At 47.7% G+C, this 288358-nt stretch overlaps 1 protein-coding gene across 1 annotated transcript; it reads left to right on the forward strand.

Annotated features, from left to right (window-relative positions):
* Positions 1-47350: 47350 nt before the first annotated feature.
* On the forward strand, positions 47351-194298 carry YJU2B (YJU2 splicing factor homolog B). The gene is made up of 10 exons (XM_069634849.1): positions 47351-47592; positions 75400-75444; positions 76948-77001; positions 77889-77971; positions 98766-98821; positions 99403-99463; positions 119317-119459; positions 138218-138390; positions 186597-186735; positions 193504-194298. The coding sequence occupies exons 2-10, from the start codon at positions 75442-75444 to the stop codon at positions 193992-193994; spliced, it is 1203 nt and encodes a 400-aa protein (XP_069490950.1). The 5' UTR covers positions 47351-47592; positions 75400-75441; the 3' UTR covers positions 193995-194298.
* The last annotated feature ends 94060 nt before the right edge of the window (positions 194299-288358 follow it).

Consider the following 288358-nt stretch of genomic DNA (forward strand, 5'->3'; position numbering starts at 1 on the left):
AAGGAAACAAGAGAAATATAAAAGTTATTATGACAAGCAGAGAAATGTTCAAGAGAGTAAAATCAGGAAAGGTGATATGGTTAGAGTGAGGGAACCAACACGTGTGATGAAAGGAGAGCCTAAGTTTCGTGCTCCACAGAAAGTTATGGAGTGCTCAAGAAAGTCTGTGTTACTGGAAGATGGCAAGAAATGGTCATGTGATGATATTGTGGTGGCAAAGGAGAAGGAAGTGATGAGATATGAAGAAGATGGTCTAGTTGCAGGAAAAGGAAAGTTGCAAGGGAAGGAAGTACAGGAAGGTTCAATTGAAGAGAAAAATGACAGTGTTCAGTCGGAATCAAAATGTAGAAAAAGAGTATGGAATTACAAACGAGACTATGTATATTATTGAAGAGTTCAACATAGTGATAGTTCCAAGACTGGCTGATACGCGAGAAAGAAAAAAAAACATGGAAGAAACTGTATCCTTTTTTTTGGTTATTAATATACAGTGTGATGTTCAAAAAATATTGTTTAGTGTTTTAGTTAAAGTTAACAGATAATTTTTGTTTGATTACAATATGTATTTTTTATTGTTTAGAAAGGGAGATGTAAGAATGTTGGTTGTTACCATAGTTACATCTTCGTGTATGATTCCAGAATGTTGATGGAATCATACGCGAAGATGTGGCTTGACTGAGAAGGCCCGTTTCGGGGGCTCCTCCGATTAAACTAGAAAATAAGTTAATGTTACCGGTGTTACTTGTGTAAAATTCATTAAGATATTCACAACAAAAGGTTTTTCAAAAAGTGGCTCTTTTTAATGTCCCCCTGATTATAGGCAACGCAGGATTTACCAAATGTGGTATTCCTGTGAATAAGCATGCCATAAACACAGCATGGTTATTAAGTATTTAAGCTCCTATGTACTTTTGATTGTTACCTCTACTCAGAAGGTGGAGGTAAACATTGTTACTCAGAAGGTGGAGGTAGACATTGTATTACAAAAAATGATAATGTTGTGTTGCTGGTGTGAAGAGATGAGCTGGCACATTCCTTCAACTCTGGCCAAACGGTCTGTCGGGATGCGCAAAGGGGTTTACAAACTGGACTGCACAGTTGTGCACCTTCTCATCTGCTTTGTAAAGTAAAGCACACAGCGCTCGACAATGACCCTTCTCTGAGCTGTTTTACAGCGCAGAGTAGCAGTATTATCCACTTCTGGGCACAATCCATGTCCATCCTCGCAACAGGGATGGAAAGGATTACAAAAAAAACAAAACTCCATTCAGATTTTCTGAAATAACTCACACACGTTAATGACACATGGGTGCGGTATTGTCATAATGACGCAAATGTGCATGCGGGAATGGTAATTGATGCATGTAGTTATGATAGGTTATTTATAACTTGCTTAATACCCAGAGGTTTCTAAGCGCGGACCCGGGGATCGAACCTGTGGTGCTCTCTGTCGTCTCACGTTGCCCCTGAGCTATCCTCCCAAGGACAGACTATAAGGAGACACTTGGCCTCGGACAGCCTACCTGGAACAATGAGTAGGATCAAGCTACAAATGTGGGGCCGTGGGTATCATAAAGCTTAAAAAACGAAAAGGTTACACCCTGTAGTGACTGCTGTACTTCTAGTCCAGAGACCCCTTTCCTATATACTGTATGGCTGTCCTCAACAGAGTACGGGCCGTGGTCTTTTGCACTACAAAACAGAGCTTTCCCCCAATCATTTATAAGCATGCACGGGGGAGTGGCTATGCCCTGCTAGCCCCATGCCAGACATCAGTCCCACTTTTTTCACGCGCCAGAAACAATAATTGAAAATGCGATAAGTTTAGGGTGATGGCGGGTGAGATGTATGGAGTAAAGCGGTATCTGAACAAGGAGTACAGTAGTCAGTACAGTGGGTGAAGTTTTCATACTCCTACGTCCTATCCCCTTTACTCCATACTGTATGGGTGATTACAATGTATTGCCCACCACCGGAAGGAAGAAACCCAGCTAACTTCTCAAGCAAACAGGTTTATCAGGACTGCTTGCCAGAAACCAGCGTCAGATCGCGAACCAAAATCTTAAAAGTAGTGTCTGCAAACAGCAGAGGCTCTTGCTGATAATGAGAGGTGCTTCTTAAAGCCCGCAGAGTTAGTCTTTGCCCTCACCAAGTGCATATGAATTCCTTCAGGAGGGGTTCCCTTTTGGACTCTAAGATCCTGCTATGCACGCCACCATCCACATAGCGACGGACGCTGAACCTTCCGGCAAGGAACATCCAATGGTAACACAGTGTCTGACTTCCGAAAATCTTTGGTACAAGCCAAGCAGAACTACAAGCCTATTCTGGCGTCAAGGCAATGCAATAATGTGTCCTCCTCTGACTGTGGAGTGAGGAAAAATGTTGTCAACCTGATTTATGTGGAACGCTGATACTACTTTCAGTAAAAAGGGTGGATGGGTCAGGGCCTGAATCTTGCTTACTTCCTGGCTGAAGTCAAAGCCACCAGCAGCACCATCTTGTAGGTGACCAACTTCATATAGACAGATGGTATGGACGCAAATGGTTTGTGTGCAAGAGCCGCCAAGACTATTTTTATGTCCCACACTCGGCGTGGCTGTCCAAATGGCAGAAAAGGGCTGTCAAGCCCCTCCAGGTACCTTTTCACCACTGGATTGAAAGAGGAAAATACCACAGTATCAGAGTTCATATACACCAGATAGACGCTAGATATGTCCGGCAGGTACCACTTGCACACTTGACTGGGGCAGTAGGGCGGAAAATGTCCAAATAGCAGTACAGAAGATCCACCTTTCTCTGTGCCACTCGATGGCAAAATCGGGACCAATTGCTCCTAAATTGAAAAAGTGCGAAATCCTTCTTGCCTCCTGAATTATCCATAAATGATCCTCTGACAGCCACAGGTGACCCAGCGTGAGCTTTTCAGAAATCATGATGCTGAGTCTGTGGTGCCGGATGGAGGACTGAGCCCCATGCTGTGAAAGCAAGCAACGTATTGCAGAGTGCCAAAATCTGTCGGAACCAAAGCTCAAGTGGGAGCAAGAACTTTGTCGCAAATATGCAGGTTGAAGAATTGATAACGCTCTCGGGACTGTGGAAGGGGATGAATGAGTGGGAGAAAGGCCAACTGGCTCTCTCCCTAGGGTGCAAGGGAAGAAAGCATTATCTGCCCTTATCCAGAATAGGGCTGCAAAACTTAACCTTGGCCTCAAGCCCAGGGACCGCATATCTCCAGCCCTAAAATCTCTCCACTGGCTCCCGGGGTTGCTGCAAGGATCAAATTGAAATCCCTCTGCATCACCCATAAGGCTATCTGAGGTCAGGGACAACGCTATCTACAACTGGCTCTCACCAAATACTCTCCCTCCAGATCTTTACGGTCCTCCGGCGCCAACTCTCTGCATGTCAAGCGCTTCTCTAAACAGCAAGCTGGTGGCCGATCTCTTTCCGTGGCTGGCTCCCTCCTTTGGAACAGCCTCTCCCTTCCTCTCTGTCTTGAGTAGGATCTCCTCAAATTTCGGAAGCACCTCAAGACTTCCCTTTTCACCTCCTGCTTCCCCTTCTCCCTCCCTTGCTAATCCCCACAGCCGCTGAGATTGATGACCAGGACCCTGGGTGTCCTTCTCGGTCCTGGCCTCCCCCCAACCCTCCATAGTCTTCAGCCTCTGCCCACTCCCAGCCCTTGCCTTTGGTTCCCACTGGCCTGTGCTATCTCACAGGCCTGCGTTATTGTTTTTGTTAGTTGACCACTCTTACCAAGTGATCTCTGCCAGGCACCTAACAGCTGCTTGCAACTTAGCACTTCCCTATGTGGCACCCCTAGCACTGACCCCCCTCCTTCATCCCCTCTCTTTCTCTGCACGTGCACGGTCTGCATGCTCACAAGGCCTAGTAGGACCGCCTTTCTCTTTCTTCATTGTTGTTATACTCGCCTTTCATGCCCATGTTCCCTCCCTGTTGCCCTGTGGGCACTATGAAACACAATTTACTTGATGTATAAGAGCCTTACAAATGCACAATAAAGAAAATGTGAGGAACCCTCCTGCTAAGATACAAACACTGCCCCCCTGAGCCTAGTACCCTGGACACCTGTAGCAGAGGGCACCAATATACAGTTCCAAAGGAACACAGCCCAAAGACAAGCAAAAGTTCCAGTAAGAAGGATTGCTACAGTGCACCCAACACTGCAGCCCAGACATCCAACTTTTACGGCTGATCCACTGCTGCAACACGCCATCCCAGGTGCAGCATGCAGAGCACAGCACTCTGTTGTGACTTAAGCCCCTCCTGGACTCGTGCAATGTCACGTGGTGTGCACACGTGGCACACACCATGTGACTCCTTCAGTAAAAAGAGCGCACGGCTTCCTGTGTTGCAGTTTCACACTTAACTCCCTGTCTCCTGTATGTATGTCCAGTCGACATGCAGGAAGGGGTTTGGCACTGTCGGTCCCCTTAACTACTGGCAACGAGGTCTTTGGAACTTGCGTGCAGCCTTGTGCCACCATGCTTGTTGTGTAGTAACCCTTCCATGTGTGTTGCCCCTTTAAGGGGATTTGTCCCTCCCACATGTATTGCCCTTTTAAGATGGGCCATGACTGTGTCATGGCCCAAGGTAATAAAAGGGAGCCCTGCAGGCACGTGTAACAGAACCGTTGCAGACTCCGAACAGGAATGATCTGAGTGTGTCTCTCATTAAGGCCTGCAGGCCCTCCCTGTGCAAGCAGGGCCTGCAGGCCAGGTTGCTGTGGGGCTTCCCTGCCAGAAAGGCAGCCAGAATCCGCATGTGTGGGTAAGGCGTGCCCTGCCCCTCCAAGACTGGGTGTTCCCCCAGCACCCACTCGAGGCACTAGGCCTCTGCGGTGCTAGTGTCTGATAGCACCTCAGGGGGCTGGTGTGATGTCCATGACCAGCCCCCACCCATCAATCCCTAGAGGCACTGGGCCTCTGTGGTGCTGGTGTCCCAAAGCACCACATTGGGCTGGTGCGGTGTCCATGACCAGCCCGCCCCCCATAACATTGCCGACGAGGAAGACGACATCTCCAAAGAAAAGAAAAAGGGGGAGAAGACGACGAGCCTCGCGGGGGACTATCCCTGCCCCTCACTTGTGCTGGTGAGGAAAAAAGAGGGAGAGTGAGGAGAGGAGCGGCCGACCCCCAACCGCAAGCCAGGATTGGCCTGCGCCTCACTGCCCTTGTTGCGGTGCAGGCCTGATCCACCCTGCGGTGAGGTGCGCCCCCACGGCATTCCACCACAAAAGAGAAGAAGTGTGCTCCCCCAAAAGGGGGAAGGAACAGAGCAGCCGCTGCCACGAAGAAAATGATGTCTCCCGCCAGGGGAGAGTGGTGCTGCCCTGCTCCCAGGGGAGAAGGTATGGAGCGGCCGCACCCGCAAGAGAAACGACGTAAATGTTACGTTCCGCTCTGCGTCCCGCTACGCGGTGATGCAGGGCGTTCCTAATAAAAGCCCCGCCCCCGCGCTCGGGGGGCAGTTCCGGGGCAGACCATCCACGCGTGTGTGTGTGCATCATTGCTGCTCCCGCTGGAGCTGCGCCACAGGCCATGCGGCCTATTCCAGCGAAGCCAGCCACCGCACGCCGTGGGCTGGAACTTAACAGTAGTCTCCCGCCTGGAGAGAGAGCTGTGTGGCTGTCTGCCCGGTGGGAGAAAGAAGAGGTGAGGTGGCAGCCCCTCTGCCCCCGCTGTGCTGCAGAGGTGGGAGCCAGCCACAACAACCGCTGCGGCATCCGCCGCCGCAGGAGGCAGCAAAATGGTGCGGCAGCAGCTGCAGAAAGAAATCAACGTCCCGCTGGAGGACGGTGTGGTGCTGCCCTGCCCCCAGCCGAGAGGCCAAGAGAAAAGGCACCCATTGTCGTGGGTCCTCCCCGGCCGCGGCCCTCTAGGAACGTGGTGCTTGTGTGGCCAGGAGAGGATCCAGCATGCAGCTCCCCGCGGCACCCGCCGCGTGCGAAGGGAAGCATCCGTGTCACGCCTGCAGCCCCAGGCACGTCTGCCACAGCTGACAGCTGAAAGAAGACACGCTGGGACCCCCACTGTCATCCTGGCTCAGGCAATAAATTAAATGAAGGGCTCCGAACAGGAGCGTACAATAGGAGGTGAGTCCCCCTGCAGGCAGGCGGCAACACTCTCCCGTGTTGCGATGCCGCTGGAGCCCCAGCACAAGCCCATGGCCTGCGGTGGTTGGCCATGGGTTGGCCTGCTGCAGTGCTCGGGTCGGAGCACACAAATAAAGAAGAAAGAAGGTGGCATCCCCGCCAGTATCTGGCTGCCAGACCCACAAGAGAGGTAGCACCTTTCCGTGGGCTGCCACGCCACCCAATGAACCCCAAGGAAGATCCTGGGCCCGGCGGTGAAATGAAGGACACGCTCCGATCGGGAGCAGGGAATAAAAAGGAGGCTCCCATAAGATCCCGGGCTGCTGCCGGTGAATGCTACTGTGCTCCTGTAGGAGCCGTGAAAAATAAAATGCATGCTCCATGTCGGAGCTCTTAGCAAATAAAGGGGCCCATTGAAGATCCTGGGCATGGTGGTGGTAGTGAGAGTTAAGGACCCCAGTATGCACCTGGGCCATGAGGCCGTGAAAAGAGGCATGATCCATGTTGGAGCAAAGAAAATAAAGTGCGTCACGTCGGAGCAGAAGGAAAGAGGTTTGCTCACTACGCAGACACCAACGATGAAGGCACACTGTATGATACTGAGCCTTCTGGTGATGTAACGACGGGCTCCCGCGCCCTACGAAGGAGGGCCCCTCGGCGGGGCCCCCCCCCCCTTAGTGCCGACTGCCTCACGCGGCACGGCGGCAAGAGGAGTCGGGAGGGGAAGGGGGGGTGGAGGGGGTGGGTGACGTCATCTCCCGCGCGCCCATTGGCGCTATAAATACACCTGGACAAGGGTCGCGGGGTCTCTCTTTGCCGGCTCCTCGCCGACGTTGCTGCTACTGCTGTGGTTGGCGCCAGAAGGAGGTTGTTCCAGCGTTCGTGTGGTCGGCGATTTCCTTGTTCCAGAAGGAGGGTCACGCATGCTTTGGGAGGAGAGACGAGGGTGTGCAAAAAAAAAATTTCAATTGAGGTACGGAGTTAAGTGGGACAGCATATGTGGTGTAGAGTTTGAATGCGTGCTAGGTTGGAATGTGGGCAGTCAAGCCAGGATATGGAGAGGGGACGCTGTTTCGGAGCAAAGCAGTCTTTAAGTGTGTGATGCTGGAAATGCATCTGAGGGACAGGGCCTCTGAATCCTTGTCCTTTACTGCTTTTTACCGTGTGTTCTGTCATGTTTTCTGCCCAGGAGTCCATGTGGGACTCCTGGCAGTGCAGCTCTCTCTTTTGGTTTGGTGAACAGACCCATGGGATACCCTTATGGCACCCATGGGTAGGGGTACGACCCTGTGCCCCTGGTGTATGTTTTTGGGCACCTGTGGGTGGCCCACAGAGCAGAGTATGGGCTGGTGGCAGCTCCATGCTGAATTCGACAGGTGCTCTGGGTGTCCTCCATTTTGGGATACCCAGGCCCTGCCATTGGGATCTGTTGATTCCTGATAGGAAACAAGATGGCCCCTGTGGCCTCTTGCTTTCTATTGCCTGTTATCTTGTTTTCCCAAAGTCCTGGGAAGCCCTGACTCTGTCCCTTCCCCCTGACTGGCTGTTGGGTGTTGTTGTGAAGGCCCAGCTAGACCGACTGGAGCCTTCCCAGTGACTGTATGATTGTGGGTACCTCCTGTGGGTGGGACCTGGGTGAATGGAGTGTGTGGCCAATATACACTCCTTGTTGTGGTTGTCTGGTTTCTGGCATGAGAGACAAAGACTGAGACAGCCCTGCCCGAAACTGGCCTGAATGCAGTGTGTAGTGTTGAATGGCTGGGTACTTGTCCCAATCCACATTCCTTGTTGTGAGTGTCTGAAAGGGAGGAGTGTGGCCTGAATGCACTGTGTGCCTGATTGGCTGACTGACTGCATGAATGCCCTTCTGTCTGATTGGCTGCTGAGTGTGTGCCAGCAGTGTGGATGAGAGACAGAATAGTATATCTGGGGACCTCTCACCACTCGTGAAGTGTTCAGGAACGTGCAGACACGTTCAGAAGCGTTCCGGAGTTGAGTCTCCACTCTAAGAGTAACTGGAATTGCTGATCCTCGACGTCCAGCTGGAAGAAGAAGACTTGCTGTGGCATTTGCTTCGACCGATCCGAAGGCTGTCGAAGTCGTCGAAGACTGACCCGAGAGAGGACCTGGTAAGGCGCCCTCTTCCCGTGCTCCGAGGGACCATCTAGCCCCGCTCCATCTTCGCCGAAGCGTCCTGGAAGACAGACCCCCGAAAGGCTGCCGACCCGAGACGGGACCGCCGAGGAGATCGAAGTGAAGCACCCGGACATCGACGTCGTCGAAGTCCATTGCCGTCGACCAGGGTTCGCAAGTTTGTGTAACCGCTGGAGGCCCGTCGAAGTTGTGTTGCCCAGCCGTGGGAACCACTTGACGCCGTGCCGCCGACGACCGGAGCCGTCCACTCCTTTGCCTAAGAACATTCAATCGAAGGACTCTCTCAACCGCATCGTCGACCGCTTATCCTGCCGGAGAAAGTCGAGGACGACCGACGCGCCGAGGAGAAACCTGCCGGTGGGTTTCCCGCCACCCGAAGACCCCAAAGACTCTAACGACTCGACGCCCTTGCTGGGCCTCCGTCTCCACAATCTTTGCGGTCCAGAACTATTGTCACCGAGGTGCCCCGCACGCCTCTGCCTTGCAGGACGCCGACGCTCCGACGCCGACGAGCACCGCTCGGACGAAGCTGCCGCCTCATCGACACCGTTCTACCTTGTTCGTCGATGGACGTTCGACGCCCCGTGCCTCCCGCTTGAAAAGGAAGGCATTCAAGAAGGGCCGTCGATTCCCCGTCGCCGAACAGCGAGTTCCTCGACGTTTGTCGACGCCTCTTCAAAGAACTCGACTCCACCAGGTACATTGGGGGGGTAAAAACATTATAGGAGGGAATAAGACTTACAGAACAATATATGGACTGGGCGTGCGCTATATCTTTGTTTTACAGGTTGCCCAGGTGGGGGGATCTCCACACAGAGCTGTGCCTAGTGGTAGGGGCCAGTATTCTGCCTATTGCTCAGCCATCTTATTTTCTCTCCTCTTTCTATTGCTGGTTTCACTCTATTGATCTGTGTGCCATTGTTACAGTATTGTTGATGCACTTTCCTAGGATCTAGTACAAAGGGTGGTACCACTTTAGAATTGTATATATTTGTCATTGTTGATTTTCCGGAGTACAAAGTGAGTTATTGTGATAAGTGTACATAACCTTGACTATTGATTATGTAAAGACTGTGTTCTAACCAATACAGTGTGTGGACATTCCTTTGTGGGGGCTTGGGGACTACACTGTACTTAAGAACCAGCCTGCATCACCTCCTGAGAAGCTAGGCCTTGATTGCTCGCCCATTGCTACCGTATCAGAGAATCTTGGCTGGGGTCCTCTGTGCCTCTCTTCCACCATATAGGGAGCAGAAGTACAGACACCCCCCACCGGTTCGTTGCACTGGTGGCAGCGGTGGGATGCTTATGGTTTTAAGAATCAGTGTATAACCGTGCCACTTACAAAGGATATCTGCGCTTTATTAAATTGAGGTTTAGTTGTGTACAAGATAACTGCATTACAAACAATGGAATCTATTGCAAATTGCAAATTGACTCGGATGAGCTTGGAGGCTCTCCAGAGTGCTTGTGAAGCCAGGGAGTTAGACTTTGTGGATAAGTCTAGGGCGGAGCTGATAGCTGCCCTGGTGGACTACCAGACTGATGGTGAAACTCTTGATGAGGGGGGGAATGCAACCAATGAGGACTCTGCCCCTGGGGTTTCTGCTGAATCTGTTTCTGGGAATGCCGCCATTCCTGCTGCCTCTGTTCTAAACCCCAGCAATTCCTTGGAGCTTGAGTTATTAAGGATGAAATTGGCCTTTGAATACCGCAAGCTGGAAATAGATGCTGAACTTAAGAAGGAGGAGTTGGCTCAACAAGTAGAGCTCAAGAATAGGGATCTTGAACTCAGAAAGAAGGACCTTGAACTCAAGAGCCAGGACACTGAATGTCAGAGAATCCAGCTAGAGAAAGCTAGAGTGGAGACTTCAGCTAAAACCAGTGAGAGTGTCAGGTCCCCAGCCACCAAGTTTATGAAAGACTTCGTGGGTGTATTTGTGGAGGGTTCAGATATCCTCCAATGGATTGAAGCGTTTGAAATGGCTTGTGCGATTCATGATGTTGATAAAAGAGATTGGGCTAAGTGTTTGTTAAGCAGAGTGCCTCAAACTGGATATGACTGTATTCTGAAGCTGAGTGTGGAAGAAAGGGGTCAGTATGAGTGTATGAAGTCTGCTTTGATTGCCAAGTTTGGCAAGACACCTACCCAATACCTTAGAAGGTTCAGGGATTTTAAGAAAAAAGAGAATGTGTCTTGGGTTGACTGGGTGAGTGCTGCGCACATGAACATGATGGGGTGGATCGATGGATACAAGGTTAAGACTTTTGTTGAATTGTCCCACCTCTTGTTTTTTGAGCATTTTTCTGAAGCCTGTTCACCAGAGCTGCGTCAGTATGTGGCTGACCAGAACATTTTGGACCCCTTTAAGCTGGCTAGGTTGGCTGACAAGTGGGTCTCCCACCGGGTGTCCCCTAAGGACTCCAGTGGGAAGGACAAGGACAAAGAAAAGGGGGCCTCTCAGAAAGCTGAGGAGTCCCACAAGCAGTCACAGTCGGGTAAACCTAAACCTTCCTCTCCCAAGACCCAAAAATCTAGTAGGGATAAGTCCTCTGTGGGTGGGAATAAGAGTAGTGGTCCACCTGCTGCAAAGCAGGCTCCCAGTGGTTCCAGTACTGTACCCCGCGCTCCTGGCGCTTGTTGGGACTGTGGGGCTCTGGATCACAAAAGGGGTGACTCCAAGTGTAAAGGTAAGGCACTTGGAGTACAGGCTGTCAGCCTGACCTACCCTTACCCCGTGTCTGAGGTGGAGGCCACTGTCCTCCCCTCCTCTACCGGGATCACATTTTGTGCTCCGGTAGAGATTTCCTTAGTGTCCCTTGGGGCCTGGGACCAGTATGCAGAAATACTGGCGACTATCCCACAGAACACCCGTAGGTTTTTGAGAAGTGTCCTCTTGAATGGCCAGCCTTCTACTGGTTTGAGAGACACTGGGGCAAGCATGACAGTGGTGGACAGGACCCTGCTCAAGCCAGAGGACTATGTAGGTGCCCCTCTGAGAACCACCAGGTTAGCTGGTGGGCCTCCCAAATCATCACCTGTAGCCTTAGTCACACTCGTGATTGGAGACAAGACAGCAAAGCTTCCTGTCCTGGTTCAGGACAATGTCCCTGCTAACATTCTGTTAGGAAATGATCTAGTAGAGTTGGGGTTGATCTCGGATGGTCTTCCCATGACTGCTGCTGCAGTCACTAGGTCACAGGTGACACCGGGTCTGGCTGTGGGTCAGACACCCGAGCCAAAGGCGAGGCCAAAGGCAAGAAGAAGGAAGACCAAGAAGGCCACCTCTGTGGAGGGAACACCTTCTCTTCCTGCTGTTCCGACAGCACCCACCGGGATCCATGCTCCGGACGGGCTGGGTCCAGTGGAAAACCCAAACTCAACTCCTGTGGGAGAAGAGACAGAAGACTCTCCTGTGGGAGAGGTTCTCAACCCGGAGGATCATTCCGACCTTCAATGCTTGTTAGCTGAAGGGGGACCCTCCCGGGCAGACTTCTGTAAGGGACAGAGAGAGTGCCACTCTCTCGAGGGACTGAGGAAACAGGCTCTGTCCCAGGCACAAGGAGAAGTGCCTAAGGCATTCTGGATTTATTGGGAGGGTGAGCTCCTTGTTAGTGAGCCCACTAAGCCTGAACCTGGTGCCCTCAAGAGGTTGGTGGTACCCCAGGTTTACAGGCCCTTCCTACTGCAGTTGGCGCATGAGGTGCCCTTGGCTGGTCATCTTGGGACCAAGAAAACTAAGCAGAGGCTCTCTGCCCATTTCTACTGGCCACGGATGGGAGTAGAGGTGGAGTCCCACTGCAGGACCTGCCCAACTTGTCAGTTGTCTGGCAAGACTGGAGGCAGTGTCATTGACCCACTGCAGCCATTGCCAGTGGTTGGCACACCATTTGAGAGGGTGGGCATCGACATCGTCGGTCCTCTTGACCCTCCCACTTCAGGTGGACATCGGTTCATCCTGGTTTTGGTAGATCATGCCACCAGGTACCCTGAGGCGATACCCCTTCGGACTGTTACTGCCAAGGTGGTTGCCAGGGCTCTCCTGGGCATTTTCACCCGTGTTGGATTCCCCAAGGAGGTTGTCTCTGACAGAGGATCCAACTTCATGTCTAGTTACATGAAAACCATGTGGAAAGAGTGCGGGGTAACCTACAAGTTCTCCACCTCTTACCACCCCCAGACCAATGGTCTGGTTGAGAGGTTTAATAAAACTCTCAAGGGCATGTTAGGGGCTTTGGAAGAACCCCTAAGGAGGAAATGGGATCTCCTCCTGCCATGCCTGCTGTTTGCTTACAGGGAGGTACCTCAAGAGGGTGTTGGTTTCAGCCCCTTTGAGTTACTCTTTGGACATCCCGTGAGGGGGCCCCTCGCCTTGATCAGAGAAGGCTTGGAAGCCACCCCTCCAGGTCCCGCCAAGCAAGTGGGGGACTATGTGTTAGGCCTCAGACGGAGGATGACACAGATGATGGGTCAGGCAACAGCAAATCTCAAGGCCAGCCAGGAATTGAATAAGTACTGGCATGACCTTAAAGCCTCGCAAGTGGATTGGACTCCGGGACAGGAAATCCTGGTGATGGAGCCTACCAAGCCTAGAGCTTTGGCGGACAAGTGGACTGGACCCTTCAGGATCATCTCCAAGATGGGCAAAGTCAATTATCTGGTTGACATGGGAGCCGCTGGGGTAGCCCCTCAGATATTCCATGTCAACAGGCTCAAGCCTTTCCACCGGCGAGCAGAAGTCTCATGTCTCTTGCTAGCTTCCGGGCAAGAAGAGGATGAGAGTGAGCCCCTTCCTGATTTGCTGCATAGCAACCCTCAGGATGGCTCAGTGGAGGGAGTACATCTCTCACCAGATTTGACAACAGAGCAACAGAGGGCCTGCAGGGCTTTGCTCCAACAGTATGCCTCTCTGTTTTCACTGAAGCCAGGCCTTACACCGTGGTGTAAGCATGAAATTGACACTGGTGACAGTGTCCCTGTCAAAAGCAGGTGCTACCGTATGTCAGATACCGTCAAGAACCACATCCAGGCTGAGGTCGCCAAGATGTTGGATCTGGGTGTTATTGAACCCTCAACCAGTCCCATGTCCAGTCCAGTGGTCCTTGTCCCCAAGGCAAGTTCCCAGGCGGGTACCAAGGATCGGAGGTTCTGTGTAGACTACCGAGGAGTCAATGCCGTCCCCAAGACTGACGCGCACCCATTGCCCAGGGCTGATGAGCTCGTGGACACCATAGGTGCTGCCAAATTTGTGAGCACCTTTGACCTTACCTCAGGCTATTGGCAAATAGCTCTGACGGACCATGCCAAGGAAAAGACGGCCTTCTCAACACCTGAGGCACTCTACCAGTTTAGGGTCATGCCTTTTGGGTTGAAGAATGCCCCTGCCACCTTCCAGAGATTGGTCAACCATGCGCTCAGTGGGCTGGAAGCCTTTTGCGTGGCTTACTTAGACGACATTGCCGTCTACAGTTCCACCTGGGAAGAGCATTTGACACATTTGGATAAGGTGTTGCAGGCCTTGAAAAGGGCTAACCTCACTATCAAGGCCACCAAGTGCCAGATAGCTCAGGGGAAAGTTACCTATCTTGGTCATGAGGTAGGAGGGGGTCAAATCCAACCTCTCTCCAGTAAAGTACAGGATGTACAGAACTGGGAGACTCCCACTACTCAAACCCAGGTGAGAGCCTTTTTGGGCCTCACTGGTTACTATCGCAATTTCATGGCAGACTATGGAACCATAGCTGCACCCCTGAGAGCTCTAACTTCACCCAAACAGCCTAGGAAGGTTAATTGGACCGAAGACTGTCAGAGGGCCTTTGATGGCTTGAAAGAAAGTCTGTGTAGGGCACCTGTGTTGTGTGCGCCTGACTACAGCCGACCCTTTATCGTCCAGACGGATGCCTGCGACACCGGAATTGGAGCTGTCTTGTCCCAGTTAGATGACAAAGGGAGAGAACACCCTATCATATTCATCAGTAGACAACTCAAGGGTAGAGAACTTAGGTGGGCTACTGTTGAAAAGGAGTGTTTTAGCATAGTTTGGAGCCTTAGGCGTTTTAGGCCCTACCTTACGGGGTCTACCTTCAAGGTCCAAACAGATCATAAGCCCCTGAAGTGGCTTATGCAGATGAAGGGTGAGAATCCGAAATTGCTCAGGTGGTCCATTAGCCTGCAAGGGCTAGACCTCACCATAGAGCACAGACCAGGGAAAAGTCACGATAATGCAGATGGCCTTTCCAGAAGGTATGTTGACCGTCTGGATGAGGGTGTCTATCCCGTGGGAGATTAGACACCCTCCACCTCAGTCTGGGGGGGGCGACTGTGATGCTGGAAATGCATCTGAGGGACAGGGCCTCTGAATCCTTGTCCTTTACTGCTTTTTACTGTGTGTTCTGTCATGTTTTCTGCCCAGGAGTCCATGTGGGACTCCTGGCAGTGCAGCTCTCTCTTTTGGTTTGGTGAACAGACCCATGGGATACCCTTATGGCACCCATGGGTAGGGGTACGACCCTGTGCCCCTGGTGTATGTTTTTGGGCACCTGTGGGTGGCCCACAGAGCAGGGTATGGGCTGGTGGCAGCTCCATTCTGAATTCGACAGGTGCTCTGGGTGTCCTCCATTTTGGGATACCCAGGCCCTGCCATTGGGATCTGTTGATTCCTGATAGGAAACAAGATGGCCCCTGTGGCCTCTTGCTTTCTATTGCCTGTTATCTTGTTTTCCCAAAGTCCTGGGAAGCCCTGACTCTGTCCCTTCCCCCTGACTGGCTGTTGGGTGGAAGTTCCATATATGGTGTTGTTGTGAAGGCCCAGCTAGACCGACTGGAGCCTTCCCAGTGACTGTATGATTGTGGGTACCTCCTGTGGGTGGGACCTGGGTGAATGGAGTGTGTGGCCAATATACACTCCTTGTTGTGGTTGTCTGGTTTCTGGCATGAGAGACAAAGACTGAGACAGCCCTGCCCGAAACTGGCCTGAATGCAGTGTGTAGTGTTGAATGGCTGGGTACTTGTCCCAATCCACATTCCTTGTTGTGAGTGTCTGAAAGGGAGGAGTGTGGCCTGAATGCACTGTGTGCCTGATTGGCTGACTGACTGCATGAATGCCCTTCTGTCTGATTGGCTGCTGAGTGTGTGCCAGCAGTGTGGATGAGAGACAGAATAGTATATCTGGGGACCTCTCACCACTGGTGAAGTGTTCAGGAACGTGCAGACACGTTCAGAAGCGTTCCGGAGTTGAGTCTCCACTCTAAGAGTAACTGGAACTGCTGATCCTCGACGTCCAGCTGGAAGAAGAAGACTTGCTGTGGCATTTGCTTCGACCGATCCGAAGGCTGTCGAAGTCGTCGAAGACTGACCCGAGAGAGGACCTGGTAAGGCGCCCTCTTCCCGTGCTCCGAGGGACCATCGAGCACCGCTCCATCTTCGCCGAAGCGTCCTGGAAGACAGACCCCCGAAAGGCTGCCGACCCGAGACGGGACCGCCGAGGAGATCGAAGTGAAGCACCCGGACATCGACGTTGTCGAAGTCCATTGCAGTCGACCAGGGTTCGCAAGTTTGGGTAACCGCTGGAGGCCCGTCGAAGTTGTGTTGCCCAGCCGTGGGAACCACTTGACGCCGTGCCGCCGACGACCGGAGCCATCCGCTCCTTTGCCTAAGAACATTCAATCGAAGGACTCTCTCGACCGCATCGTTGACCGCTTATCCTGCCGGAGAAAGTCGAGGACGACCGACGCGCCGAGGAGAAACCTGCCGGTGGGTTTCCCGCCACCCGAAGACCCCAAAGACTCGAACGACTCGACGCCCTTGCTGGGCCTCCGTCTCCACAATCTTTGCGGTCCAGAACTATTGTCACCGAGGTGCCCCGCACGCCTCTGCCTTGCAGGACGCCGACGCTCCGACGCCGACGAGCACCGCTCGGACGAAGCTGCCGCCTCATCGACACCGTTCTACCTTGTTCGTCGACGGACGTTCGACGCCCCGTGCCTCCCGCTTGAAAAGGAAGGCATTCAAGAAGGGCCGTCGATTCCCCGTCGCCGAACAGCGAGTTCCTCGACGTTTGTCAACGCCTCTTCAAAGAACTCGACTCCACCAGGTACATTGGGGGGGTAAAAACATTATAGGAGGGAATAAGACTTACAGAACAATATATGGACTGGGCGTGCGCTATATCTTTGTTTTACAGGTTGCCCAGGTGGGGGGATCTCCACACAGAGCTGTGCCTAGTGGTAGGGTCCAGCATTCTGCCTATTGCTCAGCCATCTTATTTTCTCTCCTCTTTCTATTGCTGGTTTCACTCTATTGATCTGTGTGCCATTGTTACAGTATTGTTGATGCACTTTCCTAGGATCTAGTACAAAGGGTGGTACCACTTTAGAATTGTATATATTTGTCATTGTTGATTTTCCGGAGTACAAAGGGAGTTATTGTGATAAGTGTACATAACCTTGACTATTGATTATATAAAGAGTGTGTTCTAACCAATACAGTGTGTGGACATTCCTTTGTGGGGGCTTGGGGACTACACTGTACTTAAGAACCAGCCTGCATCACCTCCTGAGAAGCTAGGCCTTGATTGCTCGCCCATTGCTACCGTATCAGAGAATCTTGGCTGGGGTCCTCTATGCCTCTCTTCCACCATATAGGGAGCAGAAGTACAGACACCCCCCACCGGTTCGTTGCAAAGTGGCGGCTGCAGTGCACGGGGAAGCAGGCAGGAAAGGGGGCCACATAGCTTTATGCGTGCCTCTGTATCACTGGCCGCCGGCACCATGAATCAGGCCCCACGAGCGGGATTGGACAGAGGGGAGTTCAAGGTGGGTCGAGGGGGGCTCAAAGAAGGTACCGGCAGTTAACATTATTAATGGGGGCTCCGGTGGGGGGCAGAGGAGCACAGGGTTGAGGAGGGGGTGCAGCCAGTACCCATCGCCTCGCACCAAGAGGTATGTAACTCGGAAGAAACTAATGCGAATCATAGCAGCCGATGTGTTCGTGTGCCAGTGCGAAGAAGGAAGCGGTCCAGGTCGGGTCGTTCCTGCGGTTCCAGTGAAGGAGTTGACCAGTTCCGGGAAGAAGGGGAAGGTGCCCTGGGTCGGTGTTCCCTGTGGGCCGAGTTGCAGTCGATGCAAGAGTCGTGGCTGAAGGAGTCCTGTGAGTGCTTCGGGTCGGAGCATTAACGAAGAAAAGGTAAGTTACTGCTAGTAAACAATTGTAATATAATATATATATTAAATAAGGAAATAAAGAAATAATGCCAATAATAATAAATATAATAATATGTCGAGCAATATGCAAGTAGACGGGGGGGGTACCGCATGATGCGCGCTCTCTCAGATAGGCAGCACGTGTAGGGCTATGAGTAGGGTTGAGGAAGGTTCAAGGGCATTACTCCATTGGGCACCGCGTGGCCAATGGCGGGTAGCATGGTAGGTCAAGGGTCCCTCTGCTGCTCCCGCATCTCTCGCAGTATTCTATTAAAGCGCAACAATAGCATTGTTACCTAAAGTTATGAGGGGAGGCTAGGTGGTTATAGCGCCTTGCATTTACAAAATGACGTTACCTGAAAGAAATAAAGTTGTATGAAGTCTTCGTGGTGGGGGGCCGGAGGGGGGGGTCCATAAAATATGTTACGTAAAAAGGGAGGGAGATGTATTCGGGTTTGTAGCGCTTTGTGTTCAAATTATGTTACCTGGGGTTATTGTGAGGTAGACAATTTCCATAGGACGTGCAATTCCCAACGCTACGTTGGCCATGTGGATGGGTGATACTATAAGTGAGCACCAGGGAGTTTAAGCTAGCTTACGATTTGTTCGTAGGGGCTGCATGGTTAGGGCTTGCTCTCTGCCAACATGGTGAATTTAACGCAGACTTGGCTCAAGTGTAAAATGGTGGGATGGAAAGTTAAACAGTTAATTTATCAGGTCAGAGTCAAATTCTAGGAAGAACGGAAATTTTGTGCGAGCAGCGAATATTGCCAGGGCGTTGAGAGAAAGAAGGGGCGCTTAATGTGATGAATATGTGGTCCCACGAGCTCAGAACTAGTCGGATAGCTCAGTGGGTCATGCGCGCGCTGCGGCGTTCGGGGTGATCCACAGGCTAGAACATCATGAGGGTAAGCCTAGTCCACGCTACCTTTACACTTACACAAACGCAACTTACCCGCGAGGCAAACGGGTGTGTGCATGGTGTGACCTTGGACAAGCGGCACAGGGCCATAGTTCTGGTCATCATTCGGCTCTGTGGTTTCATGGCGGGCGGAAAATTAAAGGGTCACCCAGTGACCTCGGTTTGGGGCCCGAGCGCAGGGGATAGCAAGTTTGAGATAAAACTGGTGCTGGCAAGGCTATGTGTGTGTGTTGCTTCGGGAGTTTTGCATGGAGTTTCAAAGGTAGTGGGGGGGGCGGAACCGCGTGAGTAATGGCGGCAAACGCGAGGGTCAAACAAGAGATTTGAGTGACCAAGAGTTGTGTGTTAGGGCGCCAAAGCGAGCGTTATTCGCCGTGGGTAATAAGGGCACAACGGGCATATACAAAATCGTGGCTTGTATGTATGATGCCAGCAAACATGTACTCACATGGCGGGTACGGTTTAGCGAAAAAAAAAAAAAAAAAAAAAAGCAAACAGATATGGTTTGATATGTTCTGCAGCGTGGGGAATTGCGGGGGTTGTAGTTGGGGTCAGATTTGTGCAGAGAAATCGCAGGGGGATGGGGTGGGTGGGAGGGTTGAGTTAGTGGGGGAAGGGCAATGCAGGTGAGAATTCCGGCCAACCCAGGTGCCAGATGCTGTGCTGGCGCCAGAGATAAGGAAATGGGGGGGGGGGGGACAACCGAGCAGGCTGCAGGGGTTTCGCTAGGGCCTGTTTTCTTTAATGCGTGTTGGTGGCGGGGCACGGTAAAGCGGGGTAGCCTGGCAGGAACGGGTTAGTGAGAGGGTGTCATTTCCAATGGGGCACCGGCACCATACAGCGTGAAAGAAAGCATGATATGATAGGGCATTTATAACGCGCCTATACACAAGTGTAATGTTAGATGCACACAGTTAAACTGGCACAGAAAGCGCGCACAGCACAGCTGGTCCAAACGCGAGGTTCGAGGTGGGTGAAGGAGATGGCAGTTCACCTGAAGGCTCGCCCCAGTGAGAGGGATATCCTTTAGGTTAACATGGTGAATATTAATGTCAAGTGCACCATGGGGGACGGGGCCTCGGTGAAGGCGCGCTCAGTCGGGCACTGACTTCCAAAGACCCAAAAAAAAAATAGAAATAAATATAAATAAATAACCAACCAATACCCTCGCCAACGTTGCAGTCACAAGTCCAAAGTTGCAGGCCAGTTCCAGCCGGGTCGGGTTTCCAGGAAGGTCGTCTTTCCAGGCAGTGGTTGTTCCAGGCGTGGCACAAAGGAGCGAGCGGCGGCGGTAGGACTCGGGCGGTAGAACAGAAGCGGATTTCGGTTCGAGCCGGGACACAAGGGAAATGTGGGCAGGAGGAAGGAAGAATATGGGGTGGTGAATTTGATGTTGATGAACTTGTGCATAGGTGGGTACACGAAGTGAAATGCGTGGGGTAGGCTTGTTGGTGTGCGAAAAGTAAACGGTTAATATGCAGGAATGGAGGAGTGACATGGCGCAGGGAGCATCATCATTGTTGTCATGGTTCTGCGCTCTGGGCACTGGTTGTGTTTTCGAAGTTTTAATTCAGTGCGGGCGGGGGTTTAAGTTTTGGCGCGCGCTAAGGGGAAGGGGTGAATTGTGCTGTAGATGAACTTGCACATAGGTGGGGTACACAAAGGGAAATGCGTCACCCCTCATGGGGTGGGGGAAGGCGTTTTGCATCACGTGCAACAGTAGTACAGCAGCGATAAGGCCCGCCAAGGGGCTACAAGGCAAAAGGCAGGACGGTTGAGCGCTGGGGTCCGTTGGTGCGCTTCTGGCCGGGGTTGGGGGGGGGTGGTTTGGATACCCAAGGGGCATGGTGGCAGTGGCCACAGCGTCGACCATTAGGGTTAATTTGCTTTCAATCTACAGTGGGAGGGTCGCGTTTCAAATGTTTTGTTGCATAAGGGGGGTGGGATTTCATACATAGGGACCGTGCTGTTTATGGTTTTGCAAGGCTAAGATTATCATTGTCATAAGGTTTAGTGGGTAAAGGAGGGTATTTGCGTCCAGCGGGGTGTTCAAAGTAGGCTTTGTGTTCATTCGGCAATACCTTTCGTTGGCACTGCAGATCCAATGTACTTAACAGGCACTTAGTCAAAAAACGCAGCATGGCGGTTGCACTTAGCATGGAGAGGTGGAGCGTTGGTCAAAAAATAATAATAAAAAAAAAAAAAAATGAGCAATTTAAAGGACAGGTATTATGCAAACAGCTAGTAGACAAAAAATAGTAGCTGCGTTTGGGTTTCGTCACTTTCAGCAGAGCTCGCAACCATCAATTTTGTCACGATCATCTTTATAGATGGGGCAGAGGGCGCAAAAACGGGCTGCATGGGGACCGACTGAGGGCACTTACTGCGGGCGCATCACAAATGGGTTTGAAACTGTTGAGCGCAGAGATCAGGGAGCACGGCCATTAAATATAAATCGCGATGGAGTTATGGACGGGGTCTCGGCTCGGCTTGTAACATTAGGTTTTAGGCGAGGGTTGATAACAGGCATGCGGATTAAATCCAGGCGAGGCAGCTACGGGGTTCGCAGGTGCTAGCTGCGGCAGGAGGAGGCAATGGTTGCTAGTGAACACCGCACATTTTGACGCAGTGGGGAATTTATAACACGCATATACACAAGGGTTTCAAGGCGCAAATGAAGGTCTGGAAGGTTTGGATTACCACGCAGGTGGTATGCGGGATACAGTTTTAAATGCTCCATCTGTTGGATTGTCGAAGTGTGGGCTGGAATGCGGCACATTTAGGCGGAGGGAGTGCGGGCTCGTACGGGCGGGTAAGCAGCAGGTCGGGCAAGGCGCACAAAGGTTTTACATGGGTAGGCGGGGATACGCCGGTCAAGATATCCAGCTGCAGTATGAACGCTCTGGTGCTGCGCCAGAATCGCCCGCAAGCAAAAAAAAAAAAAAAAAAAGAGTGGAGGTGAGTGGGGCAGATGTAGTGTCTGGTGTTGCCTACAATAGAATGTACATTCAAACCTGGGGGCAACGCCCGGCCAAAGACCGCAAGGGGCCAGTGCATGTTCGGTGTTTGTACAATATAAAAGCGTTTCTCTCTCTGATGATTCACCAAGGACGTTCACTGCACAATCTCGCTTTTTCGCTACTTACCGGTGTCCCTTAAGGTTGGGAGTTTTTACAATATTCACATGGTTCAAGGAATAAGATTAACCAACAACAGATACAGGAAGAGAGCGTTTGATTAGAACAATGGGCAACTTGGGTATGCCTACAGATGCCCATGAGAGCGTAGTGGCGCAAGGTTTTGCATGACTAGCTGTGGTTAAAACTGAGCATTTTGGGCTGGGTGCAAGGGCAAACCACCCCGCTCTGGGAGGGGCAAGTGATGGAGCGGCACAGGCGCAAACCTTCGCCACGGGCTTTAGAAGTGGGATGGCCAACAGCGTGGTTTAAGCTAGGGGGAAGGTTGGGTGCGCAAGCCGGATCCCCTTCTCACTCTTGCAGGAGAGGGGTGCTCTGGCAGGTGTGTGAAGAGGGGCAAAGGGAGGGGGTGTTAGGAGGGGCTGAGTACGCGCACGGTGACAGGGGGGGGTTGCAAGTGAAGAGGGGGTGGGTGAGGGTAGAGCGGACACGGGGGAGGGGGGTGGAAGAATGGGACAGGATTCTTAGCATACGGAAAGGATATGACATGGGTAAATCAGTCTATCAAATCAATAGTCATTAAGACATTGCTTAGACAGATGCACCAACAGAAGCAATCAAAAGGCTTACAAATGAGGGCCCACAAGGAAGGGGGGGTGGAACGCTATAGACTTACCCATTAAGAAAGGCCGTTAGTTGGCCCGAAACGCCCCCTCCCCAACACTTAGGGGGTTTTGGGGGCCTCCGCTAGGAACGGAACGGTCAAAGGAAGGCCTCATTTCGGAACGCTGCTGCCAGGTCAGGGTCCCTCCTGCAAGGGAGTACGGAACAAGCAGCAAACAGGAGGAGCACCAGCAGGGAAGGCTGCAGCACCATTCATCACGCCACCGGTTCTAGCCGGAGGGCCTGCGTGTCTGTTGCGGACGGAATGAATGGGGGTAAAAAGAACAGGTTGGGATTATAACTGGGGATTCGTGCACTAAGGCGACCAGGTGCATGAGGGGGAACTCACTGCGGCCGGTGGCCCGCTGTGAGTCGTGGCGGTGATACCGGTCGCAGCGACCGGTCTCTTGCAGACAAGCCCAGCGGATGTTACCTGGTGTTCCCTTTAGAAAGTACTGGCGGATACCACAAGGGGAACTGCACAGCCATCAGCTTATTAAGAACGGCGCCCAGGAGTATTAGACTCCGGGGAGGCCCACGTTAATGGGGAGGGTTAGGGGGCTTGGAAGACCTTTCCAACTCCAAAAGTGGGTGGGGGAAATGGGAAGTGCATCGTTGGAAACTGAAAATTGGAAAGCAACAATGAAGTCAGCAAGTGGGGGTGAATTGAAAGTTTGCACTGTAAACGGAGCTCCGGGGAAGGGGGGCCCCTGGGAGTTGGAGGATGTTAAGGGGGGGTTCAAGAGAGGGGGGCCCTTCGTGATTGGCAGCTTAAGGAGATCAAAAAGAAACTTGGGTGGGGGGGCCCTGGAGTGCGGGGGGTAGGGGCCAGGAGGAGCAGGGGGTATAGTTGGGGAGGACCCCTCTTTAGCAAAAAGCAGGGAAAGAGGATGGGGGTAAGAATGATGTTGGGCTCTGGGGGATAGGTAGCGCTTGTTGGATGGGGCTCTCTAGAACAGGAGGGCGCGATGGGGGCCGGAGGGGGTGGGACAACTAAGGCGGCGGGGAGAGCTAGGGCAGATCGGGGTCTTGGCGGAAGGGGAGAGAGGGGCTCCCTGGCAGGATGGGTTGGAGGAAGACCTGTTTGGGTAGAGATAATTAACAATGATTAATAAGCCAACCCGGGGAAACGGGAAGAGGGAATCCAGGGGTAAGGGAGCAAAAGGGGAAAAGGAGACCGGAACGCATCCTTTAGAAGGAGCCTAAGCGGAAATGGAGAATGGAAAGAAAGTAAAGCACGGAATAAAATTGCACTTAAATAGCGTTGGGGAAAGAAAAATGAAAAGAAAATTGCAAAACAAAGAAATTGCCAAAGGGTAGAGAGGGACTGCTGAGGAAGGGACTGGGCGCCTGCGTTGGGTCCCCCAAGGACCCGAAGGGGTGGGAGGGGGAAAGTTGCTTGCTCTCAGCGCAGAATCCTGAGCGTGAACGGAACACCTGTAAGCTAACTCCTGACTTTATGTGTAATAAAGTTTGCTGTGGCAATTTTTTCTCCCACTCATCCTACTGGTCTCTGCCTATCCTTTGGGTGGATGGGGGTTGGGCTAATTTGGGAGGAGGGTAGCTGGGCAGGAGTGAGAGTCGGAATGTGGAATGAGAGCTGGGGGGGCATTGGGAGCAACAAGGTCTGCCACTGTGCCACCCCACTGAGGGTGTCGGCGCTACGACGGGCTCCCGCGCCCTACGAAGGAGGGCCCCTCGGCGGGGGCCCCCCCTTAGTGCCGACTGCCTCACGCGGCACGGCGGCAAGAGAAGTCGGGAGGGGAAGGGGGGGTGGAGGGGGTGGGTGACGTCATCTCCCGCGCGTCCATTGGCGCTATAAATACACCTGGACAAGGGTCGCGGGGTCTCTCTTTGCCGGCTCCTCGCCGACGTTGCCCTCCCGCCCGCCCTTTACAATGTTGTACTGATGTGTGATGTTTTCTCTTGCAGACAAGCCCAGCGGATGTTACCTGGTGTTCCCTTTAGAAAGTACTGGCGGATACCACAAGGGGAACTGCACAGCCATCAGCTTATTAAGAACGGCGCCCAGGAGTATTAGACTCAGGGGAGGCCCACGTTAATGGGGAGGGTTAGGGGGCTTGGAAGACCTTTCCAACTCCAAAAGTGGGTGGGGGAAATGGGAAGTGCATCTTTGGAAACTGAAAATTGGAAAGCAACAATGAAGTCAGCAAGGGGGGGTGAATTGAAAGTTTGCACTGTAAACGGGGCTCCGGCAAGTACGTTGGTAACTGAGGGGAAGCAGGGCCCCTGGGAGTTGGAGGATGTTAAGGGGGGGTTCAAGAGAGGGGGGCCCTTTGTGATTGGCAGCTTAAGGAGATCAAAAAGAAACTTGGGTGGGGGGGCCCTGGAGTGCGGGGGTAGGGGCCAGGAGGAGCAGGGGGTATAGTTGGGGAGGACCCCTCTTTAGCGAAAAGCAGGGGAAGAGGATGGGGGTAAGAATGATGTTGGGCTCTGGGGGATAGGTAGCGCTTGTTGGATGGGGCTCTCTAGAACAGGAGGGCGCGATGGGGGCCGGAGGGGGTGGGACAACTAAGGCGGCGGGGAGAGCTAGGACAGATCGGGGTCTTGGCGGAAGGGGAGAGAGGGGCTCCCTGGCAGGATGGGTTGGAGGAAGACCTGTTTGGGTAGAGATAATTAACAATGATTAATAAGCCAACCCGGGGAAACGGGAAGAGGGAATCCAGGGGTAAGGGAGCAAAAGGGGAAAAGGAGACCGGAACGCATCCTTTAGAAGGAGCCTAAGCGGAAATGGAGAATGGAAAGAAAGTAAAGCACGGAATAAAATTGCACTTAAATAGCGTTGGGGAAAGAAAAATGAAAAGAAAATTGCAAAACAAAGAAATTGCCAAAGGGTAGAGAGGGACTGCTGAGGAAGGGACTGGGCGCCTGCGTTGGGTCCCCCAAGGACCCGAAGGGGCGGGGGGGGAAAGTTGCTTGCTCTCAGCGCAGAATCCTGAGCGTGAACGGAACACCTGTAAGCTAACTCCTGACTTTATGTGTAATAAAGTTTGCTGTGGCAATTTTTTCTCCCACTCACCCTACTGGTCTCTGCCTATCCTTTGGGTGGATGGGGGTTGGGCTAATTTGGGAGGAGGGTAGCTGGGCAGGAGTGAGAGTCGGAATGTGGAATGAGAGCTGGGGGGGCATTGGGAGCAACAAGGTTTGCCACCGTGCCACCCCACTGAGGGTGTCGGCGCTAAGGAAGAAAGTGCTCAATAGTCCCATGAGATACCAGGCTGCCCGGTGGTAATAGAGGTAGCAACTCTGTGCCGGAGGCACCCCAACAGCTGATCCCAAGGCACCACCAGTGGTGAGTTCATGTGATCCTGTGGGAGCTGATTGAAAGTGGATATACAGTACTCCATGCCAGCACAGGACAAAAAGCAGAGCTACTGCACCAGCGCCAACAATGGCCACACAACTTCTAATGTGGGACTTCCACCCTCATGCTCCTCAGGGCTCCAAGCCATGGCATTTGAGCGGCCTGCGATCTACGCACTGTACACCTCACTAACAGTGCCATGCCTGAGACGGGATAAGAGGCGCTCTGCACCGAGCAGCCTGGACGCCCTGCGATCTGCATCTCACTGCCCTGCCCACAACATCAAGGGACGATGCCGATGTGGCCCCTGGTACCCGCCAGGTGCGGCTTTGCCGGTTTTTAACTATGCCATCAATGGACCTGTACCCGGAGAAGTGACTCCGGAATGGACACTAGTGGAAACTGAACTGGTCTCCTGCAGTCCTGCGACTGCTTAAAGAAGACTCAGTAAACCTGCGTTTTGATGCTGTGAACCTGCATACTAGCTACATGTGTAAAGTGGTCTCAGTAAAAGAGCAATGATGTGAAGCTGTGCTCCCGCAGTTGGTAGGGTTGCTCTATATGGTACCAATGTCTACCCATGGGCGTCATGCAGTGGTTGCAATTCCGTACCCTAGGTTAATAAAGGGTTTTGTAATTTACAGTCTAACTGACAACCATTCACTGATGGTTCGCCCACTGTGACTGTCACCTGAGGGTGATGGGTTATATGTGTATAAGTGTGTGAGACCATGTATGTAGCAGTAGCATGCCCTATTGGTTGTTGATACCACAACCCCGAAGTAACCCAAGTAATGTTCTGTAACGGTGGGAGGAAATTGTTTATGTTGTAGTATCATTTGTTTTGTTTCTTATGAAAAAGGAGGGATGTTTTGTAGTAATGCTCCCATGTGTGTTGCCCCTTTAAGGGGATGTGTCCCTCCCACGTGTATTGCCCTTTTAAGATGGGCCATGACTCTGTCATGGCCAAAGGAAATAAAAGGGAGCCCTGCAGGCACATGGAACAGAACGGCTGCAGGCTCCGAACAGGAATGATCTGAGTGTGTCTCTCATTAAGGCCTGCAGGCCCTCCCTGTGCAAGAGGGCCTGCAGGCCAGGTTGCCATGGGGCCTCCCTGCCAGAAAGTCAGCCCGGGTCTGCATGTGTGGGTAAGGTGTGCCCTGCCCCTCCAAGTCTGGGTGTTTCCCCAGCACTCCCTCATGGCACTGGGCCTCTGAGGTGCTGGTGTCCCATAGCACCTCAGGGGGCTGGTGTGATGTCCATGACCAGCCCCCACCCATCAATCCCTAGAGGCACTGGGCCTCCGTGGTACTGGTGTCCCAAAGCACCACAGGGGGCTGGTGCGTTGTCCATGGCCAGCCCCCCCCATAACAGTGCTGACGAGGTTCCGTGGTGCACTGGTGTCCCACAGTTATCCAGCAGCTAGATAGCCCAGCATGGACATTTTTGCACCATCCAGCTTCAGAACTGTCAGGCCCCGTCCTGATGACCGCCGGTGAGATTGGCGCACAATGGAAATCCCAGGGTGTGCGGGTGCAGCACAAGAGTGTTCCCACCTCCACAGTTGTAGGGAAGAGCGGCTTACATCGCTGCCATGGCGCGGACCCTGCCACAGAAGTACTGGACTGCTCAACACGGTCTGCTGCCGGAGTGGTGCTATGGAGGGAGAACTCCCGCCTCAGGTGAGAAGGTGCCTCCAGCACCGGGGAGAAATAGGGGGAAATGTTGGGGCCGCAGCCATGCTGTGACAGGCGGCCTCGGGCACTGAACAAATGAAAGAAATGAAGTGGCCATAGCCACACAGTGACAGGCAGCGTGAGGCCGCCCATAGCTGCTGAAAGACCCGCTGATCGCTTCAGAGGGTGCCTGTGCAGCCAGGCAGCGGGGATGCCAGAGCAAGGCTGCAAGGATAGGTAATCTAACCGCCCGGAGAGATACGAGGTGGGAACCACCGTCGCACCATGGGAAAGGGAGTCCAGCCTAGAAGACGAACAGCACGGCCTCGACTGCCACACAGGGAAAAGGCGGCCCATCCAAGGACAGACAAGTCACAGCCCATGACCGGAACATACCATCACCCGCTATCATCTCCCCATCAACACATCAAACTTGGTTTCACTGTCAAATAAAGGGCTATTGCCCAAATGTGCATCTGCCAGTCAGGGGACCCATTCCTAATGTATCTGTGGTCCCATGACTGAGTCGATCCTCGCGGCAACAAAGCCCCAGCGTGTGCCAGGAGGCAGTCTTACCTCGCTCCTCACGGACAATGATGTGTGCCATGTCAAGCTGTGTCCTGCACTGCCTCGAATGCTTAAAGGAATAGTGCGCTCAAAAATATTATTGTCTCAAAAGATGGGCAATAATCCAAAACATGCATTAAACATAATTTTAATGGAAGTTCCTATGTAAACTTTTGAGCAAACGAGGCTCAAAGCGTTTACATGGGAGCATCCATTTTGCCATTTCTGGCAGCTTCCTCAGCTCATGTTAAGCTCTGCTCTGGCGGCACTAAACAAGAAGCAAAAGCCCCCTAGTGGGAGCTTTTGCTTACTTCAGCCAGAGCAGAGCTGCATGAGCTGAGGAGGCTGCCTTCACTTTCATTTTACGTTTTCGGTGCTCCCCAAGCCAAGGGAATAACAGAAAACGTAAAATGAAAGGCCAAAAGCAAAGGGGCTGCAATTATAAATACAACAACGTCGTATTTCTGACTGCAGCGACTTTCGCTTTGAATCTCCTGGGATTCCCGGGGGAACCCAGGAGACTCAAAGTGAAAGCAGCCGCAGTCAGAAATACAACATTGTTGTATTTGTAAATACTGCAGCATTTACAAATACGAAAACATTGTATTTCTGACTGCGGCAGCTTTCGCTTTGAGTCTCCTTGGCTACCCTGGGTCGGGAGACCCCAGGAGACTCAAAGTGAAAGCCGCCACAGTCAGAAATACAACGTTGTTGTATTTAAATATGCTGCGGTTTTCTTTCTACGTTTCTCAGGCTCCGGGAAACGTATAAAGAAAACCGCAGCATTTTTTTTTTCTTCAACAATACATTTTATTAAGCATTTCAGCAAAGGCATACATGTACACTGGCATCAACATGGCATTTAGTTAAGCAATTAGGTATTAAGCTGGGTCCTCAACACCCGTCACAGTCCACTACAGGATAGGCGAGTTAGGGCATCAGGGGGATTGCTCCACTTCGCCGTGTCTCTGTATATTGTTTTTGGTTACCTCTACATCTCACCTCCTCCATCTGTGTTATTGTACGGATCGCCTTGCAGCCAGCTTTTTAAATACAACAACGTTGTATTTAGGTGAGCCCAGGAGACTCAAAGCTGAAGCCACAGCCACATAAATACAAGTTATAAATGCTGCAGTTTTCTTTCTAAGTTGGAAAGAAAACCGCAGCATTTAGTTTCCCGTGCTTTTAAAAAAGAAATGTAAAGCACTTACCAGCAGCAGGTTGTGTTAATCTCTGCTCTCCGGCAATAATGAAGCAAAAACCACCTGCTGGTAGCTTTTGTGTATTACAGCTGGCTGGCTTTTGCTTCATTAGTGCCGCAAGGGCAGAAATTAACAGAAGCACAGGAGGCTCATCCATTTCACAAACTGGGTGCCTCCTAGTGCTTTAAATCTGTGACTTTGAGCCTCGTTTGCTCAAAGGTTTACGTAGCAACTTTCTTAATGCATATTTTTATGTATATTTTTGATGATGGCCCATCTTTTTAGCCAATAACATTTTTGATGGCACTACCCCTTTAAAATTGTTGCAGTAATTATTTATATTTGAAACTGAGAGCAGGCACATCAGCGGAGTGCTCAAAGTGGATGCAGTGACTAGGCACTTTGTTGTTTGGGGGGAGTTCCCACCTACCCCGTGTAGTAAAGTTTCCCTAATGCGTTTGCCATCAGAGTTTTCACAGACATCCTGACCCAACACCAATGAAGTGAAGGCCTGCGCCTCCACCACTGAACTGCTGCCAATGTGGACTTCCCGATTCTGGTTAATGTGTTCCAGAGAACCATGATGTGTATTTTGAAAGCTGAGTTCCTGCATGTAACAAGTTGATTAAACTTGTCATAGTAAAAGGTGGGGTCTCGCATGGGCCACATGCTTAAAGAAGACCCAGCAAAAGCTGTGTTCCTTCGTCTTCAAAAATGCTTAAACGGGCCTAGCAAAAGCCCATGTCATGGGTATTCCACCTCTCTTGGACTAATAAAATGTTATACGTATGTGATCAACGAACCAAAATGTAATTTAAGTGTTTGGTGCTATGTTTATTTTTGCAGCATGTCGTTTGGCTTACGTTATACCCTTGGCATGGGACATTGGCCCTCATTCCGAGTTTGGAGGTAAGTACCGTCCCTTACCGGCATGGCAGAAATAGCGTGTCCGAGCTGGCTGCAGCCCGCTAAAAGCGGACTATTATGACCTCGGGGGCACGAGCTTTGCGCTATGCCGGTAATGGACCTAGCCCCATGCTGCAAAAGGGCCCCAAAAAGCCCCTACCGGCATGATTCGCCCCGTAGACAACACTACTGCCATAGTCCAACGCGGCATTAGCAGTGACCGCAATAAGCGGTCCCCGTAAGTTACAGTTACCGCTATATACGGTCACCGTTAAATAGCGGAACCGGAAATAGCGTAATCGCACAGGAACGGGAAGGAGCACGGCGGACATCTTTAAAAACACAATCCATTGCAATCCTCACCACACAGGACCCCTGGCACACTGGTGATCGACTGGAAAGTTCCTACAACCACCCAGGAATGCCCAAAGCACCAAAGAAGGGAGCTGCCCGCCTCTGAAAGGAGCGGTTCAGCCCAGATGAGCTACAAATGCTTGTAGACACCCTACACGAGCATGTAGCATGAAAAAAAAAGAAATCTGGGCACTAGTATGCCAGAAGGTGAGCGCAGTGGGCAACACCCCCCGCACGGTAAAGGATTGCCGCAAAAGGTGGGATGACCTGCGGCTGAGGGTGCGGAGCATCCTTTCTGCAAACCGAAACCAGGCTTTGGAGACCAGAGGAGGACCAAGTTATCCAATAAAGCTCATGACGTAGGAGGAGACATGAGCGAGCATGATAGGGGCAGAATCCATTGAAGGGGTTGGAGAAATGGAGTGTGGTGCCAGGTCATCCGCTGATGGGGGTGAGTGTCCAAAGTAAATACTGCTAAGGCAAATGTGATGAAAGTCACTGCTAACGTCTGGCCACAGAGTGACGCCATGGTCGGCCACACACACACACCCTGTAAATTATGCCGAAGCAAGTGAGACCCAAGCCAGTGCCTGGTGCAAGGCTGTAACGTACATGACACATATCACACAAAGTTGCAAATTCTATGAGGCCCATATGGCCGTTTGATTTGATTTTGATTTGATTTATTGATTTATAGAGCGCTTTACACCAAGGCGCTGTACAGTGGAACAACATTATTCATAACAACATCAACAATGTAACTGTCATGATGCCTACCTCCAAGGAGCCAGGTCCGACCCAGCAACCCCAGAGGCAGGCATCATTCCCCCCAGGGAAGTGCCAGCGGGCCCAAGCTGGGGCCCTTTGGACACAGTCCTGGCGCCTTAGGCGCCAGGCTCATGTTGGACCCCTGTCCTGGCGCCTTAGGCGCCAGGCTCATAAAGCTAGACATGTGTTCAAGTGTTTTAATGTGCACTTACCTGATGCAGACCATGCTGCTACATCCAGGACCTCTTGAGGCCTGAATGGAACTACTTTACCTGTGGGACTACTTTCCACCTGGGTGTGGTCGGGGAAGGATACATACCTGATCGGTGGAAGGATACATACCTGGAACCTCTTCCAAATCTATTTAAACCACGCCCGATCAGCAACTCACGCTTCGCGTTGTTCTGCTCCTCGCAGCTGGACGCTCACCGTGTCAGCTCCTGCATCTGGACTTCAGCCACGCCTGTCAGCATCCTGGGTCACCTGCAAAGGGAGATAAGAGAGAATTGGGGAGAAAGAAGACCTTACCTGCTAAAGCTGCATCACGGAGACATCACACCGACGATCCTGAAAGGGAAGACATCATTTTAAAAGCATTTCGCTTCGATCGCTGCAGCGCTGCATTTCACTCACCTTTCCTGGGCGCCTCCATCTTCAGCAGCGATCATCCGGATCCGCACCCACTTCCCAGAGCCTAGAGAGAAAAAGACAAGAAAACAAGGTGAGAGAAGGAAGGGAAATAGGAAAAGCTCAGTTTCCTTCTAAGACTTACCTGTTGGGTCATTCCCATTTCATTTCGGGTCCTGCCGCTTCCTGGCATTCCGGACCCCGGCCCCTATGGGGAAAAAAGACAAAGACATTGAATGAGCGAATGCAAAGACATTACCTGAACGCTCATCCAGAACTTACCTGTCATTTACTGGAACTGCACGTTTCACTTCAGGTCGGCGCCATATCTCCGGCATTCCGAACCCCGGCCCCTAAGGGGAAAAAGACATAAGCATTAGCGCTTGCTGCAATAAGACAATGAACATTATTATTAAGCTTGAACTTTTGAACTTGCAACAGAACTCTTACAGCGCCTCACCTGAATAGTCAAGCTTATTTTGAACTCCCATCAAACCTCAATCCAGTGAAGTAACTGGGTTTCAACGCGCCCCTGCATCAGAAGCAGGATGGAGAACTCATCCTTCCAGACCCTAAGGTGAGACTTCACGGGGAATCGTGGAAGGGTATCGTGGAGGGTTGGAAGGGAGTGGGAGGCTTGAGCATTATTCCGTCAGCAGGTAATACTCCCTTTTCACGCACAGGGGAATATTCCTGCGAGCCAGAAAAGCCAGAGTAGAGGGGCCCTTCCTGTCCATCTTCAGAGTCCTGCGCTTCACCATTGAAGAAGCATCAGCACTCGAAGCCAGACCTGCGCCTCCGTGGGAATCAGGTGAGCGTGACAGTAACAGATGAATCATTTGATATAACAGTGACAAGAGCAATTGACTGAAGGGGAGGGGGAATAGGGAGTGGGATTAGGCGGGTGGGGGAGGGCGTGGTGGAGAGTTAGAAGAGGGAAATTGAAGAGAGAGAGAGGAGGGTAGCAGAGGGGAGAGGAAAATCAAGGGGAAGAAAGAGGGGGGAGGGGGAAGCAGAGAGGGTAGAGGGGGAGGTTTCAAGGAGGAGAATGGAGAAGGAGGGATTTAAGGGAAGTGCGGAAAGAGGGGAAGGACGTAGAGGAGCGGATAGTGAGAGGGAGTGAGTTCCAGTGTAGGGGTGCAAGGAGTTGGAAGGAGCGGAAACGGGAGGAAGCACAGGGGGATGGAGGTACAGTGAGAAGGAAGTGGTCAGCAGAGCGAAGGGAACGGGAGGGGGAGTAGAAGGAGAGAAGGGAGGAGAGATAAGGAGGAGCAAGGCCATGGAGGGATTTAAAGACAAGGCAGAGAAAGTAAAATTTTAGCTGTGAGTGAAATGGTAGCCAGCCAAGGTAAGAGAGCGAAGTAGAGATGGAGTCACGGGAGGTGAGGAGACAAAGGGTGCGAACAGCAGAGTGGTAGATGGATTTAAGGGGGGCAAGATGAGATGCTGGTAGTCCAAAGAGAAGAGAGGAGCAATAGAAGAGGCGACAAAAGATGAGAGAGGAGATTAGGAGTTTGGTAGCGTGGAAAGTGAGAGAGGGACTGATTTTGCGAATATTGTAGAGGTGGTATCGACAAGTGCGAGAGGTGAGTGAAATGTGCTGGGAGAAGGAAAGAGAGGAGTCAAAGGGAACGCCTAAATTACGAGCTTGGGAAGAGATGGGGAGATTGGAGGGAGGAAAATGAATGATGCAAACAGTGTGCATGTTAGACAGCACAGTACCTGGCCAACATGATTGACACTGACATATGCCTGCATTTACCACCCATGTATGGAATGACGTGCCATTCCCTACACAAATGCTGATTACCCACAATTGTGTGGATGTGCAATCGTACCAATGTATGTATGCTGGCAATCCAAACATCACTCATGCCGTCCCTCTCTTTCATCCCCACAGGCAGTGAGCATGACAGTGAGGACCAGCACAGCAACCGTCCCTCCACTTCCAGGGGCCAAGACAAGGGCCGCTGTGTCCCAGTGAGGAAGCCACCACTGGTACATACACCACCAGCACCAGCAAGGCCCGTGGCGGGCGCACCAACCCCACCCCTCCCTGCACTGCCTGCAGACACCTGCCCAACGCCATGGTCGGAGGAGTCCAGTGTGGCTGGGGAGGTGGCAGCCACGGCCCCCCCTCACACTTGAGGACAACCCCAACAACATCTGAGGCACCACTGAGGACGACTCCGTGGATGTTGTTCACACCCCTGCAGATTTGTCAACACCCCAGGTATTCTTCAGTGACTCTGGTGATGACAACACAGCAGAGCAGTCTGTGTAAGAACAGACACAGGGACATGGCAGTCCCGTATACAGTCCCGTTGAGGATGCGTCGGCAGTACATGGCAGCCCGATCCCCAGCAGGGCCACTGGTTCAGCCGCCGGAGACCAGCGGGCTGACCAGCTCTCAGCCCTGATATCTGAATTTGTGCAGGACAATCGGCAGGCCAGGGAGGAGTGGCGTGCGGATTTGAGGGCACTGGGCCAGTCGATCACCGACAACACAAACCGCCTCTGCGAGGTGCTCGGTCGCATAGCCGATGCTTTGGAGGCTGCTCTTCCTGGCCAACAGCCTCAGCATGAGGACACACCGTCCACTAGCAACTCCACTCAGACAAGCCCTCTCCGCGAGTCGCTCCGTGCGCAGCGCCGACGGGACATGCCTCCCCCTGGCTCCGGGAGTGCAGAGTGACTATACTGGCAGCCTCATGTGGGCTACGTGGACCCTATGGGACTAGTGTGGGGTTGCTTTGGTGGGAGGGGGAGAGGGGTGAGGGTGTGTGGGAGAGTTGTGGGGGGATGGGGAGAGTGGTGAGGGTGTGTGGGGGAGTTGTGGGGGAAGGGGGGAGGGTGTGGGGGGAGGGGGAAGGGGGAGGGTGTGTGGGGAGTTTTGGGGGGGAGGGGGTGGGGGGTGAGGGTGGTGGAGGGTTTGTTTTTCACGTTCATATTTTCACTTTCAATACACCGGTTGTGTTACCAAAAAATAACCATAGTGGACATTCATCATTGTGCATGCATAGCTCTCAACCATTTGTCTTGCTAAGGCGGGTGAAATCACCCGATTTTGTTTCTGGCGGGTGAGACGCCCATTGGAATGAATGGGCGTGCAGGAGGCTTGGCGGGTGAGTCAGCCCTTTGCAAGGCGGGTGACACCCGCCAAAAGCGGGTGAGTTGAGAGCTATGTGCATGTGTCATTTAATCTTGCACAGTGCATAGTGTACATGTATCCCCACACCCAGTGCCCTATGTCCTAACATTATGTCACCCTCTGCTGACTTGTGTGTCAGAAATATTGTGCGATCACTGACTGGCGCACAGCACGTCCCTCCTGTGCATCGCACCGTGATGATGTCCTGCCACATCTTCCTCCTCCCCTTCATCATTATTAGGTGGTAGCAGTTCCATGTCAGGGGGCAGGGGCACGTTCCGACAGATGCACATATTGTGCAGCATTACACATGCCATGGTGATCTTGGCCACCTTCTCATGACTGTAGAGGAGTGCCCCACCCGACCGGCTGAGGCAGCGAAATCGTCCCTTCATCAGGCCAAAGGTCTGCTCAATCACCACATGTGTACGGGTATGGGAACGATTGTAGTCCTCCTCGTGCATGTTCTGTGGGTTTCGGACAGGGGTCATGAGCCACGGCTTCAAGGGATAGCCACCATCACCTGCATGAGAGGGGAATGAATGTAAATGTTCAAACATTCATGTTGGATAACTGTACTAGTCTCACATGGCTGCAGGTAATTTGTGCCCACATGCACATGTCCCTGGATGCATTGACCCCATTTCTGGTCCCGCTATGTGTCCTGTGCAATGGACTAATGGTGTGGGTTGCATCTTCAAGATGGGTCATGGTGTGCACTGACATCTTGTTGCATGTGCATCGTATATACATACAGCAGTGTTGGTGTAAAATCAGTGTTGAGTTGTGTTATGTGGGATTTGGTAGTAGGGAGTGTTGGCTGTAGTCAGTACTATATTGGGCATTCTGCACTGATCAGTTCCATGGTGACATGCAGCACTCCTATGGGTGTGCCGAACCAGTGACACACTGTGGTTTTCCTGGTTGACTCAATTCAATGCACTCCCAGGGATGACTGTCCTGTGTGGTGATATGCTGGAGACAGCAACATAGTGCATATGCAGTGCATGGTGCATGATGACCTTACGGTGTGTGAGGGCCGCTGATGAGTGGTGCATGTGTTGTGGGATGTGGGCTGGTTACCTGTTAGTCATGTAGTGATAGGTGTCGGCCTTACTTCATCAATATGGGATTTGGGTGACATGTACCGTTTCAGTTGCTTTGGGGCACAGTGTTCGGTGATGTGCACATCGTGCACTGACGTCATCATTCCCAGCCAGGTGAAGTATGCATCCCCCCCCATTCCCAGCCAGGTGGAGTATGCATCCCACCCCCCCTTCCCAACCAGGTGGAGTATGCACCCCCCCTCCCATTCCCAGCCAGGTGGAGTATGCATCCCCCTTGCCAGCCAGGTGGAGTATGCATCCCCCCCTTCCCAGCCAGGTGGAGTATGCATCCCTCCCCCCTTCCCACCCAGGTGGAGTATGCCGCCACCCACCTCACAATCCCGATGCACTGCCATGGCCCAGTCAGGCAACTCACCAAGCAGCTAGGCACGGCGTCCAGCATGTCGCTTCATGTAGCGTGGAGGTCCGCAGTACCAAAGAGTCATGAGTTGATCCGGGATATCAGGCACAGCAATGTGTGATGATTTTGCTGGCGTTGCATACCATATGCACATTGATGGAGTGGTATTGCTTGCGGTTGCGATACACCGCCTCCATGGCACGCAGGACCACCAACTCCACGTGGGTGCAGTCGAGGGCACCTACACAATTTGGCATGCCTGCCAGTGCATGGAAGGCAACTTTTGTATCGAATATCTCCTGGGGAGTCCGTGGTAGGGATATGTAGTCCCTTGTGTGCTTAAGGAGGGCATCCAGCACTTGGTTCAGTATTCGGGAAAATAAGGGTTGTGATAGGCCATGCATGTGGCCCACTGTGTGCTGGTAGGTGCCTGTGGCAAAGAAGTGGAGCACAGACACTACCTTCAGTAGAGGGGGGATGGCGGTGCGTATTTCTATGAGGCTCACTATGTCGTTGTGTATCAGGTCCACTATGGTGGCGATGGTGTCACGGTCAAGCCGGTACAGGGTGTGGATCTGCTCAGGTGTTAGGTTGAAGGGAGGGGCTCTGATGCGAAGGATTGGGGGCTGCCGGCGTGGTAACGGTGGCTGCACTGGTGGGGCATGCTGGGCATGTCTCGCCCTCCTTCTCCTCCTGCGTCTCCTCTGTGGTGGCGGCTGTTTTTGTTGTTGTTGAGGCATTGCAAGCAGGGCCTCCAGCTCCAGTAATGCTACTACTATTGGTATCATCTTGGTGTGGGAGGGGGTGTGGTGTGTGGGTGTGCTCCTTTTGTACTGGCCCTGACTCCATTGCCTCCACCTGTGCTGATTGTGTGCACCTGTGGCACTTGGAAACACTGCTCAGGGTTCTTAACGCCTGGTCGGCGTTGCCAGTATTTATACCATTTAAGCACTTTTCCGGTCTTCAGGAGGCCGTTATTTGCATGTCCGCATCACTTGTGATCTTCTCCGGTTTACGGAATGCCGCTAATGCCGGCATGGTGTGTCACGGGCACGCGCCCAGACCGCTATTTACGGCATCGTAGAGTACAATGCCGTTATTAGCGGTCTGGTTGGTCAGAATAGCCCGTAGCGGTAAGCGATGCCGGTAATCCTTTACCGGCATTGTTTTTCCCCTTACCTCCAAACTTGGAATGAGGGCCATTGTGACTTAAGCCCCTCCTGGGCTTGTGCAATGTCACGTGGTGTGCACACGTGGCATGCACCATGTGACTCCTTGAATAAAAGGCAGGGGCGCCAAGTACGTGTGGGCTCCGGGGCCCAGGCCCCCACCAGGAGAATACATTCGGGGCTGAGCCCCGTCTGGGGCTGGGCCGGAGAGAAGACGCAGTATGTCTCTTTCTCCGGCCAGTCTGTGTCTGTGTGTGGCACTGGGATTGTGTGTCCAACTTGGATTTGGAAGCAGGAAGAGCGCTGCGCTGGCTGACCCTGCTCTTGCCTTTTCACTTGGTCGGGAATGCAGCCGAGGGTGAGCAACACGGACACGGGGCGGCAGTAGCACTAGCAGGTGAGTTCTTCATACTTCGAATGACAGCTCTGCCTTTGCAAACCTTAACTTCATAAACGCAGCATGAAACAAACAGTATATTTGAAATCTCAAGAACACATTATGGCGCCCAGAGCTGTAGTTTGCAAGCTGCGGGTATTGGCTTCAGGTCAGGAAACTATGAAAAGCTTGCCTTTGCAACAGCTTGAAACCCCAAAACCCCCCAAAAAGCAAAGCACACTCTTTATTTTTCATGGCAACATTGAAGGGTGACTCAGTGGAACCGAAAATGTGCAAATTGCACGTGTGCAGTCATTGCAGTGCACTGACTTTGCAAATGCAAATGCAGTTGCTTGAAGGCTGTGAGGTATTGGGCTGGCTGTTTGCACTTAGCGAGCCTGGGACTGGACGAGGTGGAGTTTTCCCGGGCCCAGGGCCCAGGCTACTATTGCTAGAATATTCCAGACGCACTTTAGCGTGCCCAGCAGCCAGAACCATTTCACGGCCCTGATTATTTGGAGTCCTGCGCTGCGGGTGTTGGTTGGTTCCATTGGCCTTTGCCACTCTGACTTATTGGTGCCAGACAGTGCCACTGCTCTGCCTAGATACTGGATTCGGAATCGATTGGTGGTTGGGAATGAGATCGAGCATCACCTGGTCTGCGATGTCATTTTGTGTTACTACGCCACTGCTCCATCCAGGTATGTGGCTAAGGGTAAACCGTAGCCCATGGCAGTCCTACAAAAAAAATGATTGCCAGGAACTTCTGCGGAGTTTGCATTTGTTTCAATTACGACCTTTTCACCAGTTAATATTGACATTTAAAAAGGTCACAGAACAAAGTTGCTTGAACCCACAAGCTATTCGCATGCAGGCGCACTGTGGATGCGCAGGCAGTCAGCAGAGATCAAGCATTTAACCAGCAATGCATGCAAGCACATTGCACACCGAGGCCCACTCCAACGACAAACACAAAGATGTGATGGCAAATATTCTGATTACTTACCGGTAATCGTCATTACGCCTAGTCCTACTCTTCCTCGTCACAGCACTTACCTCATGAGGCACCCGCCTCCGACACAGGACCTTCTTCTATTTCTTCTTATTTCTATAACTCCTCCCCCACACCCACGTCACTTAGTTTCATATTACCAAGCCGTAGCATGGGACCTTCCCCGCAGGGAGGGTGAGGAGGGTCGTTAGTACTGTGACGAGGAAGAGTAGGACTAGGAGTAATGAAGATTACCGGTAAGTAATCAGAACATTACCTCAACGTCCACTCTTCCTCGTCCCAGTACTTACCTCATGAGGTATACCAAAGCAACAAACGAGGAAAAAGGTCCCAATGAGACACAGAGTCAAAACAGTGCAGAAACACACACCTTTAATAACTCCAAATTTACATCCCCACAGACAAAACTCCAACCCCGAAGGAACCAACCCCCGAGTGGGAGACATTCAACCTATAGCGGTTGATGAAGGTGCTCTGATCAGCCCAAGTGGCAGCTCTACATATCTCCTCTAGAGAAACCCCCCTTGCATCGGCCCATGAGGCCGCCAAACCTCTGGTGGACCGCCCCTGAACGTGCGCAGGCACAGGCAGGCCAGAAGCCACATAGGCCATGGAGACCACACCACGGATCCATCGGCTAATGGACACTACAGATGCCTTACGCCCAGCCCCAGCCGGGCCAAAAGTAATCAAAAGACTGTCAGAGTGGCGGAAAGGGGCAGTTCTAGCCAAGTACTCCAACACCGCCCGCCGCACATCAATGTTATGCCAAGCCACTTCCTCTGGCGTTTGCGGATTTTGAAAAAAGGCAGGGAGAACCAGATCCTGAGAGGTGTGAAAACGAGAAACAACTTTAAGGAGAAACTTCGGATCACACCTCAGCACCACCGAGTCCGGCAGAACCCTCAGGAAAGGGGGGTGACATAACAGAGCCCCAATCTCCCCAAGCCTACGGGCAGAAGTTATGGCAATCAGAAAGGCAGTCTTCAGCGTCAGATGTTTCATATCAATCTCGGAAATGGTCTCAAAGGGAGGCCCTTGAAGAAACTTTAAGACAAGAGGGAGATCCCAAGGAGGAAGCCCCTTATAAGTACAAGGACGGGAAGAAGAAAAACCCCTGAGCAACTTCCCCACCAACACCTCCCCATCCAAGTGCCCATCAGAGTCCCCCAAAAGGAATTTTATGGAGGCCCACTGAGAGCTAAGCGTGGAAACTGCCAGGCCCTTGTCAAACCCATCCCGGAGGAATTGAAAGATAGCAGGGAGGCCAGAACGCAAGGGAGGTATCCCAGACCGCCCACACCAGTCCCGGAAATGGCTCCAATGTCTGCTGTAAGCCTTCAGAGTGGAGGGTCTAAGAGCATTCATTATGGACTCCACCACAGGACCAGAAAACCCCTGAGATATCAGCCTAGCCCGCGCAATATCTACACTGCCCATTGTATCTGGCGGACCACCAACCGCAGCTCCCCCAGAAGGGGACAAGGCCACTTCGGAACCAGCCAAGGCTCCCGGCACCGAAGCTCCAACAGAGAGGGGAACCAACTCTGGCGGGGCCAGAACGGAGCCAACAACAATACAGTCACCCTGGACACTCTCATGCGCTGAACCACCCGGGGCAGAAGAGGAATAGGTGGAAAGGCATAAAGGAGACCCTGAGGCCACTGCACAGAGAGGGCGTCCACCCCCCACGCACCCTCTGTCTGAAAACGAGAGCAGAAGAGGGGACTTTTGCTGAGGCTGGAGATGCAAACAGGTCCAAAGCAGGGGTCCCGAACCTGACACAGATCTCCGCAAAAACCTGAGTCGACAGGACCAGTTCCACCGAGGAGTGAAACCAGCGGCTGAGAAGATCCGCCCGAACATTGTCCACCCCCCTGATATGCAAAGCCACCAGGGACACCAGATGTGATTCTCCCCATGCCCCTATCTGAGCTGCCAGGGCATTCAAGGAGCGGCCGGAACCCCCTTGGCGGTTGACGTAAAACAAAGCTGTCGTATTGTCCGTCCGGACCAAAACTGCCTGGCCCACCAGCAACCTCCTGAAGCACACCAGAGCGCGGAGAATGGCACACAACTCTCGCCAATTGGATGTCCGATGGCTCTTTTCCGGATCCCACAGCCCCTGAGCAGAGAGGACCCCCAACGTAGCTCCCCAGCCCCTTCCACTGGCGTCGGTAGTAAGTGTGGTCACAGGAGGAATGATCAGGGACACCCCAGCCCGTAGTTTCGGAACCCCCAACCACCACTGCAGGGAGACCCGCAGCGCTGGGGACACCGGAATCAAGGCCTCGAAAGCTTGAGATGAAGGGAGCCAGTGGGAGAGAAGGTAGGACACCAGGGGGCGTAGATGAAGACGGGCCCAGGGAACTAGAAACACGCAACAAGCCATGTGCCCCTGCAATTTCAGCAATAGGCGGGCCGGGACATACTGCCTCCTGAGAACCCTGCCCAGAACAGCCAGCAAGCGACGGACCCGCTCCGGGGACAGGAACACCCTCCCCATCCTGGTGCAAACCTGTGCACCAATGAAAACTAGATCCTGAGAAGCCTCCAGTTGAGACTTCTGCCAGTTCACCAGGAAACCCCAGTCCTGCAATGCCTGGCAGACCAATCAGAGATGAGAAATGATAGTCTGCCGGCAGGACGCTTTGATCAACCAATCGTCTAGGTAGGGAAATATCTGAATGCCCCGCAGATGTAAGTGCGCCACCAGGGGAGCCACGAGCTTGGTGAAAACTCTGGGGGCAGATCGCAGTCCGAACGGGAGCACCCTGAACTGAAAATGTCGGGATCCCACTGCAAAGCGGAAGAACTGTATGTGCCAGGGACAGAGAGCCACATGGTAATAAGCGTCCTGGAGATCCAGAGATGTCATCCAATCCCCCTTTAATAACATCGGAAAAATGTTCTGTAAAGTCTCCATCTTGAAGTGTTCCTTTTGGACGAAGCAGTTCAGGGCTTTGAGGTCCAGAATTAGACGGTACTTCCCCGAAGGTTTGGGGACCAGGAACACCCGTGAGTAGAACCCCTGACCCTGAACAGGGAGAGGAACGGGCATGATGGCCGCCTTCAACACTAATTCGGAGAGAGTGGCGTCCATGGCCAACCTCTTGAGCCGAGACCTGGGAACCACAGTCCGAACCATGCAATGCTGGACAGGAGGAGACAGGAAATGCACTCGATACTCCCATTGCACTGTGTCCAGAACCCATGAGTCGGAACACCACCTTTCCCATACTGGAAAAAACTGCTGGATCCGCCCGCCCACCGGCAATTCCAAACCGTCAGGACTTAGGTGCCGGCCCAGGACGTGAAGAGCGTGGAGGACCCCGACCCCCCCTAGCTCTCTGAAAAGAATGTGATGAGGAGCCAGGAAAAGACCAGCTGGTCACAGGACCAGCCCCAGAGGAAGACTTCTTGGCCGTTGAAGGAGGCTTGCGTTGAAGTTTGTCAGCATGTTTGTCCGCCCTAAAAACTTTGTGCACCTTATCCTCAAGGCAATCACCAAAAAGCCTGGACCCAGTGAAAGGAAGTTTCAGGGCAGCCGCCTTCTGAGACCCATGAGTCTTCCAGTCCCTTAGGTGCAAATGCCTCCGGGCAGATACACCAGCCCCCATGGCCATGGCTGAGCCACGCACCCCATCAAAAGTCAGATCGGTCTGTAAGCAAAGGGGCACAATCAGAGCCTTCATTGACAGCCTTTTTCAACCCCCTTAAACCATTCAACACCGTTTCAGCTGTGTAGGAACCATAGATATTTGCTCGAAGGGCCAGATGCGCCCCTGCATGAACCTTCTTAAGGCCGGAATTAACTCGGCGGTCCACTGGATCCCGGACGGCCGCCTCCTCGGCTGACATAGAGGAGCGACCCACCAGGCTGGCGAGGATATCGTCGACCTCAACTGGATCAGACAGCAAAGTCTTGCCCTTCAATGGGTAAAGTTTGGACATGAAGCGGGGCATTGCAATCTTCTCCGGGTCATGCCATTCCCGAAGGATTTTATCCCGGATATCGGAAACCAATGGCAACCCCTTCCTAGGTGTATGCCTATACTGGCGAATAGAAGGGTCGGCCCCCTCCACCGGCACCAGGGGCTCTGAAAATCCAATGCAATCTCCAACTTGAGCCAGCACCTCCTCCACTCCCTCTCTGTCCAGATACTTCCCTTCAGCATCAGCCGAAGAGGAACAAGAAGAGGCCGATGACTCAGCGCCAGAAGAAGAGGAGGATGAGGAAGACAGGCGCCTGCGCTTGTGTCCATGAGCATGTGTGCGACTCCCTCTACGATGCTTAAGCAGCTTCTTCAACTCCTTTCTGGTCAGGGAAATACGCTTAGCCTTCTTCTTTCTCTTTCTGTGTAACTCAGGAGAAGAGGAAGACAAAGAAGAAGAAGACAGGACCAGATGCCTACTCTTTGCAGAATGTTTTCCCATGTTGAGTAAGCCCAAAAACAGTGACCAAGGAAGCCTGCTTCACCAAAGACCCCTGCACACTGAACCAAGGCTCCACATACAAACAATTGCCAACGTGCCTTCCCACATTCAAATAGAGGCCAGGCAGAACAACAACCAATAGGAATAACATCAATTAATTCCCATGGCAACACTGCTTGCAGCACCAGAGGAGGAGCCTCCCCACTTCCGGAGCACGTGGATCACAAGAAAAAGGAGCTGCCAATCCGTGCACAGCCGCCCATGCAGCATGGCCATGCAACAGGAAAACATGCCCCTCCTTACCTTAACCCGGGTCCGTTCTCCAAGAACCCGGGCCACGATGCCCTGCGCTGGCCAAATCCCAGCAGAAACCAGGCAAGGCAGCCTGACTCGACCGGGTCCCAAGCCCCGCAGGGAACCCAGGAGTCTTGCCACACCTGAGGGAGCCGAAGGCCCCGACACACAGCCCCACCAGGGGGCCTGTATTCGGAGCTCACCAGCGCCCCGCGCCGGGAAGAACACAAGCCCCTCCGGCAGGAAAAATTAAACTAAGTGACGTGGGTGTGGGGGAGGAGTTGTAGAAATAAGCAGAAATAGAAGAAGGTCCTGTGTCGGAGGCGGATGCCTCATGAGGTAAGTACTGGGACGAGGAAGAGTGGACGTGGAGGTAATGGCTTGCTATTTCACTTATTTCCCTACTTCACTTGCATGAGCGCAGGAGTTCACCCGCACAAATGGTTGCTTGAGCCCTGGTGTTGGACTCCGAGGCTTTCTTCTATCTGCTACACTGCTGTTTCTGACCAGATTAGATGAGCGTGCTTCATAATGTTGCGTACTGGGACTGGAGGGTGGTGTGTACCACCTAGCTTTTCCTTGTTCTATTGTATCCCGGCGCCCCCAAATTCAAATCCTCCTGTTGGCTCCAAGCCTCCGCCCTGCCAACCCCCACTCTTTTTTGTCAAATGCATGTTTCATGACCTTCCCAACTTGTGCCTGAAGAACGTGTGTTTCGCACCTCATAAGATACCTGGGAGGACCGACCTTCCTTCTTTTAAGGGGAAAACAAGAACCAATACACAGTGGTCGAAGTGTAGGAAAAGAAGTAGTGGAACTATGTTCCCTACTGGCCTGCCTGAGCTTCCCACAAACCCCATCACCACACCCACTCCCCCGCCCAATACAAACTCCCAAACACATGCACCTGCTGTTTAAGGGAGCACACAGTGCACTGCACTAAAAGTGCGTTTCAACTTCTTCCTACACTTATTTAAAACGAAACCATTCCGGAATGGTTTCTTTTTAAAATAAAAGTATAGGAACAGTAAAACTTAACTTTAAAAAGTAGAGGAGCACCGCTCCCGACCACTGCCAATACAAAACCTTTACCAGGCTTTCACTGTGTGTCCAGGAACTGTGAACTTATCTTTAGACGAGAGAACAATTTCCTCCACGTGCCACAAAGCACCTCCACCCGCAATGCAGCCGGTTACCCTTCTTGCCGGGCCTAGAGCTCCCTCTCTGCCTCTTTCCCTTGCTCTTTCATCTTTTTCCTATCTTTTCTCCTCTCTCCCTGCTGCTTGCTCCATTAACGTTGTCAGTCACATTAACACCGTTGTTGTCCCTTCCAAGGAGCTGCAATCGCACCCTCCTCTGTAGTCATTACCTTAAATTCTGTATTATTATCCCACAGTTGCACTAATTTAAATATGGTGTTTTAGGTCATGCCTTAATAAACCCATCAAGGTCATTTTACAAGGTCATGATACTGCTATCAGGTGATTTCTGCTTTCCTCAAAGATATATAATTTTCCTCAACCCATAATTCATATCCAAATGTTATTCCATCATGTCAGATTTACCACAACTTGGGAGCTGGATCTGATGTGGGCGCAACAGATGCAGCCCACTGCCATTAATATGATATGCATTTGTTTCTCTGGGAGGCGGCAACTGAGCAGACACCTCAGGAAATCACAGGACTAGTACCAGCCGGTGTTGTGTCCGAAAGCAACCCTCAAAGTCCAGACTCATGTAACCACTGACCCCTGCCCAGTGCCCACTTCTCAACGCTTACCTGCACTGTCAAAAAGAATGACCAGCACCCCATGTAGTGTGAACCAATGTGCATGTCTTCCATTGGTAGCCATTACTAACCATTTCCCTTTCTGACTGCTGTACTTCTGACAACCTGGATGATTATAGAGGGGTGGAGTAGGGGCAGTGATGTCTTACTAGAATGCAACTGGAAGGCTTAAACCTCCTTCTTACATGACTTTAGTATATGCAGTACATGCTAGCCAATGTTTCCACTCTTCTGCGCATCCCCAAACCCCCTTGCACCAAGTTGGCGACTACGTAGAAATGCGGTCATATTACTGCCGGGATGTCAGTTCCTATATTTGGGACCCCCAGGGAAATTAATAAATCGGCTCCCCTGATAAAAGGGGCGCACGGCCTCCCGAGCTGCATTTTTACAATAAACTTCCTGGCTGCTGTGTGTATTTCACAGTCATCATGCAGGAGGGGGTCCGGCCCCGCCGGGCCCTGTAACACACTCTAGGGGAGTCCTCAACCACGTTCCTTGCTCCATGCTTTCACCAAAGCAGCCTCTTCTGCTCCACCACCGGCACAGCGAGTCTTTGCTTCGTGGGACTCCTTGCCCTTAGGAAACTTGTTTCAAGCACAACAGACAAAAACGTTTTACTGTAAAACACCATGTTTATTGGCTTTGGCAATGCTTGTTCCTCATCAGCTGATAAGGTTTGGAGAGTCCTTAGGATGTGTCTGCCACTGCTCTGAACTTTGCTAATATAGCAGACAGTATATGAAAGGGTTTCTTGCCTACTGCGCATGGATGATCAGAAGCCGATTTAAAGTTGGAGAATAACTACAGTTGTGTTTAATATAACAAAAGAAAAACAGCACATAGGTTAAATGTGCAAATGAAACAAACATCAATCATCTATCTCTCAGCTCGCTTGCAGCCTAAGTGATACCCACATTGTCCTACACTAGGACCCTACAGAGTGCTTTTAACATCCAGTCGCATCCAGTGCCTTTCTTTGTTCTGCTGTGCAGAAGCTGATAAACCTGCCTGCCCTGTGGCATGTGTATATTCTCCAAGGAGACATAAGTGTTAACAAACTAAAGGCTGTGTCACTTTAAACGCGTATTTTCTGACCAAAAAATACCTCTTTAAAAGGCCTTCCATAGTCACAGACATGTTTTAGCCGGTGGTTGTCAACTCTTTGCTGGGAGGCAGCGAATATGGTTGGAGGTTAATGAAGTTCAAGATGGGGTTCATATTAATAAAGTTTAAGGTGGGTCTCATTCTCTGTAACCTTAATGATAAAACCAGGGAAATCACCCATTGGAAACCCATTTAGGAAACATATTCTGCATTTTGACACAGCTGCCTCCCCAAATAAAGTCCTTTAACTATGTTTCACTGAATTAAGTCTTTCCATTTTGTGTGTTATATATTGTGTGACAAGATATGTGCTCTTGGAATACAAATCTACACCAACTGAAACTGTTTGTACCCCAAAACTCAACCTTAAATTACACCAGCTCAATGCATTTTTGTTGACATATGGAAACGGTTTAACGCAGCTGCACGCAAGGGTCGCCCAAACATCATCTTGAAAAGGCCTCCCAACTGTTCTTCTCCCGGCCCTGTATTTTTGAATCTAGAGTAAAATAAAAGTTGCAGCTCCTGAACTGCTTCAATTTGTGCTAATAAAGGTGAGCTTTGTCAGACCTGGTAGCACGTTTAGAAGAACCAGGCAGGACACAAGTTGGCAGGAGCCTATGGTTCATTCTTCTGGCCTACCGTCCAATGATTTTCGCTGGTGGTGATATCATTGAACTTCAACGTGGACGAACTTATTTTGGGAGAACAATTTAGATTAAAAAGGTGTATTGGGAATGCGAGCCCTTTTCAGCTAATGAGAGGCTTCGATCTTATTGAGACAATAAAACAAATTCAAAGTTGGTAGCCCCTTCAATTGAGGTTCACACGATGTGCGTACTCTGCTCCAGACCTCCAGTACAAACACCGACTACAATCCCAGCATGCACTGCACAAAGGCAGGTGGAAGTGGCCCGTTGCTATTGGCAGCTTGGGGGCTGCGTGCGACTCACGTGACATGTCAGCTGGCGTCTGGTCATGTGCGCGCCGCAAGGGGGCGGGGTTCAGATGTTGCGAATTGATGGCACTTTTGCTGCACTTGGAATGCTGATTCTGTTCTCTGGTCTTCGGTTGAGGTTTGTGTATCCGGAGACTGGAGAGGCGGCGCAGCCTACAGTGCACAGAGAGGAGGGCAGCCCAGTGGAGGAGTAGACGCCGGGAAACAGCCCAGTGAGTGGGGGGCGGGGGACCGTGGGGGTGGTTGAAGAACATCAGAGATCTGGAAGAAGTGTCTGCACTCTTTGGCACGGTGGAATCTGGAGGCTCTCTGGGCTGCCACTGAGGTGTGAGTGGCCCGAGCCCATGAATGAGTGGAACTGAGCTTCTAAGTGCTAGTCCAGGTGATAAGAGTGTAATCGTTTGAGTGGTATCATGTCTGGTGTTCGATCATAGCAGTATCTCTCAACCCCTCTGCTGTCGGGGTTGTCATCCTTTAATATTTTTATTCTCCCAGGACCCCATCTGTCTACTGGCTTCCACAGACTTCAGGGGACCCACCCCACAGGAAATCCTTTACTAGTCCAAAATGCATTAGTTCCTATTTACTTCAATAGTACCACAGGGATGGAAATAAGGATTTGAAGTGCATGCGCTAAAAGCAGCTTATGGTAATATGGCATCAAACTGTTAGCAGGTGCTACGTCTGGGGACCGAGGAACACATACTAGTGCGTAATATGTTGCAAATATAACTTCCATCTGAGATGCACACTGTAACTTTTTGGCCATTCAATATGCCCCACTGTGCGTCCAATATCTTCTAAATTTTTCCGAATGCTCTTTCATACACGTTCTCAATCGCACAGTTAATGCCAGGTAGGCACGTTTGTATGGCTCCAGTTGGCAGGGGCCCTTAAAGTAGGACCTGGTAGTTGCTGCTTAACCGGCTCTTATGGGCTATAAGCAGGAGCTAAGTATCTCCCAGCTCCTGGCAATTTCAAACCCTTGATCACCTGCCAGACACATCCCTTGCCCCCCAGCCAGAAGAGTTGAGTGTCATTGGAGTGTTGTCATGAATCAGGAAGATCAGGGTACTGCCTGGGAGAGAAGCCGCAATGTCATGTGACAGTGTCATTCTATTAGATCATGCCGTTAACTTCCAGGAGCGCTCCATCAAATGAGCTGGTCAGTTGTGCTTAGACTTCCATCTTTTTGCTTTTAATCAAGCGTTTCATCAAAGTTCATGGCAGTGTTCACTGCTGGGCGAGCTGTCAACCTGAAGAATGTCCATTGTAAAAGTGCAGTCACACCTTCAGTTTAATTGTTAGCCCCACATTATTAATTGTTACCCCTGTGTTCATTGTCCTATAGTTCGTTTGTTTATTCATGTATATGGCGCCCCGAACCCTGAGGTATCTGGGTGCTTAACAAGTTACAAGGTTATAGTCATTTACAACAGGTCAAGACTATGTACATCCCAGGCGAACAGTTGCATCATGGGTGAAGGTCACATCACGGGTCAAATGTCATGGGCAGTGGCAATGGTTAACATCACAGGTTAAGTATAGAATTAAAAAAGTACAGGATATTCACAGGATATTTACATCAGACTGAGTATGCATAGCAGAGGCCTGTGAAGAGAAGTTATAGTAGAATGCATGCAATTAAGACCTTTAAATAGTGATCAAGAGAGAACAGCCACGACTTAGCTTCTTTCCTGAATGTTTGAAAAGAGGGGGTTGCTCTTAGGGAGTCAGGCATGGAGTTCCACAGTTGCGATGCCTTGACTGTAAAACTGCTCCCTCCTGCTTTCTTAAGTTTACATTTTGGAATCCTGAGGCTGTTGGTCTGCGCGGTTCTGATTGAGCGTTCCGTGTTTAGTGAATTTGTCCACAAAGTATTTCAGCGCTTTATTAGTGAGGTTTAAGGATTTTAGCCTTATTCTGTCTTTGATGGCAAGCCATTTCGAACAGCGCCTAGCGTTTGCAATGGGCTGTGTTCTTGAGATGCCTAACGCCGTTCTTAAGGCGTTATTTTGGAGGATTTGTAGTTTGCTAATATTGTAATTGCTAGTGGTGATGTATAGAGCATTGCAATAATCTAGCTTCGGCAAAATAAGGGCTCGAGCTAGTGTGATGCAGCTATCTGTAGACGGGAAGGGTTAGTTTCCACGTGTAGCTAGTAGCAGAGGCTGTAGCATTCACTTGTTTGTTCAGATTTAATGTAGAGTCCAAATAAAAGCCTAATGTTTTGACCTCTTTTGAGACTAATTTTTTGTCCATCAATGATGAAAGAGTTATAAAAGTTGTTAAGTTTGAGTTTATTAGTTGACCCAGTGAGTAAAAGCTCTGTCTTATCGTCATTGAGACAAAGGCTGTGAGAATCTGGGTGTCATCTGCATAGTTGGTATAGGAGACACCCAGATTGTCAAGGATATCGAATAAGGGTTTTGTAAATATATTATACATGGTAGGGGAGACGCATGAGCCCTGGGGGACTCCACAGGTAACCGGAAATAGGTCTGCTGACGCAGTGGGGGAGAACACTCTCATAGATCTGTTGTCTAGAAACAACTGGATCCAAGCGGTGGCTTCTTTTGAGAAGTGGGCAGCAGAGATAAGATGGTTACATAAGACATTATGGTCCACCAAATCAAAGGCAGTGGATAGATCTAACAGGAGAAGCACAGCTAATTCTCGTTTATCCTTCCGTTCCTCCATTTGTTTTTTTAAATCGATGAGGACAGTTTCTGTGTCATGTCTCAGTCTAAAGCCTGATTGCGTGGTGCCAAGTAAGTTGTTAGTCTTCAGATAGGTTTAAATCTGGCGGTATGCAGCCTTGTCCAGTATTTTTAGGAGAAACTGTAAAGTTGTTATTGGCCTGTAGTTTGTGGGAATACTGGGGTCTAAGTTTGGATTTTTTAAGAGGGGAAGAACCCAGGCGTTTTAAGATTAGTGGGGACTATGCAGGTGTCAAAGGAAGAGTTGATTAAAGTAGTAATAAAAGGAACTGCGTCCCCAGCTGCTTCTTTAATTGATGCTGGACATTTGTCGCCTAGACATCTAGAGGGTTTGAGTGAAGTAATGATCTTTTCGACGTCACGGATGGAGACTGGTGCAAATTTAAACTGGTTGGTCATTTTAGTTTGGTTATCAGGGGCTTCCTGAGATATGGCTTCCTGTGCCTTTAGGACATTCTGTTGAAATAGTTTTTTTGGCTGCAATTTTATCTTGGAGCATGGATATTTTATTGCACAGGTCGTCTTGGATATTAGTGCACCAAGTTTTGTTTTGGATGCACGTGTCGTTGGGGGGGTCTCTAATTCTCTTAGAATAGAGAAGACTTCTTTGGTGCTGGAGCTTGCTTTTGTAATTCTTTCATTGAAGGATTCTTTTTTTGGTTTGGAGAATTTCCCTTTTGTATCTAGTAGCTAGGATAGTGAGATTGTTCTTATTCTGCCTTGAGGGGTTGTTTTTCCATGGGCATCCGCATGTCTTTTTTCATTGCCTGTAGCTTTGAGGCTAGGAGTAAACCTTGAGTTCAGGTGAGCTTGTGGTTTGCCTTTGCTGAGTTTTAGTGGTGCGATTGTATCGATTAGCTTCGTTAAGAGTCGTATTGTACAGATCAACTAGTGCTGTTGGGTCGGTGTTGGGATTAGCCATATTGGTAATGGGATGGAGTAGAGGTAGAAGGTTATTAACTGTTATGTTTTGTTTCATATTGTGGCTGGGGGGGTTTTAAAGTATCTGAGTTGTTTTGCATGTTATCTTAAATGTTGGAGGAGATCATGTAGTGATCCGTCCAAGCACAAGACTCAATGGAAGTTATAAAAGTTGAGCAGTTTTATATCTGCAATCCAATCCAGGGTTCAGCCTTTAATATGAGTGGGCGTGTTGAACTTGAGGGTAAGGCCAGCCTCAGCGATGGTATTGGCAAGGGTAGTCTCATTGGGGTCACTCAAGCCAAGGTTGAAAAGTCTGAGTAATATAATTTGGGAGCCAGGTTTGGAGTTGGTATTAAGTAAAGTAGTTATATCTTCCTCGACCGTTGAGATGGGGCCAGGCGGCCTATATACAAGGTGCCTAGTGATAGTGCGGGAGGCTGATGTAGGTAGTTTAACTGAGAGGAGTTCACCGGAATGAAAAGGTAGGTGTTGTATGCTTCTCATTCCCAAGTTGGATTTGGTGATGAAGGCGATGCCCCCACCTTCTCTATCTTCTCTAAGGATAGAGAAGTTCTTGGGGGGGGGGGGGGGATTGCTAGGGACAAGGCAGGTCCTGCTGCTGGGTGGAGCCAGGTCTCTGTGTTGGCTAAAAAGTCTAGCTGATTAGTCATGATGAGATCGGCAATATCAATATCGGGGGAAACTAACGATCTAGCATTAATAAGGGCACCTTTGATGATTATAGGTTTCTTGTCTAGGCCTTTGGTGTGGCTAGGCTGTAATAAGGGGGAGGATGGCAGCAAGGAGTTTATATTAGATTTAGGTTTAGTGTTCATTTTGTGAGGCTTGGGAAGATACAAGGAGTTGCAAGGGCAGAGAGTAGGCAAGGAGAGATTTTAAGTCTAGATCCTAGCCTGAGATTTCTGAGACTGGTGGGGCATGTTTGATTAGGTTTAAGTCTGGTGGCGAAGCGCTGAATCCATTGTAAGGGGGTCAGAGGGTTAGATTGTGTTTCGCTATTTAAGTACACTGAGGTGACTTTGTCCTGTATAGGGAAGAGTGGCGGCAGGAAGTGCGTAGGTTTAATTAGGTGGGATTGGGGTAGTGGTCTAGTAATCGGGCGAGGAGTGATATTCATATTTTTGAGGGTTCTGTGTCCAACTAAAGGTGTTAGAAATGTAATCTTGTGGTTTGTCATGTGACGCACTAGCTTAGGTGGAATAAGATAGCAGAGTAATGCTAATACCGCAACAAGCTTGGTGGGAGTCTCTAACATGACTCGTGTTGTTGTGTGAAGTGCAGGTGTCTAATTTAACCAGGTGAGCAGTGGTAATTCTACAATTTAAGTAATGAATGCTAAGTGACCGTGTCATGTCATATAGGGAGAGCACTCAGGGGGACAAACTTAGTGACTTGCCTAAGGCAGTGAACAAAGTCAATCTATACGTGTACAAGTCAGAAATATCATCATGGTAACATCAAGTTATTAAACTTGTGAAGATTGTTGATGATACGTAAAGTGTTGGGTACTATGAAACAACAGGTACATAGCCCAATGTGCACACCCTGTCTAGTTGGGATCAAGATGATGATGATGGTTTCAAGCCAATTGTGTGTTTGGGCCCAAACATTTCCAGAGCAGCAGGATAATTCAAGCTGTTGTTAAAGGTAGATGCTGCACAGAGAGAGATCAACGGGTACTAGCAAGTATATTTACAATGTATGTAATGCAACGTATAGGGATAAGCAAGGTAGGAAATGCTTACATTCGTTGTGCTACGCAAATCTACAAATACAGAAACTAGCAAAACAGCGTGCAGTTATGTCAAAGCACATTTCTTACCCGCAGACAAGAGGTGTGGGCGGAGCGAAGAACAGTGTTTTGCGAAGCACAGTATTTGGGTGGCGAGAACAGTCTCGGATGTGCAGCCAGAAAAGTCTTGGTAGCCCTTGCGGCCCGGACAGGTCCAGACAGGTGAGGGCCTTTTTCTAATGGGCCTTCTTCGCAAGGGGCCCGGCTAACGCCTTCCGGTCGCCTGTTGTGGCCTACAAGCGCAGCCGTAGTGGTTGCATAGCAACCAGAGTCAACAAAGCAGGCAAACGTAGCGGCGGTCATTAGCTTCCACGTGAGTAATGACGCGGAACAAAATGGGGCCAAAGGTGCTGGCGGAATTCTTCCTAGTAACCTTGATCAGCTGCAGTTCAGCTGAGGTTACAGGGCTTCTGGATGGTGAATGCTGAGCAGCTCGGCTCATGTCCAGGTCTAGCTGCTCCTGCAGCGGTCAGGTCTGGGTGATGGGACAGCTGCTCCTGCAGCGTAGCTGGCAAAGTGGGCTCCAGGCCTGTGTCGGAGGTGGAGAGGAGCTCAGACTGTTGCTTTAGCACACTAATTTGTGACTATTTTGTAAGTAGTTTGCATGTACCTACTAATTTGTTACATAGCTGGATTGATTGCTTCATAAACAGATGATTGAATTGTTACTTACCTTCCTTGTTTGTAGGATAGGTATATTCATTGTTGCAAAGCTTTATTTACTTGATGCACAGCATGAAGCTGCCCCATAGCTGAATTAATTGCATACATAGTTCATTGACTGCATAGCTTGACTAATTGGTGTGCAACTGTATCTCCATCTCTTCCTGCCCAGACTAATTGTTCACATCTGCATTGATGGTTGCATAGCTAGATTTTGGTTGCATAGCCAGATTAATTGCTGCCAACTGCACCCTGATCTTTGGTTGCCTCTGTTCATTTTTTTCACCTCGTTTCATAGCATTATTAATTTGTTGGCAGTCAGATTAATTTGTGTATAAAATTAGGTTGGCATAGCATATCCAGACGATCGCCTATCCGTATAGCTATATTAATTGTTGTCAACTGTATTTCACTTAATGTACCCTTTGTCTGCCCCGACTAACCCACTCCCGTCAAAAAAACTACAACCACCTTACACCACACTGCCCCCACAGCCATCTCAGACCTATAAATGAACGCGCCAACATTAATTGAGTTATGCAGCTCGCTTCTTTAGCTCTATTACTCCTCCCACATCAGCGGCTAACCCAGACTGCAAGCACTGTAATTTATTGCTCTCGGGGGGGGGGGGGGTCTCCCTTCCGGATGAACATTCTACCAAGTTCCACCTTCAAACACAGGGAACCATGCTGATACTCGGGAACCCGGGTAATTCTGGCCTAAACCTCTTAACACCACAGGTTTCACATCTGCCTTACCATCTATCCACCCTCTTTTCTTACAGGGCAACACAAAGCAAGGCCACAAAAATGGCAGAAAGCTGCTATGCAAGACCATTTTACCTAAGTTCTGTCAGAGAAGCCATTGCTCTTGGGACTAATGCAATGCTTTGGGTTCAAGTCATGCGTTGGTAACATACATAGTTTGTGGAATTACCAGGCTTGGTAGTTCCTTCAAAGGAGTGCCGGTATGTGACCAGAAGTGGCATTTTTTGCAATATAATACCTATCTACTAGAAGTGTCATCAGGATTGAGGTAATGTCATGCCAGGTTGTATCATATATTTAAAGACCTGCCTGGTGCGTTACCATCATAAGTGGCGAGGGGTCATGCCTGAGGAATTTTCATCCCAAAAGCTGTGCTGTCATGCCTCGGAGATCCCATTGTAGGAGAAGTGCTGTCATTCTTATGACATGTGAAAGGAAGCGCCCCCAATTTCAGCACGATCCTCCCCGCAATGAGAGACAATAAGGGACTCTCCCGTAGTGGGAATAAGACCAAGACAGAGTGCGGGTGAGCGTAAGTGGGAGTTTATCCAAAGAATAGGGCATGCAAAGAACTCTGCAACCTCCGAGAGCGCTCTGTCTGACAATAGCAAAGACAGGCGTATTTCTAATACAAAAAACGTCATCAGAACCTACACACTATAGGGGGCACAAGTTAATTGGGATTGGGTGGCGTCGACTAACTATAGGTGTTGCTGCAGCGTGGTTGGTCTTGGCGTGAGGACGTCACTGGTCAGCCTCGTGGGTTGGGTTGGGCCTGGCAGGCCAGCTTGAGGTCATCCGAGCGGTGTTGGTATGCTGGGGCAGCCTGTGACACAGATGAATACCTTTCCTGACTCGTCTGCCCTAGGCCATGCACACTGCAGTTATTCAAGAAACGACATCTAAGTTCATCAATAAATCGCTCAGCAGTTTGTCTTATAAAATAAACGCAACACATGAGGAATGCACCTCGTGAGAGGTCCGGTGGTTGTCGGTTGGGGTGAGATTTACCTGTGTCCTATTGACCGGTATTTCAGGTCGAGGGGCTGGGCTCTGGGGCCTGAGCCGAATGATACATGTCTGTCTGCCGCGTTAGAAGTTATTATATAAATGGGTCTCTGTGTCTTGTCCCAGTGATGGGGGTCGTCTTTGCACAGGGTCATGATTCTTGGGGTGGTCTAGGGGGGGGGGTTGTGGAATTTACGAGAGGGTGCTGGTAGATCAGTGGATTCAAACGTGGGTTTATTACCGTGCTGTAAATAACACAGGTGGCGGGCTGTGGCCTTGGGTGCGGTACCGGGGCCTCTGACTCTCTGAAGCGGCTCCAGCTTGGTTGGGGGAGGTGAGGGAGCGCGGCACAGGCCTTAGCTTCTTTATCTGGCAGGCTTGGTAGGGTGGGAGGGAGTATGGCCTTGCATATATTCACAAAGGTTTTTTCCTCGTGCGTTGCTAACTTTTGAATGCAGAACTTTTATAATGTTCCGCCTTATTTTGATGTTATTTAAACACACATATATATTTCAATTTCGTTACACATTTCTTTAATACAGTCGGTCCGAGTACCTTTTCATTACCTAACATTATATTTACTACATGGTGTGATTATTTTATGTACATTAGACGTTACACGAGGTAGTTCTAGGTTATGACCTACAGAAATTGATGCTCGCTGCTTTAGGTGATTAAGAAAACATATATGAGTTCAGGTTTCTACATAAAATTGTAAGAACACTTATACAGATAAAGGCTATACATTTGGTCGACATCTTTCTCTGTGGTTATAGCAGCACTAGTCCAGACCTGGGGTGGTATCATGTAACGTTACATCTTTATGGTTTATTCACAGTTTACAGGATCTGTTTAAACAGAGGTAGTTTGTTAATACCAATACTTGAATTATTTTCTACTTTCTTCAGATAGTGATGCTTCAGCTTTTTTTCCCGTCACCCCGGCCTCGCGGACCAGGTCATGCGGGGTGCAATATTACATTGTGAACGATAAAATGTTACAGTGTTAGCATCTCGGGTTAGCTCATACCCGACTTTCTCATGGGAACGCGCTCGCAGCGGATCTACCAGGGTTACTGCGGCGGCAGAGATGCATGAAAGGCCCTCCAAAGGTGGGGGCCTCGTTACAGTGTGCTGAACTCACGCCATGTTTGCTAAACAAGATGGCTTCTAGGCCTAACTGAATTTTGGTATATGCAGGGAACGGATACGTGTGGGCAATGTCGTCGGCGGGTGACCCCTCCTCCACCTGGGCCCGGGTGGCATGAGGGGACGGCCACCGAGTCATGGTCCTCACCTGGGGAGAAGGCTGTAGGTGAGGGGGGCCTCGCGGCCAGTCCTCCCCTACATTTCCCCCCTTTCGTTACTAAAGTAACGAATTCTTTAGCTCTTCTAATCTTCTACATTCTTGCTCCTCTATCACTGCGTCATCCCATGCAGGTGTTCCTTTTCTAGGCATCCAGGCTCTGCATACCCCCCTCAAGCTCTCACCTCTTCTAGCATACTCATCTGGTGTACATGTTAAATATATACAGTCACCAGTTTCTTCCAAGTCTACCCAGACCTCCTCATACCATTCCAGTTCCACGTCTCGGGGTTCTTTGATAGTGGTGTGCCATAGTTTATCTACTATGTACTTATCACGGCACATAGGCACTAACTGGTATCTGGGAGTGTTATCTGTTCCTGTCTGTACATGTACTTCTTGTGTCGCCTTAATTGTACCACCAGAGTTGCCCATTGTCACCATCATCATTGCACCGTTAGGGACTGCGTTAGCACAACATCGGAGGCCCACCTGGCACAGGCAGAACACCACGAGGAGGACCACCACAACTGGTATCAAGAACTTCATCGCCATTCCAAGCCATGAGGGAACCCAGGAGAAGATATTGTCGAACCATGAGCTATCTTTAGCCCCACCTTCCAGCTTCATCTTCTCTCCCAGGTTATGTACTGCTTCAATGACGTGGGACAGGGACCCATTTTCTGCGTCTTCAGAAGGTACGAACGTGCAGCACGCACTTCCTATTTTTCGGCAAACACCTCCATCGATCGCTGTTAGCAGGTCCAGAACATACCTGTTCTGCATGGTCATTAGTCGCAGAGCTCGTAGTTCCACCTTTATTATGTTGAACCCTTCTTCAGTGTCATTGGCCAGCTGCATCAGTTCCCACCGTGTGATCTGGAGCCATTTTGCATTTGCTCTTGCTTGGACACTTGAAACTAGTGAGGCAAAAAATGTTTCCACGGAGCTGAACAGGCGATACCTGTCTGGGATCTGTGCCAATAAATCGGATGATGCTTGTGATATGTAGTTTGATGCTCGCTTGTTCCGTGATAGCTCCTCTTCTTCCCCTCCGGAGGACAGGACATAGAGGTGCGCTTCTGCAGTGGGAGACGTCGCATCCTTGTTCACGTTTCCTTGCGTCCTTTTATTTTCGTCGACGTGACTTTCTGGAATCACCATTAGGGCCGAATGCAAAGTGGCCATTGAGCAGCTGCCACTCCATGCCTGGGGAAGGTGCAAGTAAGCCTGATTCCCGCATACCCAGTATGTGTCCATTAGTGCTGCTGTTCCTTTTTTCATGTCTGGGATGGTGAGAGTTTTGTTACAGTTTTTATTCGTTCCCATTGCCACTTTTCCTTCTCCCTTGAAACATAGTTCGTTTTGTATTTCACTTTGTAGCTTGAAGGGTTTCTCCATCGCTGTTACCCATGTTAGTTTAGAGATGTGTTCTTTCCATATTGGTAAGCACGTTTTTTCCATCCACCGCAGCTTGTCTGGTTGGACACCTCTCAGTGCTTCCGCTTTGCACAGTACTTCTTCATCTTTCCATTTGTTTTCGGAAAACAGCGTCCCTTGTATTGCAAAGAAAGGTTCTTTAAGACAGACCACTCCAGATGCTTTTGAATAGCACGTTTTGTTGTCCTGTATCATTTTGAAAGAGACATCGTGTGCTTGGAAGGTGTTCTTTATTCTACACAGTGTGAGATGAAGGAGACATTGGGCATCCACAATGGGCAATTCTCTTGGCAACAACACTTTGGGTGTACCTGATGCATGGGGGATGAGCGAACAGACATAGCAGCTTTCATTGGTTGTCTGTTTAGCTGTTGTACTCATATCTGCATACCATTTATTTGCTTGGTGGGGGTGTCGTGGGTCTTCCATCTTGTCTAATCCTAACCCATAATACTCATCATACCCCCTCCTGCTTGTCTCTCTTCTTCGCCTACTTCTCTCCCCCCTCCTATACCTTTTAGTTTCGATAGGTGAAATAATAGGCCCCCCTCTTTCATTCACACCCCCTTTTTCCAATTCCTCATATAGGAGCTTGTGTTCTGTCATCGTAATTACTTTTCCATTTTCCTCAATAAACAACAAATCGCTGTTTTGTATCGGGGCGGGAAGGGTAGTGGGGCTGTTATATATTTCAGGTAGGGGCATTGTGTCATTTTCCATATCTTTATATCTTGATTGTGACGGGGCAGCAGTGGGTGGTGCAGTGTAGTAACCCCATACAAGGCGTGATCCATCCCAGACCAAAAAATCACCTTCTTTAATATTCATACTTGTAATTGAATTCGTGCCAGGGGCAAGGGTGGTGTTACTCCCCCCTCCCCCCTCGTTCATCTCGGTAGAGATGAACGCTATGACCCAATATGTCACCAGGCAAAATATTGAGATGAAGAACACAATAACACACATTGATAAACCACATTCGTATGAATATGTTAATCTATCTACTAACATTTCTCTAAATCTAACAAATCTATTAGTTGCAGGCTGCCCATTCGATGCCATAGTAAATCCTGTTTGAAACATAAAAGTGCATTAAGTACAAGCATGTAAACATTTATAACGTTGCGACATTTTTTCGACAAAGTATGGGAGTGGGTGAGGGAGGGGGTGTGTCCACAGACAAGGTAACTTTACAATCATTACTATCCGTACATTATTTCATATATAAAGAGGAAAGTCGAGAGAAAAAAAAAAACTTCTCCAAAACCAAAAAAAAACCCACAAAAACCTTCAAAAGTTGTAAAAATTATATATATATATATATATATATATATATATATATATATATATATATATATATATATATATATATATACATATTTATTTCAGTACACTTGTCGTGCGCCAGTCGCGTTCAAGGTTCATCACTTAATGCACACAAAATTCCCATCATTCATTCTGCACAACTTCATTGTCCGCAGTTGCCTGTGCCTCGTCCTGTACCTCACCTTCCACGGCGCTATAGGCTCTGCGTACGTCTGTCAAATGTACCCAGTATCGTAGGCCCTTCACCTTTACTGCTGTGGGTGTGCAAAACACTACCTCATAAGGGCCATGGAAACGTGGCGCATTCCACCTTCGCACAAAACTTCTGACATATATGAGGTCACCAGGCATTAGTTGTAATGGTTTTTCAGGCAGTGTCTCTGTTTCTGTTGTGTTCCCCTCCTCTCTTGTAGAGGGGGGGGCTAGTTGCTTCGCAATTACGCGCGCTGCCCGTGTCAGTTTTTTCAAATACTCTGTGAACTCCTCTCCCAATATCGCTGCACTTCTGTGTGCATCAGAACGTTCACGGAGAGGCGAATGCACTGTGTGCATTCTCCTTCCCGTGACGATCTCATGCGGGGACAAATGGTGGTCCTTACTTGGCTGATTTCGTAACTCAAACAGGGCCAAAGGCAGGCAGTACATCCAGGTCTTTTTAAGGGAAAAACACAGTTTTGACAATCTGCTTTTTAACAGACCGTTCATCTTTTCCACTACGCCATTACTTTGAGGATGATAAATCGAACATAATTTGTGCTTTATTCCCAGTAGCGTAGTCACTTCCTTGAATAGTTCATTAACAAAATGCGTGCCGTTGTCTGAGCGAATAACTTCGCAAATCCCCCAGCGCGGGAATACTTCCCGCACTAGGAACTTCGCGGCGCCCTTCGCATCAGGGCGCGCACAGGGGCCTGCCTCCACCCACCTCGAAAATGGACATACAACCACAATCATGTAGCGAGCCCCGTTACATCTTTCTCCCATGTCTACATAATCAATGTGGAGCTCTCTGAATGGGCCATTTGGTTTTGGTATCGTTCCTCTTAGTGTGCGCAATGTCATACCTGAGTTGTAAATCTGACATGTCGTGCATTCTAAAGCCAGCCTTGTGATGTGTTCATGGAGGCAAGGTGCAAACCAATCTTCTTGTATGTCCGCCATTATGTGTTGCTTTGCGTTATGTGCGGGAAAGTGTAGTTGTTGAAATGCTATTTCTAACAATGTAACTGGCATTACCACTTTTCCTGAACTATTTTGTCGCCACAATAAATCAGTCGGCGATTTGCTGCATCCCCTCTTAGTCCACAGCAATTTTTCTTCTGCACTAGCTCCCTCTTGCAGCTCTATTATTTCCTGTGTGGGCATCATGTTGTATCCTGTGGGGACCTCTTGGCTTGCTGTGTGGTGCAACATGTACTCTCCTACTACACCTTTCTGTAAATACGAAGCTTCTTTGGCAGCGGCGTCTGCTGCCGCGTTCCCCAAAGATATAAAATCTGTATTTGTGGTGTGGGCTTGGCATTTTACGATGGCCACTGCCGTGGGGTCTTGCAGGGCCTCAATCAGTTCTTTCAATAATTCTGCATGCTGAACCGGTGTTCCATCTGCTCGTCGAAACCCTCTCCGCCCCCACCGTGCCAACCCGCCGTGTACTGTTGTTGTCATGTATGCTGAGTCGGTATATATTGTTACTGCGCACCCCTTGGCGGCATGCAATGCTTCTATCAGCGCTATTAGTTCTGCTGCTTGGGCTGAATAGTGTGATGGGAGGCGGTGTTGCACTAGTGTCTCGTATTCATCTTCCTCTAATCGTACAACTGCCATACCCACATGTTTCTCTCCTGTCTCCATGTCTATTGATGCTGACCCGTCCACGAAATACACCTCTCCCTCGTTCAGGGCATTCTCAAAAATCACTTGATCCTGACCTTCGTCACCTGTGTACGTAGCGCAGTTGTGGTTCTGCATGTCCTCTGCGGTGCACGCCTCTGTGATGAATGTGGCCGGGTTCACTGTTTTACATCTTACTATGTGGATGTTTGCGCTAGACAGTATTATTTCATATGCGGTGGCGCGTTGTGTCGTCAATGTGCTCTTTGATCGCTCTAATATTGCAAAGAGTGAGTGTTCCACAAACAGTGTCACAGGACAGCCCATCACTATCGTGGCACTTTTCTCGATCGCGAACGCGGCTGCAGCTAGGGATTGCTCGCACGCGAAATGACCTTGCATTACTGCGTCTAGGGTGCCACTATAGTAAGCCAGTGGTTTGTGCCCTAACGATGTCTTTTGTGTCAGTACTGCTGTCATCAGTGTTCCTTTGCAGTGTGAAAATAAGAAGAAATCGCGCCCATAATCTGGATTTGCCAGTACTGGAGCGCTTGATATCAGCTCTTTTAGTGAGTTAAATGCTGTGTTCATCTCTTCTGTCCATTCTATGTGTTTGTTTTCCTGCTGTGCCTCTTTTAGTGCCTGTAACAAGGGCCTTGTGTATGCTGCATAATCCAATATCCATGCTCGGCAATAGTTGCACATACCCAGAAATTTCTGCATCTCTTTTACTGTTTTGGGCTCCCCAACTGCTCTAATCGCCTGTGCCCTGTCTGGTATGATCCGCTTGCCATCCTTTGATATCAGCTGTCCCAAGTATAGGACCTCTGTCAGACAGTATTGTAACTTCCCCTTGTCCACCTTGTACCCTTTATTGGCCAATAATGTCAGGAGTGTTATTGAGTCCTTTCTACACTCTTCCTCAGTTTGTGCACAAATCAATAAATCATCAACGTACTGAATCACTGTGCTTTCTACAGACAAATTCCCCAGATCTTCATGTAGCACCCTGTTGAAGATGCTTGGGCTCTCGCAATATCCTTGTGGTAGTCTGCAGTGTTCGAACCTCCTCCCCCCTAGTGTAAACGCTGTTAAGTACCTGCTCTCTTCTGCTAAGGGAATCGAGAAAAATGCATTTTTTAAGTCAATAACTGTGAAGTGGGATGCCGTTTTCGGAATGTTGCACAGTATTGTCGCCGGGTTCGGGACTAAAGGGAACTCCTTCTGAATCACATCATTGAGTGGGCGTAAATCTTGTATCATCCTCCATGAACCTCCCTTCGCCTTTTTAATCGGGTAAATGCATGTGTTGCATGGGGAGTTTGAGGGCACTATTATTCCTTGTGCTAGCAGTGCATCTAGTGTCTCTCTGATCCCTTCTTCTGCTTCGCGTGACAATGGATATTGTTTTACCCGGGGTAGAATTGCTCCCGGTTTCAGTTTTATTACCACAGGCTGAACCCCATGTAATAACCCCACATCATGGGGGCCATTTGTCCATATGTTAGTGGGTACTAACCTCATGTCGTCATCAAAAAATGCATGTGGTGCTCCTACTACTGCCATTAATTCAACTTTAGTTTTTCTGGCTGTAACTACAATGTCGCACGGCATTGCTAGTTCCATCACTATTTCGCCATCTGTCTCAGTGTCAGAAAATAGCTCCTCGTCCGAGAGCTCCCTCAGTGGGATATTTGCGTTTGTACACAGTACTGTCCGCCACTCACATCCTTCCATGTCAACGCCAATCACACATATTCTGTTTGCTGACACGTGTACTGCGTGTAAATCCAACGATAGCACTGACCCGGGAGCAGCGTCGGGGCTTGCTATGGGGCGGAAGAGGAATTCGGCTGGAATCCTCCAATCCATCCTTTTTAGTTCTGGTACTATGAGAGCCAATGTTCTCATGCCCTCAACAAACATCTCCTCGTTTCTTGGTAACCCTCTGATCTCTTGCATGATTGTGTGGCCGTGTATTACTGCTAATATGCGGAGGGGGCATATGCCTGGCGTCGAACATACGATACCGCTCCCTGTGAATGATATTGTCATATTTAGTTTGCTTAAGAGATCTCTCCCCAGCAAATTAATGGGAGAGTGTTCATAGTACAGTAAGGGTGCTTTCACTGTTTTACCCCCCACTGTCACATCCAATGCCTCCGTGTAAGGAACTTCAATTACAGCCCCAGAGAACCCCTGCGTCTCTAACGTTCTATTAGATAACGGGAACCGGCCCTCTCTAATGCATGATTTCTCCGCTCCCGAATCCACCATGAATATGAACTGCTTGTCTCCTATCTGCGCTCCTATCAATGGTTCCTCTGATGCATTGTGGGTCGTAGATAGTACTGGACACGCAAGTGCTCTCTGTGGGCTGTCCTATGCGGGGTGTCTCATTGCCCCCCCTTGATCAAAAATGTTCCCCGAAACTACTGACACCCCGCTGTAAGGTGCGGGAGCAGGCGCTCCGTTAGCTACTGTGGCGAAAGTGTTACCTGGCGTGTATTGCATATTGTCATTATTCTGTGGGTGGTTTTGTGTTCTGTACTGATGTCCGTGTAGTTGTGCGTTACTTCTTTGTCCTACATTTTCTGGTTGTTGGTATTGTCCCATGGGGAGGCCGTAGGGGCTTCCTGGGTGGGGGTGACCGTACTGTTCTGTCTCCTGGAACCCGTTGTTTTGTCTGCTCCTGCACTCTCTTGAGTAGTGCCCCCATCTCCCACAATTCCAGCAGCTCCCCTGTGGACCTCTGGGACCCTGCCACCCATTTCCTCCCATTCCTCCATACCCTTGTCCTCCTCTTCGGCCCCTGTACCCACCTCTTCCCCCTCTTGGGGCCCACTCTTGCCACGTTGGACCTCCGTTCTGCTCCTGCTCAGTCCACTGTCGTTGTCCTTGTCCTGCCCAATTTGCTGCTATTCTTCCTTGTATTGCTATTTGCCCCTCCTCTCCTTCGTCTCCCTCCCTCATGAGTGGGAGCCCTGCTACCGCTGCTGCAACCTTCACTAGCTTTGATTGTACCAACTTTGCCTCGTCTGCCAACCTTTTCTGTGCTACTTCCCTCTCTCTCTCTTTGATCCTTTTGCAATGGTGCACTATTATACTTTGGATCTCTGGCCACCCCTTTGCCTCAACGCCCGCTATTTTATCGAGTGCCTTCTGCACCTCTTTTGGGAGCCCTCTCTTAATGATAAAATAAAATAGAGATGTGGATTGGTGCCAGGGCGTGCCCGTTTCCGCTCTCCACATCTCCTGCACCCGGAGAATGTAATCCATAGCATCCTCCCCGTCATTCATTGTACATTGCATTACTGACTGTAAATCAGGGGTATCTGGGAATGTCTCCCGCAGTGCGTCCCACACCCTTGCTCGTACTGTATTAAAGGAAGCCCCATCATGGCGATCACAGTCCAACGTCACGGCCGGGAAACCAGCCTTAGCCCATACTCTGTCCGCTTGATCTCCTACTGCGGTTACTAGTAGGCTTTTCACATCGCCTACTGCCAACGGTATGCCGGCAGTATGTTTCTCAAATGCATATATCCACTTGCTCGCCCCTCCTGACAGCTGGGGCAATAATTTCATTAAATTAGCCTTATCCATCTGAGCCCATGGTATATAGTTTGGTCCCCCCCCCCCCTCTGTGTATCAATGGAAGTTGTAACTTCCCTTTTGCGGTTGCACCCTCCCTTTCCTTAGTCGCTGCTGACTCTAATGACGCCATCTTCCCCACCCTATTTCTTAGTCGTCCCATCCATTCGTCGTCTATAGTCCCTAGCGAACATGCACCGTCCACCTCCTCGCTTTCCCCTCCTACTGCCATACTTAACCTATCACTCTCATCCAACCCTCCTCTGACATCACATAACAAGTCCTCTCTGATCCCTCTCTCTCGTGATACATCACCAATGCTCCCTTCTACTGCTCCTACCTCTATTATTTGTGTCGGCTCTTTCTCAATTCTGAACAGTATTTCCCCCTTTTTCCATCCTTCCTCAATTTGTCTACTTTCGCTCGACGCTCTAGACGTGCGTCCTGATTGTGTAGGGGCGCACGCTGTGCGCTCACATATGTCTTTTATTCTTGAGAGTTCATCCCTTGCCACAGTAAGCCTCGACTCTAAGTCACTCGTTAGCTTCTCTATATCCACCCTCTGTGTGCTTCCCTGGGCGCGCTCTCTGGTGCTTTCGTATGGCGGGGGGGCTGTTGGTCTTTGTGGTGTACCAGTTGTGGGGGGAGGCACATAAGTAGGGTCGCTATATCCTGCTGCGGGGGCTGGTTTAGGTAATATCGGGTACAAACTAATCACCTCCGCAGGTTGTTCTGCACTTAGCTGTTCCTTTTCCTCTCTTGGAATCATCAGTGGATTATCTGTGGTGGAAGGTAGATCAATATTTGGTGCCGGAGCTTTGGGTGGGGGTACTTCCTCAAACAATCTCCAGAGGTCTAATATCTCCTTCCTATTTTGCCATTGTTTCCCCTTATACTTGAGGCTGATGCATGCTCGTACCATATCAAGAACGCTTTTGTCAAAAGACCCTCCCTCGGGCCAAATCTGGGGCAGACCCTCCCCTTTCAATTCTGTTACCCATTGATCGTGATATTTATTTATTCGTTCAGCGTATCCCGGTAAGCTCTTACAAATATGTGACAAGGGAGTTTCGGCCCCCATCCTCTAAATCACTAACACAGCCGTATCCACCTTCTTTACTTTTAGTTAGGTGTAGATATGTGTATGTATACCTTTATGGCACAGACAAGAGCGGACGTCTCAAAGATTATCACCCAATTTTATTCACTGCGCAAATCCTTTCTCACTCACCATAGCTCATCTCCTTCCCATTCCCATACACTCTCATGTGATTTCACTTGCAACTGATCAAGTACTAGTTATGGTCAACACTCTCTGGCGCCACCTCGCGGTCAACCGGTCGTCTCCAACACTCACACGGTGCGCGCACCCTTCACAATGCTTTTCCACTCACACCTCGTCTTTTTTTTTTTTTTTTTTCCTCCCTTTCCTCCCTGGCCAGCTGTCCCTGTTTTTCTGCTAAGGTTACTATGTTCACGTCTGTACGTGCCACTACTTAATCCCCACTCCTGCAAATGTGCTCCCTATTTTGTAGTTCTTCTACAAGTATATTTACCTTATACCCTTTTCGCTTTCTCCCCCTGCCCCGTGGAATGGAAAAAAAGAAATAGAGAGAGTAGCAATCACTAAAAAATATTCCCGGTGTCTCCCTTTGCCAGACACCAATAACTTATTTCTTACTTCTTCATATATTCCCAGTACTAGTTTAGATAGCACTATGCGGCGCCGCCTTCCACCCCCTTTCGGAGCTAGGTTTCCGTCACTTCTACCACTTCACTTATTTCTTACTCCTAATGGCCATATGCAAAGAAAAGATAAAGAAAATTTCAAGACCCGTCTTTAGTAGACCCCCGTTATTCTTCTCCTCTACCTGTCCCCGTTCTCCTGTTATAATTTCCCCTCCCTTCCCCTTTACGATCGCTCGCACTCAGTACTCACGTGCCCGTCTTGAACCGATAGTCTCCGAAACTGGGTCCGTCCAGGCAGTGTCACCGGTAACTCAACGGTCAGCCCCTGGCTCCGGCGAGCGGCACTCAAAGGGGATTTTTTTCCAATCGGGATCCCGTACCCTTTCTCATTGAGTGCGCACTTCTTATTGTGCCGGTCGCCGTTGGCGGGCAGCCTCCCGGAGCCGGCTCACCGTGCGTATCCCTTCTCGACCGGAGATTCTCGTGCCACAAGGGGGTCGTTAAAAAGGAGTTAGGAAAAATAATTTGGAGATATCACGTCGGGGTCACCACTGAAAGGAAGCGCCCCCAATTTCAGCACGATCCTCCCCGCAATGAGAGACAATAAGGGACTCTCCCGTAGTGGGAATAAGACCAAGACAGAGTGCGGGTGAGCGTAAGTGGGAGTTTATCCAAAGAATAGGGCATGCAAAGAACTCTGCAACCTCCGAGAGCGCTCTGTCTGACAATAGCAAAGACAGGCGTATTTCTAATACAAAAAACGTCATCAGAACCTACACACTATAGGGGGCACAAGTTAATTGGGATTGGGTGGCGTCGACTAACTATAGGTGTTGCTGCAGCGTGGTTGGTCTTGGCGTGAGGACGTCACTGGTCAGCCTCGTGGGTTGGGTTGGGCCTGGCAGGCCAGCTTGAGGTCATCCGAGCGGTGTTGGTATGCTGGGGCAGCCTGTGACACAGATGAATACCTTTCCTGACTCGTCTGCCCTAGGCCATGCACACTGCAGTTATTCAAGAAACGACATCTAAGTTCATCAATAAATCGCTCAGCAGTTTGTCTTATAAAATAAACGCAACACATGAGGAATGCACCTCGTGAGAGGTCCGGTGGTTGTCGGTTGGGGTGAGATTTTACCTGTGTCCTATTGACCGGTATTTCAGGTCGAGGGGCTGGGCTCTGGGGCCTGAGCCGAATGATACATGTCTGTCTGCCGCGTTAGAAGTTATTATATAAATGGGTCTCTGTGTCTTGTCCCAGTGATGGGGGTCGTCTTTGCACGGGGTCATGATTCTTGGGGTGGTCTAGGGGGGGGGGTTGTGGAATTTACGAGAGGGTGCTGGTAGATCAGTGGATTCAAACGTGGGTTTATTACCGTGCTGTAAATAACACAGGTGGCGGGCTGTGGCCTTGGGTGCGGTACCGGGGCCTCTGACTCTCTGAAGCGGCTCCAGCTTGGTTGGGGGAGGTGAGGGAGCGCGGCACAGGCCTTAGCTTCTTTATCTGGCAGGCTTGGTAGGGTGGGAGGGAGTATGGCCTTGCATATATTCACAAAGGTTTTTTCCTCGTGCGTTGCTAACTTTTGAATGCAGAACTTTTATAATGTTCCGCCTTATTTTGATGTTATTTAAACACACATATATATTTCAATTTCGTTACACATTTCTTTAATACAGTCGGTCCGAGTACCTTTTCATTACCTAACATTATATTTACTACATGGTGTGATTATTTTATGTACATTAGACGTTACACGAGGTAGTTCTAGGTTATGACCTACAGAAATTGATGCTCGCTGCTTTAGGTGATTAAGAAAACATATATGAGTTCAGGTTTCTACATAAAATTGTAAGAACACTTATACAGATAAAGGCTATACATTTGGTCGACATCTTTCTCTGTGGTTATAGCAGCACTAGTCCAGACCTGGGGTGGTATCATGTAACGTTACATCTTTATGGTTTATTCACAGTTTACAGGATCTGTTTAAACAGAGGTAGTTCGTTAATACCAATACTTGAATTATTTTCTACTTTCTTCAGATAGTGATGCTTCAGCTTTTTTTCCCGTCACCCCGGCCTCGCGGACCAGGTCATGCGGGGTGCAATATTACATTGTGAACGATAAAATGTTACAGTGTTAGCATCTCGGGTTAGCTCATACCCGACTTTCTCATGGGAACGCGCTCGCAGCGGATCTACCAGGGTTACTGCGGCGGCAGAGATGCATGAAAGGCCCTCCAAAGGTGGGGGCCTCGTTACAGTGTGCTGAACTCACGCCATGTTTGCTAAACAAGATGGCTTCTAGGCCTAACTGAATTTTGGTATATGCAGGGAACGGATACGTGTGGGCAATGTCGTCGGCGGGTGACCCCTCCTCCACCTGGGCCCGGGTGGCATGAGGGGACGGCCACCGAGTCATGGTCCTCACCTGGGGAGAAGGCTGTAGGTGAGGGGGGCCTCGCGGCCAGTCCTCCCCTACACATGCCAGGCGAGTATACATGATGTTATTTATGTTTGATATTTTCCAATTAGACCTAGTGGTTCCATCCAAGAAGGGACTTGATGCATCGGGAGATTATGGTGCACCCTGGGTGATCTCTTAATCAGGAGAAATGTTACTGTACCAAATCACCACCATAGTGGTCTACAAGCAGGGATTTTGGTGGAAGTTTGTGTATTGTGCTCCCGGGATATCCAGACTTTTGTCTTTGGAGGAGAGAAATGGGGAAGAAGGGGAAGGAAGGTAAGAGCATACAGGGATTCAAACAGAGAGGGAGGTTAAAGGTAGAAAGATCATGTTTTGATACCTTGGGTACATGCCAGCCCAGCCAAAGTGATATTAGATCAGGATTATAGAAATTAGGAGTGTAAATTCTGAGGCATCTGAAGAAGAACGAAATGTTTGTGTGTGATCGGTTTCAGAGAGATGCATGGATATTCTAAAAAGTAGCGTGTGACTCGAGATGTGATAAAGCGTGGCGTATCGGCTATTATTGCTCCCATGCAGGTTTAATTTCACCCTTAAAGCAAAGCCCAGAATCGTAAGTCTCGGATTGCCCAGTCGAGAATAGACTGTGTGAAATGCGGATGGAGATAAACGGGCTAAGTGGAGAGAGCTCAGCCAGATCTCTTGCTTCCATATGTGTGAAATGTTCCAGCAGGTGTAAAAAGTTGCAAGCTGCTAGCCGGGGATAAAAAGTCACTTGCCCACTCAGTTCTTCATATACCCACACCACAGCACTCCATATCTTACTCACCAAGAGTCAATTATGATTAGCCAATAGCTATTGGCGAGTGTAATGTTTGCTTTCAATTTGCTTCTAATACAAAGTTAAGCATCTTGACAAAGGGGCCTGAGGCGTTAAGAACTCTTCCCTGGCAGGTGTGCCAGACTCTGTTATAGCCCATTGATAGATCCTTAATGCACTTAGAAACAAAACCCGCAATTTTCTAAGCATGCATGCTGCTATGGGGGTTGTCCTACCAGGGAGATCAGGGCGCGGACACTACTCCTTAATCTTATTGCAGGCAAGGGGATGCAACTTTTTCCTTAGATGAGCGTTTGTGATTTCTGCCACCAACTGGAGAGGAGCCCACTACCTAGAGTTTTGATGTGGCAGGGACTTGGGGGGAACCCTGGAAATCGGAGAAGCCCTCCTCAGGGTCCGCTTTGTCATTGTAACAGCGACACAATGCCTAAGGACTGATGCACTCTTTATAAATGCTAATAAATAAATAGTCTGTATCACCATACGTGGAGTCTAGCCAATGTAGTCAGGGGCCCGCTATTTAGTTCATAATAAAAACCATGTACTCAAAAAAATTGAGCACAAACCTGGGCAAAAAGCAACACTGTCTATTACAGCTGGGTGAGCACAAATCAAACGGAGCAGTGGATTAGCTCTGATCGAGAAACTGACATCTGAATGGCCTACAATGAATGGTTTTATAACATGAAATCCAATAGTCGGAAGTTAGGAGAAACACTTGCAAGTTGGAGGATACATTTTTTGTGCTTTTCAGGGATTTGATTGGTTTGCAAGTTCCTCTTTGATAGTTACTTTAATTAGTGAGAACGTTATTGATGCAAACAGTTCAGTGTTTTCCCATCACCTCACCTCCCCTCGTGGTGCCATGTTTTATTCACAACCCACCCCGGAACATTTTCTTATTAATGAAACAACATTTGTGCTGACTGCTGGAACTTTAATACACTGCCATTAGTCGGCACCATTGAGAACGGGACACAAGACACCCTGCAGCTGGTAGGAAAGGGGACGTTCACACATTATCCCTTCGCGAGCCTTGTGGTAGATACTTTGAGGGCTGGCTACCTCGTCAGAGCTCAGGAACTTGCTGCCTGATTGGTCCTCCCAGGAACACCACTCCATCCAGTGTTCCCTTCCCACAGCTGCCTGCATATGGGCATCAGTGGTCATGTGGTCTGAGCCTCCCTCCCTGCTGCCATGCAGGGCAGCTTGTTTGGCTGACTGTCCTGCAGTTACATCACCCAGTTCCGGTTTAGTTAATTCCCATATGACGAGTAAATCAAGCCTCCCCATCCCTCCACTTTGCACATCCCTATCGTTGTGGTCACGAGTTTCAAATGATATGTTTCCAGACATGGCCCAGCTGGAGGGATTTCCCACTACATGTATTTGTGATTATGCTGTTTTTATCCCCCCCCTCACTCCCCTTTCTGCTTATCACAGAGCGGTGTCTTGGACCAAGTTTACATCCCATGTATCGTTAAACCTACCATTCCCGGTGAAGTCCTTTTATACAGTGTGTCCGTGGCTGGGAGTTTCTCTGTTACACCCTGTGTGGCCACCCCCACCGTGCTTCTTCTTTTACTCACGCAGTTGGTAGGTGGGCGACCTATCCAGCGCTGAATCAGCACCTTTAACACACCAACCTCCTCCTCATCAACCAAACTTTTGAGCACTTCTAACCTGACATAACACAATATAATGCAACATATTGTGAGAAGCTAGTATAACAAAACCAGTATTACTGTCAAAAAAGGAGGATAATAAATAAAAAAGGGGCCCTCTCCCTTATGACCGAAAAAATCCCTTTGGGTAAATAATTGTAAATGGGAAGGGAACATTAAAAAAACAACAAACGTGCAACTGAGTTAAGTGTGGGTGCAGAGAGGGAAGATGTGGAAGTCCAACAGGGGTGTGTATTGGCATGGGTACAGTCATGTCTGTGGGGCAATCTCTAATCTTCCTTAAATGTTTTGTCATAAGTAGGGGAGGAATCGGATTGTTCACTGTATCCCTGCTGGAGTCATTGGAGTAACTTTGCTGAAAATGTTGGTGGGGGACATGACATCTGAAGAAAAGGTGCCCCAGCCAAATGAATGGGGACAACATGGTGTGCCATGAAAGTTTGGGGGGACAAACACCCCTGCCCCCCCTCTAACATTATGCCCATGGCTGGAGGTGAGATCCTAGATTGCCCAGAGGGCATTGAAGCGCTTTGAAAGTACCTTCAGGCCTCCCGATGTGCACTCGCCATTGCGAGAAAGAAATGGCGTGCCGTCTGTTTATGGAGAACAGACTTGGCAAGTGACTTTTTATGCCTGGCTAGTGTAGCTGGAAATTCATATCTGTCTTTCACTAGCCAGATCATAGAATGGTAGTCTTCAAATGTGTAATAGACCACCCACCATGGGGCGCGGGGCTCCGGCAAGAAGGACTGAGGCAGCCTAAGCCACTGCAGTGTCTCTGGAACACCTAGCGTTTTGCCAGTGTACTTCGGGGAGTGGGGGAGGGCAGGTGGCGGAGAATGGCCATTTAAAAGGTAAAGATGAACATCTGGGATTTGCATAGGAACACGTTGTATGTACCCTTTGACCTTTATCCGTGCAAGTGCATCAAAAAACAGTCTGCCCACATCAACACATATGCCAAATGTGGTACTTGCAAGGACGTGTGTTGTCAAAAATAATGTTGAATAAAGGGTTTTTTTTTTTTTGCCTTGGATTTTCAATAGAACCCGAGCGTGCTGAGCTGTGGAATGGTTCACAGGTTGTATACTAATTGACCTTTTCACAATTGATCTCGGGAGAATTTACCTAATTTAGAAGGTCAATTAGGAAATATATGTGGGGGAAACCCCCCACCCAATCCAGAACCCCCTGCAACCCTCCACCCAATCTCCTCTTATATTATTTATAATCCAAAACCAACCCAATACATATATAAAATAACAAGAATAATATAAAGGTCAATTGTGCAGAAGGTCAATTAGGACCACTATAATTAGGTCAATTGTGCAAAAGGTCAATTGTAAAAGGTCAATTTGGGTAATACCGGTTCACCGACCTTTTTACTGTAAGTCAAATTACAGGCCTCATTAAGGGTGTCCCTCTGTAATCTCCTTCCAGAGATGCCAAAATTCTCCTGTTTTCCCCCAACCAGTAACTGGCCTAGTAAAATGTGTGCGCCCCAGACGAGGGCATCAGCGAGAGCTGTGGCACGTTCCCCAGCGCTAACCAGGCACTGCGGCAACGCGAGCCCTGGCAAGTTCCCTCACGCTAACCACGCATGTTTTTCAGTGGCCATACCTGCTCCCTGGCACCTAGAGCTTAGGTGGCCATGTTGCGTTAGCAACTCTCAATGAGTTGAACCACTAAATGGGACAGATGTGGCCGTGTAAACCCAGGAACCCTGAGACTCTGGCGAGCCTTTAAAAAAGGTTATCCTCGTTAGGAAGCAATCTGCATCCTATGTTTGTACAGGAAAGTTCCTCTCCTTCTAATGCCCCGATGATTTGGTGGCGTTCAGGAGTGTAAATTGAGGTTTTGTACGATCGGACCGGAATAAATAAATAAATAGGTCAGACCGTACTAAATGACCGCAAAATGCTACCACCAAAGGTTCGAACACCAAAAGTTCGAACCTTTGGTGGTAGCATTGCAGGTAAGTAACAAAAAGAAAGACTGCAGTGGTGTCTGCAGTGGTGTCCCCCGCAACACCTCACTCACTATACTGTGTGGCATAGTGAGCGGGGTGTTGCGGGGCACACCCCTGCAGCCCCGTACTATATAAGTGTGTTTGCATGAGAAAGGTGCAAACTTTTGGTAGTTTGCACCTTTCTCATGCGAACATTCCGGGCGCGGCAAAATCAGCTGCAGTCGGTTAACTTAGAATCGTAAATGGAAGGTATTTTCACCTGCAAAGGCTCTATCTATAGCTTGTCCTTTGGCAGCCAAAAATAAAAACTCCAGAGCCCCGCAGTGCACTACACTGCTCTTCTAGATCTGCAATCAGAATCTGTACTACGCCTCCCACAGTGCACTCTGCTGGCCTAATGGAAGCGCTGGAACCGAATCTGCATTTGCCATAGTCCACTGGAAGAGAAGGCATATGCTAATTTCCGCTCTACACAGTGCCTTAAGTGGCACTACAAAATGAGCCGGGGCTCATCAAGGGGCGTGGCCTAACGGCAGGGGATCCCCTGCTGGCTTATTAGGCCACCCCCTTTGACAGCCGTGGCTTAGTGGGCTACAGGCACGCCCGCCCGGTAGCCTTTTGTAGAGATCAGCACCATCTTCCCCAGTCGGGGGTATCTTCTATACGCTTGCCTGGCAGGGGACAGCCCTCGCCTTTTCAGCCTTAATGGTGGCGCTGACCCTCGCCAGCTGGGGAGGGGCAGCGTCACCATTAAGCCTGAAAGGGTGAGGCCACTACAAAACGGGGGTCCGTTCCTAAACACTGAAATGCCCACGAATGTGAGAGCGCTCCAGAATTTAGAAAGCAAGGCCTCTGCTTCCAGCGACCTTGCGCTTCTCTCCATAAAGGTGGTGCCGGGCCACAGGCATCTCTTGCTTGAAGGGATGCCTCGCAGGTGCGGCGCCACCATTGGGGATGAAAGGCATTTTTTTCTAAAGCCTGAAGCTCTCGCACAAGAGCGAGTGCTTCAGGCTTTAGAAAAAAAATCCTTGCCATGTAGTGGCCGGCCCACTTGAAGCCCTCGCTCTACAACCCTGCAATCCATGATGCTGGTATCCTCAAAGAGTTGATCTTGATTCCCAGCTGTCCACTCCCCCTTCCCCCCCCAATTCCTTTGCAGGTTGGGAATTTCTGCCCTCATTTCCAGCAGTTGATATGCCACGCTATTAATTTTCTCGCCATTCTTCCACCTCGTGTTTCGCCCACGATTATACTGCCTCTCGTATATATTTACTCTGAAGTGGCCAGTTCACTCTTATCCGCCACCCCCCCCTCCCCCCAGATATTGTGGTGATGTATAGAAAATGCGTGTGTTTCTCGATATATGATGAGGTCTATGTGTGTTAACGCATGAGTCTGCACAGGGCCTATATTGACGTACCCCCAGACCCATTTGTGCAGTGAGATAATATCCCGGCGGGACAGATTCAGTCCGGTTAATTAGTCTTAATGGAGCTTCAGCGTGCAGTGAGACATGGACCTCATTCCAAGTTTGTGTGTATCCTGGTGGAAAATCTGCCAGGATACCAGCAGATATTACAGGTGGCGAAACTACTGGTAAATCCCCATTCCATGTCCCATAGGACTCCATGCAGGGATTTGCCAATATTTTATACCGGCTGTGTTATGCCGCTGGGGCCTGAGTTACTACTCTGCCTGTCTGGTAAAGTGCCAGTATATGTAAATACCAGCACTTTTTTTTACTTGACTGCAAGGGTCATAATGAGGCCCATTGTTCTTGATTGAGGCACTAGCCGGCTGCAAATAGGCAGCTACGCCATTACCTGCATACACACAGCAGTTCCTGGCCCTATCATGTGGCACGAGAGAGGGGGCTCTTACTAAAGCCACCTATTGGCTTTGCCAGTGCATGTTGCACTTCTTCTGCCTCTGTCCCTCCACTTACCTCTCGTCCAGGTGTTGTCTTCCTTTTATATTGTTTACCATCCGTTCATCTTGATCATGTTTTCTTTTACAGGCCGGCCATCTTGCAGCACCTTGGCAATAAAAGACATTAAACATGGTAAGCTTTTAGACCCCTTCCCTACTAGTATTTATTTATTTATTTGATGCTGCTTGATTAGATGTATAACATGCACGTCTTGCCTCTTTTGAGGAATGTCTTGGATCTCATTCAACCTGGCAAATCTACATATTGCAACCTTGTTTCGTTGAGAGTCAGCAGTTTATCTGAGCTCCGCATACATTAATATTAAACATTAAAAGTTCATATTTCATGGCAATGCGTAACCCCCCTGTTATTGTGTTAAATCTAAATGAAAAAAGCAGTTCCATGAAATTAGGGAAACGTTCGCCCTTCGCAAGAAAATAGCTCATGAGAGAAATCAGGCGGGATGTTTCAAGAAGGAGAGTAGGAAGCTTTGCCCTTCCTTTCTGGGAATTCTGAATCTCTGGGATGGAGCAGTTCCTGGCCACGGTGGCTTGGTCCGGCTAGAGCTGCATGGTGCCTTCTCCATGCCCCAAACCTCTTTACTTCACGGCAGAATCGTCTTCCTCATATATTGAGTTGCTTTTCCCCCTTCACTGACGTGGACGCTGCTCTTCCTTATGTGCCTTGAAGTCCTGCTCTTTAGTGTTCGGGGTATTTTGTGTGGGTTATATTATATACTATACCACCACAGTTACTGGCCTATTTCTGCAATTCTATCGCAAGCATGAACCCTCTAATTATTTATGAGTTTGTTCCGGGTCTAAAGTAATTGTGAATGTCGGCCATTTCGTTGAAAATCTCTCTCTGTACTTTGGGTATGTGCACAGTTCAGGCCATTGAAACGTTTGCATGGCTCGTAGCCCTGGCAGGCCAGAGCTACTCAAAGTTAAAACGAAGGCAGAATGGGGGGCCCTGTAACCTAAACCCAAGGAGTCTGGTTATTCATTTGTACTCCTGTTTACCGCCTAAGGATTTTAACTGTCTGCTTCTTTTCAGCCCGCGAGATAACGTGCACATTGTTTGCCCTTTATTAGGATCGCAGATTGTGATGTACACATTGAAGAGTCACGTATTGTGTGTTGACGATATAACATGCATTTATAGAGTGCAACGGTCACCCCCAGAGGGGTATCTTGGCGCTATTGACGCATGTGTGTTAACCAACTCGCTGCTACTCATTTTATCGACTTCACAGAGATCAACTGCTGGAGGTACTTGTCGGGATTCCAGTATGTGACCACGAGGTCCAGCTCTGATGCATGTAGTGGGTGCATTTCTCCACCGAGCCACAGACTCGTTGCATACCTAAAAGCGTCCTTGCTATGCGGGACACTGCTTGGGTCACTGAATAGCAGTGCCTTTCAGTGTTATTCCCATATCCGCCAGCAAACAGCAGCGTTTCCCCATTTGGCCAGATCCACTCTGAAGCTTAGCATTGCCCCTAAGCCTCTGAACGGGAAGGTGAGACTTCTGTAAGGTTTGGGCAATAGATTAGGGCTGCAATCCTGCATTTTCCTGTAGTGACATCTGTCTCTCTCGCAGCTAATCAATAACTGTTGATTTCTTTATTCCTAGGGTGAAAGAAAGGGGGTGAATAAATATTATCCCCCAGATTTCGATCCAGCAAAGGTAAGTGACCGGACCACTGGTTTCATTTTTATTAAGACATTTTTACTCATTTTAGAAAGTAAACTGCGGCATGGAAGACAAGCATATCCCTGCAGAGAGAGTTATGTAACATACTGAATCTTTGGGATGTCGTTTAGTTTATTCATTGATAACCTGTTCCCTTTCTTGCTCTTCGATTTATTCAAACATGTGTGGGACGTGTTTTCCCCTTTCCTTTGCACATTTGCCGTATCAAATATTGATGTTTAGAGTAAGTCACTCGGCCATTCCTGGTTAGTCTGTGGACCCTGGGTATTTCATGCCCAGATTATTTTGGCCTAACATTCCCACTCTAAACACTCCTACCTTTTGTGCATAGTGTTGATGTGTGTACTACTGGTTTCTGGACTTGACATGAGTAGCAACCAGGGTGCCCAAGAAGAACCCCACTATCTATCGAGTCCTCTTGTGCAGAATTGTGTTCAAAGGCATCGTTTCGGGTGGGGGTAAGTGGTCAAGTATACAAATGCTGATATGTGTAGTGTTTAATTACTTCATAGTTTAGACTGCAACGTATATGTTGCATGTCGTGGAAGGGCGCCTCCTCAGCAGCATGTTGTGACCAGTCCACCTGGTGCCAGCAGTGTATAGAGCAAGTTGTTCAATTAGCTATTGCAAGGGGTTAAATGCCACTTGCTAGCAGCATGGTTTGAAGGAGACCTCTTAGCTGCAAGGTCTGGAAGAGAACCTAGCTGCTTTGCGTTGTGGGTGTGCTCCTGGTGGCTTTTTTGTAAATGGGGTTTTGGTGGTGTTGCGAATGGGGTCCCTGGTGGTGGCTGCGGGATTTGGATTTCTGTAGTGGCTGCTCTCTGTAGCAAAGCTCAGTCATTTGGTTTTCTCCTCCGCAGCATGGATCGCTCAACAAATACAGGAACAGCCACCCTCTGCGAGAGCGAGCACGCAAGCTCTCTCAAGGCATTCTCGTCATCAGGTAAACCTGCAATATTCAGCATATAGAGCTGCCATCCGTGTTTGGTCTTTTTCAAAACTTGCAGCCTAATCTTATGTTTTTCAAAGCGCTACTAGAATGTGCTATATTTAAGAGTATGCATTGCCCGTTTACTCCTGGAATTGGCAGGTTTGGCTGTGCAGTCCCTTCATTAGGCGCCCCGTGAGATTATGGACGCGAGCGTGCAGCTTTTCACTCTAGACATTGAAGACACGCCCCTGAACGCTCACACCAGAGAGAATACAACCCGCTAGGGAAGAAAGTCCCAAGTCGACGCGCAGATGAGAGCAACAGCGAAGAACTCTGCTGCCAAGAACGTTCTGCTAAAAAAGGTTACAAACAGAGGCTTAAGAGGAGATGCCTCATCAACGTAGTACCATACAGTAAGAACCTGCATGGCTGGTTGGTGTGCTCCTATTCAGGGTCAGCCTGCTCCATAAGGGATGCCAGGTCATTAGTTACAGCCCAGTCCATCCGTCTTCCATCATGTGGGTGCTGTAGGGATCATCTTCTCATTGACGAAGGTGAAAGAACAAATTAACTACACTCCTAACACAATGTTACTTCATCATTATACTGTGCACCTGGCCGTCTTAAAGACTGGCACAAAGGAGGTTCTGGGGCACTATGACCTCCATACACCCATTTCACTCGCTCCCCTTTGCGCCATATGGCTCAAGGTCTCCACCCTCGTTTTGAACTATAATTCATCCCTCCCAGCACCTCTCAATACAAATCACATGAATGTAGCTCACAGATGTGCTATATCTGTTCTCTTTGAACAGTCAAGACTTGCTACTTTAGGGGTGATGGTCAAGGGTCTCCTGGTGCCATGGAATTCAGGGATCTTGGGGCTTAGTCAGTTATATGGGCTATAAGTCGTGGTCGTCTGGGGGTAGGTCAGGTTGGACTTTGGCTAGTGCGAGATAACATGCACACCAGGAGCCGGTCTGTGATCGTGTCCTTGTAGGGCCCATTCCTTTCGGATAGAAACACTTCTTTGCAACACTGTTAGAACAATAAATTAACTTTATGGTCTTTGGGGGTGTGGGTTGTCCTCATGGCATGGCTGGAAGTTTCCCTCGTCCCGCAATTGGGGCCTAGTGCATGAAATGCCCCATTCGCCACACAGGCCTTGTCTCCTAACTATGACTATTAACATCTATGCAAAAATGCACAAACATCTACGCAAAATGGCATTCTTGTTTGTCCCCTAGGCTATGCTATGTGGGTTGATTATATTGGGGTGGGGTCATACCACTGTCCCCCCTGGCCCATCATAGTGCTTCGAATGCAGCTCGCCTTACTCTAAAGCTTTTAGGTGGTTGGGACAGGGTTGCCCCTTCCCAACAACATCGAAAGCCTTTTAGTAAACCCCACCCCCCCGAACCCAACAGCATTTGTCATAATTTGCACATTCTACCTCCCTACCTTCTTGAGGTGAAGTGGTTCTGGCATTTTGTGCCTGAGCAAGGCAATGCTTGCTCCGTTGTATTTGCCAGTCTTCCGCAGAGCTCTGGTATTAGGCTTTGCAACCCATTTGTTTTGAGTTAGTCCATCTTGTCCCAGCGTGTTATGGCAGTGAAGATGCTCAGGGAAAAGCAAATATCTTCATGTAGTTTTATTGGATATGGTAAAAAAAATGTGTGGATAGTGGGCCTTCAGGAGCTGTCTGGATCCTTCTCTTCCCCGTGCTCCAACCGCCAGTTTCCAGACGCATGACCTCTCCTAGCATTCCACCTAGAGGAACCATACCTGATGCAGATGACATGACGGATAACCGGTTCCCATGTAACACATCTCCCCTCATTCCCCAAAAGATTAACTCGAGCAACTCAATCCCCTCCCCTTATGCGCGTCTTCCCAGCCAGCCATCCCTATTTCCATACTTTACCATATTTTACCATCTTCGGTGCCCACTACATCCTCAAATTCTTGCACCACCCTTTGCGGCCCTCAAAACCTACTTGCCCCCTTTAAGTTCCACCGCTCGCAAAGCTCTTGACACAAACGCCACTACCCTATCTACCCAGTTTAGCTTTTTTTAGAAGTATGGCCCCCAAACCTGTCTCGCTAGCATCAGAACTCAATTCCTTTCTAACACAGTTGCTGAATTGTTTTACACCTATCCCCCAAGTGATTGACAAACTTAGCATAGGGTGTCATGACTCAACTAGGATTGGTGGAATACCATCAGTCTTTAGGACGGTCAAGATTCACTATGGCTGCAACTAGGTTTTTAGGCTCTACACCTGCCATGCTCAAATTATGAACCCTATACTCGGTGGTTGACAACCTGAACTTGTACTTCTCCCTCCGTGATGACAGTCCTGCCTCTCGAATGATTTTCAATACACTGGCCAACCTTTGATCATGCTTTTCCCCCGTGACCAGCATGTCATCTTGAAAACAAACTGCTCCTTCCATGTCCGTAGACAGGGCTTGCATGACGTGTTGAACAAACTGATTTGGTGGTAGACTGAGGGGTAGGTCTAATGCGCTGAACGCTTTGGCACCCCCAAACAGACTCTCCATCTCATGTATGTTAGGTAACAGAAACCTATCCACCACCTGTGGTATGTGAGGGGTCAGAAATGTGACACTGATACAAAGGCATAGTTTTCTTAATGTTTGCCAGTTTATTCAAATAAAAAGGGCGAGATAGACACCCATCTTTCCCTATCCTAATGAGAATAGCCCTACCTAGCAAACTTGACTAAAGAAAGATGACCTAATGTTTCTGACCCTCAAACTAATACATACAACACAAATGTATAGGGAATATTTGTTTGACTTTAGTTCAACAAAACATGGCAAAACTCAAACTGATAGTTTTTTTTTGAGGCACTGCTTGTGACCAGAGTTGAACACTCTTCCACTGGATCAATTCAGGAATACCCTTAAGCACGTTCTGATTCAACCAAGATCTTTAAGTTCAAATGTCTTTTCCCCTTAGCAAAGAAAATGTTTTTCCCACAAGTGCCGATTCAAGAACCCAAAAATCAAAAGTTCTTTTTAACAATATCCTTCTTGGAAAGGCAAATGTTTCTTCCATAAACACTAGCTGCTACACCAAGGCAATCGTTTTCTTCCACACAATGAGCCTCATTCCGAGTTCGGAGGTAACCACGACACTATTTGCGGCATGGCTGCCTCTGAACTCGTCCAAACTCCGGCCTGGTTTATGGAGTAATTACCGGTCCATTCTGAGGTCAGAGGGACCGGTAATGCGCCATTCCCTATTCCCATTTGAGCCCCCATAGGGCTCAATGGGAAGGGGGAAGGCGGCAATAACGGTACCGTAAATTACAGTACCGTCGTTGACCCCGTAGTCCCTTTGCGGGTCCCGTCCTTAACGCATGCTAAAAGGAAGGACCCGCAAAGGGAACTCGTTGTAGGGAGGTAAGGGTTTAACGGCACCGGTCTCGTTACCGTTCACCCTTACCGCCCTACTCGGAATGAGGCCCAATGTATTTCTCGGGCTTCAAAATAATTCAACACATAATGATTCCTCAATGACATTTTATTTGTTACGATAGCACAAATACTTGTTTTGGTGAAACAACAGTTTGTCAAAATGATATCTTCACTAATGTCTCTTCACAACATATTTTTACCACAACCACACTGCTTCCAATCAACTTTCTTTCCTGTTCTACTCGCCTGCCAGGACTAACTCTAAATAGTCCCTTTCCTGGTTCACTCTCCTGCCAGAAAGAAACTCTTATCACCACAGTTGGTCACTTTAGTGGCAGTATGGGTTGCAGGTTTCCCCACATTGGCTTCTCAATAATGGAGAATTGCACCCTTGTTGCATTCTTGCACCTTCTGAACAGCTTCTTGTCTGCTGGCAATGCAGTTTACAGGTTGCCCGAATTTGAGTTGTCATTAATGGAGAATTGTGCCCTTCTTGCACTCTTACTTCTCTTAAGTAGCCCTTTGGCTGTTGGCAATGTGGGTTACAGATATCTCCAATTTCGCATTTCATTAATGGAGAATTGCAGCCTTTTCGCCTTTTCATATTTTTCCAATAAACGGGTTAGATTAGGCATTCACTTAAATCTCTTTGCCTTCTCCTCCTTCTTCCACTTTGCTCCTGGGCTTCTCGTGACTTAATTATCGGTGCTGTTAATGCTACAAAGTGCCCTGGCGCCCAGTCACTTGTCAGAGGCTCGCCTGTTAATGCTGACAGCTTCGGCGTCCTTTGTCTGTGCTGCGCGGCATGGCAGCTTTCCCCTTCTGCGTCTCAGATCTTTCAGGTTCTCTCACAGTCTCTCTCTTCCTGGGAGCTTCCATTGCTCTGTTCTCTCCCGGTCTCCTGGCTTCTTTCTGGACACCGGCACGGCCGCCTCCTCGCCTTCCTGCACCTATGCAGATTGGCAAACGCTCCAACCCCAAGCCATAGCTCGGGAGATCTTCTTCTGCCTCTTCTACATACCGGAGTTCCATATTCATATTTAAAGGTCCCACTCGGGTACCTTGCTTCACAAACACTAGACTGCTGACTTTCTTTAATGGCATTTTGAATCCTTATTGACTCCTGGTTCATCTTTCTCATCCCAGTACCAATGGCATTATCTATCTTGAAATCCATAATGGATTTGAACCTTTTATGTCAATTTCTTTCTATTTGACTGTTAAATTGGATGTTATTAAAATTAGCAAATGTTATTGGAGGTGTGACTTAATGTTAGGGGTAAGACCTTTACCCAAGACAGAATTATGGCCACTTGAGTATGCCACACTAGATTTAGAAACTCCCAGGTAACCTTTCAGATAAGGTTCCTTGGTCTTTCTCATGAGGGATTAGTGCAATGACAGCAGGCCATCAGATACCTGGGAATTACAGAACACTTAACCTCGCCGGAGGATGAATACTGTGCGTCTCCCAAAGGAGTCGCCACTTCCCCCTGACAGCCATGTCCACCCATGTGTTCCTCCCTCATGATACTACCCCCAGGGTTAGGATCGGGTCGCATCTGCCTTCCCCTGGCCACATGGGAGGAGATCTTAGGCTGGGGTTCGGTGTTGACTCCGCAGGAGTCGGCATAGGTAGCTCAGAATCGGGAGACAGACAAGGTGGCATTGTAACTGACTATTCTTTATTTAAGCACAAACCTACACTATCCCTAGCTCTTAGGTTCTTGGCTCTATTCTATAAGAAAACCATAAAAGGGTGACTGTCAGGATGTCATTACAAAAACAATAGTCCTCTATCCAGAATACTATGCTAACCGGAGTTCTGTCCCTACCACTTATAAAGAAATACATAAATACAACAAAAAGTACACCGGCCCATAGCCCTAATGAGTGAGTGGCTGCTGGTTTCTACCCCCCACACTAGTGTTGCTTTCTCAATGAGGGTCCTGGAGCATAGCCTTAGCAAGTAACCTTGACGTCTCTCTTCAATCGCTCTCCCATTTGTGCTGTTCACACAAGTCTAATAATGTCTCTTATCCTCTTATCTTGACGTTGGAACTTCTGGTCCATGTTCTCCCCTTTTTATGAGGGTGTTCATTCTTAGCAAAGTTCTTGGTGTTTTCGAACTGGGTTTTTATCCCACCTTGGCTTGTAGTTTCTCTCACCCCACTTTAGGGTTCTCCTTCTCTCACCCCACCTTGGTGTCATTTCTTGCTCACTTTGTCTTGGGGTTGGGTATTTCCCCCTCTCCTGGGGTTTCACGTCTTTCACCCTGCCTTTGGGTCATCTCCCTTTATCTCCTTCTTGGGGTTTCACGTCTTCTAACATGCCTTTGTGTCTTCTCTCGCTCTTCCCGCATCGGGATTTCACCACAGCTTGGACTGTCCCATTTGCCCCGGCTTGGGGTCTTCTCTCTGACACCACTGCTTGCGGCTTCACTCTGTTCACTCTGCCCTGGGGACTTCTCTCTATCACCCCGCTTTGGGGCTTCATTGGGCCTCACCTCCCCTCTCCAGCTTCCCCGGAGCATTTGCATACCTGGTGGTGTTCCTCAGGAGATTCAGGGAGTTCGGCCAAAGCTTCTTCGGTTTCTTCTCCAGACTCTGCGTTGGGTGAAGCTTGCACCCTTCATGCTCGGGCCCCCTGTGGGTCTCTGGTGCTGGTCGCTCGCACGCCGGATGCTGGGTGGCGTGAGTTTCCTGCAGCTCCTCCTGGTTGTGCCCTCCCGGTTCCTGCTTTGACAGGCCTATAGACGTTTTGTGGGCTTGGCCGCAGCGTGGTCTGCCACGCTTGGCGGATACTCGCTATGTTCTGAAGCGCCCTCCAGGAGGCAGGTCCTGTCTCTCTCCAGCTCACTGGCTGTCCCCTTCTCCCTGCTTCCGAGATTTATCTTTCCCTCTGTTATGGGATGGGACTTCCACTGTTCTCTCCTTCCCAGCCAACACTCTGTATACAGAGGGTCAGAAACCACACCAGCTATGATCTTTCAAGTCTTCATATAGGCCAACTCCCATGTAGCTGACAAAGACATTCTGGTCTTGGAAATAGGGAGAATAACTTCTATCACTCTCTAAGGATTGCTTGTCTACTAAAGGGGTGAGGGGGATCACCCCCCCCCCCCCAAGGGATCTCGCTTACCCTGTCCCCTAGTGGTGTTAAGCTATGCAGGTCACCTGCCTAGTCCCAAAGAGAGGGGCAAATTCCCTGGATTCATCACACACCATGCAACAGTTGAGTCCTCTCGAATCCACATGTAGCCTTATCTGTCTTCTGTGCTACCACGATGGGCAAAACACGCTCCAAAGTAGGCACTGGCTCAATTATCCCTTGCTCCTTTAGGTTACGGGACTCAACAGCAACATCTTGCTGTAGGCATATGTTGATGTTTCTTTCCCTTGCAGCAACAGGACTGCTCCCGATTTGAGTCTGATCTGGTGTTGATACCCTTTAAGACACCCCAAATACTCCCTGAAGACTTCTTCCTACCTGTCCTCTACCTTGTGTCCCCACCACACCCACACTGCCTCCATTCACCACAGACGCAATCCTGGATGCACAAATATCCAGTATGATCCCCATGTGACTTTGTTCGTACCACCTCAGAAGACATCGCCATTCTTGGACACCTAAAGACTGGCAACTGTGGTGTGCCCCCTATACCCTAATGTTGCTTGTAGTTTACCCAAATCCCAGGTTGTTTGAGTTTGGTTTTTGAAACTTGGAACAGTGTCTCCCATGTCTTACTATCTATAATGGTGTAATGGGAGCCCAAATATTTCAACATGGGGAGATCTGTCCCACATACCCATACAGGGAATCGCAGGTCAGGTTTTGGCGTGGCTAACTTCCTTCCTTTCCGACCGTCCATCCTAGGTGGAACCTGGGTCCTTTCTCTCTACTATCACTCTTTCAACCTGTGGCATTCCCCAGGGTTCTAACCTATCCCCCTGGATCTTCAACGTCTAAATGGCTTGCCTGGCACGTGTGATTGCCACTTTCACCTCTAACTTCCAGTGTTATGCAGATGACGCACAGCTCTTCTTCAGGCTACCCTCAGGCTACCCTCAGCCACCTCCTTTACCTCACTCATGTCTGTCTGCAATTCAGTCATGGTGTGCTGCAACGCCAGTAAGACTGAGATCGTTTGCATTGGGACTCCTGCTCCCGCTTTACCACTCGCACTCTGACCGGCCTCCCTTGGACCTGCACCAACACCACCTGTGAGGCAAAAAACCTTGGGGTCCTCTTTGACTCCACTCTCTACTTCTCCACTCACATCTCAGACATCTCTAAAAAGTCCAACTACCAGCTGTATCTCCTCAGAGGTACTCTTCCTTTTCTCACCTTCCCCCAGCGTCTCACTGTCTCCAGAGCCCTGGTTCTCTCAAGGATGGACTACTGCAACAGCCTCTTTCTCAACCTCCCTGCCACTGCTTTGCGCCCTCTGCAACTCATCCAGAACAGAACCGCAAGACTAATCCTTGGCCTCAAGCCCTGGGACTGCATCTCTCTGGTGCTGAAATCCCTCCACTGGCTCCCCGTGGCTGCAAGGATCAAGTTCAAGATCCTCTGCATTGTCCACAAGGCTTTCTGGGGCCTGGGATCTAGCTATCTGCAACAATGTCTACCTAAATACTGTCCTTCCCGAGCCCTCCGCTCATCTACCTCCAACCTTCTGCGAGTGAGCCTGTTCTCCAAGCAGAGATTTGGAGGGAGATCTATATCCTCAGCAGGGGCCTCACTATGGAATAGACTCCCTACAGCCCTCCGTCTTGAGCCTGATCTCCTTAAGTTCTGGAAACTCCTTAAGACATTCCTCTTCTCCTCCTCCTTCTCTCTCACTCTTCCCTGCTAACCTCTCTCTCCGCTCTATCCCTCTCTCCCTCCTCTGCACAGCCAGCTGACTGGCCGTTGGGTGTACATCAGTGTCTCACAGGTCCCCGGCACCCTCGCCAGTCCTCTCGCACTTGCCTCATCACTACTGACTTGGTCAATGACCCATGAGAGTGCTATCTCTTAGCACTTACCCCAGCTTCTTACTGACTGGGTGCAGGGAGTTTGTGCAAAGTGACAGGATCTCCAAGTACAACATGCAGCTTGGTTGTTTTTCCAAGTCTTGAGTGCGCGGGACATTTCAAGATGGCAAACACACTACTGAATCGAGCAGTGCAGTAGAAGGCGTTGAAACCCATGCTTAGGCTCATGAATGTGAGGCACACAGAGAGGTGTGGTGGAATGGAGAAAGCCGCCGGGACAGGACAAGAAACGTTACGTGTGAGCAAGAAGGGCTGTGAAGCTGCTGGGAGCTGCACAGGAGCTCTTGGATTTTGGGTCGCGTGAAGAGACGGCATTCTTCAGTCCGGGCCAAAAATGAAAGCCGGCGTGTGACGGCGTAGCCGCGCAGGATGCTGGAAGAATGTTTGCACACTCCAAAGTGGAAAGCGGGTGAAAGAACCACACAGCAGAAGTGCAAGCAGGATCCGAGATCCTCGAAGGAACCAGTGAGTCTGCCCAATGCAGTTGGGGATCCTGGGACGTTCAGACAAACACACACACAAATGTTTGAATCGTACGAAATTTCTGATGCAAAAAATACCCAAAGTTTGTTTGAATTCGATCAAGGCAAAGTACAAAGGCATACTCCATACATATGCATGAGACGCCAGTGTGGGGGAAACATTTCAGTACATGTTACCATATACTGATATACCAAGCACCTCTGGCCCCAGGAGCTGTCTGGATCATTCTCTTTCCCCAACTTCAACCGCCAAGATTGGAACCTCTTCAGCTTCCAGAAGCATAACCTCTCCTGACATACCACACACAGAATTTCATTGTTATGATAACAAGTTCATTTATAACTCAGCGAGGAACATGGTGGTAGAACACTCTCTGCTATGTTCTATCTAGGAAGGCTGAACCCAATAGTTACCTAATAGATGTTCAGCACCTTAAGGTCCTCTTTGACGCTAGGCACAACCTCAAAACCATCTAAATCTTGGAACAGTCCTTTCCTGCTTACAGTACTTTAAGGCAGGGTCTGTGTGGCAAGAATAAACTCTCCTCCAGTCTGGCTTCAGCAAGAAATGCATAATGTGTGGAAATGCCAAATCTGTTCCATCTCAGGAGGTGAAGACTTGTGGATGTGGAATGGTGGTTATTGCTTTGACGCAGTTGCAAGGGGCGTGCCTTCCCTGTGAGTACAAGGTTACATGCAAGGTTCCTTACTCCCAATCTTTTAAAGCAGAAAACGGCTATACCTTTAGCCATCTAATCTCGCCTGGCAGATGTCAGGGGGCGGCTTCTTCTAGGAATTAATTGATTTAGTACCAATGGAGATGCTTCTTTTCTCCTCTTAATGTTATATCATTGATGGCAAAGAGATTGCCAATGTCTGAGGCCAGGTCAGTCTAACGCGGAATGAGTTGTTGAGGCGCCTGGCATTTGTGGCATATTTAAACATGCTGAGGTGGTCTGTAAGAACATTGCGGATGCCCACTAATTGGGCAGCAGCAATGGAAATATTTTGCTTTAATCTCCATTTCCAGCAGACAACTAGAAATAGCATGCGTCCTTGTTAGGCAAGATTGTATGCAGTACCCTGTGGGAGACTGCACAAGCCTTGTCCTCTTGGCACTAGTTAACCCAACCTTTAGTATAAAGATGTACTGCACAAGTTGGTAGAGTGACTGAGTAGCCAGGCTTATCTCAAGAGGACTCAAGAGGAGTCAGTGTGAGCTGTAGTTATCGCACAGAGATTCACAGTGAGAAGTATCCAAATAAACACTTGCACTCAAGGTTTCTTGATTAAACAATTATTTATTAATTTAACAGTCAGTTGAATAAGCCTTCTTTAGAAGGGAGCAAATATATATAACACAAAAATATACTTAAAAACTACACACTCTCTGTTTCAGTAAATCATTAGATACCCATTGGGGATTGCACACAGACACTCCGTACACCCTGAGGTGACTTAAATAACTAGGACACTGGACATTGATATATCACTGGTACATTTAGATCAATACTGAGAGTAGTGTCAAAGGAAAAGAGGAGGGAATAAAACACTGGTTAACAAATATTCTTAAACAGGTAAGTACTTTTTTGAACCCATCAATGCAAAGTAAGTTAACCCTTTCCTGGGAAATAGTTAAAGCACAACGTCAGAGGTGAGTCTTTCAAAGAGCCAGGACAGCCAATGTTAATTGAGCAAAAGTCTAGGTGAACTGATGCGCTTCTGGTAGGTAAGTAAAAGTCTTGCACAAAGTTTTAGAAGTCTTTCAAGAAAATGAAATCGCTGTAGGGTCACAAGCTGGGAGGCTTGTGATGGGCAAAGCTGCGAGCAACTCTGCAAAGCAACCAAGACCAGTCTCAACTGAGAGCTAGCAAGGCTACACAACAAGAGGTAAGCAACCCCTTAGTTTTACAGTACCTTTTGGTTTGACCAAAACTGCTTTCAGCTGACTGTTCTTGTGTAGGTCTGCAAATCCTCTTGTTTCTGGGCCTCAGTCGTGGGGACAAGAAGGACGTCTGGGGACTCCTGCACTACGAATGGAAGGTTGGCAGCAGCAATGGACAAACATCAGATCAGCAGCACTTTGGGGTTTCAACTTTTCGCGACTCTCGCAAACAGCACCACTGTGGTTCTCGGATACCTTTTATGGACTTTCCTCGCATCTGGGGTCCAGCACTCTGTTGCGGTGGCTCAGGCTTGGTCAGTCCTGCTTCATGGGAGTCCGGAGGATCATCCTGTAGCTCGGGTCCGACTTAAAAACTATGCACACAATCTGGTGTTCCTCTCCCTGGCAATCGGTTCCTGCAGCAGCTATGGAAGTACAGCCAGCTCTGAGAGGATGTCCAGACGAGATCGTTTTGGGGTTGATTGGTCCCACCAACCCGAGGGGAGAAGTCGCCCGTTGCAGGGCTTCTCTAGTCAAGGCTAATTCGGAGCTTCAGCAATGCAGCAGGGCTTCACCGGACAAACCAACAGTCCAAGAGTTGCAGCAAGCGTCTCTTCCAAGTCCTTCTTCGGATTCCTTCGTCCAGTGGTCGACTCTGCCTTCCAAGCAAAAAGCCTTGCCTTTTATGCAGGTTTCTCCCGTTCATTCGCAGCCTAGCTGTCACTCACAAAGCAGGGTGGCTGTCCTCCAAGGACAGCCAGCCAGTCACCTTTGAGTGCATTCCTGTAACCAGGGGGATTAAGCACAGGGAGTTTCGGGCACCTCCCTCAGTTCCTGCCCCTGCCAGACATGCAGGAGCCAGAGGTGGGCTTCATCAGTGAATCCTGCCAAAGACAAAATGAACAAAGGGACCAAACATGATTTGGCGCAGAGTAAATCGCAAGAAGGACCTTTCCAACAAGAAAAGGTGAAAAAAGACCGGGGCCATTTTGACAAAATGGGTACCCATGGGTGCTTTACTGCAGCTGCAATTGCAGCCCGCTGTAGAAGGACATAATGGTAGGAAAAAGTAAACCACTGCGACCAGACATTAATTGTAGAAAGCGTAGTGTAAAATGTTACATGAGAAACTAGACATAGGGGATACTAAGTAACCCCTTCAGCACTCTATTGTAAGATAGTGTGTGCTGGGTTTAGAAAGTAAGGTCAATTTCACTTCACCGTTCATGCAAACAGTAGTTTCACCAATAGAAGGTATTTAAACCTTTGGGAAATCTGGAAGACTTACCTGTGTCACTGCACTGAAGGTGCTGTGTGATGCAATGTAAAGATGATGCCTATCGAGTTTGTCAGACTCCAAAGTCAACAAGAAACCGAGTCCAAATCACAGAAAAATACATGAGAGAGTGGGAAAAAGGTCTCACTCTGTCCAGGTCAGAAATTAAAGTCCAGCAAAAAGAGCTGGGGGTCTCTAAGGTAGAAGGGGAATTAGCACATTTCTGAGACTTCTCCCTAACACTCCTGCCCTGTTTCTTTGCATAGCGGCACCGTTGTCCTGTTCAGCTTGACCACCTTCCCTCTCTGGACTTGGACAGAGTGGAAGGACTTGGTGTCCGTAAGGTTGCATTTAGCCCTGGGGAAATACGGACAGGCAGACTGACTTGACTGCTCCTTTGTCAAGTAAGCCCTCCCTCCGCCGAATCTGGCGAACGGGTACATGGAATGAATTTCAATGGAGATTGTGTCCATATTTTTTTATTTCTGAAAACCCAATTGCGTTTTTATTTATCAGTGGGTCAAGGGATCCGGAGCCTTAATAATTGGTGTGGTTGAAAGATTCCACATGGGTCTATTGTGCAGATGTTTAATCTGCTTGTTGGTGGAAGCCAATATGCATTTATTTAAACAGTCAAGCACTTGCTGTTCCCAGACAATGATCAGTCCTTCAAGACATTTTTCATTAATTTCACACCTCCAGCATTGACGGAGGCTCCATAGCACAGCTGGTTGCACTGTAAAGAACACTTCACTAAGATTGATACTTTCTCTTTCCTTCCAGCCTCAGCAAGTGAATGAAATTATTCTGACCCTGTTTTGCTACGAGCCGGTCACTCTGTGTTGGGATAGTTTTCTATACCATCGCTGGTGTGAGGTTTAGCTAGGCAACCATGTAGCGGGCCTGCATGCTTTCCATAGAAGTTAGACCCAACTTGCTGCAGAACATTGCACATATGACTGAGTAGTAAGGTTTCAGCTCTTGGTGGGGATAGACATTGCTATCGAGCACTCGCAAGGAAGACCAAGTAAGAGTGTCCACACAATATATACAGTAAAACAACTCCCAGAGCGGGAACATGCCCGCGAAAATCATCGGTCCGACTCCAGTTCCCCATTGGCCACTACACCCTGACAGCTCCTCCCCTCCTGCCTTAAATGGAGGAGGAGGAGACCGGCAGGCGAAGTCGCAGGGAGAAGGCCGTTGGACAAGGCCTTTCTCCCTCTCTGCAGCTCTCCGCTGCTCGGAGCTGCCATCTGCCAGCTGCTGGGCTGCTAAAGGTAAGGGTCATGCTCCCCTTTCTACACAAACCTCTCATCCTTGCTGGCCTGCAAACCTTAGGAACGAGCGACTCGGCTCACGCTTCACACAGAAGCACACTCCTACTTCCCCGCCCCCTGTAACCATCCGCAACGCCCGCCTAAGAATGCGGTCGAGGGAATGTAATGCCATCCCTGCGCTTAACTCACCTAGCCTGCGCTCTCAAAATATAGCGCCAGTCCACACCAGAGCTTCCTTTCCCCATGCGCCTGCTCAACACAATCCCCACTTCAGGGGCGGACCCCTAAGAGCCCACGAGCGAGCCACCAGAGACACAACGACGACAACAACGCTGCAAGCCAACTCACCTACCCGCTCTTGTCACCCTTATGCCTTTGCAGACTTCCATGCCCGTGTGCCCACTTGTTGAGACTTGAGTGTTGTGTAGGCAGAAGAGGCCTCCGTCCCCAAATGCCGCACAGAGAGAACTTAAAGCCACTCTCTGTGCAGCCGTTGAGGCCACAGGCGAAGATGTTCAAGTCCGGGATCGCGAACCTCTGGGACCCCACACTGCTGCAAGAAAATACGGATTAAGTACCAAGCAATAAACAGTAACCACAGTGTTTAGGAAAAACGGAAAGGTCTTTCCAATCAGGGTCAAGGAAGAGGTAGTGAACCTAGTGGAGAGGTCCGAGACCCACGTGGACGGAGGTACCCCAAGAGGAGTGATTCTCAGTAGTTCGCCTGTTAGCAGGAGCTGTGGAGCTGTGGAGCTGTGAGGCAAGAAGTCCAAAGAGCCAAGGTACAAGAGGGTGATCCAGGAGGCAGTCCAATAACAGTCCGTGGTCGAAAGCCGTGTATCACTGTGCAAACTAATCCAAAGGGGCAAATCCAAAAAGAGTCCAGTAAAGCAAGCCAGGTCCATTCCGTGAGTGATCCAAAGGTGATTCAAGGTTCGTAACGCCAAACAGAATGCTGAGCACAGCTGTGAAGCAACGAGTAACCGGGTTTCCGAGTTCAAGTACTCGCGCTTCTGGTCACGTGATGCGCGGCTGGGTCACGTGATCGGGCAAGAGCATCATGTGACCTTACAGTCCCGCGACGCGGAAGCTCAGGGCTAGCCCTTCGTGATCCTAGGCGCCAAGGCAATTGCCAATGTAGGAACGGCCGTAACTTGACAACCGTCCTGTTACGGACCAGGCGCGGGTGCACTCGCAAGACGTGTGAGAGTCCACGTGAGTACCGGGGAAGGGGGAAAGAGAGGGAAGGGCGAGACGGGGGATGGGTGAGTACCTTGGGGACCACATGATGAGGGATCGTGACACCACTGCCCCCATGGTTAACCCTGCTACTGATTGTCAAGCATGTATGCCTACTGCCTCTGATATTGCTATTGTTAGCCATGCCTGTACGCCCACTGCCCCTATGGTTAACCCTGCTGATTGCCATGCCTGTGTGCCCATTGCCATCTCCACTACACAAAAGGACCTTACAGGCATTAACCCCGCAAACCCACTAGCCTCGAACGTCAGCAGCACACCTACCCTGAAATGTGCCCTGGTCAACGCCAGGTCAATCCTTGTTCACACCCTGGATGTTCACGACCTGATTACCTGTGACCACCTAGATCTCCTTCATCTGTGAAATCTGGCCCTGCCCTCTCCCTGGCCATCTCCAACGGATACACCATCTTTAGACAAGATAGGGTCGTCCAAAGAGGAGGAGGTGTTGCCATTATTGCCAGAGACACTCTTAACATTAGAAGAATTCAAAGTGACTTAGGGTCCAACGCTGAATATCTTCTAATCAAACTCCAAACCTCGCCCACCTCCACCATAGCCTTCCATCTAGTGTACCGCCCTCCTGGCCCCTCCTCCGAGTTCGAAGAGGCTCTCATACATGCTCTGTCCAACAACATCAAAAAAACCTCCAAGATAGTGCTACTAGGTGACCTTAATCTTGGCCTCAACGATAGGAACGATGCCCCAGCCTCTACTCTATATAAAGCTCTGTCCACATTAGGGTTTATCCAGTCCATCACTGAGCCTACCCACACTAAAGCCTGGCCGCTTGACTGGGTAGCGCATCACAACTGTCCCATCCTTATCCCCGATATCTCCCCCATCCCCCGGTCAGATCACTTCTGCATCAAGTTCAACATTGCCACCACCAGAGGGCCCACCAGATCCAACCCAGCTTTGCCGGCAGCCCTCCCTAGAAGCTGGCGCAAACTCACTACTGAAATCCTCCTTCCCCCACCTCCTGGTTCCTGCCCTCCAACATCCCTTCCCGAATGATCCTAACCTCGCTAACACCTTTAAGCAAGTCATCACCTCTGCCGTAGACACCATAGCACCGCTCACACTTAAGAAAGCGAAGAAATCTAAGCACTCGAACGCCTGGTTCACCCAAGATCTTATAGAATTACGATCCTCAAAAAGGCGCATGCTTGCAGCCTGGAGAAAAAACCCTAACGATAAAACTAAAACAGCTTTCAAAAATTGCTCTAAACAGTACAAAACAGCCATCACTCAGGCTAAAGCTGTATCCTTCAACTCCAGGATCAACAATGCCAAATCTGGAACCAAAGAGATCTTTGCAATCTTCAGGGAACTTGAGACTCCTACCACCCCTCCTTCAACCATCAAGGATGAGTCCTGGTGCAACACTATTCAAACCGCTACGCTAGACAAGCTTGACACGCTGCATGCTAAAATTATAGTGCACCAAAAAGCCTTACTATCCATCCTAGAAACACAGCCCCTCTACCCCCCACCTACCGCACCCACTGCAGCCGAGGAATTACCCACCTTTGACTTCTCTGACCTGACGGAAGCAGAAGTTATAGATCTTATCAAATCCATTAAGTCTTCTAACTGCAAAGGGGATGCCTACCCGGCACACATCATTAAAGAATGTGCCCACTCCCTGGCTCCCCTCATCACCGCCTTCATTAATTCATCCTTCCACTCAGCTCAGGTACCTACCTGACTGAAAGAGGCCTGGGTCCGCCCACTCCGAAAGAAAACGTCCCTTGACCCAATGGCCCCAGGGAACTACAGACCAATCACTACTGTCCCCTTCCTGCTAAAGATTCTTGATAAAGCAGCTTACCTGCAAGTTCAAAAATTCCTGGAAGAAAACCAGCTCCTAGGGTTACGCCAATCTGGCTTCAGACCACGGCACGGAAACTGCCCTACTGGATCTCAAAAATCAAATCGATGACTTGAGATGCCGGCAGGCCTGCTCTCCTTCTCTTGTTAGACCTGCCGGCCGCATTCGATCTGGTAGATCACAAGACCCTATGTCATCATCTGTCCTCCATTGCCAACTTCTCCCCTAAAGCCTGCAAATGGATATCATCCTTCCTCAAAAAGAGAGTGATGAAGGTATTCTCTGACTCCTCCAGTGCCGTCCCTAGCCCTATCAAATGCGGTGTCCCTCAAGGGTCCTGCATATCACCTACTCTCTACAACCTCTTCACAAGGCCACTGTTCCAACTTTTTGATGCCATGGGCATCGCATATACCAACTATACGGATGACACACAGGTGCTCATACCTCTGACTGGTGACTACCAGACAGACACAAATACTCTCAATCGCATATACTCCACAATCCAGTCCTGGATGGCTGAAAGCTGGCTGTGCCTAAACAGCGAGAAAACAGAACTCTTGCTAATTGGATCCACAACCACACTCGGTAAACTCAATGCGCAATACAGCGCATTCGCAATAGATAACATCCCCATTACCGTGTCCCAAGCCATCAAGACTCTAGGCGTATACCTGGAACCTAGCATGCCCATGGATAGACAGGTTAATGCCATCGCTTCCTCAGCTGCTTACTACTCCAAACTAATTAATGCAGTGAGGCCTTTTTTATCACAAGACAACTGCATCACCATTGCAAGGGCCATTATAGGTTTGAGGCTAGATTACTGCAACGTACTCTATGCCGGCACCTCCCAAAAAAACCTGGCAAAACTTCAAGTTGCTCAAAACAATGCCTTGAGGGCCGCAACGGGTATAGATCGCAGAGAGCACATATCTGGGGTGAGAAGGCAGGTCCCTTGGCTGCCCGTCAAAGAAAGGATCATTTTCAAAACGCTGGCTATTGCACACAAATGCATCCAGGGTTTGGCACCTACCTACTTAGCTCAGTGGATCTCCATAAAAACACCCGCCAGACCGTCTAGGTCTGCGTATGCCAATCGCCTCACTGTTCCTCATACACGAAGAGTCGGAGCCGGTGGCTCCAGTTTCCCTACCTTGGCTGCAAGTCACTGGAACACCCTCCCTGCCCAAATCAGGATGATGGAATCACACACAACCTTCCGTAAAGCCCTGAAGACTAAGCTTTTTACCTAAACTGCCTCCCCCTACTGTCTCAGTCTGACTGTCTATGCTTACTGCACCTGACTTGTAACCTACTGCATTCGATGGAACTTTTCTATTAACTGTACTGGGCCGCTATCTTGTAACCCTCAAGCAAGCCTGCATATGTATTCTTCTCAGCGCCTCTATGCCCAAGGGTTGCAGCACGCTATACAAACACTAAAATAAATAAAATAATACTGAAATATACATATCTAACAACAAAGTGTATTAAGTGCAACTAGAAGATCAGTAACAACAAATATGCACATATAAAACAGTAAGGTGTCAAAGTTCACACAACCCATACTTTAAATAGAAGGTAGTTTAAAATGGTATTGCAATCTGTTAACTGTTGCAGTGTGAATGAGGGAGGGGGATAATGGCTGTAATGCATTGCAGCCCTTCTAATTTGAGGCACACCAGCACAATCGCCAATTTTGACTTAAAGTTTAGCACTAGCCCCTGACCAATGGTCCAACAAGAGTAACAGTAGTTTCACTTATTTAGGAGCAGTTTAAGCCAATGAAAACTGTTCTCCCGTAGATTAACAAAGGACTTGTGAGTTCATGCAAACTGGTATGTATGCACTTGCATGTTCTTTGAGAAAGTCCGTAACACCATAGCAGATCCTGCATCCAGGTCCTACCACTAGAGCCGAGGCTAGGCATGGCTGCAGGCAAGCCATTTGTGCTGTAGGAAGATTTACGTGATCTTGGGAATGGAAATGTTTGCAAGCACACCCTGGTGACCGCCACAAAGACGACCAGTGGGTTAGTTCGAAGATTGGGAGATGAACATAATCGAATTCTTGCATGAATAGGAAGTCAGTGAAGCATTTTCAAGGCAGGGGTCATGTGGTCTTTCCTAACGCTATTTGTGTCCAGGCGAGCAGCCGTGTTTTGTAGAATTTGCAGATGTTTGATCAGATTTGGTGGAGGTTGCATATAAACAATTGCAATAATCTAGTCTGGAGCCAATTGTGTTCCGCGCGAAAAGCACAGACAAGCTAAATAGCAAAGGTTGCAGTTGTATAAGGACCATACATTGAAGTGTGTGGAGCTGATTAAACTGCTAATTTGGGGAGTCCTAGATGTAGAGGAGTTCAAAATCAAGCGAGGGAGACTACGTCTGATCCAAAACTTGCAAAGAACAATTGGAAAGGTAGAGCTATACAATCGTGGGGATCTCTTTCCAACCTGTATGGTGTGAAGAGATCATAACTAGGTTGTTTCTGGCTCGATTAAGGCCCAACCAATTTTGGGAGAGAAGGTCCCCCGTAGGTAACGGGTGGCGAACAAGGGCACACTTCAACTCACAAAATGAGTAAATGTTCAAACAATCACATTTCAGTATTTCAAAAATATATCTTTATATTGTAAACATTTTGTGACCTTCGTTTTGAAATGTTCAGAAAAGTAGATGAAAGCTGCATTATTAGCAGAATGGTCCTTCAGTTAGAAGATAATCAGATTATCGTCGGCATAGTCCTGAAAAGGTCATGCTGCGGCTTTACATAGATATTTTTTTTTAAAAGGAGAAATGCTGGACTGTTCTAGCACACCATACCTCAAAACCTCGGGGCATCGCATCAACTCCTTAACCTTCATTCCTGAAGATTTACTAGAGTGAAAAGAATGAAACCATGCAACAACTGCATCTGAGACCACGGCATCCATTGGATGATTCAAAAAGCTAGTATGATCGAGGGCATCAACGGATCCAGAAGCATGAACATGGTTCTAACCTCTATGGCCTTCATTGGAGATCCTTATTGATGGGAGTCTGGAAACTTGGGTGAACCAAAAAAGGGTTTGGATGCTGAAAGCGAGCAGAGCAGACCCTTGTTCACATGAATAAAGAATTCCGAGTGGCAAAGGTCTGAAAGTTTTACTTTGAGGTACAGTAATTCACATTGAAGGCAACATTGAATCTGGTCCGAAAGCAGCTTGAGGTCAAGTGGAAAAATATCCGTCGAGAGGGTAGCCCGTGGTTTTGTGTGAAATTACTTCAATACATTTTTTTGAAGTGATTATTTTGAAATCACTTAGCAATATATGTGTAGTTGTGAGGTAAGGGGTAAAAAGGGTACGGGCAGGGGTTTGGCGTAAGTTAATAGTGGAGGCGAAGGGGACAAGGTGGGGAACCCCAATTTCTTTTTTTGTGTGTTTTGGGTTGGTAGTGTTATTTCGAAGTAATTACTTTGAGGTAAATTACTTTGAAGAAATGTCATTCAGCGAAACCACATTTTACCGCCACAGAGAAGGTAAGATGGGGATTGGAAACTATTATGACCCTGATGGTTCACAGTTCGTGAAATTACTCTGTTCTGAAATGTTATTACTTAACTGTATATATGTAGTTCTATTCATCACACTTTGTCTAAAATATATTTTCATAAAATAGTTTGTGGACCATCCCTTATTGAGTATCTGTGGAAAGTCTTTACTGTACTTTTGAAACTTCTCAGCTATTCAGCCACTTGCAACGCCTTGCTAACTCGGAGGAAACACCCTGTAAGCCAAGTAGGTTGCTACCCTGTAAGCCAAGTAGGTTGCTGTATGTTGGCTATATCTGGGCCCTGGAATGGGAGATAGTTCTTGGGTCTTATAACACACACCTGACCTCACCCTTTGAGTTGGTGACCTCAATGCAGTGTAATATTTAAACTGTGCTGCATTGATTAGTGCAATGCCTTCTGCAGACCTTTGTACATGCTCTGCTGCCATCTGTAACTATCTTGATAGTATACATTGTTGAAAGTATGCTCCTCGAGACCCATTATTACTTGTAAACAACATTTCTAGTAAATCGCTGTATAGGTTCCTGCAAGGAAAGCCAGATCCATTCCTGTTCAAATGTTCTTATGCTACTGTGTCACAGGCCTTATCTACCAGTCTACCAGCCATTGGAGCACTAAACATGCTTTAGTTGGGACACGAGTATGCACAGGCGTAAGCTATAATTAATCGAAAACTTGTGCCTATTGTGCTTTGGTCTTGGCATAACTAACAAGAGGTGGATGTTTGCCTATCCCTTAGATTTGAGATGCCGTACAACATCTGGTGTGATGGCTGCAAGAATCACATTGGCATGGGTAAGTGGGGCCATTCATCTCCACATCTTCATATTCATGGGAAATTTGCAGGCACTAAATGAGCATCTTAGTGGCCATATATGTACTTTTATTGTTTTGACCTTTTTTGGGGTTCCTTTTTATCCCATCTTCATCCTAACCCTTGATTACATATTCCAGTCCTTCTTTACACTGCTTTAAGAAACGGGTAAGGAGTGTGAAATGCTTCAGGAATATGATGTGTTTGAGCTCCTGTTTTTCATGGAATCTCTTTTGTTCCGCACTCTGCTAGAAAGGTTCATTCATTCTCGTATGTGCAACAATTGGCCTCACTCTATTGAGGGTCCAATGCAAGTGAAAACACTGTGGGACAAATGTCATTGAGGGTTGTCGCTGGGGCACATTCTCACTGCTCTTGCACTGCTTTTTCCTCTTTTGCATTGTTCTATTGAAGCCGTAAAACCACTTCCCTGAATTCACTTTTAAAAAGCCGGTTTTGAAGTTTATGCTGTGCTACTGCTGTAGCTGCAGGCCACAATCCGATCTGTCCACCTTTTGTTTTCCACTGCTACTTTGATCTTAATTTGTGTCTTGCTCTCCAGGTGTCCGGTACAATGCTGAGAAGAAGAAAGTCGGAAATTACTACACAACACCAATTTACAGGTAAATTTACATGGGTAAATTGCCTCGGTCTTTAATAAGTGTAAACAACAGGTCAATCCCTATCTTTTTGTTGTTGTTAGTGGGGGCGTATGGTATAACTGGGAAAACGAGTCGTAATACTACAAAACACCACACGCCACCCCCTCCTCCTGTGTTTCCAATACGTAGCTTCTGAAACATTCATAGAATTCACTGTTCATAGGACTCCAACATGTTTGATAAAAGATATTCAGAACATCTCTTTAAGCAAGATACATTTTTTTTAAATTGCAAAGCACCTAATTAAAATAGTATATCTGATCACCTATAACACATGTTCTAAAGTGCAAAGGTGCAATTGGGGTTAGTTAAAGTGCCAAAAATATGCCAAAAAGTAAAATATACAGTTCAATGTTCAACTAATTTCCATACATTGGTGTTAGGGAGTGTTGGAATTACAAGCGAGATATTGTTGTAATCCTAAATTGATTCAGTGAAGTATACCCACCAGTTCGATTCAATTTACCTGTATGGGACCTCAAACTTGTGTTAAAGTTTTTAACATGTATTTCCTTTCAGCCCTTACACTCATGTCCTTTAAGACTCTTGACATTAAAAACCGTTTTGCTTATTGCAATAATTGTCAGCCCGCAGGGTAAGCAAGTTGCAGACTTTCTTGCAAACCTCCTCATATGGTATTCCATAAAAACAAATTTATTCTCAAGGTAAATCCTCCTTTTTTTACCGAAGGTAGTCTCTGACTTCCACTTGTCACAGAAAATTACCTTACCAACCTTCAATCCACCTTCTGATACAGGAAAGGAGGAGGAGAGACTACATAGACTGCAACCAAAAAGGCTCTGTTTTTACATTTCCAGAATGGATAAATTTCGCCAAGATGACCAACTATTTATTGGCTATACTGGTCGCAAATTAGACCTTGCAGTTACTAAACAAGCAATATCCAGATGGACCATCCTGGCTATTGGCACATGCTACAGATTAGCGGGCAAGGACCTGCCGAAAGGCTTAAGGGCTCATTCCACAAGGTGCATGGCAACCTCTGCTGCTCTTCAAAGAGGTGTCCCAATCAATGAGATTTGTTCAGTGACTACTTGGTCGTCTATGCATACATTTGTAAGACATTACTGTCTGGATTCATCTTCCAGTCAGGGAGGACGTTTTGCAAAAGCCATCCTCCATTCGGTCCATGACTAGATCTAAAATTAGTTGGTAGTCCCACCTCCAAAGTATTACTGCTTTGGGAGTCTATCATAAGACGAGGAATACGTGGGAGGACACAATCCATTCGAAGAACAAGTTACTTACCCCTGGTAACGTCCTTTCGATTGGATGTTCCTCCCACGTATTCCTCATCGCCCCTCCCAGCCTACCCCGCCATACAATTCATGTATTATTACACTTTATGCTTTCTGTGAGCCTATGGTCTAGGGTACGCCTGGTAATTCCTCTTCAGAAGCGGGGCAAATAGAACTGAAGCCAACGGGCGCAGCGTCCGCTACTTATACTGATGGTGACGTCGAACTGTGGCCCTTGAAGGACATCGACTTGACGACACTGCACACAGAACCCGCTGACAATTTTTTTCCGAAGCAGCAAAGCTGGAGAGATAATTAGCATAAGATAAGGAAGTAGTGTAGACAAACCCCTCTAAACTTGAATAAATCACAGATTTTGGTTTGTAGGCCCCATGCCAAATCCAAATGCACTACTACAAAATGGTACATCTGTGAGGAAGTTATGGAACTAGTATCGGAATATAACAATTTGGGGTTTCCTCTACAAAATACTGTCAAATGCAATAAATATCTCACTGCCTTACAGTCGAAATTGTCGACCCTGATCTCACAGGCTAGAATACTTCACTATAAATATGGGAATTTCACTCTAAAACATACATTAATGTTCTATGAGCAGAAAGTAATTCCCATTCTTCCGTATGGTGCGAATCAAAGTTGTATACAAATGATAAAATGTGGAATAAGCTGGAGGCTGCATTCTGGAAAAGAGATTTACATCTACCAAACAGTACACCGATGCCCTTATTACGATTTGAATTGGGTATTAATTCACTATCAAGTAGAGTCAAGTGGAGAATGTGCTCCTTTTTTCGAAAATGCTTGTGTGGCGTCGAAAATAACAATATTCTGAGTACTCTAGCACGTTATTTGTCCTCTTCGGATCATGTATTTCCATTGAAATGGCGGAATCTAGTATTGAACACAATGGGCGAGGCTGACATTTCATTACAGCTTCTGCTTGAAAACACAGTCCGTGCTAAGACTAAGTTCAATCGCTGGGTGTGGATACAAAATTATGATTTCTGTTCAAAATTTTAAGATTTCAATAGTAACTTCTTTGCAGTTAAGCGTTTGGGTCAACTGGCAGGTTATTTGTTGAAATGTCCTTCTGGGCATGTACGAAATCAATTTTTACGACTCAGACTTAACCTATGGTCCACTAGGGAAGTTTTGGCGAGGCGAAAAATAATTTCTGCTGATTTAAACTTTTGTCGGTTTTGTGAATCTTGTACTGAGAATGAAACCCTCCAGCATTTGATAATATTGTGTCCTAATTTGAAGGAAATGCGAGTTACATTTTTTAGTGATTTGTTGAAACTGCAAGAGGAAATGGATGGAAATCAGATATGGAGTATTTTATGCAACACCACGAGATTTTCGGTGTTAAAAGCTCTTGTGCACTACTTGGAACTCATTCTCCCTGCTGAAATTAACTTGTAAAAATAATCTGGAAATATGAGTTCCCTTGGCGAATATTCAAACTTATGTTGTGCACTTGAGAATGAAATGTATAATGTATAATTTTATCATTTTCAAGTTTCTAAGTTTTATAATGTTTTAGTATGCGCTCACATATCTGTTGTACATCGTTTGTATATTTCTGGTTTTGTTCTTGTTCTTATTTTATTTGTTTTAATTGTTTTTCAAGTTGGAATGTAAAATTGTTTTATCATTTGAAAAGTTGATTTACTCAGCTATATCAAATAAAAATTAAAAAAAAGAGAAACCCCTCAACGCTCACACCAGAAGAAATGCAACCTGCTAGGCAAAAAGGCCCAGCCCACCTCTTGCAAAGAGAACACATTTTTATTTCCACAAAAATAGAGATGTGCCAGCAAAGCACTCTACTGCCACTTAACGTTCTGTCAAAATCTGCATGAGTGACACTTTATTAAAGCATACAACGTCCTAAGTGACGCAAATTACACAATGTACAAATCCAAATGGCTGGTTGGCGTGACCCTATACATAGGCTACCTGCTCCATAAGGGATGCCAGGCCATTGGTCGCAGTCTCTTATGTCCATCTTCGTCCATGTGGGTTCCTCCTTGCGCGTCATCAGGCATGAAGCTACACTTAATCGGTTATTATTTGAAAAAAAAACAATACATGCTTTATCTGTAACCTAATGTGCACCTGGTACTGCGGACACTGGCTAAGAGGATACTTCAAGGTCCTTGCATCTAACAGACTACAGCTTGATTTCAGACAAGTCGGCGCCCACCCAAAGCTCCCCACCCTCGTTTTAGATTTTTTGTTTTGTCCCCTCCTGGCACCTCGCAGCACAAACCACGTGACCTATGGTGAAAGCAAATGGACCCTTGCTTTCTGATCTTTTCTGATCGATTGGAGTTCTAACAGGTTTATGGTTGATGTCCCGGGACTGGCTGGTACCTTGGAGGAATACTGGGGGTCTTGGAAAGGGGGCATCTGGGTGCTAATTCTTAGAGCGTAACGGGATCTCGTGGGATCGTTTCTCGCTGAAAGCCCTGATCCCACTTGTGGCCTTGCAGGGCGCGTTCCTTCTGGGATACAAATATTGGCACCATGAGACAATGCAGGGCCTATGAGTCTCTGTAGCTCTGGCCTTCCTCACCGATGATCATACTGCAACCTATTCCCGCATTCGTACTCTCATATTCCATGTGCGTGTGGCTCAGGTCTGCAACCTGACTGCAACGCAAAGCTAGGCCTCAATTTCAATATGGCTGCTATTATGTAAGATGGCGTCTAATTCACAATGTACTCTGAAGCTAAAGCATACACTACCCACACCGGCCTAGAGCCCCGGTTGACATCCCCTTGCCCCTGTAACCACACATCCAGGCCTTTGCCTCATCTGAAAGCGCTTGGGGACAATCACCCCTCCTTCCCAACATTCCCCCTTTCGTTAATACTACATTAATGAACTCCAAGGTGAGCTTCTCCTCCTTTATCGTTTGTTCCAATATTTCAGCTTCCAGGTATGGAGGTGACCCTTCCTTTGGTACCTATGCCCTGCATACGGACTGTAAACCTTCCCCTGCTTGTGCGTATTGCTGGGGAGTACATGCCATGTGTATATACACCCCCCCATCCCCTGCTAAATCTACCGAGCGTTCTGTGTAATTCTCAGGGTCAGGTGGGAGAACTGTGGTGGTGCCTGGGGGGTGAAGACGTTGCTCTATTGCAACCATGCGTGGCTTGTCTGGATCATCAGTTTGAACTGTGCTATCTTTTGTTCCACAAGGTGCCTCCTGTACCCCAATTGAGACCATCATTGCGTTGCTAGGCACTGCTTTGGCACAGCATCCGAAGCCCCAGCTAGCAGGTGCAGAAGATCACCAACACAATAACAGGAACCAGCATCTTCACGATGGGCCCATCCAGGATGGTTCCCACGAAAAAAGGGTCTCAAACCAGATTGCTCTCCGGTATACCTGTTTCTGCTTGCATGTGAGTGCTGAGTGTCTACAGGGCCCCTATTATGTTGGGGAGGGCCCGCTTTTTGCATCGTTAGGAGGTACGTAGGCGCAGCAAGAATCAACAATCTTTTTGCAGACCCCTCGTTCCATGGCCGTGAGGAGGTCTAGCACGTAATCAGCCAGCTGGCGCGCATTTCCATCTTGATTGCATTGAGGTCCTGTTCGGTATCATTGGCCAGCTGGATCATCTCCCAATGCACAATTGGAAGCCACTTGGGCGTTCGCATCGGTCGACACACCTGGTAACAGTAAGGAAGCAAGACAAGTTTCTTTGCTGTAGAGTCAGTATTGATCTTGTAAATTGTGAGCGATCTTGCGATTTAAATAATTCGACCTTCTCTGCAATTTTTCTTTCTTCACCTTTTCTGGCAAGATACGAAATATGGGCTTCTGGGTTTCTACTGTGGTGGGCATGTGGGCCACTAGGGTAGATGTTGGGGCCGATAAGCCACCTGGTACCACTATCAAATGTTAGTCGGGGACCACTATGAGTGCCGAGTGCAACAAGGCCAGCAGGCAGGTGCCTCTCCATGATGGCAGGAGGTGCAGGAATGCCTGCTGGCAACACACCTTATAGCTGTCCATCACAGCTGCTGTCCCGTTCTTGAGATCCGGGATGTATGATGTCTTATTGCTCCTGCTATTGGTCCCCACAAAGACACTCCCTTCATTGTAAAAACACAGCTAATTTTCTTCCTGTTTTTTCACTTTCAAAGGCTTTTTCGATTGCCTCGATCCACGTACGTTTTGGTACTTGCTCATTTCAGTACATGCCGCATGCGCTTTTCACCTTTTGGTTCACTTCTCCGAATCCTATTAGTTCTCCTGCAATGCAGCTCATTGTAGTTTCCTGCCATCTGCTTGCAACAAACCTCGCGTCTTCCAACTTTAGGTACGGTCTTTGTAAGCACTGCAGTAGTTGATCAGGATCCATAACTTCAAGTCGCACGCTTTGTGTCTGGAAAGTGATTTGCAGCATGCACAACAGTGACGCATTTACAAGTCCGACTAGGCCTAGCCCTAGAGCGGCACATTTCAACGGAGCAGCACATTTCATATGTTTTAATTTTGAAGAAGTGCTCATTGATGAGCTTTAACCTTTGATGGCAAACATTTTTTCTCATAGTCAGAATGCTGCTTTCTGTAGAAAGGGCTGTTCCAATCGACTACGTGTCACTTCATGGGTCACGTAACGTCCGGGCTTGTGATGTCGTCGTAGCATACACCGGAAGCATGAGCAGGGAGAGCCCCTTTTCAGGTCACCATGGAAGAAACACAAGCAAGCTGTAGCATTTTGAACACAGACAGCATACTTGGATAGAAGTATCAGCAGAGGGGAGCAATGTCTTCAACCTCAAGAGCTGCTTTTGTTCCGCCCCAGCGCTGCTGCTTAGAAGTGCTTAACAGATGACTGTCACCGTTGCATGAGTTAGTGGGTGAGGTATTTCAATCGAATAAATATTTGTATTGTGATAATGATACGATATTTTATTTATATCGCCCTCGTACACAAGTGTTTCAGAGCGCAAAAAAGTTAAAGATATAAGAGGCTAGACCATCTGCGTGCGAGGGCCTTTTAAAAGTTGCAAGATGGCGTTTAGATTTAGCACATTTTACTCTTAATTACAGCTGCTCAATACTGTTGTGATGTGCCTGGCGACCTCTTATGAAACGACAGTAACTCAAAATATATGATAAACGGCACTTTTCCATTGTGGTCCCTTGTCAGGCCCAGTCCGACATGAGACTGACTGCACAGCCTAACAGACGCTCTTTCGAGAAAGTAAACCTTCCAAATTGCTGTGAATTCTCTGCTAAATACGGTCTGCATTCACAACCAACATCTCCAGTGGATTGGGTGGTAGTGTAATAGCACAGTGCTTGCTGGCAATGTTAGAGCCTGTGTTTTCTCATTGTTTAAATAAAAAAAAGAAGTTTCACTGGTAATGCAGTCTCACTTGCACTGTTAATTACAAAACATTTGGCAAATAACAAGAAGGCTGGAAGGTACACTGGTGCTTTTCAAGAGGCCATGTCCCATACACTCTGTACATATATTGTTGGTTAAACAGGCCCAGAAGTGCTCTTTTACTGACCGGCCCTGAAGTATGTTTTAATGTGACGGGTTAAAGAGCTTTGTTTACTGTTGGGTGAATGGCAAGCCACAATGAAAGTGTATACGGTTTCTCTAGAGTTGGATCTTGATCTTGGTTGTCGTGAGTACTTGTGTTCGAGAGACAACTCTTTAGCATGCCTTGCAGCATATTCTTGCTTTTACAAAAAAGGAGACCCACGTGTTAGAGTTGCGTTGGGTACATAAAGAACAATACCCCTTACTATTTAACCCACTCCCCGGGAGTAAGCTATTTTACTTTACATTTTATGTTTTAAACTTTTGTAATTAGCAACATCCATAAAATGCATTGGGTTGCATGAGTTGAGCTTGGAAAAAATGGTGCATGGTTCTGTGTGAATTGCGAGTAACAGGAGTTGAAGCTTTGTTGTGGCGTTCCTGCTCACATTGGGGGTCATCCATGTATTCATTCAGCACATTAGTGTAGCTGCAATTCTAGTATGGTTCACTAGCATGCAAATACATTTTCTGTCAAAATCCGGGAGGACTGAAGCAATTAAATGACAATAGAAAAAAGTCAAAATTATTACAAAGCAGTGGCGAGAACCAGCTAACCAGTGAAGGGGTATCATTTCTTTCCACTCAAATGTAATGCTGGTGCTTCGATGTCACTAAGATAAGCAGGGGCGAACAGGGAAAAGTATGCTGAAGGGGGTAGGCAGAGTAAAGTGGGAGAGTGAGTGTGCATGCTCTGTGTTGGGCATAGGGCAGCAGAAAGCCTAGATACGCCATTGCTGCACAAGGTCAAATGAAGCAAACATTTATCCTCCAAAATCTGAGTTCCCTGTGGCATTAATACCTTGGTATCAAGGATCACACATAACCACTTCCATTAACTTTCGTTTTCCCAACTGAGCTCGTGTCTGCATACCCTCAATTAATTAACTCTGAATGGTGCACATCTTCTGTTGTGTCTAATACAAGTCCTTGGTACTGGTCCTACTTAACCCTTCTAATTTGTCTTCTAAAATGTTTTGGAACTGTAAAATGTTGTAACCTAGTAAGATCATTTGCAATCATGTCAGAAAACACAGGAAATAATGACCACATAGTGGGCTTTCCTATTTGCTGTTGGGTAGCCAGTGTATTATTAACAGCTGCATTGGGCTGTGTATCGTATTGTTCATTTCAGTTGCTTCATTTGATAGGGATACATTTACAAAAGAAACTCTCAAATCATTGTGTATAGGCACGTTATAAATGCCATATATCATTAGTTAAGGAACTATTTGTGGTGTTTACATTATTTATTCCCCCCCCCCTTTATATGACCACCTCATATAAAACGACACCCTAAATAAATACCTATTCGAAACATAACACTTGAAAATAAACAGCTCTGCAGTGCATCACACATGTATACATAGTGGAATACACTGCTATTAGGGAGTATTCTAAAAAACTAGGATGTTTCTTCTTGTAAATGGACTTGTACACCTGTGTGCATCCATTTCCAGGATAAAAGAGAGAAAGAGGGAGGAGAGAGATTGTGAGGGAGAGATTGATAGCGCTCTCTGTGCAAGACAATGCATAGCAGCATTTTGTATTGCAGAGGTAGGTTTGTTGCAGAACCTTTAAAAAACGAAACTATCAGAGAACGTGCAGTTGCGTGTATTTCTTGAAAAACTGTCCTGGAAGGAGACATTAAGTGCAGTGACTAGCCTGCCCTGTTATCAATTTGCTGAGCTTGGGCGTGGGGAGGAGGGCAGGGTTTTTTTTTCTCTTCGAACAACAGACGAGTGCACCCAATACCGCAATTCACAAACATTTACTGCAAGGGGAGTAGCATAGACGGCCTCAAAGGGGCCGTTATATCTAGGCTCGCTCCACCGGCATACAAAGTTCTTTACAAAGACACGGGGGCCAGGGAAAAGATGGAGAGGTGGCGACGTGGGTGAAGAATCCGATGCAGCACTGGTTGTGTCTCAAGTCCTTGGCAGTTCGATCTGTTGAGAGATAAATTGTATGGCTTTGGTGAAGGCACACAAGTAGCTGTGAAATTTGTCCCCTAGAACAGACGCAGCCCTGTGAGCATCATATGCTCTCCTGATTGGAGATGGGGCCGTGTGCATGCAGCACCCCGTTACCATCTCATGGGGTGATAAATGGTGATCCTTACAGGGCTGCGTGCGCATGCTGAACAGATCAAGCACTAGGCAGTGCACCAAGACTTTCTTTAATGTGGTGCAAAGCTTGGATAATTCCCTTTTTAGAAGACCATTTATCCTCTCCACAACTCTGTTGGTCTGAAGGGGGTATATTGTACACATCCGATGCTTGATACCCAATAATGCCTTGATTTTTCTTGAGTTTTTTTTTAAAAAAATGTGCCGTTATCAGACCTTTATTACTTCACACCTGCCCCATTGAGGAAAAACCTCTTACCAAAATGTGACTGCACATTTTGCATCTGGGTGTGCACAAGGAACAGTCCTCACCCACTGTGAGAAAGGACATACACCTACTATTTGGTATCGCGACCAGTTACATCTTTCACCCATATCCGCGTAATCGACATGTAACTCGCAGAATGGCCCAGTAGGGGATGGGGCAGTGTACCACGGATCGTCCGCAAGGTGAGACCATTGCTGCAAGTCTGACTTGTGTAACTAATAACTATGTTAGTTATTGCCTCCTGCAGAATGGTGGTACAACCTTATACTAAGATTGGAGTCTTGTACTGTCACAGTTGAATGATTTTACTAAGCCCTTAGGTGGACTTCAGAAAAATTGTCCTAACACTGGTGGAATGCTCTGGGATATATTGTAGGCTGCATTACATTGACTCTAGGATACCTAAGTTCAAAGACACCATCCAATAGGTTTTGTTTGACCAAAGGTGTGTAGTTCGATTTAACCCAAAAACCAACATCATGGCCTGCTTTAGGCCTGAGGACTACTCTTAAGTTACAATGGAAAGATTGTTCACAATGTGTAAAGAGAAGGACCTCGCATGTGAAGGGAATATGCTTGATTTAATGCAAAGGTTGTCGGACCATAAGAATGGCTCCACAGAAACTATGTCTCCTTCTAACTTTATTGCTGAGAGTGAAGGTGAATTGGACCGTAGTCCAAACTCCTCTGTGGATGAACACAAATGTTCTGATGAGGAGGGTGTTAGTTCACCTCCCTCTCCTTCTTCCTATCACTACCTTACCCTCCACCATGGCGTCTGAAATTGCTCTGGAACTTTATAAAAGACAGGTCTGGTGGAAACACAACTGTGGGAAAGTGAGAAAAAGTATAACGTATCTGTAGAAAACAGGTTTCTGGACACTTCCTTTTCATGGTCTTCTGCTGCGTCTGCAGCTTCCTGGATTCCAGAATTGGTGAGTCAGCATGACAGGAAGGATGACATTGTTGTATGGCTGAAAACCTTTGACCTCACTTGTAAAATGTTTGGTCTGTGTGAGAGTGATGGAATACCCTGTGTTCGTTTTAGGCTTCCCAAGAGAGACTACCAAGTAATCGTGCATTTAAATATAGCTGAAGGAAGTGACTGGGATAGGGTAAACAAATCTCTCATAACTAGATATAAGATGAACACTTCTGAGTATCTAAACCCCTTAAGGGACCATGAGAATAAAGGTAGGTCAAAATATTATCACCTCATCCCTTAAGGAATCTGTTCACACTGACTGTAGCAGAAAAACTGTGGTCTTAGAATCAGCTGAGCCTCTTTGTAAAATGGCTGAGGCTCTTAAACTTGGAGAGGTCCCCAGGAGACCCTTCCTCAGAGATAAAAGGCATTAAATGCCACTCTGAAGGGCACTTGGGTGTAGCACCCATAACTTCAAATAAGGACCAACCCCCTAGGCCAACAATGCTAGAGGTCACTCCTGTGATCCCACCTTTAGTTAACACTGAGGTGAAAGAACCCCTTGAAAACCCACCTACAGTGGAAGTGGTTCACCCTGTTGATGGGACCGGAAGTGCTCCTATTCAAGATATAACACTGTGTAAAAACGTTGTTCCAATCACTGATGTGACTCTGCCTTCAGCGGAAATGGAAAGTCCCTCTGAAACCTCAGACAGTGGAGGGGGTCCTTGAATCTCAAAACCTGGACTCTCGGCCAGCTGTGGAGGCAATTCCTAGGGCTGACAAGAACCTTGGTGTTCCTGTCACACACCCTGTGTGGTGTATGTCCTTTTAGACTAAAGGCCCCTTCAGTTAAATCTGAAGTGGCTGGACCACTTGAAAAAACTAATTTACAGTGGAGGTGGTTCCTAAAACTCTAAAACTGGATGCACCTTGAAACCCCTTTACAATGGAGGTGAACTTCATGTGTTTCAATATATTGAATAGGGACCATTGGACCCTGTCGAGCACTTTTTCCACGTCCTGTGTCACTAGTATTGCACGGTTTTGGGTTATTCCTGTCTTCTCTATTAAGTGGCAGATCCTGCAAGTATTGTCAAACATTTGCCTGGATGGTTTAAAGCCTGATTGGTCCTGCCCTATTAATTTCGGCTGCAAGTGTGTTAGCCTATAAGCCAAGATCTTTGTATACAATTTTGCATCCAAGTTTATTAGCGCCACTGGACGATATGATCCTGGTAGTATTGGGTCCTTGGCCTGCTTATGGAACACCACCAGTTTAGCTTCATTCATTGATGGCATGATGGCACCCTTTATCTTAAATGTGTTAAATTGGTTTGTAAGAGTGGGGGCCAGGATATCCCAATGTTTTTTATGAAAGCTCGCTGGGGATCCATCTGGGCCCGGGCCTTATTTTTGGCTAATTCTTTAATGGCCTTTACCTCTTCCTCCCTTATTTCCTCTTCTAGACATTCCCTTTCTTCTTCCGATATCTGCAGGAGTGAGAGTTGGATATTCCTCTTGTTTGTCTTCCGATGGGTTGTCTGTGTATAGCGTCTGGTAATGTTCCCTAAAAACATCCCCCATATCCTCATTTGTCATCTTATCGTGCCCTTGGCTGTTTCGAAGTTTTATAATTCTGACTACTCCTTTTTTCCTTTAACTGTCTAGCCAGATGCCTATCCGCTTTGTTGGCTTTCACATAGTGTCTTTGCTTCAGATATAATAGCGCCTTCTCCGCTTGCTTCATTCTGAGCGTCCCTAATTGACCCTGGCCGTGTCTCAGCGCTCTCGTTAGTTTGTTGTTTGGGTGTTTGGATATTTCCCCATGTATGTCTCGTATCTTCCCCTCTAGTCCCTCTTCCCACTGCAATTGCTTGTCCCTTCCTGCCTTAAGCGCTATCAAGTGCACCCTTGTTACCACCTTGAATGCATCCCATACCATTTCCTGTGGCGTATCCACTGTTTCATTATCTCTAAAATATTGCTCGATCTTCTCTCTAATGGATTCAGCCTGTACCGGATAGTGTGAGTTCTGTGGGGAACTTCCATTTCCATAGCCTCCCCCTTGGCAGATGGGGAGCAGGTGTAAATGGATCTTGGTCACCTGGCCTAAGCCCCGTGCGCCTGGTGCCTTCCTGATTGCCACTCTTTCTCCCTACTTAAGGAGCCCTCCAGCCTTTCTTTGCAGATGGGGAGCAGGTGCAAGTGGATCTTGGTCACATGGCCTAAGCACCACCCACCTTCTTAGCCCTGCCTATTCCTCCCTGCTCTTAACTCTTAAATCAAGGGCGTCTCTCGCCCGGGCGTCTGAAGCAAAGGGCAATTCCTGTTTGGACCTGGGCAGACGAACAAAAGGGCAATTCCTGTTTGGACCCGTTCGGACCAGGAGGATCCAGGGCCTGAACCCCTGCTCAGACAGCAGGTAAGCATGCACCTACATTTGTTTGTTGTTTACACCCTCTGTCCCCACATGCCATCCCCACCCCTCTGTTCCCCCTGTGATGTTCCATTGTGCCCCCCTTCTTGCACGCAGGTGTTGCCTGTTTTGCTCGATTCTTCTACCCTGCTCCCCCTCCACTCCCTCCAGACTCCTACTTCTGCAGGCGTCTGTCCTGATACATTCTGGATTCACCATCACCGTCTTGTGGCCAATGCTGGATTTTACTTTTATGGACTTCATTGATTCACGGTGTGTCACCATTTCTCATGATGGCCCTGAATCATGATGTTCCCATCTTCATCTTGTATCCAGGCTTGCAACATTATGTGTTACTATTGACTTCTGCAATTCTATTTGCTCTCCCCTCTTGCTTCTCCACTCTTTATGACTGCTTACTCTCTGTTCTCTCCTCCTCTCCCTTTCTCCCTTTTCCCATCTCTTCCCCTTACTTTCGTCTATGTATTTACTCTATAAGAATTGTCCCTGGACCTAGTATGATACCAACCTCTTCTGTCTCCTCCCCCCTCCCCTTACTTGGCCCCTCCACCACTATCTGAAATGTCATTAGGCCTAGTACGATAGTCGATTGTTTTGTTCCTCCCCTCCCTTTCTGCACCCCTCTCCTTTTGTTTTTTTCCTAGTACGGTAGTCACCTGTCTGTTTCCATTTCCTTCCCACTCTCCCCCTCCCTTCCTTATCTATGTCTTAGCTCTTGCACTATCTGAAATGTCGTCAGGCCGAGTACGATAGTTAATTTCACATCCTTACTGTTCATTGCCTGTAAGAATGTCATTGTATTTTCCCTTGTTCCCTCCCTTGAAGAGCTTTGAAACACATTGTGTATAGGCGCTATATAAATGAACTATCATATTTCCCACTGAGATGCTCATCAACAACGGGGCATGATCTGACATCTGACAGCAAACCTGTGGAAGTCTAGATGTAATCTCTCTGAGACCAGGAGGAGTGTACCTGCGAATAGTGGGTAAATCCCTGCCCTCCTACTACCCTCCAGACATCATGGGGGGTAAGTGTAGCCATCTTCCGCCTTGGTACCTTAGATGGGGCCTGCGCTCCTTGTACTGTACTCCCACTCCTATCCTGTGTGAGAACCCACGCCATGTTTATGATCCTCCGTCAGTATGATATCTCCATTGGCAAAGCTCTCTATCTTTGATAGGACGCCCCTCAAGAAGCCATCCTTTCCCATATTTGGGGCGTATACTAAGGACAGCATGACCGTTTGGCCTCGAATGGCTTCATTCAGAAACAAGCACCTCCCCTCCTTGTCCAACATGGTGACCTTCACTTGTGCTCCCATCCTGTTGTGTAGTGCTATCAACACTCCCACCCTCTTCTCCCCCGCGTTTGCCTGATATATTTGAGTAAAACCTCTAATTCGGAGTTTCCATTTGTCTTGTTTGCGTATATGATACATAACAATGTCTATATTTTCCCCCAAAGGAAGTTTACCACTTTTTTCCTCTTAACTGAGGTATTGAGTCCCATCCCCCCAGCCCCATTAACTCTCATTTCCTTACCCCATGTAGTTCCACTTCTGGCCTCTCTTCCCTCCCCTCAGTACCCAACTGTCAACATGAACCCCCAACTTGGAAAGCCCTCGCTTCCTCTGAGGAGGGCTCAGGTTCCTTCGACTGCTCGGATGAAGTGTCCGCTGGTCCTGGACCTTCTAACATCCCAGAGAAGTTGCTGTGGGACTTACTAAACCCCATTAAGGATTCCAAGTTGCACCCGCCCTTCCCAGCTCCTTGGGCCGCAAACTCATGTTAACGTGTTATAGTCTTACCCCTTCACCGGGGTATATCATATGTCAGCTTTCCCTCCTGCTCATCTCCACCTTGCATCTGATGTTCTTGATCTCGGCTCCTCGCCTCTCCTTCATGTCTTGTTTCCACCTTTGCCCCTGTTCGTCACTGTTTTCCAGTCCCATGGTTTTCTGCGTGCTGTCTCCGTTGTTCCTTGCTGCCCTCCTCGCGTTCTCCTTGTAGATTTAGGATCTGTTGTCCCTCTTCACAGGTCATAATCTTATGCTGTTGCTGTCCCATTGAAAGAGTAGACCAAAGGGAAACGCCCATTTATATCTTTTTTATATATGCTTAATCGCCAAGAATTTTTTGAAGCATAGATTATGCCAGGTCTTGCTATAGCTGCACTTCTTCTCCATTTATTTGTACCTGCCCCGCCATTCTCGCTTTCTGCAGTTTCTGTTCTTTCTGGCCATATGATGTTATTGCTACCAACACATTTCTTAAGGCGTGAGCCCGGTTCTCCTGTTCTCCGCTTGCCAACTCGATGCACTTGGTCCACTGGGACTAGGTCTTCCGTGTCCAGTGCCAGAATTTCTGCAAAGTGCTGCTGGGCTGTACTTTTCAGACCCTTGTCGTCCACTGTTTCTGAGAGTTTTTTTTTATCCAAATGTTCGATCTCCATGAGCGGTTTTCCAATTCCTCATACTGGATCTCAAGATTATGTGATATGCGTGAGAGGTACTCCCAAGGTTTCCTCATTCTTTTGCGTGTCCTCCATGTTTTTCACCACCTTTTCCAGTGTGTCCGTTCTTTCTTCCAGCTTGGCTACATCAATTCTCAGCTCCTGTAGCGACGGCTTCATTTCTCCTTTCAGAGTCTCGAATTGTGTTTGGAAGGAGGCCATAAATTTATTCTGGAATTCTTTGAACGAGCTCTACATGCCATGTTCTCTTTACATAGCATCATTGCTTCTTTGGCCACCAGCGTTAGTGGGCTCTGACTTGTCCCTCCACTTCCGGAGTGCAATGTCTTCTTCCGAGTTCCACAACTGCTTAATAGCCGTTGCTTGTCTTGCTTGTGGGGTCAGTTGCATTGCTGATGCAGAATTCCCCCTTGTTTTGGACATATGGATTCCGCTGGGGATCCCCCCCAATGGTCCTCTGCTGTGTGATCTCTTGTCCCAATTCTGCACTGGTGGTGGCGTCTCCCCCCACGACTTCCCCCTCTTATAGTTCCGCTCACCTCCTTCTTTCTGTTTTTAGGAGGCACTAGTTATTGTATATTCAACCAGCACTTTCCGGATCCTGATCCTTCAGGTCACTCTTTTTTAAAATTTTGTATGTGCTTCCCTGTTTCTCCACCCTGCTCATTTCTGAGGGAGGCCTCTCCTCTGTTACTTCGACTCCTTCTTGGTTTCCTCGGACCTTTTTGTTTTGTGGCATTGTACCCTTTTGTGTGGTCCACAATCCCTTTCTTCTTTTCTCCTCGCTATGTGGCCTTGTCCTCCCTGTTGTGTCTCCGTGCTACAAGGTAGGGTTCCTTTCCACTCCTTCTCGGCCTCCTGGTCGTCTTGTGATTCCCCTGGGCCTTGTTGTTGGAGTACTTTGTACATGTGGGAGAAGAACTCCTCCAATGTTTCCCCTGGCCGATTGCCCATATCCGCTCTGTCTTTGCCCGGTTCGTCATCGTGGGCGCACCCTTCCCACTCGTAGGGGTTGTCCCTCACCTCATTCCAGCCCAGGGTTGTCTCCTTTTTCCCTCCGTCGGGGCGCCGCATGTTGGTGCACAATTCTTTATGGTAGGGCCTGCCTATTGGGCCCATTCGCTGGAGCTTGTTATCTCATCGCGCTACTCATACCGATCTCTTGGTTTAGTGTACAGTTCGTTGTGGAGGGAAAAATTCCTTTGCCACATTGCTTTATTGCCAGCTGCTGTTGTGGCCCGGTGGGGAGAGAGATGCTCGCGCACGTCCTCCTCCGCCAGCCACCATCTTGGATTCCCCATAGTGTCCTTTTAATGTTATCCTCTTTCACATACTGCCTATTGTTGCTGGGTTGCCCTTGTGGCTCCCCTTTTAACTTTTTCTGGTTAACCTTGTGAGAACTACAGTTCCCAAGTGTAGAAAGGATATTTGGATCCCTTTTACATTTCATCAGGTGAGACTAGCACCACCTCCACCCCCACCTTATGTGGAGTGCGGGGGGGATACTGGGTATCCCCTTTCTCATTCTAAATGTAACATTTATGTTACAAGGAACAACTTATCTTTTAATGGCTGGTAGCAGTGAACCTTTTTATTAAGTCGGTGCACCTTTAGCGCGGGCGGTTTCCACAGCCCTGGTAAAAGCACCTATGGGTGCTCATTTTACCAAAACGACCCGTCTTCTTTGCCATTTTAGTGAGTGTTCCTTGTCTTTTCTTGTTCCTTCCCCTGACATCCAAGTGCAGGAAATTCATTTGTGTGATTTTAATCTTCGGCGGGAAACCTGTGGCTTTCCCGCCCAGGCTCCAGAGTGTCTGTGAAGCCAGGAAGCGAGGGAGGATTCCAAAACTTTGTACCCCTTTGTCTTCCAGCCTGACTGCGAGAACCCAGTTCAAACTGGGAGGCTGACTGTCCTGAAAGGACTGCCGACCCCCCCCACCCCCCCCCCCCAAGTTTGAATGTTGCATGGCTGTTTGATTGGCTGGGTTTGTGCATAAAAGTCTGATCGTGGAAGCTGAAGAGGTAGTCGACAGCTGGAACCAAAACCGAAGAGGATGATGAAAACGTGGGTGAGATTATTTCCAGCGACTGGAGAGCCTGCTGTGTAACCTGAGCCTGCTGTTACCCTTCCTTTCAATCGACCTGGTTACTCCGGAAACCAGGACCCTGATGCAGAGCCTGATGAGACCCACTAGATTCAAGAAGACCTGCATTTTGAGCCATCCCACGTCGTGCTGTGACCTTGCAGGGCTCAAATACCCCAAAACCCCGGGGTCTCGAGCCATTGTGCGATGCACGGTCTTCTGAATCTTGCTGAAACTTTGTGGGCATCCTGCTGGACTTCCAGAGACTTGAATGAATTCCTAAAAGTTCTATCACCAGAGTGGGCCTTGCAAACAATGAGAATCCAACCAGCGATTATTCAGTCTTCTTCTAGTTCCTGAAAAGGGCGCCAAAATCCACAAAGCTGCATCCAGCTGCGAAGAAACTCTTGCCTGGAGCCTTCCCTGTTGATCACTGCTGAAAAAGTCCAACCAGGGTCCTGTCTTCATGATAAGGAATTCAGCACCTGGGTTTTTATCTGCATATCCTGAAGGCATGCTACTGCAAACTCTTCTTCTGTGCTGAGGTACTGTGTTGGCTTGGGTGTTAACTTAAGTCTCTTGTGATTTCTGTTCAGCTTTGGGGTGTTTTCTGTGATTGGGAGTCTTCTCGTCCAGTGCACCTAGGCCCCTGCTGGACTCCTCCTGTACACAACTGCAGATCTCGTGCTTGGGATTGGTCACTGCAGGTGGGGGCAGCCCCTCCAGAGATGCAGCCTGGAAGCCTTCATCTTCGCAGTGGTCACTGGGATCATGTTGGGGTTGCCAAAAATGTAGAGAAACCCCTCAACTCTTACACCAGAAAAAATGCGACCTGCTAGGGAAAAAGGCCAGCACACCTTGCAAGGAGAACAGTTTTATTTCCACAAAAATAGAGATGCGCTATCAAAGCACTCTGCTGCCACTGAACGTTCTGGCAAAATCTGCATGAGCAACACTTTATGAAGGCATACAACGTCCTCAGTGACGCAAATTACATAACGTACAAATCCAACTGGCTGGTTTGCGCAACCCTATACATAGGCTATCTGCTCCATAAGGGATGCCATGCCATTGGTCCCAGTCTCTTTTGTCCATCGTCGTCCATGTGGGTTCCTCCTTGCGCAAAGTGAAGAAAACAATACATGCTTTATCTATAACCTAATGCACACCTGGTACAGCAGACACTGGTTGAGAGGATACTTGGAGGTCATTGCATCTAACAGACTATAGCTTGATTCCAGATGCCTCGGCATGCGTCCAAAGTTCCCCACCCTCGTTTTAGATTTGTTTTTGCCCCTCCTGGCACCTCGCAGCACAAATCACGTGACCTATGGTGAAGGCAAATGGACCCTTGCTTTCTGATCTTTTCTGATCGATTGGAGGTCTAACGGATTTATAATTTATGGCCCGGGACTGACTGGTACCTTGTAATGCTGAGGGTCTCGTAAAGGGGGCAGCTGGGTGCTAATTATTAGAGTGGGGACGGGAAAGGTCAGAGGCTTGTGCCCTCCTTTTCGTGGGATTGTTTCTATCTGAAAGCTCTCATCCCCCTTGTGGCCTTGCAGGGCTCATTCTTTCTGGCCTATGCAGTCTTTGTTATGTTATTACATTGTTGATGGAAAGTTAGCTTTAATCAATTTGGTGGCTGTAAGGAAGGTAGTTGGCAATCGTACCATTGGAACGGAGCGTCTGAAGACCAAGTAATCTATCTTTCAGGGCAACTATGTGACCCAATAGCATCATCCACTACATCATTCAATTGGAGCTACACACATCCAACTATCTTCCTTACAGCCACCTAATTGATTAAAGCTAACATTCTATCAACAATGTAATAGCATAACAAAGAGAAGAGAACAATTGATTAAATTGAGCAAATGCATTTAAATTTTCTACATTCAAAATTGTGCCTCCTGAAGAAGCACTAGACAAAAATAGCGGGGGAAACACGTGTCGGGGAGCAGACAACAATGTTAAATATGCAATAAAGGGGAGCAGGCAACAATGTTAAGTATGCAATAAATATCTATGGGAGCCTAAAACAAGGTTGAATGAAAAAAGGCAAACTTTAGCCATATTCTATTTTGAATGCAGTGAATCTGAACAAAAAAAAACTTCTTTTCTGTTTGAATGAAGATAATTCAAGAGTTTATTAATTCACCATTGTGGTGATGTCAATAAATATACAAGATTCAAGCAACCTTTCAATACAATTCTATTCCTCTTTATTATGAAGTGTTCATTGAATTACCAAGGTGAAAGCGCAACTTTGGACCTTTTCCAACAATACACATTAGTAGTTGCATTAGAAGGTGGTTTTCCAAATGGCAAATAGGTGTGCAGTAGTTTGGCTGATTCATACTTAACAGGAAGCAGTGTGCTACCAATAGCAGCCGAAGGCTGATTATTGTGCTTGTGAAACATGGCTGCATGAATTCAGATAATCTGATCTCTGCAGATTATTGAACCTCTGTGAAAAGAGGGTTGAGTGTTAGACAAGTGGGTGTAACGTGAAGAGGCTGTCTTCTGTAAAAATGGCTTGTTTGCTGACATGGGATAGTCTTAGTGGTGGCGAGCTGTACTGTAGATTGGGATGCTACTTTCTGACCCTTTTCTGTCTTCTTCCTGTGGGGCAGGTTTCGGATGAAATGCCACCTGTGTATAAACTACATTGAGATGCAGACCGATCCAGCAAACTGTGACTATGTCATAGTGACTGGTGCACAGCGAAAAGAGGAGCGCTGGGACATGAAGGATAACGAGCAGATTTTGACAACTGGTATGCATTCAGAGGAAGACTATTTGCATTTTTGGGGAGGGGGAATGGCTAGGTGGAAAATTGCTGTTGCTGTGAACAGTCGTTAAAAAGAAAATGAGTGTTGAAGATATTGGGAGTTATAGTAATAATACAGTTGACAATTGAAGCGTGTTTTGGTAATCTGATGACCAGATTTACTTTAAAAGAAGCCAACAATCATTTTATGTATTGGATACAAAAGAATTGAGTGGGAATGGCACAACATGTATTAGGTTGTTCTAAAATTAAACACTGTCCCATTTGAAAACCTTTACATGCCAATTTCTTCTGAGATTCCCAGCAAACCTGTCACCATTTTAGGAAGTCTGAAATATCCAGATCTGTCAGTCTATATTCCGTAAATGCGAACAGTACCACCAATGGGTACCAAATGCGATTTAATTCTGCTACTTTTTACCACTGTCTGGGTAAGACATCTGGAACCATCATTATCTGATGGTTGTCATTTTTATACTCACTTGAAAAATACTTGTTTTTACTTGTCTTGTATCCTGGCCCTTAAGTATTACGGCTGTCAGGGGCAGGGGTGGGGACGTGGGGGGGAACTCGGCTACTTGCTCCACCCTGCCATCTCCCCACCCCCAAAATAACGTTCTTTTGAGATTTGTGGGTTGTTCCAAAGTAGTGCAATCACATTGACCCATCCCTTCTGTAGGGTAAGGCCCAAAAATCAATATAACAAGTTATCAAATGAGTCAATAAAAGTGCACGGGAGCAAGAAAAACAAAACAACTGTGTTTTATAATAGAAAGTGGGTGAAATTTCAAACATTGTTTCAGAATATTTAAAAAATACTGTTCGTTGATTGGACAGCCGTGGTTGCTCTATAGGTAATCCTATACAATGCCCAGTTTTATTGGCCTATCCTATCATTTGTGACCATTCTAATGACTACCTCATGATAATTACTTCATGGTGCGACCATCTGGTATTTCGGGATTTTGATTGGATGGTAGACCAGTTAAAATGTTTCTTATACAACTTGACTGCTGATTGGTGTAGCCCCTCTGGTTACCCTGGGTGGGCTACAACTAGAATTGTGAGGTGGGAGCAGTGTGACAGCAAAAAAGAATACTTTGCATCCTTTCCCAAAAGAGCTAAAAGGTTGGCACCAACGTACCTTTCTCACCCTTCTGACTGCTCGACCGGCAGTTAATGTTGCGACTTCTGGTTGGAAACCAGAATCCTTTCAATTTCCTTTTTCATGATGTGACTAAATGACTTCATGGGGCGTGCTTCCTGACCTCTTGCCCTGAGACCATGTGCACAGCTAAATTAAGTATTAAATGAATGGGTGGGTGTGTGTAGTTAGTAAGAAAACTCTGCGTGTTATATTTCGTCAACACTTAATTTATCGCTTTGTTTTAACGACCTTGGTTGACTACCTCCTGTATGTTCTTTGTAAGAAATGCTTATGTCACCTAATGATATTTGCTCGATTCCTAAGTGAATATTTTTCTACAGGGGGCAGTGTGTGTCTGCTGTCCGAGTGATTTTGTCTTGTTCACATCTCTGCTCATTGCTTAGTTCTCACCAAACTGTGGTCTTGTATTTTTTAGTTTCTAAGAACATGGGCAGAAATGTTATTAGTTATATATATCTCATTTGTTAGATGTGTGGGACCTTGCTGCACCTACCTACTTGTAACAAATCCCTACTCTGCTTCTACTGCTTCCCCTCACGGGGTCTGCCCATAGTTGCAACATCACCCGGCTTCTATTGCTTCCCTTCACAGGGTCTGCTCATAGTTGCAACATCTGATTAAATCATGTTTTTTCATTCTTGGGAAAGAATTTCACCTCATCCTGCTAACCAATCACAACGCGGCTTTACACCCTGCATCGAGGCTGGTGACCTTGTCTGTATGTGTGTCTTTTGTATGGGCTGGAAAGCAAATGCATTTTACTGTGGCCTTAACCATGGATTTCTGAGGCCTTGTGCATTCTAATGGTTCATACACCTATTATTTTCCTGAGGCCTATTCTGTGTCACACACCTATGAAGTATTAATATAGATATGTATCGGGTGTTAGATTTTCTACCTATTGTGTTTCTACTGCATGCTTGTGTAACTATTTGTGTCTGTCTGTCTGTCTGTCTGGTTAAGCCTGACCTCTTACTATGTTAATTGTCATTGCCATCACTTTACATGGCTTGAGACCTACCTATAAGTGGGTATGTCAGTGCGTATATCTGTCTGGCTGCTGTCTACTTCACATCGAAGGGTACTGGCGGAAGTGCTCACGCATCATGCATGCTGTCTGCATCGGTTACCGGTTTCTATATATAATGAATGCTCACTCTATTGCCTAAAATGCTCCCCGTCTCCTGGGGCCTACCCTCTTGCGTGTGTCTGTGTGTATTTGCAGGCTAGATGTGAGTACCATCTTTCTCCCCATCTGAACTCTTAAGTGTATATGTATGTGTCTTGCTGTCTACCTCTCATGGCCCGAGTCTTACCTTGGTGCAGTGAGCGTGCTAAAGAACACTTTTCATTGCATCAAATAAGGACACCCAGGCTCCACCAGTATTCTCAAGTGGGCCTGGGCGTCCTCGTAGTGCACAACAGTGCACCTTCAGGATTGCACCTGTTTTTGTCATAACTGGTGCAATCCTGAAATCTCTGCAGCATTTTTGTAAAATAACGACATATCCGTTATTTTACAAAAATGCTGCAAAGAACACAGTTGTATATGAACACTTTATATTAAAGTGTTCATATACACCCTGCACTGCCATAAGGCTTGTTGTGGCACTCCTCCAGAATAATGGCACCAAAATGGTACTGTATATCTGCACAACTTTAGCGCACATATAAAACTGGAGGAGTGCCGCAAGAATACCAGTCTAAAGTGGCAAGTACCAAATGTGGCAGTTGCTATGTTGGCTTCCAACCCATCCTAGCAACCGCCACATGTATTCTGAAAGTGATGCATTCCTACCGACTTCGAAAGAATGCTCCACCTTCAGAATAGGTCTTAAGTACCGAAAAGGTCATTAACGCTTTTAACAACCTTTTCAGTACTTGACACCAGTTGAGAATCGGGTCCTCAGTGAAGGGATAGGCAGGAATGAAAGTGTGATCTACTTGTGGTCTGGGCTTGTGTGGTTTCAGACTGGTGTTTGATGGTTTTTCTGAACTTGTTTTTCATCTCACGTGTGGGATGTAGGACGTTCATCCCAACACTTCTCTGACCCGCTTTATTTTGGTATTGGAATGAGTTCATGAACAGAAATGAACGTGCCTCCTTAGCAAGCAGAGCACTGGGAACGCCCATACGTGTCACCATGATTATCTTTCCCTATGCGCTGGGTAACCAACCATCTGTGGTCTCTTTGCTGCTAAGAAAGCTTCCTCAAGAAGAGTAAGCTTGTGGTGCAAAGTCTGTTTGCGGGTGGGGTGACTTTCCGATGGTGCGCTTGTCACTTTGAGTATGTTTGGTCAGTATTACGGTCCAGAGGCAAATGATTCAGATAATTCTGGTCTCTAGCACTGCTGGAGTGCCTCTTTGGGTACTTGGGGTACTAAATTTACAGTCTCCTGTATCCAATTCATGCTTAAAAATCTTTCCATGAGACAAATTGGGTGAGCCCTTTTTCTGTGTGTGGCTTCAAAGCGTCACATGTGGAGTGGGTGGGAAGGAGCCATGAGTTGGTAAGGGTAATGGAGTAGGTAGGTAGGGAAGGGGGAGATGAAACTATTACCCTGAATTTATTGTCAATTACTTTTATCAATGAACAGATCCAAGCAGTTCAGATCAGAAGTAGACTGTATTTGTGGATAAAGGCTCTTCTAAAAAGTTTAGTCTCGAGTCTTCTCCTCACTTTCAAGTGCTAAGAAAAGTTGTGTTGGTCTAGTTTTAAAATCACAGAAGTTGCAGATTGTAATACCTTTTATTCGACTTAGTGAAACATATATGGAACAAAACATTAGCTTACGAAGTCCCACAACCCTCCTCTATCAGATGTTGTAGACTGAAATGCTTAGTAAAGTAAAGCCACAGCAGATCATTCTGAAAATGGAAGAAAGGGAACATTTCATTGGCTGGAGGAACAGAATGAATGGAATGTGGGCCTGGAATTGCTTTCTCATCTGAAAGGCCATAAACACTCCTGGAAATAGGCGACAGAAAGATTGATTCCTTTCACATGTAACCATGAAGTGCGCAAGCAGTCTTACGGTGGGTCCTGTGTAAGGAAGGCATGTTATCAAAGTAAGATAGACACAAGTGATCACAGTTCAAGGGTGTTTATTAAACTGTAAAATGGGTGAGATAAACGCCTAATCTAAACCTCAATCTGCGATGGGAGCAAGCTATGCCTATCAAATCATAATACAGTCTTAGTCCAATAAAAGGGCCTGTACCAAAATAAAACTATTGCCAATCCTTACTGCTATGCTACAAAATAGTGTGGGGTAATGTTCACAAGAAAAGAAAGTGTTCACAAAATAAGTCAGGATGTTAAGGTCTGGGTCTCCCTTCCCCACGTTTTTAGCATGGGACAAGACGGGACTCTTGAGCCCAGTACACTCCTGGGCTTCTCTGGCACAAGGTTACAGTTCCTTTCCTCAATATCAGGGCCTTCTGTGGCCAAGTCTCTTCCATGCAGAGTCTCTTGCTTTAGAGGGCCTAATGTGCCATAAACAACAAATCAGTTCCTTCTAATAATCTTCACGTCAGGCGATGACTCTTCACCCTTGGATCCCCTAAGCCAGGCTCAGAGCCTTCTCTCAACGTTAGCGTCCTTCAATTGGGCACGGACCAACAACTCACTGTGGACATGCTCAGTTGGGTTCACGTTTGTCATCCCAATGTTCACGGGTGTATTACTCTTCACCCTAATTCGCAGGCATCCCTCAGCCGGGTTCACATTTGCCAAATAACACTGTTCACTTGGTTTTCTCACAATGCGGGATTGACGTCCCTTAGCTTTCTCCTGGCATCCCTCTGCCAGGTTCACATTGCCATTTTAACACCGTTCAAAAGGAAAGTCAATCTAGACCCCTTGGGTTCTTCCCAGCCTGGCTTTCCCTTAAGCCCCCAGCCAGGCTTTACCTTAAGCCCCCAGCCAGGCTTTACACAGTTCTGTTATCACATAAGGTTCCCATCCGTCGGGCTAAAACCTTTCTCAGTGGCTTCCCTCTGTCAGGCTCTGTCGGGCTGGAGTCGCTTGGCCTTCCACTATTTGTTGGGTCAGAGACTTTCGAGTGGGCGAGAACTTTTACGGCAATCCCAGCCAGACTTCTCTGACCATTATTCCGCTCTACTCATTCCCTCAGCCGGGCTCGAGCTGTACTTGTTTTGACGTATGCCCCAATGCCTCTTGGGACTTGTAGTTGCTTTATATATAGTCAGGGTTTCCCTTTCTCGCACTCTAGTACCCCTTCTGCTTCATTCCCCTGTTCCGGCCACGCATATGCTTATTGGGTTCCTCTCTTCATCCGTCGTGAGAGTTACTCTGTTAGCGTGGCGCTGGTGGGTAGCTCTCTTGAAGGGTGGGGGGGGGTAAGAGTTCTGGTAGGAGGTCAGGGTCTCACCACCTGCCCCTGCTGTACCGGGGCTTCCTCTCGCATGCCCAGGGGAAGCAAGCTTTGCAGTAAACACGACCAGCAGGCTGCAGTCTGCCTTCTTTAAGCCCTACGGAGATAAGACTCCTTAGCTGGGCTGTAGACCCACAAAGGTACTGACTCAGCATCTTGCCCTGCTCCTCCTCTATGGCACTCTCCACAGCTTCCTCTGCTCCCTCCTGCTTCTTGGTGTGCTTGGGTCTGTGGTAGGGATACTCTGCCGAACTCAGCCTTGGAGCCTGCCTCCTCTGTTCCCAAGAGCAACTGCCTTCTCCCTTTGCAGGCCCCTTTTAATCATCTTTGTGATATTAACAGGCTGCAGGTGTGTGGTTAGGGGTGGGCCTGCTGGACCCTGCCTGGCCTCGTTAGTGTGACAAAATGACGGTCGTCCATAGGAGTCAATGGCGCAGGGATTCCCATGGGTAATCCTCATTCCTTTTTGTTGCTTCTTCTTCACAGTATTTGGAGGACAGATTGAATGAAGGGGTTTCTGGGAAATGTAGTGAGTTGTAGATCTTGGGAAAGAGACTGTTGAATAATTATAAAAAGGTTTGTCCAAAAAAACCCAGGGATTACGGGGTGTGTAGTGTTTCACTGAAGAGGAGGGAAGGTTATTGTTAGAAAGGGGAGAACAGATATATCGTTGTGGATGAATGCGTTTTCTCCTGCCTTTTCTTAAAGGAAAGCACTGGGGTAGAGGATGGGACAGTGGTGGCAATATCCCATAAAGACTGAGGGGTTGTCGGGTAGAGGTGTATCGCAAAAAAGGGATTCAGCATCTCACCTGAGGGTGTTCCTTCCGTGGGGCCCCTTGCCCAGGTGATCCTCCCTCACTTGTCTGTCCCCAAGGTTGGGATCCAAGCGCGATGGCCTTCTACCGACCACCTGAACAAAGGATCCCTGGGGTCTACCAATAAGAACACACTCTGGTTTCTCACACGTGCTAGTTTCCTAAAAAAAAAAACTGATGTCATTTTAAAAGGCATATTGGAGTGAGAGGTTTGAAAACACATAATTAAGAAATTGAGTCATTTTTTATTTTAATCTGAGTCCAAAAAAGCATTTTGCAGCCTCAAAGTCGCAGCCAGGTGTGTTTAGTGATTCCAGTGTGGCTGTTGACATTACAGTTTGACACTACAAAAATGTGCTAGAAGGTTTAACGGATGCACTCTTCAATGTTACCTCACTGACCCCAGCTTCACAATGGTTTTCTGGCTTCCATACAGTGTGGCAAATGGGAAAGGGTGTGTGTGTGGGGGGGGGGAGGAGGGAGGGGAGCAGGCAACTATTCCATTCATTCTGTTCCTCCGGCCAATGAAATGTTGCTTTTTTATTTTGAGAATGGTCTGTGCTTTGGCTTTCCTTTACACATCATTTCACTCTTCAACATCTGATGCAGAGGTCTGTTGATGCTGCAGGAGGCTACAAATGCAGATGAACTAGTAGAGAACATCCTCTGCATTGTTAATATCACCAAAAACGGGGATGAACAAGTTGCAACTTTATCAGAATGCTTTATAGATGGCCCGGTGGATTCCCTTTGCCCTCTTTTGACCTAACGATTCTCGGGGGATGCTTACTTGGAAAAATGTTCCCTCATTTCAATATCCAACATTGGTTGAAACAAGATACCGGGGTTCAATGGATGCACCCCATGCAGCGGTGGGCAACCTTCCTGTCAAGTCCACATTTCTGGAAGCTGCTTCTAGCATAGGAGAGCCTGGTTACCTTGACACCAACAGCTCCCAGGAGCTGATGTTCGCGCCCCAAGCCAGCTGGTGTACTACTCCAATGAATGTCAGATAGCTATGTTTGTATTTGGCATTGCTTATAAAGAAGCATTGGGATACATGTAGAGCACATTTAAAGCACAATAGATCATACATAAAGGACACAATAGTTACATTTGCACCTCATGGGGCATTTAGTTTTGCGGTGCACTATGTCTTAGCTTCTGGCATCTGTGGCGACAGGGAATTAAGAGAATGACCAAGTGGTGCCCAAGTGATTGCTATAAACTGTTATTTTACTCTAATGGGGTTTCCCTACCTAAACTACAGAAACTCTGGTCCTTGTCAGGAAGTCCCTGAAAGTCAAAAGGCACTGTCCCAGTCCAAAAGCTCCTAAGCTATCCCGATCACTACAATTCTGCGCAACCTGCACTGGCTTTGGTTGTAAAGTGCATTCAGTTTAAGGTACTTGGCCTGGTGTACCTGGCCTTGCATGGCTCAGGAGCTGCCCATCTACAGGCGAAATTTAGGTTTTATGTCCCTCTGGGCACCTCGTTTTCCTGAGGCCTGTCTGATTGAGGTTCCATGGTTTAAACTGGCTTGCATTGGTGGTCGGTCCTTTTCAGTGGCCGCTGCTTCTCTATGGAACTCCCTACCTCGTGCCCTTTGGGCATTGATGAATATTTGTCATTCAGGTGCTCTTTAAAAACCTATCTTTTTAGGTTTTTGTCCTGGCTTCTGTCTAGTTTCCCCCTGTTTTCCTTCGTCCTGCCCAACTTAGCGTCAACATGCCTTTGGGCGTACCTTGCACTCTATAAATGCTTTTAAGATGAGGTAAGTAAACCATAATACGTTCGGGCTCTGATCGTGAAACCAGGAGAGTGACTACATTCTCCTGAATGCAAAGTGTCCCAAAGACACCAATGTTAGCTAAGATTTTCATAGTATTGATAAATCTTCCTGACCTGTGTCAACCCCAGAATCTATTGCTTTACTGGTGGATTATTTTTTCCTCATACCTCTGTGAGTGGGAACCTTTTTCCACCACACTCATCTCTAAGACTCTCCATAGTGTCTTTTAAAAATCATCCTCTTTAACGTTTTCGCAATAAGTGCCTATTGTTGCTGGGTTGCCCTAGTGGCTCCCCTTTTAACTTTCCCTGGCTAACCCTGTAAAAACTACTGTGGATCCATTTTACATTTAAATGAGCCCAGCACCCCCCACTTTATATGGAGTGCTGGGGAGATACTGAGTTTCCCCTTTCTAATTTTAAATGTAACATTTATGTTACAAGGACAAACTTATCTTTAATGGCTGGTGGCAGTGAACCTTTTTATGAACTCGGTGCACCTTTACCGGAGGCTGTTTGCACAACCCCGGTAAAGGCACCCATGGGTGCTCATTTTATAAAAATGGCACATGTATTTTTCGCCATTTTAGCTTTTCTTGTTCCTTCCCTTGACATCCAGGGCAGGAATTCCTTTGTGTTAACTTTATTTTCGGTGGGAATCCCGTGGATTTCCCACCTAGGCTCCAGAGTGTCTCTGAAGGCAGGAAGCGAGGGAGGAGTCCAAAACTCTGCAGCCCTTTGTCTTCCAGCCTGACTGCGAGAATCCAGTTCAAACTGGAAGGCTGGCTGTCCTGAAAAGACTGCCAACCCCCCAAGTTTGAATGTTGCAGGGCTGTTTGATTGGCTGGATTCCTGCATACAAGCCCGATCCTGGAAGCTGAAGAGGTCGACCATTGCAACCAAAACCAAAGAGGATGATGAAACAGCAGCTGAGATGATTTCCAGCGACCGGAGAGCCTGCTGTATAACTGTAGCCCTTCCTTTCATCGACCTGGGGATCCCGAATCGGACTACCCCGACCCAGAGCCTGGTGAGACCCTCTAGACTCAAGAAGACCTGCATTTCGAGCCATCCCACGTCGTGCTGTGACCTTGCAGGGCTGAAATAGCCCAATACCCTGGGACCTCGAGCCATTGTGCGGTACAAAGGCTTATGAATTCTGAATCTTGCTGAAACTTCGTGGGCATCCTGTTGGCTCTCCAGAGGCACGATTCAAGTCCGAAAAGTCCCCTCACCAGAGTGACCTTGCAAACGACAAGAACCCGACCAGCGATTTTCTGTCTTCATCCTGGAAAGGTGCCAAATCCGCAGAGCTGCATCCAGCCGTGAAGAAACCTGAACCCTCCTGCATCGATCTCTGCTGAAAAAGCCCATACAGGGTCCTGTCGTCTTTCCTCCTGACGACGAATGCACTGCCTGGGGTTTTGGCTGCAGATCCTGAAGTCCCTGCTTTGGCATCCTCTTCTTCTGTGCTGAGTAGTCCATGTGAAGAACACCTCGTTTAGAGCCTTCCCAGTGATTCCTGCTGCAAAAGTCCTTCCCGAGTCTTATCTACAATCTTCTTGGTAAAGGAATTCAACAACTGGGTTTTTGGCTGCAGCTCCTGAAGTCTTCTTGCTGGAACTCTTCACTGATAAGGTACTGTGCTGGCTTGGGTATTCCCTTACCTTAAGCCTGAATGATTATTGTGTATCCTTGAGGTGCCGCTCTGCAGGGGCGACGGGGGAGGGGGGCGAGGCTGCACCCATCCAGTTCACCCAGGCCCACTGCTAGAATCTTCCTAACATCTCATCTATGACGCCCTTGGATCCACAACTAACTTTTAAAGTGAACTACTTACTTGTTTGCCCAGTCTTCCTCTGGAACTCTTGACTTTACCTGCAACTGAGCCTTATCCGAGTCTGCCTACTGCTGGTTCCTAGACCACTAGGGTCCCTCTTCTGCCTCTGAGAGAACTCCTGTGCTAGAATTGGGAAGGCTGGATACTTTAAGGGGTCTGACAGCTAAAGACCAAGTAAGAATACAAGGTCACACAACCGCTCTCAAAAAGGGCCCGGATCCAGGCATTCAATCAAGACATTCAAAAATATAGTTCTTATCAGGGTATCACAGGAGTACTTAAAGGTTGGTAAATAATAAAGATGAGGTTGTCAGTTTGTTTGTTTGTTTTTATTATTTATAATGCGCGAGCGTACCCGGGGGTATCAGGGCGCAGCCTTTACAAGAATTTTCAAAGCTTGGTTACAGTACACGAAGAATATACATAATACAAAAATAAGGTACACAAATGTTATATACAAATCAGCAGTAAAGCCAGCAGGCCGTTATATACAAGTAAGCAAGAAGGCACACGTGGTTACAATGTGTGCATGTAGCGCTGGGCACTACCTTGTCTTAGTGGGTCTCCAGTTTCAGCCAGGAGACTACCTTGGAACGGAAGTTCTGATAGGGCAAGTCTACTCTAAGGTTTGGAGGCAGGGAATTCCAAAGCTTGGCAGCTTTTACCGGGAAGCTGTTGCCTCCTATGGTGGCCCGTTTGTAGTGGGGAACAGATGAACAATCTTTGTATGCAGTTCTGACGGGTTGATTTTCATATAGTATTTTATCGGAAGAATAAAGCTGTCACTAATATTTCCTTAGTGAGGGAGCATTTGTCGCAACCCATATATATTTCAGACTAAAGCCAAATAATTTCGAAACATTTTTCCTTCATCAGGGCAAGTCTATGTAATTCAACATTGAAAAAATAATATGCCGATTTATAATACACACAATACAAACAGTGATATAAATAATGAAAACATACCGATCCAGTAGCAAGTCACCAGTATTTGCCTTCCAGAGGAGCAGGAATCTTAGGGATGAACTTGTCCAGACAAGATTACCTCCAACCAAAATGTCCACACAGCGCATGGGTACATTCCCCTGCCTCCATTGCATTAACTGCAACTCGGTAATCAAAGGAAACGTTATCTTTCACCCACGAACAGGCAAAAAGATTTTTCTAAAAACATTTGGTACCTGTGACAGCACCAACATCATTTACGGCATTAAATGCCCATGTGGAAAATTAGTCTGAAATATATATGGGTTGTGACAAATGCTCCCTCACTAAGGAAATATTAGTGACAGCTTTATTCTTCCGATAAAATACTATATGAAAATCAACTGACAACCTCATCTTTATTATTTACCAACCTTGAAGTACTCCTGTGATACCCTGATAAGAACTATATTTTTGAATGTCTTGATTGAATGCCCGGATCCGGGCCCTTTTTGAGAGCGGTTGTGTGACCTTGTATTCTTACTTGGTCTTTAGCTGTTGGTGTATTTTGAAGTCCGGGTGTCTCCAGACTTGTCACAGCCAGCTCCATTCAAATATCTACTATTATACATTTTTTACCTCTACTTCTACCTGGATATATAAACATTTCTAAACTAGTGGTGCCCACTTACTTCCCTGTTATTTATTTATTTTTTTACTTTAAGGGGTCTGCCCTTTAAAGTAAAAAGTCTACTTGCTTGTAACAGAGTTAGTTGGTAACGTTAAACTCTGAGTGAATAGTTACAAAAAGTTATTAGTTACAATAGCTATAGTCTGCCATTCTGAAAAGTGTGTATATATAGGTTTGACTTGCCTTGAATACGCTGTGCGCCTTCTTAAATAAGTACTCTCAAAGTCTTGACTTCCTTAGAGACCGTCTCGCCATTTTAACTGAAAGTAGACTGAAGGTTAATTTACTCACCTGTGAATTGGGTTCCCCTCTTCCCAAAAGTAATGCTGTTGGTTTCACTTTATTATTCTTGCTAGGATAAGTGTCCCCAATCGGGTATTGCTTCCCCTGACTTGCTGTTAGCCTGTACAGAATACGGCTGCTTAGGTCATACTTACCATTTAGGTTGCTGGTAGCTCCTTACAAGTATAGAGGTTTCACTTACCCCGAGTTAGCTGTGTGCCATCTAAAATAAGTTACACAGCTCTTGCTTGTGCTAGTCAGTGTGTCACTGAGCTGAAAAGTAGCTGTAATGGTGTATTACATAAAAGGGTTTACTTAACTTGAGTATAAATGAGTTTTCCCAAAATAAGTGATAGGCTTATACTGTTCCTAGAATAAGTGTGCCACTATTCACAAAAGTATATTGTCCAGTTGATATTACTATGTGATTTCTTGCTCAGCCCGAAAGTACAACTGTTAGGGTCTACTACCCTTGAATTACTGTATGTAGTCTAAACGTAATTATTGGTGTGCCTTCCCTAGAACTCCTGTTACGCGTTAAGGTCATATGCTTTGGCCTGTGGCCATTCAAGTATAGTGGTGTGTGTTTTTATGAAAATGTTCATTACTTACCCCAATACCTAACTTGGGCTATGTGTATTTATATATAAACCTTTATTTCTTACAATACTCCTGGTTGTCAGTGTTTCCATTGTATCCTTGGTGTACTACAAGTTCAGTGTACTTTCCTACAGCACACTCTCCCTTCTAAAATAAGCCTGGCTGTTCTGTCTACGCTACCCTGAACTTGGGTGGTACAGCCTTATACGAAGAGTGGAGTCTTGTACTGCCTCAGTTGAATGGTTTTACTAAGCCCTTAGTGGGCCTTCAGAAAAACGGTACTAACAGCCAAGTCTTCTCAAAATAAATGTTCTAAGCTTTTTGCAACAACAAATCAGTTCTACAGGATCCTTGTTGGGCAAGGATAATGACTCCCATCTCCCATCTCCTAGCTGGTTCCCCAATATCCTTTATAGACTTTAGCAAAATGTGTAATTCCTTCAAGGAAGATTCAAGACCGTGGTGTTTCTTTGTTTATCCTTTCTCCACTGGGACGATGAAGATTGCATGCTAAGTCCCTCTTTGTATTAATAAAAGTAATCCAAAGAGCCAAAATATGCGGTGCACAAGATAAGAGATGAGAAAAACAAAAAGGTATTGCAGCTGCCAAGTCAGGCAAATATCTAGCAGATATTCAAATTCTAGTAGATTGAGTGGATGGTTTTATCGTCATTACAGAAAGCAAGAATTTGTTACAAGCGTCTTCAGTTATTGGCTCGTGTGAGTTGCAGTATATGTGTTCCCATACATTACACAACTTCGTTAAGCCCCTTTTCCAGCCCTTGGGGTAATGGCCCAAGTTAACGAGGGCTCCGGGCTGTTACACCCCTTAGCCCCCTATTCCATTACTTGATACAGGGGCTTAAGGCCATTAGCATCCTGGGCTACCAAAGCGAAAACCAGGGGTGCTAAAAAAAAGTATTTTCAGGCATCCAGTTCAATGACTGAAAATACTGTCTTAAGCTGGCCGCCACAGAAAGGCGGCCATAACAGCCGTCAGGAACAGAGCGGAAGTGCGCTGCGGTGGCGAGTGCCGCCGGGGGAATAAACCAATAAGGTGAAGGAGGGTGGGGGAAGATGGCGGTGGGAGGAGCCGTCCGTCGGGTGGCATTTCACCCCTGGTTCAAGCCCACGTTCCTAGCCACCTGATTGGCTGGCTTCTTTGCCAGGGTGCTAATGCTAGATAGCTCATGTCCAGTGAAGTCCTCTTCATTCTCACGCTGCATGATTGGATGGTGAGTGTTAAAACATATAACAGTCAGATTTGGTTTTCTATTGGCTGTCCCAGGAGGAGTAGATATGGAGTGAGTAAGCATAGAACTCTTGACTGATCGTAATGTGAGATGTGACACAAAATTTTAAGATTTAAGCTCCTTCCTAACTGATCTAATTGGTTGGCACAGAATACTGTTCCCATCATTAAGGGCTGTGTACTATCAGTTCATTTTGCAAGTGGAAAGGCTACTTGCATGTCCTTCCTGCTTCTCATGATTGCATTTGTCCGGACCCTGACCTTACGTGCTGGGACCAAACATCTTACACACTCTGCTCTTTTACAATGGTGCAGAATGTGTATGTGTTCGTGCAGTGTGTATTACTGTAAAATTGTCTTTATTCACCATCGGATTTAGGCGATGTGACTTACGTGTGAGCTTCTATACCAATTAATGAGTTCCTAGGTAATTCTATTATATAGGCAAAGGTGCTTCTGCAAGACGAGTTGTCCGTATCACTGTTGCATTCACGCAGTGTGGGTTGTGTGTGACTCTCTCTATATTGGTTACTAACTCCTAATTGAGGCTGAAAATAGTGTTCTTTACAACTATTTCTTGAACGAAGAAAGCGCTGCAGATGCGATTTATCCTACAGGGGGGGGGGGGGAGTGTTGTGCTGTTTTTTTAGCTCCAGGATCATGCTTTTTAATGTTTTACTGCTCAACTTCTGCCACCTTTTTGTAATGGGTTATTTATAACGCGCTTAATACCCAGAGGTTTCTAAGTGCGGACCCGGGGATGGATCGATTCTGTGTTGCTCCGCATCGTCTTGCTTCCAAGACGAGCGCTATGCCCCTGAGCGATCCTCTCAGTCCTTCACGAAGTTACGTTTTGTTGTTCTTTCTAGGGACACAAGTTGTTATATTTCTTTGGGACATGTCTATGGGAACTCGGCAAACCTGATGTAGTCTGGCCAATTAGGGCACAGTGTCTTGTCTTTAAAACCTAGTGTCTAGTATCATTTTTCCGTTGCACTTCCATGATGTCACTACCGCGACTAAACCCTGGGAAGCGCTTGCCTCCCCTTGCTTTTACCCAACCCTTGTGCAGCATTCAGCCTGTAGCTGTGTGTTTCAACTGGGAATGTGTGCACTCCAGCAAGGGTCTCATTGCAGCTTTCTGCTATGGGGTGATGGGGCGATTTTCATGCTTCTAGAATGCCTAACTAAATCTCGAAACCTGGTGTAATGTATTCAGCTAATGTAAAATGATGGCGCTCATGTAGTCATCAATATAGACACTTCTACATTTCTCTAATGTTAAATGCAGTTGTGTTTGAGTAAAGTTACATGGCTATGTTAGTCTACAAAGGGTGTGTTGTGGCATGTTTGTATTTCTCTAATGTTAAATGCAGTTGTGTTTGAGTAAAGTTACATGGCAATGTTAGTCTACAAAGGGTGTGTTATGGCCTGGTTCTAGCATAGCTACTAGTGCTCTGTTGGCCTGAGTATGAAGCCTTTTGGTAAATGGGGCTGCTTGCTCCGTCGCAGCGTACTCTTCTCACAGGGACGTCTGCAGCTTATATTTCCGTGCAGGTTTGGGATGTTGGATAAATGTGTCTGTATTCTCATACTCCCCTACATTGCCTCCTTTCATCCCTTGAAGGACGACCTTCTTCTCCTTCTCCAGACTTCAGTTTGGACACCTGAATTGTGTCCCCCTTCCCCTGGCCTGTTCCCCCTAAGCCTGTTGCCGTGGCTAGGGTGGCTATTTTAAGCTTCAAATTTGTAGAAAGGTTCTCACTTTCCTGCCCCCGTCCTACAAGCCCCGGTGGTGGCAGCCTCAGTTTTCGGTTCCCTGTACTACTGCAACTCCAGTTTTCTTTCCCAACCCACATTTTATACTCCACCGGCTTCAGATACTTCAAAATCACGCAGCCAGAGTGGTGACTGGTGCCTCTATGCAATATTATATCACTCCTACTCTGCGCCACCTTCATTGGCTCCCTGCCAATCGCTGTATCTTTTTACCATCTGGGTGCAGAGTTTTTGCAACACAAGTTCTGTCGTTATAATCCCCCTCGAGCCCTGCGCTCTGTCTCTGATTTTCGGACCCAAGTTCCTAGATTCAGGCGAGCTAGGATCGGTGGCCGTGCCTTTTCGGTGTCTGCTGCGTACATGTGGAATAAGTTTCCTCTGTGCTATTGACAATCATCTTCTGTTTCACTGCCATTTTAAGACTTTCCTTTGGATTTCACTGTACTCGTCTGGTTTGTACCGTTTTCCTGCTGCATTACCAAGCCCTGTGTTGAATGGGTATGTGTGTTTGCACTGCCAACGCCTATTGCCAAACAGGCAGCCTCGCCAAAGCCTGTAAAATATTGGGTGAAAATGTCAATTTAACACTGGTCTACTTCTGTGCCAGGTTCATGCTTTTGCAGCCATTTTCAAATTGCTGCTCTGGGATGAGGTGGGCAGCTATAATTAATCGTTCCCCTTCATGTAAACTACAGAATTCTGTTCCTCCTTCACACAGGTGGAGGGAGCCTTTCATCACTTTCCACATGTTATTTGAGGTGCTTAGCGATGTGACTGTTCCATTGTGCAGGGTAAATCTACACGTAGACCTGCACGGTTTCCAGTGGCTTTAGTTTCGTTTCTTTATTTGTACCGCGCACCGAACCCTCGGGAAACGGGGCGCTTAAAGCTTATACAGTAGTTACAGATTTGACAATTTGACAAACAAGAAGAAGTTAAAACAACAGCGATAAGTGCAAGTCGACCAAGGTTACAGGGTGGTCGTAAAAGGAAAACGACGCAACAAGCAGATACAGCGTTGGGTGTAAGGAGTTACAGCTGGTGGGGGGGGGGGGGGGGGAACCAGGCGGGGCCAGTGCATTGACTGGCCTTTGATAGCTGGACCATATTTGAGTTTTGCACAAGTGAGAGCTAGCCATAGTGTAAATACAGAGTGGTCCCTGTTAAACGACTGAGTGCAATCCTCTGTTAGCATTTCTATTGTTTATTGGCATTTTTAACAAAAACTCAGTACATAAGGCATATAGAAGCAAGCACTCACAAGGATGCTTTACAGTGGTAAAAGATGCAGTGTGAAGGAACTTAGTGCGTGGTGGTAGTAGTGCGTGGTGGTACATAAATCGGGGACAGTAATGACATGACAGATATGACATCCAATAGACAACAGCATAAACTGGCATTACACTAATTTACGTATAATCTGAGATTGCGTGCATAGAGAAAGGAGGAAGAGGCAGTGCGCGCGAGGCGAGTATTACAGGTGATGGTGGGGGGGAGTGGGGGAAAGAGTGCCCTCCAGAGTGACAAGGTGCCTTTTGGAAGCCACCGTGAAAGCACCCAGTGACATGTTGTTAATGCCCGATTAAGGAGAAGGGAGCAGGAGGGCAAGGTAGCCCAGGGTGGCGACACAGGACAAAGCAGTATGGCTGCTGACCGCAACGTGTAGTAGAGGGACACGCTATAAAGGCTGTGAGGTTGGGAGGTACCAGTCTATGAATGTTTGAAAGACAAATGTAAGAAATTTGAAGAGGGAGTGTTTCCTCATAGCTACCCCAGTTGGAGTCAGCAGTGGGAGCGGAGTATGAAAGAACGATGAGGGTGCGGACTGTGAAGTTAATGACCTTGTCCAAAGGGGTGAAAAAGTAAAGTGTGAGGCCCACTAGCAGGTTGGAGCAGTGGGCCGAGGACAAGGATGTGTACAAGTGTTTTGGAAGATGGCAAGGTCCGGTGGAGTCCGATCTTGTGGGTATTCAGGAGATTAATCCTGGTGGTGATGGTGGTGGTGGCGGGTTCATAGAGAAGGGACCGGGAGGTGGATAACGTTTTTTAATGAGGAGTCCAACGTGGGGTGAGAGCTGATCGTAGGATGGGTGTGAGGTCAGTTGTGGAAGTAGCTAGGAAGACAGTAATAATGGGGGGTTGGGTGGACATGTTGGAAGTGGGACGAGGGGGCGAGAGGGGTCAAGGCAGCGGGATATCATGGAGATTGTAGAGGAGAAGACACAGCAAATTCATGTGCTGCTAGGGAGAATGGAATGGAGTTTGATCCGAGTGGAGTGCGCAACCTATCTTGTAGGGTTCTGGCTAGCTTGCAGAGGCGCGACTGAATGAGGAAATGAAGGTATAGTAAAAGGATTTGGTTGCATCAAGAGTGGAGGAATTTAAGGGTAGGGGAGATTTGCGCCAGCACCTCGGGTGCAATCACATGTTACGTCTTCGCTTTCGAAAGGCTGGATAGTTTCAGGGTTGGTGGTGTGGCGGAGGGCGGTTTAGTGTGAGGGGGAGATTTGAACAGATTTCGTTGACAGGGTAGTGAGGGAATGTAGCGTTAATGGAAAGCCTTGTCAATGGTGATGGCATACATGGGTCAGAGGGCTTGGAGGGAGGAGATCGCCAGGTCTTAGTATGGTAGTAGGGCTTGTGGGAGAATCCTCTGGTTGGTGCGAAGTCTGTGCAAGCATTGGAAGTTTTCTTTGAAATTTCAACCAAGAAAACATTGATTTGTTTCAAGCCCATACTTCCGCCCCAGGCCTCTTCACTGGCATATGCGTAGTGGGAATAACGGATCTGCAGAATCCGTTTTTTTTTTTATTTCCTGTTTGCTGAAAAAAGGCTCTTCATGTTCTGATAATTAATTGCATGTATTCTTAAAATGGCCCTCTAGGTACTTTTCTGCAGTTTATGCTTCTATTTAAATAGAAATTGCACAAATGTTTCTGTGATTGTGTAACTAGTTGGAGAATCTGACCGCAGCCGAAGGGCAAAGGGTGTATTGCCAAAAGAAAAGGCAAAGGAGAGCATTGAAATCTGGCTAGGATGCCACGATATACAAATATCTCGCAGGTTTCATTATTTCTCTTGCACAAAGGGGTAGCTCTTTGGAGCAGAGGTTCATTCATGTACGTATTTTGCATTTAAAGTATTGGAAAGCTGTAATCCTTCTCACTGAGATTGAATGCAACCATCTGCCCTGTTTCCCAGAACATGAAGAAAAGAAGAAGTTGGAAACGGATCCTATGTTCCGTTTGGAGCATGGGACTGAAGATCAGGCTAAGCTGAAGAGGGCCCTCCCGACGCTAGCTGACATCCAGGAGGCCCAGAATGCTTGGAAGGATGACTTCGCACTGAACAGCCTTCTGAGGAGGAAGTTTAGGGTAGGAGGGCAACCCTGCCTTGCTGTTATGTTTGTTTTAGTTTCCTCTGCCACTGTTTGTCCAACTGCACTGTATACATGGCCATGGTTCGACATTGCCCCCATTTTGTTCCCTTTTTATACGTTTTCTTGCATCATGTCCGCATTGCAAGCTTGGTTGTTTAGTATTGGTGACATTCTATATGGGGCACAAACCTGAGGGTATTGTTGGTGGATGTACGCTTGTCTGTTTTTTGCCTCTTGACCCTGTGGCTTTCAGTGGATATTTTTCGGTCAATTGTTGGTGGCTGGCTATCCGTTTTGCACTTTAGCCTCCCAGGCATAGGGTTAGATTGGAATTCTACTGTCTTGCCTCTTTCCTTTTGGTTTTCTGTGTTTTGTCTGCTGCCTTTTGGGCTCTTCTTCATTTAACCCTTGCATGCTGTTCCTTGGGTGGGTGACTTGCACCAAGTGCACCCCGTTTTTATTGAAGGTTGGAGTAATGCATTTCTCTCCTATACAGACAATTTGCTGCCTTCTATAAAAATGCAATAATACAGATCTCCCCCACTTTCTTTCTCAAGTCCTGCGAGCACAGCACCACCTTCTGGTGGCTCTTTAATTGTTGTCTTCTGCATGTGTTCCCTTCACTTAGTAGTTTTCAGTTAAATGATGTGGCGCGTTTCATTTTGATTGTGTCAATACCAAGATGGTGGGTGTAAGGTGTAGAGTTTTTTTGATTGTACTCTTTTCATTTTGAGTGACCAGTGTATACCATAGAAAACCCAGGTTTCACTGTCATCTTCATCACCATAAGGTCTCTGTGGCTCTCCCAATCACTGCTGCTGCATGTGACATTTGCATTTGGGGACGTTGCCCTCCTTTCACTTGCATATGGTGGAATGCGTTATGACACCTTATAGATCTGAACAGACAATCCACTAAATGACATCCCTTTGTCTGCACCTCCTTCGTGATTTGTCACGATTATGGTTCATTTTTGTCTCGGATTCAGCTTCCAATACTGCATGAGCCAGGAGGCCCAATTGGTGCCGGAACTGTGCTGGCCTCCTGGAACTGTGCTGGCATTTATCTCTCTAAACCCCTGGCTTCGGCTGGATCCCTAAATGATGGACGCCTTCAAGCCCAGATCAATACATTCCTTCTTGATTACGTACCGCTCTCCTACAGTTAGTCACTTTGCAGACATTGGTTAAATCAAAAAACCTTCTCCTGACACTCGAGCAAAAAGCCTTTTTTGGGCTTCACCCTCTAAGATCGCCTCACTACTAGCCCCACTTCCCAAGTGGACCATGATCAGGGGATCACTCACCCTGCATACTTTTGTATCCCGTCGTCCTTCCAAGTAATTTACTTAGAAGGAATTATGCAGAAAAAACGCATTGAATTATATAGGGGATGGGGGTAAGAGGTTAAAAGGGATGGGGAAGGGGTGGGGGACTAGTAAAGGGAAAGGGAGGGCTTGGGGAGGGGGGACCTCCCCCAAATGTACATGATAAAACGACTTGATATCCTTACTTTCAGATCCTCTCTGTTCAGTGGTAACTTTAACAGTCTTGTTTTACATCAACTCGTTGGAATATCCTGGGATCCCGTAGCCAGTTGCTGGAGAAGCCAAGCAAATCTGTCCACTCAAACCTTTGGTAACTGTCACAGCTAACGGAACCACAGATAGGACTTGAACATTGGGGAACACGCACGTTTTATAGCGCAAACAGACCCAGGACATGAGTTGGGCTGGGTAACTGAATGAGGGCTTTTCTAAGAAATCTGAGCAATTCCAGCTGGCTTGAGGACTGTAGTAAGTCTGTCCGCTAGCTGGCAGTCCATTGAGCCACTCAGTCGGTGGGATTTCAAGTGTCCTCTGCACTTCTGTCTTGGTTTGGGTGATGCTTTACACATTGGTCAGCTGGGCAGGATCCTGAGGATTTAGGTGGACCTTAACCCCTGCTGGGCTTGCTTCAGACTGTGCGAAGCCTAGTTTAGGCATTTCTACATCTCACTGGGCCTAGGAATCTTCTTGTGTGAGCCACATGATACTGCCGATAACCTATAGATTCTTCCTTACCACCTGATGTTTTCCCTTCTCATTGGTTCCCCCGCTTCTCAATGCCCTGCATTGACTTGGAGCCCCTCTTCAATTCCCCTCTTTGCTCTCTTTTCTCTCTCCTGTCACAGTCGCCTCCTTTCTTGAAGCCTTTGGTAATTTGGCCTACACCCCTCTCTCATTTTGCTTCTCCTTGTGTGGTTTTAATCTTTAACCCTTCTGTAATCTATTTCCTCCTTTCCTTGCTCATCTCTTGTTCTGGCTCCCTTATCCTCCTCCTTGCTTATATATGTACAGGGTTTGCCTCCTCTGCTCTTCACTCTCATCTCCAGGCTATTAGAAGATTCTCAACTTCCTCTGCTTTATTGTCCCCTGTTCAGCCTTCCCCACCCCCTTTTTTGTTTTTCTTTTTGCTTTCCTACTTCCTTCACTCCCAACCCTACTCCGGCTACTTTTGTTCTCCTTTTCCTCTGGTCTTTCCTCACTTCTGCTACTCTCATATCCCCACCCTCCTGCTATCTCTCTTCTCCTCTCCTCGCTTGGTCTTCCTCCTTTCAACACTCACATCCTGCATTGACTTGGAAGCTACTTATATACTAAAACATACTCTCCTCCCAGGACCGCAAACATCGCTCCGCTTTGGGGCGTGGGGTGCAGAGTGCAGGAATTTGCAGTCCAATTTTGTATTGTCCTTCACTGTTGTGTTGCTTTGTGGTTCCTGGCACAGTTTAACAGACTGATCCCACAAGAGGGGTGTCCACCATGTTGCCTCATGTTAGGAAATATTTTCTTTTTGCTCATGTCTATCCAAAGATTCCTATGGAACCCCATTGTTTTGCTTGTTTTCAACCCCACCCAGACATTTTGGGAGGTCTGTAAAGTCTTCTGCTTTACTTGTCTGTTTTGCTCATTCTTGCAGGGAAACTGCCTAGTCCCTAAGACTGTCAGTACTGAGAGTTAGTCGCTCTATGATTTCTTATATTTTGACTATTGCACACCATCCTATCACCTTACAGTGAAATGCAGTTAGGATACTTTGTATTCTTATAGCTTTTTATATAATGGCTTTTTGTGCTTAAGACAAGAAAGTGGCAGCTGTATTTAAAAAATAAAATTAAAGTTTTTGTGATATTTTTCTTGTGCACTTTTGCATTTATTGCAAATGGCTGCTAAAGTTGGCCAGCATCCTAACATGGCCGTACCACAACACCTTTTGCTTATTTTTCGGCAATATTGTTCTTTGGCCTTCTTCCTGCCGTCTCAGGAGCTGCCATGTATTGAACCCCCCCCCCCTTCCTCTGGAAAGCTGCTGCTTTCGTGGGCAAGGGGGCTTTGTGTGTGTGAGCCTGAGGAGGGGGTTGGGAATGTCTGGTTCCAGTCTACATCCTCTGGCGTGTGAAAGACTGTTGCTGGACGGATGTGATGATCAGTAGTTGTCCAGGATTGGAGAACCTTGGGATGTTTGAATGTTGCAGATCCCTGCCATTAGTGGGCTTGTGCTTGCGCCCAACCTGAATCTTAGATAAAAGGAGGGCTCCTGCAGCTATTCGACAGATCATAGTTGGAACCAAGACTTCTACGAAGAAGAGCAGCCTGCTGACGACTCGAGGACGACCCCTGCAGCTGACCAGTATCGACTCCAGTTATTAGCCCGGTGAAGCCCTGCTCCTCTACCTGATCCCAGAAGACCCCTGTTGGTGCTTCAACACAGGTGGACAGGTGGGAACAACTAGTCTCAACCCCTGCTCGAGGATCCGTGCTTTGGGAGTCTTTGGAAGTGTCCCTGGAACACCAGGTGGACTGACCAGTTCTTGCCTAGGCTACCTTGCTACAGCTGCCTTTCTGAGTCAAGCTGTGGAACTTTCCGGATCTTCAGCTTGTGCCACAAGTCACCTGTCCATCAATTTCAGCCATCTCACTCCAGGGGAAGATTTGGTGGGCTGTTTCTGTGTTCGCCGCTGTACGATTGTCTGTCGCTTCCTGACCGTGGTGATCTTTGTTGGAATAATTCAATCACTTGAGGTGTCCTGAAGGGCCTGCACTGCAGAAGTCTGCATCTTTTCTACATTTAGCGTTTTCTTCTGGAAGCTGACGGAACCGTTTGCTGTGCAGCTTGACCAACTCCTGACATGAAAAGTGACCCCGGCACTCACCTGGGCTTTCCGCACCTGAACCAAGCACGGAAGATTGTCTCCCCAACATATTCTGAAAGATCTGCAGTGGTATCTGGAAGAATTTGAGTCAAAGGGGAGGGGTTACGTTAACATATCTGTTTCTGTCCCACGCCGTCCTACATAGGGTAACAGTGGGTGCAAAGCCATTGTCCCTAACTGCTCCCTCTGGCATGGCCTTTGGTTGTCGAACCTGGGCTAAGGATCCTTTTCTAGGACTTATCTTGGGAATAGGATAGAGTGGACCACTTTCCTGATTTGGGGTAAATACTTGTATTACTTTAATAAACTTTCTAAGCAACACCGCAGCCCACTAGATCTGTTAGGAATGCCTCTCCTCAGCTGGATTGTTGGCGTTGTCTTGTCACCGATGGAGCAAAGTCACATATACTTAAAGCGTCCCTATAACTGCTGTCATGGAAAGTAATCACAGACTACTCCAGTGGATTGGTTAAGAAATTTTAATGGTAAACAGCAAAGCCAGCATGCACAGGACAACAATAACCCAATGACAGAACCAAACTCGGCACAGCAATCCCCTTCTCCTCCAGGCACTGTGATTATACTGGATTTATACAGTCAATGAAGAGGGAGGCGCAGATATGACGTTCTCATACAGAAACAATGTTTCCGGTGGAAGAACAGTGTCTCATCATAGAAGTTTTAGGCAGGGGCTCTGTCCTCACGCTCGCTGAAGCATAATCTGGATCCAAGGTGTACAAAAATACATTTCAGGGTTTGCTGTGCAAGCTACTCTGGGCATGCAAGCCTGCTTACTATATGACCACTCCTGTCTACTAAAGCCGCCCTGTCTAGCAAAGCTGCACTCCTAAAACACGCTTCCTAATGCCAAAAGGGAAATCGGTCGAGACAAGGATTGTGGAAGCCAGCACTGCTAGGTACTAGGCGATGAAGCCTTTCAAGTTTAGGATATGCACATTAGAACACAGGGCGCACACAATGATCGCAATAATGCATTTGCTAAACATGGCAGTTGGCATTTGCAGAGCATTATTTTAATGTAGCAACATCGACAAGGAGTTTCTTTACATTTTCAAGAACCAGGTTTTTCCCCACAATTCCCTTCTAAGAGACCTTCACTCCAGTTTCGTTAATCACACCCTTATGGGAAAAACATCACATTCTGGCATGTCATAATGTTAACATTCTTCTGTCGTATGGCAGTAAAACACCCAGGTGGTCTGGAAAACTTCTGGGCATTGGGCACATGTACGTTAATAATAAAGGCACTTGCAACTCAGCACAGGACAGGACACCTCTGGATTGGAACCTGGGTTATGAGAAATGGATGCTCTGAGGTCCCAGAATGCTTAAAACCCAGGAACAGTGGAGTTGGTCGAAAGGTAGTATCGACACTTACTTTTTCCAATGAACAGAGGACCCCAGTTGACGTAGCATACAAGGCCAGTAGCCTGCAACGAAAGGTGAAGTGCTGCTGGCCTGAGTACCTACTCTGGGGTGGGGAAATTCTGAGGACCTTTAAACGCTAGTTGGGAATGAGTATCCCTACATCGTCCCGGGCCTCAGGATTGGGTGACCAGTTTGGGATCCAGGCAGACATTGCCTCACATAAAGGGAATGGGGGGGCTAAGGGGAACATGGAGGACAAGTCATTATGTAAATGTGCATATACCCAACAATCAGTAATGTTGAAGATGCAGGCGTACTGCCAGGTGAGATGGAGATGTTGTGAACCCAAAGGGTGAGCGGATTAACCATCGTTTTCATGACTGGCTGTCTTAAATGCAGCAGTGAGATAGCAATAATTGAATTAACTGGTAACAATAACAATGAATTTGTGCTAAATACCCAGACATGGGGTTATGAGTCTGCTGGTCTGGAAATAAGGAGCTGGTAACTTCTCCAGACTGTCAAACTCCAAGTCTGCCGGTAGGGGCTGTGATCTACCGGCAGTTCTGGCCCCTACCGGCAGACAATTGCTGCAATCACGGCTCCATGGGGGATATACCGGCGTCCCTGCCATACGTAATATCCCAGTAACATTGGAATATCGGGCAGTGGAGACGGTACAGTAGTCCCCCGGTATCCCACTGGAATTACCGGCGGACTTGTAATGAGCCTCATTGTGTATACCGGGTGCTTGAGCCCGAATGCCACGCGCGGGGGTGGGGGCTTGGGGGTGTTAAGAGGGGGTGTGGGAGTGAAACCTCTTCAGTTCGGAGTACTATGGTCTATAGTTCGGCAACATAACGATGTCAATGCTCAAACGAGTTCTGCGCTGGACTAGGGTCTGATCAAAGTTCAAAGCGTTCAGTTCAGTGTCTGAGCTACCACAGATAAAAGGTTCAGCTTGAAGTATCCTTGGTACCAAAGCCACAAACATACGATGGTCATTAGGGAGTATTGCCAAGAGGTCATAACCACAGGGTCCACATTTTTGCCAGTGCACTACCACATCCAGAGGATTCATCGTAGCTGAGCTGTCAGATCCAGGGCCAGGCCACTTACCACTCCGTCCTGGGCTAAACACACTGGTGCGGCCTTCCGTGGGACCTGTGATGAATCGAGGGAATATGTCCCTTCTTCCCAAGGGGGAGCCCCTCTTGTGAGTCTAGGGAGGTGAGCCCACTCCACAATATGCTCCCTAGGGGTAGAGGCAAGTGGGAACTCACCGGGAGGGACCTTCCCCCTCCCCCCGAGGACCAGGACTACCTAAACCATTTCACATGATGACCTACATGGGACTATCTAATATGCCAAATGGTTTCAAGTCCCGAGACTTGACTGAAGAGAAAACTAACTTGCACCATTTTAAGGAATAAAAGTAAATTGCCCTTTTAAATGAGGACCTCCAATTAACAGGCACAAGTGCGTTGAAGGAGTACATGCCGGACAAAGGTGAGGGAAAGGAACGCATATGCAGGCAGGGGAGGCCCCCTGGATGCGTAACACCTGATGGAGGCTGAGTTAAAGAGATATGCAGAGCCTGTGACAAGCAGACCGGCTCTGAATGGCATGAGATGCTGGAAGCCCAGCGTGTGCAAGAAAGTAGAAACGGGGGCCAACGGGGGTCCAACCTTGGCGGTGGCGTGACCACTAGGAGTTTGTTGTGGGTAGACTAACAATCCAACACTGCCGAGCACAAACCGCAGCAGATGGTCCGGTTACCCATGGAGGTTCCCAGACCCTGTGAAAGAGAATGGGAAACGCAGGAAGAGGATGGTGGCAAAACCGAACCGACTGTGCAGAGGAACAAAGAAGGTTCCAAGCCAATACGGGCCCCAGAGACTTTCTCCTGGAGCAGTGAAGGTTACAGGGAGAACGGGAAGACATAGAGGCCAAAAGGGATTCATTATGTAAACAGATATACCCGTTCCATTATAAGTGACAAACACTTGAAGAACTTGAACTGTATTAATGTGAGAAAGATAATCACAGAAGACCCTGAGAGGGAAACCAATAGTGTATGGGGATCACTACCTTGGGAAGAGGGGAAACTATCCAATTATTAACAAGAGAAAGGAAGACCAAGCATTGTGAACTGAAAGACAGAGAACACCCTAAGATAAATAATATTCGAAAGAGACCACGTTGAAAAGGGCTGATATATAATTGTCCAGAAAGCAAGACCTACACAGGGAAATATACTGTCAACGGTTATTGAAAGCCCATGAACCTGGGTCCTTCGACAAAGGTTAAAGAAAGACCCATCTAAAGAGTAGAGAAAAGCCAACATTATCTTGAGAGAACTATGTGAATTGATAAAGTAAGAGACTATTTAAAAATGACATATTAACAAGGGAAAGAAAAATGACAACTGCAAGAAGCAATCGGGAGAAGGGAGTCATTCTCCTAACCTTAGGTTGTTTAGAATAGTGGTAGAGTCAAGCTTAGTTTTGGACAGATGACCTATTCCTTTTGGACATTGACCTACCAATGACAAGCACCTTAGTAATATAGGTAGGGGACACGCTGTAGTCATAGGGAAAGATAGTCCTTATTCTTTATTAAATACTTTTGGTAATGTCCTCAGAGTGAATGTCGCGATCCATGCCCCTGACCCCCTTGGGTATAACAGCCCCCTGGCAGCAGTCGGGCTAAAGCCCTTCACACTGGCCCCAAGGGCCTTAAAACTCCATCAGAAACATACACAGAGTCAGTCCTGCCGCATTTGACACCAGGCTCATTATCAGGAAAAAAAAAAAATACCAGTTTTGGACCTTAATCCAACATGGAGGCCTATTACATAGCTCAGTTCTTTAGAACCAAGCCATGCGGTCTAGTGTTTTGGGTGTGGCTGGGCCTGGAACTACTTGGCCTGGAACGTGCCTGGAACTACTTGGCCTGGAACTACTTTACCTGGGCTATTTAAACCACACCAGAACACGCTTCGCGTTATTCTGCACTCCTGCAGCGTAACGCTCACCGTGTCCAGCTCCTGCTTTTCTGCTTCTCGGGCGGCCCGATCCTGAAGCCCTAGAACCGGATTCCATTAATAACCTGGAAGAACAAGAACAGCATTAGCGAGCAAGAACACTTACCTGTGAAGCAACCGGTTTTGAATCCATCCTGCGCTCCGCTTATCTCGCCCATCTCCGGAGTTCTCCGCATCCTGCAAAGGTAAAGACACAAGGACAGCATTAATAACCATTCGTACCTGGGCAAGCAGCGAGTCCTGGCGGCACCCTGCGCTTCTCCATCCTGCGCTTCGCTTCCCTCGCCCATCTCCGGGTTTCACCGCAACTTGTAAGGGAAAGGAACAAGGACAGCATTAACAAAGCACTTACCTGGGCAAGCAGCGCTTCGATCGCTCATCACTCCGGAACATCACCGCAACCTGTACAAAGAAGAGAAGAGAACACAGGTTAGCAATTAACACCAATAAACGGCGCAGCGCTCCGCGCCTCAATAACTCACCGTGGTCTTCGCCATCAGCGCAGCTACTCCGAGATCGCATCCATCCCTGTGAAAACGAGAGACATTGTTAGGGACCAGCGTAGTGGAGCAAGACGCCAAGGAGACAGAGAAACCGGAGGGAAAGAAAGACCGAAAAGACATTATAACTCACCTGGAAAAACAGCAAGCAAAGTCGGAGTTGCAACCGGTCTGGACCCGACATAAGGGCACACGAACCAGTGAAGCAACTAGGTCCACTCACGCCTGCACCAGCCACGTGCCCCTGCATAAAGATGCAGGACGGAAATCTCAACGCACATAAACCTAACGTGAGCAATAACCCCAAGGGAGGGGTTTTGGACCAGAGGGAGGTGGGAGTCCACCCATCGCAGAACCAGTATCTTAACCCTCCATTCTCCTGTCATAGGCGCTACCCAATGTCTGGCACACAACCAAGCAGAGAGGGGTCCGGGATAGCGCTTAGACCTCCATCCAGTACCGTGTGACGCCCCCGTGGATACCAGGTGAGCGTAACAGAACGCGAAGCCTCAATTAAAACATCCACCTTGGCGCCATGGAAACATCAGAGACTGACCAACTAGCCCAGTTACTGGGAGAATTACGGATCGAGGTGCACTCCGCCCGGCAAGAAACCCACGCCCTTAGGAGGGAGTTGATTGTCACCAAGGACCGCGCCGATGAATTAGCCAGACAATTGCTCCAAACACAGGCTGGGCAGGCTCCGTTGCCAGGAAGTATTCCGTTGGGTCCAACCACATCCGTCAATTCAGTGCAGGTGGTCCTTTCTGGGGCAGTTCCTTTGGCCCGACCGGAACGTTTTACGGGGGACCCAAGAAAATATGCAGTATTCATGAACCAGTGCCGCCTCCATTTTCTTTGTAGACCCGGAGCCTTTGCCAACGATCAGTCGCGGGTTGCCTTTGTTCTGTCATATCTGAGTGGCAGTGCCACGGATTGGTCCATACCGTTAGTAAGTCAGGATGATCCACTCCTGCGGGATTTCAGCAGGTTTCAACAGGAGATGGAGAAGCTGTTTTCCCAACATACCCAGGGCCAAGCTCTGGATAACAAACTTCTGTCCCTCCGCTAAGGCAGCCAAGATTTGTTAACATATATTGGCGCTTTTAACAAACTTGTCGTTGAAACTGGGTGGCCTGAGGAGAAACGAACAACATTATTCCATCGAGGATTACGGGGGGGAGGGGAATTGAAAGACGTCCTGGCTCAGGTGGTAAACCCGCCAAAAGACTGTGCAGAGTTCATCAACCTAGTGGTGCAGCTAGACCACAGGCTGCAAGATCAAAGGACAGATCGAGCCAGAACGGAGAATCGGACTGTGTATGTACTCTCAAAGGTGAACATTCCGCATTCCTCAGAAAACACTTTGGAACCCATGCAAATTGGAGGGGGTACGGAGTCCACTAACCAAGGCTGAAAGGGATAAAAGGAGACAACAGCAATTATGCCTGTACTGCGGGAAATCGGGTCACTTACTCAGAGAATTTCCCGTAAAACCCCCTAGAAGAACAGTTGGAGCTACAGAGAAAGGAGGAGAACAAGAGTCGGTAAAGAAGCATAGAAGTCCGGTTGTCGAACGAAGGAAAAGAGCCACAGACCTCACACCTTGCTCTGCCTGTGATATTAATCAGTCACCAGCAACCGTCTCGGATGCATGCTGCGGAGGCATCAATAGACATCAGAGCTGTTGGTAACTACATAGACCAAAGCCTGGCAACAAGGATGGGGCTCCCCCTCTGTCAGAAAACGACAACTGAGAAGGTCACCACTGTCGACAGCACAGAGATAGCTTCTGGTCCTGTAACTCAGCGCACAGCAGAAGTGACCCTTCTGTGCCAAGACGGACATCGGGAAGCCATTGTCTTCGACCTTATCAAGGCCCCTCAGTTCTGGGTGATTCTAGGGATGTCGTGGTTGGTGGCTTACAATCCTAAAATCGACTGGCGAGCAAAAAAATTAGCATTCTCCAATGAGTGTGCTCATGCTTGCTACCAAGTGGAAATGCCATCGTCTGACCCAGAGACACCTTTCCAAGATAAACAGGCGTTGGTACTAGGTGCAACAAGTACACTACCAAGCGAATACCAAGATTTCCAAGACGTTTTCCAAAAAGAACAGGCTAATACCTTACCCCCTCACAGGCCATATGACTGTCAGATCGACCTCGTACCTGGTGCACAAATCCTGTGTAGTCGAATTTATGCACTCACCGAACCTGAAAATCTCCACTTGAAATCATATCTGGATCAATACCTGGCAAACGGTTTTATCCGCCCGTCCAAATCCCTGGCAGCCTCGCCCCTATTCTCCGTACCCAAGAAGGAGGGGGACTTGAGAATGTGCATCGACTACCGCGCACTAAACCAGGTAAGTGTCACGACCCTCACCCCGAAGCCCCCCTGGCCTACCCATGGGCCAGGTGGAACCTTGACCCCAAGTCCCCACTAAATCCCAACCTAGGCCTTCTTGGGGCCAGGCTCATACTTAATGAGTTTGTGCTAGGGGACTACTTTTTGTTACTGTCATTCAATGTGGAAGCATCCACAGAATCGGGCTTCTTGGAACCTGGCTTGCAGAAGGATGGTTTGGGTGTGGCACCTTGGAACTCTTTTTTACATGGACTTCTTTCTTGAAGCTATTTAAACCACGCCTGACTGGACTGACACGCTTCACGTTAGTTTGCAATTCTGCAACGTGACGCTCACTGCGTTCAGCTTCAACCATGAACCTCGGATGAACTGCATCTGCATAAAAGAAAGAAGACATCATTAGAAAAGGTTGCAGCTTACCTGAATTCTATCATTAGCGGTCCTCAGCTCTTCCGACTGGCATCCTGGAACCAGCGCTCCTTCGGATCGACAGACCTGCAGAAAGGGAAAGACAAGGCATTAGACATTTTGCACAATTAACAAACTCTGCCAAAAGGCTTACCTTGCCACTCGCACTTCATTCAGCAATATCTCTGGAATTCTACACTCCGGCGGAGCACCGCGACCTGTGAAGACAAAAGATAACAGGTTAGCAAAGGCAAGGCACCTTAGCGCTGCGATAAGCGCCTACTCGCCACGTCCAGGCGCTCCAAAAACGCTAATCCTTACCAGCGAACGCCGAATCCAATCTTCGCCACGAATTGGACTTCCACGTACCTAAGGAAGAGAAAAAAGACATTAATTCCAGAAAGGCATGCTAGGACAGCCAAACACCATAGCAATAAGACCTACCTTAAAGACTCACGTCGGGCCGGCATCAGTGAAGTAACTCGACCGCCATAGCCCGCAAAGCACCACGCGCCCCTGCCGAGACAGCAGGACGGAGAACCCGCCAACATCAAGAACAAGGTGAGGGGAAGCCCAGAGGGACCGCAGACATACCGGGTGGTGGGGGGCTGTTAATCCCAGTTACCCGGTCCTAAACATTGTTTACCTGTATTTGTGGCAGGATTCTTCCGCTGGTCACTACTGGGCATCGCAGGGAGGGATACCTGGACACCGATTGCTGGGTGGCGCCCCCGTGGAACCAGGTGAGCGTAACAGTAAATTAAAAACCGTTATCCTCTACCCCTTATCCCAGAACTGCTGGACCAACTCACGGATGCCTAAATTTACACCAAATTGGACCTCAGGGGGGGCATACCATCTTGTGTGTGTAAAGAAAGGAGAAGGATGGAAGAGCGCCTTTCGTACTAAGTGTGGGCTGTACGAATATCAGGTGATGCCCTTTGGGCTTTGCACCACTCCCGCCGCGTTCCAGTACTTCATGAACAATGTACTACGGGAATTGATCGACGTATGTGCCCTAGTTTACATCGACATCTTGGTGTACTCTTCTTCTAAACAGCACTGTCGGGCGCCTTCGCTCCGTCCTTGCAAAACTCTGACAGCACCAGCTATACACCAAACTTGAAAAATGCTCCTTCCATGTCACCGAAGTAGAGTTCCTTGGTTTTGTCCTCACTCCCAGAGGCGTCCGGATGGATATGCACAAAGTAAATGCCATCCTTAGCTGGCCATCACCGTCTTCAGTCAAAGGTGTCCAAAGTATGCTTGGCTTTGTAAACTTTTATCGCCGATTCATCCCGGGTTTCTCCCAGATTGTGCACCCGATCACTTCTTTATTACGAAAGAACAACAAACTGTTCCGATGGACAGAAGAGTTGGAAAAGGCCTTTCAGGAACTCAAGAAAACATTTACCTCAGCCCCGGTGCTACGACACCCCACCCAGATCTCCCATATGTAGTGGAAACAGATGTCTCCAGCATGGCAGTGGGGGCTGTTCTTTCCCAAAGGGATCCTGAAACAGGCCAGTTACATCCCGTGGCCTTTTGGTCACAATAATTTACTACACCTGAACTTAACTATGCAATAACAGACCAGGAACTCCTAGCGTTCAAGGCAGCCTTTAAGGCTTGGCGGCATTACCTCCTAGGCGCCAGACATACCATCACAGTAATCACCGACCATCGCAACCTACAATACCTCAAGATGGCAAAGGCTCAATCATCCCGTCAACTCCAATGGGCTTTATTCTTCGCAGAATATGATTACTTAATCACCCAACGACCTGGAGTCCAGAACGGAAAAGCCAACGCCGTATCTCGCATAGGTATTGATGAGAACGCACATTCAACCCCAGACCCGGTGGCCATTATTCCAGGTGACAAACTACTAGGACTTACAACGTTATCTCTGGACAAACTCCAAAAGGAAATTCGGCTCCAAATGAACACAGAGGCTCTACAAGACTGCACCACCGAAGGTGAACATTACACAACAAAGAATCAACTCCCGTATTTCAGAGGGCGTTTTATATCTACCGAATAAGGCACTACAAGAACAAGTCACTTCGGGTTATCACAACCCTCTGATAGGACATCCAGGAATTGCCAAGACCCTAGCCAAGGTTAAAAGAAATGTTTGGTGGCCGACGAGGCGTAAGGACATTACGCAGTGCGGCATTTGTGCACAGAATAAATCCCAGAAACAAAGACCTGCGGGCCTTCTTCAACCCCTGGAAATTCCACCTGCACCATGGCACACACTCACCCTCGATTTCATCACAGATCTGCCTCCCTGTCAAGGGTTCAACACTATCCTAGTGGTTGTTGACCTATCTCTAAAATTGGCCATTTCATTCCGCTTAAGGGCCTACCAAATGCATCCAGTCTGGCAAAGGTGTTTTTAGAGCAAATCGTACAATTGCATAGTTTCCCCTCTGTCCTGATTTCTGACCGAGGGAGTCAGGAGGAAGAGTTGTGCAATTGCCCAAATCGATATTCATCTGTCCACTAGTCACCATCCCCAAACTGATGGCCAAACAGAGCGGACAAATCAGACACTAGAGCAATACCTACGGTGCATGTTACATCAAGTGGAAGAAAGCTGGAAGGATGTGCTGTGGATAGCCGAATATGCCTACAACAACTCGCTACACACCAGTACTGGACAGAGTCCATTCTATACCATATATGGAAGGCATCCACGTACTTCCCAATTAGATATCCCCATGGACTTGGAAATGCCTGCGGTGAAGACTTTACATATGACATCACTCAAGCCTTCAAAAAAGCAGCAGAACACTTGATCCAAGCCAAAGAAAGACAGAAAAGATTCTCTTATCAACACAGAAGAAAAGCCCCAGACTACCAAGTCGGAGATGAAGTCTGGTTGGCGTTTCGGGACGTGCCCATAAGAGGAACTCGAACATTTTGTCCCAGATATCTAGGGCCCTATACCAACAAGGCTATTATAAATCCTGTGGCAGTAAAACTAGCTTTACCACCAAATATGCAGATCCATCCCGTATTCCACGTCTCACTCTTAAAACCTGTTCAGCCTGGAACTCTGATCAAAACACCACCAAACCTGGTACTGGTTAACGGAGAACCCAAATTTGAAGTCGAGGACATCCTAGATTCTAAGCTCACCAGGTCCAAGTTATATTACTTAGTGGACTGGAAGGGATACGTCCCTCAGGACAGGACATGGTAGCCTAGCGAGCAGGTCCATGCACCACGCCTGGTAAGACGATTTCATCTGAACCATCCGACCAAACCAGGGCCAGACGGAGGAAATACCTTGAGAGGGGCCTTGGGGGGAGGGGGGGAGGGGGGGGAGTGCTGTCACGATCCATGCCCCTGCCCCCTTGGGTATAACAGCCCCCTGGTAGCAGTGGGGCTAAAGCCCTTCACACTGGCTCCAAGGGCCTTAAAACTCCCATCAGAAACATACATGGAGTCAGTCCTGACTTTGGCGCCAGGCTCATTATCAGGAATAAAGCAATACCAGTTTTGGACCTTAATCCAACATGGAGGCCTATTACACATCTTAATTCTTTAGAACCAAGCCATGCAGTCTAGTGTTTTGGGTGTGGCTGGGCCTGGAACTACTTTACCTGGGCTATTTAAACCACACCCAAACAGCAGAACATGCTTCGTGTTATTCTGCACTCCTGCAGCGTAATGCTCACCGTGTCCAGCTCCTGCTCATCTGCTTCTCGGGCGGCCCGATCCTGAAGCCCTAGAACCGGATTCCATTAATAACCTGGAAGAACAAGAACAGCATTAGCGAGCAAGAACACTTACATGTGAAGAAACCGGTTTTGAATCCATTCTGCGCTCCGCTTATCTCGCCCATCTCCGGAGTTCGCCGCATCCTGCAAAGGTAAAGACACAAGGACAGCATTAATAACCATTCGTACCCAGGCAAGCAGCGAGTCCTGGCAGCACCCTGCGCTTCTCTATCCTGCGCCTCACTTACCTCGCCCATCTCCGGGTTTCACCACAACCTGAAAAGGAAAGGAACAAGGACATCATTAACAAAGCATTTACCTGGGCAAGCAGCGCTTCGATCGCTCATCACCCCGGAACATCACTGCAACCTGTACAAAGAAGAGAAGAGAACACAGGTTAGCAATTAACACCAAAAACGGTGCAGCGCTCCGCGCATCAATAACTCACTGTGGTCTTCGCCATCGGCGCAGCTACTCCGAGATTGGATCCATCCCTGTGAAAACAAAAGAGACATTATTAGGGACCAGCGTAGTGGGCCAAGAGACACCAAGAGACACCATAACTCACCTGGAAAAACAGCAAGCAAAGTCCGAGTCACAGATGGTCTGGACCCGACATAAGGGCACACAGACCAGTGAAGCAACTAGGTCCACTCACGCCCGCACCAACCATGCGCCCCTGCATAAAGACGCAGGACGGAGAGCTCAACGCACATAAACCTTAGGTGAGCAATAACCCCAAGGGAGGGGATTTGGACCAGAGTGAGGTGGGAGTCCACCCATCGCAGAACCAGTATCTTAACCCTCCATTCTCCTGTTATAGGCGCTACCCAACGTCTGGCACACAACCAAGCAGAGAGGGGTCTGGGATAGTGCTTAGACCTCCATCCAGTACTGTGTGGCGCCCCCGTGGATACCAGGTGAGCGTAACAGTGACCGCATCCTTCTTCTGATCTACCACAGGGCATACCTTCCTGTGCCTGAGTCGAAAGATCCAGGGGGTTCAGACACTGAAGGTGGTATGCACGGAGTGCAACCTAAATCATAGTTGTTCCTTCTTGTGCTTTGATCGCCTAAAGGAGCTTGAGCAGCAGCTTCTGCAGTGATCACACCACGTTGAATAAGTTGAGTTTGCTGCTTTGGTTCAGTACCTGGGTGTGCTGGTGTACTTGGATCCGCAGTCTCTGCTTCCGGCGCTGCTTGTGTAAGGCTTGCAGCACTGGGAGGGTGTGGCACTGGCTGGTTGGGGGTTAGGCCACGGGTGGAGGCCTCTGTGGTCGTGGTGGTGCATGACCTGGTCATGGAAGATCAGACGAAGTGGAGGCGGTGTCCTCGGCAGTGGGCAGCATGAATCCGGGATGGCAGCCTCGAGCTCTTCACTGCGGTGTGTGTTGTCAGCAGTACTGTGGTCTGTGCCACGTAGGCTGGAGTGTAGACTGTTACGTCAGTATTTCTAAAGTCCAACTAAGGGCTTCATAAAACCATACTACTTAGACAATACAGAATCTCCAACTCTTAGTATAAGTCTGTACCACCTGAGATGGGGGTAGCATGGACAGAGCAGCCAGGCTTATTTTAGGAGGGAGAGAGGGCTATAGGTCAGTACAAAGAAATTGTAGCATACATATGGTTTCATATGGTTTCAAAGAAACGCTGATGTATTGCAAAAATAATGGTTTATTTTAAATGCAGTAGGCCAAGATAAATCGTGGGGCAGTAAGTATTATTCACATATATAAAAAAACACGATACTTATGGTATAGAAACCAAGGTATAACCTTATTTAGAGGAGCATTAAGCAAGTCAAGGTGAGTCATCCCTAACGTTATACATTCAGGATAGAACTTTCTATTCTTGGGAATAAGACCAGGTTAGTTACTTTTAGATTACAATAAGTAATACAAGGGTAGTAGACTCTATTGCTCAGATCATACAGTGTTATTCAATTACAGAATCATTTAATAAACCAACACCTTGCAACATATATTACTTTGTAGAACACAGGTCGGAGATGGTAAAATAACTATTGTACTTTCCTAGAGGGGCATTCAGTTACTCATGGATAAGTAAGAGCCTAATAACTATTTCAGAATGCACTAAAGCAATTCAGGGAAAGCAAAATCCAATTACAGTTTGAGAAAGACACGTATTTCAAAGTAAGTAATCGGTACATTACTATCTGCTACCCAATAGCTAGTTATACCCAGTATACTTCTCAGAAGTGTATAATATGTTTTTTAAGGTAAGTAAGAACTTTGACTATTTTCAAAATGCTCTAAAGCAGTTCGGGGAAAGCATAACCCAATTATACACTTTAGAAAAGACACAATGGGCTGATTCATAGAATCCTGCGCTGAAAAGGTACCAGCGCTGCGTGCCGGGAAGGAGCATGCGCCAGGCGTGGCGCAGAGAAATGATTGTGCGGCATGCATATTAATGGATTTCCAGAGGCATCAGTAACTGTGGTTCAAGGAACATCAAGCTGCGCCAGTAACGCCCCCAACACGCCCCCATGCACAGTAAAAAGCAAGTGAAATGCCGAACACGGCGCAAGCCCCCACACCATCCCTGGGACAGTTTACAGCCCCCCTAGCAAAATCGCATTTGAACTCTGAGCGATCCCTGGCCTCACCCCAACTAAATTGCGTAAAAACTGTGTGTGATCCCCGGCCGCTCCCCCGCCAACTTGTGCGACTGCACCTCGCAATCCTCGGCAAGCACACCCCTCCTGACAGGACACCCCCAGACCAGCCCCAATCACCTGTGATGCCAGCCTGCATGCAGCCCCCTCCACATGTGACACCCCAGCCCCCATCACCCGTGACGCCACACTGCAGGCAGCCCCCTCCACATGGGACGCCCCAGCCCCTGTGATGCCAGCCTGCATGCAGCCCCCTCCACATGTGACACCCAGCCCCCATCACCCGTGACGCCACCCTGCAGGCAGCCCCCTCCACATGCGACACCCCAGCCCCCATCACCCGTGACCCTACCCTGCAGTCAGCCCCCTCCAGACAGAACATCACCTGCATGCTGGACGCTGACATAGTGACACATAATCACTCCATCGATGGTGTGTCGTGCACCTTGACTGCCGTGTTGTGACACCACCCTGAATATCCACCGGAAATGTTATCCTGCAAACCTTAATAATGTATACACTTGGCCCTCATCCATGAGTGTGGCAGCTGCTCAACACAATTGCTGACTGCAACCATCTCCCAACATACACATGAAACAAGTCAATGTTAAAGTGAGGCCCTGCTGGCCATGTGACAAATCGTCATACAATGACAGAATAAAAAGCAGCCTCAATGTGTGCCACATGAGAATCCCCTGATGCTACAGGCCATCAGGGGCCTGACTCAGTACGAGTCCACCTCTGATGAAACCAATAGCTCTGGTGGTGAACCGGATGACCATTCCTCTATGCTGTTGTCGGTGAGTGCATCAAGTGTTTGGGCTGTTGTAGCCCGTGCGCCTGCAGGGGGGTCACATCCCCTCACATGGCCAGTCAGTGTTGTCACGTCCGTCTGTGGTGGTTACGGCTGCAGGGTCACGCTCCACAATATTGGTTCCTGGTCTTGGGACAGCAGAGCAAGGGAGGGATGCATGCCTGCAGCCACAGACAGCGGCATCACATCAAGGTCCATGCTCCCTTGGGTCAGGCAGGCGTGGGGCCCGCACACGCGGTGGCCGTGTTGCGGCTGGCGATAGCATTGAGCTCCACATGCCACTCACACAGGCTGCACATGGAGGCCAGCAACGGGAGCCGACGGGCCGAACTGAGGTCTTTGCAGGCATCCCTGCTTGCAGAGGGTTGGGCCCACAGGGAAGCCGTGAGGCAAGAGTTTCTGTCCCTCAGAGCTACACTGGAAGTGCTAGAGGCAGCCCACAGTACACAGTATGAACAGCAGATGCAACTGTTGACTCGTACCATTTCGGAGGAACTCCGTGCATCCCGTGAGGTGTTGCATGCAGACCTTCGAGGCTTCATGTCGCAGATGCATTCATCTCAGTCCTGCCTGGCCGCTGCCATGGAGGACCAGGCCAGGGCTATATGTGGTGAACCTCACTTACCACTACCACCTTCAGATGCTACACAGGAAGGTGTCGAGAGCAGCAACAGCCCTCCCACTCCATGATAGCCATGCGGCCCATTAACCCATGGAGGGTTTTTTTTTTTCTCTACATCCACACATTTGGGTGTTGACGTGCACCCTGCCCCACCACCCTCTTGGGTGTGTCCACCCACCCCCGGTCCAAAATGATATTTTTTATTTAGTTGCTTTTCCCCTTGAGAACCTTGCTTACTTTACTGCCTATTTTCCCCTAGTTATTTTAGTTGCCGTTCTTGTCCTCACTTGTGCATCTGTTTTTCCTTTTGTTCAAGTTAGGCTACTGGGGTTCACAGCAGGCAATCTGCACCTTCCCTTCCCTTCCTTGTGGTCTATTGTGAATGTATGTAACAGTGTGTTGCGTTCTGTTCCCTCCAAGGGCATCCGCTGTCGGTTCCAGCTCGACCCATACCGTTTTGTCTCATGTTAGTACACTCCTTGTTTGTGCCTTAGGGTCCAGACACAGAAGCCACTCCTGCTTCCCCTTTCCATGGTCTTGCAAGGAGTGGTGCCTGTAAAAGTAACTTACACAGAGGCATTGGGCTTCCCTTATATCTGTGGGCAGTCTCGAGTCGAACCTGTGTATACACCCCTTGTGGGATTCATCATTGTTTGTTCAGTGCATGGTTCCCATCCCTTTTTGGTCCTTTGTTCCTGTTCCATCGTTATGATTTACCTTGCATATCGCCATTCTTGTTTTGACTTCCTTGTGTATGTGCATACCTGCCCCCTTACATTAGCAGAGACACACAAAACCTACATGGGGGCCCAGTGCAACTTCCGACAGATTGAGGCACTTGTGTAATTATGAGTCACTGTCAGACAGATTCACTGTTAGGTCCAGTGTTTATGGTATGTTGTACTGGAAATTACTGTTCCTGTCAACATTATGGCTATGTATGAGCACGTGTTATTTCTCAACTTGTTCCATACATCGTTGAGCGTTTTGTGACAGTAGTGTGATGTATTGGCCATTTATGTATCTTGTTTGACATTGCATGGCACGGTGTGGTGAAGATTTTACATGACGTGTGGGAGGGTTTATGTGACACACCGGCAATTAGATGTGTACTTTGGCATGGTGTTGGTGGCATACTCCCTCTTCTATGTGTTCCTTTTGTACACACCAGATTGAATTAGTTTAAGTTCTAAGGGATGCACACAGTGTAGCACTTCCAAGGACACATTGTCAGGGTGGTTTGGTGGGCACAGATGATTCTCCCTTTGTCATCATTGAATGGCACCTGGTATGTGCCAGGGCTGTGTGCACTCCACAGGGGTTGGATTTTAGATGAAAAATGTAGCTACAAGCTGGGTATGGGCAGCCTCGCCACGTGCCCTTTCCTCTACCATGCACAGGTGACGTGCATGTGGTTGGGGATGTGGGGGCACCACCATGTCCACCAGTACGCCACGCTGTGTTGCAACATTGTGCAGGACACATGTTACCACAATGATCCTGCACACTACTAGTGGGGCATATAGCAGCTCACCACCAGAGTGGTCAAGGGAGCGGAACCGTGACTTCAGCACTCCAAATATGCTCTCCACTATAGCCTGAGTTGCAATATGGGCTGCGTTGCATTATATGTGGGGTGGTGTGGCAGGGTTCCGTATTGGCGTCATCATGTAGGTTCTCAGAGGGTAGGCACTGTCCCCTGCAGAGGCAAATATTTTTTACATTGGTGTGTATTTGTGTTCGTGTGTGTGACATGCCTGCATGTGCACTGGCATTTATACTCCACAATGAGCCATGTGTTGCCATGCCTCCCAGCTTCCAGTGAAGGGGTGACATTCTGAATATGAAACTATCATGGGTGGACCCTGATAGTTTGCATATACAGAAGTAATGATACCCTTGGCATCACATACAACCTGCATGTTGATGGAATGCCAGTGCTTGCGATTGCGATAGATGTGCTCTGTGGACGTAGAGCCACATGGGTGCAATCGATGGCACCAAGCACTTTAGGGAAGTGCCCCAACCCATAAAAGTCCTGGACCACGGCCTGCCTTTCTGCAGGTGTTCTGGGCATGTATATGTGCCTGCGGACTGAGGGGTGTGCAGTCATTATTGCCAACACCTGGTGTAGGCAGCGTGACTGCGTGGGCTGTGAAATGCCCCCAACTATGGCAGTTGTCTGCTGAAATGACCCAGTGGCCAAATAATGCAGTACATTGAGCACCTTTTCCAAGGGGCTCAGTGCTTAGGAGCACAGGGTGGGTGATGTAAGGTCATCTTCCCACTCCGTGACCAGGTCTAATATGATATGAGGTGGAAACCTATACCTGGCATAGACCTGGTCATCGGGCATCCCAAAAAGGCTGGTCCTGGGTAGAAAAATCCAGGCCCTGGGCACCCTCCTCCTACTGTGGTGTCCTACGATCACTGCTGCGATAAATGGAACATTCATCGTAGCTGTATACGCGTGTTTGTTGTTCGCGCAGCCTTTTTATGTATTTGTTTTAGTGCGTGGTGAAGCTTACGCCAGCTTTCGCGTGACAGACGTGTTTCCGTATTTGTGCATCTTTTTCCACGCGCCAGAGAGCCCTGTTCAATTCTATGAATACAGGTTGTTAGCGTGCATATGGGCGTAGCAAGGATTTTACTGTGGCACTTCACTCGTTACGCCCACATTTTCACTTGTTGTTCCCCATTCCACGTCTTCCACTCCCTTTTTAGGTGACTGCGCAACACAGTACGCAGTGTTGGGAGACTTGCGCAAGTTGTTCATAGTGTCGCAGTGACGTGCTGGACCCGCACGGATTCCTCGCAAGTCTCTGATAAGCCCCACGCATTGTGTTGCATAAACCGAAAAACGGGCGCTTGCGCGTGTTTTCTCGGCCAAGTGCCCATTTTTCAGCGCTATTAATTCCATGAATCGGGCCCATAGTATTTCAAGGTAAGTAAGGAACCTATTCTACTTTTCAGGATGACATTCATCCATTCACAGGTAAGTGAGCACTCTTATACCTTTTAAGAAGAGCTACAGGCAACTCAAAGACAAGTATTAACTTCCAAGACGGTTTTAGAAATGCCTTAAAGCAGACCAGGGGAAGCAAAACCCAATAATACACTTTAAGAATGACAATCTGTTATTCAAAGTAGGTAAACCCTATTGGTAAGCTTTTACACTCGTTCACTTTAGAAATGATAAAACGGTACCAACACTATTACTGTTAAGAAGTGGGGGAGGTCGGGGGATGACACCATTCAAAGTAAGTCAAAACTTCCATACTTTTTAATGAGCAACCAGCAACTTAAAGTTAAGTATGAACTTCAGGACACTTTGTAATTTATGCTATTACAGAGATACAGTTACCACACTAACTTCTTTAACAAGTAAGTACCTTTCACACTTTTTTTTTTTAACTTCTTTTTATTGGTTTACAACATAAAAGGAATGGGAGCGAACAGACAAAACAGAACCGAACAGAACCGAAACAAAAGTCACCCTCCCATTTTCCTTTCCCCCATCCTCCCCCCCTCCCTCTCCCCAAAGGCTGCCGCAGTGTGTTCGTGGTCCGTTGCCGCCTCGGGGCCGGCGCCGGCCGTTGTCAAGTTCGTAGCGGAGGGGCCGGTCTCCTGGTGGCCTCCCTCCCTTCTCTGGGAGTTTCCTTCCGTCTTGTCCTTGTATGTGTTTGCTGGTCTTTCCCAATTGGATTTGCACCATTCAGAGTCCGCGCTGGTCTCGACCTCGCCCCTTTTTTCCCGTTGGATCTCTCTCTCTGAATTGTGTAGTGTCTCCTGACGTGGGCGGTTCGATTTCTTCGTTTCCTGAGTCGTCTGGATCGCTGTTGTCAGTCGTATCTTCCTCGCCCCCTCTGCCAAACAGGTTTTGCACCAGGGAGTTCCATGCTTGTAGTTTGGCTCCGCTGTCGCTCTCTCCCCTTTGTGTAGCTCTCGCCCAGACTGCTGTCTCTGCTATTGCCCATTTCTGTAGGTCAGCCCACCATCCTTCCTTCGAGGGGCCTTCGCTCTTGTTCCATGCCATTGCTATGCGGCGTTTCGCTAGTATTGTCATTAGGTCCTTCATTTTTGCTATGTGTATCATCTGCCGGTGCCCCCTTGGGAACAGGCCCAGTAGGTATGTTGCTGGTGTTCTTGCTGGCATCTGTATGTCTGCTGTTAACGCCTTTTCTCTCACCGTGTTCCAGAAGTCTGCTATTTGCGGGCACGACCAGAACATGTGCACCATGTCGGCCTGTTCGTCTCCGCACCGCGGGCAGCTCCGGATTTGCCCTTCTCCCATCTTCGTCATTCTCTTGGGAGTTAGATATGCTCTGTGTACTATGTATATCTGCAGTTGTCTAAACCTGGCGTTTCTGGACACCTTTTTTGTGTACATGAGGACTTTGTTCCATTCCTCGTCTTCGAAAGGTTGTTGTAGTTCCTCTTCCCACCTCATCCGTGCTGTTAGTGCCTTTCTGTTGGTATGTCCCAGTATTCGCTCATAGAGTCTGGACACCGTGTGTCCTCCTTCAGATATGTCGTACCATGCCTCTAGTTCTCCTTCATCGTCCTCGGGCTCTGGCATAGTGCTCCACCTCTTCTTTATTGTTTGAACTAGGCTGTTGTGCAGGATGAATTGGCCCCTGTGTACATCTTGTTCTTCCATCAGGGTCTGGAATTCTACCCACTGTCCGTCACGCCACAGGTCCCCAATTTGGGCCACACCTTTGTCTTCCCATTGTGCTCTGTACGTGGTCAGGCTGGCCACTCGGGTGTCCACCAGCCCCGCCAGCGGGATGTGTCTTGAGCAGGGGTCTCGTATGCCTTGTGTCTTCCAGGCTCTTTTCCATAGTGTTCGGCCTAGTTGGGCTATTTTGGGTAGGTCTTTGGCTTGGGCAGCATTGATCCATAGTAATTCTCTCAGGTGGTACCTCCGGAGTGTTGGCCCTATGATTATCGTGTCTATTGAGGTCTCCTCACCCAGCCATCTCACTACAAATTGGAGTTGTGCTGCCAAGTAGTAATATTCAAAATCTGGGAGTTTGATGCCCCCCCACTCATAGCTTCTCTGTAGTGTGCTCAGTGCCACCCTGTTTCGTCCCCCTCCCCATATGAAGGTTCTCGCCATTGTGTGTAGGTTCTTGAAAAAGTGCCTCGGTATGTTGTATGGGATGTTCGTAAAGTAATATAAGAGTCGGGGTAGGACTGTCATTTTTAGTAGTGCCGCCCGGCCTATCATGCCCAACGGTAGGGTCTGCCAGAATTTCATAGCCTTTTCTATTTTGTCTAAGGCTACTTGTGTGTTACCTGCGTGTGTTTCCATGGTGTCGTGATGGATGTTCACTCCTAGGTATTTGAAGGTGTTCGGGGCCCATGTGATGCCCAGGGGCGGTAATTGATCTAACGGTACTGCGCGTAGGCCTGCCAGGGGGAAGAGCAAGGATTTTTCTCTATTAACCACTATTCCCGACAACCTTCCGAACGCGCGTAGCGCCTCTAGTAGGTCCTGCAGGTGGGTACGTGGGTTCTGTATGTAAAGGAGTATATCGTCTGCGTATATGGATATCTGGTGTGTCTCCCCGTCTATCTCTATGCCTGTGTCCTTGTAATCCGTTCTTAGGAATACTGCGAACGGTTCCAGGGCCAGGATATATAACATTGGGGACAGGGGGCATCCCTGTTTTGTGCCTCGCTCTATGCCCCATTCCCCAGAGACTTGTCTACCCGTCTTGACTCTCGCCCTCGGGTCTTTGTATAGTAGTTCTATCCATCTTATGAACCCTTGGCCAATTCCGTAGTGGGTGAGCGTTCCCAGGAGCCAGTCCCATCCCACCGAATCGAATGCTTTGATTGCATCCAGTGAGGCTACTGCACACTCCCCTCCCTCCTGGTTAGTCCTTTCTATAACGTAGTGGAGTCTGCGCAGGTTCCAGGACGTGTTTCGTTCTGGCACGTACCCTGTCTGGTCTGTGTGGATCAAGGTGGGTAGCACTCTTTTCAGGCGGTTGGCTAGTGCCGCCGTCAGGATCTTGGAGTCCTGGTTTATTAGGGAAATCGGTCTGTAGGAACCGCATTCAAGGGGGGGCTTGTCTGGTTTAAGGATCGGGATTATTATGGATTCTGACATGCTATTCGGGAGTCTTCCTTTCTCGTATGCTTCTTCTAGTGTTTCTAGCAGTCTCGGGACTATGTCATTTTTGTATTGTTTGTAAAATTCCCCTGGGAGTCCGTCCGGCCCCGGGGATTTCCCTGTCGGGAGCTGGGCGATTACTTCCGTTAGTTCCTCTGCAGTGAGAGGGGCGTCTAGTATTTGGGCCTGCTCCTCCGTCAATTGTGGGAGTTTGATTTCCGCGAGGGCTTCTCTCAGGTCTCCCTCCTCTGCCTCCTGGACCTTGGAATATAGGTTCTCGTAGAACTGCGAGAACACCTCGTTTATTCCCTCTTGGGATCTTATCACCTCTCCCTTTCTGTTCTGAATTTCATTAATTGGCTCCCGCTTAGTCTCCTGCTTGGTTAACCAGGCCAGGAGTCTGCTAGGCTTGTCTCCCTCGGCGTGTAGTTTCTGTATATATTTTCCATAGTCTAGCCGTCCCAGTCTTTCCCAGATCTCTACGCACTGCTGTCGCAGGGCGGTGAGGTTCTCTTGTTCCGCTCCCTTCTCCCCCGCTTGTCTCTCTGCCTTCTCGATTCTCCTTTCTAACTCATCTAATCGTGCTAGGGTTTCTCGCCTGAGACCTCCCATTTTCCCCATCGCCTCCCCTCTGACTACCACCTTGAAGGCTTCCCAGACCGTTCCTGTGCTTTCTACACTACCCTCATTATGTTCAAAATAGTCTTCTATTACGCTTTGGATGTGCTCCTGGAATCCCGCATCTAGTAATGCCTCTGCTCTCAATCTCCATGTTGGTATTGGGGCTCTCCTGTGTGTGTGTGCCCATGTGGTCGTCTGGGGGGCGTGGTCGGATAGGGTTCGCGCGTGTATGTGTGCCTCAGTGAATTCCCCCAGTGTCTCCTTGCCCGTAAACAGGTAGTCTATTCGCGTGAATGTCTTGTGTGGGGCGCTATAATGTGTGTATCCCCTCTCTTCCCCGTGTACCTTCCTCCAAATGTCTTCGAGCTCGAGCTGGTCCAGTATCTGTTGTAGTGCCCTCGCTGGTGGCGCTGCTCTCTTGTGCTTATTGTCCGACCTGTCCAGCCGGGGGTCTAGTGTGCAATTGTGGTCGCCTGCCCAGATCATCGTTGCGTTCCTGTACGGGGCCAGCCTGGGCGGGAGCGTCCTGAAGAAGGCCGTAGCGTCGTGGTTTGGGGCATAGGTGTTCACGAGGCATATCTCCCGGTTTTCTAGCATCCCATGGACTACCAGGATTCTTCCTTCCGCGTCTTTCTCCTGGTTGATGAGCTGGAATGGGACGCCCGGGGCGACCCAGGTTATGACTCCTCTGGCGTAGTTGGAGTATGTTGCACTATACATCTGGCCTCCCCATTTTTCCTTTATTTTGGCCTGTTTTTCCGCCGTCAGGTGCGTCTCTTGCAATAGTGCAATGTGGGTCTTTGTTTTGTTCAGCCAAGTATAGATCCTTAGCCTCTTGACATATGCGTTCATCCCCCTGACATTCCACGTGACAATTCTTAGGACATCTCGGTCCTTGTGGGGGCTAGCGGTTGCGGCCTGTTCTTTCCCATGGGCTCGCTCAGTGTCTCATTCTCTCGGTGTGTCCCAGCCGGGGGCCCGAGTTTCTTCTTCCGGCTGTTGAGTTTTGAATCATCCGTCCGTTTTCTCCCTCGGGCCATCTCTCTCTCAGTTGGCCGCTTTGTATTGTGGGTGGTCTTGCCTCGTGCTTTCCGCCAGCTTTTTGTTCGTGGGTGCTGTCCCCTGAGTTTGCTTTCCTTGTCGGTTCTTTGTGTGTGACGGCCGTTGGATCCTCTTCCGCTCTCTTTCTTTCTTTGCGGGCTTTGCCTTAACTCCCCAACTGTTGTAACTGTTAACCCAAATAACGTCAACAAACGCCCAGCCTCCCCTCTTCCGCTCGGGCTCCACCGCTTTCCAGGTGCCGCTTTTTCCTCCTCGGCCTTGCCCGTCGCGGCGTAGTGTCTTGAAACTGACACTATAAACATTGTTTTTACTGGGGCTTCTCCGCGGGTCTTGGCGGTTCTCCTTCCCCGAGTCTTATGCTCCCTTTGTAAGTCTTTTTACTGTAGGCTTTTCAGTTTGGAGGCTGTCGGTTGCTCCTTTTCGTTTCCTCCTGGTAGGGCACCTCTACCATCTTGTTCCTGTAGCGTTGAGTGTACTTGTCGTGCCCGGTTCTAGTCTCTATTTTGTCGGGGGTGGTTTCTGTTTCGCTCGTTCCTCTCCGCCGGTTGTGGAATCCCACGTTGGTCCATCCACTCCTGGGCGTCGGTCGTTGTCTCGAAGATCTGTGTTTTCCCATCGTGCAGTATTTTTAGTTTGGCTGGGTACAGCAGCATGAATTTCACCCCTGCCGCTCGAAGGCGCTCTTTGGTCTGCCAGAACTGGGCTCTCTGCTTTTGCACGAGTGCTGTGTAGTCTGGATATATCGTTATCCTGGCTCCGTTCCTTGTGATGTTCCCTCCTTCTCTCGAGAAGGTCAGGATTTTCTCCCTGTCTTTAAAGTTCATGATTTTTGCAATCATTGGTCTTGGTGGTGCTCCTGGGCGCGGTCTTCTAGTCAGCGCTCGGTGTGCCCTTTCGACCGCGAAGCCTTGGGATAGGGTCTCTGCTCCCACTTCTTGGATCAGTAGATTCTCTATGTAGTTCGTGGGGTCCCTTCCTTCCTCCCCCTCTGGCAGCCCCACTATTCGTACGTTATTGCGCCGGGCCCTGCCTTCTGCGTCTTCAGCTCTGCGTTCTAGTGTATTAATTCTTTCCAGTGCTTCCGTCATTTGTGTTCGCGAGGCGGACACTTCCTCTGTGTTGCTCTGCGCTTGCTGTTCCACTGTTGTCATCCTTTCTGCCAGGTTTCTCGTATCTTGTCTAAGGAGTCCCACGTCTACCATCACTGCGTCCAACTTGCCTTCTATCGACGTCTTTAACGCCCCTATGGCTTCCAGTATGCTACTTTCCACTTGCCTGATCTCTCCTTGCGTGGCGTATGGCTCCGGCATGTCTTTCTCCCCAGTCTCTGGCTGTTGGTCGTCGCTCTTTCGGGTGAATGTCTCCATGACTGTTTGTCTCCCTCTGCCGCCTTTAGGCTTGTCTGGCATGTTAGTGCCCACTGCTCTTAGCCTATAGTTGGGCTCTGTTCACTCTGGTTTTGTTTGTGCTTCTGTGGGTCCCTGCTCAATTCTCCCGCTCGCTTCCGCTCTTTCTTACTTGTGTTGCCTTATCATGGCGATTTCTCTCTGTGTCTTCGCCCTCGTTGTCCGTCTGCCGTCTCTCTCCGGTGTTCACTTCTCTTTCGCTTCCAGGCGATTGGAGTCTGTGCCTTGCGTAGGGCGGCTCGTTCCCCGGTTTCTGCCTGTGTGGGAGGGGGCCAGTTCGTGGTGACTATGTGGTTCTCACCTCCGTTTACTGGTTATCTGTGAGGCAGCTGGTTGGGGTGGTGTCCGGGTCTGCGTGTGATTTCTTGTCCTCCTCGTTATGACGGCGGCTACCTTTCTTCTCTCGTCTCGTCTCCGTTAGGTCTCGGCTCTCCTGGCCTTCCTCTCGGTCTGTTTTCTGTTCCCTGGTCCTGGTTCCTGTGCCGCTGCGTCGCCTCCCTTCTCGGGATCACCCGTTGCTTGCTGGCTCTTTGCTTCTGCTGGTCACCTCTGCGTCGGCAGGGAAGGGCTCTTCTTCGGTTCGATCTGTTGGCCGCTTCCCGTCCGTGGGTCTCGACGCCTTCTTCCTTCCCGGTTTGGTGTCGCGCTGCTTCTGTGGTTGTCTCAGGCTTCTCTTCCTGTTGCTGCTGCCGGTGCCTTGTCTCGCTGCCAGTCGGGTGATGCTCCGGCCCTGCTTGGCCTGGGCGTTGGTCTGCTATCCCCCTCGGTTCCACTCCGGACTGGCAGGTAAGGGCTCTTCGCCGGCTAACCGGTCTGTGGGTCTTCTCGTATTTCGTATTCGTCGCTGTTTCTCCTATCGGGTTCCGCCGCCGCTGCTTCTCATCTCCGCGTTGGCCAGGTTCTTCTGGATCTAGTCCGTTCTCCGTTGCCTCTCGTTGTGGGATCCCTCGTTGTTCTGCTGCTGCTCTCCTCCGCCTCGTCGTGAAGGAATCTGCCTCGGTTCGGTCTGTGGGCCGCTTTCAATCCGTTCTGCCTCGCCTCCCGGGTTCTTCGGTTGTTCTGCTGGGCCTCCGCTGCTTCCACACTCCTCAGCGTCGAGGGGGCTCTCTCGATCTGGTCTACGAATCGTCTCCCGGTCTCTACCGTCCCGTCTCTCGGGGTCCCGCGTTGCTCTGTTGGCTCTCCGCCGTTGCCGCTCGCCTCCGTTCTTCTGAGCTCGGTTTGTAGGTCGCCCCTCGTCTCCGCTGCTTCACCGCTCAGGTTCTTCCGTTGTTCCGCTGGGCCTCCGCTGCTGCTGCTCGTCTCCGCCTCGGCTGGGGAACGCTGTTCTTCGGCCCCGGTCCGTGGGCCGCTTCCTATCCTTGAGCCGCGCCGTCTTCGCCTTCTCTGGGTCGGTGTCGCGCGGCTATCTCTGCGGTTGGCGTCCCGGACTTCTGCCTCTCTGGAGGTGCTTCGATCTTGCCTGATCAGCTGTCTCGCCCGGCTCCTCTCCTTCCCTTCGGCCTTCTTCGTGTGCCGAAGTGCAGGTCTCAGCGTCGCGCGCCCGCCATTTTGTTGGTGGTACTACGCGTCTCGCCCTCTTCTCGTTTTCGGTTTTCCGGGCTCCGTTTTCCCTCGGGTCTTCTCCCGTGTGTGCTTTGGGTCTTCCGACGTCTTTTCCTAGCGTTTGTTCAGGTTTTTCCGTCCAGATATGCGCCTTTCTCAGGATCTTTGGTCGGATCTAGTGGGAGCTTCTCGGAGTTCGCTCACGCTCGCATGGCCGCCAAGCCACGCCCCCGTACCTTTCACACTTGTTATCATTTTCAAGATAGAAGCCTTATCTTTTAAAGTCCTTCCCTAGTCTATAGCATGAGTTTTCTCTGAGGTAGAAGAGGAAACCTAATGGTCTAGGAGCAATCTGTAGGCAGGTCAGGATTAGTTCAGTTTCAGGCAAGTCAGAGTTCCAGTGGATATCTGTTCACACAAGTAAGTATTAGCTTCAGAGTTTGTTCAGGGACTTCACAGAATATGCGTCCCAAGTATGCTTTGATGTGGGCGAATAGAAAACCACTAATGAAATTTGACCTAATATAAATAAAACACCCAAAAAATATAGAATGTTAGAAAAATAGGGTTGGCAAAGGGAATAGTGGTTTTGGGGGTGGGGAAAAGTATTTTAAAAAAATACATAATTTGCAATTTTTGTATTAGGTGTATTTTTATTAGGTAAAAATTCATTTGTTTTGTAATTTGATAAAATAACATGGAACCTGCGTTTCAGCATTAGGCCTGGGCGATTGGTATGGGCAAATTCCCAACCACACGAATCACCCACTCAGACTTACGTGAAGTATTAAACAAGCCAACACAGTACCTTAGGAGATAAGAAGTGCTTGTGGGTGGATGCCTTCAGGATGCAGCTGCACAGGACCTGGGCCCTGGATTCTTGGTCTGGAGAGTGAAGAAATGGACACTGAAGGGAAACTGCCAGCAGCAATCAACGGGGGAGGCTTCCAACAAAGGATTCTTCTCAGCTTCTCGAGGCTCTGTGGATTTGGCGCCTTTTTACAGGAGCCAGATGAACGAATATCGGGGTTCGGATTATCTTCACTCTCACGGCCCTGCACTCTGGTGAGGGGACGTCGGGGATTCGAATCACATCTCTGGAGGTCCAGCAGGAGTCCATCAAAGTTTCGGACGAAATCTGACTTCGGAAGACCATGCAATGCACACTGGCACAGGGTCCCTGGGTATTGGCATTTTGTAGCCCAGTAAGGTCACAGAACGTTGAGGGGTAGCTCGTTTTGCAGGTCTTCGCAAGATTAGTGGATCTAACCAGCATCTGGGTAGGAGTCATCGCAAGCGGGAGCCCAGGTCACTTGGAAGGAATGGTTACATCAGGCTGTGGTTACACAGCAGGCTCTGGAAATGGTTACAGCTGTTGTTTCTTGGTTCCAGTGGTCGACTTGTCAGCATCTTCCAGGATCTGAGTATTGATCAGGAACTTCAGCACAATTTCTGCAAACTCTCCCTGCAGTTTACTGAAAGGGTGGTCTGTCTGTCCAATCAGGACAGCCAGCCCACCAGTGGGAACTGGTTCCTTTCAGGCAAAGTGAAGAACAAAGGGATGCAGAGTGTTGTACTCCTCCCTTGGTTCCTGCCTTCACAGACACTCTGGAGCCTCGGCAGGGAATACAAAGCATTCCCGCTGAAGACAACACTTCATCCAAGGTCGTTCCCACCTAGAATGGCAGAAGACCTCAGAAACAACAAGCAAACGAGAAATGGCAAAAACGAAGCAGCCCAGGATTATAGCAGAATGGTGACCCTCCTGTGCATTACCACCGCTGATTTGACAGCCTGTGAATAATAATGACTAAAAGTCATGAAAGTAGTTCCATTGCCACCAACCATTCAAGTAAACTTGCAATTGTAACAAATTTGCCAGGTAAGTAAGAAAGGTGATGTATCTCTACAGCACTTCACATAAGGTAGGGTGTGCTGGCTCACTAAAATAAATGTAAAGGGGATGAAAATTCCATTTTACGCCTTGGGAACAGTAGTTCATTCAAGTAAGTTGAAGAGAAATTAAAAGGAAGCCACTGCATTTAAAATGCTGACATGTACTTTACAGCCAGTCCAATGTTATAGGAGACTATAACGAAAATCGCACACTATGGAGACATAAAAAGGTTACCCATAACAAGAGTAAAAAACTAGGTGACAGGGGAACACGATTCCCCTACATCTAGGGAAAAGGACAAATAATTACCAAGTTCAAGCAAGAGGTTCAGGGGTTGACACAGGTCAGGATGATTATTCACATTCATGAAAATCTTACCTAACGCAGACTTTTTCTGATGAATCTTCACTAGGACTCAGTTGCCAAGCTGCAGCGGATGGCCGGGCTCAGTCGCTGGTTCTGGTATCACAGCTCAGACCTGGGCATAAAGAGTGAAAAGTTTTCACTAATGTGCAACAATATTCAAGAACAGTCTCATCCTCTAAGTGTAGGTTCAGGAGGTTTGGAGCTGCAGGGGGAGCAGTTCCGACTCTCATAGGGTGTCTGGTATTTCATGGGCAGACAGTCCATGCTTGCTCTGCGGGTTCTTGCGCATGGCAAACAGCGCCAGGGGCAATGCTTGTGGCCATTTCAAACCAGTCTCCTGACACACTTTGGACAGCCTGAGGTTGCAGTTTTGGTGTTCTACAAAAACACTCGACGCACAATGGAACTGTTGGGCAATGCCTAGTGCCTTACACATTTCCTCGACAGTCAGACCAGTAAAGTTGGTACCTCGGTCACTTTTTATAATAAGCGGCAGCCCAAAACCAGGTATGAATTCAGCAAGCAGCTTCATTGCAGCTGTGATTGCATCTTCCTTCCTAGACTAGTAGGCTTCCACCCACCCAGAGAACACCTAGACCACGACCATTCAATATGAGAAATGCATGCACATTGGGGGCTGTAGGTAATCTGTCTGCACGTTTAAGAAGGGACCCTCCGGTGCTGGATGTGCAGACCGCTTTGTGGGTACGACTCTCCCGACATGTAGCACATCTTTCACAATGTTGCTGTGCCATGGATGCAAACCTAGGGTAAACCGTCTCTGTTCACTGAGGTATTCAAGACATTTTTACCTGAATGAGCAATGCTGTGGGCCTCGCGTGCCAGGTAGAGGAGGAGCCCCTTGAGTGCCATCAGTTGGCTGTCTGGGGAACACCAAAGGGAATATCTTCCCAACTTACTTAACAGTGAGTCCAGTTAACCTTTTCTGCTTTGGGAGCTTGGTTTTGAGTATGGGCAGGCTGGAAAGGGAGGCAATCGCTGACTGTTGAACTGAAACACAAACAAGAGTATCATTGGGAGACAGGGGCAGATGAACAAGCTGCATTATCTGCTAGGGTATTCCCTTGAGTAGTGAAGGGATGAGAGGGAGTGTGCCCTTTACACTCAACGATGGCCAGGGCAGTGGGAAGCATTTGCTCTTTCAATAAGGCTGACACATATTTTCCATTCCTGTATATGGGTACTAGTGGAAGTTAAAGTTAGCGCACTTCTTCCATAGGACACCGAAATCGTGCACAACACCATGAGCATACCTGGAAGCGGTATAAACTGTAGGGATCAACATTAAGATTGAATAAAGAGAAGCTAAAAGAAGCTCTTGCGTATCCAGCATTAACCAGTAACCAGGAGCTACCACTGGGAAACGAGGAGCTAGTGCATAGTGCTCCGTAAATCTAACTTCCACGTAAGATGCAGACTTGTAATTTTGTCCATTATTCATGACCCTCTTATGCTTTAACTGTTGTACATGTGGGTTTGAATGTTTATTTATAGATTGTCCCAAGTGCACAGAGTTAAATTCACATAGGTTCATTTGTTTGGCATCATTGTGGCTTAGGGAGCCACAAATAGCTCCTGCTAGCTGTTGGTGTCAAGCTAACCAGGCTCTTCTAGGCCCTAGCCAGGAGCTAAATAGCTCCCCTCATTTTCGAACACTGAACCGTAGCCGATCTATCCATGACCCAAGGTACATGCTCGGGCGAGGTCTAAGAGTTCTGCAACCTGGGCAGACTTGGCAGTGGATAATCAAAAACAGCTTCCAAGACAGAATGGGGGCAGCATACAGAGTAACCAGAGACCAATTCTCCTGTGGAGCCATCCACAAAGAGTATCGGATCGGGGTTTTGCAGTGCGACATCTGATAAATCAGCACAGGGAGATATAAGCGTCATGAGGTTCCTCATCCTGCAGGGTTGGCAACAGTGAGGCAGGGCTCAAAACAGGACAACGGCTTAAATTTACGTTTGCAGCTGAGATGAGCAACATCTGCTATCTCGTCGTGAGGTGGGAATTGGACACCTCTTGTGTCTTCCCTTTGAGCAGGTCCTGTACTGAGTGAGGAACTGAGATAGTGACTGGGTGACTCTATACCAGTAAATCGGTCCTTCTATTTACAGGGGCGGCAGCAGCAACTGCTCGGGCAAGCCGGGAGTCCAGCTGCTACCGGTTCCAGGGCAACACTATATGATATTGGTTGATGCTTATCACTGTACCGCTGTGTCAACACTCCCTGAGAAAACCTGTTGCGCTCACCGTAGTGTAACAAAAATGGTTTATCGTAATCTGGCAGACCTAATGCTGAGGCTTTTGTAAGCGCTTGCTTTATGGTGACCCAGGTGTCTTCTGCTTCCTGGGGTTGTCGCAGGGGCTCAGGAGTCAAATAATTTGTGAGGGTATGCACGGCCTTAACTATGGTGGCATATCCCGGGACCTACTTTTTGCAGTAGCTGACCATTCCAAGGATTTGTTTCCTGGTCTGGGGCTTGGGAACTTTCTGGATCACGGTAATATGATCCTGGGATTAGTGTTTTTCCCCAGCTGTAATCTCATGGCCAAGATCTCGCACACTGGTTAAGCACAGCTGTAGCTTGTGCTTGGACGCCTTTTGACCCTGTTCAGCAAGCGTTGTCAAGAAAGTGACAAGAGTTCTGCTCGCATTCTTCCAAGGAGGGGGAAGCTAGTAGCAGATTGTCAGCGTGGACCCTCCTGGGAACAGTAGAGTCGAGATCCTTCTTCAAGTTGTGGGAGAACATACCCCATAGAAAGACAAGTGAACATGTACAGAGTGTATTTGAGTAAATGAGAACAGATATTGAATGTCAGGGTGGATCGGAGTGGAAAAGAATGCTGAACGCAAATCTACAACAGTGAAACATGTGGCTGATACTGGGATGCAGGACAGGATGGTAGCAGGGTTGGGGACCCACAGGGAAAGCTGGTACCACAGCAGCATCAACTGCACGCAGGTCCTGGATAAAATGATCAACCTCCTTTATCTGGTTTCTTGGTGGGATAAATCAGAGTATTACTGGGGTTTCGTGTTGGTACAATAATACCTTGCTCTAGCACGGACCCATTACCGGGTGGAACCTTCTTCTGCCTGTCCACAAGACTCATCCAAAATGTTTTCTTCACATTCGTACAAGGCACGTTAATTCCAGCTCCTGATCTTTACTACGCTACTCTGACAGGCACGCGGTCTCCAGTCATCTTAAGTCAGTAGGGAGCATGGATGTACTGCTTTTACTTTTACTCTTAACGTCAGTGGTCAACCGCTTCTACTGTTCCTTATCAGACCAACACATTCACAGGCATGCTATGTTCCCTCCTGTATCTTCAGATAACCATACAATTTTCCAGATTTCAGAATTCCTTAACCAGAGACAAACGTTTACCACAACCTGTGTCCGACAATAGTACGCAAAGTATGACAACGTAGTGAGGCATGATTTTTGGTTGCCGCCTCTTCCGCGTCTCTCTCTACTGTAAGGAACTCCTGGTGGCAACAGCAAAGACAGACACAAGTGACCACAGTTAAGGGTGTTTATTAAACTGTAAGTGCAGGGTGGAAAAACGCCCAACCTAAATCTAAGATGGGAGCAAGCGACGACCAGCAAATGAAAAATAAGGCACTCCTTGTAGCGTCTTGTTAAAGGAACAAGGCCTATACTAAAAAAAAAAAAAAAAAAATTGCCAAATCCTTACAACTAATTATAGAAAGAGTGGGATAGGATATTCAAAATAAAGAAGAAAAGTGTTCTCAAATAATAAGTCAGGATGTGATTGCCTCGAGGTCTCCCTTGGCCACATTTTTGCATGGGACAGGGTGGGACTTTGGAGCAGAGCACACGCTTGAGCCTTCCCAGCGCGAGCTACCAGTTCTGTATCAGCTATCGGGTTCTCCGATGGTTAAACCTTAGAGGCCTGTTGCTCTCATAAACGAACACAAAAGTTCTGTTCTATGAACACTTTGGGTGATGTCTTCACCCCTGGGCCCCCCTCTTCTTGGCTCAGACCCCTCGGAAGTCGTATTCAACAAATTAACAAGACGGTTCCTTTCTCAGTGAACTTTGGGTGATAACTTTCCACCCCTGGATCTCCGTCGGCCGGGCTCAGACCCCAGATGACAAAGGGGACACGTTCCTTCCCCTTGTCTTGCAATGCTTCTTGTTTTCACAAATCTTAATTATTTCTTTTTAAACAGACTTTCGGTTATTTCTCTTGGTCGTCGGCTTCCCTCTGCCGGGTTCACTCTTGCCAATATTCAGGAAACACAGTTCATGTACTAATTTTCATTACGCGGGATTCACTTCCCTTAGCTTTTACAATTCTCCGTCTGTCAGACTTTCGACGGTACAGAGGATTTTACAAGACCCCTGTATGACCACTTTGACGAGTTCTTTGCCTGTTCCCAAGGCCTTATAGTTACGGTAGTCTTTACCATTGGGTAATTACCCAGAGTTTCCTCCGTGAGCACCCACGTGGTGCCGGACTCATCTGTATCTAGTTTTCGCCCTCCTTCGTTGATGGTATCCTTTTTCTTTTCAAAATTCAAATTTTCATTCAGCACAGTTCGGTTTCTTATTGTCACTCCCCCCGACTCACCGGCTATGATGAACTACTTGGCTTTCTTTCGCCTCGGAGTCAAGGTTGGTACCACAGAGACAAGCGCCTGTAGCCGGCTTGGCAATCAGCGGAAGAGGGTCTTGTGTACCCTTGACATCTGGTGCAATATATGCTGGCTATTTGAAGACTTATTCCCTCTGCTGAGGTTTCACAAGTCTTGGTCGGAAAAGGCAAGGTCGACTCTCTCCTTGTCACCCTCTCAGTCTGCGCCGTCTTTCTTTTCCTCTTGAACTGCCGTGCTGAGTTAGCTCTTACGTTGTGCGGTCTGCCTTGCTCATAGTGTGCTGTCGTGCTCCATCTTTTATCCCTGTGGGGAAGGGAAAGGGCTGTCAGGTGTGTGTGATTCTGATCAATTGCCTGACCCTTGTATTGAGACATGTCATGTAAATGGCTCTGGTGTTAGTCCGTTGTCTTTCGTGCTGTGCGAAAGTGTTCGTGTAAGAAGGTGGGGCATTTTTTTGGAATATTCCACGTGGTAGGATGGGGAAAAGGTGTTTAAAGAAGGGGGATACCATGTCTTACCCTTCGGTGTCCCACTACCCAAGGACCCCCCATCCAGGTGATCCTCTTCACTCGTCCACTCCCAGGAACTGGATCCAAAAACGATGGCTGTGTCCTGGCCACCTGAATGACAGATCTCCGGGGACTAGATGGGGAGACACCCTCGGGTTTCTCGCACTACTCCCCTGGATCCCTGGTTACACATGACAGCGCTCTCAAAGGATCACTGGGAGTCACGTCCATTGATCCCCAAATTTGGCAGCAGGGATCCGACATCGCAGGCACCAATCTTGTTGTGGAAAAATAACCATAGCGACTACTCCAGTAGATTGGTGAACACATTTTAATGGCAAACAGCAAAGCTAGCATACAACCTCCTTCTCCTCCAGGCACTGTGTTTTATACAGAAAGGCACACAAGCATTTCAATAAAGAGGGAGGCGCAGATATGATATGTTCACATACAGAAACACTGTTTCAGGTGGAGGACAATGTCTCAGGATACAAGTCTTAGGCATGGGGCAGCGTTCTCATGCTCTGGGGAAGCATAATTTGGATAGTCGGTGTACAGCGATACATTTCAGGGTTTGGGGTGCAAGCTACTTCTACAGTTCACACGTGGCTCTGGGCATGCAAGCCTGCATACTATATGACAACTTCTGTCGTCTAAAGCCACACTGCCTAAGACAGCGCCACTCTGAAACACATCGGAGGCTAGGGTTGTGGAAGCAAGCACTGAGGTTTGGGACATGCACATTATAGCACAGGGCTTACGCAATGATAGCAATGAGGCATTTGTTAAATATGGCAGTTGGCATTTGCAGAGCATTATTATAATATAGCAACATGTGCAAGGAGCTTCTTAAAATGTTCAAGACCCAGGTTTTTCCCCACCTCACACTGCTGGCCCTGTTCACTCCTATCGAACAACTTTGCGACACTCATAAAAAATCTCTAAAAATGAGAATTAAAATTATTTATTGGTAAACTGGCATTGCGTGTTTATTCCCCTTGGGGTAACATAGTTGTAGAGCAATCCTGGTATTTATAGTGCCAACCTGCACTTTTCTGTGCATTTGTGTATTACTTGTTAACTCGCAGGCCCACGCACCCGCCACTCACTTCCTAACCTGTAACTGGGTGATCTGCTCCTGTTTCCTCGCCTGGTTGCTTGTATATTGCTTGCTGTCTAATTGCCTGCACTCCCACCCCCCGCCCCCTCTTTGGTAGTTCCCTGCTTCATGTATCTCAGCTTCTCTTAACGCATGCTTTTCCACCCTTCACTCGGTTGCTTCCTGAAGCTAGGTCTGAGGAAGAAAAGATATCCGCAGCCACTTCCAGGCGACCGGAGATGTCTTCTGTGCAATCCCTGCTTCTCGACCCCCTTCTTCCAAGAGTCAGAAAAACTCTGAAGAGGACCCTCTCCTTTAGACTGGTGGGACAAATCAGTCTTTAGACGGCCTGCATTTCGAGCCATCCCACGACGGGCTGTGACCTTCACGGGCTGCAAATGCCAATACCCTGGGTCCTGTGGCCACTATGGAGTGCATGGTCTTCTGAAGATCCAATCCTCCCAAAACCTTGGCGGACTCCTTCCGGACCTTTAGAGGCATGATTCTGCTCCTTGAAGTTCCCTCACCAGAGTGTGCCAAAATCACAGAATCGAGAAGAATCCGTTGCTGAGAGCCTCTTCACTTGACTGCTGTTGTAAGATTCACTCTAGTGTCCCTCCTTTTGTCTTTCTGACAAGGGATCTGGTCACCGGCTCTGCTGCTGCATCATGGAGGCTTTGTGCTGCATCGTCTTCATCATTTATAAAGTACTGTGAGACTCCTGGTAGAACTACCTAGAGTTGCTTTGCTGCTCCTGATTTCCTGGAGTGCCGATTCGTGTGTTTGGGAGTTTGCCCATACATGTTCACCCAGGCCCAACACCTGTCTCTCTTCGGGGAACTTTCTACAAAGTCCCTGACCCTTTGTCCAACAAAGATTGCAACTTACCTGCTACAGAAGACTTCCTCGTGAACCTTTGAACATTCTACAGCTGTGCCTTGCCAGTTTTCCTCTTCAAACTAACTCTGAGAGACTCATCACTAGTTAGGGATGGACTTCTAAAGTGTTAGGCCTCTGTGAAAGTATTGCCAAGGATTGACTTGCCTTGTGTTTGGTTTTGTTTCATTTATCTAACCTGAAACAGTTATTACAAAAGTATTTTACTTCCTTTTGAATTACATACTGCCATTCTAAAAAGTATTACAAAGGTTTGCTTACTGTGAATAATGCACTGGTTTTTCTAAAGTTACTTATTGTGTTCTACCCTTTAGCTTCACCTTAGTGTGTTTTATATAAAATAAACAATTATTTGTTTAACATTTTAGTTTGTGTTTATTTGGCCTATGTAAGTTATTTGTACCACCTACAGCCCTGTTCTCCCTTCTAAGATAAGCCTGGCTGCTCAGCCTTTGCTACCAACAAACATGTGCGATTCAGGCCTATACTAAGAGTTGGAGCCCTGTGTGAAGTGAGTCTTCTCAAGTCCTACCTAAGGTGGTCTTTTGTAAATCTCCCTAACATGGGGTAACTCATGAAAAAATCCAATAGATGCAAGTCACCAACCGTGCACAGGAATTTCATAATGCATTTAACCACAATATGTCGGTATCAAAAAATGTTCATGCTGGCTGTGCCCATACATTTCCATGCTGGCTGCATCAATATATGCCAGAATTCCCATATAAGAACATACTCCTTTTTGTTTTGCGCATAATGCCAGTAATGATACTATAGGAAAACATGCTTGCACTTGTTCTGCCAATATATGTTGGCATCCCCACGTAAGAACACATTCCAGTTGACTTTACCATTAAAAATGTATTCCACAGTATGAAAATATATCTAAACTGGCTGCACCAAAATGTCAGTTTAGCTACATACTTCATCATGCTTGCTTTATCACAGATGCCCAATACAAAATGTAATGCCACAGTAGGAAATACCAGCCTAGCCACGTAATAACCCTTATCATGCTTGCTTTATCATAGATGCCCAATACAAAATGTAATGCCACAGTAGGAAATGCAAGAATAGCCACGTAATAACCCTTATCATGCTTGCTTTATCATGAATGCTGAATAAAAAAAAAATGCCATGCCTTCCACCTACTGCGCCAGCGCCTCGCACTCTAGCATAATCACATTTAATAATTAATGTGATTGTGTGTGCGCTGAGGGTCCAGGGGGCAGATTACGTGTGCGAGGCACTGAGGTCCCAGGGAACAGCCATGGCATTTTTTTACTGGGCGTGGATGCCCAGTAAACAATGCCATGCCTGCCCCCCTGGGCGTCTCAAATGTACGCGATTCATTTTGTAGCTGAAGATTTCGAATGCGAAAATGTTGAATACGAAATGTCCGGCATGCTATGATCACGCACATCATCCGCCCACTATACCCCCTCTCCCCAAACCCCCCTAAACCTTAAACTTACCACCGCCGCCAAACTTGCCTTTTGTACTTCTCCGCTGTGCTTTCTTTGCAACGTGAGTTCCACCTCCCTGAACAGGGTTCTTTTTTTATTTCTTTTTAAAAAAAACTTTTTGTCCTCTGTTTTCCTTTGTATGGAAGTTGGGGACACCCCTGAATACCCACAATGTCGATCAGGGGGAGCATGGGGACACCCTTGCAACCCCTGCATCGACACTATGGGTTTTCATTATTTTTTCCACTGCTCAATTCAGCATTTTTGTGCATGCATTCCCCCCCACACATTTTTCTCCTGCTACCCAGCGCTTCACAGGCACACATAATCAATTGTCATCTATCGGAGATGCCCATTAAACATGGCATGCCTTCCCCTGAGCCCCCGAGAGCCTCACACGCAGATATAATCAATTGTGTGTATGAGAGGTGCTGGGGGGCTCAGGCATGACCTTGCATGCGAGGCGCTGGGAATCACAGGGGAGACTGGCGTGCCGTTCTTTAATGGGCATAGATGCCCAGTAAATGCCATGCCTATCCCCTGACTCCCCCCTCCGCGCCTAACATGCACACATTGTGATTGTGTGTATGCCTGTGCTGTGGGGCCCAGGGGTCAGGCATGGTATTTTTTCTAGACGGCTATCTTAGATGCCCAGGAAATTATGCCATCCCTGTCACCTGGGTCCCCCAGCGTTTCAGAAGGGGAGCTGTATTTGGCCAGTGGGGAGAGGGGTTGTGCAACAAAGACATTTATAAAATGCTGCTGTTGTACAACTCGCCAGAATCGGCTCCCTGGCCCAGCTCACTCACTCACTCACTCACTTTGATTGGGTATTTATAATGTACCTGTACACAAGTGTTTTGAGGTGCCACAAGACAAGAGGGTGGGGGAAAGAGAGGACAAAACCAAAAACGATCCTACGAAGCCTTGTGACATGCGAAATGTGCAAGTGCAATAAAACCAGAGGTGGCGGTCAGGTGGACAGTGCCAGGGGAAAGCAGAGAGTGCAGGGGAGGAAGGTCCACAAGCCAGGTGCGAGGGAAGGTGCTGCAAGGGCTACAGGGGTGCAGGCCCAGCCAGGCAAGTGCGGTGGGAGGGACCCGAAAGGGCAAGTGCCAGTTGAGGGAGGGCAGGGGGGATTTTAGGGGCCGTCCGCGGAGATTAAATGGAGGGTATACTGGAATGGGAGGGCCTGGGCCCTGAAGACTCAGGCAGCCAGTCAAGATGAAGATGAGGACATTAGCCGGGGAGAGTCAAGGAAGAAGAGAAAAGGAAGGTCTTGAGAGGCTTCCGGAACTTAAGGAGATCTGGCTCAAGTCTGAAATGGGCAGGGAGGCCATCCAGAGGGAGCCACCTGCGGAAGAGATATCTACCCGCCACTCTCTGCTTGGAAAAGCGTCTGATCTGCAGAGAGTTGGAGCTAGACGACCGAAGGGCTCTAGCAGGGCGGTATTTAGGGAGAGAGAGTTGGATGTAGAGAGGACCCAGGCCCCAGAAAGCCTTGTGAATGATGCAGAGGGTCTTGAACTTAATCCTCGCTGCAACCGGGAGGCAGTGGAGAGATTTTAGGGTTGGTGAGATGCGGTCTCTGGGTTTGAGGTCAAGGATAAGTCTTGCAGTCCTATTCTGGATTAGCTGAAGGGGTAGAAGGGAGGAGTTAAGCAGATTAAGGAAGAGGCTGTTGCCGTAGTCCAGCCTGGAGACGACCAGAGCGCTGAGACATTGATTTTCTGGGGGAAGGTGAGGAAAGGGGAATGCCTCTGAGGGGGTGCAGCTGAAAGTGGGCAAGGTCTGTGATGTAAGGAGTGAAGGAGAGAGAGGAGTGGAAGCTGACCCCAAGGTTTCTAGCCTCACAGGTGGGTGAGGAGTCCTGTGTCTGAGGTAAAGGGAGCAGGGGTCCTAATGAGAAGGATCTCTGTCTTACTGGCATTAAGGCAGAGATCGTTAGCAGATCACCATGCCTGAATAGCAGGCAGACAGTCGGGAATGGAAGAGGAGGTGGAGGAGGGAAGCTTGAAGAAGTGCATGTCATCCGCATAACACCGGAAGTTGCGAGAGAAGGTGGAGATCAAGGAGGCTAGAGGAGCCAGGTAGATGTTGAAAAGCCAAGGATAGAGCCCTGAGGGACTCAGCAGGTGGAGAGTGAGATGGTGGAGAGAAAAGGGCCCAGTTGAACCTGCAAATGTCTGTCCAAGAGGAATGAGGTCAACCATTCCAGAGCTAGGTCTGTGATGCTGTGTGCTCATTCACATGCGCACCCTTCATCATACACTCACTCATAACACAAGTTTCTGATGCTTGGTAATCTGCTTAGAATTACATGCTGTGCATATGGTCCGACATCCAGTGGTAACCGCAGGGTATTGCATCTTGTCTTTCGGGAACCGAAAGGGGACGTCTGCCTAGGCGTGTCTGTAACACTATCTGGGAGGAGGGTTTCTGTGTAATTTGGTGCAGAGACCTTATAGTCTCATGCTCCTTCTTGGCTGTCTCCAACGCTTCATCCACTGCTTTCCCGAAGAGGTTAGTCTCCTCAATGTGTTCATTAATGAGGGAGGCCTGAGTCTCAGGTCTAAATCCTGATGTGCGCAGCCATGCGTGTCTTTTCAGTAGAGTCCCTTGTGCAAGAGACCTGCCTGCAGTTTCCACAGTGTCCAGGTTGTTCTTCACCACATTCTGGTTAACCAGTCGTCCCTCCGAAACAATGGCGAAAAGCTTTGATCTGGCGGGTTCAGGAACCTCTTGGAGGCCTTCCCGGAGCAAATTCCATTGGGCATCAGCATAGCTTGCTAATAGAGTAGTATTATTAGCAACCTGAATGGTGTATGCTGCTGCCGACGTGACGCGTTTCCCCAGGGCATACAGCCGCTTAGACTTCTTGTCCGGTGGTGATTCTCCCGTGGCAAGGGGTACCCCTCCCCTCTTTCAAGTGGTAGTCACTACCAGTGAGTCTGGGATGGCGTGCCCTTTGATATATAGAGGGTCGGAAGGAGAAGGTCGAAATAATTTTTCGACCCTCGGGTTCACTGCCCATGTCTGAGCAGGTGAGACCAATAAAGGAGCTACCCGTCTCTTAAAAGAGTTAAGGAGGGGGATGGATTGACTCGCTGGAGGTTTTTCCTTAATATCCTCCACAAAATCATGCTCAGGTACCACCTCTTGAGTGGCAATTTTGAAGTATTCAGCTGCTTTCTTCAACATGGAGTTGAATGCCATTTGGTCATCCACAGGAGATGCCTGGCGAGCCGGGGTGGACGGAGGAGAGTCTAGGCAGAAAACATCAGTGTCCTGATCTTGCTGTGTCCAAGGGTCTTGACCTTCCTGCTGGGTTTCCTCCCAGTTGTCCGTAGTATCCTGTTGATCTTCCTCATAGTTTGAGAAAAGAAGCTTCTTCTTCATTATAGATGTCTCTATATGTGTCCATCTGGACCACGTCTTCTTGTTGGAAAACATGAGACTGATCTTCCTGAATTTGGAGGTTAGGGTCTACCCGAGCCCTTTTCGGGGGAGGATGATCAGAAGAACTGATAAATCTGCTCCAGCCGATCCATACAACCCTCACATTTTTCTGTAGTCCATTTAGAGGACCCAAACGGGCCTAAGCGAGGAGAAACGACGTTCTCCGCACTGCAGCATCGAAAGGAACATCTCAGGGTATCGGAAAGAGGCTCTTGACTATCTTCGTAAGCCTCATCGGAATCGGGAACACAATCCGCCGAAAAATGTTCTGTTTGGTCATCCGTGGGGGAAGGGGGCTCCACGCGTGACATACCGTATGCGGCCCACCGCTTTATACAGCACTCCTGAAGGGTCTTGGGCCGAAGGAGTTTGCACGCCGCACACCGCTTCTCGTCGTGCTCTAGGGGGAGATGGGCGTTACACGTCTTGTGTTCGTCCTTCCAAGGATATCTGACCCTACACTTAGGGCAGAATCTAACAGGAGTCCTTTCCATAGCAAAAGGGATGACCAGACCAACAGTGAAAAGAGGGGCAAGGAGGAAAGACATACTAAACAATATGGCCACCCCGACTCCACTCTCCCTACTGTATAGGTCGGCGAGAGGGCCCGACCACGTGGAAAATCCGGCCACCGGATCTTAGGCGCCGAAAACCACAGCCGTAGACGATTCCCCCGTAGTCTTCGAAGATGTTCTTGTTGGGCGAAGTGACTTAGCGGGGAATAAACCGACAATTCGGTAAAGATAAACAATGTCTCTAGTAAGAGCTCAGCTACAGGGCGACCAGTTATCTGGGCGGAAAAAAAACAATCTGAGGGACCTCGGCGCGTGAGGGATTTTGGGTACTACACACGTCACGATAGGGATAGTGTTACAGACACACCTATGCCGACGTCCCCTTTCGGTTTCCGAAAGACAAGATGCAATACTCCGCGGTTACCACTGGATGTCAGACCATAAGCACAGCATGTGAATCTAAGCAGATACAATCATCAGAAATGCTATTACGGTAAGTAATGCTTGTCATACACGCATTCAGAGCGCGACATTGCCAGGTGAGCTGAAGTGACCCGACCCTTTCTGGGCCCGTTTGTATATCTGGGCCGTGTCTCCATATGCCCTGTGGCCCGCATGCAGCCTCCATTTCCCAACCCACCTCCCTTCCTCTTCCCCTCCCTCCGCCCGCCTCCCCATCCTCACTGCATATGTGATTGGTCCACATTCTGGCCTTAACGGAACCCCCCAGGCAGCCCTCTGCCCGGCACCCCCGCGGCTAAGGGCCCAATGCAAAGGACGGCTCCTACATTGGCTCATTGGCTGTTCCAAGACGTGTCTGCCGGTGTCCGCAGGGGAAGCAAAGGAAGCCAGCAGCCAACAGACACCAACAAAACTGTGAGTGTGGGGTGTAGAGCAATTACTCTACTCCAGAAAGCCCTTGCCACTCTACCTTACCTCTCCATAACATAGATCGCCATAGATTTTACAACATGTATACTTAGAGTGACTTGTGACCACCAGCCTAAATCCACTCTTGGCTGAACTGTAAATGTTGCGTTGCATTACGCACTAACATACGAGCCAATGTTAACTAGTGCCACACCTATGGAGAACGGTCCAGATTAGCCTGCGCCACCTTTAGACAAGTGTAATAATGTCAACATGTGCCGCACTTATATGAAATTCTTAAACGCTAGCCTGCGTCGCATCTAGATAGAAATGTGAATGTTAGCATGCGCCACACTTAGATTGAATTCTTAACCTTAGCCTGAGTCGCATCTAGATAGAAATGTGAATGTTGGCATGCGCCACACTTAAACAAAACTGTGAATGATGACAAGTGCAACACTTGAATGGAATCGTGATCACAAGCCTGGCTCACATCTAGACAGAATATAGAAAGTACCAAGTGCCACTCTCCGTTGGAATAGTGAATGAGCAAGCATCACACCTAGACATACCTGCAAGCACAGCAATGCCAACTAACCAATCCACTAACAATTTCATCCCTCTGCATACACCTCTCAAACTCTAACCAAACACAAGCCTAAAACGCAGCAATCCGCACAAACCTCACTACACTGCAACAACAAAACGAACCGCACATTGACTTGCACAACAGAACACAACGACTACCGACCGTAAATCACCCCAAGCCCAGCCGACGGACCCACCGGGCTGAGGCTGCCAACAGCACATCATTGCTCTCTTGCACTTTTCCAGCTTATTCCCACTAACTCCCCCCTCTCCCCTCCCTCTTTCAGAGCCGCCAGAGCGCCAGGGGACCACTCCGGTGGTGATAGTGCGCGGTACAAATATCCTTTAACATTAACATCCATACACCTATTTAAATTAACATAAAAGTACCTTCTGTCCTGGTCCTGAATTTTCATCTCTGCGCTCCAACTCTTGTGTAGCACAAACAGGAATCTGGAAACAAGAGGTTCCTGCACATGCACGCAGGAGCCAGGGCTCTGATGATGAACCGCCCACTTGTTCCGCCCATTTGTTTTGTATGTGAGGAGAGGCAAAGAAACACCCCCTCGCACATATTTTTTTTTTTTTGTGTAGCTCCCAGACCCACAGGCATCACAGCGTTTGTACACGGTAATAGAGTAATAACGGAGTAAAAATGTTACAGACCATTGCGTTAGTAGGAAGTAGCACCAGCAAAGTACAAGACAGTTCATGCTCAGAGTTTTAGTCAAATTTATTGAACAGCCAAGTTTTCAACAGTCACTTGAATGCTGGGTAGGAAGGCTCATTTCTTTAGTTTGGAGGTAAGAAGTTCCATAGAGCGGGCGCTGTGGTGCTGAAACTAACCCCTTGTTAGGGAGAATTCTAAAGAATGTGCTAATTTCCCTTATTTTTCCCTAAGATCCCGGAAAGGTTTTGGCAGAGTAGGTCATGGTCCATGAGATCAAATGCAGCATGGAAATACAAACCTGCAATTCCCCAGCCAGCATTCCCAGTGGGCTATGCAAGGTTGGAGAAGAAAAACTCCCCCAGCATTGCATGGCCCTGAGCGCAGCTGGGAAACAGAACTGTCAAAGGGAAACTTTTCCCCTTTGACCGTTAAGCCAGCTCAGGCGCGCTCCTTCAGCTGAAAAAAAGCAACTGAAGGAGCGCTCAGTGTTTACACTGGGGGTTGGCTTCTCGGCTCCTCCATAATTAGTGAGGGTGCCGGGGGTTGGGAGTGCGGGGTCGGTGCCCCTTACCCATTATGGATGAGCCACCACTGTACTATTAGGTTTTCAGAGGATTTTGCAAGTTATAAAGTACAATTAATCTCCATTACTGCTATTGCTCAGCTTGAACAATGAAATTGTATTTATTCTGCTGAAATGTTATTTAGATATATACATTTTTTGCATTCATTTTATTTCTAGGAAGAGAAGAAAATTCTAAAAGAGGAAGAAGAGCAGGACCAAGCCCTGCTGGATAAGGCTTCGCTTGACATCCCGCTTGTGCAGGAATCCGAGGAAGACCGACAGCTTGCGTCCCTTCTGAAATACCGCAGCCTGGACTGTATGTATCTTTAACAAACCACAGAAAGTCATTGGGTTTTGCAATACGAGGTCCAGTCTTTTCCCTGACCCCTAGATCTTTGTTGAGCACTCCGACGATAAGGGTGTGATGAGCTCAATGTGCAACTTGTCCACTTCGTCATAGAAATATTGACCATTGTGTGTAGAGCACCAGTCATTGTATTGCACTCTTTTACTTGTTACGTTTGTGATGAGAGCCTACTAGGCGTTCACCTCCCACTTTTTGATGCTTCAATTATTTTTTAGCATAGCTAGTTAAAAAAAATACCCAGCGTAACGTGAAGTGGGATCGATCGAAAAACGTCATTGCCATTACATTTTTAACATTACCCTTTAAATATTGTTAACTGTTGGGGGAATCAACAGTCCAATATTTCATGCATCTCATTGTCATGGGTGGCCTAACATAGCTGAGTTTAGTGGTAATGATAAAGGGCTGGTATGCAACTGATGGCAAGCAATGTCCATTGGAACGGGGGATGGTAAGGCACTGCCGCTTTCAGGGAATACTCGCTTGACTCTTCCTTCAAGATAGGAGGCGACTCAGGCGGTAGCCGTAGGGGAGAAATTGACAGAGTTGGTGAGGTGGTGGCAGAGGATTTTGTGATAGACCAAGTCGAATGCAGCAGACAGATTTAGAAGAAGTGCTGGCTTTCCTTTATCCCTGAATTCCTCCATCTATTTTTTTAGGTCCAGCAACGCTGATTCCGTACCATGGCCTGGGTGGAATCCGTACTGCCGCATGTCGAGGATTTGGTTGGCTTCTAGGAATTGCTGGATTTGCAGATAGGCTGCCCGATCTAGGATTTTTAGCAAGAAGGGGGCGGTTGTTATAGGTCTGTAGTTGGTGGGAATGGTGGGGGTCTACGAAGGGTTATTTTACAAAGGGACGTGCCCAGGCTTCCTTAAGGCTTGCATGCACTCTGCTAGATGAGAAGGAGGCGTTTGAGGCACGCGATAAGCGGTGCTACAGATTCTGAGCAGTCCTTAACAATGGAGTCAGGACGTACATCTCCTTTGCATCTGGTGTGTTTTAAACCTTTGATGATGGCTAGGACTTCTGGTACTGAGATCATTTTAAAGTGAAACTGGCGGATCAAGTGGTTAAGGCGGTCAGTGGAGGCGCTAGAGACTGCAGCAAGGGGGTGTGTGCAGAGGTTGGCTTGAGTGTTCAAGATTTTTGTGTTCAGTGTTGATTTTCAAATCCTTGCTGATTTGATGTTTGTGCACCAGGCTACAACCTTGGCAAGAGGGTTGGGGGGGGGAGGTCTCAAGTTCCTTGAAGATAGTAAAGAGCTCTCTAGTGTCAGACATAGCATTGGAGATTCTGGTGTTGTAGGATGTGGATTTAGCTGATATTATTGCTAATTTATAGATCTTGGCAATTTTGGTGAACTCACCTTTCAGAGTGTCTGAAGTTATTTTTTGTAACAATAGTTCTTCCTGGTGCTTTTTGTGGTGCAGTTCTCATAGGTCCGGGGTAAACCAAGGATTGAGTGAATTACCAGTTTGGCTTTGCAAGGAACTAGCGGGGGAATGGTGTTGACTGCTATTGAGAGTGTGGAAGCATCCATGTCTGCTAATGTGTTGGGGGTCATTTGGGAAACGAGGCTTGAGGCTGGGTGTGTTCAGCCATAGCATGATGCTTTCTCTAGTAAATTTCTGTGAGCTGTGCGTGAGGGCTGGTGGTAGTGGTGCGACAGTAAGCTTAGGCTTCCTACGGTGAGGGATGGAGAAGTCGATAATGTATTGGTCGGACCAGGGACAGGAAGTGTTGGAGCTGACAGTGATATTGCAGTTAAGGTCTGCAATCCAGTTCAGCGGGCAGCCTTTATTGAGGATGGGGTTGTTGCTGCAGTGTCTAAACCATAAGGTGGTGAGGGCTTTGGCGACTGAGGAGGCGTGGCGGGTCTTCAGGATCATTGAGACCCAAGCTTAGGTATCCTAGGAGTATAATAAGAGGCTTTGATGTTGTCCTCTTTGATGTGGAGAAGGTTCTCTTCAAATCTTAGTGTAGGGCCAGGCGGGTGATAGACTAGGTGGACAGTAATGGTGCAGTTGGGAGTGGGGGACAGTTTAATGGAGAGGATGTCTGTATTCTCTTTGAGGGTGGTGTTGATCTGTCTGATGGGCAAGGTGTCTTTAGCTATGAGGGTGACGCCACCTCTGCTGGAGGCGAGTCAGTCTTTCCTGTAGATGTGTAGCGAGAGGGAATAACCAGGGAAAGGGCAGGACCTGATGCTTCATGAAGCCATGTTTCTGAGGCGGCCATGCCATCGAGGTTATGGGAAGTGATAAGCTCATTGATCTTGAGGGCTGGAGCGGATAATGAGCGGGCATGGATGAGTGTGCATGTCAAGAAGGGCTCCTTAGCTATGGTATGTCTGGCTCTTTGTGGCTGGTAAGGAAAGGGTGTCCATGTGTAGCCTAGGCACAAGGTGTAGGTTGTATGGGTGAGAGCTGGCTTTCTTGAGCGCATTATTAGGTGTGGGGGACATTAATAGGTTATTGTCCGTGTTAGGGGTAGCCTTTGCCAATTGGACTAGAATTGTGGCAGTAATCATTGGCAGGAGTGTTTTGGAGGGTGCCAGCATTTTCAGAGGACATGTAGGTACAGGGGGCTCCAAGCCAGGAGTGGGATGTGTTCTCTGGATTGTTTTAGTTTCGTTTTGTCTAAAGCAAAGTCCCTGGAGTTTGCAATGTTCTTTACATTTGACAATCCCACATATGCCATTATGGTCGATGGTCTGTGGAGTTCGTCACAGGAATGGGAGTCCTTGCCCCCTACGGGTAGTCTCTTCCAGAGGTCCCACTTGCCCAGGCCCCTAGGGAGGCTTCCCCTAAAGGGAGAAGGGACGAATACACTTGATTTGTCACACAAGTTATAATTACTGCAGAGTGAAAAGTACTTGTGTGGTAGCGGGTACCCTCACGATATTGTCCCAGTAGCAGTGTGCCAAGACAGCAGCTACAAATATCAGGACCGAATTACCACTTGAAAAAAGTATGCACTAAACACCCCGAGATTGTGATGGATATGAAGGATCCTTCCTAGATGCAACAAACCAGAGATCTTGTTGTGGGAGCTGGGAACTAGTGCTTGAACCAGGAGCCTAGGTCTTCTTGGGGCAGGGCACTGCACCAGATGCATTTGAACCTCCACCATGACATTTGTACCCCTAGGGATTCCTGCTTGTGCTTTCCCCTCCCTAGGTTGTATTGGAATTCCTCCAACTCTCCTACATCTGTTACCGCTTCGGTTGTATCCTCAATGTGACGTTGCCCAGCACAAGACGGTAATGCATCCACGGTTAATACATTAACTTTCTTGCACAGACCAATGAGGCCAAACGTTTCTTCCTGAAGGTCATACTGTAATCATGGCCAGCACACATTATGGTCTGTTCCTTGATATGCAAATTCCTCTTAAAACTTTTCCCAAAAAAAACAAAACTATCCTTAAGTAATTGCTCATTTCTGCTGGTTGCTTCACTTCTAACCAAGACCAAATGCAACAAACATGATTGCGGACATCAACAGGAAGCCTGAGATTTCCCTTGGCACTGCCCACAACATACTATGTACACTCTAAGTGGCTAAATGGTGTAATTTATCGAATTATGGGAGGCCCATATTTCATTGTTGGTTTCCTTTGTGGGTCAGAGCCAACGTATTGTCAGTCAAACAGTCTTCTAAAGTAAAAACATTTTCGGAGTTTTCCTTTTTGTACAAGGATCGTTTTTTGTATACATTTAGTTTGGCCTTGTTCGGGATGCCATACATTAAACGGGCAAATGACAATTACACTGAATTTCATCAATATAAAAGTTAGTCCACAGGCAATCAATGATTGTAACACACAGGTGTTATTTCAGTGCCATGTTGTGGCCTCATTCTCAAGTGCTGGATTTTACTGTGCTAATTCAAAATTAAACCTCACCCAATACATCTTACGGAATATAGCTCTTATAAAAAATAATGAACACAAACTGCACTTAACAATTCACTATCTTAACATTCCCAAATCAATCATGTACCAATATCTGCATATTTGATTTGAATTTATAGGGCGCCGTAGTTATATCAATAACTGCATCTCCACTCGATTCCACCCTGTAAGGTGCATTTTACACCGAATTCTGGAGGACTTGGTAGAGTCTTTACAACACCCAGAAGACAGGACGTGGCCACAGCAGTATGCATGAGACCAAGCAGGCATATGTGTTCTGTACTGCTAGAAGTGTCCCTAAATGTGTTTTTGGTGGCCTGAACAAAGTGCACTACCATAGCCAATTCTTCAGAGAACCACAGCTTGTACCAATGTGCAAAGGTTAAGCCAAGATTCTGCTGCCATTCTACAAATTGCACTCTTTTTTTATGGTCTTCTTGACATTTTGGGGAGAGGTGGGGGGAGGTAGGGAGAGGGGAAGAGGAAAGGACCCATGTTAAACAGATGTCTTTTCTCTCCTGCGGGATAGGCTACATACAAGCCCCCTTTTTTAAAATCTCCATCCTGGAGCATCCTCTGCCACCTAAATTCCCTGCTGATGGAAATAATCAGCAATTCAGGGCTCCCCCTACAATTAAGCAGATGATAGACCAGTTATGCGTAACTAACACAAACCTTAAGCAACTGGAACTTTGTTTTTCCATGAGATAGATCTGTGGCTGAGGACCAACCTTCTAAAATGCAACCCAACTAAAACTGAACTCCTGATCTACAGCAGTGAAATATCACTCTCCACAAATATTTCTTGGCCTGCACCCAGCTGACCTGGGCAATTACCTTGTATTTCTAGTGCATCTGTTTTGCACCCTCGCTCAGAAAAGATCAATTTGCGGTATCATACCATGTAGGGTGTTCCCATATAGAACCCAGTCGGTCATCCCCCCAGTGCTTTCACGACTTGATTACACCTGCTCCCTTAATCTAGGCCTGCTAGACTACCTGTTGAGCCAACTACAAAGAGTACAAAATTCAACAATGATGCTCCTTTTGCAGGTGTAAATGTGGGAACTTAATCCTTGCATTCCAGACCGCTCATTGTCCCCCAGTCTTAACGCAGAATCTAGTAAAAACCCTGTGTATTGCTCACTGTGCTTTCCTCAACCGTCCTCCCAGAAACCACAAAAAACTTTGCAAAATGCAGCTCTCAAAGCTTTGATCTAGCAGTGCAACTCCAGTAACCATTCCACAACTCAACAGCAACCGCCAAGGTGGGGTCTCCTTAGTCCTCGCAACCAACTTATGGAACTCTATACCCTGGTGAATCTGCATCTTGGAAGACTTAGCTTCAGGACATATCTAACGAGAGGGATGTTCACCATGCCACAAAGCAAAATTGTACACCCAGTAGCTGATCTCAATCACCTGCCCCAACCAACGGATATGGCACTCCAAGACCTCCCCTTAGGCATGGCCCAATCAGGTCAGTCGCGTCCACACAGCCTCCTCAGCAAACCTAAACCCCCAAGGATTTCCACTTGAATAAGGTCACGGGCCAAGCCAAGGACAACCAGACCTTTGCTGTGGACCCCGGCTCCAATAAGGGGTCTCGCCACCAAGCATTCCCCACAGCAGGATTCCAAGCATTGTGTTGTGGGGGGGAGGATCCTTTTTCGGGAAGATCTCGCCCATTCACCCTCTACTATAGATATGGGGAAATCGAGACCTTTCCATGAGCGCAGGCCCAAGCTAGAACAACTGTAACCCGGCAATCGTAATCCTATCTGGCACCTCTCGGGAGTTTTGCACTGCAGCAATGACACCCCTTTAACCACATTTCTTTTGTCTGTTTAGTTTTATTTATTTATAATACTGCGCCTCGACTGGACATGGCCACTGGGCACTTTGCCTGGCGAGACTGGGCACCTCCAAGCCCCCTGTTCATGCAGTGAGCTTGGCCTATTGGATACGTTGCATGCATATGTGCCCAGGGAACTCAGTGAGTGAGGCAAGATCAGTCCGCATCCCTACAGAAAGCAAATATGCTGCCATGCTTCGTTGAAGTTAATGGAGGAAAATTGTCAAACATTTTCCAACATGCACCCAGAACATCCTCATCAGGGATAAACTGTTTCCATGACCTCTCTGACTGCTAGCATGCAATACTTTGCACTTTGCTTTTTTGAAGTCACGCCCCCAGAATTTGATTCTCTGTTCATTTGTGAAACTATTTAGATATTTGGTTATTCAGCTTCTCAAAGGTTTTACCTCCACGTCCCACACTAGCAGGAGGTCTGTCCATATAACACAGACATGGACCCTGTGGCATTCCTTATGTTTTGGACTACAACTCCCATGAACCCTCCCCTCCCCCTTGACTATGCTGGCTAGGGCTTATGGGCTTTGTAGTTAAAAACATCTGGAGGGGCAAACGTAGACCTCCTGCCTTAAATGAATGCATCCTATGACCGTTGGATCAAGCTGCCTTTTGCTTCCACCATCTCGATATTGGTTTGGCCTAGGAAGGAACAAACATAATGCCCTTAGTTTTGCGGCATTGTTGTAAAACGTTTTTGGGGTGATTAATGAAGTGGCTAGGGATTGGTCAGAGGTTGGTATTTGTAAGCATTTCATTTGTTGGCTACAGCTCCTTGAGCACGCTCTTAAGCCTGGATTGTGATGGATGCTTCATAGATGGTCTTTATTTCACATTATAGACCAAAGTGTGTACAGCAAATATACTCTGTACATTTGGAGAATTTGTTTTGTGAAAGTAGTAATGCGTTTTATTTTAACTTGCAGCTTACGAGGACAAGCAGAAGCAGAAAAGGACTGCAATTTCCAGCCGATCTTGGTTCCACTCTGCCCAGACTCCTGTTAACCCCAGCAGCAGTACCAAAGTGAGTGACACCCTGAAAAAGCTGGGGATTGGAGGAAAGATGGCCACCAAGCTCCCGAATGGGGACAGCCCTGGGATAATCGCAACTAATTTGGGCATCGTCCGACGGAAGTCCAAGGAAGGCTTGGAGTTCTGCAAGCATTCCGCAGCACATTGCGAGGACACTGGGACAGGGGACAAGGAAGACTATGTGCTTCAGGCTCTGAAGCAGACCGAGGTTTCTCCTCACAGTATTGCATCCTCATTACATCAAGGTGAAGAGAAGCAAATGGACAATAAGGGAACAAGCGCCAGCCTACCTGCAGCCCTCCAGGGTTCAATTTCCCCTGCTAACGCAAACGCATCCTTGGTCGCAGACTATTCGGACTCCAGCTCAGAGGCCGAGGCCTCCTGACTGCCCATGCAAGAAGCCACATCCGCGAGACAATCCTCAAAATGTGCAATTACTACGGTCTGGTGAGACCTTGACTGAAGATAAAATTGACATGCTTGTTTTAAGAGGCGTTCTTTGCTGCTGTTGGCCATCTTCCTTTGTGATGCTTTGCACTGCAATCTGGTGGATTATTTTTTATTCATTTCCTCCTGGGAAGATTTTCAGCATTGTGTGCTGCTGCCTACCACTTTCTTTGTGATTTGCCATAAAACCTTTTCAAATAATTATTTTGACATGCATGTAAATAAAGGGTTTGTAAAATGTGCACACTTCCCAGCAGGAAATTCTTAGAGGCATCATGTCCTTCAAATATGTTCTGCCATGAGTTGGAGGCGATGTCTGACACTATACACTGCATTTTCCAGCCTTTTCAGAGTGCACAATTATGTCTTTCATTCTGAAATGTTTTTAGAGCATTATGCTTGCCAACATAGATGTTCCCGCTTCACGAAGAACTAATTTAAATGCTGCACCACATGCAGTGTAAACATGGAAGGATAGGATGTTAACGAGGGCTTTATCTACAGTCTGTTGTTTTACCTCTGGTTGTCATTTGACCACAATGACAAGAAATGATTTGGGTAACAAGATTTTTGATGTTTAAGGCCAGAAATCAAGGTGCGTCTTCTCATGGTCATCAGGTTCCTGTGAGGTAAGAACAAGCTTTTTCTTCATCATGCAAGGATGCAGGTGAAGCAACATTTACTACTTTTGGGAAGCTGTAAGGTTACATCTCCAAGAGAGACTGCCAAAGAGGGCCATTTACTAAATCCAATGCGCTTCCTGGAAAAAGTGACCGATTCCATGACCTTACCCTCCTTTCCCTGCTACTTCCTTTATGCCTTCGGATCCTCACAGACACAGGGGCGCTGGGGTAGTTTGTGAAGGACAACCTCATCCATTTTTAAATTGATATATATGAATTTGTAAATTGATCCTAAAGTGAGAGACTTGTGTTGACCCTAGCAAGACGTGCTAGTAGTCTACTTAATGGCCGTCTCCTCCAGAGATTCATCCTTACAGTTTTCTAAAGTAAGTGGAGCTGCTTCCTTGCCCTCAGTCTCTGCCCATAAAGTACCATAAACTGAAACCAATGAATAAAGGTTGAGACTAGCAGGAAATTATGGATCCTAAAATAAAATGCTCTGTTGATCTGATCTAACACAAAAATTAGCCGTGATTGGTCAGGTGTACACAAAAGCGTATGTGGCTGCCTAACAGATTTCCACCACAAGGACATGGCTGACAATAGAATGTTGAACATATGGATCTACGTGATTTAACCGCTGCTGAATTTCCTGTGACGGAAAAGACTGCATACAAAAGGTCCGTAGTACCGAAAAGTCTGAATGTCAGCAAATAGAGAAAGGAACTGCTTGAAAAAGGGACACTACGTTTTATGAAAACGTTTCCTCATACGAAAGAATAATATGGCTATATGATTGGACAGCAGACAACGCGAGAAAACAGAGCCAGGAAGGGAATACACAATAAGGGTAGAAACAACAGTTTAACTGTCATCTGAGATTTCTGTGAAACGAAGGAGAGTTAAACTGGCTGCACATAATTAACAGACTTAACGTTACAACTGCTAATCCATTTAAAACACGGTGAGTTGTAAAAATGAAAGTTTACAATTGAAAAAAGACGTTATATAAAAAAATAAAAAATAGTATAATAACGTTAGAAGGAAAACTAATAGTGATTATTTTAATGATGCAGGATATGTGTGAAATGGAAAAAGCTCCCTATTTAGTGCCCATAAAAGGGAATAAGCGACTTCAAAATTCCGGATAGTTGTATAATATTGAAAGGAAAAAAGGAGACAAAACATGGTGGAAATGCACCGAATATAACAAACAGAATTATGTATCACTACATAGTAGGCCAAAATGCACTCTTAGGGGGACCGTAGTCCCAATTATGATTAGCTCACTCACAGTGAGGAAAATCCTGCACGGTAGTAATAATGTAGTTTCAATTGTAAACAGGATTAAATTTCAATATACAATTCTCTAGAACCATTCAAAAACAATAAAAAAAACATCACTGTCAGCATTACAGTGTTGACAGCAGTGTTTATTGTTGATCAAACAAAGTTTAAATGTCCATAACCCCAACTGAAACATCCAATTGAAGTCAATGACAATAAAGTAGTCTTACATTATCCACCATATACAGATTTATCATAAAATTCCTTGTACGTATACAGTGTTTTCACTAATGTCCTCATTTGTGATAGGAAACAATCTGGAAAAACAATACCATCAAATGATATGCAGGTTCAGGTGTGTCTAGGTATTCACCCATCAGTTTTCCACATTATATCATACAGTCAACGTATATGGGAAATGCACCGAATATAAACATTATAACTGTAGGGGAGAAGCATGCACTAAAGATGAATTAGTTGAATACGTGAGAGAACATAACCATGCGCCAAATAAAAACAAAATCGAAGTCAAACAAAGGCTTATAGATTTAAAACCAAAAACCACCACAGATGTGGGTAGCAGTGGCGATATAGTCAGACAAGTGCTGAGCGAGGTACCACAACATTTATCTAGTGAAATGCCGAGTGCTAAACTGTTAAAAAGACAAGTAATATATCAGCGAGCACCTAAGTAAAATACACAACCGGTACCAAAGTGTTTAAATGATGTACAGATAGCGGAAAATATGTGCATAATGCAGGAAGGACAGCAAGTCTTATTATATGAAAGTGACAATGAAACAGGCAAATACTTAATATTCACCACTGAAGACAATTTAGAACGTCTAAAATTAAACATGGATAATGGACAGCACATTCAAGTGCTGTCCAAAATAATTTACACAACTATACAGCATACATGGCAACATATGTGATGATTTTATCCCAATGGTATACGTATTGATGAGTCACAAAAGCGAGAAAATGTACAGAGGTGTTTAATTATGTCAAAAAATGAACAACCCAGAATCATACCCCAAAAAATGTATCGTGGATTACGAGTTATCAGCAAAAAGAGCAATTAAATTAAGTTTTAAGGACATTGAAATACAAGGATGCTACTTCCACTTTAATTAAGCTATATGAAGAAATTTGCAAAGACATGGACTACAACAAAATTATGTAAATGACAGTGAGTTTCAGTTTTATATAAAAAAAAATGGTGTGCATGGACATTTGTACCGATAAATAATGTGGTGTCAGCATATGAAAATACAATAAAAGAACAGTACTATCAAAATCATGAAAGTGAATGAAAGGATTTTTAAAAATTATTTTGAAGACACTTGGGTTGGTGGACAGACCAGGTATGGTAGAAAGCATTGAAAACTGGAATTGCTACGAAGCAATACTGAACGGTACCCCTAAAACCAGTAATAAACTGGAAGGATGGCATCACACAATGAACGTAGTAGTGGGACACAACAAACCTGCTGTATGGAAGTTCATTATCACCTTACGCAATGAGCAAAAAATACAGGAAACCACAATAAATCAAACCATAAGTGTGAAGTTCCATCACAAAAACATGTGCAAAAGTGTGCAAAACATTGCAAGGCTAAAATGGAGCAGAAAATTACAATGCTCTAACACTAAAGGAATACCTTAACAGCCTTGCCTTTAACATCCACTTCATTCTGTTTTGAACATTTGCCAAGTTCAAAAACGAAGTACAATAAAGAAAGTGTAAATACTAATTCTTTGAAAATGCACACATAAAACATACATAAAGAAAACACATATGAAAGGCAAATAGTTGTAAAAGTATACCTTAACATTAATAGTAAATATAAACTGTTACTTAAATATGGGAAAGTTGCCGTTAAATCCACAGTTGAACGAAATCCAAAGTTGAAATCCAAATAAAAAACCATCCATTCAGAAAAAAAAGCCATCCAAAAACAAATCCCATAGAAAAACCATTCCAAAAAACGAAAAATGAAGCAAAAATAGAAAAAGAAAATTGCTAAAAGTCTATAGGAATCCATGACTGCGAGAGAAGCACATACAACCTATACGAAACCAGCGCCGAAATGAGCAATAATGGCGACCGGAAATAAAGTTTCAATACTAATGCGAAATAAATATATAAAAAGGAAAATCCAAAGGACTCGGATGCCATCTAGTGACAAAAACTAGACAATACATTTAAAGTTTAAAAAAAAGTTGTACGGTTAAATGAATTATTTGCTTTGAATAACTATTGCCATCTAGTGGCCGACACTGAATATTGCAATTTAAATAAAATATTGACTGTAAAAGAAATACTGTGTTGTATTACTTACTGTATTACCTATATGTAAGAAATAACAGAAAAAGTAATAAAAAGAAAGAAAAAACATAAGTCAAAAAGATAAAAAAGAAGGAATAAGGTAGGTCGAACTTTTAGTAATTAGAACTTTTGGTACATAGGTTTTTAGGACTTTTTGTCTAGTTGGACTTTTAAATTTGGTAATTTCGTACAATACCAAATTACACTCAGTGTAAAAATTGTAAGATTTTCTCCAAAAGCCAGGTAATGGATGTTCTCTCTGTGAGAAACCTGATGGGGTCTCACTGACTAGTCCCCGGGGTCTGTCATCCAGGAGGCCAGGACACGGCCATCGCTATTGGATCCAGTTCCTGGGGGTGGACTAGTGATGGAGGATCACCTGGATGAGGGACCCTCAGGACTGGAGGTGGGACACTGAAGGCTTAGATGCGGCATCCCCTTCCTTATGACACCTTTTCCCCATCCTACCCCATAGGATATGTATTGTCGGCTATTTGACGATAATTACGCATACCTGATGGCCCTTTCCTTTCCCCACTGGGATAAAAGGCGGAGCACGAGAGCACACATTGAGCAAGGCAAAACGCAAGAGGAAGTAGCTATTCCAGGATGGCAGTTCAAAAGGAGGAGAAAGGTGGCAACAACTGAAAGGACGACAAGTTGGGAAGTGCCCTTTCCCTTTTCGATTCAGACCCATGAAGCACCCCTGAAAGTAACCATAAAACCGGGAATTACAGATAGCTTGTGGTGTACCAGATGTCAATGGTTAACTATGCCCTCCCATACTGGTAACCAAGGCAAGGAGAGGCGCTTGCAACCGTGGTACTGTCCTTGACTCCAGAGACAAGAAACGGCAAGCAATTCATCACAGCTGGTGAGTCGGAGGGAGAACCGATAGTGAACTGTGTTGGGTGAAAGGTTGCAAGCGACCACTTGATGTGAACAAAGAACCTGTGTGTTACAAAACCTTTAACTGCAAAGGGAACAACAAGTTGTGGAGTGGTCTGGCGTCATGTGGGCACTCATATTTGAAAGACTCTAACTGGTCTCCTTTTATTGAAACTACTGAAACCAGAAGGCCGAGGAGAGCCTGATGTGAGAGGTCAAAGTGGTCATACAAGGATAAGTGTGAAACCCCATTGTACAGTCGAGAGTCTTTGACACGTGAATGCCTACGAATTGGGGTGAGCAGTAACAACCCGAGAATATTGTGTGAATGGAAGTATATGAAGCCTGACTGGGGGCTGAGAGCCGGACTTGGGTAGGAAAAGAACCTAAGGGGTCTAATGAACTGTGGCAGGTGTGAACCCGATGAAGGGATGCCGAAAGAAAGCTAGGGGAAGGGAACCCCACTTTTTCTGAAGAAATTATAGAATCCTGAACTGTGTTAGAATGGCTATGTGAACCCGACAGATGGTTGCCAAGGAGAAAAGCTAAGAAGTGAATCCCGCATTTGTGATAAAGTGAATTGTGCATCTGGTATTGAATCCGGTTGAGGGGATGCCTGCAAGTTGGGGTGGAGCATAATAACCCTGTGGACATTGTGATAACTAGAGTGAACCTGGCTGAGGGACGTCCACAGTAAAAAGACATTGAGACTCTTGAATGTTACAAGATGCTGATGTTCTGAATGAGAGGCCGTAGTGAATCCGACTGAAGGAGGCCCAAGTTGAAAAAGGATCGTAACCCGATTGAGGGGGATCCAAAGCTGAAGTGAAATCACCCGGCGTAAAGGTTACAGAGGGGAACTTTTGTTTTTGTTGTTTATGGCACATCAGGCCCTCAGAGGCAAGATACATTGTATGAAAGAGACTTGGCCACAGAAGACCCTGATATTTTGCAAGCAAGCTGCAAGCTTGTGCCGGAGAAGCTCAGTTGGGTATTGTGCTCAGACGCCCTGCCTTGTCCCATGTTTAAAAAAAATGGGGAATGGAGACCCCAGCTATACCATCCTGACTTATCATTTTGTGACCACTTGCTCCCATTTTAGATTTAGGTTAGGCGTTTCTCTCACCCATTCATACAGTTTAATAAACACCCTTGAACTATGATCACGTGTCGGTCTTTACTCTTGCCACCATGGGTTCCTTACACTTCTGAGTCAGAGTTGTAAGGAGGGTGATTAATGTAATGTAGTAAATCACTTGTGAGGCCGAAGTCGCTTGCCCCCTGGCATGCATGAGAGTGCTCTAATGCTTAATCTCCCCACCCCTCTCGCCCCTCTGCCGAGTGTACACATAGCTGGAGGTATATATTGGAATAAATGCAGCACGGAAAGCTGGGTCTGCTCTTATGTGTTGCATTTAGAGCCTCCAACAAAACGGATCAAACGTCTACGGAAGAGACTGCATGCATGGAAGAACACACAGATGTCAACCCTTTGTGTAATTTGCGGGGATCCGCATTATCCCTCCCCCAAACCCCTCTAATGTTCAACCGTAGAGAAGAGTGAAAGGTTATGGACAGCATAGTTCAAGGCTGGACTGCTGCAACCATTTTATTTTAGATGACTGGGAAACCTAAGTGCTGATTGCTCAGGTAAGGTTTGTGTGTGGATTAACTTGGATCCTGTTCTCAGTGCCTTCCAAACCGTTCCTCTGGCAATTAGAAGACAATATTGGGTGTTCAACTTGCTCTGTTTTTCTTTTTTTGCAGTGGTTAATAAATTAACATTAGTTTATTGTATGCCAAAACAAACTTCATTATGCCTTGGTATCAAAGTATACTTGCTGACCAGTGAATCCTTTCCATGTGCAAGCTGGCCTGGGTCTAGAAGAAAGAAACCTTGGCTTCAGTAATGGCATCTAACCCGTCTTTCTACAGCCAGACCCGGAGTTTGCATCTGTCTGGTCATATATTTAGGGTCAAAGGACAGTGTGGCCAATTGAAGTCTTCTTGGGAAGAACTACAGGCGTTTAATTAATTGGCAATTGTGATTAGTATCCCATTGTTCTCAGCACCTTTTCTTGATCACATTGTTTATTAATGTTAAAAGAATGTAGCGAGGAACCCTGCCTGAGAATTCTTGCCTCACACTGCTCTAGCAAAGTAAAGGGACCTTGCCTTGCTGAACCAGACTGAGACGCATCCCTTGCGACTATCCGGGGTTGTGCGATCTGCTCAGTGTAGGCAACCCAACAAAAACGGAAAGGTTTGTTACCAGTGCCACAGAGTTGGAATACAGTGCAGTTGCATCCACCCTGGGATGAAAGCATCACCTGAACTGCATGCCCTCAAGCTGTAGATCAGACTTTCTGGAGCATTTCTGGATTTCATGAATGGGTGCAGGAGATGGGGTAAGAAATGTTTTGTTGAAAGAACCACTGTTGTTATCTCTGGTTGCTTCAGAAATAATAATTAAAAGAAAAAGGAAAATGAGGTGCCCATTTTAGCTAAAGTGTTAGGGGAAAAATAATTAGATGGAACATTGCCTAAGTGCGGAAATGCTTAGCTTTCGTGCGAAACTTATTTTCCATGTGCGCAACTAAATTACGAGGTAAGCTACTTTGTGAGCATGCGTAGTTGGTGAGCTACCATCTCCAAAGAGTTTGGAACATAATTTCTCCTTCACAACCACTGCAATTCTTTACGAGTCAGTGTAAAAGGTGCATATTGAATCACTTTTTCCAAACATATAGGCTTAAAAAATATATATATAGTTGATGTGGTTATAAAGAGAGCTCATCAACCATTCCAAGACTTCAATATATGCCATGGTTGCTTACCAAAATTACTCATGTGCAGAGAAAAAATGTGTATGCACAAAAAAAGCTTGATATGGTCGGGGTAAACAATAGCTTTAGTTGTGGCTATTCATTTGCCGACACTGCTTGGAGACAATGCAGAAAGTGTGTAAAACCATTTGAAAAATACTCATGGTTATTACACAAAAGCAAATATCACTTATCACTGAAGTGGCTGTCAAACAATTCAGACAGGATAACATTTGCAAATTAAATAATGGCAACTAAAAGGAATGTCTCAGAAAACATGCAAACAGGAATTAATGTGCCACTTTAATGAAGTAATTCAAGTAACAGGAGAACATGCCTCTCATGATGTGTGTAAGGATGATAATTGCATTTGAATAACTGCACCACAGAATGTGATGATCAGCATTCCTGGGCCTCTGCTTGCTATCCACATTACGTGCTCCTGTGAGTTGTGACATTTGCTCAAAACCAGCCTTACAGCTAAGAGGCATATACACGATCCATTGTTACTCCCTAAAAACAGGAAAATGTGCCCAACAAAAAAGGAGACCATGAACATATAGGAACCTACCCCTTGCTTCTACCCACGAAGTTCCACTGATATTTGTTTTTGAATCAGTGACCCGCAGAGCAGTGGCATTGGTAGAAACTCGAATAATACTACTGCCCAATCTCAAGAGGAACTTTAAGGGGAAAGAACATATTTTGATGAACATGAAATATCCCTTTTGGCAAAGCTAATTACTTTCTTACTCCCTGAAAAATCATTTGGTTCAGAGTAGGGAGTAACATCATATCGGAGCCCTTCTTATAACCCTAATATAGGAAGTGATATGACAGGATACATAATTCAGCTTACAGTTTTGCCCACACTCTTCTCACCACAGCCTACACACAATTCCACTAGAGTCTTACTGAGGTTTAGTCTGGAGCACTGTTGAAGAAAATTACATATATTTGTCTTTTAAGTCAATAGCAGCAATGTTCATAGGTACAACATATTGAGTGCATTCTTCTTTAACTAGGGACCCCTCTTATGAAATTCACTGTTATCAGTTGGACAACATACATGGGGATGCTAGGGGCAATAAACACAAACACATTACCATATTGAAAAGCCCCCCACAGCTGAGCAGAGAAAGAAACCGAAGGCACAGTTTCCTAGACTGTTCCTAGAGTATCCTATCCTTCAGGAAACAAACACATTTCCTTCATTGTACTGCCCTCATGAAACATCTGATTTGGTTTTTGAACATTGCTGATTTGTTTTTCACCCCAAAGGAGTGTTCTCCTGTGCCTTTCCAACACTAACTGGGATATTTGCATACCCACAATACTTTGTAATGCAAAACATATTTAAAACTTCATCATGATATTATGTGCAGTTTAAGAAAATGCCATGAACCTGTCAGTGCACAATTACTATGAAGTGTATACAAGATTGTTTGCAACATACCCCACCTTTAAATTGTTGGATAGGATTATACAAATGCTCAGTGAAGCATATAATTTGTTAAGGTCTATGCCCCATGGAACTTTGAAAACTTGGAAAGGTGGCAGATTGTGTGAAAAGCATTCTAGTAATCTGTATATCCGTTGCCCTAATACTATATGCGAATAATGGCAGACATAGTCCATAGCCATTATCCCTTGCGGACCAGGTAAATGATATTGCAAGCTCTCTGTTTATAAAGTAGACATGACATTTGTCTACAAAAAATCAAATCCTTAGAGGGCAAATTGATATTTGAGCTTTACAATGCATTAACTTGCAAGCGGGCCGATTCAAAGTGCTTGTGTGACATATGTACAAAGAATAGGAATCATGGTATGAGGTTACACATTCAAGTAGCCTGGTGACAGTTGGGCTACATAGTCTGGGTGACGCTTTTGCTAAGGCGCCATGAGTAACAGAAAATCTTGTGCTTAAACGTCATTCATATTAGAAACATAAAACAAGTGGATGTAGGTACAAGTCTGGTAACCTTTTGTAGAGCCAAGGTACGCAGAGACAAGGTTGTGTCTGGTAATATATCTGAATGAGGCCTGGGGCGGAAGTTCGAGTCATAAGGTATATATGTGTTAGAGTCAAGTATGAGTCATAGGTAGGGAGGGGAGATAATTTGGTTAATGTTTGCAGACATCTCTTAATTATATCTTCTGCATGCAGTAACTTTTTCATATTAGTTTTTAACCTAATGTGGATGTATTCTACTTTTAGGGTTTGGGAGCTCTTAAGGTCAAGCTTGCTTAGTAGGGAAATGTAAATAAGCTAGACCAGAATATCAATACTAGTTCATACAATTTAGCTCCATTTTGAGAGAAAGCAAATATGAGGTACCTGCTATGCCTTGTGCATTATTAAATCTTTTTGAATAGGTGGGAACTGTCTGTGTGTGCTGCTGAAATTCTTCTGAGCGGCACCCAGAAGGAAGTTGGGCAAGCGCACAGCTTAGAGGGAACATTGGTGTTAGGTATTCTCTACGTTGTCTGCATAAGTCTCAAGCCAGCCTTGACTGACCTAGAGGGACACCTCTGCAAACCTGATCATCCTGAATGATAAACCATTCTCCGGGTCTGGGACGCTTGATCTGTTGGTCTTCATGGATATAGGCTATGGCCATATGCCTGGGCTATGAGCTGGTAATTTAATCTCTGCTCCTAAATGTTCTGTTCTGCCACTTTTTATGGGTTTAGATGAAAGCATCTTGCAGGCAGAGAACACAGATCCGATCACCCTCTCTTAGAGCCTGGAAATCCAGGTGAGTGACAATGTGGAAACTCTGAAAGCGCAAAATGGACCTGGTTCTTTCCTTGGATGAAAATCGTTGTTTTTTGTCCTATTTTTCAGAAGCCAGAATCATCTACATTTGTTTTGTGGGAATGGGGTCCTTTTAGAAAGAGAAAAAGTCTAGATTAGTCTGAATTGAACATTCCTTGTTCATGATTTTATCAATTTAAAAGAGTATTTTGAATGGATTGTGTCCTCCTACAGATTCCTCATCTTGGATATATTTGTATCTTCAGCTTGTTTGGAAAATAAATCCCACCAGGGGGCGCTGTGCTCGAGGTTGCGGCATTGATGTCCCTCGAGGGCTACCGTAGAGCGTTGATGTCATCCGCAGTATAAAGGGCTCGAACCGCGCCTGTTGGCTCCAGTTCTGTTTTTCTGACAAAGCTTTTGCTTCGTGAGTACGCAAACGGCGCTTGAGTCTTTCGACAATGTCTTCATCATCAAATCCTTCCACCCCCAAAACTGGTTTTAAAAAGTGCCAGACATGTGGGAAGAAAATGTCTATTACTGAACCCCATCGAGTTTGCCTCTGGTGCTTGGGTCTGGACCATCGAGTTTACGAGTGCGGTTCCTGTCAAGCCATGACCACCAAAGCTCTCAAGGAAGAAGAGGTAAATTGGCAGTGGGGGAGGAACCCTCGAAGTCCACTTTGAGAAAAAAGAAAGACTCAGTTGAGTCTAGTGGAAAATCCCGACGGAAATTGAGAAATCTAGGTCGAGGAGTCGGTCTTGTAAATCTTTGTCTTCTTCGAAGTAGAGATGTCACCAATCTCCCTCTTCGTCGTCGTTCGATACAGGGGTTATCGAATGTCCATTAAAGCACGATTCCCCTAGGAAATGGGAGGCCTTCAGAGCCTCGATGATGCAAATCTTTGAGACCGCGGCCCAGTCCCCCTCGAAGAAATTGTATGAAGGCCATGCCCCGGCTCATGCAAAGAGTGACAGAGGGAGGTCAGAGACTAGATGCTCTAAATCCATCAAAAAATCATTGAGGGTGTCGTCAAGAGAAACCTCTACGTCACCTCATAAAAAGAGCAAGACCGGCCTACCGGTGCATAAACCGGAGGCCACGCCAGACAAAATGGCGTTTGCTACCAAACCGCCATCAAAGTCGTCGTCTAAGGTCTCCTCGACGCATCTGTCGAAGAATTATTCGACACCAGTGTAGAGGACAGCTTCGACAGCTTTCTTGACTGCGCTTACATCCAAACTTTCTCCGACCATGTTGAAGCCTGCATCAACGACTTTGACGCCTTTGTCAAGGTCATTGCTGGTTCCGGCACCAATATCGACACCTTTGTCGAAGCCAAGGTCTATGCCTTCACAATCCACGGGTAAAATTGTTCACCCTGTGCCTAGACAAGACTTTTTCAAGTTTATGGCTTCTATTTACGAAGAACAATCTTCTGAAGAGGATATTTCCCCTTCTGGGGTAAAATATGGTACAAGGGATGTTCCTGAGGAACTAATTGATCCCCATTCCAAAATGGCTGACCTATACGAATGTCTGCAAACAGCTAGTGATCTAGACACGTCTCCTGAATTGGAATTTGATAAACCCGACCCTGCTGACCATGCAGACTTGGGATATAGGAATCTTATGAATAGAGTGGTAGAATTAACGGGGTGGAATAGAAATTCCCCCGTTTATGAGCAAGACGACATGACAGACATTATCAATGGAGGTCCTCAAAAGGATCCTGTCCTTCTTTTTCACACTGCCCTTCAGAAGAAGGTTATGGCAGCATGGGAAACCCCAGATTCTGGACCAGCGGTAAATAAAACATTTTCAGGAAAATACAGGCCCTCTTCTTCTGACCCTGAATACTTAACTAAACATCCTACATCTGGGAGCTTAGTAGTCCAGGCAGCCACATCCAATAGGTAATCGGTATACCCTTCGATTCCCCCAGGCAGGGATGATAAGAAAATTGATGCCTGGTCTCGCAAGATTTTCTCTTCGGGCAGCATGGCCTTAAAGTAACATATGTGACTTGCACCCATTCACATACATCCTGTGGGATTGCATTAGTGCAGCAGCTGAACACATTCCTGAGGGCAAGGAGAGCGAGAGAGGGACCGGGTTTCCTCGCGATTGTAAAAGATGGAACGGAGGCTATGGGGGAATGCCTTCAATCAGGACTGGACACTGCTGATAGCATAAGCAGGTCCATGTCATCTAGCAGTGTGCTACATAGGTTTGCATGGCTGAGAAAGTCTGGCTTTGCACCGGATGTGTAGGCCAGACTACTCAATATGCCTTTTGATGGCTTGAGGTGGTTCGGCAGCAAGGCGGATGACAGTTTGGAGAAGCTGCAGACCTCTAAGGCGGCGGCTAAGTCTCTTAGCACCTCCATACGCCAACATCAACAACACTCCTTCTCAGGCTCGTCTTCCTAGAGGGGTCGTCCTTTTCGATTCTACTCCTCGTTTGGAAGAGGGAAAGGCGAGGGCGAGTTCACATCTGACCATGACCTGCCACGTTTTACACAGACTGGGCTTCTCCCTCAATTACAAGAAGTCACAAATGATACCATTCCAAAAGCTCCAGTTCATCACAGCAGTTCTGGATACTTCCTCAGGGAAAGCCTTGCCTCCCGAGGTGAGAGCTCTAAACATTCTGCAGATGGTAACAAAGTTCCTGGATTCCCAGCATCTGACAGCCTTCAATTTTCTGAGATTGCTCAGCCTCATGGCATCCCGATTTTTCCGGTACCAGAAGCCAGATTGAAAATGAGATCCCTTCAATGGGCCCTTAGGACTCAATGGCCCCAATTTTCAGGGAATATGTCAGCTCTTTTGCAAGTTCCGGCCAGAGTGCCTCAAGATCTGATATGGTGGGCTTGCAAGGACAATATTCTCAAGGGAGAATCTTTTTGGCAACCATGGCCGGAGATAAGAGTAGTAATGGACGATTCACTCACAGGGTGAAGAGCTCACACCAACGATCTGACAATCAGCGATTGGTCTCGATCCAAGTCCAAACTACACATCAACCTTTTGGAGCTGAGGGCCATCAGACTAGCGCTGAAGGTCTTTTTGCACTCTGTACGTGGAAAGTATGTCCTGATAATTATGGACAACACAGTGGCCATGTACTAACTCAACAAGAGAGGAGACGTAGGGTCACTACCACTGTGCAGAGAGGCAATGCAGCTCTGGTTCTGGGCAATACAAGAGGGAATCTCTCTGTCAGCAGTTCACCTAGCCGGAGAGCAGAACACGGCGGCAGACTCTCTGAGCAGGCAGAGCACAGTGTCCCACGAGTGGCAACTAGCTCAGGAAATCTTTCAAGAGATCTTCACCCTTTGGGGAACCCCACAAGTGGATCTGTTCAACAGGAAGTGCGATCTGTACTGCTAAAGGGAATTTCCCCCAAGAGGAGCTCTAGGGGACGCGTTCGTAGTGGACTGGGAATTTCCACTCCTATACACGTTTCCTCCAGTCCCCGTGATTCCTCACATAATCAGGAGGTTGAGAAAGTTCAGGAAAACCATGGACCTAATTGCTGCGGATTGGGCCAGAAGGACGTGGCACCTGTACCTTCTGGATACGTCGATCTGCCCTCCAATACGTATTCCACAAAGAGAGGATCTTCTGTCGCATGAGGAAGGTCGGGTTCTCCATCCAGAGCCTTCACGCATGGTTTCTGAGAGGCTGAGATATAAGGATTGGGACCACCCGGATGACGTAATGGAGATTTTTCTTTCGGCCAGAAGGCCAGCAACAAAATCCTTGTACCGGTGTTGTTGGAACAAGTTCAGTAACTGGTGCAAGGACAATAATGTGGACCCATTCCTAGGTAATAAACCTATGGTACTTTTTTTTCCTTTTACACTTGGCCAATCTGGGACTTCAGGTTGGCACAATAAAAGGACAACTGGCAGCGCTGCCTATTTTTAAGCACTACTCAGAAGAAGTGTCTTACTTCAAGATGCCTTTGGTTGTACAGTTATTGAAAGGTCTCACTAATGTATACCCTCCAGTACCATTTCAGGTACCCATGTGGGATTTTAATTTAGTTTTAAAGTTCCTTACATGCATTCCTTTTGAACCCTTGCACTTTTGTCCACTAAGGCTCCTTACTTTAAAGACAGTCTTTCTAGTGGCAATTACATCATCCCGCAGGGTGAGTGAGTTGCAGGCTCTCTTGTAATCCTTCTCACACCATCTTTCATAAGGACAAGGTTATTCTTTGAATCAAACCCTTGTTTTGTCCTAAAATAGTCTGACTTTCAACTGTCACTCTGCCTTCTTTTTATCCACCTCCTCGTGCAAGCAAGGAGGAAGAAAGACTACACAGACTGGACCCCAAAAGGGCTCTGTTTTTATATCGCTAGATTGGCAACATTTTGGCAAAGTGACCAACACCTGTTGGATATACTGGACATAAATTGGGCCTAGCAGTAACGAAACAGACATCATCCAGATGGATAATGTTAGCAATTACCGAATGCTACAGATTAGCTGGAAAAGAGCCTCTGGATGGGCTAAGGGCTCACTCAACTAGGGGCATGGCAACTTTGACGGCTCTCAAGAGGGGTGTCCCGGTGCAAGATATTTGTGCAGTGGCCACCTGGTCGTCTATGCACACTTTTGTGAAACACTATTCTCTAGATTACACCTCATCACAAGGAGGCCCGTTTGCTAAGGCCGTTCTTACTACGGTCCATGATTAGTATTATCTAGTACTCCCTCCTCCAAATTTATACTGCTTTGGGAGTCTATATAAGATGAGGAATATATGGGAGGACACAATCCATTCGAAGACAAGTTACTTACCAACTGTAACGTTCTTTCGATAAGATATTCCTGCCACGTATTCCTCATCGACCCTCCCAGCCTACCCCGATGTACAGTTTACGTCAATTGCACTCCGAATTCCTTGAGAGCTTGAGGTCTAAAGAAAGCTTGGTCAACCGCTCAGCTGGGTAAATTGAAAAAACAGAACTGAAGCCAACGGGTGCAGCTCAAGCTCTTTAAACTGCAGATGACGTTGACGCTCTATGGCAACTATCGAGGGACATCGATGCTGCAACCTTGTGCACAGCACCCCCTGGTGGGAATTTTTTTCCGAAGCTGAAAAGCTGAATATACGAATATATCTAAGATGAGGAATACGTGGGAGGAACATCCAATCGAAAGAATGTTACAGTTGATAAGTAACTTTTTCTTCTTTTCTCCTTCTGGAAAAAAAAGGCAATGTTCTCTCGAACAGAGCTCTCTCTTTGTGTGCTCTTTTGAAAACTACCTTTGTTGTTTGCTTTCAGTTTGGAATATAGCAGAAGCAGATCTTTTTTGCAGGGAAAGAAGTAGGTTCCAGATTGTAATCCTCTGTCTTTTCTAACCAAAGATGTGACGCCAGTGATGTGTCCAACGGCTACGCCTACCCAGGTACCTTTACTAGTACAGAGTATTTTATACTGTCTGCAAATGTATGCACAGCTCATGCAATGCAAATAACCAACTGCACTGAACGGAAGTGCTGAAATTGGAACACCTGTGAATAAAAAAAGCATACACCTATCCTAAGAAAATGCGACCGCTTATGATGCCATGGAAAAGCATTATACTCTGGCCTTAAGACTGACCCGAGTGTCTGCCAATCTGACTCACAATAATAGCCCAGCCTTGGTTTAGATCACCGGATAGTTAGCCCTGCCTTGGTTTAGATCACCGGATAGTTGGCCCTTCCTGGATCACCGGATAGTTGGCCCTGCTTTGGTTTAGATCACCGGATAGTTAGCTCTGCTTTGGTTTAGATCACCGGATAGTTCGCCCAGCTTTGGTTTATTTAGATCACCGGATAGTTCGCCCAGCTTTGGTTTATTTAGATCACCGGATAGTTTGCCCAGCTTTGGTTTAGGTCACCGGATAGTTCGCCCAGCTTTGGTTTATTTAGATCACCGGATAGTTATCCCTGCTTTGGTTTAGGTCACCGGATAGCTAGCCCTGCTTAGGATAGTTTGGGTGTTAGTGCAGCCATATTTAGTCTCACTTAAGCCACCACATGCACTTTGGAGTCTAGCCGTGAGACAAGCCGGGATACTCTGTTCCTTGGACACAGGCATGACCTCGCCATGCTACTTAACAAGCTGCCCCTGAGGCCGCACTGGGTCCTCCCCCAGGGCGGGTATCTGTCCATTCCTCCGCCTTGGAACCTGGTACCAATCACTTTGACACTTCCTTGCTCTTATGCCTCAAAACGGAAAGCTCCAAATCCTTAATGCTTCACACTGGCTTCCCAGCTCCATTGTTTCCTAAGCAAACTTCAAATCTTCTTTTCACTATCCCAACTTTAGTGTGCAGTCCCTGGTTCGTCCACCCCCGACGATGGTTTATGTATTTTATTGTATTGATAATGCACCTTTTATCCAAAGCACTTTACAAAGGTTGGAGAAACAGTGCAAAATGTATTAGTAATAGAAACAATGTTTTGCTGACGTGAGAAAGACCAAGTGACCATTCGACATCACAGTGCAGATGGAATTGCAACATGGATTAATATTCCTTTAAAAAGCCGCTAAAAAAAGCATCGGAACGTAACAGAAGAACATTCCATGGTTTAGAGGAAATTGACTGAAATGAATGTGGGAGGCAGCGCAAGGTGGACGACTGTAAAAATTGAGAAAAACGAACCTGACGTAAAGCATCGTACAGTAAAATAAGTTCAGAAAGAGCTCCAAATGTGAAAGCATGAATAATTTTAAAAATAATCCTGAACATGAAATGGAGATCAAATAAGTAATTGGCTACAAGTGAGGTTGAGCAAGATACAGATAGTAGATGAACCACTCGTGCTTCTGTGTCCCACCTGCTCGCCATCTTTTGCTGTCACATCCTGCATGAGCCCGCACCCCTGCATCCACTACACCGTTGTGGAGGAAGCTGGAGGGCCCACGTGCAGACTGTGTCTGAATTCAAGCCTGGATTCAAAGGATAAAATGTGCACAGGTATGTCCAGCCTTGGAGTGCGGAGGGAGTTAGAGATCTGTCCAGTACAGAGTGGGTGCAGGGTTATGTGCCCTGCACACAGGGGGATTTGGTAATTTGTCCTGTGCTGCAGACGTGGTGGGAGGGGGAGCCGTCCTGGCATGTCAGTAGTTGGGTGGCGAAATAATCTATGATATGATATTTTATTTGTATTGCGCTCGTACACAAGTGTTTCAGAGCGTGACTAGGCAAGGGAGGGGAGAATACGACACAACAACAACGACGATCTTACTAGGCCCAGTGACATTGAGAACGTGCAAGTGCATGGGAAGGGGGAGAGTGGAGAGTGCAGAGCAGAGGAGAGCAGATAATAAATAAATAGAAATGGAGGCAATAACAGTGGTAGTGCAGCCAGCAAGTGGCAAGTGCTGTGTTTAAGGCAGCAGACTGGGAAAGTCTGATAAGTGCAGAAAAAGAAAAATGGGGGGGGGCTGTATGGATACAGATACAGTCCCCAGTGCAAGGAGTGGCCAGGAGACAGTGCAAGAGGGTGGCAGGGTGAGCTGGTACCTGGGCCCAGGGGACAGAGGGTGGCCAGGTGCACAGTGCCAAGAGAGAGCAGATCAGCAGGGGAGATGGGGAGCGAAGGCAGAAGCAAAGAGGAAGGTCTTGAGGTTCTTCCGTAACTTGACATGGTTCTCCTCAGGTTTTAGATTGGCAGGGAGGCTGTTCCAGAGGGAGGCCCCAGCCGAAGATAGAGATCTACCCCCAGCTTGTTTCTTTGAAAAATGATTGACCCAGAGGGAGTTAGAGGTAGAGGAGCGAAGAGCTCGAGAGGGGAGGTATTTGCGGAGGGATAGCTGAAGGTATTTTAGACCCAGGCCCGAGAACGCTTTGTGGACAATGCAGAGGGTTTTGAATTTAATCCTTGCATCCACTGGGAGCCAATGGAGAGATTTCAGGGCTGGAGAGATACAATCCCAGGGCTTAAGGACAAGTCTCGCAGTCCTGTTCTGGATAAGTTGCAAAGGTCGGAGAGTAGAGGCAGGTAGATTTAGAAAGAGGCTGTTGCAATAGTCCAACCTAGAGAGAACCAGAGCTTGCGAGACAGTGAGCTTCTGAGGGAAGGAGAGGAAAGGCAGAGTACCTCTGAGGAGGTGCAGTAGGAAGTTTGACTTTTTAGAGACCTCACAGATATGGGCGGAGAAGGGAAGTGTGGAGTCAAAGATGAGCCCGAGGTTCTTAGCCTCGCAGGTAGGGGTAGGAGGAGGGCCAAGGGAGGCCGGCCAGAGGGTGAGGGAGAAGGATGGAGATGGTGTGCCCATGAGGAGGATCTCAGTCTTGCTGGCATTCAGACAATGATCATTGGCGTCACAACAAACCTGAATGGCAGTAAGGCAGTCAGAGATGAGAGAGGGAGAGGAGGTGGTTGACGGCAGCTGGAAAATGAGTTGAGTGTCATCAGCGTAGCACTGGAAATTTGAGCACAAAGTGGCAATGCAGTGGGCGAGAGTGGCCAGGTATTGGTTGAAGAGGCAGGGTGAGAGGTTAGACCCCTGGGCAACCCCACAGGTAGAGAGTAAGAGCGATGATAGGAAGGACCCCAGTTGGACCTGGGAGGGTCGATCAGAGAGGAAAGAGTTCAGCCAGGCCAAAGCCTGATCAGTGATGGCCAGGTTATCACGGGGACGGTTGAGCAGGATGGTGTGGTTGACCGTGTCGAAGGCAGAAGAGAGATCAAGAAGGATAAGGACAGAGGGAATGTTAGAGTCCAGGTTGGAGAGCAAATCTTGACAGATATTCTGGAGAGCAGTTTCCATGCTTCTGGCCGCTCTGAAGCCAGACTGGTGGTCATGGAGAAAGCCAGCAGAATCAGAATGAAGGTTAAGCTGAGAGATGGCCAGCTTTTCCAGAAGTTTGCCAAGAAAGGGGGTGATGGAAATTGGGTGATAGTTAGCCGGACAGGAAGGATCAGCTGTGGGTTTCCTGAGAAGGGGATGCACAAGGGAGTGCTTCAGAGAGGAGGAGAAAGATCCTGAGGCAAAGGAGTGGTTGCAAAAATCAGCAAGGGCTGGATCGAGGGTGTCAATGTGGTCCTTGATGGTTTTACAGGAACAGGGATGAACCTGTTTTGACAAGGCTTTCATAGATCGTACTTGTCTAGCGACCTCGTCAGGGGAGAAAATAGGAAAGGAAGAGAAGGAAGGTGGGGGTTGCTTAAAGGGGGGTCTGCAAGCACAGACTGGGAGGGAATGGGAGGGGCAGGGGAGGAGAGGGTGGACAGAATGTCCTGGGTTTTTGAGATAAAGTGCGAGGCAAGGGCATTGCAGAGATGGAGACTGCAGCAGGGTTGGCAAGCTCCTTGCAGATTTAAAGAGTTTGGCCGAGTTGTTAGATGCTGCAGAGACGAGGGCTTAAATGTGGGCTCTCTTCTTAGTGCGGACAGAGAGTCGGTATTGCCGTTGGAGCAGGCGACATGCCAGTTTGTCAGAGGATGAACAACAAGCCCTCCATTTCCTCTCAGCCGCCCTACACCTACGTCTAAGTCGGAGTCATACCAGGAATTACCAGGAATTTCACTTGGCTTTCGACTTCAAGCGGATCCTCATGACAGGGGCAAGAGTATCAAGAGTATCAGAGATAGAAGAGTAGAGAATGACGTGAGGCATTTCCCAAGCCTTCTAAGTTGGAAGGCTTGGGAAATGCATGGCTTCGGGCCCAGTACCCATATCGAGACTATTCACAATAACGTTCCCACGGAAAATCTGCTGTCTTGCGGTGTGCAAGAGGTGTGGGGGGAGATGTGGATATTTGTTCTGCGCAGAGGGGGGAATTTCCCATGTTCAGGCTTATATCGTAGCTGAACAATGTCCATCTTGCCTTTGCCAAAGCGTGACAAGGCTCAATGCTTGAACTAATCGCACGGCTTCATTGCAGGGTTGCTGTTAAGTCTTAGGAGTACAGTTGTTAAAGCCAGACCTTTTTGTCCTCTTGTTTTAAGGCTCGCCTTACTTCCCCATCCTTGCTGGAAATATACAGCAACAAGCCTCCTGCTTGTAAAGAATTTGTATATTTGGCTGTTTGGTTAAATATATGTGTACTTTTCAAGGCATGTCTATGAAACAGTAATGTTTTAGCACTCAAAACCCAAACTTTAATATGGTTTTACCAGCCGGAGCAGAGATGTGATGATTGGTTAGGGGCCAATATTACGGGCAGGGTTCACGCCTTGGCATATCTTTTTAGGAAGTTTGTGACCCCAGGCAAATGGTTCAATCTCATTGTGTCTTATCTGCTAAAATGGAGATACCCTATAAGTTATTCCGTTTCTTAATATATGTTATTAAAAAACTCACCAATCCAAACACTGGGAAGGCGTGGTCTGCCGTACTACTAGTCCTCTTTTCCTCTACCACAATCGCACACCCGCATCCAAATACCAGACTTTGCCCACTCCCTGATCCGGCAGCCCTGCACTGTCATAAGCCATGGAATCTTCATGTTGATTGAATCAAATGCAGACCTGATTCAAATGCAGAACAGCCTTCGACTCTTGTCTGGCTTTTTTGATTAGAGCATGCATGTGACACATTAGCTGGTACGAAGAGGTGTTACAGGAGCATGTGGGGGTCCAATGATTGGCCTGGGGTGCTGTGCTTTAAAAGATTGTTGTTCGGTGACGCTTACACCAGTCAGCTTGCAATATGATTTAATACCAGGAAATTGCAAATCACTTTTCCATGCGGGCCTCAAACTACAGCCTAGCCGTTGGCAATTGAGACTTTGCCAGATGAGTAAGTGCTGTGTGATCTGGAGAAGCGAGGGCCTGAGAAACTAACTTCTTATGCCTGGTTGACAACTTAAAACCTGAAGGTTTAACCTCTCATAAATGCTGTTTATGGTACTAATGTATATTGGATTCATTTTTGAAAGGTTATCGCGTAATATGTACTAGAGACCAGAGTGGTCACCCAAGGAGGCTGAGACAGTGAAACCTCTCCAATGTGGGATCGTTATCTTCTGCTTCACAAAGTACCTTAGTGCCATGGACCTGGCAGAGGATACTGTGACTGTAGCTCAGGTAAGGAAAGCACTACTAACTCCTATGTGTAAGTAGTACTGATTCCGAGGGAAGAATGGATGCAAGTCGATGGGTAGATTTAGGGAGGGATGTAACCGTGTGATTTGGAAGTGACTTGGCAAGGGAAGACAGAGAGAGGCTCGTATGAGAATGCCCTTGCGGGTTGTAAAAAGGCCCAATGCTGGTTTCAAGCTGTTGCAATCTTTTAACATTTTCCATCTTCTGATCTTTGTCCTCCAACCCTTTTTCGGGTGGTAAGTACCCAACATTACTTGAATGAGTTCACCTGAAGACTGAAGTCTCCTCATCTCTTCTTGTTTTTATTTCCCCCCTCCCTTTGAATAGGAGCCCAGTTCTACTGGGGAAAGCATCCAACAGAGCATCTGTTTGGGTAATGCAGAGCTGTTGCCTTTATCGTTGCACCCGCCGGTGCCCCAGGAATTAGAGCAGACGTGAGGTTTCCGCTGTCAGCCGGACAGTGCCCGAGCATCAGAGGGAGCGACCTTCAATGCAGTCCCACACGTCCCAAGAAAGGCTTTGCAGCAATGAGTGCGTGCAGCACCCGTTGTATGAATGCATGTGCACCACAAGTAGCCTTCTAAGACAGACTGAGCGGGTCACATTCTACCCTGGAAATGTTTCAGATGGAACTCAGAGCCTACCAGGAACAGAGTCTAAAGCTAGCCTTGTTGCTAACTTACAGCGGAAGACGATCTGGATGACCCCCCTTGAGACTCGTCACCTTTATATAATGTAGAAAATACAAGATTTGGGTACTTTGTCTGGAAGCTGAGTTGTAACTGTGCTGTTCCTTCGAGGAGGACTGTGTCCTTTAATATTCTACCGAAAATGTAAAAACATCTTTATCCTGATATGCTTTTAGAGTTGGGGAAGGTAGATTGTCTTGGGTTAATATTTAATGTGTGATTGTCCCTAGCTGATGATGCTTACTTGGCATTGACTGGGCCATCCTTCAGGGACCTAGGTGGGAGGGCAAATGTCTGTTTGGGAAATAGGTCTTTCTCAGAGAAGCATAGCTCCATGAAGATAGCTGAGCAGTTTAGCATTCCCTTGGAGCAGATCTGTTCCTGCACAAGAGACTGGTTTTAATGTTACGAGAACCGTCCATCTCCTTGGCCCTTATCTAGGGCAAGCCTTTCCATTGCATGGGGCACTTTTTTCACCTCATTGTTACCAAAGCAATAAAAGATGTAAGATATACGGACAAAATGTTGCACGAGCCAGTCAATTCGTAAATATTTCAGAAATAGACCTGCATCTACCACCTTATTGAGGGAAATACAAATAAGACACAATCTGCCTGAAACAATGCTGTACATTGATGTTGATACTAGGTGGAACAGCATGTATTGGCTGGGCAAGAGGGTGTTGTGGCAGGGTCTTGCTATTAATGCTGTACTTACTGCTGTAACATGAGCAGGCGCAAGTCATGAATGCTGTATACCCCCGTCAGTCACCTCACAGGAGATCGATATCTTAAGGCACCTTGGAAATATGTAAGCCTTTTTTTCAATATCACTGTAAATCTATCAAGGGATTCATATGACATGGGATCTATGTGATCACTGCGCTGCTGAAAATGTCGATGAAAAAAATACTGAGTTCAAAAACGGCGGGGCGCAGTGATGCAAAGAATCTAAACAGATCTGCAGCCCTGCCTTCTTCCCTTCATCATGGACCTCGTAAGTTATGGGTCGGCAGGATTGCATTGTATTCCGCGGTGAGCTCACGTGGCGGGCTCCTGATGTATATTGCTTAACTTTGTTTATTGTGCCCTCCCGCATGCCTGGATCTAGCCAACCGCCAAGACACCACCCACGTGCATTATGTGCCGGTTACGAAAAAAGGCTTGCATGCCAACGACAGTAACGTAACCGTTACTGTTCCCGCGAGATAAGTATGTGAAAATGAATAGTGTTGCATTTAGAGTTTAACGAGTCCGAAGAAAAAGTGGTGCCTCACACTTCCCTAAAAGATATGTTACTGACATGAGGAATTTATGTAAATGGAGTCAGGTCAGTATATTTTAGAAAAATGTAATGTAAGGGGGTACTATAGAAAAGAAATGTAATTTTGAAAGAAAACATTTTCATTCGCAACAGTTTTACAATTAAACTATGTACGTTATCAAGAAGGGATAAGGCTAAAATATATTCTCAAACAAAGGTAATAAACAACTGAGCTATAATATATGTCTATATTCTAAGCAGAAACTCCAACAAATTAAACTTTCTGGAAATGTACTTGGAGATCATAACCATGAACCAAGTATCTGTGGCATTGAGAAGAGAGAACAAAAATGAATTAAAACAAAAATAAAGCAGAACCTGACCAATGGGCAAGACGTAAGCGACCTACCATGGCACCTTGCTGCAGAAATGCAGAGTGCCAGAACACTGAAAAGAAGACTTATTTATCAAAAATCCACTAAAGAGAACCAACCTAAAATGCCCCAAAATATAGAAGAGGTAAACATACAACCAGGGTTTAAGAGGACAAACAAAAAAGGCAAACATTTTTGATCAGTGAAAAGCGTATTGACGAAAATCGTTTTATATTTTCCACTGCCAAAAACTTGCAACACTTAATGCTAAGTACTAATTGGATGGGACATTTAAAAGCTGCCCAAAGCCATTTCTGCAACTTTACAGTATACATGGAATGGTAGATAGTGAGTTCTGTCCTTTAGTATACGTACTAATGAGCAACAGAGAGGTTTTCGCAAAATAAAATGAAATCTGCCAACACCACCCATCAATAAAATGAGTTTTGGTATGGATTTTGAACTGTCTGTAATAAAAGGCATTGAAACATCTTCCCAGAAATTCACGTATAAGGATGTTTTTTAAACTTTACTCAAAGCCTTTGGAAAAATATTCCGAAACATGGCTTGCAAACAAAATACGCCCCTTGTAGTGAATTACAATTTCAAAGAAAATATGTGGTCTTGCCTATGTACCCGTAAATGGAGTAATCCTCAGATATGTAACAATAATATCTGAGACAAATTTTAAAACACATGAGGAGCAATGGATCTTGCTAAACTATTTTGAAGAAACCTGGATAGGGAAGCAAGCAAGATATGGCCAACATCAACCAAAATTAGCAATAGACTACTGGAACTGTTATGATGCGCTAATAGACAATTCACCAAAAACGAACAATGCATTGGAAGGGTGGCATCACAGCCTAAAGGTAGCCATTGGAGGCACTAAACTGACATTGTGGACATTTTTGAAAGCATTAAATAATTAAATACTAAAGAAGGAAACCAGGACAAAAGAATTACGCAAGAAATGAGCGGATCAAGTACACTAAACAGATCAATTAAATGCGCCAAAAGGAATGAAAAATGAAGACAAATTGCTGTAAAATTCTCTTCATTACAGATCACATACTATTGCAAGCATTGCCTATAATGTTGCCTTTGTGATTCAGTAAAAGGTTACAAAGCAGTTACAACAAGAAAAAGCAACAGACCCCATTTTGTTAATTTAGGCACTTTGTTTTTAAACTATTTAACTGTTTCAACAGTTCTTGATAACAAGTAATCTACAAATGTTAGAGGTATTGAGAAAACTGTTAGCAATGCAGGAAAGGCAAAGGTTTCAATATACTGTTGAAAAATAGTTTATGTTCTATTTTTTAAAATAAACTGTTGCACCTAACTGATGCATTGTGCCACGATGCGCTTTAATTACGGCCTTTGAGGATAATTTGTGAAAGTGATTAGATCTACTGGCATGCCGCGCTGCGGCTTCAGTACTGTGCACGGGGTACGCGATAAGCAACACATGAGGTCCTTTGTTTATATGACTGTAACTAATTATAGCATATGGCGTGCCATGCAGCGCTTTTGGGGAATACTTTTGGGAAATACTAAAATCGTCGCCTGCCGAGCCAGAGCATGACAAGAAATGCGGAAATTGCTATTTTAGTGATGCACTAATTTGCCGTATTCTTCAAGTCTGCATTTTAGTACGATACCTGTGGCATGCTCTATGTTGATTCCAAACTTGGCTGAAATGCAGGCACCACTAATTATTTATTATTATTATTATTATTATTTTTGGATTTGTAGAGCACACTACAGCTCACAGGCATCGAGGCGCTATGAGAAGACGTAAGAAGGCTTGATTAAGGGTTACATAAATGCGGCCCAAGAGAGTATTGCTTAGTACAGAAGGTTTCATTACATGAAGCATTTTAAATGGTAGTACTTGGATGCATGCACAGAAATACATACATGTGGGCATGCAGCCCTTTCAAACAAAGAGCCTTGTTTTGATGACTTCGCGGAAAGCTGAGTGAGAATCAATTGACCGGCTCTGAAATGGGAGGGTGTTCCAGAAGGAGGCGCCCATGGTGGGGAAGCTCGTGCCACTCGCGCAAACTCTTCGTGTGCGAGCAACAGCGATTTGGTTAGAGGAAGCTCTTCTATAGGGTCTAGATGGTGTGTGCAAAAAAACACTGACTGCAAAAACTGAAAATTAGAGAGCCGGAGCAGTTGATTTAGAACATGACAGTGATTGTGTGACTTCAGGTGCACTTGATTTTGAACATGCTCCGCAAGGCAGCACTCCATACAGCTATGATTTGTTACAAGATTATTTTGAAGGATTGTAAAAGATCTTGCTTTGTTGGATTTGAGAATATGGAAGACCACACTGTTCTGGGTAAGTGAACTTTCTTGACCAGAGATTCCAAACAGATGGGTTTTATGACCCACTTGGAACAGGAATTGTAACGTAACCGGGTCCTAGACAATATAGCAGTGTCTGTTCCTAGCGAGCAGATGTTTAGTAAGACTGGAGAAATTGTTACCAGTAGACTGGCATGTCTGAAGCCTGTACATGTGTAAATGTTGGCAAGGATAAAAGCAAACTGTGTCTAGTGTCCGGATTTATGTATCTAATATAACGAGTATGGGAGTAATCAAATGCAATAAACCGGAATTTGCGAAACAAAGTTTTCATTTGAAGAGCTTAGCTTTTGCATATTGTTCCTTGACATCTCATTAGCAAAGCTTAAAAGATGTAACCTATATGATTTGAGAAATGTTCTATTCCAAGATTTACGCAGTTGCTTGCTTGACTCTGCTCGTGGTTGGCTCTGAGCAAAGCCAGACCCCCAGGCTCGGCTCTACCTTTGAATTCCTGGACTGCCCGAGCTCTACCGATTTTCCAAGCAATCAACATCTCATGGAAATTGAGTTGTTTTCTAAAAGCACTCGATCATCCTTACTAGAAGGCCACCAATGACTTCCTCACCCATTGTGTTGAAATGCAGGATGGTAAGCTTGACGTAATGGAGAAATAGCCCCTCACAGCACACGCAGGTTGCGTCCTCGTAGCTATCGCAGGCCTTTGTGCCACAGAAAATGTCCCATCAGGAGCATAGTATGTAGACATTTACATCTGGTTTCTCTGCTCTCAAAAATGCCTCCCAATTTCTTTTTTTGGACCGGGGTGTTCATGCTCTTCACATTATACCTAAGAACGGTAATGGTAATAGGTACAGTGCAACCTCACTTCTCTTGCCCCTTCTCGACTTCCTACTTACACCTTTCCTTCCTCTCTCTGGCGGTTCCCTCTCTTTGAGCACCCACCCCCACCCCGAACTCCCCAACAACCCCACTCACCTTCATCCCCCAACCCCTTGTTCTCCCCTGCCCCCCGCACCCACATGTTCCCTGGGGCGGACCAAAATTCCTATGGCTGCTCGGACGTGAAGTCTGTCGTTTTTTGCCCTCTAGCATACCTAAAGGGTTTTCATAGGGTGTCCTAAACACCACTCTTGGATTCCCAGTGTTCAGCCACTATACAGTGCTCCCCACTTGCCGCTATCGCATTTGAAACGTGTAGTGTCTTCCGTCTTGCTTGTTGGAAGGAGTTGTGTTGACTGTGTCACCAAAGGGCACGTCCATTCCTTCAACCTCTTCTCTTCTAAGCGTCCATTTTGGGCTGTCTCGCGGCTAGGGCACATCCATATGTCCGGGCTCAGTACTTCCCTTTTGCACTGCCCTTCCTTGTTGCTGTTTTCAATTCCCATGGTTTCCTGGCCATTCTCTCCATCCTCTTGCTCTGGTCACGACTCTCGCCACCCTCCTCCTGAAGTTGCACAATTTGCATACCCTGTTTTTTTTTATTTGTACAATTTACACAATAATAATACACAGTCCATAAAAGCAAATGAACAAATAACTAAAACAATTTACCAACATGCAGAATAAGATATACATATTTACAGATAAAGAACTAGTACAAATTCAGAAAGTCATCCCAAATCTTTGCATGTAATGACAATTTCCCTTTTCTCTTGTAAATCACTCTTTCCATATTTGCAAGACTGGTCATCCCTTCAATGCAATCCGCAACAGTAGGTGCAATCTGAGATTTCCAGCCCCTTAATACCATCTTCTTGCCCACACCTGCCCCTCGGAGCAAGATTTTTTTCTGAGAGACAGAAAGGTCCTCAATCAGCTCACCGCCTCCTAAGATCATTGTTTTGAAATCCAATGCAACATCCAAATTCAGAATACGTAAACAGATGCAACATACGTCCTGCCAAAATCCCCGTACTCCCACACAGTCCCATAGTAAGTGTTCTAAACTACCCAATCCATTCCCACAACACCAGCATTCATCTGTATCCACCATACCTCTTTTGAACAATCGTTCTGGACTCCAAAACACTCTGTTGAGGATTTTTATTTGTCTCGAGCGTTCCTCCAAATTTATAGAACAAAGCTTAACATTAGCACACATCTCCAACCACATCTCAGGTGTAATCTCACACCCCAGTCTCTTGCCCAATCAGCTCTCAGTTCAGAATTCTCTTTATATGCAGACACAATTTGATTGTATATCCTGCTAGCAATAGAACCACAACCTGGCTCCCTCTCCTTAAGAAAGATTCATTATTGCACCTCCTTGCTCCGCCACATCACTTATACATCTTTTCAATTTTCTGAAATCACCAGTTAAGAAATGTTCGATGTTAAATTTTGCACATAACTCTCTTTCTCCAATCCACTTACCATCTTAATGACATCACGAATCCAATAGATACCACTCAAAAGCCCCTCAGACTCGAATAAAGTCTTTCCCCCAACAGTAAACGCTGGATTCAGCCAAATGGAAGCATGAGTGGTTTTCAACGCAACCGAGCCCAACAACTCATGTATATTGTTCCAAGTCTCTCTCAGAAAAACTGTCATAGGCATTTTCCTACACGACCTGTTCGTGGCCGTGAGAATCGCCCTAGGGGGCAGCGGGCCCAACAAACTCGCCCCCGCGATAGCCCACTTATCTGGTGATTCCTTCAAAAAGGGTACAATAAAATGACTGGAAAAAGCCAAATGATAAGCTTTGAAATTCGGGACGCCCCGTCCCCCTTTTTCCACAGGTAACTGAAGTTTCCACAACTTTAGCCGTGGCGGTTTATCATCCCAAATAAAGGACTGTAACAAACCATCAGTTTTCTTCCAATAAAATTCACTTATCTTCACCGGAAGCATGCCTAGAATGTAATTAACTTTCGGAGCTGCAAATTTTTTTAGAGCGTTCACCTTGTCCCAGAGAGATAAGCAAAGCAAAGACCACCTCTGAATGTTCATTTTTAAATCACTACACACCTCGTTCATATTTGCACCTGCCATTTCATCCACCAATGGGGTCAGCCAAACACCCAGATATTTCATTTTTCTGTCACACTACTGAAAACCCAGTCCAGTTACTAAACTCTTATCACAATATCCAGTCACTGGTAACACCTCAGATTTAGTCCAATTAACCTGATATCCTGCTACATCATGAAATCTGTCTAATGCACATAACATGGCAGGTAATGACACAGCCAAAACCCGTAACAATAGTAGCAGATCGTCCGCATAAAACCATAACTTTTGTTCAACTCCATGAAAATGTATGCCTTGAACTCCCGCATCACACCTCAAGGCGATCGCTAATGGTTCAATGGCCAAGATAAATAAAAGAGGAGACAGAGGGCACCCCTGCCTAGTACCCCTCTGTAGTTCAAAAGAGTCGGACAGCTGGCCATTAGTTTTAACATTTGCTGTTGGGCAAGCATATAACAGGGCAATCCAGGAAATAAAGTCCTCTCCCAAGTTCATAGCACGTAAGACCGAAAAAAGATACTTCCAATTGACCCGATCAAACGCTTTTTCAGCGTCCAAAGAGAACACGGCAACACCATCTTCCAAGCTTTGGGCATGTGTCATCATCATCAAAAAGTTCCTAATATTACTAGATGTTCTACAACCTTGAACAAAACCTGACTGATCAGAGTGTACCAGCTGTACTAGCAAATGTTCCAAACGTATGGCTAACAGTTTCTCCAATATTTTGTTGTACGTATTTATTAAGCTGATCGGACGATAGTTAGATGTCAGACTGCTGTCTTTACCTTTCTTAAGAAAACCAATTTGCATAACCTTGTTGCATGTCTTGATCCAGTGTTGACGTTCATTCCATGTCAAGAGCAGTTCGAAGGGAAATGTCCATTTATATCCGACTTGTTTCTGGGCCCGAAATCTCACCACTGGGCCCATCACACTCCATTTATGTAGCGTGCTCTGGGCCAATTCCTGAAATAGCTGTACCTGGATTCCGTTGACCCTCGTGGGGCCTGAGGTACGCACCGCTTTCAGTATTTGCTTTTTTGGGGCACAGGTTATCTGAGACATCTGTCGGCCTTGATCCTGGTTCTATTCTCTGTGGTCCGACTCTGTGTAATTGTTTATTTATATAGCACTTATACACAAATAGAATGCTTCAAAGCACTATATGCGGTCGATTTGGACAGCTTCGTCTTTTTTCCCGGTTAGGAGGTCTGCAAAAAAATGTTGCACTGTCTTTCAGATCTTTGTCCTCCACGGATTCCGGCAGATTCTTAATCGGTATATTAGATATCCTAGAACAGTTATCTAAATACTCACATTGAAATTCTAAGTTTTGGGAGAGGCGGGAGATGTGTTCCAGCACTCCATCGATCTTTTTTGAGTCATCCACCATCTACTACAAGGCTCTCTCGTCGTGTCCGCTCTCTCTTCCAGCTTCGCCGCTTCTACCCTCAGGTCTTGTATTGACTGCTTCATTTCCGCCTTTAGCTGGGTAAATTGGGACTGAAATGATACCATAAATTGATCTTGGAATTCTGTGAACCATTGCTGCAGGTCTTCCCTGTGCACCGCCATATTTGTCTCCTCTGAACCACCCTGCCTTAATGCGTCTTGTCCATCTGCATCGCCTATGGGCTGTGGCAGTACCTTTTGGGCCCCACAACCTCGTTATGCTGTTTTGAGGGTGTTTCTGGGGATATGGGTGTGGGGGGTTGGGGAGAAAGTCCCTGCCCTGCCGGCGCTACGTTCCCTTTATTTTTGGACATGATGCTCATGCATCCTGTTCTAGGGGTTTGCACTATCTTTAGAAATATGGTGTCCAATCCCCTCATCGAGTAGTTGATGTAGGCGGGGGTATTATAGAGATATTTTTCTGTCTATAGTTGCTCCTAATGGTCTCCACGCGTGGCCTCTGTGAGCTTCTTCGCCTTATGGCTGTGTTTGCCGAATCCCTGTTATGGATGGTCTCATCTTGTCCTAGAGCTTCAGTCCCCAGTTCTGAGTCCAATTGGCCCACTGTCCGTGGTCATAATGGCCGCTTCTGAAATGCAGGTAGCCTCTGCGCCACTGCCACCTTTCCTCTGTTGGCCTCTGCACCCTCACAGTCAACCCCCTCCAACCCAGATCTTGCACAGGGGCTTGCCTTGTTGGTAAGTATGCTCCCCTGCCCAAATGGCTTGCCCTCTTAGGGTTTTGTGCTCGCCTTCACGGCCTCCACTTTGTTGGGGCGGGAGGTAATCGTCACATTCACCTCCCGGTCTCTGTGTTGCTCTGGAACTGCTCTGCCGTAGATCTTATGTTCTGGTCCCTGCCATCGGCTCAGGGACCACACCCGGGGCAATCGACGCCCAGGTCGATCTGCATCAGAGGTGGCGTCTACCCATCCGCTCCTCCTCTAATCGCCGGCGCTGGCATATTCGGGGTGCTCCGGTGTCTTCACTCGTGGCCCCACGCTTAGTCTGCGAGCCGATCCGGACAGTTTTCTTTTCCATGTGCATTCCGCGCTGAGGTCACCTACCGGGCTGGGTCCCGCTGCTTATTTTCCAACACCCTCCGCTGTGGCACCACACATCGCTCAGTATTTGCTTCTGGGGCGGCCCGGTGGGGACGGAGCTGCTCTACACCCCTCCGTCACCGCCATCTTGGAATCCCCATGCACTCTTAATTTAAAGCCAATATAGAAATTATATTATGTTACTGTGATGTGGTAAGAACTAGAGTAATGGAGTACTATCTAAGGATGGCTTCTCATATGTTTAACTGTGATGGGCAGGGGTGGCTACAATTCTTCCACCCAGGCCTGAAATGTGTAAGGCTGATCTGAATAAGTGAATTAATGTATTGGTTGTTAACCTTTTTTAAATATTGTTAAAAGGAATGTTAACAAAAAAAACGTGTATATATGATATGGTATGTACGTTTTGTGGATTCTGGACTTTTCCTTTTTCAAAATGAGTGAAATGCATACAGTGATGGCTGAATGTGTAAGTGTTTAACATTTATTGCAAGAATGATCAGATAGTGCCCCACCTGTGACTGCCGTAAAGAGGCAAGAAAAAGAAGTAGAGGGAAGAGATACCCACTGCAGGATGCAGGCTAGGAAGGTCCTGCTGCCAGATGTAGAGAGGCGGGAAGAAGGCAAAGAATCCAGAAGAAAACCACAAAAGACCCACCTCAAGACCTGGATAGAACAAAAAGTTTCAGATGTTGGGGCACGGGGCATTTCGCATACTTAAGAATCTGTTCAGCGCTGGAACAAAAGTGTTCAGCATATGGTCTAATGCCAACATGCAGAAGAAGGAAACACAACCCACAGGACTCAGAATTGGAAGTCATGAGCACCATTGACGATAAGTCAAACGTATACAAAGTGCCGAATGACCCTTGTTGAGGTCAAGATAGAGCTTGCTTCCCATGTGCTATAAGGTTGCAGAAGATGTTGCAACCCTTCAACAAACTGGCTCTGCAAACTATGAAGGACAGACTTAATAGTCCCAAAGGGGTTTGAAGTATCCAGGATAAAATTAGTAGGGGTTGTCCAAGTCCTTGCAGAATTTAAAGGATGCGTGGTGACCATGTATGTGGCAGAAAAGAGGATGAACGTATTAGGCTGGGGGGAACAGGGTAGCCTGAAAACCTTGGATCCCAACCACACTGAACACGTACAGTCAGTAAGTGGGTGGTGGCCCATAAGTCGAATGGCAAGATCAGAATGTGCGCTGACCTAAGGTACATTTATAAGGATATCATTGTGTACAGGTTGCTAATGCCGATTATCTCAGAAATGCTCATTTGCATAAAGGAGGCAGACCCCTTTACTACCTTAAGTCTCTCGGTGGCCTATGTTCATATACCATTAGTAGAAAAGATCAAGACTTTGATTACTTTTATAACACCTTTTGGAGTCTACAGGTTCTGCAAGATGCTATTTCGATTAGTCAGAGCTGGGGCAGCTTTCCAAAGGGTTATGACACACTTGCTGTGAGGTTATTGGGAGTACTGGTCTATCAAGAACACATTTTGTTAAATGGGAGAGGAAGAAAACACAATGAGTAACTTACAAATGAGCTACAAAGGGCTGTCCATAGAGGCAAGCAAATGCAGATGTAGGGCTGAAGAAGTGGATTTAGGGCACACAGTAGGGTGATATGGACACAGACCCAAAAAGGGAATACTGAAGACCATACAAGAGGCGCCAACCCCAGAAAATAATGATGAAATGAGGTCCTTTCTGGAACTGGCAAATTCTACAGCAGATTTATTTGCCATGCTGGCTGCTACCACACACCACCTAAGACCAATTAGGAAGAAAGGAACAGAAGTCATCTTGGGAGAAGAATGACAAAAGGCAATGGACATAATAAAAGAAGGCATCTGCTCAGCAGCCATCCTCGGGGGTGTGCAGTGAATCACTCGACGATTCAAGGGTTCATGGGCGGTGTTTGTCAGGGCTCTCTCACACAGGGTGGGAGGAAGAGAACCTGGTATTGCATGCCTCGGCTGCAGTCACCAACACTGAGTCGAGTGCCACATGTCCAAAGGAAGAGCCAACTAATGACACTGGAATAAAGTTAAAGGGTTTTATTAAGCAAAAGTAAACCATAAGTCTTTGGGATGGAAATTGTTTCAGAGTGGCTGTAACATCCATGTTCTTGTGAAATGTCCTTGAAAGTAGGATGAGAAATAAAAAGGCACCCAGAAGGTTCCAGAGATGAAGGTCTCCTGTTGAGCGATTTCTAGTACTCAGTTCTTACCCTTTCTCTGGTTATCACAAGGCCTCTCGGCTTCTCTCAGGATTTTAGGCATTCCTCCCTTTGCCAAGTGTTCCAAAGCCCTCCCCTTCTTGGGGCTCTCCTCTCGGTTACTTAATCCTATTTTCTGGGGTACATAGGCTCTCCCTCTGTTACACATCCCCTCTCCTGGAGATCAAAGGCTTTCCTTCTCTCTCTCTTCACTGTAGCGTATCGCTCTTGTGCTCACTAGGCTCTCCACTTACTGGCGCAAACCCCTTCTCTGTGGCTCAATGGCACCTCTGTTGTTTATCCCCTCTTCCATGATCAAAGTCAATCTCTTTTACTACGTTCGCCCCTTCCCTTTCTGTTGGTTCAGGAGTCTCTCTATTCTGGTGGTAAGGGGCTCTCCACATCCTCCCTGGACTGCACATCACATCTGTGACAACGGGGCTCTCCTCTGCCTCACTGGACTACCCCACTCTGGGTTTCAGGGGGTTCTTATCCCCCGTCCCTGGAGCACACCTTTCTTCTGAGGTTCAAGGGGCTCTGCTCCCCCTCATTGGAGCAAACCCCATTTCTGGCGTTCAAAGGACTCTACACCCCCTCACTAGAACACACCCTCTTCTGAGTTTCAAGGGGTTCTTCTCCCCTTCATTGGAGCAAACCCCTCCTCTGTCGTTCAAAGGACTCTTCTCCCCATCACTGGAGCAAACTACTCTTCTGGCTTGTAGAGTTCAGGGGCTCTTCTCCTTCTCCCTGGAGCACACGCCTCTTCTGCGCTCAAGGGGTTCCCCTTTTCTGGTGTTCACCAGCTTTCACAACAAACTTCTCAACTCCCTGCCCAGAGACGCTGTCTTGATCCAGCCTTTGTTTTCTTAGGTGCTAACTGGCGAAGGATGAACATGAATGCTCCTTAGAAGGCCTAAATGCTTGTAAGCTATGGCCCTCCTCATTGAGAGAAGTGAACTAACTGCATGTACTTCCATATCCCTTCCCCCATTAATCCACTAGGTCCCCTTTCCGCTACTGCCAATCCTTACCATTGTCTCCCCATCACCAGCCTTGACGCCCTATGAACTGGTGTCTTAGCAGCATCAGCCAGCATAGTATATTATTTTTAGTTTTGGCTATTAGGTGGCGCTTAAGGCGCTACCTATAAATCCAAAACGATGGTCATTGAAATAAGAGCTTTAACATGAGAGCTTGAAAACGGGGCTTTGGATGTAGGTTTGTTGTAATGCTTTTCGATGCAGGTTGGCATATGAGGATGGGTACATGGTAGTTTGACTATGTGTCCGACCCATTTAACACCGATTGCTAAGTGAAATGTATAGGAATTTCCTCCCATTCCCAGCCATTTTCCTTCCAGCCACACCTCCTTTTGCACTCTTAGGCTCAATTTCTACTGTATGTTGGATTTGTCAGCCATTTTTACTTCCAAAATGGCAGCCGCCATCTATTAATGTTATTTTAAAGTTGTTTGACTTGATTGATGCTTTTTAAAATATTTACTACATCGTTTAGGTTATGCTCCATATGTTAATGTATTTTGTCCTCCAAATAAAGAAGTTTTGTTAAAGATGCGTGTTTTATAAAATGGCTCTCAAATTGTCCATATACTGATTTGTGGGTGATGTTCTAATGTGTTTCCCCAAGGCAGACATTTTCTCCGCGACCACCAAGCCGTCTGCCTAATGGGGGCAGAAGCAAGCATGCTTGTGTAACAGATGCAAGGTTTCCACGGGGTTCAGCTGGAACTGCACGCTTTAATGCCGAAATAAATCACACAGAACTTGCTGTCACTTCTGCCCCTCTACCTTCGCAGCAGAGCACTCAGATGATGACGTGCTCTCATCGCTGTAGCTTTTAAATCAAAACTTTCATGTGAGGCGGGAGTGAGTGCTTTTGGGTGAACGAGGCCCTTGTGTGTATTTTCGACAGCTGCAGTGCCGCCCATGGATGCGCGCGCGCACGATCTGTTTACAATACAGGCAGGTGTAAAAATGTTACAATTCGGCAGGGACGGATAATGCCTTAGCGGGGACATCCCACAACTGCGCTTCCCCGGATGCTGGCACCCTTACCACCTTCATACCCCTTAACCCTCCCCACCCTGCCAAGACCTCCAGGAGGTTCCCTGGAATAAAGAGGCAAGACGAGTTTTCAAGGTGGAAGTCACAATGCCACAGCAAGCTTTATTGCATAAAGCCAAGGAGTTATCTTACAGGTGATGCGTTTCTCCACCACACCGCAGGATTATTCTACGCTGGCTGTGGCTTCTTAAGAACCCCCCCCCCCACATAGGTGTCCTGAGGACCCTGCCGGGTAAGACCATCTCTCCATACACATTTCCCTCTCTACCCATGGCCATTACTTTGTTTACTTTTCACAGTACACTTTTCACAGCGCACATTTCATAGTACATATTTTTCAGTGCATTTTCACAGTACACTTTTCACTGTACACTTTTCACAGCGCACATTTCATAGTACATATTTTTCAGTGCATTTTCACAGTACACTTTTGTCTTCAATTGTTTATTTCAGTTCCTAATTTCTATTCCCTTGTTCTACCTGTTTACCATTCTAGCTGTAGTGCTTACTGTTCACTACTTTCCTTCTCTTCCATTTACTATGCCCTTGTTCTGTCTAGTATGTTACTATTCTAATTCCCAGTTCATGATTTCCCATCCTACCCGTCCTCATTGATCTTACTTCTGTTGTAATTCCAAGCACTATCCTTCGACCCCCGCCCCCCCCGCACCCAGGCCCCTTCCCCCAATTACCAATCGCCCTCCCCAATTACCAATCCCCCTCCCCCTTGGTGCCTGAGTCTCTTCCTCCTCCCCAGTGCCCCACCCATTTTCTTCCCTTTCTGCCACCCCTTCCTTCCATATTCAGTTTCATCTATTCCTCAAGTTGCCTGCACCTTCCCCCCACACCCCTGGTTCTAGCCATCAAACCCCAGCAAGTTCTTTCCCCAACTGCCTAATTCCACCCAGCCTTGCCAACCTTTACCCCCCCGCCCAGAGCCCTTTCAGTCCCCCACTCTTCCCTTTCCCCTAGGTACTTCCCCTTTGCCATTTTCTTTCCTTATGCACTCCTTCGTTACCCTGACCTCCTTATCCATACCGCGAGTTCTTTCTTTACCACAACCCAACTGTAACACCTTCTCTTTCCCCCATGACTTCCCTTCCCTTTTCCCCAGTTTCCATTCTCCCCCCCCCCCCACATTTGGAGCTGGAAGGACTTCCAAGCCCCCTAACCCCTCCCCCTTTCCCCCGGGGGCCTCCCCTGAGTCTAGTACTCCTGGGTGCGATCTGTCAGTACTTTTCTAAGGGATTGACCTGTGTGACTCTGCCATGACTCTCTGCTGGTTACCGGTGGCAGAGAGATCCCCCCGCCTCAGAGACCAGGTCATGGCTCGCCCTGGGGCAAGGGAGTTCCCAACAATTCCCGCTTAACCCGCACACATTCACACTCATCCTGACAATAATACATTAGAAAAGGGGGCCCTCTGGACGTGTCCGGTGACGTGTCGAAATTGTAGAAGAGCTTCCACTATTCTCTGAGGGGGAGCGGTACCAAGAGGGTGCACCTGGGGGGTTGGAGGTTTTATATAGCCCACCCCTCTCTTGGTTCAGCTCCCCATCACCCCCTCGTTGCCCCTTGTGACGTGCATCCTTGTGCCACTCCGCCTGCACCCCCTGGAAATCAGGTCCTATTGTGGGTTCTTGTTTGTTTCCTTGGAAGGCTGGGTGGGAGCCCCCACTAAGGGCGGCGGCTGCCATTTACCGCCCGGTGGTCCGCGCGTCCGCCCAGCAGATCGTTAGGCATTATAGCCTTGCAACGCAGAAAAGCCAATCTGCACTGCTTTGGGGGTGGGGTGAGGAATCTTGTCCTTTCGCGAATTCCAGTCCCGGTTGCCGAGTTCTGCCAGTGATCCCGGCTCTCCATTTTGCGGGGGACCAGTGGACTTCAGCGTTCAGTCCTGCGCTGCGTTTCCCAGGGACCGTGGGCACAAAAGGAGTGACTGGTGCACAGATTGATCACTTTACGATATCTTGACGTGTTGGGACAGGCATTGTAGCCAGAGTGAACAGATCAAAAGTCATGGTTAACCTTAAACTGGAAATGGTCACCAATATGTAACTGCAGAAAGCCCTACATTAGAAGGGTCACATGCTTTGCCCATGACCACATTTAGTATCAGCGTGAATGTCTGACCAATGCCCATTCAACTCCTGGCCTCTCGGCCGAGAGACTGAATTATTCTTCATAAAGCGCTGCTACCTTGTTGCCCTTGTGTTGCTCAATGAATTGTAGGCATTGTAATTCCATGAACGGGGGTACATTTATGGACCTTGTAGGATGAAGGGATGAGACGGATGTGACAAGATTTGAACCGGAGACTGCCAATATACATTTCAGCCTGAATCAATAACTCAGTGACCTATTTGGCAACGCATGCGCCGATCAGTGATGGAGTGTGATTTTGAGCAAACTAGGCACCAGCACGGCGGGGCATTAGACTGGGAGCAGCAGCAGTGCTTGCCACCCACAGAGTGGGAGTAGCCGCTACACCACCGGCCTAATCTCTGCCATGGTCAGCAGCACACCCCACGCCACATTGCTGAGTGCCCTCCAATTAATCGCGCATGCGCTTCCTATAATTAAAGACAAAGTCTTTGACGTATATTACTAAGGGATAAACTCGGTGACAGCTGGCCACACCGTTAGGACATGCTTGTGTGCGTACAGGGCCGGTCTGGCACCAAACTGCACCCCAGGCGGGAAGCATCATTGGCGCCCCCCCAATCCAACCAGCTGAGCTATATCCGTAACAGGTGGTGGGGTAGCATAGTGGGCGGATATCAGAGTTCTATTGGTGCAATTTTCCACTGAAAGGAGCGAACTCGTGGTATATTACTCATAACAAGAAGATGCATACATGGGACAAATAATGGTTACAAGCAGATGGGGTCATCATTAAGGTTCTTCTGGGGGTGTCCACGTCTTGAATTTAGTAAGCCCTAGAGGACAGTTTAAGGAGAGCTCTAGTTATGTCTAGAGATTTTAAATCATTTAGCTCAGGTGACCTGCCTAGTTTGTACTCAATTCCTCTTAAACTTTTGCAACAATCCTTATCAAGATGTTAGTATTGAGTAATAATATTGCAAGAAGATTCCAAGTTTGTGGTCCATAGCTCCATACTTATAGCGGGGAAACTCACGTTCTGAATGCTGTCTGTTACTAACACTAATGACTTAAATTCACAGAAGAGTTTTATAATGGCAAAACACCACTGGAAAATGCTCTGTGAATCAGGGCCTAAGGGTTACTGATCAGGTATGTGAATACAATGCAGCAAACTAATTCTGATTCTGAGGAAGAAGAGGTTAAACACTTTAACTGAATGTTTGCTATTTCATTCCCTGATGGAAGTTTTAGCTGGCAAGTTGGACATTGAAGTCACCTTGACCCACCCACCCCCCCCAAGCAAGCACAAAATAAATATTTTCTATTTGTGAATAATCACTGTCCATTCTGGTCCGAGAAATTAGATTGGTACAAAGCGGCACATGCAGCATTGTATTTTGCATTTTGATTTTATTTGTGAAGGAGCATAGTGCTTAGAAGCAATGAATGCTGTGTCACCTGGTGGACGGAACAGTCCCATTGCTGGCTGCTTAGCAATACTGGAGAATAGCCATTATGAATGATGCATGAACCAGGTAATGGAGGGGGCCGGAGGGAACATTAAAAGGTGGCAGCACAGGCACATATGGGATGCAGATCTACAATATGTAGCTGCTCACTTCTATTCCAGTTCTCCCTTCTTTCCTCATTCCTTTCCCACTGCTGGCGACCTGTGGGTCCTCTTCAAAGGCATGGGGGTGATAGAAAATGTGCTCACTCTGAGTGCCCCAATATTGGTCTACTGTGCCACTATCATCATCAAAAGTGCACCCAAGTACTCTCTAGAAAAAGACACAAATCTCCCTGAAAAGGGTTCAGCTGTACAAATTGCCCCAGAATGGTTGTAATAATTATATCAGGGTGAATCCAAAGAAACCCCAAATTTGGTTGCAACATATAAGAAACTCTGATGTGCTGGCACTTCTGCAGTAGTCTCTCTGTGCCACGGTGGGGGATGAGCCATTATATATATTTTTTCAGTGCTCAGCGTTTGAGGTCCTTCACAGAATGGCTGGGTTTTCAGTTCGTAAAATCGGGTCATGGTATGCACCTGGCATCTGCTGCCTTTCATTTTTCCGCTGTAGGTGGGGTGCTCATAGGGATCAGTTCCGAGCGAGAAAAGATTACGTCGAAGATTATGGCTTGTGTGTCAAAAAAGTGGGCTGTATGGAATATGGGCTGGCTGTCCCTGTGTTCCCCTTTTCATTAATAACGTATCTTGTCACGGCTTCTCTGGGGCTACAGGCTGTGGGGAATGCTACAGATTTTTCTGCAGACTGACACGTGAGTGATGTGACAGATTTCACCCCAGTTTCTCTGGCCATTCATAGGTACTGTGGACGGTATTGGACTAAAGCAATTTCCTGGGCGGTTCTGGACATCCAGGAACTCGCCTATCTTCTGTGCAGAATAGTCCACTCCTGGCGATGCTGAAGTGGTCAGACAAAACACACATTCTGAGTTTGAATGCAGATGAGTGCCATCAGCCGTGTCTGCTATACCTGCTTCACCGTATATACCCTTGCTACAGAGGAGGACTTGTATCGTTTCCAGCTTTTCACTCATAGTTTTTTGCGAGGTGGTAGGGCACAGAGCATTCTGCTATTGTTGCACCGAGTGATGGGTCCTGCGAGGCAGTGACCAATGAATGGGGGCATGGGGGACAGCCAGGTGCTCACACCTCAGGGAAGGGGTTTATGGCACTCCCAGGCATTTGTCTGCAGCTCTCAAAACCGAGAACCATGTGGGGGCTATAAAGGGTCTTCAAAAGCATCCACACCCTTGGACAGGCCTGGGCCTGGGGCGCACCTTTCTGGAAGGAGGGGGCAGTTTGCCTGTGCCATCTGCAGCAGCTGCCCTGCCAGGGTCTCTGGTTGCAGCCTGCAAGGCTATACCTGCCTGCCACTTCATGTGCAGCACACTTCCTGTCCTCATCAAGGTAAGTTAGCATGTTATCCGATGCGCGGCCACGGGACCTCTTCTGCTTTACGTTTTATGGGTTACCATTGTCATGTTCTCTTTACTGCCCCCATGTGTAACTTGCACACTGTAGCATGTGCAAATGTTGTGCAAGAACGCCATATAAAAAGGACAGACAAAAAGTGTAAAACCTTTCAAAATACCAGTATTTTATTGTTACAGTGAACGGGCACAGGTTTTATAAATTCAAACATGTTACACGTACATAATATATAGTGCTTTTTTGGTGTTTCTAAGTGGTGGCAGTTTTAACATTTAGTGAACAAAGACAGGGTGCTTCCATGTGTTTTTTCTGCCCAGGGTTACACAGATTGGCCAACTGAGGATGCTGGGATTGAAACGGCAGATTCCACAGCCAGATGTTTTCCCAAATGGCCACCTTGGTGTAACATAGGTCCCTGCAGTGCAGTGTGCCCCCACCCCACCCAATTACTCTTTAGCATCTCACACCATCAAACTGACTTCCTGTAACTGGGCTGCCGGAATCTCAGAGGTTATTATCTACAAATTGCAGGAGGTCTCCATCATTTTATGAACATACAGGCAGCCTTGTGCTGACAACGACGAGGGCCTGGGTTTTATTGGCTGCCGCTGAGTACAAGGTAGACGAAACGGTGTCAGCCCAGATACCGTATGGGACTCTCATTACTACAGTAGAATATATCCCTGAAGGAGCATTACCACAAGTGCCAAACAAGTGTTAACATTTTTATAAAAAACAAAACTTTGCTTTGAGACTACATATCTGAATGGGACAATAATTATCACAGCGCTGGAACTGATTGGTTTAAAAAAACAAATACTCCTAACTGAACACTAAGAATTATATATATATATATTTTTTTAAACTTTGTTTTATTGACATTTTCATAATGTAACAAACGGGCAGAAAGCTTTTTCAGAGAGTGTGCAAGTCGTGGGCCAAACCCCAGACCCCCTTACCCTCCCGAAACGAACCCTCCCCCCCAAATAACTTAGTCCCAGTAGAACCCCCTTATGGGGAGACACGTCGTATGCTTTGTGTGACCGGAGCTCGGGAAAGAGCGAGAACATTAACTGCATGTTTAGCTGTATTTCGTCCGCCGTTCCTCGGGCCATGGGCGCCCTTTTCCATCCATAGTTCTTCCCGGAGGATCAGTGAATTTCCCATCCCCAAATCTGCTGCACCCCATACCAATTAGCCTGGAATGAGCCCAAATCATTGTTCATCATTGCCGTTAATTTGTCCATCAAGAACATGTTTTTAACCTTTTGTAGCCAGTCCTCCTTTGTGGGGGTCTCCGGGCTTTTCCATTTCTGGGCCAAGGCCACCCTCCCCGCCCGCAGCATATTTTCCCACATTCTAGGGTATCTGTATACGTCTGTGTCCTCTGGGGGGAGGCCCAGCAGCACTGTCAGAGGATTCTGGGGAAGCAATTCCTCTGTGACTTCGGCGATCCAACCCCTTACCCTCTCCCAGTATGTCTGTACTATCAGGCAGTGCCACTACATGTGACCCCTCGTGCCTACCTGGTCACATCCCCTTGGGCAAGCGGGGGATATACCCGTGAACATCTTTGACAGCTTGGCGGGATCTCTATGCCACCCCTGTAAGATCTTAAAGTTGTGTTCCATGTCCGCCGTGGACAGATTCCCATGGAAAGCTATTTTAAATATCCTTGACCAGGAGTCCTCCGAAATCTCCTCCCCAGCCAGGTCATTCCAAAAGGTGCGGAACCCCCTCCTTCTCCTCTCCCCAGGTCAACAGTGTTCAGAATTCTATACATCCCAGACACCGCCCCCTTCCTGGAGGTCGCAGTGTCGAGAAGTTTCTCAAAGGGGGTCAGCTGCCTCTTTAAACTTTGGCCCCATGATTGGTCACATAGGATTCCCTTCAGGCGGAGGTTCTCAAATATAGAGAGTGACTCCCGCCCGAGGGCGTCTCTCAAATCTTCGTATGGCAGGATTTCCCCCTCCCTAAACAGTTGCCCAGCCCTTTCCATCCCCGAGTCAGACCAGGACTGTGCATTACGGAACCCCCTGCTTCCCAGTCTGAGGGGGTGTCCCCATAGAGATGACATCGGGGACGGCCACGATGTTAGGTGTGCCGTCTGGGGGCTTTCCCTCCAGATTGCCCAGAGAACTCCCAATGTTGGGTGGGATTTGAGTCTGTTCGGGATGAATCTGCGTGGGGCCCATAGGAGGTCCCGAACCTTAAGTGGGTGAGCGTCCATGTCCTCCAGGTACGACCAGTATGTACCCATCCCCTCTTTCATGTGTTCCAGGAGGACTCGTAATTGGGCGGTGCGGTAGTAAAGTTGGAAGTCAGGCAGCCCAAACCCCCCCTCCTCCCTAGGTAAGGTGAGGACGGCTTTAGCGGTCCTTGGGGTCCTGCCCTGCCATATGAACTCGCGCACCGCGTTCTGAAGGACCCTAAAGGTTTGGTCGGGGACATTGGTAGGGAGAGCGGTAAAGAGGTATAGTAGGCGCGGGAGTACGTTCATTTTCACTGCCGTCATGCGGCCGTACCAGGACAGAATCATAGAGCCCCATCTCCTTAGGTCGGCGGTGACCTGTGCCATAACGGGATCGTAGTTGGCGGGGGCGAGATTGGTTAGGTCCCTGGTTAGAAGGACTCCCAGGTATCGAATAGAGGCCTTCCCAACCGTTATCCCCTCCAGCCCGTCCAGGGAGTCTAGGCCCGGGTCCCGAATTCTCATGCTCATGGGGAGCAGGACTGATTTAGATGCATTAATCTTTAGGCCCGAGAAGCGCCTGAATGCGGTCAACAGGGACAGGAGGGGGGGAGTGAGGATCTCGGGTCCACCAGGTAGGCCAGGATATCGTCCGCAAACAGGGAAAGCTTAAATTCTACATCACCTCTCCTGATCCCCCTGATGTCTGGGTGTGCTCTGACTACTATTGCCAGGGGCTCCATGGTAAGGACATAGATTAGAGGGGAGAGTGGGCATCCCTGCCTTGTTCCCCGTGAGAGGGGGAATGGGTCTGATAATCTGCCATTCACTTGAACCCTGGCCTTAGGGGCCCTGTACAGCGCAGCCACCCAATCCCTGATGTGTGTCCCAAAGCCCATTTTCTGGAGGGTGAGTTCCATGAATCTCCATTCAACCCTGTTGAACGCCTTTTCCGAGTCCAGGGATAGGACGCTCGCGTCTAGGTCCGACACCTGGGCATAGTGGAACAAATCTATGGTTTTACGAATGTTATCTGAGCCCTGTCTTCCCGTAATGAACCCCACCTGGTCTCCGCGGACCAGTTTCGGCAGGATCGCCTCCATCCGTCTCCCAATAATCTTGGCCAGGATCTTTACATCAATATTCAACAAAGAAATCGGGCGGTAGGAGGAGCACTCCGAGGGGTCCCTGCCGTCTTTGGGAAGCACCACGATGATTGCCTCCATCATGGAGTCTGGGAGATACCCCCCCTCCAGCACCGCATTAAACACTCTAACCAGGTGGGGGGCCAGGGCTGACCGGAATCTTTTGTAAAAATAGACTGAATAGCCATCCGCGCCCGGGGAGGTGCCCACCTTCATACCACTGATCACGTGTTCCACCTCTTCTTCGGTCACCGGACCCTCCAACCCCTCTGCCATCTCCCTGGTCAGGGCCGGGATCTGTATAGAATTCAGGAATCCCTCAATCTCCCCCCCCGTCCCTGTTGTATTCGGACGAATATAGCCTTTCATAGTATCGGCGGAAGGCCTCTCCAATGTGGGGAGTATCATACCCTACCCCCCCCCTCATTCTTCACTGCTCTCACCATTCTGCTTCTCTGTACCTCCCTCAGTTTCCAAGCTAGAATCCTATCCGCCCTGTCCCCTTTTTTGTAATACTTTTGTTTAACCAGGTGGAGACTTCTCTCTGTTTTATGGAGGAGGCGGTCTCTCAATTGGAGCCTATAGTCGTCCAGGGCGGCCACCCGGTCGCGGTCTAGGGACTCCGTGGCGGGGCCTCCCGGTTGGAGTTGGGCAATTTTTCCCCTCAGATACCTTTCCTGGGCCTCCCTTTCCCTTTTCTTCTGGGATCCCATTTTAATCAAGACTCCCCATAGGGTGGCCTTGAAAGCGTCCCATAGGGTGTGTGAACCCACCTCACCGTTGTCATTAAGTTCAAAGAAGTCCGCAATGGCATCGAGTACCTCCTGGGCTAGAACCTCGTCCTTCAGCAGGGAATCGTTACACTTCCATCTCCCCCTGTGTTCGTCTAGCCCTCCCCTTGCTATAGTGACTCGGACCAGGTCGTGGTTAGACCAGGGGACGGGGTCCACCCTATGGCCAGTGATGAATGGGTGCAGGGTCTCGTCCACCAGGACGTAATCTATCCTGGAAAATGACGTGTGCATGGAAGAGTAGTAAGTGAAGAAGGGGGCGTGCGTTCTAGGGGTCGGGACCGTGTCCACCAGGCCCAGTTCTGAGTTGACCCTTTGGAAGTTACGAGCCATGGTCTCGTCTGCTGCCCTGGAGGGCTGAGGGCCAGCTCGTTTCCTGTCCCGGACTGGGACCAGGACCATGTTGAAGTCCTCCCCCCACCACCATCGTCCCGTGGACAAAGTATTTGAGTTTGTCTCTCACCTCCTCCCAAAATTGAATTTGGCCTTCATTTGGGCCATAGATGACGGCTAGGGTGAGCGGGGTCCCCTGCAGGGATCCCCACACCAGCAGGTAGCGGCCCTCTGGGTCTTTTAGCATGGCCTCTTTCTCGAAGGCCATTTCCTCACCACCAAGATGGCCACCCCTCTCTTTTTGCTCTTGTGGGATGCACTGAAGACCTCCCCAATTCCTCCTCCTCGCAATTTGGGCTCCTTCTCCCGTGGCCAGTGAGTTTCTTGCAAGAAGAGGAGGTCAAGGCTGGCCCTTCTAAACTCCCTGCAAACCAGGGATCTCTTGTGGGGGTGTTTAAGCCTCGTACATTGAGGGAGCCCACTCCCAAGGCAGGCAGACTGTCAGCCATAATCTGAAATTCCCTCCCTCTCGGTCAACAACCTCATGATTCTCTTCCTTGTATGCTCCCTTGGTTCTACTTTGTGCTCCCCTCTGCCCCCCCCCCCGGGTGGGCTTAGAACAACTCCCCAACTGCCCCCCGTTCCCCAACCATAACTGAACAACCCCAACTCCCGTAGACACCCCCACCCCCCTCCCCGGCGTTCAGCCAATTAGTTCCGCCATCGCTGGCTTTTGGCCGAACCACCAGCCCGCCCACCTCGGCCAGGCAATTCTCGTAAGAAGCTCTACACCTTGAGCCCCCAATGGCCCCCCCGGCTGCGTCCCATCTGTCTACCCCATATACTTGCTGTTCGTGGGGACGGAGATAGTGGTAAGATCTCTGAGTCTGCGCACATCTGTCCTGGACCTGAAGGGTCGCCCCCGTACTCAGTCCTCGGAGTCGTTCCGTTCTCCGTCCTTCGCTGGGGATGGAGTGCTCATTTTTCTAAATTTCGGCGTCTCCTCTCCCCGGATGGGCCGGAGCCACTTGGTCTGAGGTTCTCCGGCCCCACCGGGCCCCTTCGGGGGTTCGAGTCCGCTGTGTACTGTTGAATAGCTCTTCGTATATCCTCTTCCATAATCAAGGTTGAGCATTGGCCCATGTATTCAAAAGTCAGGGAGAAGGGGTAGCCCCATCTATAGCGCACACCCTTCTCTTTGAGTAGCTGCGTGAGGGGGCGGCACATTCTGCGCTTGGCCAGAGTGTAGGCGGAGAGATCCTGATAAATAGAGACCTGGGCATTATTGTAGGTGATTTCTCTGGTCTTTCTGGCCCCCTCCAGCACTTTTGTCTTCTCTGAATAATAGTGGAACCGGACCAAAATCGACCGGGGGGCTCCGCCCCCTGCCCTGTGCACCCTGTCGAATGTGAGCTCAGTTGTCATCTCCTCTGCGAATAGGAGGGTGATGATGTCCCTCACCACTCGGGTGACATCCTTCTCCGTCTCCCCTTCCATTTCGGGCACCCCAAAGATTCTGAGGTTGTTCCTCCTCTCCCTGTTTTCAAAATCGTCCATCTGTCGGGCCCTTTCCTCGTCCCTCTTCTCCAGGGCGTCTAGCCTCATACATACTTGTATATCCTGGGTCACCGTTGACGATTGGTAGGCTTCAACTTGTAGCAACCTGTCCTCGACCTTGTCCACCCTCTGGTCCATTTTCTCAAATTTCTGGGCAATGTCGGAGCGCATGTCCCTAATTTCCTGCAAGATCGAGGCAAAGCCTCTTTCCATTGCTGCCGAGGAGGGAGCCGCGTCCTCGGGTTGGGTCATAGTTCTTTCGAGGCTCATGCCCTTGTCGCCTCTGAGAATCTCCTGGAAGCGGTATCTCTGTAAGGATTCCCGCCAGTTCATCTGTTGTTTCCCCGGGAGGGCGTGTGCTGGGGGGGAAGCCAAGCAAGGTCGCCCCTCTTGAGACGGGTAGTCTTTGGCTGCTTCTTGAGAGATGTTAATTGCCGGGGGGGGGGGGTGGGCACACGCCCCACCTGTCCCCAGGTGGGGGCCTCACACCCCGATCGAAATCCGCCCCGGTGGTCAGGGACCTCTCCTGGCCCCCCTTGGGAGGGGATCATATGTAGCGGGGCCCGTGAGGCCAGAGCGGGGGGGCCCCCCTCGATGGGCAGGGGGTGGAGGGCTCCGCGATCCCAGCGCCCACCTGTGGACTCTCGTGTTGCGGGGGGGCGGGCACAACAATATGTGGGGGCCTTACACCCGGGTAGCCCCGAATCCGGTGATGATGATTTTAGTCCGGGGGGGGCGGAGCGCCCAACTGGTCCCTCCTGGCTCCAGGAGCCCCCTTCCATCCGAGTCGGGTGTGTGGAGTGCTTGCTCACCTTCGCCCGCTCCCTGTGTCTCCGCCGCTCTCACCCCTTCTCTCCGGGACTTCCGGGGGGCCGCAGCAGCCCGCCTCGGGGACTCCTGATGGGGCGAGGGCCTCCACTCGCAGGCCCGCTTCGCTCGAGCAGTTCTGACTGCGAGCACCCAGGGACAGTGCCCTGGGCAGGGAGCGTTGACTTGTTGACTCTCTGGTCCGGGCGGTGGGGGGAAAGGCACCGAACCGCTGCTGGGTTTTCTGTGCCTCCGGGTCCCGGGCCGCAGACAATCTGCTCCCCCAGGCCGGAGAGCGGGGTAATCGCGGGGGGAGGGTGTCCGATCGGGCATAGTGCCCACGTGAGAGCGGGAAGGCCTTGTCCCTCCTTTGGCGCTGGGGCCGCCCAGGCTGCGCCTCTCTTCCCGCCCGAGAGTCGCTAGTCCCGAACTCGGGGACCCTGGGCTCGCCGGACTCCACTCTTTCGCGAGGAGGATGCCCAGGGGGGTCACTCGTCCAATTCACCACGTTGGGCCCGCCGGGAGAATCTCGGGGGGGCTTAATCCCTTCTCGACGCCAGGCTTCGTTGAGAGCGGTACGTTCAGACAGCCATTGCCTGCGCGCCCCCTGGTGGCCTCCAAGAATTATATTTTGATGAGTTTCAAACGGGCGAGGGTTATTTAATGAGAATGCGGGTCATTAGGTAACAGTAACTGAAGATCCATTGATGGTCTTACAGTTTTTACTTACCCACGGTTAACACCATTATGCCAATCTTGGCAGTGGCAGCCTGCACAAGGGTGGCTTCTGGGCTCGGGCTCCTCCTGGCTGGGCACCTGACTACGTCTTGCCTGGCTGGGCCTTGATCCAGATTCCTACGGCAATTTCTGTGCGCGCCAACTGAGACAAGGTCACAGCAGGCAGGCTGCCCAATCAATCAACCCTGTGTGTTAGTGCAGCCTGGGGCCTGACTTGCGCCACCCAGGGAAGTGAAAGCAACAAATGTTTCCATTTGCTGCCATGGGGCTGCTTAGTGCAGCAATACATTATGCACTCAGTCAGACTGGCCCTGTGTCCCGGGTCTGGCGGCGCAGTGTCAATTCATAAAAAAGTTGTACACAAGTGAAAAACTATTTATTTTTTCACTACATTTTTTAATGGGATACTACTGGATGGACTCTCGGACTGCTGGTGCAGCACTCCTAGAGGGTGACACGTCAGGCAGCCGCCTGCACTGCCTGACGCAAAGATCGGCCCTGTGTGCGTGACCCGGAGAGTTCGCAGCACAACTGTTTTACAAGATGCTCCAGCACAGACAGTGCACCGTGCCACCAAGTGAAGTAATCTTCTCGCATTTAACAGGGTAGGATGTGCGTGCAGGAAGTACAAAAGACGTGGGGGATTTGGCGCACACCTTTGGATCCTCAGCAGGGATAACATCAGAGCCTTTTAACCTTTTCAGTTGAAAGGGGCCTCAACAACTTCCCCCATGCTGCCAGTCAGCAGTGTTAAAACAAGAAAATATATTCATTTTTTCCTGGGGCTTACGAATGCATTTTGAGCCCTTCCAGCCAGCACTTCCCACGGGTTATAAGAAAGTGTTATCACCTGGTTGCCTTCTAACACCGGTTCTTCCACATCAGCCACTTGCTGACAATGGAGGATTTATAGCTTTTCAGTGGGCATTGAGTATTCCAGCTCCCTGCTGGCTGGCCATCTTCTGATAATCAGTAAATGTTTGCACCCCACCAGGTGCCTGAGACTAATTTCCACTCTAAGCAAAGGGGTGAGCGGGACCACCATTGTGTTGAAATGGGCCCCCACACATCTTCAGCCTGTGAGCCTGCCTTTTGGGCGCAGTGGGAGCAGATTATACTGTAATGCTGAAACCCAAAAGCCTGGCAATGCAACACATTTGGGTAGGGAGAGCAGGCACGCCATTTCAATTCCAATGGTGGGGTTCCAAAGTCAGCATTCATGGGCTGCAGGTTGCGCAGCTTTCTCAGAAGAATTGTGAATATAGGCAACCCACTTTTTAGCAGCAACTAATCACAGAACACACACAATTGCACGTGAAAGATGTTTTCTTCCAGGTGCATTTCTCCAGCATGGGGTCTGGCATGGCTTCACATGCTCATGAATATTCCCCGTCGTCAGGCTGGGAATCCTCGGGTAAAAGAAAATGAAACAGTTTCACTTTTGTTTCTAAACTGTCTTTCTCCTATAAACCAATCAACGAGCTCTGGGTCATACTGCCCCCAGCCAATGACTGTCCTCTCCCTAAGCTCCTCCTCTGGCAGCCATCTTCAAATTTTTACTGCACGTTCAAGTATTGGGAGTCCTTGCGCTTCGCTCTTCGAGTCTTCTGCATTTTTTCATGTTTTTTGGTAGGAAAACTGTTTTTGGTTCAATTGAGCCCGTATGCTGCATCGCTTATCATTCCGATTAATGGGGATACATTTTTCGGCATCTTTCATTGCCCTTTAAGGGCAGAAATCATAGAGTGTTTCTTCTTGGAAGCTTCCAGAAGTTCATCAGGCCTACACCGCCAGATCATGTCGGAGGAGAAGAAGGACGGAGCTCCCTCTTCAAGCTGTGCACCAGCTGCGGTTTGTGGAATGTTTTCATGGACAATAAGCATTCCCATTGCCTGTGTTGTCTACACCCGACACACAAGGAAGAAGATTGTGAGAGCCCAAGACAAGGCCAAGCACTGTAAGTCCGCTTCCATCGGGGTCGCTGCACAAGTGGGTCCCGTGACGGTCATAGCACTTTCATCGTCTCCATCTGCCTCGATCTCCAGCCACCGCTCCAGCTCTTTGTCCAAGACAAAGTCATCTAACCCAGGGAAGTTGCGGGAGAAACCGGAGAAGCCCAAGCAGGACAAGGTGTCCGACCTGCCTGTGAAGGCCCAGGTGATCCAGGCCAAAACGTCCTCTACCATTGAGATGGTTGCTGTTGCCCTCTCAAAGACGAAAGGGACTGACCCGGTCCACGGTGCACTGATGGCCAGAGTGACTCTTCCTCCCATGCAGGAGGCTTCGTCCAAGCTGGTAGGAGAGACTCTGGAGAAGAGGATTCTGGAACTTAGGCCGAGACTGACCCCCCCTCATGAACCGAAGAAGGGGGGGGGAGAACACCAGGGCACGGAAATTTCTTCGTCCGACAAGGAGGAGATACTTTCTGTCTACACCATCCCAGGTGAGGGTGGTGACGACGGCGATGGGAACGTCGAGGAGACGTCCCCGGTGGCAACAACATTGACAGGGATTACATGGGCGCTGGGCCCAGTGACCCTGTCCCCCAGGTGCCTCCTAGAGACCTGTCGCAGGATATTCTCTCGACCGTCCACACGCTGATGTCAGAGATTCAGAAAAGGATGCCGACGGCGCCACCAGCTGCACCACCAGCAGTGACCCCATTGACACCGGGGCAACCACTGGTGAAGAAGAGGAGACACCCTACACCTCCATTTTAACTATCGCTACCCCGCACCGCTAGGGGCTGGGGATGGACACTGCGACAACGGACACAGACAATGACGGCAGAAAATTACAGCTGCTGAGGGCTTCTCAGCCGGACAAAGTGGAATACTTCCATTCCATGATCGCCTGTGCGTCAGAGCTTTTCCAGCTCACTCTGGAAGAGATCAAGGAGGGCTTCTTGCACCAGTGCTGGGAGGCGAAAAGGATGACCATCCTGTCGGTACTGCTCCTGGATGACGTCTGGGATGAGGGGCTGGTGCTGCTGAGGAACCCCACCTCAGACCCAGCAAAGAAAGACTGACTTGAAAAGAAATACTGGGTGCCGGAGTCTGCGCCCAAGTGTCTGCGGTCTTAACCATCGCTGGACTCAGTGGTCTCGGCGGCCACCCGGAAGAAGTCGTCAAATTCTTCTTCATCTGCACCTCCGGGCAACAAGGGGAAGAAATTGGATTCCATGGGTAGAAAGGTCATCTACTCGGCAGCGACGATAGTCAGGGCGGCCAACGCCCTAGCGATCGTGGCCAGATAGGACCGGGAGCTTTGGTACCCGATGGCTCCACTCCTGGATTTCCTCCCGATGACAAATGGGTCAAGGCTTTGGAGATTCTTCAGGAAGGTGAGGCGGCGTCGGACCACGCCATCACCGCACCCCTGGACATTGCGGACACAGGTTTCCACTAGATGGGGAAACAGGGTTTGCCTGCGTCGTCGTGGATGGCTCAAGGCCACCAACTTTAGACAGGAGATCCAGACGAGGGTCCTGGACATGCCATTCAATAGAGACAAACTTTTTGGGAAGGCCGTCGATTAATCCCTCCAGGCAATCAAGACCAACACAGAGACGGCCCGTGCCTTGGGCACTCTGCAACCACACAGGGAGTCCTTTTGTTCCTCAGGTTGGAAGTCTAGCAGGTCTTTGAAGGGTTTCGGCAGAGGCTCATCCTCTTACCGCCAACCCTCCTGTTCCACTACCCAGGAAGGCAACAGGGGTTGCTTCAAGGCTTTCAAAGGTGGCCGCTGTCATGGTCAAGACCATCTCCACCGATAGATGGGTGCTGGACGCTCTCGCACACAGACACCCTTTGGAATTTCAACAGAAGTGTCCGTGAATACCACTGGTGACCCAACAGGAACAACACATCCCTCAGCTGCTGCTGGAAGTTAGGGCCATGTTACGAAAAGGGGCGATAGAGCTAGTTCTAAAGTGACTCCGGAGTTTACTCAAGATACCTTCTCGTAAGAAAGAAGAGCGCGGGCTGGAGGCCCATTCTCAACCTACAACGACTCAACAAGTACATAAAGTCCCAGAATTTCAGGATGGTCACGCTGCAGCACGTGATCAGCCAGCTGGAGGAGGGAGAGTTTCTGTTGTCGTTGGATCTAGAGGACGCATACTTCCACTTCCCCATACACGAAAAGCATCACAAATTCCTGCGCTTTGTTGTACAAGGGAAGCATTACCAGTTGAAGGCTCTCCCTTTTGGACTGAAGTCAGTGCCCAGAGTCTTCACCAAGTGCCTGGCTCTGGCGGCGGCACATCTACGACTGCAGGGGATTCATGTGTATCCTTACCTCGAAGACTGGCTCATCCGGGCCAAGTCAAGGGACATCACGGCGAGGACCGTCCGACTGCTTTAGGACCTGGGGTTCTCGGAGAATTATGCAAAGTTCTGCTTGACTCCATCGCAGGATGTGCTGTTCCTGGGATCCAGGCTCGATACAGTGTCCTGCCTGGCATCACTGTCAGAGGAGAGGATAGCGGCCATCTTGGGCAATGTGCAACAGCTGTTAGCACTGAAAATCACCACGGTGAGGATCATCAAGTCGCTGCTCGGCGATGATGTTGTGTATATACATGAATTCCTGGATGCTCGTTGGGTCCAAGCGTCCGGAGGCTTCCAGGTCAGAATTGCGCTCAACGAGGAGTTCCGTCGAGTGATAAGGTGGTGGGGCGTGCGCTCCAACATTGCCAGAGGCGCAGACCTCTAGAGCCCCAGGAGACTGTCATGACGGATGGGAGCCCACACCGGACGTCTTCATGCCAGAGGCCTCTGGATGCGGGAAGAGAAGACACTACACATCAACGTACTGGAACTACGGGTGGTGTTTTGGGCCCTCAGGTTGTTTCTGCTGTCCCTCAAGGGGAAAGTGGTGAGGGTCTTCACGGACAATACCACCACAATGTTTTACATCCAGAAGCAGGGAGGCACCAGATCCCCAGCACTCTCCAAAGAGGTGCAAAGAGATGCAGGACTTGTGGCACTGGGCAGTTGCCCAGGGGATGATCCTCATTCAATTTCCTGTGGCAGGAATAAAGAACACTGTCGCCGACTCTCTCAGCAGGGAGCTGTGCTCCTGTCACGAGGGGGAGCTTCGGCAGGATCAAGTGGACAACCTTTTCCTCAAATGGGGGAGTCCCCGATCGATCTGTTTGCAACGGAGACGAACACCAAGTGCCAGAGGTTCACCAGCAGATTCCCCCAGCCGGGGGGCATAGGGGACGCATTCTCCTTCCCTTGGGAAGGCCAGTTTCTGTACGTGTTCCCTCCGTTGCCATTACTACTTCGAGTCATCAGTCAACTCAGACGGTACCGGTGCAGGATGATCCTCGTTGCTCCAGCGTGGCCGAGGCAGATCTGGTACCAGGACCTTCTCAGCATGTCAGCGTCCCCTCCAGTCAAGCTGCCGGTGGTCGCGGATCTCTTTGGTAGGGAAAGAGGCGCAATTCTGCACCACAACCCAGGATCACTGAACCTGAAGGCTTGGCTTCTGCATCATCGACATTGAAGTACTATGGACACACATGGAATTGTTTTGCGACTTGGTGCCAGTCGCAGAAGATTAACTCTCTCAGGGTCACGCCCCCTCAAGTACTTCCGTATTTATTGCCATTGGCTAAATTGGGGCCTCCATCAAGGTACATCTGGTGGTTTTCTGCCGCTATACCAGGTCTCCAGGATGGTCTTCACTGTGGTCGCACAGTCAAAGAGTCTAGTCAAAGAGTTCATCAAGGGACTGTTCCTCTCGTTCCCGTTGTTGAAGGCTCCAGCCCCAGATCGGGAACTCCACGTGGTGCTGACTAGGCTCATGGGGCCCCCATTCGAGCCCATGCATTCAGCTCCGTTCAAGTTTCTGTCGTGGAAGACAGATTTCCTCGTGGCCATCACCTCTGCAAGAAGAGTAGGTGAGATCCAGGCCCTGTCCTGCAAGTAGCCGTACTTGACTTTCCACGAGACGAGGGTGGTGCTGCAGACGCACCCCACCTTCATGCCCAAGGTTCTGTTGGAATTTCATCTCAACGAGCCCTTGGTGTTACCTGTGTTTTTTCTGACGTCTTCATCGCCGGCTGAAAAGACTTTGCACTCGCTGGATGTGGCTCAAGCAATGTAGTTTTATGTGGCCAGCACAAAGAGTTTCCACAAAACTTCTCAGCTTTTTGTGAACTTTGGTCCTGTGAACCATAGGAAGGCCCTGTCCAAGGCTTCCATTTCCAGGTGGCTCTGCGTCTGCATCACTCATTGTCACCGGTTGGCAAACCGACTGCTGCCTGGCCATCTGAGAGCCCATTCTACCAGAGCGACCGCTGCGACGACAGCGTTCCTGTCTGGTTTGCCCTTGCTGGACATTTGCATTGGCTGCTACGTGGCGGGCGACGCACACCTTCATGAAATCCTACTGTTCGACAGGGATTCCAGGGAGGAGTCCAGAGTCGGCCAAGCAGTGCTGCGCAACCTTGTCGCTTGAAGGTGACCCTGGTGAGGAGGTAAGAGATTGCTTCTGTTGAGCCTTTCCACCTCCCATGGTTGTGTAATTATGTACTGCTGTGTATTCTTTATTCATGAGCCTGTGAATCCATGCCAGACCCCATGCTGGAGAAGAAAAGTTACAGGTAAGTAACTTGTTCCTTCTATCACATTCATTTAGGTGTTCGATTCGTTCAAGCCTGTGGCAAGGAACCAGTGCCAGATAGCTTTGTGTAGAAGCATTGCCCACCTGCTGTGTGAGTCTAGGGGGAATTTGCTGTAGAAACTACGTCGGTGCAAACCTAGATACAGCAAATGAACTTGAGGTGCGAGGCATGGCAAATTTTGCTGGGTTTTGTTCACATGCGCCCAGAAGCAATTCAATGACCTCTCTAGAGGCTCCCTCACTCGCACATCTACATTACACACAATGAAAGCAATGGATGGTGGGGAAGCGGGTGCGCAGCCTCCCGCCCCAACCCATTATTTACAGCAAACTTTGTAGCATTCAATAGAAGATGGCAAGAAGTGTAACACTGTGGCTGTCTTTCTCGAATATGAATACTGCCCACCCCCCCTACATACACGCTTAATTGCACAACCGACCTTACCCTCTATCCCTATCCCCCTCAACCTTCCTCTCACACTCTCGCTTTATCTGTTACCCTCTTGCTCTCACCCTTCTCGCTCGTATTTCCTCTTCCTCATCGATGGCACCCTCTATCAATTGCTTCCTCCCTTGTTCTATTCACCTTGTCATTCTATTTCACACCTGCACCCCTTATCGCGTTCTCCTTTGCACTCTCCTCCTTTCGGGTGACCAGACGTCCTGGTTTTCCTGGGAAAGTCCTGGGAAATCGGCCTCTGTCCCAGGAGTTTTTTTTATTTTATAACCCCCGTCCCGGGATTGGAAGGGTGGGTGGCTATGGTCCTGGTTTTTGCTGGGACCCGATTTCGAAATCCCGAAATCGGGCCTGGTACGTCTCTTAGTCCGTGTGAATGGGGTTGTGAATGCTTTTGGTGCCCCCATTTTCTCCCCCTTCCCCTCCCCGCCCGCTCTCCTCCAATGAAACAAGTGTTCCTGTGAGCACCCCCCCTCCCACAACAGGCTAGCAAAATAGAAGTAGGACTACAGTTGTATTTGTGTTTACTTTATTCCTACTTCTATGTCCATGGCCTGTCCCTTTTTTCTATCTAATCACCCTATCCTCCTTGAACCCTGGTGCCTATAAATGCATAATGCAAACAGAAGTAAACGGCAAAACCTGCTTCCACATTCCTGCGAATAACAAACTCAAGTGTCCGATGTCTTCAAATCTCTTGGAGGCCAATGTATTCACTTGACACTCCACAATTACCATTCGTTTACATGGCTCAATCCAAGGTCCAGTGTAGCACCGTTCCCTATGTACTGTCCGTCATTCGCTCCCAGACATCATCTCCCCTGTCCAGAGATCCGGCAAGGTGAGCTTCCATTGGAGAACGTTTTCCCAGCTCATGAGTTATTACGGAGGGAAGCCTCTGGAGCCGGGTTGGCTCCCTATTGGCAGAGCTAGTGTGTGAATTATGATCTCATCAGTGTTCCGGATAGTTCCATGGGCAGCAATGTCTTGGCTGAGGGCCAATCCAGCACTGTGATGTCAGCGATGCTGCTGGTTCTGATTTCACTGTCTGGATGCTGGAGAGAGAAGCTGCCTCTCACACTATCCCCTAAGGATGAACGCAGCGCCCTTCTCAAATTGGGGTTCACTGTTTCAATTTAGGACGCAACATTAAGGAGAACATTGTATGATGGACGTTGTGAGGTCCAACCCTTGGCGAGTAAGCTGGTACGATTCTCACAGCAGGGGCAGTCGAAGGTGAGGATTGTTTGGGGATGGCATGGGGGACAGTAGCCCAGACCTGGCCTTAAGTTTGCATTCTGGGACTTGTAGTCCTCGGTTTCCCCATTATAAGCACAAGGTTACATGCCCCGAAATGTATAGTTAAAACCAGGAATGGACTAGTGGCTCCCGAATGGAATGGGTAATGTTGGCATGAATGTTAAGGCAAGCGGAAATCAAATCATTTTTCAAATTTTCAATCAAAGTTATCTGAAATATAACAAACAAATGCTTTTGGAACATGCCTGTTCTCCTTGCCTTTCCAATAGGGTGTTGGCCTATGGGAGAAGAACCTACATCCACAGACCTTCTCAGAGAGGCACAAGTGCCCCTTCCCAATGCATGAATTGCTCTGAAGTAGTCATGATATGATTGTTTATTTATATAGCGCCTATACACAATGTGTTTCAAAGCACTTCAAGGCAAGGGAGGAAACAAGGGAAAATACAATGACATTCTTACAGGCCATGAACAGTAAGGATGTGAAATTAACTATCAATCATGAGTGAAGGTAATATACACTCATGGTTGCCAAGGCCTTATGTACATTCTCACGTATTTTATTTTTCTTTGTGGTAGGTTGTATTAAGAGCACTTACTCCTCTGGCATTATGGCCCTGAGCTGAAGGCAGCACGTTTTTATTACTATGAATGTTTGTAATGCGCAGCACACCCATAGGCCTCAGTGTGCCGGAGGGTGGAGACAGAGAAATACAAGGTAATGCCGGCGGGACACAGACTGGACACAGGCTAATCATTCGTATTAAAAAGGAAAGTCTTCAGGGATTTTTTTCAAGTGAAGAAAGTCAGTGAAGTTGCTCAGTTCTTGGGGTAGCTTGTTGGACAAGCCTGGGGCTAGCCCATCAAATCTAGCCCTGGCGAACCTTTCCAGCCTGTAGCCGGGTTGGGACAATCTATTAAGACCACTAGAGCATAGGGATCGAGTAGCTATGATATGATCGTTTATATGATATGATATATGATCGTTTATTTATATAGCGCCTATACACAATGTGTTTCAAAGCGCTTCAAGGCAAGGGAGGGAACAAGGGAAAATACAACCACATTCTTACAGGCCATGAACAGTTAGGATGTGAAATTAACTATTGTACTCGGCCTGACATTTCAGATAGTGCAAGAGCTAAGACATAGATAAGGAAGGGAGGGGGAGAGTGGGAAGGAAATGGAAACAGACAGGCGACTACCGTACTAGGCCTGACGACATTTCTGGTAGAGCCGGAGAAAAACAAAAGGTGAGGGAGAGGGGTGCAGAAAGGGAGGGGAGGAACAAAACAAGCGACTATCATACTAGGCCTGACGACATTTCAGATAGTGCTGGAGGGGTTGTGGGGAGGAAAAAAACAGTAATGGGAGGGTGGAGGAAACAGACGAGGTTGCTATCATATTAGGTCCAGGGACAATTCTGATAGAGTAAGTGCATAGAAGAAAGTAAGGGGAGGAGATAGGAAAAGGGAGAAGGGAAAGGAGGAGAGAAAAGAGAGTAAACAGTCAAAAAGAGTGGAGAAGCAAGAGTGGAGAGTGAATACAATTGCAGAAGTCAGTAGTAACACATAATGTTGCAAGGCAGGATGAAGATGGAATATGAGGAAGCCTTTGTGTAAATATACTTTGTGTAAATATACTGGTGCTTTGCCAGCAGGCATTTACGGGTCAGTGTAAGCATCTTATAGGTGAAGCGGTCCTTGACCAGAAGCCGATGCAGAGATGTCTGAGCTTTGGTGACATGGTCCCTGTTGGAAATGACACATACTGCTCGAGCAGCATTGTTCTGGGCAGTCTGAAGGGTAGCGATGTTGGCTTTGTTGGTATTGGCCAGTAGACCATTGCAGTAATGCAGTCTACAATTCACGAGAGCCGTGGCCAGAGAAGCAACATTAGAATTTGGTGAATGAGCTTTGTGGTGTAGGCTCAGGAGGCTTTGACCTGACCTACATGTTTCTTCATATTGAGGTTCGCATCCAGATGTACACCCAAAGTCTTAACCCAAGGGTTTGCCTTGATGGATGGCACAGTCCTCAATTTTGAGTTATACATATCTTGAGTCAAGTTTGGCTAAGCGTTGACTAGATCCTACTAGCATGATCTCGGTTTTATTCCCATTTAGGGCTAGAGAGTTGGAGTTCATCTGTCTTTCTATCATATCATGTGTTGATGCGACCAGTTGTTGATCTTTGTCATAATCACCAGACAGCTTAAAAAATACCTGCGTAATTGGTGTAATTTACGCCAATACTGTCCAGAAGATCAAAAAGTCGATGAGTGTACAGATGTAAAGAGTGTGGTCGAAAGGCACACTCCGTGTGGGACACCACAGGTCAGATATTATGGAGGTGATTGAAAATTGTCCACAAAGACCTGAGCAGACCTAGGTCCTAGAAAGGAAGCCAGCCATAAAGTGGCCGAACTACAGCAATTAACGATGGTGGACAACCTCTTAAGTAATAATGGATGATCGACCAGGTCGAACGCTGCCGAAAGATCGAGCAGCATTAACAGTGCGACCTGGCCAGTGTCAGCAATCTGGGCAATCACTAGCTTCTTTAAGGTCAAGCATGGCCGTTTCTGCGCCATGCTAGGTACGAAAAACGTATTGGCTGGCACCTAAAAGATTCAAACTCTCTAGATGATTCTGTAGCTGGAAGTATGCCACACGGTCCAACATTTTCATAGGAAAGGGAACAGTGGTGATTGGAGGATAATTCCCTGCAGGAGTAGGGTCAAGTGTTTCTTTTTTAAGGATAGGAGAGATCCAGATGTTTTTTTAGTGAGGTAGGAACTCTGGATGTTACAATAGAAGTATTGACGATTTTAGTGATAAGTGGAGTCTACACACTATGGGCCTCATTCCGAGTACGGCGCTAACCAATGGCGCTATTAACGCCTTGGTTGACGCCGTACCCGGACCGGCAGCGCCTTGCTGGATGGCGGAATTACCGCCCCATTCCAAGGTTGGCGGGGCGGTAATTCCCCATTCACCAAGGCTCTTCCCCATTCCCAAATGAGCCCCCATAGGGCTCAATGGGAATGGGGAAGATGCAAATAACGGTGACCGTTCATTACGGTCACCATTATTGGCTTGGAGGTCCCTTTGCGCCCTCGACTTTAACACCTGCCAAAGCAGGCGTTAAGGGCGAGGGCGCAGAGGGAACTCGGAGTATGGCGGTAAGGGAATACCGCCACCGGTCTCGTTACCGGTGGCCGCTATCCCTTACCGCCATACTCGGAATGAGGCCCTATGTCTTCCTTTATGATACTAGGAGGGCAGATGTCACTGGGACACGAAGTGGGGTTCAAAGACTTAACGATTTTTATACATCAATGCAGATGCCCTCTTCTTTATTATCTGGCCAGTATCTGTCCTGCCTCTTTTAAATGTTTGCACACCAGGAAGCAAGTACTACTTTGGAATTCAATATTGCAAATGTGGTGAGGTGCCATCTTTACTGACTGTGCACTTACTCTTTTTTCTGCTCATTTCTGTTTACACAAAAAAAACAAAAAAATAATTATATATATATATATATATATATATATATATATATATATATATATATATATATATATATATATATATATATATATATAGTATCTATGTAAGGCTGAGGCTATCTGGCTATCTATAAGCCCCAGGATTCTATTATATTACCATAATGCACTTGCCCCCTCTTATTCCTTTTTTTCTATGTTACATTATAAGGTGTATATATAGGTTTCAGAATAATTGAAATCCTTCAAACTTGCAAAATGAGTAGTGTGACAAATCCCTGTGGGGCTAGGGAGGTGTGCCTGCTCCACGACACCCTCTCTAGGGCTAGAGGCAAGTGGGACCTCACTGGTAGAGACTCGCTCTTAGGGGAAAATGACTCACGTACCCATGAGGAACTTCCTAGAGCTGTACACACTATGGCCTACATGGCAGCCTCTACAATATCTGAAGTTTCTAAAATTCAAGACTGGGATGAAGATACTCCTCAGAGATGCCAGTATCCTATAGGAAAAGAACATGTCCCTTTAACTCAGAATATTCCATTGACTGAGACGAGTACATTGAATAAAGTACTCTGGACATAGAGGGAAGAATGCATACGTGGGCTAGAGCAGGCACTGTACTGTGAAAATACATGGTGGAGGCAGAAGACGCTAAAGCGAGGAACCCTGTGAGTTTCAATCTTGCCAGAGACTTCAAGCTGGGACGCCAGAGTGACAGCACACCCCAGCACGGGAAACCAGCAGGACGTGAGCCTGGAGTGAAAGACTGGAACGCCAGAGTCATGGCGCAGCCCCAGCACAAGAGATCAACAGGACAGGAGTCCTAATGAAGGTGTTGGTGAGACCACGGAAGGCCTGTGGTGGACTGGCGGTCCAAGAACGATCAGCGAAACCATCATGCACAGAGAACCGCAGGGTGTCCAGTGCCTCGTCGGAACACTGGGACACCGTAAAGAGAAGAGGGATCAGAAGGAGAAATACGCTGATGAAGGCAAGATTGCCATGCTGCGACGCGTGATAGAAGGTTAAGGAATGACAAGTCTCCTGAGAACGTTCCACCTTTTTATAGAAGGTATCGGGGAGAACAGGGATTACAGGAGGCCATATAGTGCCAACAACTCTTCTCAGTACAAGTTGTGAAACCAATATATCCTTGAAGCATATGAACTTAAATTACTCTGATACAAGGAAAAGAAATGACATTAAGAGAATGGAACACAAGATAACAATACTCTGAGAGAATGGGAGAGTCCTTAGATATGTTGCACAAGAGGAAGATAATATCAAAAGGGCTGAATATTCTGAACCAGACTTCAGAGCAATGAGACAATTGAAACAAATAACGGATCAAGTAGAATAAAATAAGCTGATCTCTACTTCACCCAGAAGGAAAGACTATCTAAATAGTATCTTCCCGGGAGATGCTGGAAATAACAACCAGGAGCTTATAGCTTGTAAAAGATCCCCAAAAAGGGGTCCCAATGAGAAAGGACAAATCCAGAACGCAATTAAAGAGTTACAGAGACTGAGCCAAGAATTCATAAGAGACTCTTTGAAATATTCATACGCTTATAGACTGGTACTAGAGTACCCTCAAGGAGAAGGGAGTCATTCTCTGAATATAGGTTATTTTTCATAGTGGTTGGTCATCCTAAATTACCTAGGGTTATCCAGATGTGGGCCCCTGGCTCACTGTGGTCAGGGAGGCACAGCTCCACCTCACTGATGAGGCTGACTAGGCTGAAACACATGCCTGGGGTTGCTGTTGGTACTCTTGTTCAAAGGCGGATTGCCTAGCATTTTGGTGCTGGACTGCTCAAGTGGGCGGGACTAAGTCTGATATGTTAATGGATATTCCTCCTTTGTGAAAGGACAGTGAGCTAAAATGTGTTTGCGGACTCTCGAGTGGGCACCTTTCTATAGAACAGGTAATTAAACTGTGTTTGTTCTAGTAGACAGGCACCTGTACCTTAAGGAACCTAGGGTTGGTCACCCTAAGTTTCCGAGTTTCATTCAGACGTGGAGCCCTTGCTCACTGTGCTCAGAGAGGCACAGCTCCACCTCACTGATGATGCCCAACAAGGCTGAAACACGTGTATGGGGTTGCTGTTGGTACTCTTGTTCAGAAGGGAATTGCCATAGCATTTCAGTGCTGGACTGCCCATGTGGGCGGGATGAAGACTGATATGCAAATGGATATTTCCCATCTGTGAAAGATACAGTGAGCTAAAATGTGGCTGACACTCGAGTGGGCACCTTCCCATAGAACATGTCATGAAGCCGTGTTTGTTCTCGCAGAAGAGCGCCTGTACCTCTTTTTCTATATCTTTCACAGTGGTAGGGTCAGATTAGGATAGTCTTGTTACATTTTGTTTGGAAAATATTAGCCAAATCCGTCATGCAAGTGAAAGGTTATTAGCAATAGAGTTTTTGGATTTCCTATGGCTCATGTCACTCGCCTTGCTGCACTATAATTAATATACGTGTGTGTGTGTGTGTATATATCATCTATAGACACCTCGACCTCAAGTAGTACCAATGAACCTCTACCAAAATAATTTTTTTTAGAGGAAATGAAACTCCTACATCAAGTTCGGAAAAATATGCACGGCAGAAACTAGCCAAGGCACACAAGAGGAAGAACAGACGAGGGACTAGGGGCCAAGGCAAATCCCAAAAAAAGAGGACAATCAGGAGCCCCGCAGACACACTCTGGGAAGACCAAGAAACAGAAACAATAATGATGATTCAGAATGCACAAGTTGTCAATTTGTCAGAGAGAGTACTAACTGACATAGAAACCAGAGTCCTGTCAAAGGGACTATCTTTCTGTCTAACGTCCAATTTTGATTATGCTCAATGCAGAGTGGACCTACACCTGTTCATCAGAAAAATCAGATTGGCAAAATTCTTTGCCAGTTTAAACAACAATGATACTTCTAGCCATACAAGACCAGAAATACCATTGGCATTAACTATCAGTGGCATACCAACATTATGTACCTTAACATCGTTACAAGATAACGACGAAGAGATAACAGAATTAAATTTATCTGAATTAGAATGGAGTTCCAACGTATGGGAGGATCTTCTTACCAACATGCCAGCACCCAGCCATTTAAGGAAAAAATCGAGGTTCATTCCACCAACTAATAATATGGCACATATAGATCTCTTTGAGGATTTAATCATAGATGATTTGAAAAAATTGGCCTCTCTGAACAACAAAATTAACCACAATGTAACCTCAGAAGAACAGACAGCCATAAACAATTTAAACAAGATGAGACAATTGTTATCCGTTCATTGGATAAAGGAGGGAACATTGTAGTCTTGAACACACAGGATTATAAAAGAGAAGCCATGCGTCAGCTTAAACAAATCAATAACTATTAAAAACTATCTGCCAATCCATACAAGCTATATAAAACAGAATACGATCAAAAACTTTCAACATGGCATGCAATGGGTCTATTAACTTCACAAGAAAAGGCATTTCTGACAAAGGATTTTTCAATCTTGCCAATTATACATTTTACACCTAAGATCCACAAATGTAGAAGGAAACCGCCGGGTAGACCAATAGTTGCATCAATTGACTCTCTGCTAGAAAACACATCGAAATATCTGGATCAATTTCTGTTTCCGTTTGTTCAGACATTGCCATCCTACATTAAGGATACATCACATTTTCTCCAGCAAATCGATCAAATACCATGGAAGCCAGGGTATCTACTAATAACATTGGACCTTGTTTCATTATATACATGCATCGAACATCAGGAAGGCATGGAAGCTATTAAATGGTATCTATCCACCAGATCATTAAGCTTCAGAGACCACTCGCAAATGTTATTAGACATGCTTTTTTTCTGCCTTACACACAATGCTTTTATGTTTGACGGCCAACATTACAAGCAATTATGTGGGACGGCCATGGGCACGACAATGGCACCCACACACGCAAACCTCTTTATGGGGGCTTGGGAAGCCAAACTGTTTTCTGAAGAAACCCTACTTATAGACACCAACAAGGTGGCTTTATGGCATCATTACATTGACGATTTGTTTATAGTATGGGAAGGCAATGAACAAGAATGGATGTCTTTTTTCAACATTTTGAATGCACAGGACACTAATCTTAAATTCACCGAACAACATGATACAACAGAAGTGGTATTATTGGATATTAAGATCAAGATAAGAAATTAAATAATGACGACAGAAACATATCGAAAACCAATAAGTACAAACTCCTTGCTTCATGCAGAAAGTGCACACCTGAAATGCCTAAAGAACAGTATACCATACAGTGAATTTTTAAGAATGAAAAGAAACTGTAGCGAAAACAAAACATTTGAAGAGAATGCCAAAATAACTTCATGGAAAGAGGCTACAAAAAGTCGACAATTAATAGTGCATTCAATCAGTGTGCTAAACAAACTCGAGCAGATATTTTCAGAAAAAACAAAGAGAAAAGTGAACAGTAACTACAGGAAACCAAATCTGAAAGTATACGGTTTATCACAACCTTTAACAACGGGTCAAAAGAAATCCAGAAGATTTTGGCCAAACGTTGGTTGCTATTACAAAGAGATCCAGATATTAAGGAATGCATTCAGAAAAATGCTAGTGTGACATTTAGGAAAGCAAAATCATTACAATCGGAGTTGTCACCAAGTCTCTTCATAACCCCGGCACAGCCAACAAGTCAATCGTTAACAAGCAATCAAGGTGGTTTTTATAAATGGACAAAATGTAAGGCTTGCAAACATGGGATATCCATCAAATACTACGTACATCCATGAACCCAGAGGAAAGTGACTATTACTAAACACATCACCTGTGCAACAACCTATGTGATCTATGTAATTACATGTGATTGTAACCTCTGGTCTATAGGAAGTATGAAGTTAGAAGTGAAAGTTCGAATATTACAACACCTTCGAGCTATCAAAAATAAAGATCCCACTTACCCCCTTGCAAAGCACTTTGAAGAAAAGCATAATGGAGACATTTCTTCTTTCAAATACTTTGGCATAGATAAAATTCTACCACATCCGAGAGGAGGCAACCGAGAATTAAAATTGAGACAAGCTGAATGCAAATATATTATTGACTATCACACAAAAAACCCAGGTGGTCACAATAAGGACAAGGAACTCTACACTTTTGTGGGAAACTAGACCATTCAGGGTATAACTGTTGCAATACAATATTGATGTTGTGTTTGAAAATATGAGATTACAATACTATTGCTTAACTTTTTGATACTTTTTAACACATTTTTTTCATATAATACTTTTTACATCTTTTTAACATGTAGGGAGCTTTTAATATGTTTGCACCTTGTTAATCTGTTATAGGCTTTTTCTTAACACTTGAACAAAATATGTTTATTCCCTTCTTGCCACCCCTGTGATCTGATTTTAGATAACCACAAATAGACAGAGAGTGTTTGGAATGTCTAAAAATGCCTAATCTTCAATCAATCAGAAAGTGACTTAATGAAACTGATTGAACATACTAGACATTTCATTCTGGGACATTTCATTCTGGGTATATTGAATTTGATCAAATATAATGCAGTTTTCATCAAGGTGTATATTTTTGGAAGTCCAGAATATTTTGGATAATCGAATGGTCTTTTATATTGTGAGCACTATGCACTTTATTCAAACAATTGGCTTTTTAGTAACATCAATAAGTTATTAATACTGTTGGACAATTGCTGCTATAATGCACTATGCACTTTACTCAAAGCACTAGACACTTTAGCACTATGGGAAATGCAATACATGCATGATGCTGATATAATCGAATGTAGATTACATTGGGCATTTCGACATGGTAAAGAATAATAACTTATGTATATAAAAGAAGTTAAATGACCCCAAAATATTATACTAGAAAATACATTAGCACTGAGGTGCAATTGTTGTGTTCTTATGTATGGCAAGCACTATGCACTTTATCAAAATAACCAGCTTTTGGGGAACATAAATGAACCATTAATATTGTTGATGGGCTGCCGCTGCATTATGAGCATTATGCACTTTATGCAAAGCACCAGACATATAGATATTGCCAATATTTTTAATACAGGTACTATTGAATTTTCACTGCATTTGACAATTCCAAGATGGCACTCAGACAAACAGGGATTGGAATCAAGGATTTTGTTTAATCAAAAGTAAAGAAGGACTTTTCTATTTGCAAAGTGTTTAAAAAGAGAAGCCTGTCGTTTATGTTTACAATCTGACAAAGCCCGTAAGGGTGAAACGCGTTGTTGTTTTGTTTCTCCTGAGCCACTTGTCCACTGTGTTTGCAAAAATAAAGGATGTTTGATGGAGATCCTTTTGCTCGCATCCCGTTGATTTTTATTATTGAGGAGAATATATATATGATACAACGTTCATCCATTAAGCCGTTTATTTTCGTGGCACTTTTTGCCGAAAATGTTTTGCCAAAATAAAAATATATATATGCAGGGGAGGGGTAAGGGCATATAAGGGGTAGGGTGGTGTGTGGTATAGGGAATAAATACTGGGGGAGAGGACGCTTGGGGACCACCTCCCAAATAATAATAAAAAAAAAACATTTAATGCATTCTTTCAGCAAAACATTTTCGGCAAAAAAAAGCTGCAAAAGAAAATGGGATGAATGAACATAGAACCATATATACAACACGAACTAAATCATGGTGGGTGTAAAAAGGCTTCCAAAAAACCCTTCCTCCGGATATGAAGGAAAATAATATGCCATTTGAGCCAAGTCAAACAAGCCACAAGGCAACCTAATAACCGTCTTTGAAAGTACACCTCCATATATTAGAATGTCTGTGCAAATGCATTTTACACATTGGCCACTAGATGTCACCAAACCACCACCACTCCACCAATGGAAAGCACAAGCATATTAAAGAGGTGTTATCTGGAGCATTACCTTCGCATTTCAGAAGTCTACCAGAGAGGCACCATTTGGCACCTTTAAAAAGAGACAAACTGCATTTTGATGAAAACTGCCATTTGGGGAGTGGAAGAGAAAGAGAGAAGCACGCACACACGTGGACGGTGCGTTGGTTAACACGCTCACCTTTCAGGGGCCCCATTCAGCAAGGGGAGAAACTTGCAAGTGCTGAGGACAGGCGGTGCCTGCTGTGATATAAGGTGTTCCTAAGCATGGTTTGGTATCCTGTGGCTGTCCCGGGGTATCTTCCTGGTGATGTTTCCATAGCCCTCGCTTGCTCTCCCCTGTCTTCCCTTCGTCCTCCCTTCTATCCCTTCCATGGCTCCAAGTCCTCCTGGCTTCTTCTGATGTTTACGGTTAGCCGGTAGCCCCACTTTAAGCACCCAATGCTATTAGCATTGAGGCAAACTTTGCCCTAGTGCAAAAATGCATGAATAGTTTTTTTTGCAGTAGGGTAATTTTTGCTCTAGTTCTTATACCATGCAAAAATGCGGGGGCAACCCATGTCAACGTGTCCATTGTGACCGCGTCAGACCAAAGTTGAACTGTCACAAGAAATTAATGTTTCTTCAAGAAGATTGACACCCGAGATCCACGGCAAGAGCCTGCCCTCAGTGTGTATCCGGCTCGAGCCGTGACGATTGGGCCGATGCCTGAAGAGGACTCCGGAGACCCTGGACCAGGGGTAAGCAGCCCTGACAACGGATATGGAGAAGAGCAATACTCCCGCCGTGAGGGCCGGAGGTCTCCGGCCAGGTTCAAGGACTACAATTTGGACCCAAGTTAACGACGACCAGATGTGGACTGTATTTGCGCATGTTGGGCTGTGATTCAGTTTGGTGTGTTATGTACCTGTTATACATGTCCTGTCGACAACCAGTTTACAGATAACGTGCATATATTTTGTTTTGTTATGAAAAAGGAGGGATGTGACAGAGACACGTGTGTGTGCGCATGCGCCGTGGCAATGTTCACCATCGAGCATGCGTCGAGCATGCGCGGTTAATATAGGAACGGCCGCTGCGTTGAGAGCGTGCCGGGAACCCGTAACGAGCAGACCTGTGTCTGTGTACTTCCTCAGGTACGGCTGGGCTGGGCCTGCTCACGAGGGGGAACCGGGGGCATAATCACTACCTAACAGGGGGCCCGAGTCAGTGCGCATCTCCCCTCGGCTTGGTGGTAAACTGCAGATTCCATTTGCTAGGTGTAGACGATGTTAGATAATAGGCAGTAGGACCCACGTTCATGTTAATTTGCACACCTGCCACCAGATAGGCACACCGAAATGGAAGAGCCATTAAAGATAGGGTTGCTGTTCTTTTTGTTTTCTCTCTCAGTTGAAGAGCAATACATACATTGGCTGGCAACATACATAGAGTTGTAGTGACCAATTCCTTGGGGTCTAACGTGCTTGAGGAGCAAGAGGCTCTTTGACCTCAGCACTTCTCCCCTTGTCATTTCTCATGACCTAAAGATGCAGACATGACCATGGGATACTGTCATTTATTAGGTCTGAGCCTTGCCTACCGCTGCACTCGAGGGATCCATTAGCCAATTGATATACCCCACGTCTCCCAACGCCGGCTACCCGCGGGCAACACCTTCCTGCAGTGCATTGTGCACCCAGGCATCCATTGATTCCCTTCCCAGTGGAGACAAGGGCAACAGAGAGCCCTCATAAGAGGTGATGCTCTGCCTTTCCCAGTCAGGGCTGTGTGTGTGTATATAGTGGCTTAAGACTTCTGCTCCGCTCTCCCATCCCTAGCATTTATTGTCTACCAAATCCTCTGCCAGTCCATATTCCGTCATCTGAGCACAATGCTGCATACTCCTGTCCTGGTGGCTCACACATGCCTAAACACATGCATTTGCCTGCTCTAGCCAGATTTCCTGTCATTATGGGTCTACAGTCTCCTACCCCACTAGGGCAGGGGAAACATCTGCGGAAATCCTTTTTGGAACCCCTCTCAGTCAAGGACAACCATACACCTGAAATAGTCTGCACCGGTCTCTTCCCTCCTCCTACTCAAAGAAAGCCCCAGCACCCCCTAACAGTGAGCAGTTCTCTCAGCCATTGGCTGCAGTCATTGTCAGTCACCCGGTTGCTAGGTAACCCCTTCTCCGCAACGGTTCCCCATGAGGTACCACACTGCCATCTACAGTCGATTACACTCTGCTGCAGTTCAGGAACCCCAATTAATAAGCAGAAAGCGTGACATCACACCAGGAACCCTGGAGTGGACAGCTTAACCCTTGCAGACCCAGGCAGCCTTGTATGTGTATTTCCTGAACCTACTAAATGACACAGGGGTTAATCTCTTTCATTATTATTATGTTTTATCCGTAGCCCAATATGTGGCTAACGAATTTAAGGAATCTAACCTTCCTAGGTTTCGCTTCCTTTACAATAGTACTTATGCAAGCACTGTAAGGCATCAAGGGCAGATCGCGACACCTCGCGCAACCGGAACATTTATTTCCAATTTTGTGCAGCCTAACATAAGGCGTACATTAGTAATTTTACGGTCATACTCTTATTCTTTTTTCTTCTCCTCTTTTGCAAACATTACATAAATGGCAAACTTTGCATAACTGGGTATTTACCACATCGTGGATAGCACAGGTGTGCACAATTAAAACCAGCTCCTGCCTTCCTAGATCGCCACACACCTTCTAAAATTCATAGAATGCAGAATAGGGTTAGATTGCCCCTCTCAAACTTGAGCCGCACCACCTGAATTTCTGGAAGCAGCTCAAAACGTTCCTCTTCTCCTCTGCTTCCTCTCCTCTCCATCCCCTGTTGACCCACATGCTTGCTTAAATCTACTGGTTGCTTGGTTACCCTCAGACTCTCACTTCTTACCAGGCTCTTCTTGATCAGTCACCCTTGCACTGCCTCCAGGCCTACCATGCACTTAGGGGCGGTAACTGTAACCCCACAGACCCTTGTTCTCCTTGCACTACCCAGAGCCACGCTGCCCTGGCTGCACTTACTCAGAGCATTGCTGCCCTGTTTTCCCCTCCCGTTCCCCTTGCACTTCTCGTTCTCGCACTTGCATGATCTGAATGACACAAGGCCTAGTAAGATTGTTTGTCTTGTCCTCCTCTGTCTGCCTTCCGTTATCTTTTCACGTCTAGAAACACTTGTGTACAGGCGCGTTATAAATGACTCATCATATCATATCTGGTTGCGCAGTAGCGCAGCTAATGTATCACTTCCCTCCTGGATCACACTTGTCCACATATTCTGGACTATTTTAGAAAACTTCTTTGTTTAGTTTAGCAGTTGAATTTTTTCTCACATATATCTCCCTTTAGAAATCTCCTTCTTGGCTCTACAAAGAGGACATTGACTCAGAGCGCAACATACTCTCCCCCCCCCAAATTTAGTTTCCCTTTATGAGGCTCTGCATCTAGGGCAACTAAAGTCTGTTTACTTCACCTGTGGCCATAAAAGTTAGTTCCTGAATGTCTTTATTCTCTGTGTAGGGTGGTCTAGACACACTCACATGCAACGGATCCCAGTTCTTTCCCACCCCTCTCTGTCAGCCACATGGTCCCTCCTGTATTTCCTGCCAGTATGTGGTATCTGGTCCTCACATTTTACACTCTCCAGTCTATAATACCAAATGTCCTCTTAACACATTGTGACAGATGGCACAACCTAGTCTGTGCCTCAAGGCTGCTTGAAGGGTTTTAGTTTTGGTTTGGTAGGGCCTAGACCTGTCCCTCTCTTATCTCCCTGGTGGTTTTCTCCCGAACCGAGGCATCCATACTTTTTTAGTGCTACTGATCGATCACCCCTACTCTCTATTTCCTGGCTTCCCTCAATGGTGGATCCTAAATGTAGGCTTTCTAAACGCCCTCAGGGACCTCCTAGCTTTCCCACCCTCTCTGAGTGTTAGTGTTCTGAAGGGAGTTTGAAAAGTGCCTTGTACTCTGCCTTGTGGTCTTCAGGCAACTTTGGTCGTGCCCACTCATGTCTTCTTCTGGTTCTATGTGTGTATGCTTTGAAGATCGCATACCAATAAGGATGTGTTTTTATGCTGATTTGCTGCGGCCTCCAATGGGTGGGAACATGGTCCAAACCTCCACACCCATTTTACCATTTTCCCACAGGTTGGTGGGATTGGACAAAGAATTGAGGTGGTTTCACCCCCGAGCCACCCAGTTTTCTCTCTCTCTCTCTCTCTTCTTCTCTCTCTCTCTCTCTCTCTCTCTCTCTCTCTCTCTCTCTCTCTCTCTCTCTCTCTCTCTCTCTCTCTCTCTCTCTCTCTCTCTCTCTTCTCTCTTCTCTCTCTCTCTCTCTCTCTCTCTCTCTCTCTCTCTCTCTCTCTCTCTCTCTCTCTCTCTCTCTCTCTCTCTCTCTCTCTCTCTCTCTCTCTCTCTCTCTCTCTCTCTCTCTCTCTCTCTCTCTCTCTCTCTCTCTCTCTCTCTCTCTCTCTCTCTCTCTCTCTCTCTCTCTCTCTCTCTCTCTCTCTCTCTCTCTCTCTCTCTCTCTCTCTCTCTCTCTCTCTCTCTCTCTCTCTCCCTCCCTCCCTCCCTCCCTCCCTCCCTCCCTCCAGGCAGCTTCCTTCCGCAGATTGTTGGGGCCAGTCCCTGCACGCACACCAGTGCAACCTGGGGTGGGGCTTGGCCGGCCGCAGTGGTCTGCAGCCTTTAGTGTGTGCTGACCTCACCTGGACAACCACACTTCCTGTTTCCTGTTCCCCTGCTTCTAACACTCCTCCTTTTGCTGTGAGCGGATATCTGTCCTTGGCCAATTAGGGCCTGTATGCTGCTTCCATAGCGGTTTTACCAGATAAAAAAACAAATGAGGGGTGAAGCCCTGCCCATTTACATTGCGTGGCCTTGCCAAAGGTTTCTGACATCGGCCGGAGAAGTCCAAAGAGTCCAGTAAGCGGTCTGGGAGTGTGGTGTTGCACTTGCCGCATGCAGTAGAAATAAAGTGTGCGTTCCCGCCCACAGCAGTGCGACCGGGGAGCCCGGCTTAGCAACAAGTGTGTGTGCGTGGCCTTTGTTGGCTTTGTTGGTGGGGGAGGGCTCACGGCACTCCAATAACGGAGACCCATCACAGTGGCGATGAAGCATGCAATTTGACGAACCCGGGCACAGCGGTGAAGTTTTTCTGTTTATTTTGATCATTTCACTGTTCTGAATGACGCGGAGAGGGGATGAGCTGCCATTTTGGGATACAAGCACGGATGGTCGCAGCTCTTTCTTAGAGTGCCCGTGCACCATCGGGGCTAAATTTATGGATACTTTTTCAGAGGAACAGCTGGTATTACACATGCTGTGCTTTTGAAGTCATTTTCCTTCATTTTCACATTGAGTATGAGGTGAGGAGCTGGGGGAGGCCTGCATTTTTCTTTGTCTGTTCCCTTGGACCCACCCTGCTCAATTTTTGGAGCCACTGAGGTGGCTAGGAGGTCCCTGGCTGCAATATCTGACCAATCTGCACACTGCTGCACTAAGTGCACGACTCGTGCCCCAATTTATCATCATTTTGGACATTTTTCCATGGTTCCTGGAAGGCAGTACAGGCCTGCTTGTTGCATGGTGGTGGTGAGTCATCGGAAGTTTACAGGAGCAGGGTCTCATTAACATTGTCACACTCATCTTTTGAGGACATTAAGGGGGACTTAACGGCGGAGGACACCATGACCTTCTTTGACCTCTTTGATCCGTCCCCTCAATCCGAGAATGTAGTTGATGCCAGCCCATTTGGCCTGAGTGAGGTGCTCACTCAGATTGACGCCAATTCGGAGGTCCGGCCAGTCGCGTATGCCAGCAAGGCCCTGTCTGAAACAGAGCAGAGGTACTCTCAAATCGAGAGAGAGGCCTTGGCAGTTCTGTGGGGCTGTCATCATTTCCCGGCTGTACGTCCTGGGGAGGCCTGTGACAATGGTCACAGATCATAAGTCCCTTTTACCCATACTGGCGGGGTCGTCCTCTAAGCCGCCGGAAAGGATCGAGTGGTGGGTGCTGGCCCTGCTGGAGTACGGGGTGTCCTACGTGTACCGGCCTGGCAATAACAATGCGGCCGACTACCTGTCCAGACACCCGAGCGAGGGACCAGAGGGGCCACAGAACATCAGTGTGGAGGAGGCCGATGAACATGTCTGGCTTATATGATATGGCATTTATAATGCGCCTATACACAAGTGTTTCATAGCTAGTGGTGGAGGTGGCCACCCCAAACTCAGTGCCGGTCATGCGAACTGGAACAGGTGGCAGTAGAGGATGAGTGCTTCATCATCCTGAAAGCGGCCCTGCAACAGGGCTCGTAGAGGGCTGTGGTGGACACGTTGGCACTGAGGAATCAGGAAGCAAAGGTAGCGTTGGAACAGCTATGGAGTGTCAGGGATGAGCTGGCATTCTCCGAGTCTGGACTGTTGCTCACGGGTGACCAGCTTGTGATCCCACAAGTGAAGATCTCACAGGTGATTGAGCTTGCACACCAAGGACATCAGGGCACCGTCAAGACAAAAGCCCGCCTGCGACAAAAGGTGTGGTTCCCGGATCTGGAGAGGCGGGTTGAAGATTTTGTGGCAGCCTGGTGTGTGGCGTCAGGCGACGTCCCCAGCTCAGAGAGACCCATCATAGAGACCATGCCACTAGGCACCAAGCCATGGGAAGTCATCTGCGCTGACGTCGGGTCTACAGGTCGGGACACGCATTTTCTCGTGGTCCTGGATGAGGGGTCTAGGTACCTGGAGGTAGAGGTTGTGGAGTCGGTGGCTTTTGAGAAGGTGGCTTTTACAATGGAGAAGATTTCTGCCACCCACGGACTGCCTCAGGTACTGTGTTCGGATAATGGTCCGCCATTCCAAGGTGAGAGCTTTGCCCACATGATGGAGGAATATGGGATCCACCACTGCAAAGTCACACCATTGGGGCCCGGGTAAACAGTGAGGCGGAACGGTTGATGAGGACTTTGAATAAGGTCTTTCGCATTGCTCAGGGCCAGGGTCAAATTCTGCAGAGGGCCCTCTACAAATTCCTACGGGATTACCGTGCCACCCCACACACATCCACGGGTGTGGCGCCGGCTGAGGCGATGTTCAAGCGATGCCTGAGGGGCCTCATTCTGGAAGTGGATGAGCGTGAGCCAGCAGTCATCAATGATGAGCAGGTGGAAAGGGAGAGGATAGTCAGGACAGAGCGGGAGAACATCCGAAGAGGACTTTGCCCCCAGCAGTTCGTCCCGAGCGATGAAGTGCTGGTCAGGAATCGTCATCCGCAAGGAAAGCTGTCTTTGACTTCCAGCCTGGTCCATTGGACGTGGTGGCAGTGCACGGCTCGATGGTAACGGCATCAGATGGGACTGTTTCTGTAACTCACAACGCTAGCATCTTTAGAAGCTGGGAGAATACAGGCTGGAAGTGAAGCAGAGAAGGGACATGACTGATGTACCAGACGAGAGCAGTGGCCTGGTCCACCCGCCAAGCTCCCCGGCCCAGGAGAGCTCAGGTGAGGAGGGCCCAATCCGGGAGGCGGGCAGGAGGTATGTCCACAGGGTCGGGAGGGGAAGCGTGCCCACCTGAATGGCTATGTTTTGGATCCCTGAACTTGCGGGAACACCCCGGGAACTGGAATTTACATGCTGGACGGGGGTGACTGTGATTAAAGGGGTTCGTTATTCTGTGTGCAGTGTGTTCTTATAACTTGTAGGTAACTATCCTTTGTTCTTTGTTTTGTTATGAAATGGGAGGAGTGTGGTGCTGCCTCTTTAAAGGCACATGCATGCGGCAGAATGACGTTGCACTCCGCTGCGTGTGGTATAAATAAAGTGGGTGTTCCCATCTGCGGCAGTGCGACCGGGGAGCCCGACAGAGCAACACCTTTGTGTGTGTTTGTGTGGCCTTTGTAGGTGGGGGGAGGGGCTCATGGCACTTCGGTAATGCAGACGTATCACAGGGAGGGTGGTTCCTTGATGGTCAACGTGAAAGGGGCCCCTAGGGGCCCCTGATGTCTATGGAAACAAGGCGGGTCACCACACACGATAGAGACACCAGACACAAGGTTGTATTCCCAACGCTAGGGTTTTATTGCAAAGCAAAAGTCTCAGTTGGCCAACTCGGTCTCACGCCCCGCGACGTGTATCTCTAGACCTCGAGGGACGCAAGAGAGTGAATTACGTACATCAGTTACATATATACAAAATGCATATCAAACAATCAGCTATGACATGTTTAACACCCCCCCTTTATTGGGTTTCTTTGAACTTGGTGTGATGATGGACATCTCCGACCACTATGACACCTTCAAGCATCTATTCTAGTAACAATTTGCAATTTGTGAGTGCGAAGGCATCTTTTGGTTATTGAATAGAACACAGCGCTTTTGTTCTTGGAAGCAAACTACATACGGGGGGGAGTTGCAATCCGGACCTTGCTATATATCCGGTGCTATTCGCGTCCTGGGAGCTGACATGCTCTAGCGGGCTCAGCAAAGGGGGGCGGTTAGAATAGCATAATTCAAGCCTTCAGCAGTATTATTCTAGCATATTTTACCACATAACGAGACTGGCTGGCAGCTGTGAAATGATTAAATGCCCTGCAGCTCTGCTTCAAGGCTACATTCGGTAGGGAACCGTGCATTCTTCCTGGCGCTGCCTACGTTTGTGTTTCAGCGAACTCTTGTTATCCTCACGGCCCTGCGGCCTTGTCCTTTTCACATACAGACAACAATGTTCCACAGTCGAGCAGTGTAAGCGGAAAATATACTGCGAAGCAATAGGAACAGAAAGCAATGAGCAATGGTTAGAAAACAAAATGGCGATTCTTGCTACATCAAAATGGCCGTTCATTGGCAAACTCGAAAACTTATATTCTGTCGTATTGTGCATGAGACGGTTGGTCCACGGCCACCAAAATGCGTTTGCGGTCTCAAAGTAGAGGTATCCGTATTTCTAAACTGACAAAGGGGTGCTCTTCCATCGTGCAACGGCTCGCCGGTGGGTGAGCCATTACATGGTGGTTCAGTGCTGCTGCGTAAGGCATCTTTTCGTCCTCCCATGAGGTACTGTCGCAGCCCCGTAACCACAGGGTGGTACCCACTCGTTAATTTTCCAGGTTTCGATGTCCTCTCTAGGGCCTGTAACTAGCCCTTCTCCTCTGCTGCTGGCTCCCCGCACTGGTTCGGTGGACTCTGTAAGGGACCGGAAGCGCAGGCAAGTTTTGGTTCTCAGAGGTAAGGCTGGAGACAGAGGTCTGCACGCACAGATAATGGCACAGGGAAGGGATGGGGCAACTGAGTTCTTGTCTGATGGGTCTGTCTTCCTGAGAAAGTCCTCGGAAGAGCCCCTGACTTATCCCTCGAGCTTGACTGAGAAGGGGTCTCCTGCCTTCTTGACAAGGCCAGGGCCTTGCCACACAGTCTTCTTCTGCAAAACCTGGCTATTCCTACACGCCCTGCCAGCCCGTTCTGCTATAGCCAGGGTCTTCTACACCCCCAGGGGTGATGAAGGAACAGGTCATGCGCCACAGTCATTGGCAACCAGGGGCTCCTCAGATGGTCTGATCTGTACAGGCACTACATCTGGCCGGCAGAAGGGAACTGTGCCAGTGGTTTCCCGGGATGCTATTTTAGCCCACGAGAATGAGGGTGCACTAGGCACTCGTGCTTTGCTGGATGTTATCCTGGTGCCCGGCATGTGACTGGTTTCATCTGTGTTTCTGGGGCAACCTTAAAGGGGTTCCATTTACTTCTGTACTTGCAGTGGGTGGCGATCTGACACTTTCTGCCAGCACCCACCGCTGCCCCTCTGGCTTTTCAGTGTCCATTTGAATCCATACAGGGACTGCTCGGAAGTCTGGGCTCCATTCCCAAGTGTATATAGGGGACACAAAGATGTATCATACAGAAAGTGGCCGCAAAGGAACTTTATTATGTGGCAGCCCTGAAAACCAAGCTCCTTCTGCTAGTCCCTTTCCTCGTGCTCAAATCCCCGTCATTGAGACCAAGTCCATCAGAACCTTTTGGCCATGTTTAAAGTTTTTTTCAGGAAGTAAAAACCCAAATGTGGATTACTGATTTAACCAGTGAATGTAAAATGGGTGTTTTGTCCTGGGGCAATTTAGTGATAAATGCATTTCTGGATTATGCCAGTGCTTTGAACAATGAATGCCCCATTTATAATCTAGAGCTGGGTTGCTACGGCCAGAATGTGGACGTCAGCCTCATTCGTGACTTTAAAAACAAACGAACAGCCCAGAATTCACATAATAGCACCCCCTAAGGTTTTATCCCGAGTCACAGTAGCACACTCAAGGACTCCCTGAGGTTTTATCCCGAGTCACAGAAGCACACTCAAGGACTCCCTGAGGGCTTATCCTGAGTCGCAGTAGCACCCACAAGGTCTCCCTGAGGTTTTATCCTGAGTCGCAGAAGCACACTCAAGGACTCCCTGAGGGCTTATCCTGAGTCGCAGTAGCACACACAAGGACACCCCGATGTTTTATCCTGGTGTGCAGTAGCACACTCAAGGACTCCCTGAGGTTTTATCCTGAGTTGCAGTAGCACACTCAATGACTCCCTGAGGTTTTATCCTGAGTTGCACACAAGGACTCCCTGAAGTTTTATCCCGAGTCGCAGTAGCACACTGAAAGACTCCCTGAGGTTTTATCCTGAGTCGCAGTAGCACACTCAAGGACTCGCTGAGGTTTTATCCTGAGTTGCAGTAGCACACTCAATGACTCCCTGAGGTTTTATCCTGAGTTGCACACAAGGACTCCCTGAAGTTTTATCCTGAGTCGCAGTAGCACACTCAAGGACTCCCTGGGGTTTTATCCTGAGTCGCAGTAGCACACACAAGGACTCCCTGAGGTTTTATCCCAAGTCGCAGTAGCACACTCAAGGACTCCCTCAGGTTTTATCCTGAGTCACAGTAGCACACTCAAGGACTCCCTACGTTTTTTTCCTGGTCGCAGTAGCACACTCAAGGACTCCCTGAGGTTTTATCTGGAGTCGCAGTAGCACACTCAAGGACTCCCTGAGGTTTTATCCTGAGTCGCAGTAGCACACTCAAGGACTCCCTGAGGTTTTATCCTGAGTCACAGTAGCGCACACAAGGACTCCCTGAGGTTTTATCCTGAGTTGCAGTAGCACACACAAGGACTCCCTGAGGTGTTATCCTGAGTTGCAGTAGCACACACAAGGACTCCCTGATGTGTTATCCTGAGTAATGGTAGCACACTCAAGGACTCCCTGATGTGTTGTCCTGAGTAACGGTAGCACACTGAAGGACTCGCTGAAGTTTTATCCCGAGTCGCAGTAGCACACTCAAGGACTCCCTGAGGTTTTATCTGGAGTTGCATTAGCGCACACAAGGACTCCCTGAGGTTTTATCCTGAGTTGCAGTAGCACACACAAGGACTCCCTGAGGTTTTATCCTGAGTCGCAGTAGCACACTCAAAGACTCCCTGGGGTTTTATCCTGAGTCGCAGTAGCACACACAAGGACTCCCTGAGGTTTTATCCTGAGTCACAGTAGCACACTCAAGGACTCCCTACGTTTTTTTTCCTGGTCGCAGTAGCACACTCAAGGACTCCCTGAGGTTTTATCTGGAGTCGCAGTAGCACACTCAAGGACTCCCTGAGGTTTTATCCTGAGTCACAGTAGTGCACACAAGGACTCCCTGAGGTTTTATCCTGAGTTGCAGTAGCACACACAAGGACTCCCTGAGGTGTTATCCTGAGTTGCAGAAGCACACACAAGGACTCCCTGAGGTTTTATCCTGAGTCACAGTAGTGAACACAAGGACTCCCTGAGGTTTTATCCTGAGTAACGGTAGCACACTGAAGGACTCCCTGATGTGTTATCCTGAGTAACGGTAGCACACTGAAGGACTAGCTGAAGTTTTATCCCGAGTCGCAGTAGCACACTCAAGGACTCCCTGAGGTTTTATCTGGAGTTGCATTAGCGCACACAAGGACTCCCTGAGGTTTTATCCTGAGTTGCAGTAGCACACACAAGGACTCTCTGAGGTGTTATCCTGAGTTGCAGTAGCACACTCAAGGACTCCCTGAGGTGTTATCCTGAGTTGCAGTAGTGCGCTCAAGGACTCCCTGATGTGTTATCCTGAGTAACAGTAGCACACTCAAGGACTCGCTGAAGTTTTATCCCGAGTTGCCGTAGCACACACAAGGACTCTCTGAGGTGTTATCCTGAGTAGCAGTAACACACTCAAGGACTCCCTGATGTTTTATCCTGAGTCGCAGTGATTGAGGGCAGGGTTGTGAGGATACATTGGGTGCAACATTAGTTACTCTATTGAGATCCAATGGGATCTATTGGGATCCCAGGGCCGTCCAGAGATAAAGTTTCCTTTTCCAGTGCAGAATTTTCGGCAGCTCTCCGGGTCAGGATGGCTGTGCACATGCTTGCTTGCCAGTGAACGGATATCCTAAGAGAATTCTATGTAAAGTATGGGTCTTTCTTTGTGTGTTTGCTTATTTAAAGGCTGTTGGTGACACAACAAAAATTCAGTTTTTCACCAGAACAACCTTTGAATGCATTTTTGGAAGACAGCCTAGCAAGGCAAGACTATTACTAAGAGTAGTCTCGCCTACAAGAAAAAATACATATTACAAATAAAATAGACATTCCAATTGTGAATGTAACAGATCTCCCAACCCCCTTCTTTCCAATAACACACATACATGTTTTTTTCGTTATAGGCAACTTGCATTATCAACAGTTCCTAGCCCCTGAAGAAAATCCCTCCAACCACACAGGGGATTGAAACATGTTGGGCAGCGTCATAGGAATCTCAAATAGGTCTAACTGTGTTGAAACTAGACACCCTAACGTTCTGTATCAATATGTGGATGTATGTGTTTAAACAAGTGTGCATTTGGAAGTTCCACACGTAATGGCCATTGTGGATTCTTGACCAGCTCTAGGTGTCACTGTATTATCTGGTATTGTTTATGTATGTCAATAACCGTCATTTATTTGTCAAATGGCGTATATATTTACTTGTCTGCCTTAATTAAAGAGTTGCTAGTATTCCTGCACCCCGGAAAGTAAGGGTAGTCAGTAGTAGGAGCCCAGTATTCCTGGGGGTCATTTGTTTATGGTATTAAGTAAACCTTCAAGTGGAATCCAGGATAACAGGAAAAGCAAGTTCTCTGACAAGACAGGAATGCGTGCCCTTCAGATGGGTAAATGTTGGCAACAAGCTCCACTCTTCTTGCAGATTCGTAAACTCGGGCTTCCTGAACTTCTAAATGCCAGGCTATTATGCAAGTCCATGCATGCTCGTCCTTGGCACTTAACGGGTTCAAAAGTGAATCAATGAAAAAATAAAAAAATAGCTAAAGTCAGTTTGTTAGTGCTTCTTGCTGAAAGAAAGAATGGAGAACAGTCTTACAGCCATGGAGGTTAGCAGCAGCCCAGTGACACTGAAGGTCATTGAGATGAATCCCTTCACCACTTTCTGAAAAGTCTGCAGAGGTTTTTACCCTCTTCCAATACTGGTTATCAGTCTTCCGCTGTCCGCCACACTCCTGCTGCAGGTTCATGGCATAGTGTCTAGCTTTTAGTTAATAATAATATTGTGTGTTTATATAGCCTTTCATGCAGGAGTCGTCCCACTTCCAAGCACTGTAATAATATATGACATTATTACCCAATTTACAGGGCCTCGATTTTTTCCCCAACCTTGCTAGGATGAAGAGATACATTAAATATGGTGAACGGAGGATAGCACAGGGGCAAATGCGCTGGTCTTGGAAGCAAAACCATGCAGAGCAACAGAGGTTCGAATCCGCGCTTAGAAACCGTGTTATAAAAAAAAACAATTAAATAATTAAATAAACTATAACTGCAGGTTAGAAACAAATGCTGCAGACAAGTGGTAACTCCCTGTGCTATCTTGCCCTTCTTACAAAAAGAATGAATTATGCAGAAGCGGCATTTCGTTTTGTAGTATGGCAGGCACGGCTACCGCCATGCTCGCAACCGGCACCGCCTCCCGCGATTGGGCAATAACCAGCCCATTACGATGTTGAGTGGGCCGGTAATTGCCCATTCAAGGTTGAGGGTCAGAAGCCAGCAGGCATCTCTTATACTGGGTGAAATCCCCCAAAATTGGTTGTTGTGTACCTTTCTGTTGAAGAGTAGGGGAAGAAACTAGCTTAGAGTAGGTTTCTGGAGAGAGGACAGTCTGACATTCGGACAAACACATTTAGAATCTACTAGGGATTAGAATCTCAAGTTTAGGGAAACATTAGGTTTCTTTTCTCTGAAGACAGAGTGTGACAAATCATGCTTCCTTGTCAGTTTCTTATTGGTGAAGGCGACCTGCCGCACAACCCACCAGTGGTAAACTCTGGAATATTTTTTCAATTGTGTTAATTCCAGTTCCATCATCATATGGAAGGGGGAACTGCATAATGTGTAGTAGTGGTTCATACTACCAGTTTACATCTCTTTGAATGCACAAATGTGTAATTTCTGACCCTTTCCTGCATTATATGGCAAAGGGGGCAAGAGTGCTTGCAATTCACCCCTCCCATTGTCCCCACAGTGCTCCTCTATACAGGTTTTTGGGCATTTTATACACCTTTGGCGTGGTTGTAAAAGGCAGATTTTCTGGAAACCCCTGTTGGCATTTCTGCCAACTCCAGATGGGGTGGACATTCAATCCAGCAGACTTGTGCAAATACCGCCAGAATGACTGCTACTACCAAACTCAATGACCCCCTTTTATATTTCTCCGTTCAGGGTGAGAAATCGAAAGAGTGCACACATGGGAAGATTACCGCCATGGGGGTGCATCTGAACAGCGGTGTCTGCCAGAGGCGTAGGCAGGGTAGGCCCTGAGCAGGCAAGGCCCACCCAAAATCGAAAGATTGCCCAGTGGGCATTTACAGACGTTGATGCCACTGCGGTTTGCCCAACTACATTAGCTTCAGGCCCCACTTGTCTGACAATCCTGGCTACGCCTTTGGTGTCTGCTGTGCTAGGGTTATTGGATGCCATGATTATTGTGTGTGACTGCCTGTTGGCTTGCCAAAAGCATCCGCATGAGCTTTCAGACCTCCGGGGACATCTGCTGGTGCTTTAAATGGAAAGCTGCTGGAAGAGCGGCCAGGGTCGGAAACGTTCTTTGCTGGTGCGACGAATCACAGGATTCAGTCCCTTCTCCCCAGGGGGGAGCTTTTCCCTGTGGGGGTAAGTAGGTGAGCCCGCTACGCGATATCCTCCATAGAGGTAGAAACAAGCGTGACCTCACCGGAGGGACTCCCCCTTTGGCGACAAGGACTCTTGTTTTGAAGAGCAACTCCCAAAGTCACTTATCTACAATTCACTAGCAACACCTGCCCAAAGAAAGCATGACGAGCAAGCTGATGTTTCCTATTGTCATGTAGAAACCTTAAGGAAACATGAACAGAAATACTTGAATAATACTGAGACGAAGAAGACCATGCGAGTACTCATCTAACAGAGAAGGATTTTGATGCTCCACTTGGGAAGTCCCAGGGCCGTGTCACAAATCAAAGGGGAGGAGACCTGAGGAAGAGTGAAGCCTGGGAGTTTCAAGTCAGCTGTGCAAGGTAAGCTGATGGAGACAGGGATGCAGAGGTTTCCAAGCCTGGAGGGAACACGGCATGTAAACCCTACCCGGGGGAACCCAAAGCGAGAGAAACTGAAGGATGGACGTCTCAGACAAGCAACCGAGTCCACATTGGTGGGGTGACTGAGACTTAGTGGACTGGGAAGTCAAATAATGTGCCGAGACCACTTACCCGATCAGAGTACGAAGCAGACACAATGAAGAGAAGGAAGCTGAGAGTCGAGAAGCCAACCTGACAAACTGAGAAGAGGTTCCTGTCCAGAGCGCAGGCCCGGTGACGCTAACCCTGAGAGCTAAAGGTAACAGGGAAGGCGGGAGACCTGGGAGGGATATGGAGGATAAGGAAGTGAAGAACCATACTCATCCCAGTGGGGCCTGAATGTTAAAGTCACACGAGATGAGTGAGAATCTTTTTGAGAGCAATCATGCTCAGCCCACTAAAGACGGAATAACAGACAAAGTCAAGAATCATTACTGGAACCCTCATGCTCATCCCAGTAAACCTAAAGTGGTGTAGAAGAGAGGGAATCATTACTGGAACAGTCATACTCGTACCAATAGGACTAAAGTGGTGGATAAGAGTGAGAATTATTACTGAAACATTCATACTCGTCCCAGTAAAACCAAAGTGTTGGAGAGAAATGAGAATTGTTACTGAAACCCTCATACTTGTCCCAGTATCTACCAAGTGGTGGAGGAAAGTGAGAATCACTATGGAAACAGTCTTTCTTGGCTGAGCCAGGAAAAGGAGTGGACATTTAGTAGAGAAAAAGCTGCAAGACTAAGCAACAAGAAAAGAGAGGAGAACCCTATCTAAAGCGGACATCAAAGTGTAAAGGACACACTTGAGAAATGGAAGAGCCCTATATCTGAACTATACAACTTGATCAAAATATTTACCCAGAACTACCTTTGTATACGTTACTAGAGTGAGCTTGCTGAAAAGCAGACCATAGGAGAAGGCAGTCATTCTTCTGTGCCTTAGTTTGATAGTGGCAGAGACAGGTTAGATTCGTTTCGACAGATAACAGATCTTCCTTTTGGACTCACTGACGACTGAAGAGCACCTCAGTTAGTTTGTGTTAGGCAGGGAACACCCTGTGCTTAATGAAAGATTAGGAGTTTGTACTTCTCTTTTAACAAAGAATATTCCAAAATAGAAGATCCAAGTCCTTGTCCTTCTTCTGAACTGTCACAGTGGCTACTGCTGCAACAATTATATGCATGCACCCTTATAATGCCACTGCAGTGATTCAGGTCTACTGTGATCTGGAAACCTGGAAGACAGGTGGCCAAGTTGCATTGGGGTCAGGCAGGCCAGTGGATGATTAAATGTCCCTGCCTGACCCTAAAATGGCACCAGAAAGTGTAGCTTGTTCACAGCATGTTTGTTGTATTTATTCAAAGATATGTTGGATCCCAAACACTGCAGTGAAATGTATACGTTCAAACTCTATCTTTCTACAAGTGAAGGTTCCTATTAAAACACAGCAACATGACAATTTCTTTCAAAAGAATCTCGGTCCCCTTACCCTTACTCACTCGTTTCTCTCGCCTTCTTTGTCCCAAGAAGCTGCAACCTTGAAACGCGGCAGGCCTCTTTTTAAAATCTTTGGTCCTCCGCTGCTTCATGGAACTGTTGTTTCTGGAACTGAAACCAGAACATATAAACTTTCATCTTATACAGTGGCGGAACTGGAGCAGTGTAATAGCAGGCACATGCAGTGCCAATGGAATCAGTAGCACATGCAGGATGTTTGCAGTGGCTCACTGCTGAAAGAGCGATGCTGACCCTGCTGCATCTGCAGCCATCTTGTTTTTCTATGGTGCCCGCTAACTCTATTAAACCATGAATGAAGAGACCAAAAGGAAGGCAACTCTGGAACTGGGAGAGCATCGATAACAACAGTTGCTGGGCAATGGCCGCAATCTGGGCAACGCCTCCTAAAAAACAGTGGTAATTGTAATTGTTTATTTGTACAGCGCTTATACACAAGTGAAGTGCTTCAAAGTGCTTCAAGGCAGGAAGGGAGCAAGGGAATACAGAAGTCATTCATAGGCCTTGAGGTTTCTGAATGATCTAACAAAAAGGTAACTAGCGTAGTCTCAAGAGGATAGCTCAGGGGCAACACGCTTTCCTTGGAAACAAGGTGACGTGGAGCAACACAGGTTAGATCCCCGGGTCCGTGCTTAGAAACCTCAGGGTATTAAGCGTGTTATAAATAACCAATCAATCAAATCAATCATACTAGGCCTGACAGCATTTCTCCTAGTGCAAGCGCATGAAGTGTATCAGGCGCAACAGGATTAGGGAGGGGAGACAAAGGGGGAACAAGACAGAACTTACTAGGCCTAGTAAATTCATGTCATCCTAGTGCACAGATGGAAGTGCAAGGGAGGGGGGAGAACTGTGCGCCCAGTCCAGCAGGGCCCTAGGTTAAGTGCAGAGAGCTTACCCCTATCATTGAACGTATGGTGAAGGTGCAGTAGTGCTGAGCATAGTGCAGAGGCCCGGAGGCAAGTGCAAAGACTGGCGGGGGATCCTGGGACCTCTGAGACTCTGGAGGTGAGCCAAGCGACCAGTCAACAAGCTGAACAGAGTTAGGGGAGAGATGGAGGAGTGAGGCTGGTGAGAAGGAGAGAGGAGGTTAGCAAAGTAGAGGGAGAGAGGAAGAGGAAGAGAAAAGGAAGGTCTTGAGGAGTTTCTGGAACTTAAGGAGTTCTGGCACAAGGCAGAGAGAAGCAGGGAGGCTATTCCAGAGGGAAGCGCCTGCAGAGGATAAAGATCCATCCCAAATCTCTGCTTGGAAAAACAGCTCACCCGCAAGGAGTTGGAGGAGGCTGAGCGAAGAGCTCTAGCAGGAGAGTGTTTAGGAAGAGAGCGTTGTAGGTAGTGCGGGCCCCGGCCCCAGAAAGACTTGTGGACTATTCAAAGGGTCTTGGACTTGATCCTAGTAGCCACGTGGGGAGCCAGTGGAGGGATTTCAGTGCCGGAGAGATGTGGTCCCTGGGTTGAGGCCAAGGTTAAACCTTGCGGTTCTGTTCTGGATGAGTTGTAGTGGACAGATAGTAGAAGTGGGAATATTGAGAAAGAGGCTGTTGCAGTAGTCCAACCTAGAGAAAACCAGGACTCTGTAGACGGCGAGCCTTTGGGGAAGGTGATAAAAGGTAGAGTACCTCTGAGGAGGTGCAGCTGGTAGTGGGACTTTTTGTAGATGTCCGAGATGTGCGAAGAGCAGGAGAGAGTGGAGTCGAAAATTACCCCCAGATTTTTTGCCTTACTAGCAGGTGGGGGCGCAGGGGCCAGGGAGGCTGGCCAGTGAGAAATTGGGAAAGCGGGGGCAGGGGTCCCAGTGAGGACGATCTCTGTCTTACTGGCATTGAGACAGAGATCGTTAGCCGCACACCACGACTCAATTGTGGATGGCCAGTCAGAAATGAGCTAGGAGGAGGCCAAGAGTAGCCTGAAGGAGAGCTGCGTGTCATCCGCTTAACACTGAAAGTTAGAGGTGAAGGTAGAGATCCTGTGGGCCAGAGGGGCCATGTAGACATTGAAGAACCAAGGGGACTCCACAAGTAGAGAGAGTGATAGAGGAGAGAAAGGACCCAAGTTCCACCTGCGAAGGACGGTCAGAGAGAAAGGAGGCAAGCTATGCCAGGGCCAGACCTGTGATGCACAGGGTATCATGGACATGGGAGATCAGGATGTTATGGTTTACCGCGTCAAAGGCAGAAGATAGATTGAGAAGAAGAGGACAGAAGGAGAGTTAGAGTCAAGATTTGAGAGCAGGTCTTCACGGGTGTTCAGAAGAGCAGTTTCCGTGCCTCTGGATGCTCTAATGCCAGACTGATGGTCATGGAGATAACCAACAGATTCAGTGTGGAGGGTAAGATGAGAGATAGCTAATTTCTCCAGAAGTTTGCTCAGGAAAGGAGTGATCAAGATCGGGTGATAGTTTGCCGGGATAGAAGGGCCAGCAAAGGGTTTTTTGAGCAGAGGGTGCACAAGAGAGTGCTTGAGAGAAGTGGGGAAAACTTCAGTGGCGAAAGAGAGGTTGCAGAGGTCGGCTAAGGCTGGAGCAAGAGAATCAATGTTGTTCTTGATGGTTTTTGAAGGACATGGGTCAACCTGTTTGGAGGAGGCTTTCATGGACCGAACTTGTCTAGAGACCTCCTCAGGTGTGACAGGGGAGAGGGAGGAGAGAAGAAGGGGGGGTGGCCGAAGGGGACCAAAGAGTTGTGGGTGCAGGCGAAGGAGCGGGGGAGAGAGAGGACAGGATGTCCTGCGTTTTGGAAGTGAAATGAGCAGCCAGGGTACAGCAAAGGGCCTGGGTGGGTGCAATAGAGGAAAAGGCTGCAGTAGGTTTGGCCAGTTCCTTGCAGACTTTGAAGGACTCGGCTGCGTTGTTAGATGCCACTGAGATGTGTGCTTGAATATGGACTCTTTTCTTGGAGTGGATGCAGAGTTTATGTTGCCTTTGAAGAAGACGGCAGGCCAGGTTGTCAGATAGTGTACCTGAAGATCCCCATTTCCGTTCCGCTGCTCTTTCGTTTAAGGGCAGCCAGCTCGGAGTCGTACCAAGAGTTGCACTTTTTGGAAGGCTTCAGACAGACCCTCGTGACAGGGGCAAGAATGTCGAGAGTGTTGGAGATGGAGACGTGAAAGTTTGAGAGGGCTGTGTCAGGGTGGGAGTCAGCTGCAGGAGTAGGTGGAGGCAAAGGTTAAAATTGACCAAACAAAACAAGCATACTGGACTGTCTTAATTCCTGTATCCCCATTCCATGGCCTAAGTTTGCAAGCATCAGAAGTAAATGAGATGCTCAAGACCTATTGGTAAAGTCCTATGCAAAATTGGCATTATTCACTTCCTCACTGCTGTACTGACAGTAGCATTTCCCCTTAGCACTAATGATATAGCATACAATGTTTAGCAAAACTATGTAAGCAGCCGTAGTCGGCTCAGAAACGATGTCAACAGCCAAAATATAGTCCTCGAGGCTTACCAGGCTCTCACATTCCAGTTGCAGGTTTGCATGATTGGCATTTCTCATTAATCCATTCTGCTAGCTGTTAAGGGCTGGTTTGTATGGTAAGCATATCTTCTCTTGTGAACCGGAAACACAAAGGTGGTACTGCCCCGTAGCCTTCTCACTGCGTGCCGGGGATTCACAGGACAAAACTAGAGGTGGAGACCCCAAAATGTGTCCATTTCTGAAGAAGAAGCCCAAAGGCCATAAATTCTGATGCAGGTATAGATACAGAAGATTGAGCCAGTGGAGATGCCATCGGTCAGGCAATGCTCTTGGCAGAGCAGGCATGAATTCCCACGGCTGGTCTGAAGGGAAGCAGTGTTCAGGAAAGTAATGGAAGACAAGGCAGAGGGAGCAGGAACAACCCAGAGGCACAGGGTGGGCAATAGCAGTGAAAGTGAGGAAGGACACAAAGGAGTATGTGAGGGGTCAGAAATGAGAGCCGGACACAATCTTGTTATGTTTTTACCAAAGATATTCATTAACTGAAAAAGGGTTGGGAAAATGCCTCTGTGACCCTATGCTAAAGAAGAGTTTGACTACCTATAAACTAAAAACCAAGGATCTGTCTGTGTCAGGATGTCAATAACTGAAAAGCTGTCCTTGTGCCCAAAATGTCCTATTCTGACCCTCAAACTACAAACAAAAATAATAAAAATGTGTAAGGAAAATTATCTTCAATTGGTAATTTGCAAATAGTGTTCACAACTAAGGCAAGAATTATTCCAATGAAAATCTTCCCCAAGGTGGAAACCCTTGGTTCCAGAGGGTTGCTCCCTTCTCCTGGATTCTATAAGTGATGTGACAATAGTCTCTTGTTCAACGGTTCTTCTGCTCCTTACTTGCTTTCACAATACTATGTATTAGGAAGTACAATCTTTCTTTAACATCAATCTTTCCTTGACTTAGACAACAAATTTAAATTGTTCCTTGTTTCAACTAACACAGTCTTTCTTTAATGTTTCTGGAGGGCTTGCAAATTACCTGGTATACTCCCCCACCATTATTCTTTCTGCAATGCCCACAGCCTGGTCTACTCTCCTGCTAGGACTCTTTCTGCAACATCAACTGCCTGATGTACTTGCCTGCCAGGACTTCACTTTATAAGCTTAACTTGCCTGGTATCTTGCTTGCCAGGACTTCACATACGTTTTACAGTTTCTCAGTATTACCAATACTGCGTGTATTGGTCTTGGTTTCTCATAGAGACCTGTGGCAATGTCTGTTGAAGGTGTTTCCCCACATCTGCATTTTAAGTATTCATAGTTCTGTATTGTGGGTCGCCCCGTAGAACTCACCAAAAAATTACAAAAGTAGTCTGAAAAGGAGTGTATGCCGGTGCAAGAAGTAACACAGTTTTATTCAGGGCCGCAGACGCTGATGAGACAGCAAATTCAAACAGATCGCGGAACAGAACTGCAACAAAAGGTAGTGTCAACAAAGGCCCCTAAACTCAGAACTTTTATACACAATAAGGTAATTAGCATTTGCGATCATGCAACATGAAAAAAAAACTACCCACGCAGAACTGATTGGACTTTGCACTTTGAGCCCTTATTGAAAAACATACATTGCGATCGACCATTGGGTCCATGTACCTCCCCACACCGCCCTCAATTATACCCTGTGATGTCACATTCCACCCCCAATTCCCGTAGCACAAAATGGAGTCATTGAAACATTTGAGACAACCAGCAGAACTTTATTCAACTGCCTTGGTCGCCTTGATTCCCATGAGAATGGCCCTCCACCATGACACCCTCAGAGCCTTGAACCATGAACATACTATCATACAATTGCTGCATATCGGGAACACTATAACCTGTTTCCCTGGGAAGATGTCCTACGGGGCAATCTGAAACCACTGTGGTTCTTTACGTCTCCATTTGGAAATTGATTTTCATAAATGATTTAGAATTATAAAATGATCATGCATTACTTATTCGTTGGTGAAACCTGTGACCTCTAATCTGTGACCTCGAAAACAACTTTGTTCTTCTGACAGCGCTGGCCTGGGATCGCAGACTCTGCACTAAATCACCAGCCACAGCGGCCTTTGCTGCGCATAAAATGCTAGCACACGTTTAAAGCAAAAGTTATTTTTTAAGGCCTAGTTGCTGCGTATTCGTTCTGCCACTTAGTTTGGTTATACTTACCTGTGCTCCTGTATTTATGGATTCGTTTTTATTAAGGATTTTATTTCACAGACATGAGAAAGAGCCACCTTCCCTTTTACAGTGCTACCATAGAAGCTGCTAACTGCATTCCGTTATACCGCGTTGAACTTGCATCTTTATTACATTATTTCCCCCTTTTATTATTTCTTAATAACTAAATCTCATGTGGGAATTTGTTTTTTGCCAAAAGGGCAAACCTTAAGAGATTTGGGAGATTAGCATTTTATGATCAAATAGCCAATTAAACAAATTGCTCAATGAAATAATTGATACAGTGGGTCCCTAGAGGAAATTGCCTCATAGATTACCATTTTTGACTGGCATCATGTATCCTATCTGCATCTGCCCGCAGGCGCACAGCCTAGTCACCTACCTTCCACCTCCACTAAATTATGGGATTCTGGAGATTTTGATTATTACAATAAATGTATTCCTTTTACAACACTGATCTGGACACCACAGTGCGCATGCAGGCACCCCCACGGCCACCTTAGCTGCTAATGAAAATGCACCCAACACAGTGGATCCTTTTACAACACTGATTAGGACACTGCAGAGCAGCATGCAGGCACTCCCACCTTAGCTGCTAATCAAAATGTGCCCAACCCAGTGGATCCTTTTACAACACTGATTAGGACACTGCAGAGCAGCATGCAGGCACTCCCACCTTAGCTGCTAATCAAAATGTGCCCAACCCAGTGGATCCTTTTACAACACTGATTAGGACACTGCAGAGCAGCATGCAGGCACTCCCACCTTAGCTGCTAATCAAAATGTGCCCAACCCAGTGGATCCTTTTACAACACTGATTAGGACACTGCAGAGCAGCATGCAGGCACTCCCACCTTAGCTGCTAATCAAAATGTGCCCAACCCAGTGGATCCTTTTACAACACTGATTAGGACACTGCAGAGCAGCATGCAGGCACTCCCACCTTAGCTGCTAATCAAAATGTGCCCAACCCAGTGGATCCTTTTACAACACTGATTAGGACACTGCAGAGCAGCATGCAGGCACTCCCACGCCCACCTTAGCTGCTAATCAAAACGCGCCGAACCAAGTGGATCCTTTTACAACACTGATCAGGACACCACAGAGCAGCACACAGGCACCCCCACAGTAATGTTTGATGCTAATATAAATGCGCGCAACACAGTGGATACTTTTACAACACTGATCAGGACACCACAGAGCGCATGCAGGCACTCCCACGCCCACCTTAGCTGCTAATCAAAATGCGCCCAACACAGTGGATCCTTGGGGGTGATCGAGGCTATTGTTCACGTCTGACCTAGAGATTACTCTATGCTTAGGCCAGCGGTGTTGGCTTAAGTCTCTGATGGGAGGACGCGGTCTAGTATTCCAGAGTCCCACAATTAATATTTATGCGAAACATTTGCATAAATCGTGACTTTATGGAGAGCTATTTGCATATGCATGGCGCATGCTGAAAATGTAAGTTGCAGCGACCCTCGAGAACCAACAGCATGTACTGTGGCTTAGAATGAACACCTGGCAGCACACTTATAAAAATGAAGAAAAAAAGCGTATACAAGAGGACTCTGACTTGGCAGCACTATGGAAAGGAATCTTAGCATGGTTACACAATAACACTTATATCCCAAGTGTTAGGGTTACTAAGATCACTAGAGCACTTTTTGTATTCTCTCGCTTTTTCAGTTGAAAATCTTATTGAGAGTGGAACAAGGAAAACAGTCCCTCTCTAATTCAATTTCTTTTCTATTATTATTATTATTATTATTATTATTATTATATTAAGCAAATATCTGTATCTGCCTCGCTGGTCTTTTTGAGTTTTTTGGCGAATTTGCTGTGTTTTACAGATCAACAGAGCGGATCCAAATATTTACTCACCGTGAAACACAATTGATTCCGAGGGTGGCTGTGTCCAAGCGTGCAAGCCAACGTTCCAATCTCAAGAGGAGTTCTGGACTGAAAGCTCATGCGCACTACGAGCTGGACATTAAAGGCTCAAGTTACAGTCCATAAATCTAAAGGACAGTGAGTTAAACGACATGGACAACTCTTAAAGCAAACCAACAAGCCAGCCATATCTTTAAAAGACTGCACTGTATTTAGTAGGGTATTACCCAAATTGTTCAAACACAATTGTTCGAATTACCTAATTGCCCTGAAAGTCAAGGGTCCCAATTGACCTTTGCACAATTGACCGCACACACACACACACACATATATATATATATATATATATATAAATAGGGGTTATGGGAGGTTTCCCCCCGCATATATGTAACAATTGACCTTCACAATTCGGTCAATTGTGCAAAGGTCAATTGTAATTTGAACAATTGTAGTTCGAACAATTTGTATACAACTATTTAGTACAGCTCTGCATTTAAAATCAATGTCAATCAGAGCTTGAAGATAAAAAATATATTTAGCTGCTACATGGCCCTGAAGAAGATCATGATTGAGTGAAACACGTGTAGACCCGGAATACTGTATTGTAAAGCATCAATCAAGTAGAAATGATTTGTAGCAAAAAAATTAAAGCAAACAAACTCAGATAAAGGCTAAAAACGAGCATTCTTTTCATTGACTATCAATGGTGATGCGCAAGAGGGCACAAACTGTTTTATTATTCTTAGTACACTGGGAAACGTGTGTCTTTTACATTTCTTACAATTGTATGTCGTGAGCAGCTGATCTAAGCAATGTTCCCAACCCTCTGCTCTCTTTTGCAGTCTTGGACCGAGCCCGACCTACGTCGTGAGCGATCCTGACTTTCTGGACTGGCCCTTCTACGACTGCGCCGGAGACCACTGGGGCCGATGGAATCAGATTCACCTCCACGACTCCCCAGCAGAGGCCTGGCACCTGTCCCGCTCCACGCACCAACTCATGATCCTCCTCTATCTGCTTTTTCTGTGCAGTCTCTTTCTTATTTTCTCTTGAAATAATGAAAGAAATAACATCCGACAAGTTTCATCTCGTTGTAATTACTGAATTATTAAAAATAGCATAATCACTAGTTAAGGCACTAGACCAAGGAATCCAGCTGTGCTAGGTAGAAGTGTAGTACTAGGTTAGTTAAATTGTCCAAGTAAGACACAAGCTGCGTGAGCCGGGCAGTGGGAGGCGGTGCCCTATCGTCGCCAAGTGTTTGAATTGCCAAAATTAGACCAAAGGCCTGAGTCCTTCACGTGCCTGTTTTGTTAACATAAGGTACTGAACAAGAACTGTACGCAGCCCGTGTGGGTCCGCTTTCTGCGTATCACAGGAGCAGCTGAGTTTATGGGGCGTTAACATGCGCTTGGGTGCCATAATGAAGGTCACAATATCGGATCTGTGCTTATAAGCACTGAGGTGGGCTTCCACAGAACCGAGGAGCAGTTCAGTCTTTCGGGACTTTACTTGGGGATGGTGGGGGCAGGGGCGTTGCTAGGGGGGGCTAAGGGGGCTATAGCCCCTGATCTTTTGGAAGTAGCCCCAGATAGAATCTCAGGAGCTACAACCAAAAGACTAGATAGCCCCCAGTCCCAACAGTTCTGACATCAGCATAGCCCCGGGTCTTTTCCAGACCTAGCAACTCCCCTGGGTGGGGGAATGATGGTTACCGTTCCAGACTCCTGCACATAGTTATTTGATATCCATGCAACTGGAGTATGTGATTAACTCTCAACATACTGCTTGCGAACTATCAGTTTCACAGTGAAAAGAACATTATCAACTGTTTGAAAAGCGATTGCATTTGTCAGTCATCGAGTAAAAACAAAATGGAAATGTGTTTGTGGCTTTTCTGTCAGTCATTAC

The sequence above is a fragment of the Ambystoma mexicanum genome, chromosome 13 (assembly GCF_040938575.1).
Source record: "Ambystoma mexicanum isolate Mex_15411 chromosome 13, UKY_AmexF1_1, whole genome shotgun sequence".
NCBI classification, from domain to species: domain Eukaryota; kingdom Metazoa; phylum Chordata; class Amphibia; order Caudata; family Ambystomatidae; genus Ambystoma; species Ambystoma mexicanum.

Bases quoted from the DNA above. Each gene is read 5' to 3' on its own strand.
- YJU2B (XM_069634849.1), top strand. The intron at 119,460-138,217 runs GTATGCATTCAG...CCTGTTTCCCAG, and splicing joins CGAGCAGATTTTGACAACTG to AACATGAAGAAAAGAAGAAG. The intron at 138,391-186,596 runs GTAGGAGGGCAA...TTTTATTTCTAG, and splicing joins TTCTGAGGAGGAAGTTTAGG to GAAGAGAAGAAAATTCTAAA.